The sequence below is a fragment of the Coturnix japonica genome, chromosome 6, assembly GCF_001577835.2.
Source record: "Coturnix japonica isolate 7356 chromosome 6, Coturnix japonica 2.1, whole genome shotgun sequence".
NCBI classification, from domain to species: domain Eukaryota; kingdom Metazoa; phylum Chordata; class Aves; order Galliformes; family Phasianidae; genus Coturnix; species Coturnix japonica.
In genome coordinates, this window is record NC_029521.1 from 3,623,974 (window position 1) to 3,870,780 (window position 246,807).

The 246,807-nt window shown below is 41.1% G+C and overlaps 2 protein-coding genes and 1 long non-coding RNA gene across 12 annotated transcripts in view; 2 read left to right on the forward strand and 1 right to left on the reverse strand.

The window, feature by feature from the left end:
- Nucleotides 1–80,133: 80,133 nt before the first annotated feature.
- Nucleotides 80,134–213,240, forward strand: RASGEF1A (RasGEF domain family member 1A). Of its 5 annotated transcripts, XM_015866100.2 has the most exons (14): nt 80,134–80,299; nt 172,554–172,668; nt 192,609–192,788; nt 198,084–198,212; nt 203,296–203,433; nt 206,008–206,229; nt 206,522–206,596; nt 206,803–206,895; nt 207,330–207,432; nt 207,713–207,792; nt 208,244–208,435; nt 209,272–209,395; nt 209,610–209,682; nt 210,585–213,240. In XM_015866100.2, exons 2-14 carry the CDS (start codon nt 172,627–172,629, stop codon nt 210,607–210,609), a joined length of 1,476 nt encoding a protein of 491 aa, XP_015721586.1. In that variant the 5' UTR covers nt 80,134–80,299; nt 172,554–172,626; the 3' UTR covers nt 210,610–213,240. The 5 variants fall into 5 exon arrangements, with proteins under 5 accessions (XP_015721586.1, XP_015721591.1, XP_015721588.1 ...); XM_015866105.2 differs by lacking the exon at nt 172,554–172,668; XM_015866102.2 differs by lacking the exons at nt 80,134–80,299; nt 172,554–172,668 and adding an exon at nt 173,484–173,606.
- Nucleotides 213,241–216,915: 3,675 nt separating this feature from the next.
- Nucleotides 216,916–243,637, reverse strand: CSGALNACT2 (chondroitin sulfate N-acetylgalactosaminyltransferase 2). Of its 6 annotated transcripts, none has more exons than XM_015866098.2 (10): nt 243,542–243,623; nt 237,918–238,024; nt 230,953–231,031; nt 229,542–230,779; nt 225,635–225,851; nt 225,063–225,164; nt 223,331–223,509; nt 221,522–221,616; nt 220,034–220,115; nt 216,916–218,905 (listed from the first exon to the last, which is right to left on the reverse strand). In XM_015866098.2, the coding sequence occupies exons 4-10, from the start codon at nt 230,194–230,196 to the stop codon at nt 218,613–218,615; spliced, it is 1,623 nt and encodes a 540-aa protein (XP_015721584.1). In that variant the 5' UTR covers nt 230,197–230,779; nt 230,953–231,031; nt 237,918–238,024; nt 243,542–243,623; the 3' UTR covers nt 216,916–218,612. The 6 variants fall into 6 exon arrangements, with proteins under 6 accessions (XP_015721584.1, XP_015721581.1, XP_015721582.1 ...); XM_015866095.2 differs by lacking the exon at nt 230,953–231,031 and adding an exon at nt 240,713–240,909 and having other exon boundaries at nt 243,542–243,592; XM_015866096.2 differs by lacking the exon at nt 230,953–231,031 and adding an exon at nt 240,865–240,909 and having other exon boundaries at nt 243,542–243,571.
- The window catches only part of LOC116653627, a 44,233-nt gene continuing 40,571 nt past the window's right edge, over nt 243,146–246,807 (forward strand). The window contains exon 1 of the long non-coding RNA XR_004307818.1: nt 243,146–243,222. This is a non-coding gene — a long non-coding RNA (uncharacterized LOC116653627). The remainder of the gene's footprint in view (nt 243,223–246,807) is intronic.

Genomic DNA, 246,807 nt, shown 5'->3' on the forward strand with positions numbered 1-246,807 from the left:
GATAGGCATATTTATGTCTAGAATTTACTGTAGAAATTCATTGATTTATGTCTCTTTTAAAACAAATTGTCTCTTGCTGAATTATCTAAAGAACACTTAATGAGGAGTCTTGTGACTTCTCCATGTCACATCTGAAACAGAAATAAGGCTCATATCTAAAATGCATTGACTTGTGCTTGCATTTTCATTACAAATACCAGCAACACAGGAAACAGCTTACTGATTTCTTACTGGTACAGGCTGGCTTGTTCCATTCATCAACTAAAGTTGACCTTAGCTGGGAAAATTAAGTGACATGTTTTCCACCTTTCCTGGTTTGCATAGAAGGTAATACAAAACTTCAGTTTTTGTACTTTGTGAGGTATAGTTGGCAGATGAGAAGAACACACAGAGAGCCTTGAACCCACTTACTTCTCCACTGGAAGAAAGGTTGTATTACAATCTGACCTCAAAAGTAGATCAAAATTGTTTGGGATTCGGTACAAAAAACATGAAATGATGCAAAATACTGTCACAGTATACACTGTCATCTTACATTACAAAAAATGTAACTGTGATCAGCTGTATTTCTAGTTGATGAGGAAAGAAAGGAATAAGTCAATGCTAACCTCCCTGAAATTCAAGTCATGGAGCAAAGGAAACAAGAGTTTCTGTTAGAAGGCTCCTCCTGTGCCTGTTGTACTGCACAGAGGTATTTTTACTTAAGTACCTGCATTTCTATTTTGTAGGATACTTTTCTTTATGGTATATATATATATACATACACACACATTAATTCACAGAACCACCAGTCTTCCAATACAAATTTTAACAGTATGTGGAACACTGAACAGAAGTTATTTGAGAATATCAGATAATTTGTCTGTTATGAAACTCATATCTATACTGAGATATCTCTATTCTGTACTCGTATCTTGACTGTAATAACCAGCTATGTGCTCACTGTATCCCCACATCAGCCTTCCAGTTGCTCAAATGTAAGGAGACAGGAACAGATCAGAATGACATTTGTTAAAAACTAAAAAACCAACCAACCCACCGAGCGAGGAAAGAAATTAAGGAAAATAATGACTTGCATCAATTCCTTGAAACTCAAATCTAACAGATCTGCTCTGCCATGACATTATTGTCGTGAAGAATTTCCTTACTGACAAATTAATCACAGACATTTTAAGGTAAGCGGTGTCTGAGGAATGCGTTGGACTCCATGTTCTACTTGGCAACCTTGGACGTACTTTTGATGTCCAACTTCAATCCCTACCTAAGGGCATACAATCCAGCAGAAGCCAAAAAGGTCAAATTACTCGACTTTCTTGTATTTATTCTCTCCATCATTTCCTAGTGTGCTGTGTTTGCTTCATCACAGAAGTAACGTGTTCAGTTTTTATACAGTTACTTCTTTCTACTGTCTTGTCCTAGCCTTGATTTTGAATGTGATGCCTATTGAGAATATGCAGTCTGTGAACTCAGAACACATCATTCTCCCTGCTTCCTGAGCAATATCTCATTGCAAATGCACTGTTTTCCATAATAATTCCTCTTCTTCTTTTAATTGATAGACAAAATAAAAACCTAAATGTTTCTAGCATTATGAGGACTCAAACAAATAACAGTGCCGATCATACTCTGAATGGCAATTTAATAAATTCTTAGTATAGTTCGAGTAATACCAATCTGAGATCATTACATAGCCATAAAAGTAACATGAAGCAAAGTTTTATAATTTAGTTTCCATTTATGTACATTACCTCCAATATTAGGAAACAAAATTTGCAGCTCAAGCTGTCTTCCTCTGATGCATTTAAATTACATGAGATTAAAAAGTATGTAGTTTAAATTACTGTAATGCAATTACTGTAGATTATTACTTGTGCCCCCAAAATAGAATTTTAATTGAATTTGGGATTGTTTTAGAATGAAAATGGTGCAGCTGCCAGATTTTAGCCGTCATTCTAGTCACTTAGACAACAAAGTCACCTTCTACTTCTCATTGTGTTACACTTAATTGAAAGCAATACATTAACTAGAAAACCGATACACTGATAAAAGTGAAGGGAAATACATGAGAATGCCTTCTCATATAAAACATATATGTATATTAACAAACCCTACATAGATATCCCTGCATAGGATGTATTTTCTGACATGTTCTCTTAATCACCTTTGATTTTTTGGTTTTGTATAATTCCAGAGGCTTAGGAACAAATAAAAACACTCAAATAATACAATATTGCATCCATTCAGAAGCACTTCATTTTCTCCTTCCTATTGACCATTACTTAAAAATCTTTGGAACCTATTTCTCCTTTTCTGTTGTGCTCAGTGAAATTAACTTGCATGCACCCTGTAGTATCACATAAGCAGATAAAAGTAGCGTGGCTGCAGAGCTGAGAGAGGGGCTGGTATCCACTGGAAGGAGCTGTATCTGTTGCCCTAGAATCTGTTAATTGGTTCAGAAGGGACCATAGGGAAGCTCTGTAAATTGAGACTTCTCAGAGCCTGGCACTGCTTTTGTGACTTGCTCTACCTAACGTGCTCTGTTAAAATTTGTCTTGATGTTGCTGCTGCATATTGTAACTCACATATAAAGACAACCACGGTAAACAGAGATATCAAAAGATCAGGAAAAAGCAGGAAATTGGTACTAGCTGCAAAGCGTAAGGACGTGTTACTTCATATCTAAATCCCTCCCTATCTTGACAGAAAGATAAATTGTCTTACATTTTGGAGCCAAGTGTGTTTAAGGGACTAGCTCCAGGTCACTGAGAAAACAGGGAGGAAATTGGAAAATGGAAAATGTTGATATCACTCTCGTTTTTTACCAGTAGTACCTTAAGTCAAACATGCTGAAATAAACTAGATAAACAGCTGAATAAATGAGAAAAAATTGTAATTTCTACCTAACAAGGAGCCCAAATAGTGATGAAGTCACATCACCAAAACTTTTCCAGCATGTTTTTCATTTACTTGCCTGCATTCTCTGCAGCTCCTTCAGATATCCATTTTGGGATACCATCCATGTATTTCCATAGCTTTTCCACTCCATCCTCCTGCACTTTCTGCAGGTTGCACTGCTTTTCTGGTCTGCCTTTCCATACGTTTCTTCACCCTGCTCTTTAGTATTAAATATAAGAACTAAGTACATCTCACATTTTCCCTTTGAAATAATTTATCTCATAGCTTCCACTAGAGGAGCAAAAGTGCAGACAAGAACATTTTACATTCATGTGAATTTCTAACATGCTAATTTATGAGGGTTTATAAGGAGCTGCTGAGTGCCCACAGCTTCCCGGCCCCTTGGGCCTCCAGTCACCATTGGACACAGCAGAGCTCTGCTTGGGGTGGGAAGGAGCTGGAATCAGCCTGCCTGTGAACTTGACTTCACAGCTCCAAAGCACACAGGGCTCCTCCAACCTCACCAGTAGGAACAACACCCACGGTAATGCATTGCTTACTACCATGGTTCCTCAAATGCAGTTATGCTGCTAGCAGAGTTGTTATTGCAAGAGTGGACATCACACTTCAGAGCTGGAACACACTGCTGGGAACAGGACATGGTTCTTTTCCTCATGCGTATCCATCTGTTTTAGGGCTATGGAGCAAACCAGTCTCCAGCATTACATTTCTGGTGAAGTGTACTGCTGGCATACTCTGGTTAAATGTTTTGACAGGCCATTATGGCTTCTCTGAAAGAAAATCTTACATCTGAATGACTAACTGTATTCCACTTAAACCCGTTGCTCTTTTATACTGTAAATTACCAATCTCAGCAATACCAAGACATGAAACTGTAACTAAAGAGGGAAAAAATGTTCCCTATGGCTATAGTATCTGATGACTTCTGCCCTTCCTCCCCTTCATACTATCTATATTCCATAATGTTCAGTTGAAAATCAATTAGAATATAATAGTCAACTTCTTTCCTCTCTAAGAAATATTTCTGCATGAATTCTAAGCATTACATAGCACAAGCTCCAAACTGCATTGCATGTACAGCTGAGTATTAGGTTGTTACATCTAAGTCCTAATCCCTTTTCTGTGTAAGTACAGATACATGTTTTTAACTTATTTGCATCCGTCTGAATTACTGAGTCCATAGAAAATGGACTGAGCTTTGTATGGCCAATTCCTTAGAAAATATGTTCCCAACTGTTTCTCTAGATACTGTAGCCTTCTGTTAGCTGTTACAGCTACAGAGCAAATGTAAAAGATGTTCCCTAGTGATACAAAGACAGCTGTGGTTTTTGCCACCGCATGCTTCTGCTATGATAACCAAAGCCAGATGAGGGTTCATCACGATCTTGGGTTGCAAGCAGCCATCTAACTGCTTACTTCCACTTGTTGCTTTTGATGCAAACCTTAGATGTGGAACTGATGCCAGCTTGTCTGCATCTTTTCACTTATGTCCTCTTCTATTTCCTTTAAAACTAAGCTTCAATGATATTTTCTTGGCTGTACTGAGCATCACAAATAATTCCCAAGGTAGTTCTTTTTTCATGAAAATCTTAGTAATACTGCTCAGGAAGCCAGTCTCCCAGTGCGATGCTTGGCACACACAGGGGATCTCTCAGCCTGTCTGGAAATGATGTACACAGCACTGCAGTCTGTGGCAGGCTGTCTGGAGGGGTGTGCACACACATTGCCTGCAGTACAGCCATGCATATTGTCACTGTCAGGGTTCTTCTGGCCCAGTACAACCACTGGTGGTCTAGGAAAAGCAGATGTTGAGACAAGATTAAAGAAAACTCTGGAGCTGAAAGCAGGGATAACTAATCTACAAATATACCAGCAAAATGTGTAACTCCATCCTTTGGAATCATTTATACTGGGTATGCTGCCTAGCTCAGCTCTCCTGCAGCAGCTTATATTAACTGCAGCATTTCAAGCAGACATTTTTCAACTAGCTGCAGCAGAGCTAGCTGTCTGCATCACTCTTGTTTGCCTCGCTCTTCTCCTCTGAAATCAGTTTAACCATTGGTTCTTTAATATCTTACCTACCAGTGCAGAAAAGCGGCAGATCCGTGAGAAAAGGAGAAGCATGCACACACCAGTGCTATAGGACTTCCTCATCCATGCTCACTAGGAAGAAGAACAGGTCTGGGTCTTTCTATAACTATTCAATTACTTGCATTTATTTACATTTCAAATTGATACAAGGTGCACCTCATACATTTTATGTGGCTTTGTGCATTTTTACTGCCACAAATGTTCTCCCCCAACCCTTTCACTAAATCTTTAGTTTCTGTGGTTCTGCTTTCAGGAGGAAAACGTAGAAGTAAGGCAAGAGTGAAAATGCAAGTTCCAGATCAATTCTGGCTTCAGTCCTGCTATCCTGATCAGTACAAGCTGCCAGGTTGGCCTGCAGCTCATATCTTAACTAGCATTAAACGTTTGTTCCACTTCAATTCTGAAGTTCATGAGAAATCTTATTTTGGATATGCATCTTTCCAAGCTCAATCGAGTGCATTGTTTGTTGTTTTTTAAGTAATAAAAACCCATTCTGCTGCCTTCCTGTTAAATAAAACTAGAAGAAAATCTTGAGCATCTTAAATAAAACACAATAAAATTACGCATAGACTTCTCTTCCACAGGCATCTTCAAAATTACCTCAGCCCATGAAATTTAGAACATACAAATACAGTGTTTAAGTCCCATCATCAGGACACAACTGAACAAATGTTTGCATGTAAAAATGCTTTTGTTCACTTCAGAAAGATTGAATGTTTAGAAATTATTAACTCTATCAATTAATCAAGAAATGCTCTATCATTTTTATACATCATGATCCCTTTTCCCCATCCCATTTCTGGGGAAAGAAATACATGGACATGGGAGGGGGAAGAATATTTTTTCCCCAAGTTGTCCCTTGGAGGATCATTTCCAGTACCAGGTGCTTTTTTTCCATTGTACTGGAAGTAAGATCAGGTCCAAATTGGATTTTGCTCCCACGGTGACTGATGGTGTATAAATAGTCATGAGTTAACACCTAGCATTGGCTATTTTCTATAAGCTGTGTAGCTGTTATTGCAGTTGTAGCTGTGGACCATAACATCTCATTCAAATTCATGAGGCTTTTTGTACATTTTAAAATATATATGAACTGATATTAAAGTCTAATCAAGAACAAGAACCCCATCTGCTATCTGCAACTGACTGATACCTGCATAGCATAACAGAGAGAAGCAGTACTGTAAGTACTGAAGATAGAAATTTGTTTGTTTATTAAAACTCCAAATTTGTTTTGATAGTTCATTTTAATCCCTGTTGGTAAAAATTATGATCCAAAGTGGCTTCTTTCCAGTTCTCTGTAGAGATCTTTGAGTTTTAGCCCACTAAAAGTTTGGCAGACCATCTAGCTGCCAATTCTTAAAGAGGAAAACGATTTAAATTCCCTAACAACAGCCTATTTTATATGCAGCTCTGCTCACACATGAGACTCTCTCACAGATGTATGCTCTCTTCTCTACATACAGTAAGACAAATTAATTCAGGGTTTTCAGCTGAGTTTTGTGGCAGGAGAATTGCAGAGACAAATATGGTATTACTTGAAAAGTTCTATTACCTGTAGAGAAGTAAGAGGTCCATCTACACAAAAGAAAATAACATGCTAATGCCTAATCTTTTACTTCTCACTGAAACCTTTCAGAAGTGGCTAAATGTCAATGGAGACCAACCAGTGGATGAGAGCACAGTGAGGCAGTGGGCAGGACACTTCAGCAGTGGTGACGGTGACCCAAAGGGCACGTCACTGTTTCTAGTTATCTTCTTATATTTCTAATCATGGTTGGATAAAGCTGTCTAATTTTTTGTTTGTTTGTTGGTTTGGGTTTTGGGTTTGTTTTTTTTTTTTTTTTTTTTTTTTTTTTGTATCCTAGATACCTAGACAAAAAACTGCAATACAGTCTCCTAACAGCATTTAGATAGATAAACAACTGGGAAAAGGACATGCTGAAATGAACTTATGAGAATTTCAGGATCAAGAGGAGTCAATTCCTACCTCAAAGCATGAAAACCTATTGCACTAAGTATGTTACTGTACATTAATAAGTTGCTAAACTAAGGAATACTGAAAAATGTGGCATTTTCTCTGTATGCTTCTAACTCCAAATCCATCTGAAATCTAGTCAGTTGACTGGTTGAGAATGAGCTTACTAATAAGAAGATCGATGCAGATTCATCACAATGGATGAATGAGGTGCTGAAGAGAATGAAGACAGGACTGAAGCCTGCAGTCTGCAGTCACACATAGGTAGTGTCAAGCATATCCTGTGTTTCTCAAACCAAAAGAAAAAGAAGCAAACAAAAGGAAAAGGACTTGAAAGATTTCTGCTTTCTTTGTTCTTCTGAAGATAAGGGGAAGGAGAGAATGCAAGAGCAAAAAGCTGGTATAAGATTACAGAGAAAAACTGAAATAATAGGGGTAACAAGGAGTTAGATGGACAGGCTTGAACGATGTCCACTATGCAGATTTCAAGGAGATAAAGGATTACTATTAATCCTACCATTTCATGTCCAGATGAAAAGCAAAATGCACTCAACTAAAACCTTCCATTTTCCCTGGTTCCTTTACTACCTGTCAAAATTGCCCTTTTGTGACTGCCTCTATCGTGCACTGTAATTGCATATTTTCTATCTCTGTATCACTGGAAAAAATGTGATCAGCTACTGCATTTCTCTTGGCAGATGCATTAAATGCTCCAGCAGTGCCCCACAATGACTTCTCCAAGCCCCTCACCTGCAGCAGCTGGAGCAGCAGGAAGCATTTCCCTCTCCAGAGGTTGTAAGAGGAAGCAACAGTAAACCTGACTTCTTACAATGGCTGTCACTAGCACGAAAGAAAAAATCCTGGTCTGTAAATAGAAATCTCTGTGTTGTACAAATGGCACAACAGATGCAGTATGCTGATGGAAATGGTGTAGGCAGTGATGCTGCAAAAACTCTTCAGGCCGAAACATAGTTGTCATGTACTGAACAACATCTCATACACACATTGTCAGGGGAACAATTGTAAGAATGACTGGCAAGACCCTAAGGTAAACTCCTGATCTTTCTCAAGTATTCCTTGGAGTTTTCATTTCCAGATTGAGAAACAATAGAGACGAGTTCATCATGTCATCTTTGGGATGACATCTCCCACGATGTGACACCCCCTGTCACTGAAATACAGTGCCAAGCATTGGGTATGAGCCTAGTACATGAGGTGGAAATGGAAACCACAGCCTTCTGCTGCAGAGATGCAAGCCAAAAGTTGAGTAATCTCAAGGCCTTCATATAAATCCTTATGCACTGTTTTCTACATTAAAAAATGGATAAGCTGCTATTAAAAAAAAAAAAAAAAGTGCTGCCAGGATCCAGTCATTCATTCAGGTGTCAGGAAAAGAGTGAAGAGAATAAATACAGAAGTACATGTTCAGGTTGAGTTTGATGAAGAACACCATGCTCCTCGTGCATTCCTGGAAGACTGCAACAAAACCTTAATTAAAATTCTATATTCCAAACAAGAGAAAAATGCAGGAAAACCAACAAAAGCCACTGATACCTGAAAGGCAAATCAAGGCCGTGCCTTGGCAAACAGGTTGGGAAAGGGACGACTGGCTAAGAATTTACTCACAGTTAAGCTGTGCTAGACATGCTGTATTATCCGCTGTTACCTCATCTTCTGGCTCAAGATGTGCTTCATTTGTTAGGCTCTGTCTTTCAATCCCCAAATACAATGTCCAAGTGATTGACTGTGATTTTATGCTTTTCAGTGCCCACCACAATAGGACTGCACTACTGCTTCAAAGAGATAATACATACATAGGAAAGAAAGGCCAAAGCCCCCAGGGAAAGCATTTTAAGTTACAAAAAAAAGCTGCTACAGCAACTTTTTTCCAATACTATACTTTTAAAGTGCCTTAGATTTTCTAGAAATAACAAAGTATAGCATGTTGAGACAAGAAATTATCAGATGCATCTAATCCACTTAAAATAGTCAGGTGTCATTCCGAACTTCATTAGTCTACTGTGATTCAAAATGCTAAATGTTTCATCAAATACTATCAGATGTGAGAATTTCAGTTATAAGAAGATTCTATGAAGGTTAAGTAATTTCACAGGGGGCTTCTGTAACAGTCTATAATCTCCTTATCTCCTAAGAAGGAGCCTTCAGTTTGACACATGCTTGACTTCCCCTAGTCAGCCAGTGCGTCTGGGATGATTTCAGATTCATTCCACATTATATTATACCTCACCATAATTAAAGTGGAGTCTTGTCCCTGCTACAAGCAAGAAAAAAAACAAAAACAAAAAACAACTACAGGAAATAAATTGGACAGTTCTCTTTCTTTTTCCCTACAATTTTAAGTATCTGTACATGTATGAAAACACCTAGATGAGGTGAATCGTTTTATTCTATCGCTTATTCCAAGTGAGAAGTTGTAATTGGCAGAACCTGGAGATGGCTGCATTTTCACAAAATCAGCAACTTAGAATTACTCTGCAGAACAAAAGAAGGACGAGAAGAAAGGAGATGCCCAGTAAGAGAGATACAGGCCCTGAAATAAACTATGGTAGTAAAACCTATAGTAGTAAAATTCCAAGAAACCAAGGATTAGCACAGAGAAAAATAATTCTCTGGAAGAGGAAAAACATCATTTCCAAAACAATTATTTGTATATAAAGTAGATAAGTATACATACATATACACACACATCTATGTGTACACGAGTGTGTGAATATACTTAGCCTTTATCTCTTACAGACTGCATCCCAAATTCTATATCAGAATTACTTTCAGTTCCATTTTAGAAGAAAACACTGATTCTCCTGACTGGGGAGTAGAATATGAGGAGCTGCTATAGAAATTTAAATTGAGTGGAGCTACAATGTAAATCAAAGGATATTTATTTCCTATCACTTGTAGGACCACATGATAAGTGAAAGAAAAGGAAAATGGTAAAATTAGAACAATATTGATTGAGCATATACTGAAATCTCCCAATATGTAGCAGGGGATCTCTTGACTAAGAGATAAATGTCAGATTTGCTGCTTTTGCATCATTTGCCAGCAGATTAGAGGGACAGAAATTAGTAACTGAAGCCTAGGATTCACAAAGTGTATCTTATACCAAGTGCTGCAATGGTCTGCCTCAGCTCAGGAGACTAAAGCTCCATCTTACAAGACCGGAGCTATGAAGCCAGCCCTGACCAGGCAGAGCTGATGGAAGGACTGACCCCTAACATCAGTCCAGGTTTCTTTCCTTGTTAATTCTGAGGGTACTCGATATGAAATTACGCACTGTGCATAGTAACAGAAGAAACACCGCTCCCTATACTGGCTAGAGAATATCACTTAAAGAATGCTTTATGCCAAAAATAAAACATGAAAATAAAGTCCCTTCTGCTGTCAGACATTTAGATGACACAGAAGATATAGCGCATGACGGACAAGAATTGACACTGCAACAAAGGCAGCAAGTCCTCCCTTCAGACTTCATGTTAAAGGTTTTGCATGTGCTGAGACAGCTAATGACAAATAACTCAAATCTTGATTTAAGAAGAAACACACAGTCATTCTTACTGAAATACCCTCTTCCCCCTTGTTGTATTCTTCTCTGCAGGCCCAAGAGATGCCAGGCAAACACCTACTAGATGTGTAACAACACAGAGTTTAGTTAAGGTAAAGATAACTGGAACATAAAGCATGCAGTTAATGTCTCAGATTGCGGGAAGCTTTCAGGACAGGAAGATTAGCATCTGATGGCACAAAGAGTTACGATAACAGGACAGAGCAGTACAATACTGTTGGAGATGCATCTACCACCCTTGTAAGAGACACACACAGGGTGATATTCCTGATCAGAAATTTCTGAAATATATTCTAATTTAAAAAATAACAACAACTTTGTTCTTCGATTTTCAAAGCCTTAGCATGCAATTATAGAATCACAGGATTTGGGTTGGAAAAGACCTTCTAAATCATCAAGCCTGACCATCAAATTGCACCAGTTCATGACAAATGCAAGGACATGAACAAAACTCAGCTCCCTTAAAGTTGAAAGCAAACCTCCTATTGATTTCAAAGCAATGATAATTTCACTGCAGGATTACATAAAACACATACATAACAAAAAAGTAAAATTCCTTACTGTTTAATTATTCTTGTACCTAGCCTATTACCACTAATTTGTACACGTGCAGAGAGACACAAACAAATAGTAATAATTAAATAGCAATAAACACACACAAGGAACCCTCAACAACACTAATCCTAAGCCCTACAAGTTTTGGCATCTTCACAGAGTACACTTGGACAGTGAGCTTGAGGATTTATTTAAAACTGTGTAAATTCAATCTAACCTTAACTAAAAGTGGTTAAAAATTCATAATAGAACTAAAAAGGTGTGTCTCAAGGATGTTCTGACAGATGAAGAGAAACAAACAGCATCAACATCAGAACTTCTAAAAACCCCATCTGTTTGCTGAGGTCTTACCACAGCGCACCTGTATTCTTGTTAATGTTTCATAGTTTCCATCTTCTATTAACAACATTGCATTTTCATGGCTGGAAAGAAAATCACCTCTCAAGAGAAGCACACATTCCTCGCTGGTGATATCCAAAGTCATGCTCTGCTGCGCACAGATGTTGTGAGATCTTATTGTAAAGATCCACACCTCACACTTCCCTACATAATCCTTTAACTAAAAATCTAGTAAAAGGCAGAAATAAAATATCAAAGTTAATCCTGCAAGGGTGAGCTTCAAGGTATTTTTATTCTGCTTTTCTTACGAAGCACTGAATTTACAGAAACATGAATTTCACTTTAAAAGATGCTACTGAGATTTCCACTTCAAAGATGTAGTACTATTTTTGTAGTTCATATATTTGCCCAGTCAAGTTTTACTTGATAAAGCTCAGCTTGCATCTCAGCTCTACTGAGGAGACAGAATGGACACAAAGCGAAGTAAAGAACATTCAGCCTAAAACATAGAGACTGAAGAGTGAGATGAAAGGAGGAGGGAGAATGAGGTTTTTGCTCAGTTGCAACATACTCAACCAGCCTGACCTGTGTTGTAGGTGATGTAAAGTCTCCCTTGCAGTGAGCTCAGTAAAAATGTAGACAATAAACTTAAAATCCTTAGTGTCTTAGGATTCATTCTCCTCACCATATAACACGGAAAACAACTTGAAAATTAATTTACTTTTGGAAGAGAGAGGAGAAACCAAAAGAAAGTGGAAAGAGTGAGGGAGAAAGGATGACTACTATTTAAAAAAAAAAAAAAAGGATACAACCACTTCAACTAGACTTGCAAGGAATTCACACACCTTACTTACTATTGTAGAAACTGCATTCGAGCCTCAGTAGCTTAAAGAATTCTGAGGGCCACAATAAATCATTGTAGATTCAAAATTACCTATTCCAAGTGGGCATCATCCACTTTTCTTCCTGTTCCTTTGTTTTCTCCAGCAGTTGTTTCCCTTACTCTTTCTTCTATTGCTCTCTGATTATATGTTTATCCATACACTCAGTGTATTTAAAAGAACTCACTCTACCTTCGGGAATGACAGATCAAATAACGTTAAAGGACTTCTCAGTCATCTCAGTCCACAATGAGAGCGATCTCCCATGACCCAGATGACAATGACATTAAACAAGAACAGTGTCCAGCGACTGTGAACTGTGTGATGACAGATATTTTTCTCGTGAATCAGAAAGAAACAAAACAACACAAAATACTAATGTCTGGAAAGAAAAAAGAGTAAATGATTGATGGGGAGAAACATCACATTTCCATGATCATTCTATGGACAAATGTACTTGCAGTGAGATGAACAGAAATCTTGTTCTTGGCTTTACCTTTAATCTGCTCATCTTTCTGCTCAGCCTAACACTAGATGTGAAGCCAAGCCATACCAATTATCTCGCACAACAGACGCTGAGATCAGATTGTCAACAGCATACCAAGACTTGGATTGTGAACACTGTCACCTCAGCGTGGTCCTGGATTTACATATCTTATACATTCACCCAAATTCACGCACAAGATTCTCAGCTTAGGATGATTTAGAATCTGTTTTCAAGAAGAATCATCACTTAGCCAGGAGGCAGCAGAGAGCACTTTCCCAAATTGTTTTCTGGCTGTTTCTGCCTGTGCTAGTGTGCTCGGTCTGCCTGGGATGGGATTCAGGCACCCAGCTGCACTGAAATGGGATAAAAGCTCCATGCAGCTGCACCCAGGGAAAAGGAGGAGGAAGTTCGCCATCCCTGCCTCTCAGCCCTCACACCAAACCTTGGTGAGGTTTCTTTAATGGGCTTGCTGGGTGCTTACTCCTTGAAGAAGGCTGCATATTGCCATATCAGGGCAGGCCACAGCTGGGTAAGGAATGCAGCTCACCATGTCACCGTTTGGACGTGCCCATTTTCACTGTGTTTCACTTGCTGAACAGCTGCCCGCTCTCTGCTTTGGCATTTCACACACTTACCTTAACAACTTCTATCTGCTTTCACATCCTTTTACCAAGGCAGGTATCAAATGAGCAGTGAGGTTCATAGCTGTTGGCATCTCATGTCTCAAGATAGCTGATATGTTTCTCCCAAGGAAAGACCTTCCACGCTTCAGTTCTGCCACATCTGTTAAGCCTCAGAGCCAGGTTAAAGAGAGAAGAGAAAATTTGACTTAATCCAGATATAATGTGGTTTGCAGCATAATAAGATCAAGTAGTCCCTAAGCAACTTCGTACACACTTGGTGGGTGTTGGAAAGCCACTCTTCACAGACCTTGCAAAGTAACTGGGGTGGGCCCAGCACCAGGCTTCAGGCAGAGAAGCTGCTCCTTCTCATCCAGATGTGACTTTCTCTCTGCTTGCCTCAGTCTCCCAGTCCCTGATGGCAGCCTAAAAGAAGAATGGAATGAGAAGAAAGATGTTTTTTATCCTCTGATAAATACTAACACCACAACTTCCGGTTTCTGTGCAATGCTTAGGAGAGAACAAGAAAATGAAACGAGAGTCTCTGTTCTGCATGAACAATTTACTTTTCTTCTTCCCCCTCCAGAAATCAAGCGTGAGCAAAAGACATTTCAAAAACATTTTCATTTGCTGTGTTTCCTGTATAACACGGGGAGATGAATTGCAGTAATATAACAAATGGTTTATAGGAACATAAGCATTACCATTTCAGAGCTCTCCTGTGAATTGAATGGATTTCTGTAAGCTTTTGTTTAAAAACAAGTAGTGTGATTAGAGTGGAGAACAATACAAGCCCTAGATGATTTAAACATATGTCTGAAATATTAACGCTACTCCAAATTCTTCTCTCCCCCAGCAGCTTTCCATCAGCAAGCACATTTGGATCATGAGGATTACCTGTTTTTAGCTGTGGTTCCACTTCAGGCTGTTGTCAGCAGGAGAAGCTGATGCCCAGCACAACATTATTACTCAAAAGAAATGCTGAGACCATAACCCGCTCACTGTAATGGCCCATTAGTGCTGAAACATTACTACTTCTGGTGGCAATCAGGCTGTACCTGCTAATTACCATGCATATGGCTGTCATGTTGGCTTTTACTAGTTGATTTAATTAATACGTAGTACTCATGAAAGGACTGTCAGAAAAAACTGGTAGGGGCAGATAAAACTAACAGACTTTGTAAATATTATGTAGGTCACTCCAAAAGTAATGCCTCCTATTTATTTCCATGGTAACTACAATAGATGCAAAAAGCATAACAGCACTATTTGAGAGAGAAAATTCTCAGCTCTAAAACACTTTTTCAACACAGTCACCACCATTAGCAGCACATTTTTATCAGTGATGAACAGGAGCCTGCATGTCACAGTCATAAACATCTACAAAACAGAGGTGATCCACTGTTGCCGTCAGTACTGCAGAAATGCACCACCCACTGCATGGCCATCCAGAATAGATTCATAGAATCATAGAATTGCTCAGGTTGGAAAAGACCTTGAAGATCATCAAGCCTAACCACAACCTAACCATGCTAGCCTAACTAACAACACTCCATTAAATCACGCCCCTGAGCACCACATCCAAATGGTTTTTAAACACATCCAGGGATGGTGACACAGCCACCTCCCTGGGGAGCCCATTCCAGTTGTCTTTGACATTGTTGCCACTACTGCTGAAATGCACTGCTCAATGCCTCACCATGCTCACACCCACTGTTTGATCTCCATAAACGTTCAACTAGTGAACTTTTCTCATCTACTCAGAAACAGTACGTCCTACAGACCGACAGTTCCCAAAGGAATATAATGCAGATCAAGACTATTTATTTTTCCAAAGTGCCATGATACTTTGCGGAAAGTAAAGCCAGGCAGAGAGCGATAATGCTAAATACAGCTCACTGCAAAGACAAGAAATAAACTTCAGTTTTATTGTCTATACCTGTGAGGATTTGTACTGGAAAATTACTGCTAGAAAAGGACAGAACTGCTGATATATCACAGATTTGTGTTAGTTCATGCAGTGTGCTTGGTAACCATGGGTACTAAACGATTTCATCAAGACTTCAAATAATCTAGGAACTATAAATAGATGTGGAAACAAAATAGGAGCTTACACAAGGTATACATGGGAAACACAATATTCTTTGTAACCTAACTCGTTTCTATGTGCTCCTGCAAGAATCTAAAGGTATTTATGGCAATACCACCCCATTTTTGTGCCCTCCTTTTTACCTTGCCTTCCTATCCTTTCTGTCTCTTACCTTTCAATCTAACTGAGCTTGGGCAATAATGATAACCATAAGCTCTCACTCAGCTGCATTCAAATATTAGAGAAAAGAATGTAGTATAATGTGTACTATCCAACACCAGGAAAAATTAACCATGTGAAAGACACATGGAATATTGGTTAAGAATTTGTCAAAAACTGCTACTCAAAAAATTATTTTTCAATGCTATAGCTTTTTATTGTTATTATCCTTTAAACTCTGACTACGCTTGCCTTTAATTAAAAACAAAAGCAAAATATGCAGAAGAACTGAATATCTCCTGGAGAAAAAAAATGAGCAATACTGTATGCACCTCCCTACTCAAACTGTAAAGAGTCCAACATGCAGATAATTCAGTTAATCAGATCATCCAAGTCAAGGCTGTATCTGTTTCAAAGCAAAGCTAACAATAAATTAGGTTCAGCATTACTGGTTCTGAAGAAGGCTTGGAAACATGATACTTTGGAGGTCACTGCTTCAACAGGGCTGCTGTAATTCACATTTCAGCATCCATTTGAGCATCAGTGGCACCTGCACTTTGTGTTTCCACGCTGGTTATGGCAGTTGTCAACTGTAAACAGAATAAAAAGCAGCAGCTCATTTCAACATTATCAGACACCTCAGAACAGAAATGGTCTCAGAAGCTGAATTTGATTTCCAAGTTCAGAAATGTTTCTGATGAGCTGCTTAAATCTGAGCAACTTCATGATACCTTCAGCCATCTTTCATCACTCAGACTATCAGCTTAAGTATTTTCTATACAACAACCTATTATCCTTTTACGGATACCTCTAACTTGATTTTGAGCAATGTTTCAGACCTGAACTAATCGGCTTAGTAGGCAATGCAGATTAATATTCAAACTCCACTGAGACTCAGAGTAATAATGCAGTGGGACTTCATCCACAAGTCATAGTTCAAGTTCACATAATTCATCAAAATCACAGTGGGCTCCAAGGCTATGGCTGGGCGAAATAAGTGGCAGCAATGCTTGCACTAAAGGCAGTGTGAAAGCACACCAAGTCCAAGTGAAGGAACTGCTCCAGCAGCTTTTCTCTGTCAAACTAATTCATGGGTGCTCAATTTTTAATGGGAAAATCTTAATGAATTTTGAGCCAAATGGCTTTTTTTTCCTCAAGTCTAACCAGCATACGGATTTATACTTGTATAGCTGGAACTAATTATAGATTTTTTTCATGCTTTTTGGCTACCCTTATCATTAAAGTGGAAAAATACATACAATGCATTATTAAGGAAATGAAATGTTTTTCTCATCCTAGAAAGAAGTTTCAGTCATTGGATTTTTCATTTTAAAATAAGAGCCACCAATAATCTGTGCCAGCACAGACTGGCCACATTACCTAAACACGTTAATGGTCTAAAGAGAATTTTCACTACTTAACTATCAGTCTTTAAGAAGTTCAAATTGTTGAGTGTTTAAATTTGCATGCTACATGCTGAGAGATAGACTGAGGATGTCCCAGGGAGCTCGGGGACCCAAAGTGCATGCTGGTGTTCAGCACATCAGCACCCAGCCCAGCATGCACAGAACTGCCTTACCACCAAAAGCAACACACTGTCGTGGTGAGTGACACTGGGGAGAAGAGACACTGCAAGAGCTCAGAGACAAAAGAGAGGGCCACGAGGACCTTTGCCATCCCACTTTGGTGGAGCATTTCCCCCAAATCTTCATGCTTTCTCTTATTTGTCGATGACTGCATTTTAAATCATTAGCCACAAGCCATTTATTTCAGGCATATATATCTACATGATCATTAATAGAAATCTGATGTGGACAAATGTGTTAAAATAAAGCTTCCATTTTTCTTAGTTTATTACAAAATTATGCTTGACTTTACATTCATTAGTAAGTATCCTCACAGTCAAGTCTCACACCCAACCTAATGCTGTCTGATGTTCAAACTAATACAAACAGCTTCAGGAGGGAAGCTCAGTATACAGAGTGTTTTCACTTCTGAACCCTTCAAGCAGAAGCATGATCATTTAGATATGAGTGCAGTCACAACAGAAAATAAATAAATAAATAAAAACATTAAAACATTAAGCTGTATTTCTTTTCCAGTATTCCATAAAGAAAGAACCTGTGCCAATTATCCCACTGGATAATACCTTCCATCAGTAGGCCTTAGAATCTTAATAAAACCATAAATCAGGCTTTGCCCTTGAAAGGCAGTGAAACTTCATTAATTTGTATCATTTTCAGATGTAGTTACACAAAAAAAATGGTTGGCTGCCATGTGTTTTTCTTCTCAGAAGTGGAGCGAAGACTCAACATGAAGTACAAAAATGAATATTGGACAACTTAGAAACAGAAAAGAAAAGGTATATAATTTATGCCTGAAATGTGCCTTTCAAGGTGAAGGACACATATCTACCTGCTGAAAGTGGGTGTCTATGTCTATGCAGGGAGACAGAAGGTATGTTTTATCCTTCTGTTAGGAGCTCTCTTTTTGGACACCATTTCTATTAGCTTTCATAAATGTCAGTAGAAATGAAAAGTACAGCAAGAATTAATGCTTCTTCAACTCAGGCCATTTTCTTCAGAAACTACAGTAAAACCTTTTTGTAAGTTTTAGTCTGGGTGAAATAAAAGCCTAGGAATCCTTATCAGATGCTAGACCAAAGTAAACGACTTCTCCATTTCTCCACTGAGATCAGATCATATGAGGATAGAATAAGAGCAACTATACATACATCATCAAACTAAAGGTATAGGACAGAAAACCTAATTATACAATGAAACATGATGATTCATTTACAAAACCTAGAACTGCTTAAGGAGAGAAGTAGACCACCATTATCTTCACTGACAGTGAAGGAACTCTGGTTTCCAGAAGAAAATTCACAGACAAAAGAAGAGAATATTTTTAAAAGCATTTAAAATAAATACACACTAATTAGACAAATAGGAGATCATAATTTCTTAACTATTTTTCCTAAGTCTGCATTGCCAGTAATGTTCAAATACCACAGATACTTCCCTATCAAGATCTTATTTAGGTCTCAAAACTGACAGGTGACACTCATAATTTACAATACGCTCAGCATCTAAGCAGACTTAAAGGATATCTTAGAAATCCCATCGAAGTTCACTATGGAAAACATCCCTTACAATGACCTCATCAAGCACGGCAGCTATTGGAGACATCAAAAGCTCCTCTGCCAACTGTATTAATGTGAATGCAAGTCATGCATATGCTTATGGTAGGCAATACATAGCAGTTACATCACTAAGAATCAGAGAACAAACAGAGCTGCAAAATGACAGTGCAGACTTAATTCTCTTCAGTCTTCTTCAGACAGACTGTTTAGTTCCGTGCAAGACAGTGAGCTGTGCAGGAACTTGAGGTTTTCTGCTCAAACTCATACTCAAACAGCTTTCCATCCATTGCTGTCCCTAGGGTTTGTTTTGTCATTCTTAAGGGACAAACACAAAATCCACCAGTGCTCAGTGAAATTTCTGTTGTATGATTAAAGGATGACTTACTTGATGGCTGAAGTTATCAAAGCTTCCAATCTGCTTAACACAGCTCCAGTTGGGTTACTTCAAGCCACTGTTAAAACTAATTGGGTTTTTTCCTCTCTGCTGCTATTCAAAACGACCCAGGACACAGCCCCTCTTTGCTTGCTCTTTACAGCAAGCTGCTTTCAGTCACTCCATCCTACTCTGTTATTCCAGACTCTACAGAAGTACTGGTTCTGACCGGGCAGGGAAATGAGTCACCAAGCAGAGGACACCAGGCAACTTCCAGTCCAGCATCACTTAGGGAGCAACTTGGCCTTACAGGAGCTGCATAACCAAGATATCGATAGGCTGAACCAGTACAAATCATCTACAGGAGTTTCATTCTAGGCCCTGTGATTTGAGGAAATGCTACGCCTTGCAAAGATATTTGACTAACAATTTCTTGGCTGCATCTCCTCTTCCTTTGTTTCTCCACAGTTCTCATATGCCATTAAGCATCTTCTTGTGCACCCCTGAAATTAGCAACAATTATATTCAGCTTTTAAAATAAAACAACCTTTGAGTCGTGACAGGATTTAATTACATCCTTCTTATACTTACTTAATTTAAAAGTACCTGTCCTAAGGTGGGAGGCGGAATGCAGGAACAGCTGTAGAATCAATGGGTGCACAGGACGTTAATTGAAGTCAGATTTAGGAGCTACTAAGCACCAATTTGCAAGTTCCAGTGCAAGAAACAAGTTACAAAAAAATAGCCGTAAATTTTCTAGTATCTATATTCTTTCTTGGGAACTTATAACCTTCAGAAACTCCAGCTCCCATACGGTGTTGGACTGTAAGGCTGTGTGATAAGGTGTTGTAAGAGACCAGGGATACAGAATGTGCTTGGCTGCTTGAATCAATTTCTCAGTTAAGTCATCAGAACTGTGTAAATCATTTACTTATTTTTCAGTCAGAGAGATACAAAGCTTAGAGCAGGGGGTATAATGAAATTCCTGCTGAAAACTAAATCGTATCAGGAATATTTTATGTAATTTTTTATTCTTTGGGTGCTGTTATCATTTCCTTTTAAACTAATATATCAACTCAGAAGTTTTTAAACCATTAAAAAAAAAAACAAAAAAAAAACAACAAAAAAAACCAAAACCAAAAACCCAAATGATATCGTTTAAATTATTTGTTTAAATGAATTAAAGGGAAAATAGCTTGATCTCAGGTTATGTTTGGCAAGACTGAAACAGTTCTAACTATTTTAGTGTAGAAACCCAGGCAGACTGACTTCAGCAGAATAGCTAGTGGTCAGTTAAGCGCTTCACTAACTTGGCAATAGGGAAAACAAACCAGAAACACCAAAAATTTTGGAGCCTCATATGGAATTCATCTTCACCACCAAATCAGAAATAACTAAGAACAGAAGTGAGGCAGGGAACTGCATAACTCCTCAATTTCCAGGACAGGTGCTACCACAAGAAATGAACAAGGGCAAGTTTCAGACTTTCTGAACAGCAAAGGCAACAGAGAACAAGATGAAGGGAGATCAGATTTAAGAAATTATGCAGCTGTTTATCTGTTAAAGGAAGACTTAAAGCTGGACATTTAAAAGTGACACAGAACGATCAGCAAGACTTGACAGCAATGAAAAGAACTGGGTGGATCAAACCTACAAACTGAGTGGATCAAACCTACCTGTCCCAAATTATTCTAATGAAGCACTGACTTGATGTTCCAAAACCAACAGTGTAATGAAAACCAACCTTTTGGAACATTGCATCTGCCACTGTATCTTATTATTTATTTCACTGTCACTAAAACACAGCATTTAAGGTGACATCAGAAGCAAACTGATTTGATTTCTGTTTAAAAGGCAAATATGCAATATTAATTCCATTTCCTTTTTCAGTGCCATTTAAAGTCAGCTCTGACAGAAAGGAAGTCAGGCATTTGGATAAGTGAGAGAGGTTGATTGAATATTGATAAGCCAGTTTTTAATTTATCAAGGTTATCTGGAGGTGCCAACTTGATGCTGCATTCTAACAAGAAGTATCAACATAGAAAGTGATGTGTGCAGAGAGATGCTTCTTCGGGATTATTAGAAGGAGAACTTTGCAGTGTGGACAGAAAGTGACTTACTGAGCGGGGAATTTAAACAGGTGGGAAGTGTGACAGAGAGAGATGGAGATGAATATGTGGCAAGTTTTATGCTTCGCAGATTGCATCATTAAAGCCACATCAAATCAGTACAGATGACAGAGAAAAGGAGAACTACCTTTGTGGAAAGTATAGTTCATGCGTCACACACACAAAAAAGCTCATGTTTCCCTTTGCCAAATTTTCACAGAAAGCCAGGTAATCATTACACACCTGACAGTGCATTCTCGACAGTGACAAAAATCTGCAAGGCTTGACAGCTACCCACAAAAGACAAGGCCCAAACAATTGAGAGCGAGCAACCATTATTCTTCACAGCCAATATTCTTCAGTCTTGAGGATTCGGAACAGAGCACAGTATCAAAGCAAAGTAATGCCAGAGGAATACACAAGACTGCAGAAAAAGAGCTCAGATTGGCTCACTGAAAAATTGTAACAAATGGCATTTTGTAGCCATTTAGCGCAGCAATCTCACATATTTGCATGCTTCTATTCATTATAGTTATTAGAATATTTCCTTTTGTAGGTTTGTCTGTAACTTCAAGGCATTGTGATACCCTCAAGTGCACATCAGTGTGGTGAGGAAGGAGCAGAAAAAGCTCAGGGTTTTTCTTGAGAAGTGAGAAGTACTGACCAAACTCTTATGTGGCAGCTTTGGTCTGAGGGAACAGAAATGGATTTTGAAGCATGGAAAGAAACTCTAGAGTGACAAAAAGACATCACTGATACATTCCAGGGCTTTGAAACAATTCTTCCTCCACATTTTTACAATCATCAAATACTTGCCAATATTTTTGCCTCCAAGCTTAGAAATGTATAAGAGAATAATCAATTTCTAGGAGACAATTAGCCAACAAGGTCATGCCTGCTTGACAGTTAAACCACACAGGCACATGACTGCAGCTGTGACCCACCTCCTAACTGGAGCAAAATGAACCCACCAAATCTGGGCACACTGTGCTACTGGTGGAGTCAGAGGATAATTTCCTTTTTATGCACATTAGCCCCTGCTCACTCACTCTGCCAACAGTAAGCAGCATCACTGTGGCACTTAACTCTCCTCCTGACTGATGCCAGCTGGGGCAGTCGCCATAACGATGCCTCCATGCTGGCTGCTGGCAGCACAGATCTAGCCAGTGATTTTCCATCACACCATGTTACGATCTGATTTCACAGGTGACACCCTTGTTGCTGTCCTGAATAAAAGAAAATGAAGTCTCTGGTGTAAATACCCTCATTTTTACATCTTTTCTGGATCTACAAGACCTTGCTCTCTGCAATTTGTACTCATAGGAATATGGGGCATGTGAAATAGGATTTCTTCTAATTTGAACCTGTAGCACTTCCTTTCATCAATTACCCAAATACTTTTTGCTGATAGCCTCTCCAAGTTTCAGAGCTTGCAGCAGATTAATGCAATATCTGCTTTATGTTTCAGAGTCAGATGTGGAAACACTCTTACAGCATGTTCCAAATAGAAATACAAGTGTGTAGAGTCCATAAAGAAACTGTACATCTCCCCATCATAAGTACCACTGACCTCTTTTGAATGACCCATACTACTGCCTTGGTTCAATTCCTCCTAACTCTTAGACCCTAATAATTGGAAATAGAAATCTGAGATATTAAACTGATAGTGCACAACATTTAATTTCCTTCAGACATAATTTGCACAGCTCTGAGAATCGGTCTCTGTGAATTAATGATGCATCTCCATATCTGTATGATAAAGATAGAGGGCTGCGACAACGTTTACATCTGATGCTATTAGAGTCTCTTCAATGATAATCATTAGCAAGTCCATTAATGAGAATGTATTTCCCCAAGGCACAATGGCCATTCGACATTGTAATCTAAATCTATAGTCTCCAGAATCTCTATTTAGAAAGCAATGAAGTAAGTCCCTGAACTATATATGGTTATCACTCAAATCTGCACTGCGCAAAAAAATAAATAAATGAGGGAGACTTCCTTCAACACTGACAGTGTAGAACATTAAAATGTACAGCTGCCTATTTTTGTTAACCAGTAACTGTATCAGAAGTGCCAACAAAAACTAAATGCTGCATCCTGATGGCTTTGAATATCTGAGCAGCAAACGCTCACATTCTTAACTTCTACAAAGTCCTATTTAAATGCAGTAACAACATGAGGAAATTCACCATAATGATCATTTTAAACATCTAATTGACTTGTTAAAAGCCAATCCAGTTGGCCTGAAATCTATGGCTAAACTACTTGCAATATGCAATACTTCTTATTCAGATGAAAAAGTGGTTCAAGAAATGGAAGATTTACTTGCATTCCAAAATACTTAAATAAAAAGAAAATGAAAGCAAAGAACAAAAAAATCAAACAAAACAATAATCCAGCTTTCTGCCTCCTATGAAACTGGGTTCTCCTAATAAAGTTACAATAATTCACCCTGCAGCAGGTATCTAAAGTTGTCAGTTTCACAGCAACGAATTCTGTGGGTAAAAATAGACCACTGTTCCAAATTCTGATGCCTACTTAAAGAAATAAAGTGGGAGGGCATCTCTCCTCCCCCAGACTCCTGGACAACATACTGGCACCTTTCCTCAGTGTTAAACTGAAAGCTTGCCAGAGGTTACAGAATGGAAATACTCCTTTAAATCTATACTAATTTTTCTTAAACCACAACAATGCCACATTTATGGTTCTCACTAAAAAGATTCTTCACAAAGGCCCAATTTCCAAGCATGTTAGTATTATGTAAAGCAAAAAAATTCATGTCCAGAATACAAAGGAGATGTCTAGATTATTGTACTGAAGCCATGGGTAGTTGTTCTTGGAAAGTTGTTCTCTACGTATCCATCTTAAACAATACACGGTGACCAGTTTTCTGACATACACTGGAAGAACAGCATCAGCACACGAAGGCACTTAAACCATATTGGTAGCAGCTCACAGGAAAACCTGAACTCAGAGTTCCCAGTGGAGTGTTTGAAGGAAACATATGCAGACTCAACCACCTGGGGTGCCCTGACAAGGCCGTTCTGTCATCCTCTGTCGCTCTGGCTGAATGAGTTATGGATCAACACTTCTGCAAATGCAACTGAATTTAAATTCAGTTGATTAATGAAGGCATTTAAAGTATACTCTCCTGATTATCATTATGTATAGTGTATCTTTTTTTTCTTTGTGATATGCCAAGCTTCTCTTAACAAAGCAAACGCCTGCTTCTTTTTACTGACTTGCAGCAACGTCAGCAAACTTTACTGCATTTGCTGCTTCAAGCAGGTGTGTGCTATATACTTATGAACATCACCCGCAGATGTAAAAAGACATCACTTAAGAATTACGTGATCATCTGTACAAGATAATTTTTCTAATATACTGCGTGAGGTCCAGGATCACAGTCTTCCATCTCTTACGTCAAGCAAGGCGTTTAGAGCTGTCTGCTTTTGTTATCTACTATATTCTACTTAAGAGCAAACTAATATGTAACTTGTTGTACTAATGAATTGCCTCCTTGAAGCTTGGCATCTTCAGCAGGAACATGACTTCCATGGTAATAAAGTAACAGATTTCTAATTACCTTTGGACATTAACCTTCATTATTGTTCCATGACTTCACTGAGCCAGTGTTCCTGGATAACACTCATCACAGGCAATGCCTCCAAACAGGCTGACTCTGCAAACCAAGAAAAAAAGTCAGTTTAAATCTACATAAATGTAACTTTCTAGATGGGCCTCTCTGGATCCCCAAACACACCTGTGTGCAAATCACACAGCAGACCATTTCAGGGAGAGGAGTCAGCAGTTGTTAGTATTTCACAGACCCAGAAAAGATTTTAGCAACTTCTGTTCACTCTGCATCTGACTATAAACGAACCTTTCATCATCCTCCAAAATGCCAACTGCACTGGGAGTACACCGAGCTTCAGAAAGGATTAGATTCTGCAAGGCTCTGCCTGAAAATGTTATTTCTACAGTCTCAAACATCATCTTATCTAAACACCTGCAAGTCTCTGCTATGACATCGTCAGCTCTGACTAGATCACTCAGTAATCAACCATCAAATCTTGCTGATTTTCTGGTCTTTTCCTCATACCTTTTCCTTTCTGGTGTCTGTAACAGCTTGCTGGAAATGGAATGTTCCTTGGGAAATTTCAACTCTGCCGTATTTTCAGTGAAATGATTAATAATAATAATAATAATAATAATTTTAAAAGGCTGTAAATGTATTCAGAGAAGTGAAACAGAGCATTTACCTTCCTGGTTTAATGTAAATAATGCAATGTCAGACATGCAGTATAATACATCTCAACTACTTTTGCATTTTGGAAGAAAGAGGATTTCAGAGATCTTCAGAGACGAGAACTAATTAATTTTTCAATGCGCTCATTTAAGCTCTTTATAAAACGTCATGTCTAGAATTACTCCAGACTTGAACTTCACCCAAGCAACCAATTGCAGCCCCAAGATAACTTCTTAAGCAGTCCTCCCCTTCATAATTTTGTATCTTTTGCAGCAACAATTACCATGTGGCATAATTGCAAGAGACAGTTTGGTCACAGGGACAATATACTCTCATGGTATTTCACACGTATTTCACATCCCAGAACAGAAATACAGTAATAAAACTTAACTGATCATAACGTACTGCAGCCAGTAAAGTCAAACAGCCAACATATTTGCCACACATGTGCCATAAGCATCTCCTGCTAAATTATGCTGCACCTGGTAAATAATGTTAATTCACTTGCACCTAAGTTAATTAAGGATTCCAGCAAGCAATGAGATATGATTAAATTACATTTTGGGAAACTATCAAATGGTTAAAGCTGAAGGAAAACAGCTTAAAATAGACTGCAGAAGGTAACACTAATTAGGAAAACTCTTAATTCTACTTTAATTCTCAGCTCTGGAGGTTTCTTCAGCTTCAGGAACATGTTTTCCCCTCAGAGCACCACGTGAAAAACAGCTGTAATCACCACAGGGATTACCCAGGTAAACTAAAAGCAGCATTTTGACCTCCCGTGGGGAATTTCATTTGACCTCCTTTACTTTCCAAGACGTATTCATTCTAAAAACAAAAAATAAAGCCTTGATAAACAACATTGATCCGTCAGTGAGTTTTGACAATGGTCCCAGCTGCTGGGGAGTATTCACACAACAGCTTTCTTCTCTACAAAGGCGCTGAAGTTGGGGACTATTGCAGTACTTGGAAAGAAAGAGGTGACAGAAAACAGCTAGGCAAGTAGAATCACTTGAGAAGGGATAATAAGGAGGGAGAGCAAGGAGACAGGAGGTCAGGAACTCTCTGAGGTCATTTGGGACTCTGTTTTCAATAATGCAACATGCAAAATGATTAATATCAGCCAGAATATAAATGATCTCATATCTATCTCTGACATCTCCTCTCAACCAGGCCTATTTTCCACTATGATTGAAGTTACCTATTCCTCCTTGACTTCCTAACGCTCCTCTCTTCCTCACCTATTCTTGGCAACATCAGACTTCCATTTTTGTCACTGCACTGAAACATGCCTCCCCCAGTAACCTCAGAACACTGACTTTCCTTCTGCCTTCCTGCTATACTTCTAATCATGCCAGATGCTTGAGTTAATCCACTAAGCACAAAAAAGGCTGTAATTTTCAAATACAAACTTAGTACACAGGAACACAGAAAAAAAAAACAACCTATCCTGACCTGAACTACATGGATCTCTTTTGTCTGCAGTAAAAAGACAAACTGCTGTTCCTACAGCATCAGGAAACCGCCTGACTAAAGATCATTGAGTAGCAAATGTGTTTTTAATGTCACTAATGATAGCAAAGGGTAACTTTGCACACCCAAGTATAGCCATTCTGTAACAACCATTATTAGCAGTAAGTGCCACATTTTTCCTGTTTGATGCATTATGTCATTGCCCAAAGACAAGAGGCATGTGCCTTGGCAGAGATAAATCTCAGTTGGTGTTCAGGATCTATCCAAGACTATATGATCTTCCAGTCTCTTGCAACTGCCAAGAAAACATTAACATTACATTAACACCATTAACACCTGCACAAATGTGTTTTATGATAAAGACTACGGCATAGATGGTGGAAGCTAAGCACTTCCAGCAACAGCCAAGTCTGTTTTATTTTTAATAATGTACTGGTTTTCCATTTTTCTCCCTCAACAGAATAAAACTATTTTACCACACCAATACTTTATCTTGAATGAGAATACACAGCGTTTACCAGATAGAGCTGATAAATATTTAAAGAAAAAAAATAAAGAACATCTCTGGTTTTAAGAGCTCTAGATAAAGCTGTGGCGTTTGGAAAGAAGCAGCAATCGACCCATGTACTCAGCAGTGTATTTTCCCACATGTAGCATGTTATTTGTTCATCAACTTCGTATTGCAGAGCCCCAGAGTGGTGTATTTCAGAGGAAGACAGAAAGGACAAAGTGTGGGTGGATAGACATGAAGTGCCTGTACATACCAGACTGCCTGGTTAGAAAAGGGGAATTACTCATAAATGGGACTTCTAAGACAAGCGTTAGGCAAAACTTCGCCTCCTAATTCATAGAGAATTAGATAGATGGCCTCCGCTCCACTGCAGATGGAACTAGCAAAGTTGCAAATTAAAACTTCCTTTCTTTCTCTTCTCAGTACTTCAATTTTTTAACCCCCTTGACTCATACAACACTGGTAGCAGGCTTCACCTTGCAAGGCACCGCTCTACTTGTGAATTTCAGTGCTATAGGTAATGTGAAAATGGACTCCTGCCCGTACATTTAGCAAGATCAGTTCCTCCACATAACTGATATGCTGGAGAGAGATGTAGAGGAGACCCCAAAGGCCCCTTATGAAAATTAACCCATCAGATTGAGGGAATCTAACCCATTTGTGTGCCTCTGGTGGCGCAGTGGTTAAGAACACCGCTTTGCAACACCAGAGGCTCGGGGTTCGAATCCCCCCTGTGGCGCAAGTGGTAGAAGTGCCGCTCTGCTACACAGAGGCCCGAATCCCGGGGGTTGGACTCGACGATCTCTAAGGTCCCTTCCAACCCGCACAAGACTGTGATACTGTGATATCAGATTGATGGTCTCCTTTTCCTAGGTGGAATCAAATCTCTTCAGACACCCTTGATTCTTTTCAGTAAGAAAAGTCCCAGGGATATACAAGTACACCTGAAGATCTTCTTTTTCTTCCTTGTCAGTGGACTGGTAACATAAAAATGCCAATATTCAAAAACAAATTACCAATTAAGAAAAAAAACCTTATGCCCAGAGGAGTATCTTGGATGAATATGTAACAATTAACACATATTTTTATGCTAATAAGGAGTTTTCCAGCACTAATATCAACTTTTTTTTTTAATGCAGAATCATACATTCAAATATACATCTATATATTGACAGACTGATATAAGTTAGCGCTCTTTCTCTAGAGTACATATAAATACACATATGCCCACACACTCAAAAACCTTACACACATGCAGAGACACAACTCAATAGAGGGTCTCTTATACTGGAGTGAAAGAACACACATTTGTGCCTACTGCTCCTGTCCCCATCTCCATCCCCTTCTTAGGGACCTCCTCATCATATGAGATTTGCTCCCAATCTCCCTTCTGTAAAGAAATTCCACCTACAAGATAAAGCAATACAACTTTCCCGACAAAAAAAATTACTTCTGCAGCTCTTCATCTCCCCTGCACTACCTGAAGCATTTTCATTTGACCCACTGACTAACAGTCACTAAACTCTTCGGGCTTCGAAAGTTGTCCCATTTACAACCTCAGAAACAAATCTTTAGAAAAATTAACAGAAAATTGGACTGATCAGAACAGTAAAAGCTGCAGTGGTATAAGGGCATGACCACCATCACCACAGGGAGGTGGATCAAATTAACCATTTGTTCCTTTCAAGCTATGAAATCGAAGTTTAAATGACCTCTCTTTCTTTTAAATACTACTTGTTAGACCACCTTCATAAGAGCAATAGCAATGGAAGGGTTAAACGTGTACATCTCTCCTGTTTTGAAAGAAATTAACACTTCTTTTTTTTTTTTTTTTTTTAATTTAAAGGTTGGTATACATCTGTGTATTATGTAATTTGACTTTGATTTCCTCCAGAAATAGTACTTGCTGTCAAGTTTACTCCCACTGAACAATATACATATTCAAAGAGAAACAGCCTGGGAACACTGCATCTGCCCCACAGACAGGCCCGTGTGCTATGGGTGCCCTTCCCATCACTGACAATTCAGTCATAGAGAAGTTAAATTATGGAAAATGAATGCATTCTCAGAAAAAGCCTCCTACTCTTTTAATTGGACTGATGCTACCAGATGTCTCTTACCTTACAGAAGTGGCTTTTTATCCATTTGATCATAGCTAAGCTTCAACGAGTCCAAGTCAGTGAACAGGTACCAGAGATGCATCAGAAGCAGACTTTAAAAGTCATGTACGCATAATTCATTGCACCTTATTCTACATCAGAGGCTTAATATTTCTCTTCTGCAGCTCTCCATCTTTCCTGTAACTTCCTTATGTCTGAGTCCAGTTAGAATATCACCAATATGCTTTTGAACTGGAAGAACCTGATGTTTTTAAGATTTTCTTTCAGAGAAGAGAGAGATTGGAGAGATTTCCACCTAAGTTGTCCATACAAATCCACGCCAAGGCAACAGTGACTAAGGAAAATCTGGAGACTGAGACTTGAACAAAGCCAGGTGTTGGGTTCATCTCCTCAATGGATTTGCAGTCAGCAGAAAGATAATAATGGAGCAGAGATAAGAAACCAATATTCTCAGCTCTGAGCCTTTCCTTCAGCTTTAGTTACAAAGAACAAAGGCAGAGCAAGAAGATCTTGAAAGGTTGGTTCATGTTTTACACAAGATTTTGCAGCAAAGTCTCTGGAGTCGCTATTGCAGGAGCTTTCCTGAATGCTGCACACTTTGAAAGCTGAGCTCAGTATCTGTGCCTTTTTTTGTCTTCCACAATGGTTCTTTTGAGAAATATCTTAAATATTAAAATAGAAATATCTTAAAAATTAAATATCTTAAAGTAGGGGATAATTCATTTGACAGAAGGCCATGCACCAATTTCTCAGTCGATCACACAGACAGCCCACCTTTCTGTTGTACTGTGGTAGTGCCAAGCTACCATTTCAGGCTTTTTTAAATGGTGAATTTACATGGTTAATGTTCATGCAAAAATGGCATTTTGGCTCTCATTTCAGAAGACCAGTTATTCTAAACTGTAGAACAATCCAAACCAGCATGTTTCTGCACTGAACTTTCCTGAAGTCCCTTCTCCTGCTTCTACTGCTTGCTTACACAACCTAAAGATCACCCCGATTAATTAAAAACATCACTAAAGGGAACTTTAAACTTTCCTAGCATGGTTTCATTTAGAAACATGTTATCCCTATCATACAAGGCAATATTGTCAGTATCGTTCTTTGCATTCATAAATATCAGTAATATCTCTATGTATCATTTGGGAATGCCTTCGAACATAGGAAAAAAACAAATGTTTTAAGGCAAAGTTATAGGCTAAAGAAATGCTCACCAGAAAAATGAATGTGAGCCTGCAACTGACCTGATGCACACGCATACGTATATTTCCAAGCTCCTAAACAAAATTACTTTCAAAGCAGTGAGAACTTCTGTGGTGAGCAGTGCACAAGAAAGGCAAAAATCCTGCTCTGTTGGTTCTAGAAGTGAAATATATTTACTGCTTAAAACCCAAGTGAAATACAACAATTCCAGACATATCCTACCATTCAAAACTTCCTTCCTCCACAAGAAAGTGCCGAATTAGAGAAGTTGGACAAAAATGTGGTTAGCAAATTTGCTGGCGCATCTCCTCGAAGCACATGAAACACACCCTGCTGGGGTTGAGGCCAAGTTATAAACCAAATCAACACTGAAAACGGCTGAAGGAATCTGACGTCAGACAAAAGAGTCCGTCAGCACATTAGCAGCCTGGTTTCAGCCACGTGCATGAATTTCATCAGCACACACAAATGGCACACAAGCTGACACCACGCAGTGCCCTGGGCTTCCAGGGTGCCTCACCAGCCAGCTGAAAGTAGATTCCTGTCTGCGGCCAGCTCAGCTGCTATCTATGAATATTTTAATTCCTATTAAAAATGCATCGCCTCTACCCTGCACTTATGGCTCTGTAGGGCTGCTTGAGGCATATGTTCAAGCTTCCTTTGAAGAAATGCTAGCAGTTCCAGTTTTAGGACTGACAACTTCGGTTTATTTACTGGATATTTTATGAGCATCCTTTGTCACTCTGATACATATGCTGAATCTTGCTGTAATTTTTTTGTAAGAACATGATTTTCTGGGGAATTTATAATCATGGCTCAGCATCTTTTTTTCTTTAAGAACAGATGGTGATTCTTTGGGGATCCTGATCTCGGTCCCGATCACCATATTTCTTTGGAAGAAAGAAACCATTTTCATCCACTCTCTAGGACAAAGAATCTTTGAAGACTTTCTCTCTTCCTCTGTGTCACCCTTACCTGCTCCAACTCATCTCCTGTACTGTCGCTGGCTCCCACAGCCTGGCTCTTGGCCTTAGCAGACCTCAGCAGCCCCTCTCCTTTAAGCTCTTTTTCTCACCCACCTTGTACAGTCATTTCTTAATGTACTCCCTCTCTTTATTCCTTCCTTTTAGTTCAAAGGGCTCTTTACCTAGCCAGTCTCTGTACATGCACCTGTATACTCTCACGTGCCATACAGCCTGAATAAAGGAATAATCTAAAGCGCACTACAACACATGAATGGCAGCAGTGCTTTGTGCCAATTATTTCGTAACGGCATTCTTCAGAACTGAAAGCTAAATGAATAACTTAACAGGAGAAATTCAGTAGTGAGCAGAACCAGAAAGAGAGTATTGAGAGAGACTGTATTAAAAAGACTATACACATCTTCTGAGTTTAATAAATTAAACTTAAAATGCTGATGTTTATGTAAGACTTACTGCGCAATATTGACTTTGAGAGCTGAAACATGCTACTCACATGAGAAAATTTGAGAAAGCAATTCAGAATCTTCGGTAATTTAATAGATGCATATATCAGCCTTTTCCATTCCCTCGCTTCTACATTAGCATGTACCCAATTGCTTCACCTCACACAACACACAGTAGGTCAGAGATTGAATGAGTGAAAGCAATCTAATTTCTAAAGTATCTGCTATTCCCTTATGATTCTTAATTTGTCTTTTATTCTACTGAGCAGATAATTAAAAGAGCTTCATACAGTAAAATTGGCAAGCAGCTTGCATAACCAAGATAAATCACCATTGTTACATGCCAACACATTATAAAGACACAAACTGTATGGAAATATACCAAAACAACAACATAGGAACAATTGGTGGGATGAGATCCCCTCAGTACTTCAGTTAACTTCTTTTATCCAAGAATCTACTTTAAATTATTCAACAACCTGAGTTCTTTCCATAGATATTCACCCCCTGCTCTTAATCACCATCCCACTGATAGTGCTAGAGTTCAATGAGAAACTGCTGGCCTTGACCTTTCCTTAACTTTGGTTCACTACTCCTGTTTCTTAGGGCTGATAACATATCGAAGTAGAGTGAGGAGGTGTTAAAAAGTGGCCTTAAACACCTGCATGAGTTAGTAATGGAAAAAGAATCCTGCCTTCCTCCTGCCACCCCATCCTTCCCTGCTCCCCTGATGCTTCAGGTCCCTCAGCACGTACCCTCGGGGCTGAGGCAAGAGCACCAATGGATCTGTGATCACCCCCATGTTATAGAAATGGTGCAGAAAGGAAAGAGAAAACTGTTTCCCCAGGAAGTAGTGGGAAAGGTCAGAATATATGGCTGCCTCACAGCGACCTCTCCTTTAGCCCAGGGAAGACGTTTATCTGGTTAAATGTCAACAGCCCAAGACTAGTTTACTTTGTAATGCAGTGGAATACTGATGCCAGTAACTGGATTCAAGGTGGGGGAAACATACTTGTCTGTGCTCTTTAATAAGACTGACTCTTTCCAGCTGACCTACAGAAACATCCCAAAGCACCTCACCGATTAGTCTATGCACTCAAAGCATCTCCACTGTCAGTAGAGAGCCTGTGACTTTCCAGCCAATCATCTCAAAAGCAAAGCATATTTCTTCCTTGCAGCCAGCTGAAAGCACGTAATGCTTTGACCTCCAGACAGCACGCTCCAAGAGTACTAACAGCATTACAAGACCAATGTGATTTCAAAGCTAATGGGGTGCCAGCACCTCAGCAGTGGGGACAGCAGGGCTCTGCCCTCCTGGAGTTGTGGCTGAGCCCCTGTGTTGCACAGAGCCAGCTGTTGGGCTGCTCGCCCATAGCTGTAGCGGTTCCTGTGGCAACCAGTGCTTCATATTCCGCCACAGAAAAGCCATAAATAGGAGTGAGAAACAGGATAAGGGAAGTGGGCTAGAGAGGTTACAGCACATTTGGAGTCTGACATTAGAGTGACATGTGACACCTAAGCAAGTTTCACACTGTAGCACGAGAACGCATATTAGAGTGTAAGTGACAGAGTGAATAATGGAAGGCTTGCTGTAGGGCAGCTGTAAGGAAAAGGCTATTAGATATTTAATCATTACTAATGGACTTGATGGTTTGTACATGCCGTTTCTCCCAGTTTCAAACAGGCAGATTTCCACATGCCCAAATTCCCGAGAACTGCTGCTCATGTGCCTCCATGTGGGCAGAGTTAGGAACACAGCCAAGAACGAGAGCAGGAAGAAAAAGGAGGGGACCCCCACATGCAGAGGGATGCTGGCAGACTGGAGGAGCAGAGTGGTGCTGTGCTGCACGACGAGCTGCTCCCACTAATGCTCTCAGCCTGCAGTGAAAAGCCCACTTTACACACACTCAGAAAGAAGGATCACTGGAGCACAGCCGCTCCTCTGTACTGCAGTGCTTTCAAGTGGTTCCCAGTCTTCTATTAATGGCTGATAGGGCTCTGCCTTTGGCTCCCAGTCTTCACAGGCCTGGCAGCCTGGATGCTTCCTTTACAGGAAGGTTGTTCAGAAATACTGACAGACCACACTGACAGAAGTCTGAATAAGGGCTGCTCTATCAGCCCTCATGGCTTCATGGAAGAAAGAAGGAGGGGAGAAATACAGAAAGTTCCAAAGACGTATTTTCTATGCAAATCTCTGAGGGTTTTTTTTTTTTTTACTATAACTTATAATGAGTTTTAAATAAACCTGTTATCAACAGGCACATTGTGTGAATTAATACAGAGCACTGGGATGAAATGTAAAATGTGTTCAAAAAGATAAAACAGGGCACTCTTATTGGTTGTTCCTTTTTTTTTTACTGCAACACTGCATTGCCTTCTACCGCACCATCAAAGCTCATCCTCTCATTACATTTTATTTGCTTTACTTCCCTGTAATACATTTACACAAAGGAGAAAATGTCACCATTTTATGTGCCATGAATGGGACACAGATAACAAGGCAAGGAGAATGCCTGAGCACCTCATAAAGGACAGCTCTAAGAGACTTCTATGAAGGAGGGAGTTTACTGCAGAGTACGTTTGTCCAGATGAGATGGATAGAGAGCAGCTGCACACTGCATAGGAAGTGAGCAGGTCTGGGACATATTTCTGGGCCAGATCTGTATCTCATTCAATCTGATGAAATCCAGAGCAACTCCATTTAACTAATTTTGTGATACCTTCTCCACAATCAAAACCTTGCTCAAAGATTCATGTTTCCAGTCCAAATAGATCGACTCATTTCACTTGTGATGTGATTCACCAAAGACCACACTAGATGTAGGGCTACAGCCAGCACCATTCTTTGGCATATAACCAAGTTAACACCCAATTTAAGTTCCCGCTTCTGTGAAATGATAATACATCCTATTCTTTTTCTGAGATATCAGAATGAAGTACAATACACGCATAGTATTCAAATGTACATATACCAGCAGTTTTCACTACCACTATAAAGCATCTACGATAACTTCAATGGTAACTTTACAAAACTGTATGAAAATAACAATGGTTATCAAACCAGCACTACTTCTGCAAGGTGTATTTTCAGTCTCCATTTACCCATGAGCTTCTTGGTTTGACATGACAGATGAAAGACAACAGTGCAAAAGTCATAATCTAATTTACAGATCAATACTTGATTATTAACTGAACAAAAGCCCAACACATGAACTCACCTTCCTTTTTGTAGAAAGGAGTTGTCCATTCTGGACTAATAAGGATCCAAACACTACTCCATAGTTCTAAATGAACATTGGTACAAACCTCACTTACTGGTGGAGTCACCATCCCTGGCAGTGTTCAAGAAGCATCTGGATAGGAAGCTAGGAGATATGGTTTAATGGTTTGCTGTAGGTATGGTAGAGGGAGGATGGTTGGACTAGGTGATCTTCTGGGTCCTTTCCAACCTTGTGATTCTATGATTCTACATTAGATTAAATTCTTAACAACTTCACTGCCTCAATGTATATATTAAGACAACTTGATAACAAAATCCTTTTAGCTTATGACAGCGTATCATAACAGAGGTCTTCAGTGATTGAAAGGGTTGAGATTTAGTACTACTTTGCACCATATTTACAGACAACACTGTGTCTGTACCCAAAGAGACTTTGAGGGAAAGCTTTCCACTCTGGAGACTTGCAAAAACAACATTAATTATACTGAGAGAGGAAGCTTACGTGGTGTGTACAGATCTGGGGTGCCCAGCACAGTATGTGGAATTGTTAGCTATGAAGAATGGCTGTAGTTATCAAAAGAGCAAATACCTCAAACTGCCAAAGTTCACAGAAGCTAGTAGTCCTAGCTGACAACACTATCAGTATGTTCACATCACCTGCCTAAAAAGGTGGTCTTAAAATCCTCCCCATTCACACAGTGTAAATATACAGCATGGGCTGGTATATGCATGCACACTTGCTTCGAGGAAGTATACTCATTTTTAAAGGACTTAAATTAGGAAGACATTTGTGGCCCCAGCTCTGCAAACTCATCTGACAGAAGAAGTTCAAACTGAACGCTTGTTTAGATGGAATTTCGTTATGCAAAAATCTGTGCACTATTTTGTTCCTGTTGCAGTACAGAGCTGATAAATACCAGACCAGCTGATAATACCTGTCTTCAAGCCAACATCTGTAGCCACGCCTTCCAGCCCAAAAGGAAGTGACAAAAATAGAATAACTGCAACCTTGACTGACCAAGCTGCAGGAAGATGACTTGGTATGACTAGGGTGTTAAGGACTTGTCTCGCTCCAATTTAGGAGTGAGGCAAAGGTTCTTTTGATATGTTATGCCCGTCGTGAGATTAAGAAGAAGAGCATTCAAATGTTGATCCGACCAGTTTATTAGAAATGATAGACAATTGAGGGGATGGGGAAGGGAGAGTGTCTCACTCCAATTTGTAGGAGGGAGGCAAGGTTCTTTGATATGTGTATACCCGGCGTGAGATTAAGAAGCAACGGTTCAAATGTTGGTCCAACCAGTTTATTATTAAAGTCCTAGCCGTTTTTAAGGAGATGGGGAAGGGAAGGTAGGCAATAGGGAAAGTAGGAAATATAAGCAAGGAGTCTTTGCAGAGAGCAAGAGAGATAGTCACCACCGTGGGTCCAGCGAGGTACACAGTAGGTCCGTTGATCTCAGGAACTCGTCTGATCACCGCGGGGGATGGGAGACAGCCAGGGAGCTTCGCAGCAAGCCGGTCTCGGGGTTCTTCCGACAAAGTTTTCCCCTTAGGGAATTCTCCGTCAAAGGTGTCTTTGGGAGTTTGTCTCCAAAGTCCCCAGTTTAGCGAGGGCCTTTTATCCTCTATTTCGGTGGGCGTTCTTCTTCTTCTTTGAAGTTTGACTCAGCATTTTTGGGAACGTATCTCGAGCAAACACTGAACTTCCAAACAAGCAGGTAAACACACTTTGTAATAAGGTTTAAAACCAGCTTTTGTGACATTCCTGGCCCACAGAAAAGCCAGCAAGGAGGGGGGGGGCTCTGTTGCCAGACACAAGCATTATCGCCTTCTGCAGTGGTCAGCTCCTTCGAGCAGCACCCCTGAAGAAGGCTGCTCATCATGCTTCTGCTTATCTTTGCAATCATAAGCAGAGGTACTGTGGCACAACAACACCCACCATTCACCCTCCTAGATAGTTAGCAGTCGCCAGTCAGAGTCTTATAATCAGAAAGGCCTCACAAAGCAAGCTTTGAGACAATAAAAGAAAACCAGTTCTGTCTTTCACAGAGAGCGACAAATATCAAAATTAGGGTGATAAGGAAGGGAAAGTAGGCGATAGAAAAAGGTAGAACAGAGCAAGAATTACGTTAAAGCGGGGAATAGTCACCTCCTGGATGCAGCAGCGTCCCGTAGCACGTTGTTAACGTTGGTCCGGGGCAAAATAAGCGTAGGGGAGAGCAGCAGCAGAGCAGCAGCCACAAGCAGCAGATCAGTGCAGCGCAGAGAAGACAGTCAGAGTACCGTGGTCTCAAGAAGCAGAGTCTCGGGCAGCGAGGTCTCACGGAGCAGAGTCTCGAGCAGCAATCCCAGAAGAGACAGTAAGCAGCAGTAGGACGACTGTGGAGGAATCTGAGGTCAGTTACCTAAAAGGTTCTTCAGCATGCAGGCATCTTCTTCAGCATGCAAGTACTCACGTAGTGAGGCATCTGGTGTCAGAAAACCTAAATTCGGGGTTTGTCCGTGCCCTTTTTATCCTACTTCTTCCCAGCCTTCATGACATTTCTGAAAGGCTTGGGTCAGAGTCATGTGAATTCCTCGGAGATGGCCATCTTCCTTGAGATAGGCCCACACAAAAAGACCACTTTAGGGCCATTAATCAGCATCTTATCTCTCTTTCAGCTCCCAGACTTGTCCATCTCTTGAACAAAGGGATTTCTCGAACCTTGGTTCCTGTGTGTCTCAGACAAAGGGAGCCCTGGAACCTTGGCCAGGACTTGCCTGAACTTGTGCATTTCAGCAAACTTTGAGACAGTCATGTAAAAAGCATGGCCTCTTACAGGACTTCATCAAAAAAACATTCCTGAACAAATACATTCATAATATTCCAGGCTAAGCCCTCAGAAACTTTGCTTACTTGCTTTTCTAGCTCCTTTCATTTCCAACCAACATAGACATTTTGTACATCCCACAGTGTGGAAACTTGATTTGCTAATGAGAATTCAGCTCCAGTGTATTACCCTTGGTGCTCCATCAACAAGATTTTTTAAACCCCAGCTGGATGTTCATATTCATGACGAGACTGCAATTATTTCTGCATTTCTGTTGTACTAACACGAGAATTTTGCTTTCAGCAATCAACGAAGAGGTTGTAAATTCTCTTTGTGTGTGTGAGCATCTGAGATGGTAAAAATCCAAGAGAATTTTAATTATCCATCACCCACAGGATCCATAAGAACTGTGGTATCACTTCTAAAAGGCGGATTGTAAAAACCTACATGCATTTCTCAAGGTTTATATAATTAATATTCGTGTGAAGAACTTTCCCATATATAACTTCTCATATGCAAGATCTTGCCTAAGCATTGCTTTCCAGAGTAATTTTAGTGAAACTAAGCTACCCTAAACTAATTGTAATGGTAATGTTAATTCCCAGGGTCTAAAGGATAGTTGATATCCTACACCTACTCCTGGCTGATTCCTTTTAGGATGCTGTTGGAACTGAGCCCTGTTTCAGTTTTCAGATCTCTGAGTTAAGAGGAACTGAAAGCTGTGCTTGATGAATACTGAAATTTGTGTAATGCCTTACAATGAGGTTCTCAGGTTGATAAGTTGAGTTTTGGACTCTAAATAGTAATAGTAATAGTAATAGTAATAGCAATACTAATAGTAATAGTAATAGTCTCGTGTGGGTTGGAAGGGACCTTAGAGATCATTGAGTCCAGCCCCCGGGATTCGAGCCTCTGTGCTGCAGAGCGGCACTTCTACCACTTGCGCCACAGGGGGATTCGAACACCCGGGCCCTGGTGTTGCAGTGTGACATTCCTACCACTTGCGCCACCAGGGCACACAATGTGTGCCCAGATTACATTAGTTCTATAACTTTAATACCCTTTGCATCATGAAAGAGCTGAAGAGGCCAGTAATAACATGTCTTCTAAAGGAACTGCTCAAATACTGGGTATACGTTACCATTCCAAAGAAAGAGAAGTCTGTAGAACTCTGGACTTAATTACATTAATAATTACAGTCACTTGTAGGTCAGTAGCTTTTAATCAGATAACTGATTGCTAAGTTTCTGTACTGGTTCCTAATGAATTACCCTGTTACATGTTATTCCTCAAGCCAGAGAATACATCAAATTCACGTTACTTATTTTGAGGCTCTAACACGATTTGTACCAGGTTTCTACATGCCTAGTTTTATACAAGGAAGAGTCACAGTCTGTACACATTGCATGTGATGAGAAATTAACACTTCGGTTTCATTCTGATGTCCTTGCCAGAAAAGCAGAGCTGGGAGCAGAATTATTTCAGCTATAACAGGAACAGAGTGTAAATCCAAAGAAGGAAGCAGCAATTACTATGCACAACACAAGGGCCGGTATCTTGTCAGAGCCTTGAGTGCAGGTGATAAATTACATTACCAGAGAGCTGAAAAATTGCCTTCTTAAAATACAGTGGTAACTAAAAAGGGAGCTGATACTAACTAGATTAGATCCAAACACAGCACTCTTTTTTTTTTTCAAATTAATGATTATGGTGCGACACAATATTATGTCTATCTTGTGGACCTGACTGGAAATTCAAGCGTTTCATCTCTTAGCTGTCTGAAGTCAGCAGCTGCAAAATATACTGTATTTGCTCTGTTCTGGCTAATACTTGCTATGAACAGCCAGGGAGCTGAAAGGTTGCAGTGCTTTGAGCTTAAATCTTAGGTTTCCACTAAAATTCAATGGGACTGGCCCCATTTTGCTCCTCCTTTTCTCCTGTAGAAAGCTTCACTCGAGGTGCCACTGTAGCATGCTGGGCCCTTCTTTCCAGCTCTTTATGTTCCTTTGTGTGACCAAGATTTGCATTCAGACTGGTAACCCAGGTGACTCAGCAGAATATTTCTGCATCACCTCCCAAGGTCTGTAATATAAACTCTGTTGTCAGTCTCAAAACATTCTCACCAAAATCACTGGACAGTTCCAAGACAGGAAGATGGAACTTCATCATCGTGGACCAATTCAGCACCCCAAAACATGCAGTCAATAAGTTTGAGCTCATCTCTCAAACTAGCACTGCAGCTTAGTACCATTCCTTGTCCAAATGTGCCTTCTGCTAGCATATGATGTTCTGATTAAGGAAGTCTGCAACTAATTTCCAGCAGGCTGTTGTAGTCTGCCAGGAGTAGTGGACTGGAACCTCTACTCCCTGCCCCACTGCTTTATTTTCCCATTTATTTATCCCATTATTAACCCATTTCCTAATCAGTCTTTGCCCAAATAAATTCTAGCTAAACTTGCAATTTTCCTGGGAGTACATGGAGTCGCTCTGCTGATGTCCTTTGCTTTTTTTAGGTAGTAGACATATATTTAGGTCCAGGTGGTTAGGAGAAACACAGAACTAAAATGCAAAAACTACATGGAAGAACTCCAAGCACTCCCGTAGAAACTAAATTAATTACAAGGCTATACGTACAGCATAGACACCTTCATTGTGAACATATATATGAAAAGAAAGAAAAACATTCTCTGATGCAGATAATATTAAATAACTCTGCATTTCTGTAATGTCCTTGAGCCCGTAAAAGGAATAAGCTCTGGATGCCTGCAATTTTGTCATGAATATTTCACACGTCTCTAAGACCAACAACACATACACATCACAGGGGTGCTGCGAGACTTAATTAATGTTTGCAAATCACTGTGAGACACAGGGATGAAAGGTGCTACAAAACAGCAATAGCTCATTGGTAAAACCTTTAAGAACAGATCCTCAGCTGGAGCTAATTGTCACTTCCCCTCTAAAGCCACTGAAGCTATCCAATTTATAATAAGCTCCTGCTCCTCAAATCAAATGGGTTTTGTAAGAGGACAAATACCATTCTTATTAGAACGATATCTGCAGAACAAAAAGGCAGCTTATCAGCATGCTCCCTGTACTAGCTGTTTCTGAATTTGAAGATATGCTTTGCTTCTGACAAGTGCATTTCTTAGACTACAGAAAAGATCTGTTTTTGTGTATTTTAAGCAAGTGTCTGACAAGGCTAAAAACGAAATGCTGCAGTTACTGACAAGTTACGTCTTGTTTTCTTATGTATCAAGTATAGGTATAGTAACCACTACGCAAAACAGCTGAAGTTAAAGGAAGGAGGCAGGCTCTTAGCCAGCACACAAGCGCATTGCGGTAGGACAGGGCTGAGCATGTAGGTGCTCCGGTCACACCAGAGCAAACAGAATGTGAAAATACAGCTCTTCTATTCTACATGGCTTTGTTGATGAACAATACCCAGCACTCAAAAACAGCTACAAAACTCCCCCTGCAATTTCTCAGCTCTTATGACTCACGCCTGCAGGTGCAAGCAGTTTCCAGGGTGACACACATTCACAGGCTACAAGTCTCAAAATCATGTGCTATTTCTTACCGCTTCTTGCTACAAGCTGCTGTACCAGAAGCCAGCATTCCTTCTGTGAGAGCTCAAGTAATTAACCCGCAAGGCATGCGCTAAAAGAGCCTATAACGGGAGTAAAGGATCAAAACCATGTTGGTTCTTTGCCTGCGTCTTCAATGCTGTCTGTCAGTATTGGCTATTATAGCCACATTCTGAGGCCAGAGTGCTTTTAAAAAGTTGCAGTCCTCCAAACTATAGGGAGCCCTTCTTGCTAAGCTTATCCAATGATTCCTGTAATGGTAGCCTTTGTAACACCTCCCAGGTATTTCTTGATAACGTTTCTAAGCACTCAGCTTCCTTCTCTCATCACGTTTCCCCAGCCCTGGCTCCCAACCAACAATGCTTGCCTTCATACGATTACTTACAGTGCTGAAAAAGAAAATATAACCCAAAGTATTCTCAAAACACCAAACCTTGTATATATAAACACAAGGGAAAAAATAAAAAATAAAAACAAAACCACAATCAAGGAGGTGAACAAAGGATACCAGCTTCCCAAATCTGTTCCTGAAGCTCTTTGAAGATGCTGTGCATCTCTCCTTAGGGACAGCGTTTGACAGTCACGCTCTTGTGATACCTTACCATGACACTTCCCACCCTACACTTTGCCCTGGTGCTCCTTGGCATTGCAGATTCACAACACGTTGTTAACTGTTCAAGAAAATACGTCTGTAAATTCACTACACCTATATATGTGTCCAAGCTGACAGAATCTGGCGTGTGACAGATTTTAAATCTTTTAAAAAAGATTAAGATGCTGAAATAATAAATAATTACATTTATATCCACACTTGCTTTAGGATTCCCAAGTGCTTTGGGAAAATATGACTTAAGCTTCACTGAGCTTCTCTATGGTCACATTACCCTTGTTTTATCAAAAGGGAAAATGCACAAAGAGCATAAGGGCATTCCCTACGGCTGTGTGGCCAGTCAGCTGAAACATGGGGAGCTTTATTTATGGGATCTGAATGCTAGTCAACTTTTCCACTCCCTGATACAAGCAAACTCTTTGAATCATACAGCACTACAAGCACAACCTTGTATGTTCTCTTTTCATTTGGGAAAATACCATCTATACATTTCAGCTCATTAAAGCACTGTTCTCAGCTTCAAAGCATTTTGAGTATAATTAAGAGATTTTCTTACAATTAAGGTGATTACAATAAAATGCGATGTAGCTGAGAGCCATGGGACACAAGTTCTATATCATTCTGTGGATTAGGAGAGATGTACTAAATTATGATCACAAATGCAACTAATTAAAAAGAGAAGTATACTTATGTTGTCACATAAGACAATTATGCTAGAGGGAATCTCCTTTTGCAGAAGGCATCACCAGCTTCTTTTCCTCTTGAGATGAAAATGATACAAAATGTTCATTTCATACATGTAAAATAAGTTAAAGAATCAATAATCCCAATTACCACCAAAACAATTGCCCTTTTTTTCCCCCTCCTTTTCTTCTTCCTTGATTTACAAGCAGGATAAACTTCCCAAAAGCCTAGAAGCAAGAAAAAGATAAAATAGCCACATTTTAATTTAGACTCTGACAAATTTTAGCACAGATTGCTTCAATTATTCCTTCTGTTGAACAGGGACATATTCTGGCCAAGAGTCAGAGTGCCAAACACAGCTCTATGAGGAGAGGGCTTAAAAATCCCTTGTTGTGCCTCACTCAAACTTCCAGCTTAATTTTCCCTTCCAGTTTTAAGCTCCCTTTTTCAATTCTTATTCCTTGCAAAAAGTAAAAAGGACACTGTTGTACGACATGCAACGGTAAGCAGAATGGGAAAGTTATGAAGAGAAAACTCATTCTCTTATACTATTTTAACAACTGGTAAGTTGTAAAGAAACCTAGAACTAAAAATAATAACTGATTTGTGGACACAAGGGGCAAAAACACAAGCCTTACCAAAGAAACTCCAGAACAGCAAGGTTATTTGAAATTGATTTGCATCACAGAAAGATGAAACTCAAGACAAGAACACGGACACTAAAGCACCTGCCATGAATTGTGGGCAGAATTCCTAGAAAGATTTTTTGGAGTTTGGAATGCAACTGAGCCAAGATTTGAGTGCAATAGGGCCAGCCTGCAGCCTAGCAGCAGAAATACTGCACTGTCACAATGAACTTCACTAGGAAACTTCCCTGTAAGGAAAAGCACTGGCAGACTTTCCATGCCATTCACATTTAATTCAAAGAGCTGAAGCAGTCCATTTTGTAAGAAAACACAAGAAAAAGGCAAGGGTTTTAAGCAAATAGATAGCAACTTGTTTAGATTTATAGATTACTGAAAGTGCTTCCATTACATCCAAGTTGTTCTCAATAACCTCTCAGACTAGAGGCAGACAACTTCTATTTTTCATTTACTTGTCATAGTCCTCCTGGAAGTAGACTTAGAAATAGTCTCAGAAATGCATCTGATATTTCTGATCTCATGGATCTTACAGACACATCCAGCTGTTTGAGGCACTGTCTCAAACCACCAATACTAGGCCCTCCCTGGAAACATTCAAGACCAGGTTGGATGGGGCTGTGAGCAACCTGGTCTAAAGGGAGATGTCCCTACCAATAGCAGGGAGTTGGAACTAAGTGATCTTAAAGGTCCCTTCCAACACAAACCATCCTGATCCTATGACTCTAGTCTTTAGCAAGCCTCAAACTTGGAGTCCCAGCAGAACAAAAGCCATTGCCAGAACTGCAGAGAACAGCCTTGTCTTCTCTGGTTGGAAAATAAGGGTGATAAGAGTATGCACCGAGTTGGTAAGAAAATTCTAACTCTCTGAAGCATGCAGGAAGGCAAGCCTGTAAATTCTCCCTTTCCTTTGTTGGCTGCAGCACTGCACCTCATGGCAGTACTGAACTATGCAGTCTAGTCCAATTTGACATTCACTCTCAAGTCATATCTCCACTCCCATCATTTCTTCTACTCTAATCAACACTTATAAATGCTTATATTTATACATTTGATTATCTGCTCCCAGTGGGACCATTACAGCGTTCACTGCTCCAGCTTCACTCATCTGATTTCTGCCTGTTACTCCTTACTTTCTCTTGATGCCTTTGCCTCAGAATTAAATATGCTTGTTAATATTTTTGTCATCAGTATATTTCAGCAGGTCTGCCTTGAAAACTGCATGGTACTGAGCTAAGAACCACTGAAGCACCTGAGAGCTTTGCTCACTTTCCCCCCCCAGCTCCAGCCAATGTGAAGGCTTTGATTCAACGTTATCATTTTTGCACTCAGCCGGTCAGAGAGGATTCCTCTGTCAAGGAAGCCAGAGAGCCAAAGTCAGCCAACTTCTCTTCCATGCAGACTGATCTGCGTGGTCGTCTCATAAAAGAGGAAGCCTCTTTCCCTCCTCAAACCACAACCTCTGAGAGATGATTCCACATGAATAATGAAAGACTGTTAAAAACACTGAACTGCCGCTTAGAAGAGCAATAGTTTTCCCAGAAGGATCACTTTTCAGAGGTGGAAGGTAAAACTGTTTTCCTTCCCAGCTACTGAAAGTACTTGTCTTGTATATACTGTCTAAGCTTATAACAGTTCAGGATACCCTATAAATGTAAATTGCCTTGTGCAGGCAGATGCTTGGTTTATTAACGATAACTATTGCAGCTGGGCATTGATTTTTCAATCTTTCAATGGCAAAACTACCACAAGTTTCAATTAAAACTGATCCATCTCCCTTCTGCTTTTCTGCTACTGTTTCTTTCCTTCCCCTCCCCCCCCTCCTTGCAGACAGGAAACAGACTCCACAGCAATTAATTGTCATATCTTACTCCGTTAGACAGATCATAGAACATGGCAATTCAGTCAGTTTTATGGCTCCCTCTTAGGTTACCCATTTCCATCATCCCTAGCTATTTATAGTTGAATTTTTCATGGCAGAAGTTTGAAATTTCAGTAGCAAGCTGTATGGAAACATATCTGTCTCTGCCAACACGCACCCCTCTCAGCACTGAGATTAAAGATGTCTTGATGCCTCAAATGTGCCTTGGCATTTTCTAAGCAAGAGGAACAAGTGAGCAGCTCAAAACTCTACTGCCTGACAGAGGAAGGAGAATTTTGAGGGTCTATGTCCATTTGATATATCATCTCTTAAACAAGGAGTAAGAGTAATCACAGAGGTGAAGCATATCACACCACCTCCTACTCACTGCTCCCCATTCATACTCAAAGAGGACATCAGCTTCCCCATCAAACCTTAACGGTGCAGAAATTTCCCTGACTACAGCAATCTACGGCACATTTTAATTTATTGCATTCGGGGCTATAAACCCATGTTTTACTACTGAAACTAATTGCGCCTGACACTTCCATCACATTAACATACATTAGGCACCATGACCTTTAGATGATCAAGGAAGACCTAATTTAATAATTTAGAGACAGTGTGAGGTCTGAGTAGGTCCCAAAGGGGAGTGAAATGTAGTATGAAAAATGATGCTACTTTGCTAGCACAGATATTTGCTTGCTAGACCTGCCTGATGAGCTTGGCAGCTCATTTACCATAACTTCTATGGGTCACATGCCGTACGTGAAGCTCTCAGAGCACTGTGATATCCCTTTATAATGCTAGATGTGTAATGCTGTGTCACATATCCTCTAAGTTCTTTGGAGAACAACATGCTTTTGCCCACAAGACTCCAGTCTCACAACAGACGTGTTTCACGCAATAGCAACTGGAATAGCAAACGGGCTGAAGGCTGCAATTAAACAAAGGCATCCATAACTCACTTGGAGCTCACTGCACCAATCTGACATTTTTAAAGAAATCATTTTGTCAGACAGAGCATAATCAAGCCCAGCCATCACTTACAGATGACTGATTCTCATCAACTTGAATCAATCTTCATGTGAAAGTAGGTATAATTCAGAATGAACAGGCAAGTTGACAGAAAGAGTGTGGGAACAAAGAAAGGGAACATTTTGTTCCTAAATGGAGGTGTCCAAGGAATACACGTGGTGTATTCTCACACCATACAAGTATCCTTAGATTACATTTGCAGGACAATCCTTCCTCGTTTGTTAATTCTATCAAAAGCTTTTCTTTCCATAACTGAACAATCCTTCTAAAAGTCTCATACAGCACAAGTGTTCTATGCCATTTACACTCAGTTAACTCAGTTTAGGGCCTGAGCACCGGCTGTCCATACCTATTGCATAGGAGGAGTTGCTCCTCATGCCAGCAAGGCAGGTGGGTATTGCTGCTCCTGGCTCCATTTCCACGACCAAGGCTGCTGAGCAGGACAGTCCAGAACAAGAGCTCCTGCCCACCATTCACAGATGTAAGCAGCCAAACAGACACCACAAAGGCACGTAATGAATAAAATTTAGAGCAAAATAATTCTCTCGTTACACAGACCAAGCTCTACTCACCATCAGAATTGGCCATCTCCTAATCACAAAAGCACAGAATGGCTTGGGTTGGAAGGGTCCTTGAAGATACTTAATTCCAACCCTGCTGCCATAGGCAGAGTTGCCAAACACTTACAGACAATACTAAATAATAAAACAATTCAGAAAGTAAATAGTAATAATACTTAAAAAAGCACTAATGGTTAATATAGGCATTAGTTATATCATTTTTAGCTATGGTTAGGAAAAGATGAGTAAGGCAGAGATAGAGGAGGATCTAGACAGAACAGAGATACACTAGACAGGGAAATGGAAAAGAAAACGGATGAAGAGAAACAGAACATGATAGGGCAGCTGCATTGGATACCACAATGTGATACCACCAATGCAATAAAAAAAACCAAAACAGCCAAGAAATGAGAACTGTAAAAACACTCGGTGCTAAGTGAAAACTGTATGTTTGCAATGTAAGTAACTCTAGCACAGATATACACACTGCACTGCTGCAATATATTTACATAAACTCCCACTGACATTGGTAGAAGCTAACCCCCTCTCCCCCCTTCCCCCCCAGATAAGCTGTCAAGTTTTGGATGTAAACTAGTAGAAAGGGTATACTTTAAAAACATAATCTATTTTCTTCAGCAACATTTCTGAGTTGCAGTAAGAAAAACATGCCTGAAACACCTACCTAAAATGCCAGAGTTCAATGTTCAAGCAGTGCAGCGTGCTGTTGCTGATGTTATAAGACTCATTTCATCCAGAATGGGACAGAAGGATTAAAATGCACAAGCAGGTAAATTATTAGGCTATTTCAGCCTCTGATTAAACTTTTATGGCCCTAATGAATCACTAACATCTTCAGAAATACATTGCCTGAGAATGGCAACGTGTTGATACAAGATATAATTCACCATGTTAACTGTTGTACAGCAAATAAAGCTAGAATAGTTTTGTCTCATTAAAGAGAATTAAGCTTCATTCTAACATACTAATAAGCATATATTTACTTTTTGTCACAGCTGCAGCATCAAGACTCCTCTAAAGCAATTTGAAAAGTGACAGGAAAGCAGCTAGAGCCACTTTACGAGCACAGGACAGCACTGATAACTGTTATTTTCACACCTTGAGAAGAGTCCTAGTTTTCCAGTTTGCCTCTCCACACCAACAACTGTGTCACGCTGCTCTCTGCATTGCAAGCAGTTTTGTTTTTGACACAGATTTAATGGCCTAGGTATTTAGCATACACTCATGCACAATTTCTATGCTAGTTTGACTAGAAAGCCATGCAGTCTCCTTGTACAGCAACTCTACTCAGTTTAGTCGGGGGTGTGTACTTAAGCAGAAATTGAAGGAGAAAGGTTTCTGTGATATGAACTTCTGTTTCATTGTCTTTTCCAGTGTCTTTCAATGGATATTTCACATGAAGAGGAAAGCCACAGCTACCACGTACTTTGGGCAAGCACATTAACACGGTAACATGGAAGTCAGTGATCCCTTTTATTCCCTTTTCAGCTGGTTACCCTTGCTGCTTTCCTTTTAATGGGGCACCCAACACTAACATCCCTTCCAAAGTTTCAGTAATATTCTCATTAAGTCCTAACACTTGATGCTGACTAATGCATACTACTTGCAATTAAATTATCATTATTACAGAGGGGGCTCAGCATCTACCTTCTAGTGTCCATTTGACAGGTTCTGTTTACTTCCCTGGTGTTTTCAGATCCTCTTTTGAACTCTTCCACTCCTTACACAGGACAACACCAAGTGTATGCCTGACTCTGCAAAGCGTTCTTTGCTGCACAAGTATTCTCTGTCCCTGAATACCTGGGAATTAATAAGTATGATGGGTTGTTTTTTTTATCCTGCTAAAATTGCAGAGCCTTTTCATATTGTTCAGCAGAATCTGTTTACCTCAGGCAGAAAATTATCAATGTAAAATCATTACTGCTGGATGGAAAATTGGAAAAAAAATTATAGCCTGAAATACTTGAAATGTACCTCTCTGTCTTGAAGGGAAAAACTCATTTATAGTTTTGACAACCAACTGAATAGAATGGCATCCTTCCTTGAAATGATTTTTACATGCTTTAGTGCCTTACCTGCATTTGATGTGATAAAACTATGCTTAGAAGTGCTGACTATCCACCTAGAAAACAAGGAGAGAAACTTTGGTCCTGCATATCTTATGTAGAATGAACAGGATAAAAGAAAAAGGAATGTGGCATTTGGGAGGGGACATAGGAAGAAGGACCAATTAGAAACTACAGAGATCACACCATTTCCATACTTTCATCATTTTGGATTATTGCTTGAGATTTCATACTGCTAACAACAGACCAGAAGCAATACTGTCCTGTGCTGCTAACCAGTTCAGCCTTCTAGCTTTTCATATCAGCTATACAGGAGTCTTAGGCTGTAACTCCATAAAGGCAAAAAATCATTGTGAATAAGTGATATTTTTCTACAGAATTTCACGTAACAGAGTTATTTTGCTTCACAGGCCAGCCCACTTACTATCCTATTGAATACAATCCAATATTTCAACTCAATTTCAACAATAACACATTGAAACAGCATCCGTATTTTCTTTTCCAACGGACAGAAAACAAGGAGAAAAAGAGTCTTCAATATTAATCTCCAAGGAACACTTGAAAAATGCCAAAATAAACTGCCATTCAGAACCTTCTTTATCTTTACCCTTAGCAGCAGAAAATCCAACACTCAACTTTGCTACATAAATGTTGCTTCATTTTCTATATTTTTCATGAAGCAAAAATGTACACGCCATAATTCACAGCCCTTTATTAAACATGACATCAGCCCTAATCAAGCTTGTGATCATTATAAGGACAGAAAACCTGTACAGAGACATCTTAACCCTACTGAAGGGCAGAAAAGCCAACGGCTAAACCAGAGCCAGAAGAGACCGTTCCAGCGAATGCATTAAAGCCAGAGGTCCAAAGATATCAAATCAGCAAACTCTTTAAGTACCCCTGTGGATCAGAACAGAGACCACTCACTCTTGAATGGTAACTGAAATGTATTGCCTACGAAGCAGCTTTTTACTACAAAATACACAGCAAATGGGCAAGGCCAAAGAGGGAAAGATGATAAGTATGAGTATTCTGCTGATTTTAGAGGGCTTTTTTGGAATGAACTGGAGACACATGAAGCTCATCAGCAGTGTGAGGCAGAGCTGAGACTTAGCACATCTGGAAAAGGCTTCCTAAGGAAGCATGGTTTTATGGGGTCCACAGGCTGTAGCCCTTTCTCTTTAGAGAGGTGTTTCTGTTGATACCTTAAAGCCCCGGGGTGTTTATGGTGGCAGGTTTCTGAGCTGCTTGCACTGCTTCTTATCAAATACAGTTGCAGAGAAAACATGTCTGCTTTTCTCTCAACTGATAAGGCTTTGTATAAACATACAATCACGTAGATCACAAACAAAACCCTCTTTTTAATGACTAAGCAACATAGCGGGTGCATGAAGTACGTTGTCAAGGAAATACTGTACACTCAAATCAGCAGAGCTGGAACTGCAGATTCAATTCATTGTTAGTACAGGATAAAATTTAGATTCCAGGCATGAAATTCTAGAATCCACTAACTCCTTCCCCTTCCTTACAGTCCCCCTCAGATTTTCCCCCTTTATTTCTGTTTTCGATATTTTTTATTTGATATGCAGAATTGTTCCAAGGACTCACTTTTAAAGAGATGATACTTTCTCCCTCATCACTGCTGTATTTTTGGTAGGTTTCTAAGATACTGTTTCTAAGCATTCTCCATTCACTTATCAACATTTCAGCAAAGAAATGAAAGGGGGGGGGAAAAGGTACAGGAAAAAATTACTTCCTTTCAGCACAGATTTGACATGGCGCTTGAAGGCAGATGAGGGCTGTGCCACACTGGAGAAGGTGAGGGGGCAAAGGGGAGAGGGCCATGCCAGTGCCAGGCAAGCAAGATGAAGATGAGTGCTGTTTTTTTCCAAGGCTATGCTGCAGCAGTGCTGTTACAGACATACTCATACCACCCCACATGTCCTGAGTAGCCAAAGAAGCCCAAAGCACGTGACAACTTTCTGAATGTTTGTTCAGTTTCTCGGTGGGTTTTTATCGCCAACAACATGCCTGAATTATTGCCTCTCTCCCCAGCCAGACCAGTTCAAACCTGGATTCCCTGTGCTTCAGTCACCACAGTCTGGATGAGTCCTTGGAAGTCCCACTGAGCAGAGCATGTGGAACACATCAGGGCTCTTTGTCAAGTCACATACTTACGCTCCCATAAGCAGCTTCTTTGGCTGAAGGTATGTCCTCAAAGCGTAACTATTTCCAGTAATCCAAATCTACTAAAAAGACATACAAATTAAAATAAAAGCATGATGTGTGCATCAAACCAAGTAACTTCATTGACTTCCAGAAAGAGGTGAGGGAGCCAGAGAGTGACATCCGCACAGCCCAGAAACATGAAAAATACTCCAACATAAGAGTTAACAGGGAGTTTTTCAGCTAACTTAATTAGTTTTATTTTTTAAATCAGAACGTGTCAGTTTGTTGAAATCCTAGGCTATTTATGAGACATCAGTTCGGGCAAAAAAAAAAATTAATGGGAAATATTTCTCATGCCCCAGCTCCTGAGAGCTTGAACTGAGGCTCACTGAGCTGCTTTCATGTTCCATGTAGTTCTGTAGTTGCAGCTCCTAGAAATGCCAAAGAACTTGACAAAGAAACACAGTCTTTTTTCCTGGGAAAGCAGTAGATGTGTGTGATGTGCTGAAAGAACCTGGAGGTACACTGTCTTCTTTTGATTTTGAATCATTCTACTTAGAACAGTATGAAATACTTGAAGAAACAAACATTTTCTTTCTGTATTTTCTAAAACCGTTTGAACAGTTCAAGCTCTACCATGGAACTTAATGGTTCAACAGGGCTAATTGTAGTCCAAAATAATGAAATGGTCCTCACTGGCCTTAAAAAACAAATACTCATCTAAAATCATACTGAGCACAGCAAAGCACATAAGCTCTTCAAGATCTGACATGTTCAATGCAAGCATTATGGAGAGACAGCAAAACAAATCAGTAAAAACAGCTCACATTTCCCAAAAGCAAGAAATCAAAAGCACCACTAAAATAGCTTCTAGCCAGATTTCATGGTTACAGCTATCTCTACCCAAGGATACACTTAGTGCCTTGCCTGTGCTGAACAAGAGGTCATTTAACTGTCTCAGTACTAATTTTAAGGAAGAGATTTGCAAAGACAGATCCCTAAAGATCCTTTCTGATCTGGGGAAGGTCAGCAGTATTTATTTCAAGTTCTGACTTGCTTTGAATTGGCATAAAAAGTGCTGTTGGGCTTGAAACAGTTGAAGCTGATTTCATTTCAAGGCAGAGTCCAAGGTTAAATTATTAGAAATTCTCACGAGAAGAGCTTTTATGAGATAAACAGCCTTTTGAAATGTTTTTCAGCTGGAATACACACCCACCACTCCACATATGTAGCTTTGTTTGTTTTGGTGCTACATGCAATGCAAGTTTCCCAGAGTCTGCTTCCTATAGTAATCAAGAACATTGGCAACCCAACACAGCAGACAGCACTCGCTCCTGTCTCTCCTCTCTTAAGCCACCAAGAAATAAACATCTCCACCAACTGATGTGGTACCTAAGTTAGATTTTAAGACCATGAGCTGCTCCTGCATCTGATACTTCAATTGAAAATTGTGGAAACCTGCTTTTACCAGACCCTGCTGTTAATGTCCTACTTGTGAATCACCTCAATTCTTGAAAAACTATGAAACCTATAGATGAAGATGAAAGCAATATCCTCCAGAGAGGAACATTTCTTCATCAGAGCCACAACAGAATGCATGTGTGCAGTTAAATGTGCAAGAGACTCTCCCTAAGGGCCAATGAATGTTCTTCTGGGAGGTTCAAGTTTACTTCTGGGATACTCAGTTCTTACAGGCAAGTCCTAAGGCTGCTCTGCTGCCCTTTTAGTTCCATGATCTATCAAGAAGCTCTAAACACAGACACTTAAAAAATCTATAGGGGTTTTACAGTGATGGCATGAATTCACTACCATCCTTACCAGATACTGCTGCACAGTTATGTCATGACATGGCCCAGGCCAGTGACCAGCCAGCCAGCAATACCACAGCTGTCACAAAGATCATGAGAAAGAAAGGGCAAACCCACATTAGTCTGAAGAAGGAGGATGCACAGGGGACATTTTACATAGACATGCAAGTTCATTCTGATGAAGGAAATATGAGCAAAGAGACACAGTGGCGTCTTTGACCTCAGAACATTACCAGTTACTGTATCTGCTTGAAGAAAACCTGAAGGAAGTAACAGGAAAAGGAGCTCAGTTTTGAAGAGGGAAAAAGGAATGGAAAGACATGATTTAAAATCTGCATTACTGTCAGCTACCCACTGAGGAAACAATTCCAAGGGTTTTCTATTCAGTACTGATATAAGTATTAAAATACGCGTTGTTCTTTTCATACACAGCACGCTTTCTTTTGTACTTTTCTTCAAGAGTCACCAAGATCACTTTTAACCACATAAACAAGAACTTTAAATTCATAAGGGCTGTATTCCTCTCATGTTTGTACAAGACACTCTGTACTCGTTTGCCATAGTATGTAGCTGCTTACCTATGAGCAGCTAATTAGTAATCAATATACTGTGCTGTAATCTGTCCCACCACTGCATCGCACTGCACTTCTCATCCCCCAGACCAGCCAATTGTGGATCTCAAATGAGGAAACAGCACAGAAAGACTTAATCCACCTGCATATCCAATAAAGCTAGAAATATTATGAATGTAATAATAGGCAGAAATGAAAACATTCAGAAATGAATACATTGTAGCCACTTGATTGCGGAAAGTCCATTTACTCAAACAGAATGGAAATAAGGATCATTATCTTCAACGGGCAAAAATTTACACTTTCACTCATTAATCAGTTTGGGAAAAAAAAGAAAAAAAAAAAAAAAAAAAAAAAAAAAAAAAGGAAAAAAAAAACCATAACAGAGTTACAGGGTTTTAACAATCCTAAAATGTTCAACATTTATCAGATAAAGGATTTTCCTAACGTGTATTCACACAAAACCAATCCATTAAACTTCTAAATAAAATCCAGTTTACCACAGCTTGATTGATTGAAACGATGAAATGCTTGAGAAGGTGCTCAGAAGGATGGTGGGCAAAAAAAGACAGTATTTACTGCAGCATTTAACATGATAAAAACAAGCCTGCTTACCCTTCCTTATCTATAGAGGGTGCTGAGTATCATAACACAGACAACCGACAGCAAACAAACACCTTCAGCCCCAAGTGAGGTTTGTCAGTATGCACCAATTCATTACCTGATAAATCTGTCAAGATTTAAATTCATTACCAAACTGCAGTCCATAACAATCCTGGTAGCTGAAGGTATACTTGAAGGTTTGCTTTATTCTGATACATCCCGATCATGGGACAGAATTCAGCCAATGCTGGAAAGCCGTCTTGCCTAGAGGTTGATTTTAAAATATGCTGTGCAAGAGAGCCCTTTCCATCTCCTCCATCTATATTTATCAGATGTGGCAATGAATAGCAAATGCCTGAAGCATTCACTGTTTCCCAGTGACAATACTGACCAGGCAGTAATGTCACGTAAGTAGATGCAAGATCACCACATTAGCTCCCCAAATAGAAAGGGGTGAAAATAAAACATGGACTTGGACAGGCTTAAGAGTTGCTGAGTGAAAATGAATGGATTAGAGAAGAATAGAATATGTTCTCTGTTCCATTAAATCACTCTGGTGGTTATTTAAAGTTAAAATATTCAAATGCCAGTTGGAAGTCATGGTAATACCTTGATTTCAGTACAAGCTACTGATTAAATTTCAGGAATACTGCAAGATCTAGCAATCACAATAGACAAAGCATCAACACTTATCACCTCAGAAGCACATGATGCTATCTTCTGAGGGGTGATCTGACTGTGGGCCTAGAAAGAATGGCCCAACACAGAACAGAGTATCTCTTTCAGAGCTGTGTTAGCTAGAGAGGAACAGAACTATGAACTACTGGACAGAATAAACCTTAAAACGTTATTGAAGTGCATCACCACAAAAAGGAATTGAACCAAAACCACCACCACCACAAAACACCTTAGCTTCACGTAGCTTTGCATCTATTGCTTCTTATCTCCCCATTTTACTTTTTAGTAAAGGGAAATAGATACGTTCATACATATTTATATATTTTTCTCCTTGGAAATACCAGCTTAAAATTGGAGCAGAAATCCAAATTGGATTTTCATTTCCTTCAGCATAAAGAGCAGGAATAAAGCTTTTGAAAAGCTAAGTTTTTGCTCTACAGCTGGACTGCCATTAGTGTGTACCATGAAGTCCCCACAGCCTTCTATTTTGCTGGCATTAAGTTGCCAGAGCATTACTGACTGTTATTTGAAACCATCACAGTGCTCACAAGCTGACCTCACAGAGAAATTTTCTCCACAGCATAATGGTAAATCACAGCAACCAAGGCCACCCTACCTCACCTTGATCAAGGTTCCTTTTATGCAGAGCTAACATATATTCATTTCTAATGAACATCAGTCTGTGCAGCAACAGACTGAGAATGACCACACCAGCAAGCTTCACAGACTTTCAGAAAGGTTCTCCTCTTTTCAATGTGCATCTTTCCTATTACAGTATTGACAACTCACGCTAATAACATTCCTCTATCTCTCATTAAGCCAAGAAGCCTTCATTTCTTTAGTCACAGTTCTCACAACAGTTCTCAACAGTAACAGTAACAAATGGAAGCTATCAGTCCCTGTCTCATCTTTTGTTTTCAGTAACTCTCAAAACATATTCCACATATTTTATCGCAACCTTACCTGCAAATACATTCATTCTTCATTTTAAGGAGGTAATTTATGCTGAAAATATTTTCTTTCCACACTTGGATTAGAAACATACAAAAACAGTATTATGCTTGTCCTGCAGACTAATCTGTCTATACTGCAGTACAACTGTACAATAGTTTGCTCTTACCCCTACCTTTGGGCTCAGTTTCTCTATTAGCACACTAGTGTGTGTTAAGGTTTGCATTGCAGAAGAGGTAATTCAAGTAATTTAGAAAAATCAGGATAATTAATGACTTCTCCTGAACATGCAGGCTATTAATATTCAGCACGATACCAGTATTTTACTTAGTTACAGTGCTCCAAAAGGTAATGTGATGCAAGTCCAGTATGACAACACAAAGCCTTCTTGCTGTTAATCATCCAAGTTATTGATGTCTTTCCATTGCCATGCCAGTAGCTCAGTTGTACAGGGAGATCAGCTGTAGGCAACTATCATTCTTAGTCATCCCAAAAATTGGCCTCAAAAAATACCACAGACTCTTCTTATTAAAATACTCTGATATCTCATTTTACTGCTTTAAATCATTTGAGTAGCAGAGATTTCTATGAGGTAGAACATATTAACCAAAAAAAAAAAAAGAAGCATCTCTCCCCTCTAATCAAAGGGGAGCTACTCAGAGACTGGTGTAGTATTAGAGCAGGATCATTTTCTCCCAAGATTATCTTTCTCATTCGTGTTGCACAGGATCTTAACTAAGTATTCCATTTCTTTTTGGAATATTGCCTGCCGTACAGCGTATCTGCCTGTAACCTGTTACGTGCCCTCAGATTAAGGAGTCAGAACAAGTACTTGACATAAAACACCATGAAGTGTTCTCCTCACTCATTTTTTCTGGTTGAACTCCACTATGTCTGCCTGTAGCATGACTCACACACAGCACTCTGCAGCCTGTGCTGCTTCTAAGACGATTACACAGGTACAGTTTATCTCCCTAGCTTTGGTTGATATTGTGCCTAGAACAGGGAACTGCATTCTTCTCAGCCTTTAGATGCTGGGAACACACAAGCCAATGGCCCAAATAGCCTTAAATGCAAATGAAATGCTTTGGATTTTTTCCCCAAAACACAGTAGATTAGGAATGGAAACGTTCACGTGTTATAGGATTACTGTCTTAAGGGTGGAATGATATTGACTAAATAACCCTTCAGACTACAAAATTCCGAGCATTTCCTTCTCTGAGCATTTGCTTTTAAGACTGCAGAGCAAATTGCTTCCCACAGACTCAACTTTAATATAGGAAATTTAATTGACTTGAGCGATTAAGCCATTAGAAGTCTGAATGGAAAGATTCTCATAGTGCCAAATAAATGGCATAATTCACACAGCACAGGCAAAAGCTGACTAAAAGAGACCAATCACCAGCTGCAAAGCAAAAGTCTTTATGAATCATCTATTTTTTATTAATACTAATGGTGGTTCAAAAATGGTTTTGACACCTACAAACACTTATGTTTCACTCCCACTCCATGGTGAGGAAAAATCCGCTACTTAACATGATTTAAACATCCTCTGAACATGCTTCACTGCATCTACCCAAATACAGATTCCGTAGCACCTGGGCAATGCTAGCTAGTAGTTTTCCACCAATTTAGCTTAATTAATCACTGGAAACAAAACTTCTGGTAACAGCTTTAGCTAGGGAAAGACAGAGCAGTTAGAAAGGTAGGGAGAAATGCAGAAAGAGGAATGGAAGGTGAACACTAATGCTGCCACTTGTGGCTAATAGCTTTACGTGGCAATTGGCAGCTGTGTAGCTGCAGTGCTGATCGTGAGTTACCTGAGGAGTTAAAGGTTTCATTCTATAAGCCTCCTGGGTGCTCATGTAAAAGAACACTTACTTTCATGTTAAAGAACAAACATAATATCAAGTTTGTAGATCGAAGCCTTCACATTTTCCCCAACTACCTAGGTTTAACTTCGTGCATAGTAACATAAAGAGTTTCTTAATTAAAAGAGAATTTACAACGGAACAGAAATCATCTCTGAACACAGAAAAAAGAGAAGTGGCTTGGCTCTATGTTACCCGAGAACCATAAATCTTCATGGCTTTGTTATATGACACTGAAAATACTCAAGCTGAGGTACCACTACCCTCTCTTTCCACAAGTAAATTACACAGTCACAGTCAGTTTATAGAAAGATGAAATATGTCAACAAATATGTGACAACATACAATGCAGCTATAAACTTGCCAAGCTATGATTTTTCCTTTGAAAGATAGCATTATAGTGTTTACCGAGTGTTGCAAAATATATAACCCATTTCTTTTAAATGAAAGTCAACTCCATGGTTTTCTTTGCCATCTTCTTCCTGTAACAACTAAAACACACCAGAAAACAGCTTGCGTCTTCAAGCAAACTGCTGCGGGGGAGGAAGGGAAAAGGAAAAGTCATGTAAACACTCTTTAAATGTTAATTCCAGAGTTTAATTGTAGCTCACTGCAAGCCTATTAAACCCTGACTAAGTGCACCTGACAGACTGACAACAGCATAATGCTAATGCATGCCAGGGAAGAGTAGCAATTAGCTTTCTTTAAAAGGGTGAAGATTTGGGGGAAACTATTAACAGAACAAAAGAAGAGAGGAAGGAGAAGAGAAAGAATGTTCATTCTTTTCCTGTTTTACTTTTTATATGTTATATAAACATCTCTACAGAACTACACTATAGAAATGTCTGAATTACACCTTTCTTTCCAGTTCAACCCCCTAAAAAACACTAGCCAAAAATAAAACCAAATGAACCAAAAAAGCCAAAACCCAAATGAAAAGTACCAGGACTACAGGAAAGGAGATCAGTGTCGTTGACTTGCTATGTCTTTCTTGGACTGTGGGAACAAGCTAAGGCAAGCTGGAAAAGGACTTGGAAAGGATATGTCTTGCTGCCAATGCCATAGAGCTGAGAACTTATTCAGCACATCGCCTTATCCAACATGCCCTCTTCCCTTGTTGTGTGCTTCGAAGACAGGAGGGCAGCAGACCTGGCACACATTATGCAATACTAATACTGGCCATCTCTCTCTCTCCCCCCCTCCCTCTCTCTCTCAGTAGATGCATTACACTTCACTGCACATGCAAAGTTAAGCACCAGCACTGCGTTTTACCGTATAAACTAATTTGTTTAATTCTAAACAAGGATCAGATCCCTTGTTTGAGATCCAAAAACAGTTGGAGCACCAGAAACTTTGATGACATTAATTTGGCTTGTCAGAACTATATTGAAGGTCTATATAGCACATTTACCTACATGTAAGATCCAAAATGCTGTAACACCCACAGCAGACTTCAGCAGAAGACTGAGTTAACCCCGTAAGGTAAAAATCTTAAGTTCTAGTAAAATTTTTCTACAGTATAATTTTGTTTAAAAGTATGAATAGAAAATTTTGAGTTATGGATCTGTTACTTTTTTCAGAGTGGCCACTTGCCGCCTACTCATTAAGGAATATGCTCTCAGACTACTTAACAGTAACTGACAAATAACATTGCTTTAGGAATCCCTGCCACAAGACGTCCTCTTGGCATGCGGTTTGCATACCAGCTCTGTTTCACAGTGCTGTGGCCACAGTCTAACAGAGGCATTGCTCCATTGAGAAGAAAAGCTCAAACAAACACCAGACAGTGAAGGGATTCCAAGATGTTAAAAAGCTGAGACTGTGTGTAGAAAGCTGATCTAGATGGGAACATCACTTCTCTTGCACTCACAGCAAACATTTCCTTAAGACTCAGGGGTAGATTTATGGACTGTAGATACACTATCTTAAGCCACAGTGAACTGAGTCCAAACCGTAGGAGTATTTTCACACATCTGCTTTCTTATTTAGCCTCACCTCTCATGACAAAATCTTGAACAATATTTAAATGAAAATTAAAGGAATTAGACTTCATTTTCATATCATTTTCATAAACATTTTTACTTTCCTTCACTTGTTCCTAATTCCTACACATATCAAAGCAAACTGCCTGCAGTACTGCAGTTTTCCAAGTTGTTGGTCTTACAGCCCACTGTTGGTTCCTATGCCCTGAGGTTGGGAAGCAAAGCGATAGCAATTAGCTCCCATTTCCTTGGAAGATCATTCTGTTCACCTGGTGGGAGAGATGTCTCTTAAACGGCTGCCCCAGGAAAGAGGGAAAGTCCAAGAATTAAAGTGCTTCCACAGCAATAACCATGCAAGCTGTTCCCTTGGCTCGTGCTTGCTCTTTGTTAGATACGACCTTGCAAAGTGGCAAAGGCAGCAGGAGAACCCAAAGAAAACAGGCAAGGAAACAATTAAAAAGCAAGACCATCTAGGAGATAGAATGAGAAATGCTCCTGAAGGCTCACAAAAATCAGTCTGATTTTTCTCTTTCCCTTCCCTCCCAGCTACCTAATTCTATTTCAGTTTACCGTAGGGTACAAAACTCCATGCTAGAATACCAGTTTCCCATGTATGATTTCTTTTGTCAGTGGATAATACACATAGAGTTTGATTTGGCAGGTGCCACATATTAAAAGACCCTCTTAGTGGATGTGGGTGTCTCCTGCTAGACAGTAACACTCAGCTACAAGTAGCAAGCTGGAGGCCTTAGGCTGCCTTTTTTTGCTATAGAGAAACTTCTGAGACTGACCCTTTTACTGATGATTTTACTGCCTTTAATGACCCTGTGCAACTTGGAAGTGTTAGCTTGCAGCTGCCTCTGCTCCCACAGCGGGATCATTTCTATCACCTCCAGTCCGTCACAGCAGGCTGTGCCAGCCCACTCACTGTGTCACCATGTGTCTCTGCAGCTCTCTCACCTTTTCCAGTTACCGCTTGAGCCATGTGGATAAGAGATCCGGATAAGCATGTGCAACTGGCCCCTGAGGGTCAGCTGTTGGCTTGGAAAAGGCCGAGGTTTTCTTGCAAGGTGGCCAAGCTACCTGCTGCTCCTTGTGTTCCTTGTTATCATTCATCACCATTACTACAGTAATCCTCTCTGGCAGCAGCATGCAGTGCCCTGTCCAGAGAGCCAACAACCAGCTTCCATTTGTCACAGGCAGAGGTTCTGGTTGGCGGGTTCATTTTGCGACAAGACAAATCCATTGCCAGGCTTTCCAATATGCAACCAATTTTTGTTCAGTTTTGTACTTTGAAGACCAGGAAAGAATGCTTAAAAAAAGGCACCAGCCAGAAAGTGAAGATTATTATTTCTTTTATGTATAAGCTTTCATTTCTGAACACAGCAAAGTATGATATCCTCTGGAGACAACAGATAACGTGGTAGATGAGAACGTATTCAGCTTTGGGGGAAGTTGTCTACTAAAATCCTTTAAGCTCTGCTTTCCCTTTAATAAAGCTCTGCTGCAATTTGCAGGCAATACTCAATCAGAAGAGCTGTGAGCATCAGTCAGAGCTGAGAAACAACAGTGACAGAGCCATGGGCATTACTGGGCAGAAAATGATAGTATGAGTTCCCATTTAGAAAAATACACATTAAAAACACACCTCAGGAGACAGGATTCCACAGGTGACTGGCTGTTTAGTGGGTGGCTGAAATCTAGGAAATATGACCAGCAAAAGAGAAGTCTGAATGACAGATGCTCCCATGGCTCAGCAATACTGAAGAAAATCATGGGTTCAGCCCAGCCGTAGGCTAAAATCCATGTAGAAATGCATCCTGGAGTGCAGAAATGATAACTGCCCGACCTTTGGACAGCTTCTAATGTGAGCACACTGCAAAGAATGAATTTCAGTGCAGGACATAATGTTAGCTGTTAGAGTGACAAATTGCAGCGAGTTCAGACAAGACCATCAGAACAGATTACAGCAAGGAAGAGCTGACTGATGAGGGAAAATTTATGTAATTAAATATTTATTATTCTGGCTAGCAGAATCTGGTGACAGGGTAGAAAGACGTATCACTCTGGAAGCACATCAAAGAGCGCTAACAGTGAAAACAGATGATTTACACACACCTAGGTCTGCAAAGCACTGTTTTGGGAGCGAGTTCTAGCACAGAACTTAAATACTGAGCCCTAGGCTGCTGCTCAGCAGAGCAATGAGAAAGAGACAGAGAAACGAATGGTCTCATACAGGAGACACACCACAATTTTCATCATACTGAAAGACTGCAACACTTTATTCTAACCTGCAGCCTTATCATTAGTAACATCCTTAAGCTACCAGCTGAGTATGTTATTTTGACATATTAAAAAAAAAACAAAAACAAAAAAAAAAAAAAAAAACAACCCAAAAAACAACCACCCAAAACATTAGATTTGTTCTACACAACAAAATAACCCAGTGACCTGTATGAAAAGTAAATGCAGTAGCAGCAATTGAAAAGCATGCTTTCATTCCAAGAGGCAAATTACTACTTCTGTGACAAATTAAGTCCCAGTTCTAACCAGTACAGACTTAAACTATGAGCAAAGGAAAAGACAGTGTAAGGTGACAAGGTGAAAGACAGGAAAAGTCCATATGACCTCTAGAATCTGTGTTCTGAGAGTCTGGTCTTCCTTAATTCTTGTTTTGTTTCACCCTCTGACCGGAACCTACATTTTGATGATGCTGGCTCTATTTCCTTGCTTTGCACCTCAGCAAGACTTGTGCAAAGTATGTAACAGTCTACCTATTTTAGCTGTGTAAATAAAAACATTTTTGCTGTTAACAAGATCAGGTGTTGAGATCTTAATTCAGCTGCTTGTGAAAACTCACCAGATTCCTTGTGCTTTTCCTTCTAGGGGTTTGCATCGGACTAATCACAGTATTTTTGGGTAGTTTGCAGCTCCAAATGTACCTATTGTTATAAGGAGTAAGTGGGGATGCACAGCTGTTATTCCCCAATCATACATGGCAGTAAATCTGCAGACTGACCTGCAGAAGACACAAGGATACTCTGGAAGAGGAGGTGAGTCAGCTTTCATTGGGTTGATGCCCTCCTGTGTGAAGGAACAACAAGGCAGATCATTGAGAAGGGAAGTGAAGGAAGCCATCCTCCCTCCGTTTTGGTTTCCAGCTCACTCCTCAAACATCACCTTGAGTTTTTGGTCCCAACTTACTTGTCTTCTCAGTTATTTTATTCTTCCCCATCTCCTTTGCTCCCAAATTCGTAAAGCTTGGCACCACCACAACCCAGTATGAGTGCAGTTAGCTTCTGCCTGCTCAGATTTCATTCCATTGAGATCACAAAGTGAGCTTTTTAGGGAGACTTTAATCACCTTCAGCTGTAATAATTTTTTCCATAACCACACCTGAGCACAACATCAACTTCTCTCCGTCCCCAGAAGAGGACACCTCAGATCACAGCAGTGATTCAGCTCACCTGTACATGAGTGAGAGCACAGCACATGGAGCATCACCTGAATCCTCTGCAACATGGAGACATAACAGCTTATTTGGTGTTGTCTTTACATTATTGACTGAAGCAAACACTGCAAATACAGTAAAATGGCGTATTTATTGCCTTTCCATTAAATCTCATATCAACTGCAAGTCAGTACAGGAAAAACAACTACTGCATGAAAACTTCACCAGATGTAGCATTCAACATGCCAAGGCTACACAACACAAATATTTCTGATTCTGCAATATTTCAACCTCTCAGTCACGCTCAGTATGATCTTCAATGAAAATTAGTTGTGTTTTCTTGTAGTAAAAGATAGGAGGCTGACTTCCTAGGCATCGAATAAAAATTCACTGCATTTAGACATGTATCTCAGAGAGGATTTTCCAGAAGAATTCTGCTTGTTGAAAAATCCGTCCAGGGCTGAAAATACTTAACTCAGATTTACAAAACTTCCTGGGAGACTTAAAGGCAACATCCGAGAAAAACCAGTGAGCTCATATATTCCAGAAGATGGGAGATCGCTTTTTCTTAGATATTTAAAATCTTGCACTACTCCAAGGACTCTAATGATGTCAGCATTTGCAAGTAACAAGTCTTCCTAACGAGGTATATGTACTTCTGATTATCTTGCTCACTATATATGGGACAAATAATGTCCTAGGTCTCAATTTCCATACTTAATGGTTCCCCGCAGATATGTTCCTCGACCATCTGTTCCCTGGACCCATTGGAAATGGATGCCTGCTCCATGCCCAACCTGCTGGGTGAGGCAGACATCTCTCCCTGGCTTCATGGTACTGTGCTAGCCTCCCTAGAGAGGCATTTCTCAAGAAATTAATGACTGAAAAGAACTATTACAGAAAGCTATAAAATCATGAATAATGCAGATAAAGTGAGTGGGAAATGAATATTTATTATTTCTCATAAAACGAGATATGCAAGCAAATCAGTGTCATGCAGCTGAATAAAACAAACAGAAGAAAGAAGGAAAAAAAAGGTATATTTTGAAGATCCCTATTGCAATAGCACTAATGCCTAACATACAGATTGACCCCAAATGGAAAGAGGGCAATTCTTTGAAAGTATGCCCAACAGTACCCATAAAACCAATAATGCCAACATAGGTTGTAGTTTGAGGAGTTCCCCATACTAATTCTCAGAAACCAGAACGGCGTACCAAAGGCAGGCTGTTGTGTGCTTCCAATATCTCTGAGCACAGCCTGCTCCCACAGCCCAGGTGCTTATGTTCTGATCTATCTTTTGCAGAACTCTATGCTTCAAAATGAAACGTACTGATTTAGAACTACATGTTATAAAGAAGTCTTCAAAGCCATATTTCTGGAGACTGTCACTATGCCACCTCTTACAAAGGAGCCCCACTCAGTTGTGTGAGGGAAAGGTTTTTACTGTACAAATATAAAAATATCAATTAAGGAAGAAAATCATAGTGTTCAGCATGTTTTGAGCAGCTTTACTAATAATATTTCATTAACACCCTCCCTTTACAAGCACAGGGACAAATATGAGCATTAACTTAGTCACATGGGAACATGCTAACTCCATATTCCGTGCCTGAACTGATTCCAATTGAATCCAATTCAGAACCCATGTTCCTGTTTCCAGGCCTTCTTCTGCCTCGTTTCCTCTTACATCTTGACTGCCTCTGCTTAACTCCCTTCCTGTGCATCATCCTTTTCTTTCTTACCAACCTTTAAACTCTTTACACAGATAAGAGATTGCCCTTTCTTATGCTGAACCTCTCTAAAATATCCATTTCACAAGTCCAGATATCTCCTCCCCTGAGTTTTCAGCATGTTACCCCTCTGCTTCAAATAAGTTCGATCACCAGACACTACAGCAAACTGATAAAAAACAGGATAAAGAGTATTAATTTGGCAGAAAATATCATCACATGAATCTGCTTGTCACTTGATAAAATATAAATTTCATTAAAGCTGAAAAATCCCATAGGCTTTTTACTAATACGTGCACACAAATGAATCCACAGGGTGCCTATTGTGATATAGGAACCTGAATTCTCAATCAACAGTCAGAAGTTATTTCTAAGACATAAATTTTAACTAATATTTAAAAATTACCACCTGTATTTCTAAATGAAAGCAGACCTTTATTCCAATCTTTTTTAAAACAAAAAAACAGTTTTTTTGCACCCCCAAAGCATACTTTAGTCCAGTAAATGGATCTGTAAGATAAAGATATAAGAACTCCTCCAGATGATGTGCTCACATGAGCTGCAATTACTGCTATGTATATATATACCTATAGATATATACACCATATATACATACATACGTGTAGACATTTGTCGCCTGTAACATAACACAATGGAAGCTCATATTGACATCCTTAAGAGTTAGAACTTTCTTAGTGCATGTAAACAAGCACAAAATCTTCAGCATTAAGACTCAGCATGATGCACTACCTCTTTTTTTTTTCCTATAATATTCCTCCAGAAATGAATCTAAAGGGAAAATCAGTTATATTTTTATAACAGAGCTACAGAAATCTTCAGCTCTTCATACAGAGGTGAAAATAGTCTACAATTACTGCTTTTGATCCAGTCCCTATCCGAATAGATAAATGTGGAGATTGGTGGCCCTGTCTGTGGTGGAAGGGGTGGAGCTTGATGATCCTTGAGGTTACTTCCAACTCAAGCCATTCTGTGGTTCTATGATTCTATGAAAAAGGTGCTGTAGGTCACTTCAAACAACTTAGTATTTTACAGTTAGAGAAACCGGTAACTATCACAACAAACGCTGTTTTCATGATGAAAAAATGTTTTCATCTTAAAAGTGGCCAAGTAAAATCAATTCCGCATAGACCACGTTTGTTAGACACAGGGAAAATGAACGCCTGTGGGCTTAATCTGTGAAATTATACACACTCAGACGTGCATCTCAGGTGGTAAAGTGACTCAGGCAGAGCTCACAGCAGGAGTGCTGCAGTGCAGGTCCTGAAGCTCCATCCGCCTCTCTTTTTCCTTGGGAACAGTGAATTTTGTTGTTTTTCCTCTAAATTAGACTCCAAAATCCATCGTTTTAATACTTCTCTGCAGTTTCTAGCCTACATCACATAGCAGTGAAGGTTTGTTCACAAAGTCAGCTTAGAAGGGTTCCAGATTTCTGTGTGTTAACACCAACCCTAGTACCAGTGCTCCAAGTGAGGACTCAAAAACGTCATCCAGTAGATATGAGATGGGCAGAAGTTTGTGATAATTTACCTATTGAATCTCCAGTTCCTTGTTCTTCTTGTGGGAAATAGGTTTTTCTTTCTCCAAATCAGAAAAGAAAAATCACTGAAAGGCTCTTTCCATGCTTAAATCCTGGCCCAGACGAGGTCACTGGCAGCTTTGCCAAATAAACAGCCATAGAAATAGGTTTTCTGTGTTTAGCTTGACCTGATGATGATAGCAAACAAGGGTCAGTTATTGAACTGCACAACTGGGAGGATTTAAGTTCCAGTCTGAACAAGGCTTAATCTCCTAAATACCAAATATAACTTTCTTTAAATATAAACTGCACTTTCAGTTTGAAGAAAGGATTTAGATGTTAATTACTAGCCTCGGTATTATTCATAATTCACCAAGTGGCTGCAGCTGCTGCAAAACTTACGGAAGAACAAACGCCCCAAAAATGATGGATTACTGTAGTTACCCCCAAGGTGAGTGCTACATCTGGGGGACACACTGGGGGTGAATATCCATATATAGTTGGAAATCTGCATCAAAAAAACAAGGCTGCAAATAGTAACCCCTAGAAATGCACGTAGAAACATGGAAAGATTTGCAGAATCAAGATGTCACCTATAACATTATATTTTTTTTCATCATGTAGGGGTCAAGAAAGGAAATGATAAATTTCTCCTGTTGATAAAGCATTTTAGGACAAAATCAGATTAGTAAATGAACAAACCACAGGCATCTTTACTTTCTGATGATACTAAAAATGAACAGTGCAGTGAATTGACAAAGAGCAAACGAGCAATAGAGTGATGGGGAACCCTGAAACATCTGGGTTAAACAAGGAAAAATAACAAAGTAAGAAGAAAAAATGCTGAAGAGACCGACTTGTAATGCCCATCCCTCTGTAGCCAAGTTCGCTAATGAGTTAATTGCTGAGGGAGCAAGAAGAATCAAATCTGAGATAAATAAAAAGGAGATAACTGAGAAGTTAGGGACCAGAACACAGCTTTGGGATCTCGTAGCCTCCTTGGAATAGTGGAGGATTTGGCTCAACAAAAAAACACATAGAAGTGGGAGTAGATTTTCAACACCTGCCTTTTTAAAACGTGTAGAGGTCCTGCTGCAAACTTCCAAAAAGGGAGTGCATTACTTATCAAGTGGAAAATATGTCTTCTGTTCCCTGATTTCCTTTAGAAATGCCATTTTTCTCCACACTCCATATTACTGATACTGTAGCATTAATACCAATTTTCATTTAAAAATGAGAATATATTTTGCTATATCAAACTAATACTTAGGTTATACTCAAAAGGAACATCAGCTCATTGGAAATTAACAACAAAAATAAAATAAAAAGTAGGAGAGTTTCTGGAAAATATATATATATATCTTTTCAAGCACTCTTTCAAAAGGATTTTTTTCTCATTTCTTTGAGCAGAAGGAAAGAATCTTCAATTGCTGAGAAACCTTAGAAATCTCCTAATATATACTCCCTAATAAAAAAGTGCAGAATCATTCTTAATGCAGATCCCGGCATTCAATAAAACAAAAGTATCAGTGAAAGAAGAGCAATGAATGGGAAAAGCAATAAATTATCCCAAAGGCTACGCTAAAAGGGATTATCCATGCAAGATGTTTAATTAAGTTCTTTTATTCAGTAAATTTACTTCATTAAGTGAAGCGGACACAGCCCCTGCAGCACTCCGGCTGCTGCTACTGCCCAGAGTTGGCAGAGGGGAACAATGATGGCCACTGTATCTACCACATCTCTCTGGTCCTGCTGCCCCTTCAGGGCCACGCAACCCAAATCCACTACCATCACTATGAGACACAGTGATACTCAGGGATGCTTTTGGCAGCACTACATACAGAGAGTTCTGATAGTTGTATTAAGAGTGGTGCTAATGAAGGCTTCTTACCAGCCGTGCAACAGTTGGCCACTGACGTAGCTACTTCCAAACAGTAATAATCCTGAGCACCTGCTGTCCATTCCCCACAGCTGAAAGACTTGCCAAGCACCAACCAATCTAAAACTGTCAATGGTACTGCCTTTTATTAAGGTAAAAACTATTATCTCTGAATTATATATGCAATTAAAACTATTGCATCTAATCTAACATTAACTACTACCTTCTAGAGCAAGCTGCTATTTTGACACAGATGCAGTTACAGGACAAACTCAGGCAGTGGTACCGGTATAGAAAGAGCTGTAAATTCTGCAAGAGACAAGACCAGAAACCCAGCACCCCAGAGGGTGGAAGAACCTCTCCTACAAAGAAAGGATGATGGAACTGGACTTGTTTAGGCTGGAGAAGAGAAGACAGGGAACAGCTGTTTACAAGGGTGGACAGTGATAGGACAAGGGGAATGGTTTTAAACTGAGACAGGGTGTTATGGTTTTGTAATTTGGTTGGTGTTGCTATTCCACATCAGAACATCATGTCGGATAATGGGAGTTAAGGGGACAAGGTTGTTTTTTTTTTTTCTGTGGACTGCCTTAAATGGGCATGTGGGGAGTGGCACCAGAGGGGAGGTCGGGAAGGAGACGGGGTTTCTGGCCCAGCTCCCTGCGAGGAGACAGCGTGGTCGGAACTTCCCGCCTCCCACAGCCCATCGGTGAGATTGGTATTTGGTTTTCTCTTTGTTGAAACTGTCTTGTTGTTTTTAGCATTACTGGGTTTATTAAACTGTCGTTCGTTCTCAGATCATTATTTTTTTCTCTCCTTCATTTTTTTTCCTAGACCCAATTGCAATCTCCCTTCCCTTCCCCTCTCCCGGAGCGCATGTGGTCAGGCCACACCGCGCTGTTAGAGAAGGGAGGCACTTTTGTTCCTGCTCCCCTGGGTTTCTTCCCACTGTCACAGAGTGAGCTCTAAAGAGAACTCTGTGACACAGGGGAGGTTTAGGTTGGATCTTAGGAGGAAGTTTTTCCCCCAGAGGGTGGTGATGCACTGGAACAGGTTGCCCAAGGAGGCTGTGGATGCCCCATCCCTGCAGGCATTCGAGGCGAGGCTGGATGTGGCTCTGGGCAGCCTGGTCTGCTGGTTGGCGACCCTGCACATAGCAGGGGGTTGAAACCAGGTGGTCATTGTGGTCCTTTTCAACTCAGGCCATTCTATGATTCTGTGATTCAACCTTGAATGAGGTCAGGCACCTAGAACAGCCCCAGCTTGGCCAAAGTCACACCTCAGGGATCCCCAGCGCCAAGCAACAGCTGCATCAGGCCCCATGCACAACACCCAGGTTGGGTCTGATCTCTACAGTCAAATACAAAGAACATAGTATAGAAGCAGCCCAGGCAGATACCACACCTGTTGGTATGTTTTCTAGTTGGGAATAAAGGTAAATTCTGTTTGTTTGCCATATTACCAGTTGCTGCAGTATAAATAAATAAATGAGGTTTGGGTTTGCATTTAACCAAGAACATCCCAACACGCCCTCTCAGCTTTCAAGTTCTACTGATAATATAGTTGGTATGGGACTAGAGGAACTGCTCCAAGTTTCTCCTGTGAGTGAAATCACCTGGCTTACATTTTTTAATCTATATTATCACACACTACAATTAAAGCATGGACTGCAGCTTCTGCAGTGGGAAAAAAAAATGAACAGCAAATAAAAACAGCAGCTGCAAACCTACTCATCAATCAGGAGAAGACATTTCTGTCCAGCACCTGAATGGAATGCAGTTGCATTTATCTCACCTGCAATTCAGTTAGAAAGGTAACAGAAAGAAGCAGTCATGGCATAACTAACAGATGTAGAGACCTGGCCTTCATGAATTTGGAAAGCCCAACACTACCATTTTCACTAGCTCGAATTTGGGAATATTAGAAATGACAACCAAGTGCCATAATTGGGTAAGGCTGAGAAAAGCCCACTCAGATCTGTCATTATTAATCAAACTGTCACTCTCTGCACGCTGCTCTCCATTTCTGTCACTTCCCTGTCATTATGGGCGATTAGAGCCCTGGTACTACAAACTGCTTCTGACTGCTCTATGCAACAGGCTGGAGTGAAGCCTCTCTGCAAGGGTCCCTGAATCGCAGTAAAAATAGCTGCACTGCATTTGGTTTAGACAGTTAATTGCTCAATGTTTTATTCATTTTGGCAGTTATTCATATTTATAATAGAGCCATTGGTTACCGTGGCACATTTCAGATGAAAAATATTAGAAAGATAGAAAAAAATGCATTCTTCACAAAACTCCCTCATCTGGAGATGCTCATCCCACTTTTCTAGACCTAACCAGGTCAGCTGTAAATGTCTACTATATTGAATATGTTTCTTTATTTAACCACCGCTGATTTCAAAACTACTGAAGACTTGAACTTCAACTGTGATACTTATAACCACTACCACAATGACATCCAGCATTCAGCAGAGATTTCATGGTGCAGAATCAAAATGGTTTGAGTTGGAAGGGATCTTCCTTCCAACTTAAAGGGACCTTTAAGATCATGTAGTTCCAACTCTCCAGCTATAGGCAGGGACACCTCCCTCTAGACCAGGTTGCTCACAGCCCCATACAGCCTGGCCATGAATGCTTCCAGGGAGGGGGCATCCACAGCCTCACAGGGCAACCTGTTCTAGTGTCTCACCACCCTCAAAGTAAAGAGTTTCTTCCTAATATCTCATCCAAATCTGCCTTCTCCCAATTTATAAACATTTCCCTTTGTCCTGTCACTGCATGACTTCCTAAAAAGTCCTCCCCCCTCCCCTCCCAGTTTCAAATCATACTTATTACCATGCAAATCTAAGCTAAAATAAAATCATTTTAATTAGAAAAAAAAAATAAAAAAATTATCAATCCATTGAGGTTGTTCCTAAAATTTACATTAGGAACATCTGCAAAGTTCTCTCAATGTACAAGTTTATTCAAGCTTAGAAATAAACCTGCACATTCACAATGAATAAAGACACAGAACAATTCTGACATGAATAAAAACATGCAGGAAAACAAAAGAACATAAAATAACACAAATGTAAGTAAATTTATACAAACAGTAGAATAAGAAATCAGCATCTTATTCTTTACTACTGTTTCACCTGAAGGTCAGTCAGCACTGCTTAGGATTTGGGCATTTTTTTTGTTTAGAAAGAACACTGACATTAAACATGTTCACCATTTATGAGATCGAGGGTAAATGCAGTATGCAAGCTGAGGCCTGCTAGGTTCATAGACTTATGCCTAGCTGTGCTGTACTCGGTCGAAAAGAAAATGCCTTTTAAAGGATTTGAAGGCTTTATAGCCAAGACATTTCACACCAACCTCTTTTCTAAAGAGTCTGCATTGAAGATAATGCCTGCAGGGGTTGGGAACATGGTTAGAAAAAGGAGAGTCACGAAACAGCAGGCAGAGGCTGAAGAAGGGTGTTCAGTAACGCTGGGGAAGCTTTCCACATATTTTCTAGCAGCTACTCAGTGAAGACAACAGCTACAGGAAAAAGAGTTTCTTTTCTTTAAAATGAAGGAGAAGACACATCATTCACTTCTAGGTTGTGATCACAGGGTTGCTTTTTTCCCCCTCACTTTTCATCTCCTAATGAAAAGGGCTCTTCATTTCACAGTTACCTTGCTGCTGCCTATCAGTCAGCTGTCAAACACTTGCATGAAACAAAGACTTTTTATTAAAACCCCTATTCTTTTCTGTTATATTTCTGAAACGTTGCCTTCCACAAATATCCTTCTCTAGAAGCAAATTTTACAACAGTTGTCCATCTAAACTGCATGCAACTAAAAGCATAAAAGCAGGTGTTCCGAGTACCTGAGCAGAAAACCCTACTTTTATTGTGTTTTTCCCTCCTCTCTCTTCTGTTTCTTCCTTTTAATTGCTTTATCTTCACCTCTCCCTTTCAAAATCATCTTCTTGTTGTTGGATGATGCTGGAGACCCACAGGAGTTAAGTTACCCAAAGCTCCTGATGCTCCAACTATAGCATATATACATAGCTGATACATCATCTGAAACAATACAGAAACTACATTTTAGTATTTAATGTAACTATTAGTATGATGGATCTGAAGAGCTGTCCAATATCTTCCTAAGTATCTATGTACGCTGAATTATATTATCATTATAAACGTGCCTTAACAGTGAAATGCAGAAGCAGTATTTTGTTTGGGCATTGTTTCCAGCACTTTTGCCCTAGCAAACTAAGACTGACACAGGTATTGTAAACCCAAAGATATGACATGGGTAATAGTCTGTTTTTCAGTAAGGGATCAGCCGAAAATGAAACTTCTTCTGATGCTGAGGGTTAACTGTGAAAGCCCCATCATTTAGCAACCTCCAAACAGATGAAATGAAAGACTCAGCCTGCATTTCAAGGCCTAAAGGCAAAATAGAAATGATTCATTGACTACGCTGTCTTCATAAATATTTCTTATTTTCTGGTAGTCAGAGAGGAGATAGAGAAGTCAAACTACTCTATCATCCAATATGGCAGCAAGCAATTCAGACAAGACTGGTGGGACGTTATTAGACTTCCTCACACGGGGCACCAATTGTTGCCTTGTGTAAGGTAACCTAAAGAACTACGTCCATCATTGAGAATGTGCATCTGACGGCCCCATGACCAAGTTACACGCTGATCACACCAATATGGTGAGCTGTAAAATGGCGTTTAATGAACCGTGTGAGACCCTTATATAGGGCTCCAATTTCAGCCTCATACATATACATTACCGAGCACGGGGAGGCCTATCGCGTTACATCCCGTGAGTTCGTGCCACCTAATACATCAACACCCTTAAGTGCCGTGTAGCCCCACACACTTATAAGGAAAAGTGCATGTAAACCTCAGAGTTAAGAGTGGATTGTAACAAGAAGGAAAAGATAGGCATGTTGGTATGTAAATATTGAAAGACAAGTGTCAAGGAGATCCAGGCAATGGCTCTATATTTCTTAGTTATACATCACCTGCTTCTAAATATCCCAATACTATTTATTATTTGCTGGCATTATAGATGTGTAGCCACAACATCCAAGCACAGTGAAAACAATATTAAAAACCTAAGTTACAGGAAGACCTCTTTAATCCACAATGTAACAGTAACCTTCATCAGGAAGATGCTTGCTAACATACAGTTGGAAGTTATCCAACTGCAAGAGCATGTGAGATGAGAAGAGGGACACAGAAATCAATCAAGTGGTAAATATGTTGAATTTTTTCAAAGTTGATAGAACATGCAAAGAGAAAGATGTGACAAATGATACTAGGACGATAACTGGAAGCACATCAAAATTTAGGAGGAGGAGGTGGGAGAACAAAATGGAACTGGCCCCAGTGAGAACATGGCACTCGCTACTTACTACCATGCTACCCACTGCAACAGCAGTCAAGAAACAGCAGCAGAGAAGCAGCACTGGAGGACTGGGCAGATATGGAGTTAAATGCACATCGCATGCAAGGAAAAATTAAGTGGGCAGAAGGAGTCAGTGTGTAGAGAATGAGGCAGCATTTGTGCTGGTAAAACCACAGTATGGATTAAACAGATCAATCTATGCATAATAATCCTTTAGGGAATGATTATACAGAGGAGGTTTTGGACTAAAGCTATGATAATATTATAGATCATCAAAACCGAATACTAACACACAGAAAACGTTGTACTGTTGCTAGAGAGACAAATCAGTATTTGTTTGCTTCTGGAAGACTTTTCCAGGTGGAAAACTAGTTAACAGTGTTAATGCAGATATTTATCAGTGTTGTAGCCAAGAAATCTATCTGCCTTCTGTTGAAGTCACTCTGGTGAAGAGCAGCTGTAAGAGGGAAAATATTCTCGTGTGAAGCAATAACAAGTTGTTTCACACAGACAGGATGCTTCGGAAGTGAGAAAACGTAGGGATGAATAGAAAGTATTTTAAAAGTATCTGTAATGGAGATAAGAATTGTAGAATCTTAAGCTACTTAAGATTTGGAAGTGATATTGAAAGAAATAGTGGTCACACTTGGAAGATGACCAGGAAAAGTCAAGCAAACCTGTGTCATGCGAAGTGATAATGTCCACACTGATGTGGAGGCAAAATTGAGAGAAGAAACATCAGGGAAGCTGGGAAGATCTCCAATCCAGACTGCAGAGGAACTAACATGATAACTTAAATGCAAAAAACAGGTTTTATCGAGACATGAACTTAGCAGGATTGTTGTTTTATGCCTAGAGAATGGAAAACTCAGTTAAATACACTTTATATAGAACGCATTAAGAAACTACAAACTACTTAGTCTGGCTTCAGTAATCCATAACCTTCAAGGGAAAACAGATTTGAGAGTAAGATAAATAACATCCAACTGGGCAAAACATTCCCAAATAATCTAATAATCCCCCTGTAAAACAAACAAAAAAACCCTACAACATGAGAAACAAGAAGACAACAAACCAGAAGAAAAAAACCCGACACTGCATCACTGTTACGTCAACGATATTGAGGAGACTTAATAGAATCGAATAATCACATCTTGATTAACTACGTGAAACCCTTACACCAAGCAGGTCCTTCTGCTTCCTGATCCAAAATCAACAGACATTAAGCAGATCAAAACAGAATCACCTAGCACTAATGTATTCCCCTTTAATTTCTCCTGTTTAAAAGATATTGACCCTTGGATACTATATCATGATGACCAGGCTACTTTAACACCGTTCTGTATTAACAACTGGATACCCAACAGGAAGGCCTTAAGAAGAGGAGACACTGGAAAGACAGAGCCAACAGAAAAGAAATGAAGGGAAAGACAGAAAACAGGGTTAAATTTCTCAAGATTATGAAACTAAGTCACAGATAGCTTCTCCATCATTGAACAGGTAAGGCTTACTTAGAAACAACATCTGGTACTGCAAAAATAGATTTGCTCCTTGCCTTGGTTGTCCTATTTCTAGTTGTTTTATAAAAGGGGAAAGCAGATCCAGTGTTTTTTTTATTGCTCTGATCTCAGTGGCTACAGAGGAGCCCAATCAGGCAGCCCAGTGTGATTTCTGCTCTCCCTAAGTCTCACACAGCTAAAAGCATCAACAGTGGCAAACATAATGAGTGTTAACATAAGGGCTAATTGAGACCACCTCCCTCACAAGCCATTTCGCAATGTTAACAGCACAGAAAAACACCATTAATACATCATTAAATTTCCAGGATGCGTGGGCTATCAAAATCAGGTAGCTGGAACCTTTCTTCATACTCTTTAACCTTTTCTGCCTCCAGAGCCCAGAATAGTTGCTGTGCCAGGCAGGGCTGCATCACTGCTTCCCCAGCAGCGACCTGGCCTGGCACCAGGCACTACCCTGCAGCAGCCACAGCCAGCTCAGTGAAGCAGGCTGCATTTCCTAAGCTTTACCCAGCACGGAGCTAAGCAAATGACAGATTGCTCACTAGTTCTTCTGGGATACAGATACAGAAAGGTTTTGCTAAATGCAGATACCAATTACTTGCAACTCCAAGGCTTTCCTCAATAAATTCCTCTCATTGAAACAAACTGGTTTCATTAACAAAAACAAACAGAACAAAGACCCAGAACCAAACAAGACAAATCTGCAGTTGTAACTGCTTACAGATCTCATCCCACACTGAGCCAATTTGAAAAGATTAAATGTGAAAAACCCATCTTGCCAATCTCGGGTTGAAAGTGGAGCTACAGTGTTATAAGAAAAGCACTAAGAGTATGGAAAAAAAAAAGCCCCTGTGTGTAGGGTTTTTATGAACATCATATAAAAGGAGATGTGCATTTCCCAGTTTCGGGAACCCAAGTTGAGCTGCCCCAGATTCTGGCACACAAATGCTCATGCATTTGTCTGAGCACACCTCAGGGCTGCAACACTTTCTGTGCCCTTCTCAGACAATAGCTCATGCCAGCCTCTAGTAAGAACAAAGCTGAAACGTGCTGATGGAGACAGGCACCCAGCTCAGCTCAGAACCCACAGAAATACCCCTTACTAACCCCTCTCTTCCCTTGACAGCCTCCAACTTTCTCCTATAGATTGCTAAGCATATCCAGCCCCTGCTGCATGTAAACGAACACATAAATAACAATTACCTATATAACATTACACACGTATAAACAAAGCTTGGTTGCAGCATAACCTTCATGCCTTCACAACATACTTCTTCCAACAAACAGCCTTACTAAAGATATGAAGTATGACTTGTTTTACTGCATTGAGGTGTTGGGTCGTTCTTGACTGCTTTGTGTGGATTGCAACCAAACTAATCTACAATACTTGAAATATATTACAAAATATGTTTTCATGGGCTCGGCATCCAGCTGAGATCCTCTAGTTTTTATAGATCTAGGCTGTTGCTTTCAGAAACCCAAGGTCATCTCCTTGATACTCAGAGACACTGAGTCACTGATACAGCCCTATAGAATTAAATTCACTTGACTTATTCATCAAGAAGGCCACTGTTCTATGGAAGATTCTCCTATGTGAAAATCTGTCTGGGGACCACTGTCTACAGAGATGGTTTGCTCTACTTTACAGGGTGAGATGCGAGTGGACACAAGTGCTTAAGCTGCTGCAGAAGTAAAGGAGTAGTCTGCTCCCTAGTTCAGTGTTAGGGTAAAGGGAGATGGTCAGTGTATTTTGATGCAGTGCTGCATTACACATCAGAAAAACAACTTTCTGGCAACAGAAATCAAGAGCTACTGGAAAAAGTTGCTATGGACAATTGAGAAGCGCATATCACTGCAGTATTCAGTATTTCAGCTTTTCAGTCATTTCCAGCAATATTAATATTAATTACACATGAATAACTTCATAGGCTGCAATTTAAAAAGGACTGGCATTAGAATAAGTTCAGATCCTTGAATACAAACGTGTTTCTAACAGCATACCTATTACTTCAAGCTGCAAACTGAGTATTGACAAAATAAACACAACTATTGTAATGGTTCTGAACTCTGGAATTGCACACTGCAAATCAATGATTTCTGTATCTAGCAGACCATCGTTGGAGTTTGTTTCTCCTTAACAGTCAAGGTTACAGCATCTCTCAAGTCTGTATTACCTTCTAGAACTCAAGCTCTATTACTTCTATCTCAAAATAACACCTGTGAGGGAAGATATGGAAGGTCAAACAACAGGACCAATACTTGCCATTCATCACCACAGTTCCAAATGACAGTAGTTATCAGCACCAAGGCTGAGGTGCAAGTTTAGCTGGAATCTTAGCTATGACTAAACTCAAAAGCATAGTGGATAAACAAGATAAAATTTAAAAAGAAGAAGAAAAAAAAATCTTCATTCTTGTTTTCTGTTAAAGACAAAGAGACACGAAGGGAAGAAAGTGAGAAGCAATAACAGGTAGATTGGGGAAGACTAAGAAATACAGATGTGTCTCACATTAATCCTGAAGGGCATAGGAACAGCAGTGATTTCCAGAGTTTTCAGTCATCTCTTGGAAGCTGCCCAGCTACTTGAAAGATAAAGCCACCCAGAGCTAAATGTGCCTTACAACCAGCTGCCTTCATGGCATTCAGCAACAGGTCAAGGAGAAGGACCAGCTCTGACCTCACTCCATTCACCTACCCCGTGCCTGGTGTGCACACAGGAAAGAAAGAAACTACACCAGCAACACTCAGAGTAGAACTGCATTCTCCCTTGCAGATGCTCTCACGTTTGCCTGAGTTTTAACATGCCACAATGATGCAAAAGTCACAGCTTCCCAGGGCAGCCAGGGCTCTATAGCAGCTGCAGACAGATGTGCTTGCTTTGCCAGCTTCCCAGCCCTGCCAGCTCCTGATTCACAGCTGCATTTAGTTCTCCACTTGATTACTACCTCTGGACTTCCGAGTATATCCTGTGGAGTTATATTTTGGCTATTTATATAGTAAGCATAATTCTAGCATATCAAATCCCTCACTGCTTATACCAGCTCCCAAGAAGGCTGACAACCAGCATCTCCAGAACATAACCATTCCTGTCACCAAATAATGCTGCATTAACAGGTCATGGATACCCCCGAAATGATGTCTGACAAACACCCTTCCTCACACAACTCTTGCAATATCAGGTTGTACTCAAATTAGAAATGGCCCTATATCACTACTCATACAAAGGAACATCCCCAAAGAAAGAGCAGTGATGCCCTGAAGCCAAGCCAGGCTTGGTGTTGACTGGCCCTTTCTCCTGAGCCACTCACTTGGGGTCATACTATAATTAGAGTGGGATTTGCAAAGAGTCGACCCAGTTTTCCCTGAGGGTTATAAAGAACAGTGCTACAGAAAGAAAGATTTTAAGCAAATGCGTATGTACCTTATTGTTTTTTGCTAGGTGATGCTGTCAACAGCAACAAATAAGTTCAGCTAAGCAAAGGCGCATGGCTCAGGTTCACACCTGCAGGCAGTTCACGGGATTACTGAGCACCCTGCATGCAATACTAAGTAGACAGAAAATGAATCAGCACAGGAGAAATGAGACCACATTTCCTCCAAGAGTCATTACAGTTTAGGAGAACACTTCCACCAAACACAGATGCATCAACAGGTAATTAATATAACTTCAGATTTGTATTCAAGGTGAAGCTCATGCCCAGCACCAGGTCTTTCTCTTCTCCCACCTGACCATTTTCATTGAAGTCTATTACACAGCTAATCCATGCACAATTCCAGGTGACTCCTAAAAGACCTGGAGCTCCGTGTAAAGATGGTCTACATGCAGTTGGTTCACCCTAATGATGCACTTCTTCATGCAGTATGCCTAGTTTTACTGAAAGCTCATCGGCAGAAATGGGTCTATGTCCATAGACCTTACATGTCCTAAATCTTGTCGGAAACTGAAATGTGTGCCAGTTAATAGAGATTAAGGCCATCACATTCATGCTGCAGGAGATACAGAAACTGAAATAGCACCCCTTTAGGAGATAGGTGTGACCCTCCTTAAGACCCTACAGTGAATATTTTGAGTAAAGAGCCTTTCAGAGTCCACACACACCTTCCATACCCACCCTGTGACAGAGGATACGAGCAAGCACAGAGCTGAGGGAGCCTAAATACCTCTCCCTCTACCCTGAGTGACACCCATTACTTTCAGCAAACATCACTTTCTGTGGTACTCATTTACTAACAAACAAAGAAACCAAAATCACTCGTAGAAGCTCTTTCAGAGAGAATTACGTGCACAAGAAGGGAGTACCCAGTAAAGCGTCCTAACAGTGCTTTGGAGACCCAGCATGACCAGAACGGAGCAGCGTTTCCCCGCTACGGCACCAACTTTTTACCGTCGGGAATCACTCCGGGAAGCCCAGGAAGGGCGCTGCCCTCCGCACCCAGGGGCGGCCACCGCAGGTCGAAGGGACTTTCCTTAAGGACGGGCGGACGCTCCGCACGGCCCCGCCTCGCCTCCCCCCCCTCCCGGCCCTCGGCTCCGGCTCCCCCCCCACCACCCGCCGCCGGCTGCGGAATGGGCGGCTCAGGCTGCGGGCGGCCGGCGGCTGGCACACGGCGGAGGCAGCCGCAGCCGGTGCGAGGAGCGAGCCCACCCTGCCGCTGAGGATGACGCGCGGGGCCCCGGCGCTGACCTCCCTCGTGCCGGCCGCGGACCGAGAGCAGCCGAGGAGCCGCGCGGGGCGAGAGCACGGTAAGCACGGCCACGCGCTGCATGAGCGGAACCGCGCCGGCTCCGCTACGCGGTTCGACCCCGGCCGCCTCCTGGACGGGACCCCCGGCGCAGGGCCCCGGTACGGCTCAGAGGTCTGGGGATGGAGCCCAGCCGGGTGCAGAGCGAGGCGGGGATCTCCTGCTCTGCCTGCAAGGAGGTGCTTTGAGCCTTCCCTGCGCTGGGAAAGCTCCGCAGCCGTGAGCGGCTGCACTTGTGTTTCTTACGCGTTACACATTGCTTTGCTGCAACAGCGTGTTATGAGTTGACTTTTCAACGATGCATTTACGAATTGCATCGGAAACCTACAGCGGCGCCGTGCTAGTAAAAGGAATCTACGCAAGGACGGGGTCAGGTCCCTGCGCTGAGAGCACGGGGAGGGGAGGAGGTACCTGCAGGCAGCCGCCCACACCCACGAGCAGGTGATCCGGGGGAACTGGTAGGGCGGTGACGGACCCCTCCCCTTCGTTACTGCCCCCCATGCAGTCTCCTAAACGACTGTTTCAGAGAACCTCATGCACTCGGGTAGGTTGCGACGGGAAGAGGCAGAACCGGTTCAGATGGCAGTAAGGATTCTACCCTCTTTTTCTGTTGGGAATGTGGAACGATCCTTCCACTTGTTAAAAGGAGGAAGCAGGGAGCGGTAACAGTTACAGAGGCTTTTGTGCGTTGCCATTGCTTCCAAGGGAAGTAACTCTACCTTGCCGTTCTGAGGACAGATCTCTGCCACTCTGTCTTTAAGCACTCCTCAGGCTGTTTAAATGACTCGCTATTTACCGCATACAAGCTCTTTCTCACTTGCTACTGTAGCACATGCCATAATCTCTGGGGTCTGAACAGCTATTTTTGACCTGTCTGGCTGATGCTTAGAATACAAAATTAACCTATTCACAAGTTGGGTTTTTCCTTCTCCTCTCTTCAGAGACATAATTATATTAGTAGTTCCCATCAGTACTGCTCCTTCCAGGTGCAATCTTGGTCTATTAAGACAATCCATAGTGATAACAATTCATGTAACTTGGTAACAAGAGCTAAAAAAATATAGAGAGTTATATCCATCACACATGCAAACCTTGTATCACTCTGCCCCACACTCAGCAAATTAAACCCTGGAGATAACCAGTGCTCTGGACTCGCAGACCACTTGGTTTACTATCATTAGCCTGGCTTGACGACTGTCCTAATTACACAAGTCAAAGACTGCAGGAAACAGCTGCAGAGTCAGCACATGTGCAAGGAGCTGTCTGGAAAGCAGCAATACATGCTTTATTTGAGAGTTGTTTGTTGCTACAAGGGTTTTTAAGGAAAAGTATGGCTTTTAGCACAGTTGTTGGAAAAGCAGTCTGGCTATAGGTTAGGTGCTCTGGATTGCACCATTCTTTGGAGTTCTCTTGCCTTTTTGTGCAGGTTCCTTTGTAGTGCAGTATTTTTACTTCAGTAAACAAACAGGCACTTCCAGTGCTGTTTAGCTGTGAACAAGCTCTTGGCTCATTCATTTACTAGTGAGCTGGGAGCCCATCAAGAGGAAAATAAGTTGTGCTGTTAATGCAGAGAGGTCAGCACAGTGCTGCTATTTGCTTCATTCCTGCTAGGTGATCCACCAGCAGTCTGACTGGGTGGTCAGGAGACTTAAGGCAGCACCATAACTCCTACACAGGGATCTCAGTAGAGAGTTCCCATAAGACACAGGGGAATCTGCTCAGGCCTAAAAAGGCTTGAGCATCCATAACCTAAACCCAAACCTGTATCGATCTGGGGTTAGGTGGCAGCTCTTATGGGTAGCAGGGGGTGCCCCAGCTTTGAGAACCACGTCTTACCTGGCAGCTCACCTTCACAGGCCAAAGTAGGGAGGCAGAAGCTTTGCTTGCTGTGGTTAGATAAGTGGATTTAGTTTTACAACTGATATCATTTGGAAAAGATTAAGGTTCTCTCAAGTTCCTCAGCTTAAAAAAAATCAGCTTAAACAGAAGCTGCTTCACTTCAGTTCTCACTTCTACAGATTTCACTTGGAAGTAAAACCCTGTCCAGTGATGAAGAGCTCTAAAATCAACCAGGTTTTATAAATCAGAAACATAGAAACATATCAACTCTACCTAGCAACTTCTAGGAAGGTATCTCCATCTCAGACACTTGATCAAGCATGCTGTCCTGCACACAGCTGTACAAACACATGCAAAATGTCATTCTCCACTGCAACCTGCCCATTTCACTCCTTTCAGAGCTCCCTGTTAATGGTCCTGTGACTCAGGCAACAGTTGCACAGCTCATTGCATGCTGAACAGTCAAGATTACCTCCTCCTCAGTGCACCGTATTTAGTTAATAGGTAAAGTGTCTACAGGTAACATTTTGAACAACAAAATGGTGTTCTTCAGTTGCATAGGACACAAGCACTGCTTTTAGAACAGTGAACATTTGGCGCACTCACTGTTGCCTTCCAGCAACTACTTGGAATGCAGTCACAAATGAAGTTCAAATCTTATCTTAGTCCAAGTCACAAGTATTCACAGAGATGAAAGAAAGGCATGTACACTATGCAAAACAGGCATCCAGGCATCCAGTCCTTATGATTGGACATAACATTTAGATGAGAGCATTTTGACAGCACAAAGGTAGTGGTTTTCAATTAAAAGAGGGTCAGTTTAAATGGGGTTTAAGATAAATAATTTAAGTGATGGAGCACTGGCACAGGATGCTGAGAGAGCTGTGGGTGCCCCACCCCTGGAGATGCTCAGAGCCAAGTTGGATGGGGCCCTGGGCAGCCTGAGCTGGTGGGTGGCAGCCCTGCCATGGCAGGAGGTTGAGAACTGGGTAGGCTTTAATGTCCCTTCCAACCCAAGCTGTTCTTTGATTCCATTAGTTTATTGCTATTATTATTTGAATATTAAGGAAGCTTTAAAATTAGGAATGAGTTAGTGAATCAGATGGAGGGCTATTATTGCTTTCTTTGCCTTGAGCTTTTACTTTCCTCATCAAACCTGACCATACTGTTAATAATGTTTATTACTCCATTAGCATTTAAAACTTTGACCACACGCACCAGTGAAGAGCAACAACCAACTCAACCATAAAGGCCTATGTAAGAAATGCAAATGGGTTTGGAAAGTAGTGTCAGAACCTGATATGTGTATAAATCACTACATTCACTGCAATCACAGCTGACTTTTAACAGACTTGGTTAAAATACAGTCAGGAGCACTCTGTTCATATTTGATTATTTTGTTGGGGCAAATCATTTTTCCTTGAATATCTGTATTGTTTACTTATTTCTAAGAGGGATTTTTATGTTCTCTCAGATAAGGGACAGTAGTTTCCAAGGCATAACTTAAGTCCATTCTTAAAGTAAGAACAATATTACGTTTACTGGGAAGTATCTTGTCCCATACTTCTGTGCTTTGTCTTATAGTTTGGACTTGTGACAGCTGATGTCTTTCAACAACTGAGACATCATAAAGATCTATTTTTCTTCCCTTCATTAACATTTCGAGTGTCTCTTCACTCAATATCAGCTTACTTGTCTGTTTTCCTGTCATTGTAATTAAATCTCCAAAATAAGGAATCAAAATATGCTAGTCATGTATTTCCTTCAGTTTTTGAGGCACTATGGTTATTGAGTTATTTGAGGTTTTACTAATGCAGCTACTGAAGCTGTTGATACAAAAGGAGGCTTGAAGTCTGTATCAATATGTGACTTGAAACCATACAGCAAAGGACAGATTTGTGTACAGCAGCGGTACTGGAATTTTATAGAGTAAGCCCAGTGTATCAAGATATACAAAGGCACAAACAAAATATGGTGGAAACAGCATGAGCCATACCTCTAGAAGACTTCTTTTCATCTTTCACAATGAAATAACTCAAGTTTTTTCCACACACCAGGCATTGCGCACAAGTCCATGTGCTGTGCCCATGTATGTACATATGGCTATCTGACATCTTAACAGTGCCAGGTGCAAGAACTGCAATAAATAAATAAAAATAAATAAAAATCCTTAAACAGAAATATAAGTGCAGTTTCACAAAGTGTACTTGGCCATTTTGATCAATGAAAATAGGAGTCTCACATAAATACAAGGTGGAAGCTTTGAGCAGTCTAGCCTACCTTTAGCTACTAAAGCTGCTACAAATTCTGCCTTGCTTACAAACATCCTCACAACTTGACCATTGCCACCATGTTATATCTACTATATTGAATGAGAATATATGAACCTTTTTGATTAGGATACACGAGAGCATCTCTCTTCCTCAGTGTTAACCAGTGTGTGACAAGCCTACTATTGTTACTCTTGTGACAAGTCCAAGACAAGAGTTTCAAGTACGAGCAACCCACTTCGGTGTCCTGTAGCTGCTTTGATGGCTCTAGTTACACTTTGTGTGCACTGTACACAGTGCAAATTTATCTTCACCTCCTTCCCTGTGGTCTTGCAACCAATGGACACAAAAAGGCTATGAACAGACCAAAGAAAAGATATCCCCCCAGAATTCCCTGCTCTGCCTTTTTGTCAGTCAAATCTTCCTTTTCTCCTGCATCCTCTCTATGATGATGAATCCAAACAAACTCCATTATACCAGTAGGTTCTCAGCTGAACTACCCAATCTAGAAGTCACCCTGTAAACCTCCACGTCACGGTACAACTAACACCTCCAGACCCTGCTGCATCCAGAAACAGTTCAAGTTTCCTTCCATGGAGTGCCATGAAGCAGAACCCTCTCCCAGGGGAGATCAGAACCTTGTCATTCACTGCCCTCAAAGGCTGTGACCGAGCAGACTTGTGAACATATAGCACATAAGACAAAGACAAGACAACTTAGGAATTGCAGAAAACAGCTATTATGAGAGCTGCTTTGAAAGTAATGCCTTATTTTATTATGTTGGCCTATGATGTCAGAGGCACACGTTGATGTGTGTAGAAGAAAATGAACGTTGATGAACACATTGATGCAGCAGTAGAAAATGAACCTTTCTACCAGTATTCCATTACATGCTGTTGCTGCATGACAGATGGCAGCAAAGGGGCACTCTAACAAAATGGTGTCTGACATGGATGTGTGTGTGAAGCAAAGGTGTGTCACAGAATTCCTCCATGTGGAAAAAATGGCATCCATGGACATTTAACAACCCTTGCTGAATGTTTTGGGAGACCAAACAACAGATGTGAGCACAGTGAGACGGTGGGTGGTGCATTTCAGCAATGGCAACAGGGAGTCAGCTCCACTGGTGCAGATTTTTGAGTGCTGCTTCATGGCTGGCAAAAATGCATGGCTAATGGTGGTGACTGTGTTTAAAAGCAGTGTTCTGTAACTGGGAATTTGCTCTCTCAAATAGTGTTAGCGTGCTCTTTATAATTGTCGTAGTTCCCACGGAAATAGATAGGAGGCATTACTTTTGGAGCTGCCAACATACTTCATAGTCGCTAGCTTTACTACAAAGGGAAGGAAGCAATAGTGAAAAGCTCATACTTCTAAGAAAGCCAAGTAATTCTACATCTAGTTTCTTCACCAGGGAAATGGAAGAAAGAGTTACTTAAAACAGCAATCTGTGGTCTGAAATATTAACCTGACAGCCATGTTTATCTTCCGTGAAACAGCTTTAATGATGCTGTTTATGCCTTTACATTTTTTCTCATTGTTTTGCTCACTATTCTCTGTTGCCACTGATATTATTACACTTTCAGCATTACTAATAAAACAATTACTGATCCTCTCTGCTGTTTAATGGGTTTGAAACCTCCAGAGTTGAAAATAATTAAGTTGGATATTTGTGCTTGCATTGAAGTTTGATGAAAAAAGCAAAGAAAGAAACCAAACACCCAGCAAAGATCCATAATAAAGCCAAATGGGACTACTGAATTATCGAGCCCAGCTTCCATTGTAGCACACTATTTCATTCAGTTTACCTGTGCCAGACTTGCTATCTTGTATAGGTAAGTCTGTTGCTATAAAAATAGATTCAAATCTTGAAAATGATAACACGAGCTGTCAATGCAGGCCATTTTAACTCCTGATCACAACAGAGAAGGATTATTCCCATCTGCCTCCATGCTTAACTCACACCAGCCTGCCCTGCTTCGGAATGTACGACTACCTGAGCGTGGGAATTTGATCTCAAAACTCATCTGCCACAAAAAGCTAAAAGAAACTTCTGAAAGAAGGGGAAAAGCAATGACTAAACATGAGCTAGGATCCAATACAGATGACTGGCACTTCTACCACTTGAACATGCTCCCCAAGTTGTTGTTAATCCCAGAACTCCGAGGAGAACCTCAACATCATTTTACTTCTCCTTTCTTTTGTTTTTTGTGCCTGAAACGTTTAACTTTTTGTTCATCACACTGTTCCTAAGTATACCATAAAGGGGAAAAATAACATCTGCTAGGTTTAATATAAATCAAAAGGTTATCAGTGCTGTACCTCAGAAAGCAGATGTCAACGATAATTCTCTTTGTCCACTCAAATGGTGCGAATAAAGTTGTTAGGAGCCAAATGCATACATGCTGTTATGGATTCCAAAACTGAAAAGACAGCACAGGAGAGACAATAGCCCTGGCAAAGCACTCTGGTAGGATTTAATGACACATAAAACTCAGCTCCCTTAGCAAGACTATACAGTCCTTAATCAGCCTGGAAAAGCATTTGCAGCATTGCTTCTGCTGATGACTAAATGTACACAACTGAGGGGAAGAGGCAGGGGTAGAGTGGATTGGCAAATAAGGGCATGAAGTGGGAATAAGGAGAAGGAAAAGGGGAAGAGCCAAGAAAATAACTACAAATGGCATGAAATAAATTGGCAAATAGAATTTGTAAATGGTTTTACAGACGCCCTATCTCCTAAACAGGGTTGTCCTATTGCCAGCCCCATAGGTGGGCACTAAAATAGAAGTCCTGAGATGCAGACCTTCCTGCTTCTGCAGGAATCAGGCATCTGCATGTTCAGCCCTTTTGCAGTGAATACAGGTGTAAAATCTGCCAGAGGGCTGGGTTAGTTCTGGAGCAGATAGAGGGGAAAAAAGAGACTGTTCTCAACATCCTATTAGTATACAGCTGCGTTACAAAATCAATTCAACTTCATATCCCTGTCAATCATTGTTCTGAAGTACTGCAAGACAAATGGATTTTCTCTGTGGCAACGGGATAGAGAACATGAATTTCAAGTCTTCTGGTGGACAGTTCAATATCCATACAGTTGTCTTGTCAAATCAGCAGAACATACAGTGCCTTTTAGTCTCCCAGTGCTAGTACACGAGAGTGGGCATCCAGAAGCAGCAGGGACGGGGGATTTGGTGATGCGAAAAGGAAAGACCTAAGAATGATCACTGAAATACTGAAAACATGGTGCTTACATCTCCTTAAATTACTGAAACAGGAGAAATCTGTGCACACTGCTGAGGAAAGGAGTTAACAAGGGGAAGAAGCGTGGATGCTACTGCATCACTGGTATAAAAACAGGGCTGCAGAGCTAGGTGGGGATTTGGACTTCATCTACTGGGACTCAGAGCCGTGCTAAATTATGCCAACCTCTTTCCCTGAGCATCTTTGATATGCCAGATCCGGGCCTCCTACGTCAAGTATCCTGCTGGGAATGGGAAATACTATGATGTTACTAAGCACTTTAAGAAAGGAAAAGTCCATAGAAAAATAACCAGATGCATAGGGTTTAATCTATCATCAAATCTATAGTTGCTAAATAACAGCATATCCTCGGATCTGTACTCACAGCATCTAATATCCCTTTCGTATACCACTTGATTTGTTTTGATGGCCAGAAATCTGTTCCTCCGCTTGAACTTGGGAAACAATTTATTTTCTGAGGTGAAAAATAACAAGACACAGCAGAAACATCCCAGTCCTCCTGTTGTAAATAGGGCAATCAGCGGTTCAAACGTTGAGCCCTCTTTCAGAAACCTACAAGCACAACAGCGAGTCCTGAAACTGCTCAGAGGCTGGGACCTAAATGAGTTTGTTTCTCTAGAAGCACTCACAAAGGAATTTAGAAAACTTATAAATCTTAAAATGAATCTTATTTCACAATTCTTAACCAACACAGATAGTAGAGAGGTCTTTATCTTTCCACCCCCCTCTTCATTCACCATTTATGTGGTTCTACTGACCAGTTGCCGAAGGTAAAACCATGACACCAATCTAAGTAAAAACCTTTTTTTTTTTTTAGTGTATTAACATGTATTCCTGGTTACAAGAAGTGCATGCTACTTCTATGGTGTGTGGAAGCTCATTTAATAATTAAATACATTTAACTGTTAAATAATTTTTCCCTTCTTCCTTCAACATTAGATGCTTCCAGGACAGTAGCTGTAAGCTGGGGGCCATGATTTCAACCTTGGGCAGGAGGAAGCTTGACACCATATTTACTGGCTTACTACAGTACACTATTGAGTTTGTTAAGCTCAGTGGGAGACTTGTGCCTGTGAGCTACCCTGCATGGGCTGGAGACAGGCAGCAGAGAGAAGAAAATCAGGTTGCAAATGATATGTGCCAGAGAGGGGTTGGAAGAAGTGAGGGCACAAAGTCCCAGATCCTCTACTCTGGAACATGGACCCATGTCCCAAAAGATTTATCTCAGCCTGCTGCAATCAGTCCCATCTAATTGCTTTCGTATGCATAAATACATGGCTTTCACTACCCAGCTCTCACCTCTTATCACTGCTACAGACTGACTCTGCAAATTGCCATCTCTTGCCTAGGCCTCTGTGAATACAACTAACTAAATATGTCTGCAGTAAGCCAGGCAGCTGACTCCAGGGTTTTAAAGGTCAATAATTTCTTTTTAAAAATCAATAGATTTGTAACAAGCTACTAGAAACTTCCAGACTAAAAGCGGGCTTCAATGGACAATCCAATGGGGCATTTATTCCAAGCTGCATGAATTTTAACAGCACTCACACTTGTCAGTTTTCCTATTGTAGGAAAGCCCAGTACAAGCTATGAGGAATTCTGAGGATTAATTCTGTTCTCTTCTAGGAAGTTACCATTTCATCATTCCCTATTCACAACTTATCACATACAATGGATGCTATTCAAGAGCAACTACTCAGGTGCATTAAAAAAGGAGAAGTGTGTAAGCAGTAGCTGAACAATGGCATTTCACTGTGTCATATGGAACAGGCACGGTGTTGTGCAGAGTTGCCCTGAAAAGAAGGCTTGCTTTCACAGCTCATTCCTCCCTCTCTCCAGCTGTTGCTGCTAAAGTCATCGCTTTCTTTTTTTGTCTTTAGAAAAGGATTGTCTGTAGTCAAATAAAAAAAAAAAAAAAAAAAGGAAGGCCTAATTTTATCCCTCCTCCCTTTGGATTCATGTTTGTACAATAAATATCTGAACAAAGTCACTCGCCTTTCCTAGAAACCATTTGGTTAAGTAGATGTAATGTATTTAATTAACTATTTATTGTCCTAAACTTTCACATCATAATGAGAGCTACTTGAGCTCATTCAAAACTAGCAGGGTTGGGAAATGCTTTTGATGCAAAGGAATTTAGGTAATTCGATTGCCCTTTGTATTTCTCATTGTGACCACAAGCAGTAATAACCCACAGTAACCACTGCCTGAACAAAAAGACAGAAAACCTTTAAGGAAAGGTTATAGCAGGTTATCTCTCATGCAACCTAGAATAGCCTTGAAGAGCAGCAAGAAAATAGCTGCATGCTTTGTCCTTGGTTAAGGTTTTCTGAGGCACCGAGGCAAGCCTCAGCTATTCCTTTGTAAAAGAGGCTGGTGGAAAATAGGCTAGGGAGTCATGCAGGCCCCACAGGAACCTAGCTTCCTAAAATTAGGTCAGCACCAATACAAAATTAGATTCAGCGTTCTGCTGACCCAACCAAAAGGAGGAGGAGCCATTTTTAATCAAGAATTCTTCAGGGTAATTTTAGATTGTGCTGGAAGTCACCAAGTACAAGCCACAAACTTGCTCAGTGTTAGCTACTCTGTTCCGCCAGCATCTGCTGGCGCTCATTTGAAGCCCAAGCATGGACAAGAACTTAGAAATTAAGTAAGAGGGCCAAAGTGTGTTAAGTCAAAGCATGCAGTATTATTTAAATAATTAAACTCTGTACTTAAAGGGCATTCAGAGTGAGAGTTATTTACTGAAATTCATTTCTCAGGTAAATTAGCAGATGAAATTGCCTCAAGCTTCTCAAAGTGAATGTTCAAAACACAGTAAAGTCAAGATATTAATTACAATAAATACAACGTATCAAGCTTAGAACACAAAACAGTGCTCTGGAACAACAGTTTCCTGAAATCAGTTCTAACTATCTTTTGTCTTACAAGTCAGTCTCCCTAGATCAGGGATCAACTCATACAAACATCAGAACTCCCAGGAATAGCATCATCATCATATGAATGTGCAGTTATAGCACATGTGGCAGTCGTAACGAGTAATAAATTACTAATATGCATACTGTTTTGTGACAGGCTGCTGTGAAGCACATCATTCCCAGATGCACTGGGAATCTCAAGTGCCAATTGTGATAATTTTCTCCCAAACTTCTTGGATGAAGAGCTTGCCAATCTGCATGTGCTATTTTGTGACTGATTAATTTAAGGGGTTGTCCTAGGTAAGAACTCTCTGACTTGCTGAATTCAGTACCGGCTTTAATCAGGTCTGGTTTCTAGATCATCTGAAGACACAGGGTGCCATCTTTATTGGCTTCTGTAGATCGCTTGCTTTCCTTATCTATAAATAGTCCAGAGAAACACGGAATAGTAGGTATTGGAAGAGATCTCTAAAGACTGAGCCAAATACCTCTGCTAAAGCAGGTTCCCTACAGTAGGTTACATAAGATAGCAACTTTGGATATCTCCAGAGGACACTCCACAGCTTATCTGAGCAGCCTGTTCAAGAGCACTGCCACCCTCAATGTAAAGAGGGATCTCCTCATGTTCAACTGGAGCTTCCTACACATCAGTTAGTGCCCATTGGTGGACACCACTGAAAAAAAACTGGCCTTACCTAGCATTGACAAAGCCCCCTCTCAGCCTTCTTTTCTCCAAGCTGAACACTTCTACTTGCCCTTTTTCAACCTCATAACATTCCTTCCCACTTGAACTCTCCAACCTGTCCAGGTCTTGCTCAATGACGCACCCATTCTTTTTCAGATGAGATAAGCTTTTAATTGTAAATCTAATGGTTTCATACCAAACTGATTTAATATCACTACAGTTCATACAGCAAACTGATGTATCTATATATATATACATAGAAATTAATAAACATATGTGTGTGTACATATATCTATATACAGAAACTTTGCAACATTCCAGGAGTTGGATAAAACAAACTTCGAATTGAATAATATCTCGTAATAACTGAAACATAACACAGAACTCAAGTACGACAAACCCCAGCCTCAGTCACCACATAAACTGCTTACTCGGTCCCAGAGAGCCACAAACAATTCCATTCTACAAGCAAGCTTATTGCAAAAGATGTGCAAACCTTTGCCTAACCCTCCAATGAACTGTTGAACTCAGTAAGGATTTGTAGGAGGTTCTGTTTCAGTATCATGCTCGACACACAATGCTCTGTGGGGTCCTGGGTCTGCTCCCTTTCTATAGTCTGCAATCGTCTCTAATCTCATTGTGTAACTCAACAAAAGCAGCTTCTGCGCCCCTGTTCACAGTATGCTAACACTAACTACAAGAATCCACTGCATTTCTGAATGTCATTCTCTGCAGGATGATTTCCTCTGGCTGTCTGATGCTGCATCTGTGTGCCCAGGCTCATTTGAAGGTGTCTATTCTTAGGACCTTTCCAAGTAGCTACAGTAAAACAGCTCTTTTATGCCTGTCTTCAGAATTAAAAAAATTATTCTCCTGACATTATCTGCACGTGACAGGTCTGTAGATTCTTTTAATGTCAGGGTTTTAAAACTGTCCAGACAATAACAAGCGTGGCTAGTTAGATGGTTTTTTGGTTTTCTTTCTAAGCGTTTGCTTTATTTTACCTTTTCTCCTCAAAGCCATACTGTATGACCATAGAGATGCCGCAGATTCTGAGTTTTGCGGTGTTTTGTTACTGTTTGTCAATTAGGCTGCCCACTGAAGGCACACACGCATTCTGAAGAAAGCAGTTATAAGTCCAGGTCAATGGATATATTTACAGACCTAGAGACTACACAGCACAGAAATGAATGGCGGCTTGTTTTTATGGCTTAGATTGTCTTTGCCAACTAGCTTAACTAACCAGCTGTACAATAGATATGCCAGAATCACCTTCTGGCAGATCATAGGGGATGGAAGGTCCAGAAGGAGCACTGGCAAGCTGTCACATCAGTGGCGTTTGACAGACATACACTGAGAACATCTTCATCTGCTATCTAGAGAGCCATAAGAAAAGGGACAAACGTAACAAAGGCACACCACGACAGCTTTAGTGGTCTGAACAATGGATATTCAATAGCAGCCGTGCAATAAAACTGAATAACTTGGAAAACCCTACAACTGCAGCAGACTTCCTAGTTGGTTCGTAAGTCCTGTAAGAAAGAAAAAGGGAGAAACCCTTGTGCTTATTAAAACTGACAGACACGGCTCACTAATGAGAGCATAGCACCTTTTGCAAAGCCAGAATTTCCTGGATTCCATGTCTTTCCTTCAACTGTAGTGTATGAATCATGAATATTTTACAAACCATGACAGTGCTTAGAAACATTAGCTGATCTTTCCTGACAAGTCCCATGAAACACCCAGCTCTGCGACTGAGCTTAGTTTCAATCAAGTCCAAGTGATTGAACACTAATTAGCCTATTTCGCGTTATCTCTAGGTAAATATAGATTCCACATCGTTGAGGACAAGGAGTTTGGTGAGGAAGGACGGTGAGGCGATGTGGGACACCCGCCTCCCTCTCACAGGACCCGTGCTGTGTCACACAGGAGAACCCACCCCTTCTCCTGTGTCTCCCAGCTCAACCCTGCTATGTCATTTGAAACGGGAAAACAAATCCTGTATTTTTAACTGGATTTTTTTTATTATTATTCTGGCCCCTTGATTTAAACTCCCTGCAGAACTGCAGCTAACTGAACCCACTGCTTCCCAAGTGCAGACTTTGGCCAGAAGCTGCATTTTCCCTACCACCTCCTCCTCTAGCTCAACATCCCACCCCCTTCCTTCGGTACATGCTAGTCAGGGGGCCAGGGCAATTGTACCCAGATGTTATATATGTCAACATCTTCAAAGGGATGCTGTTAATAAAGGCTCACAGAAGGCAAATTGAGCTATGAGTGATTTTTGGGGGCAGCTACCGGAGATGCTGCAGGCTGACGCCTGTGGTAGGGCTGCACGGGGCTATGCCAGCCATGAGATCTGCCTGAGATGCTTTACTGATTTGCACTGTGACCTCAGCAAAGGATCGTAGGCTCCGAGAGGTTTAACTCAGCGCTTTCAAGTGGGGCTGTATGCCTCGGCTGTATTTTTCCCTGAAAGCACAGCTACAAGATCAAGTCACCAGGCTAATGCGTACTTGCTGGCAGTGTGCGCACACAAGGCTTGTGCTGGCTGCAATAATGAGACCTGTGTGCCATCTGGAATAAGTGGCTGGAAGTCCAGCAAGCAGGAACCTCAGCTCCCGAGTAGGTTCCATATTGTACCGCTTCGCTCCTCACAGTTACCCTTCCAGTACCTGTATGGAAAAGGAAACAAAGAGAATGGCTGTAGTCTGTTGTAGGAAAAGGCAGAAGAGCTAAAGCAGGCATTTGCAGATGTGAAGCTGGTGCTCACATTCCCCCACTCGCCCACTTCTGTTTTCACCCAGGAGCTGCAGGTTTGCAGTTGCCACAGTGACCGTATTAACAAATAGCAGCACAGGCTTTGCAGAAACATTGCGACTGTCAGAGCTGGGGGGAGTCCAACAGGTTTTCAGTGGCATTTCGTTGCTCTCTTTTCACTTACTAGCAAATGTAAATGCAACACTTCTTTTTCTTTATTGCGTACATCTCATTTTATAATACTGAAGGTTTCTGTTTAAGGGGATATACCGGTATCAGAAGCTTCTAAATTTGAAAGACCTCATCTTTCGTGTCTGGAAAGGCATCGCATGATTGCAGCATTCTTTAAAAGGCACAAACTGATTAGCATTAATGCTTCTCGCTATGAGCTAGCTAGGGGACTATAAATACAGCTCCTGTCTTTGGGATTACTTAGCATTTTTGCTCTGAAGGAGGAAGAAAAAAGCCAAGAAAAAGATTACCTGAGACAGATGGAAAGGAGGAGAGAACGTTCTGTACATCACTCAGAAATTAATGATGAATCTGTTGGCTCCTTCCAAACACAGAGATACATGAAAACTGAATTATACCAACTTCAACACCTGAACGCTTCTGCTGCATGGTTTCCAAGGTTCATATGCTGTTATTTAAAATAAATTGCTGACACTCCATAGGATTCAATATTAACTTTGGCAGATTTTCTTTCTAGAGAGAGCAGAATCTAATTTTAGCTGAACAAGTAACAGTGTGCTTTGCATTTCTGTAGTCCCTTCAATCCTCACACTGCCTTCAAAGCACTTCAAATGCCCGTCAAAAGTACTGTCTTGAAATATGGTCCCATCTTAAGGATGAAAAAAACCAAATATCTCATCCTCTAAGAGACAAGAGAAGTCCAGGACACGATCAACCACAGACTGTACTTAACGAGAACTGCTGATTAACCAGACACAACAGCTAACCTTTGTTCGTCTTTATATTAGCAAAATAAGACTTAAGAACTTTCCCAAATAATGTCATATAATTTGCAGAGAATCCACATATCCATTCATATACAACTACAATATATTTGTACAGACACATGCTTAATAAAAACACCAACACGCAGCTTTGCCAGCTGAAGGCTCATTTTGCAGTCACATCTAATTTCCTTAGCAAAAGCAATGGCTTCACTCCTGCGCTAAATTTGCTTTCCATTTCACATAGGGTATTGCACTAACTCTAGAAATGGCTTTCTTCCCAACTTAACTAGAACCGTGTCAGAAAGTGCTCAACAGAGGTACACTCATGACAGCTGCAGCCAGCATTGCAGATCATTACAATTACACATTCTCACTTGACTGTCCTTTCCTGAGATCTCAAGATAAAACTGCACAGAAGATTCTTACGGAAGGTAATTAAACTCAGCGAAGTTGTTCAACTTGTCTTCCTCCTTATTTTGTATCAAATAAATGCGCTTTCCATTTAGCTGTAATAGACTAGCATTAGCTGGAAAGAGGGTAAGGTACTAATCTTTCTACATCCAATGTATTTTGACTCTCTGCAGTGAATCCTGTCTGCATCGGATGTCTTTCATCTGTACCTAGTTGGCTTGATAACCAAGCCATCGATACCCTTGCCTGCAGTTATTTAAGTCCACAATTCTTTTCAACAAACCACACAAAACTAGATGGAAACAGAAACTGCACAGTGGTTTCTCTTCCCTCCCATATTAGCTTCCCAAGTTGAGGCAACGGGTTATAAACATCAGCTTTAGCAGTGAATAATTTCAGCAACCAGTAATTGTTGCTAGCAAACACCAAATGCAATACAGGTACAGGCCTTCCTTCTATCTTTGTGATTCACACCACCAAGCTAGGATAGGCAGCTGCTTATGTTACACACTTCAAAGCTCTTCATGCCTTTTGTGCCTGTGGCAGGTAGTGTCCTGTAGAGCCTGGACCAGCCTAGCAGGCTCTGAACTGATTTCCACAGTGAGTTCTCTCCCAATTGCTTGCAGTTGTGCCTAAAACATTTATAGATCAGCTTCCATTTCAAAAATAGCCCACAAGCTTTATATACCACTGAGAGGACTCAGTTCACCTCCCAGGCAGACCATGTGGCAGTTTGAAGTTTGACAGCTCTCAACACTGCCACGCTGCATGTTTTCAGGAATGCTGCAGCAGAAGAAATATGCCCACCTAGCACCTCAGGGAGCATTCAGATAGATGAGCTACAACCACATAAGGTGGGGGTGATACTCAGAATCACGGGTTAAAACATCATGGGGCTGTAAAAGCTATCAGAGGGAAACAAAACACCCATCACCTCGTGCAGTACTGGTTTTGCTCACTATATAGTAGACTTCACAGACCATCATCCTTCACTGGTGCTACTAAAAGATTTGGTTATTTTCTTTTTATAAAGTGTTTTTGTTTTTTAATCTTAAATAAGACATTTAATTGGAAAACGTTGGGGTTTTTGTGTGGCTTTTTTTTTTATTTTTGTTGGTGGTTGTTTTTTCCAATGAAGAATGAGCAGTCCCACTGAAAACAGAGGAGGTACCAGAATACTCAGTCTCTCAGGTTAGCAGTGAGGAATAGTCAAGTCCCTATCACAATGCTCTATGAATCACTTTTGTCATCTGCATTTCCTGTTTTGAGGAAAATTCCCTTTATAAAATAACAAGTGAGGTTTTTCTGTTAGCAGTGCCAACCTGCTGAATGGTTCAGGTTTAACAGTGCTTGCTCAGTTCCCTAGGAGTTATTCCAGATGCTGAACAATACAAATGTGCCAAGACAGTGTATTTTGCAGGTAGTATGACTGAAAGTTTTTCCCCATTTCAAGGAATTACAAGGAAATGGTCTTAAATAACAGTTTATGGGGAGGCCATACACATTCAACAAGAAAAGGGGCTTTCTACAACCAAACATTCTTCTGTACTTGGCTGGTCACATACAGAATAGCTACTGGCAGAGTTAAAGCAAGACCATAATACTCAAGATTCTAGAACAGATCAGCAGCTCAGCATCAAGGAAAACCACAAAAGGACCAAGAAACAGGCCTGACATAAAGCTAGTTCTCTGGATCATAGAATGGTCTAGGTTAAAAAGGACCACAATGATCATCCAGTTTCAACCCCCTGCTGTGTGCAGGGTCACCAACCAGCAGCCCAGGCTGCCCAGAGCCACATCCAGCCTGGCCTTGAATGCCTGCAGGGATGGGGCATCCACAGCCTCCTTGGGCAACCTGTTCCAGCGTGCCTTGCAGATGCCTAAACCAATCAGAAGCTTATCACCCGATGAAATAACAGACCTGCTTTAACATGGTCCTCTACCCAAGCTCCTTCATTCTTTTGAAAACCTGTTTGCTAAGATGGCAAAACAAATGCAGACACCTTTGCACATCATGACACTGTGTCACAATGATTTAGAGTGGGAGGCCTCAGCAGACTTCAAACAACCAAACATAACAACTGACTTTTGTGATTAAATACCACCTGCCTGACCACTGCATCAAATCACACACGTGACAAGTCAGTTAATGTGATCTCTTTTGTTTTGCTTTTAATTGAGAAATACTGTTTTAATAATCAGGTAAATGTGCACATGATGCATCTCTGAGGAATTTTTATTGTGTTTGAGAAAGGTGCCAGATGAATACAGCCATGCAAATTGAAGCACTCCATTAAAACAGAGACAAGTACAGAACAGGCAGTAGCACTGCAAGCTGCCTGCACAGCTTTTGCAGCCAAATTAGATTAATCACAACCAGGAGGGAACACATTTAAACATAGCATAGTGCTATACATCTACAGCTATGCACAGAGGCCTTCCTGAGCAGCTCCCAGGGAATGCCAGCTGTGCAATGAGGACAGCTGCCCACCAGCCGGACCCACCAGATTACTGAACACAAAAAGCCCAACAACTGTTGGAATAACACAGTTTTGTCAGCCTAATTAGAGAAAAAAGATTATTTACAACACCATCAATCTTATAGCCCACCCTTTTGCTTCATTATTTTAACAGACACCCTTTGTTAATAAATGCCTTCAGTTTCAACCTTCCTTGATATTCTTTGCATCAATCAAAACTCACTGAACCACACACACAGCCCTAACCTTCACTGCTAATGCTTGCTAATGGGAATGGTTTAATCACCCAACTTGATTATTACTGATTTAAACTGTTCTTACTTTCTGCAGAGACACATACATCCACAATATTGTACTACTCTTATCTGTCTTAACATACATAGAGTACAAGACCTTTTCAATAGGACAACAATAAGTGAATAAAAGAAATAGCTTCCTTGTAGTAGTGCTCTCATTCAAAAGGCAGGTGTTTCTCTGATGGTTCTTTTCAGAGCTTTTTCAAGAGTGATTTGAAGGCTCTTACTAGAGGCCATGAAAGACTGTGGTAACTTGGAACAACTCAGAAGTGGAAATAGTCAGGAGTGCCAGCCAGTAGTCTCAGTCTATTTTCTTATGCAGCCAAAGCTCTGCTGCATATTACATGCATTGAAACAGTAAGAAGAAGCTTGAAAATGGGAGAAAAGTATACTGAGACAACAAAGCATGGCTGCAGTCTTTGAATCGCAATCTGAAGAGCTAAGTTCTATTGGTATCTGCATGACCTCAGGCAGGATATTTTCATGACATACCCCTCATTCCTGTAGAAATGTGACAAAACATAAATGCCCCTCACTATCAGTTAATACACTTCTTATGCAGAGCATCCTTGTACTACTATTAAATAAAGCTCATCACAAACTTACTATAGGTTCATCACATAGCACAGAAATAAATAGTATTAACTGCCCAGTTAAAAATACTCCTGACAGGCACTCAAGTGCTTTTTATTCCTTTAAGCTGAAGTCAGGCACCACTGCACAACCGCAAACAAAAGCAACTTGAGCCACTGGTCAGAAACCGGAGGATACATTAATTCTCATTCAGGTCAGTGTGGATGACAGTAGAGACAGACGGGGTCTAAGTAGGGGAAAATGTGCATTCAAAGCAAGCATAAAGAAATTTTTTTCACCACAAAGTTTAACAGAAAGTCAAATAGGTTGCCCCAAGACATTTTGCCATCTCCAGCTTAAGAGGTTTTGAGGTTTTCAAAACAAGACCAGACAAAGCTCTCAGCAGCCTTGCCTGATCTCACAGCTGATCCTACCTTAGGCAGGAGATTGACCTTCCAAGGTCCCTTCCAAATGGGTTTATCCTGTAATAGCCACTGCCAAAGGTAACCCAGATATCTGAAGAAAAACATCACATGTACACAAAAGAACAACAAATAATTGAGTCAAGGGGAAGAAGGAATGTGTAAAAAGCAGAGGAGCGCTTTACATGTAACTTTCAGATGTGCATGCAGACACATTAGCTTAGCTTTTGCAATGCAGATAAGTTTGTGTTTGGAGAAGAAATGCCACCGTATTTATGAAGAGGAATGATACTAAAAGTACTTCTCATCAAAACACTCATGGTGCATTAACATCCTTACAAAGTACAGCATTTATGATGAACATGTTACAAAGACTATTATCATGTTTCCCCAAAATAGTAATATTCATAGTAAAAATAGACAAGTTAAAAGACTGAGCTGAAGCTAGGAGAACTCCATCCTTTTCACTCCACAGAAATTTAGTCTCTGTCTTTACAATATTCACCAGCTCTGTTCTCCACTTTCTCTCACTCCTTTCATCTCTCTCTCTCAGTGGGTAAAAGGCAAGTTACACATTTATGACCTGAATGCAAGAATACCCTGCTAATCACCGTCTTCCTCTCACTGGATGTCAGAGTTGGCAATTTTCTACTTCCTTCACTGAGTGGCCATGTGTACATCTCATACCATTTCTTCATGACATTGCAGGAGTGGGTAGCAACTGCAACTAAACAAACCTCTTTTTTCCAAGAGATGTTTTTTTAGACATATTCAGTATCTGTCTCATTTTCAGGCAGTGTTCAATATCAGAGAGGTTCAACTTCTTTCAGTCCTGATGGTTGTAAATCAGAGCATTTTTAAATTGATTTTTTCTTTAATTCATGTTGCCGTATCCCTCTCATTTATTTACAGCAGAGAAAAGCCAAGCACGCTTTTCCACCCCTTGCCAGCGAACTGATTGTTCCTTGGATCAGTCTGTTCAGTATATTCCAGACTACAGCAAGGAAGTTATTTATCCTCAGCACTTTGGCGGTATTGAGCTGTGTTAAACAGATGCTGTCTTTTACACCCCAATCGTAACTACTTATCACTGGTGGAATTAAAGATCTCTCTATGTTAAGTTTTCTTTGTTTCTGGAGATCAAGGCATAAGTCAAAACATCTCATTCTTCCTCTGTCTTGATTTTGGTCACTAATTTGGTAGAAAAAAACTCAGTTTAGCTCAGCTTGCAGCATTAGCAAGTGTTTCTTTAAGTAGGTGCTTTTATACCTCCAAGATTTCATAGATGACAGCACAAATTTCTCATGCAATAATTTTCAGTTCTCACCAAGAAGTGAATTCAATGAGAGCTGTGAAGACTGCAAACAAGTAATGGAAATGCCAGTAACTTGTGAAGGAAATTATCACTGCCAGCTAAGGTGTTCAGCTCATGGACATCTGTCAGTGAAATAAATATACGACTCTCAGCTAATAAATTTCAGTCTCCTTGCATCATCAAAAGGCAACACTAAACCTATTACTCCTTCGTAAATATTCACCTACAATAAAAGCCAGATTCTAGAACCATAGGCCATTAGATTTTATGCACGTGCAACTGCTTCATTCATCCTTCAGTTATGCAGTTTCTCTACCGCCTAGTTCATTGCTCCCTCTATATCTGCTCATACATGTTCATCAGTTCATATAACTCAAAAGGGAATGATAAAATAGGAATCCCAGAGTGGAACATACCAGCTGGAAAAGAATAAATTATACTCAACACAGGACAGAAGGGGCAGAAATGTTGCTGCATATGTATCTATCAGTACAAGAAAAAAGAAAGGATATGTTTGCTATCAGGGTGAGGTAAAAATCCTAGCTAATAATGAATTCTCTCTTATCTTTAAGTTTATGTGAGAAACGTGGATATCATTGAAAAAGAAGGAAAGGAACTAATTGATAATCAGGAGATGTGGAACTACAGTAGGAATAACCATGAGTAATCTCAGAAAAAGAAAAAACCTGGTGTTATCCAATACTTTCATACTAAGTTTACTCAGCAAATCAAGTTGAGGAGGTCAGTCTACAGAGGAAACAATTTCAGTCAAAAAGCTTATTTACAACATCCAAAGAAAATCCGTGGCCACAAGAAAGATGGTCCTGGTTCAGAAATGTAAATGTCTGAATGCATCCCACTAAAATATAGCCAGACCTTAAACCATGATCAAGCAGATAAAAATAAAGATGGATGGAACAAGCTTTTAACAAACAATTGATTAGTCACTTCAGCTCTTAATGAATTATTTAAGGAAATCAAATAGTTGCAAGCAGTATTTTTTGGTTTCAACCTGAAGTGTAATTTGTGCACTGAGGTCACAAGAGCATGCTGAATACATGTGTGTATATGCATGGGGTGCAATGAGAGATCGAGTAGATGGCACCAGAGAACAGCATAGAGCAGTTCTAAGCAAGTAAGTTCTATGGCAAAGAAATACAAATAAACAAAACTGACTGAACTGTTGAAGCTTTCAAAGTCAGAAATGGAATTAGAAATCTGTTCCTGATTTCAGCCATTAACATTTTAGCATTGCAATTTAGTGTAAACCACTACTTAGCTTCTTTAAGTGCCAATCATGTGGGTGGCATCGCCTTGCTTATTTCCTGCTATTACTTGAAAAATTTATGAGTCTGCATTGCAAGAATCATTTTTCATTTGCTGCGTGGAATTTTTCTCCTACTGTTAGTTCTTCCCTAGTGATAAACTGTTTTTTTTTTTCTTGGAAAAAAAAGTAGGTGCTCAACTAACCCTTTGTTTTCAGTTGTGCTCTGTGCTTCTATAACTAGAGACTATCTTGAATTCATGTTAGGAAGAACACGTAGTGAAAAAAACTCCAACTGAAATATACTAGAATTACTGTTTAGAAGTATTAAATCTGCTTCTAGGAACTCTTCTTCCCATTCATACCGTTCTTCCTGAAAGCCTGGCAGAGGCACACACATTTCTGTCATGGTTCCCATCTGCGCTCTCATCTCTGACAGGGAGCTGACTGGTGTGCTACAAGGCAGTTTGCTATCAAAGACATCACTTGGGCTTTGAAACCAAACCCAACAAGGCATATACTCATCGCACTGCCCACAGAAGATAAATTGTCTCTCATGAACTAAATCCAGGTGAAGAACATTCCTCTGCAATCAGCAAGCTAAGACTATCGGCTTCACCAGAGAAAGCAATTCAGTTTCTCCTCAGAATACTGTTTTCAGTTTCATTACACACCTACATCTGGGAACAGCACTTGACAATTAAGTATTGGTACTGCTTTCAAAATTCTTCATGTATTTATTTTCCTATTGACTGCTGTGTAACTTATTGTAAAAATGTCTCATGTTATCCAGCCAGATCTATTTGCAAATCAATTAAATAGTTAATTATCACTATTCTTCTTCCCCCGGAAATGAAGCTACTCAAAAATAGGAAAAACATCTTAAAGAATTGATCTGGCTAGCTTTGCTATGCCACCATGCACTGTCCTTGTGGAGAATTGTAAAGAGGCATGGTGTCATTAAACACATCCACCCAGAGATTAACATGGAAAAACTACACTCAACTAACAGTATAACTGCACCGTGTAGATGCTTTTTACCCAGCATGATGAATACACAATAGTATTACTGTAACTACAACTGTGACCATCTTGCCACTGATACTGCAAGCAGCTATGCGCAATAGAAAAAGCTGTAATGAAAGAGCGTACGTCAGGCCAGAGAAGAGGCTTTGGAGAGTGCACACAGCCCACAGTCTCTCTTGCTCTTTCCACCTTAAGAAGGCAGAATATTGATTCCTGTAGTAGACTTTTTTTTTTTTTTTAAAATTACTATTATTAGACATGGAACTAATCAGTAAAGCCTGAAAAACATCAGGGGTATTGGCAGGCCAGGTTTATCTTTGGCAGTGCCCAATATAGACAACATATCTGTGCAGGTATTCAGCTGTCATTGCGAAGAAGAGATCCTACATAGGAAGGGACAACAGTGCTCTGATAGAGAGGTGTTGTACCCAGCTTTCCTCCAAATGTTCCAGTACTGACTATTAAAGAACAATTTAATGACAGGCTTTCCATTACTTCTATTTCAGTGTTGTTGGGTGTTCTTTTTTCATGGAAACACAATCTCCTTTTTAATAGTTGTCAAATGTGTTATGAAAATGAGTGAATATCTTGCTCCTACATGTTCAGCTCCACATTTCAGCATGTGCAGTACATTCTGACAAGATATACTTGACAAGGGCATTTTTCTTCTACTGTTTTTTGTTCAGATGTTTATTCATATAACTCCTTATTAAATACGCACTTGCATATTGTTAATTGTTTATGGAAAAGTAAACGCATGAGATACCCTTGCAGATAATATCTTTTAAATCCAATGCTAAAGGGCCCACTATAGATTTTGTACGCCAAGTGCTTCACACCTGTCAACTTTCCATTCAGAATTCTGTCAGCAAATGTTATTTACCATGTCAGAAGACACCATGAATCCAGGCCTTTAAAACATGCAGTAGCACTTGAATATAGACACTACGAAATTCCACTAAGTCAATTATGGGCCAAGTTTCTAACAGCATGTGATATCTCAGAAAATTAACTTAGAGAACATTTACACTTTGCTTGCAGTTTGTCTGCCCTACTGCTTGCAACTAAACTGGACTGCATTCTGATCCTATCACACTGCCCATGCAAGCAGGATAAAAATTGCCTCATCGCTGAGGAACAAGTAGAAAAATCAATTCCCATATTCAAGGAAATCATAATTTCAGTAGGCAGTAAATCCATAACATGTTGTCTCCTGGTTATCAAACTCCCATAACACTTTCAAAAGTGGAGGTCAAGAGCCTAAATCAGACAGCATCCCGGATGGACTGCAGTTTGCTTACCTCTCCTCTTTCCTCTCAGTTTTATCTAAATCAAACTCTTTCCCCACATTAAGCCACATGTGTTTTTTTTAAGCTGGCTTTAATCACCTATTTTCACCGATGGCTCCCTATCCTGATTTGAGCCCTGTAATTCCCCACCAGTGTTCACATCAACCAGTACTCCATCAGGAATGGCAGGGGTAGGGATGCTGACTTACAAAGAATGCCACATGGCTGCGGGTGTTCCTAAATACCATGTTGTGTCACCCACCTCACTGTTAAGCCCAGATATCATAGTAATTCCAAGCTAGATGCCATTCAGTGGCCTATACCCTATATACAGCACACTGCCACAATTCCCCGGCAGTTGGAGAGACCCTAATTTTACTAGTAACTTCAGGAAAATAAACTTAACAGGAGTGATGACAACATACAAAAATATGACCCAGGACATGCATATAGAGAGAGAAGTAAGCATAGATTTTGTTCCTGACTTCATCTTCTCAGCTTAGTCAATGTGTGGATTTTCTCTAGCGAGAACACGAGGGAATATTCTTGATGATGTGTTTATTTTTAGTCACCTTTTACGTACTCGATTCCAATTTCATTCCTGTAACACTGCCAATAGGAAAACACTAAATAAGTTATTGCCAGAAGTATGAACATTTATGTGAAAAAGTTCAATTGCACAAAAGCTTGCACCAAACAAACCTCAAAGGGTTACGTTCCCTAGCAGAGCAACCTCATTTATATGTGTAAATGAATGTTTAAATGCACATTCAAATAAATATTTCTATAATATTTCTCCCTTAGCTCTGGGAATGCAGAAGTGTTTTGACAAGTACAGCAAAGGGCTAATAAACAATAAATCTTAAAATCAGTCATTATTTCAGCTGTATTAAACATACAGTCTATCATGTAGCAAATCAAAAGCAAGAGGAATATTTAAACAAGAGGACAAGAAACACATTTAACACATCTTAGTACTTGTAAAGATGAGCTTACTTTTATTAGCATTGAGACATTTTCTCAGGAAAGGTATAGCTTATTGCTTACCCCAAAAGCCCCCTCTGGTGTTGAAGATATATTTATCATAATGCAACCATCCCGTGTCTATGCATGACCTTGTGTATAAATGAAGCCCCGAGGTCACACCGGCCTTTTTATCACTGACATAATCTCAGGGAGTCATTGATAAGGACTTGGATCCTTCTTATCAGTTGCTATGGAAATTTGATGCAAGTCTTCAAAACGAAAAGCTACTTGCTCAATGAAACTTGGTCCAACTACTTGCTTTAAGTGGGAGCAGATGAAGGGGCTGTCCAAAAGCTTTTATCCTTCCCTGACTAAACCAGGGTGTATTTCTCTGTGGTCACTGTCAGTGGTGCTTTTGTTTTCAAGTTTCTCTTTCTGTTATGGGAATTTGGAGCCTGCTTAATCTAATCAGTTCATCAGTAAAGATACAGAAGACAAGAATGTATTTCTTAAAAAACACTAATAAAACAAATAGGCTCTTCATTCAGCATCTCCAGCTAAGTTGTATAATCAGTACCTTCATGCAGGCTTCCTTTACTCATGCAGCAGAGGAAAAAAAAAAAAAAACAAACAAAAAAAACCAGATGCACTCAAGCAATATTAATCAGAAATAAATTCCTCTCCCACTATGGCACCAGTCTCCTTGCAGACATGGGTGTGCCAGGATGAGCATGAGCTCTGTATTAACAGTTTTCAAAAGAAGGAAGCATTTTAATAGTCACACCCTGGCATCCTTCGCCTTTGGAGTCAACACCCAGCGAATGCCTTTGGTTACTCTTTCCTTTGGTGACTCCATGAGAAGGCAAACATAAGCATGCAGGAGATAACCCTTCTTAATATGGGCTTCTCAGATACCGTGATGACAGAAACAAGATAATTGTCTTGGGTAGATTAATTTGTCTGGACAGAAAATACCCAGACTAAAAGATGTGAAGGAACCATTAATGGGAATACTAACTAAATAGAAAAATAATTAATTTCCCTTTGAACTAAAAACAGAGTTTAATCATCTATTAAAGGGCACAAGTCTGCTAAGAGAGGTTAAAATGATAGTCTGTCAACTTCCCAAAGTTAGTACTGACATTTGGCTAAGTAGTGCTCACAGTACAGACTAATGCTTCAATAATAGGAACAAGGAAGGGCCTTTCAAAGGTTTTCAGAACAGAGTCCACACATGCAGAAGAAATCATGCAAGCTTCACGGCTTGTGGCAACAGCATGACAGTAACCAAAACAACAGTACAAATGCTTTCTACAAATTTCACTTATTAGAGCATACAGAACACAGATACCAGTCTACTCTTTGCTCTATATAAAGTCCAGTCATCTATATAAGCCTATGATCTTGTTAAGATCAAAACTTTGTCTCAACTAATTAACATTATCTTTTGCATTTATCATGCTTAGTCAGCAGTAGCACAGTCAGGGGTTCAAATTAGGGAGGAAACAAAATCTGTTATCCCACAACAAAGCAAACACAAATCTTAAGTTTCCTGTGGCAGTGTACAGTGTAGGAATACCCATACAAGGCCGAGCCTCTATTAGTATGTTGATACTGGTAATACTGGTCTGCTGCACTGTATCATCCATATTCAACAGCATGCACATTTCAGTGCCCATTCCCCTGTACTTCTGTTATATCTAAACACACAGTTGAATGCTTGTTCTGAGTCTACAGAGCAGCATTGCATTTCAAACTGGATTCCTTTCTCAGAGAGAACAAAAGAACAACTATTTCATATTAACCAGTCTTCAACTCTAGCAACTTCAGCACAACGTGAATGCATTCCTGAAATTTGAAATAGGTTCCATTAAATTTCAGTGCATCTCTGCTCTTATTGCTTTCTAGTCAGTTCAGTGCTTATCTGTGCAAAACCTTCTGAGTTATGTTCATCATTATTTTCAGGTTCATGGCTGCTCCAGCTTCCCTGACAGGATCAGAATGACCTCATTCTTCACATTCATTTGTTCTCCTCATAAATAAGTTTCCCAGGTCATGAAAGTTCACTTAAAAGAGGTGTCTTCTTTTGCTAAGCACCATAACATGTCAGTCATGAATATGTGTGATGGTCTCTATTTACCTACATCATCACGGGCTGCCTTGGCACACACTTTTCCTTTGCAGTAACCCACAGTTTTAATCCAAGCCTTACTGAAGCCAAAAGGCCTAAGGGAACCCTTTCAAGGTTCATGAAATCTTATCCCCAGATAAGTAGTAACTTGTGGAGGAAATACTCATGCTGCCATTGTAACCAGATGGCAACACTTTTTGCCTCCTTTTATTTACATACTTAATGAACTTGTAAAAGGAAATTTTAAAGTGCTGCGCACTAAAGACTTGCTATATATTCAATTACAGAAACTTGGAACAGTCTAATGTATGAAATACCAGCTACTTATAAGCAATTAGAGGAGCTGATTGGATGCTGAAATAAAAATTGAGTTGATCTGTAATTTATCCAAGAATCCTTCTGCTTTTGGATTCACTGTTATTATTTTTCCCCTCATATTATTCTGCAGCAATTGCAATAAAAGGCTCAACCGGCAGACAAAATATAATGAGTTATCAGGCTCATACTGCTTGTTCTAAGAAATAAAACAGGCTACAGCTTACTCAGCACACAGCAAAGTTTGACAGGGAAATTGTTTCTGTGACAAGATGTCAATGTAAAACACCCATCAGTTTTGAGTGGCAGGAAATAATTCAGAAAAGCTCAAATCAATATCTACTTTCTTATATGATTTACTAACAGTTGAATAGAAAGGATGCATATATGAACAACTATAAATGAAAGGCTATAAATTATTTTATGCATATCTAGTCTTTACTTGGAAACTGGTGTACTAATTAATGTGTTTACTAATTTAGCTCTATTAAGCCCAATTCACTGCCACTAAATTCCACAGCACTAGCTAAACACAGGCTTTTACCGTACCGTTGAACTACCTAGTAGTCCTAACTGCAGCTAGTATGAATGGTTTTCTCATCACTATAATTACTCTAAGTTCCATATTTGTCTTTTATCTGAAGCACTGAACAGAATGTGCCAAGGAGCTGCGAAGCCTCTCTGAAGGCAGCCAGCTGCTGTGTGTGACCCACAGCAGTCAATCACCCCTTTGTCATGCACATTTCTTTCTGTGCAGCTGGTACCTTAACTTAGTTCACCCGTGAAGCTTTTTTAATGCCTTCTGAAGACACCATCTGAAAGACAGACTGGGGCTGGTCTTGACATAGGAACTGCACAGGCTCACAGGCCTGGGTTTTGCTCCCCTCATTCATCCCTACAGCATGACTCTGGTACCCATTTCCCCTTCCCAGAGAGATCTGAGCACTAAAAGCATTTCTGCTCCTCATCTCCATTCACTTAATGGCTTGTGAGACTTCAGAGAGCTTTTTGCTTTCCTCCATCATCAGAGCACCAGACCTTGACAGAGCAAGAAAGATGCATATTATCCACCTACTGATCAACTGTCTGCTAAGGGACAAGTAAAAGGAAAATAAAGAATGGCGCATTTGGTTTCTAAATTACATCATTAGTGTAAGAAGAATGAGTGACATAAAACATACTCTACTTTCAAAACCTCTTTGCGCATCTTTGCTTGATTCTCATTATCTGCTAGATTGCACAAACACGTCAGGTGTGGGAAGGTCTAGAATAACCATGGTTCAGTTCCACAGTCATCTACCATTGCCACTAAGTAGGTATCTAATCGCTAAGAGAGAAAAGCGACCGGAAATTTAAGAATAATTTCTTTTACATCGTATCTTTAAGTTATCATAAACCCATGGTAAACATTTCATTCAGCAATTTACTATATATTCTGTTTTGTAAACCCTTTCTCTCTCACATATAAGCCTTTTGAATCAGTATGCCACCGAGCTCAAAAACAGGTTAAAGCTAAGAGTAATGCATGGTTGCACTGCTAACACTGCCGAAACATCTTGGTTTTTCCTCGTTATTGGGCTGATACCATCCTAATCTTCCCTCCAATCTGCCCCACTCACTTATGATTCAAAAATAGACAGGAGTTTGCATATCTGTTATAGGAAATTAACTTCATAACCATTTGCTCTTCTCTGTTTCTGCTGGCCAACTGTTTACGTCCCTTCATAGCTGTTCTCCCAGGTTTTGGTTTTGTTCTGTTTTTCATGTCGCTGTAGCCAATACTTGAAGGGCCATCACTTTTCCAAGACTCAGACTTTATACCAACTTAAGAGGTTCTACCCTAGGAAAGAGGACAGGTCTTTATTAGTAATTGCTTATTTTATTGCTGACATCAGTAACAGGACTGATGAGGCTACCCTTCCTTAGCCTCAGCTACGGCCTTGCAGAGGAACACTGTGCACGATGCAGATACTAAGTGAGGAGCAGCATATTGCCATGGAAATGCTTACAAATGCCTTCACTTCTGATTCATGCTACCACAGGGAGTTTCCAGCTTGCTGGGAATGACTAAGTGTTTATCTCCCAGTTGCAAATTATATCCCAGTTCTGTCTGGATTCAGAAAGTAACCCTTTTCCTCATTATTTTTTTTCCTCTTGATTTGGGCTTCATAGCTCTTGCTTATATGAAACTACTGTCTTTATTCTTAATTTTGCTTTTCTGCTTTATTCTCTAAATAGATCTTACAAAAAAAAAAAAAAAAGTCCATAAATATGGATTGTAAAATAAAGCAGTTCTTTAATTAATTATCTTTTGACATTAACAGGTATGCAAGCAAAGATGAGAGTTTTTCAGAAGCGTTCCTATCTCTTCTTTCATGGGCATTTACAATCTGACCCTTACAAGAAATCATCATCCACTTCCAACACACACAGTAACAGCTTCATTCATTTCCATCAGCCTTCCAACACTTATTAATCCTTTTGTTAAAGCATATAAGCTACCAGGTGCTATTTGTATATTACATCTACTTTTATCTTACGAAGTAAACTTCCACAAAACTAAAGCATGCTTATTCTATTTCCTTATCAAATACATTTTCCAGACCTTTCTGTGTCACACAAGTTCAGTGGGCACAAAAGATGACATTTGGGTCATCTTGCATGGACCTGTCCAAGAGAATCCTCCTCCTCCAAGTCCACCAAATCTCACCTCTCTAATAGCTGTTACATGTTCAAAATATAACACAAGCAAAAAACCTGCACTTATGTTAATCCTATCTACTGACTCTTTTCACAAGCAATTTCTAAAAGAGGTGTACAGTAATGTATAGTGACAATAATGCAAAGACGGTACAAGAGAGGTGGTGATAAGTATCCAAAAGGTTATTTAAAGGAAAGACTCACCCAATAGAGACCTTCAGTCTGCTGGGAAATGCTGAAGCAATCTCAAAGAAATGCTGTTTCGGTGGTGGTCAGCCCTTAAATGAGGTCTAGAGGAGGTGGAGTCAAGCTCCACCCCTTCCGGGAGCACAGCTGAATTACCCTCACCTGCGCTCCCACAGCTGACCAGACACTTGCCTCAGCTGATTAATCAGAGGTTCAAGCTGTTATTACCAATTTCCCATACAAGAGGTCAATACAGTATCTTACTATCAGTCTTTGAAAACCATCTTGTCATGATCATCGTTCACTTTTGAGTAAGGTGTACATTCTCTTAATTTTGTAATAATGACAACTGGAAAATGCATTTAAACACAACCAAGCAAGAAAAACAATATGAAGTCTAATCTCCTCAGCAGATAATAATGAGTAGCAGTACAACTTCACAACTTACCCTCAGTTATCGAGAGAAAATCAGACTTACATTATGAGTTGCTAAGCAGAACATATTCACTTTGTCCTTTGGACAAGCTCTAGTAAGTTGCATGGCTGATTAATAAATTCTCCAGCAAACAAAGAAATGGCAGTTTAAAGTACAGTGGTCGCATTTACACAGTGGTCACCTTTACAAGATTATTGTATAAATCTTGCATCTCAGCTTATCTCTATAACACTGCAACTCAGATTCCCCAGTGCTATTGAAGGAAAGTGAATTGGAGGCACAATAGTTGTCATTAGGAAAGGCAGACTTGCATGTTATTGATCTACTCATGGCTTTGTCCTATCCCTTCACTGCCAAGGTGTCGTCCTCTCTTACGACACTATTGGTGATAAAATACTTACTCATTTAATTACTTTCATTAATGATGAACTTCAAGCTTCAAAACATGCCACAAAGACAAGAGACTAATTAGGTATTGAGTTATCTTTATCAGATTCAGTTAATCCCCAACTGTTCCCATTCAATTATTTCAGACAGTACATCTTTTCTCCTTGGATGGAGTTACTATCCAATGCAAAATGTCGTCTTGCTAAGACCCAGTAAAGTACAGTAGGTCATTTTATGTTAAGACAAATAAAGTAGCAGGGCAGTGAGATGGGAATGTTCTCAAGTAATTCATACCTCCTCCAGCCTAAGTGAAAAGTACAAGGATAAGGGAAAATAAAGATGAAATTACTTACTATCCTAGGAATTATATAGGATCTACTGACATTTTTTAGCGTTCTGTGTAACTGAGAAACAAGAAAAAATTTCTGACAGAAACAAATTCTCACATGTACAAGAAACAGCAACAAGCTCAGTGTGCTTTCTTAGATAAAGAGAGCCCATCCACAGGAGGTGAATAATTAGTACAACAGAATGAATTTGACTACCTTTACCACGTGTTAAGAGCAGGACCAATTGTTGGACACCAAATCACTTCAGACACTTACCAGCATCATGGCTACAGTTTAACCCACTGAATTGCATAACTGGGAAACGTCTGAACAGTTGAGTATGATAGGAGCAAAAGAGCATTCCTTGTGAAAAACATGAAGTTTAATCATGTGCAAACACTGAGTGATTCCTACAGTATACTCACCTAAATGTGGAGGTCTAGTGATGTCACACAGATAAGACAATGTTCTTGTACTGCCTATTATTTTTTTATTACTAATCCTTTAACTGGTTCTGTCATGGAAATAGTTGTCTTTTCAGAGGCTGTCTATGGAGATGTAATGTGCATATAGGACTGTCTAGACACAGAAGCAATAATGCACTTCCTTGGTGAGCTGCAACGGTAGTCTATTGAAATAACTATGCATGGACCATAAAATATAGCAAAAATCATCTCAGAAAATACCTTAGAAACCCTCACACTCGCTTTTATGGAAATATTATATAAACAAAAAAATAAGGTTTGTCAGTAACTAAAGCCATGTTTGAGGGTATGCCTTAAAAATATGGCCTAGGACAAAGCAAGTAAAACCTAGGAGATAAGGAAAACCAAACCGAAGCAAAAATCAATCTTGCAATCTTGTCCCCCCACCCCACAGACAAAAATTAAATATGAAAAAACCCACAATGGACAATTCCAAGAGTCCACTCTTAATAAATTCAGGAAACAAATCTGAAACTGAAAATGGGATACAAATCAATTTTGCATCTCATGACCAAAACTGCAGGGAACTGTTTACCAGAAATTCAAAGTCCAGCAAAGGAGCCCCTAAAGACTCCCTTGGAAAAGCTTGAAAACAGACTGGCATTTTCCCACCAGGCAAGGGATGAAAAGCAAACCTGAAAGCTGCCAGTATTTCTCTCTCTACATTTGGAGACAGTGGTTTTTATCTGTGGAGAAAACCAGCTGGGCAAAGGAGAGGCAGAAAGTCTGTGAAACTAGAACAAACACCTTACCGTTTCCATTTCCTACCCCCCCACTCCAACACTTCTCTCCTGATATGAATTAAAATTTCTTGAGGGTTATGCACTTGGAGAGTTTGCCTTCTTTTCATTCTTAAATAGCTTATTCCCGATGTGATGGATTCTGTTCTGCTTGGTGCGCTAAATGCTGCAGGGCAGGGAGAAATGTATACGGGAAGATGCTGTTGCCAGCAGTCCCAAGCACATGGGTGGAGCTTTTTAACTTTACAAGCTTGATCTTGGTCTCATGCTTCCTGCAAGTCATTATGACTTCATGAAGAGAGATGAAGGAACATTCTGTCAGCATCATCCATTTGCAACGAGGCATTACTTCTTATTTATAATTAGACTGGAACAAATAGATTATCCTGATAAACTGAACATACTAAACCACAATCCCAGCTTCACTCTCTCAACAACTGGTAATTTTGCTGTTTCGTCTTCTTGCTTTCCTCCCTACTCACTGCTGCATTTACACCTTGTTTGCTTCTCTGTGTAGCCTCAGAATTAGAATTTTGGGACTTTCTAACACAGACCACATTAGATGACAAGTTTTGGAGCTTTGTCTTGACTTTGTGCTGCATCTGTGTACAGCAATAGAAAATAAGTGGACTATCAGGTCAGATGACAAACTAAGTTTGCTATCTATCGATTTTGTGGGATTTCTGGTTAGAAATACTAGATGCTTGTGTGCTTGCTAATCACAAGAATTTAGACTGAGAATGGGTGTGCCTTACATAGGGCGTGAGTCTGGGGATGCCTGAAATAAGCATAAAGAAAAGAATTAAAACCCAATGTTTCTGTAAGTTTCCAAAGTTGGCAGAACTTGACAGAAAATCCCATGAGAAAATCTGTCTTGGTATTTCCTCTGTTTCATAGGCTTCAAACACTTACGGATTGCCTTATATGATAGCACAGCATAAGCTGGTTCCTACAGCAACCCACAGGCAATGAGCTTATGCAAACATCAGTGTACCACAGGTTTTCCACAAGATTTCATGAAAAACAACATCTTGCACTACACAGCTGGGTTTGCTTATTTAGATGCTAAAAGCTGAATATGGCTGAAATATGATAAAAGCTGGTCATGTCTTCTGATAAGTGGGGGAATATTAGCAGAGCTAACAATAAGGTTTACTGGTAGTTGAGCAATGCTCCAAGTACAAGACTAAAACTGCCTGGAGAATGAGTGCTGCAGTGGCATTCAGGCAAGCAGAACAAGTTAGGGGAGAAGCAAATGGCCATCCCACCACAAGGCAAGCAAAGCACTCAATCACAGTTCTGAAAACAACTCATACGTTCAGACAAACATATAACTAATGCCCGAGGACATCTTTTGTCTGTTAAGTTTAGTCTCTTCTATTTTTAATCAGATTTCCTTGGATTTTTCCATCTGAATTAAACTCAGGTGGAAAACATGAAGATACAGACACATTTTCCTGCAGTCTGCCACTATTGTAGTTCATACCAGTTCAATCACCAGAAAACTTCCTAGATCACTGCTCTTTTCCTGCATCCTGCAACCAAATATTTCTTCGCATGTCATGGGCTCCCAAACAATGATGGCTGGGTAAGAGTACGTCATATGGATATTTATTTTCCCTTACGGAAAAGGGGTCTCCCAACTAATAATACGGTACTGCACAAACAAACTGAGCGTCGGAACAGCCTGATCTTTTAGGCATGTTATAATATTTTATTAAATATAATCTTAATATTCTTATAAATTATTTGACCTACTCCTCCCAAAAAGAGTGAATCAATTCCATAATTTTTAATTTAATTCCTATTTAATTTAGCTGTAACCTTCCAAGAGTACAAAAACGATCACTGAAAGAATTAATAGTACAAAATGAGTTGACATATAAAGAAAAATTTCTTTTGTCTCAATAAATATAGAGTGTGTAAATATATTACCAAATGAAGCGACCTTCCAAGCAGGTTTTTGCTTTATTGTTGTTACTACTCAGGTCACAAGGCCCAAGAGCTGTTCAAGCTACCAGCACATGCCATTCCTACCAGGTCCAGTGTTGTCTGCAAAGATGAGGAATCAGCTTTTCCTTGGTATAACTGTTAACTTCTAAGCCTGATTTTGCCTAGTTCTTTTACTACAAACAAACTGAGCTATCATTTACACGTGTAGCATAACTCCGTAAGCCCGCATGGAGTCAGCATTGGGAATACTCAGTACAACATGCACCACATGGAAAGATGTTTCACCACTTTTTCTTTTCATATTAAAAGTGCTCCAAGTTGGAGGAATTTCAGGGGAATGTCACAAGCTGTTATTCTATTATTTTTAGATGCCTGTCAATCTGTGACAGGATGACAAGAGAGAAAATGAGTATAAAGCAACCATTGCTCCAACCGTGAACTGAGAGTACAACCGTGAGAAGAGACTCAAAAGGAAGCTAAATGGTAGATAAGAGGGATCTGGAGATGAGAGAGAGGAAAAGCTTTGAATGGTTTTCTAATGTCTTTCAGGAAACAGGATACATAGGTTATCTTTGAATTAATTGCACTGCATCACTGCATCCAAGTAATGATTTAGTTAATCTTTTCATTTTATCTTTTGTTTTTCTTTTTTGTCTTTACCTGTGGCAATATCTAAAAAAGTTTGTTGTCAAACTCATTATGTTACCATCCCTATAAACTGGAACACTGCTCACCCTGTAGGGAGCCATCTTAGGTCTGAAAAATCATCCTGATCTAAGTTATTCCCCACCTTCTCCTTCACACTGTTTTGATGTAGGAGTCATCCATTCTAGAGGGGAGCCAGGCAGCATGCATTCATAAAAACACAGGTGAAAAATATAATAAGAAATAAAATTTAAGAAAAAAAAGAAAGAAAGAAAAAAAAAAGAAAAAGAAAAAGAAAACTTAAACAAATTGCGCACAGATGAATGAGAGGATTAAATAATAGAAATGGACTGAACATTTCCATATTACTCCCTAGGCATTTGCCTTTGACCAGATGTTTCTCTGCCCACGGTTCATAACTCACACTCAAAGAACATTTTATGGCAAGTGATTTGGGGAATTTTGCTGCATTGTTTCTAGTGAAAAGGCACATAAAGTAAATTGGGCAATTTCCTGCACGGAATCAATCACAAACACAAGTTACACAAAATGCCAGTCCCAGAAAGCAGTTATTGAGACCCCACACACCATTAAAATTGATTAGTCAGAAGCGTTGTTGGTACAGTCAATGGAAGCTTTGAGCATTCAGCAATGCAAAAGGTCAAGCTCCAGCTAAGTTTTATGGAGACAAGCTCTTTGCTGTATATCACATTAATGGAAAATCAGCACTGCAATCAGTACCATCATAACAACCCAAAGGAAAGGGATATAACTAAGATTAATTAACACATTGTACTAAAATACAAATTTTCTTCTGTGAGCTGCAGCTGTTTGTCTTATTTTCAGAGCTGCTGTGAGTGGGAGAGGAAAATCACTCATTTGTGAAGGTCACAGTCAAACCTATTCCTTGTACAAAATCCTTTGCTAAGCCTGTCTTCAGTGCGGGAATTGGCATGAAGGGCTTTTCTCCTCCCTGTTGACGTTCCTACTATATCACTACTTAGTCTGTGAAAATAATCTCCTGATTAGATGCCTTGAGAAACAGCTCCCAGCTCATGTGACTGCGCAAGCAATCAGACTACCCTTGTTTTCCTATTAGCAATAATCAACTCTTCCTCCAGATCTTTATAGGCCAAAAAGAAACCCCAGCAAGTCAGCCTAATAAAATTGCAACCACCCAGCCCAAACATCTGTTTCTAAATAGTAAGGCAGTGGTTCTCCTTCTCTACAAAGATGGTTTTCTCATGAGAAGCTCCAGTTCCTTTTACTGCCCTGGGTGGTATTTAAACTAGAGCACAGACCTGTAATCATACAGATGTGTTTTTAAAGGCATTAAGTTAAACCCCAAGTCACTAACATTGTTTTGCAGAGCACCACATCCTTGCAGGCTTTCTACCTCTAATCACTGGACTAGTTTTTTCAAGGAAGATAAATGTGTTACTGTACAAATTAAATGAAGGAGTGCATAAATATCTCTTACCGAAGTACTGATTTACTCAAATAAGTTTTTATTCATCTCTGTCTATTTTTAAATAACTGCTGGAAGAGGCAGTAGAGGAAAACTTCATCATAATTTGTTCAAGGAACAGGAAGCTTTCATACCTGCCTGTCTCTTAAAACAGAAAAGCTTGCTGGAACAGAAAGACCATCCTTACATCAATTATTTTGGAAACACTAATTCAATAATCCCTTGCTTTGAAATGCTGAACCAGAAAGATAAAAGAAGATCATTCACAAACCTCACCCCTTGTATAGATCAACCAGTCTGTAAGGGTAGCCATCAACCAGCACTGCTTTCGTCATTTCATGCTATGGTACTCCCCAGAAGTAACAGCAGTTTAGCTCAACAAGTCCTATTCCACATAGTTCTCTCAGAACCCCAGGCAGACCTATGCAGTGACCATTATGGTAGCCTCATAAAGCTCACAGTTGTAGAAGATAAAATGATAGACATGGGAAAAACCTATCCTCCTTCATATTTTCTGTTCTAATCACTTCCAGCTATTCAAAACCCCAAACAGTAACACAGTGGCTCTGTAGATGTGAAACTCAGCTCGGACACTGCACGGACAGGTCACCTGGAATCACCCTTCATGCCTCAGACTTATCAGGTTTAATAGGAAATAGGTTAAAGGAAAACAAATAAGTGCACAGATACCTCAAGTCTGATATGCATGCTGAAGACTACTTTACAATTATGAAGATTATGATAGTTTCATATATTGCAGACATTTATCTATAAAAAGTGATGGTATAATGCAAAAAAGTATTGTTTCCATTGACTGAGGTACCTTAGGCAGTGTTTTACTAAAATGATCACTCTTTGCATTCAAAATATCTTTACCCCATAGATGTTTTAATAGGAAATAAAATAATTATGGTGCTTGGTAGAAAACAATTATTATCTATGAACATCCCCAAAAGTAGATGGTCTAAAACTCGAGGAAAAAACTGAGATCTCTGTTGCTTTGACCTGCATAAATACTCACTTAAAAAATTATTACCAACCAAACGTATTGAAACATAACAAAATATAATGACAATTCAGCTCTACCGTACACATTTTGATTATAAAAGGAACTGAAGTAAATGTCGAAGATAATTAGTGAATTAAAATTTATAATCACCTTAATCTAATACCTATGGGAAATACCAAGTATTAGAACCAAACATGCTTAACATTAACCTTCTCTGAAATCATATACAGCAACTTCTGCAACAACTTTATTTCAGATTTGCTTTGTAGTAGCTTTTGCATAGCAGGAAAAGAGAGGAGAAAGAAATGGTAAATGGGATCTCACTCCCTCGCACTCAACTGCCTGTGTCTGGTCTAAGCCTGGATACCGATTAAAGATTTCTCTGAGGAATACATAAAGATTGGCTACAACTGATAGACTTATTCCACCAGCTCCCAGCAGATTGCCTCCAGAACTAATCCATGGACCAAATCTCATTACCTTGTAACCCAGCTCAATGAAGACCACCCAGCTGCTGGCAGACTGCTGCCTTCCAGCCAGATGGACACGCACCTCACCACGTCTACATTACACTTTCTCCAGCCCCCTTTGGGAAAGCATAGAAGGTTATGAAGGTGGCCATTAGAGAAAAACAAGAATGGGGTTTTACTACTGAAAAATTCTAGCAATAGAATTGTTAAACAGCTCAAAACCTTAGAAATTCACGCTGAAAAATCCATCTAGAAAAGTCAAATGTCTATCGCTGTTCATCAGCCACCATTTTGATTCAAGCTTGGTTAAAAAGAAAATGAAGTTATATCTGTTTGGAACTGAAAGATCTAACCAATCAAATCTGAAAAGCTGAAACACAAAAGCACATTTGACCAGGGGTCCCTGCAGCACGATATACTCTTGCATTTCTCATGTTTTAAGCCAACAGAAAAATGTTTTCCCAAAGCAGAGTACATGCTACAAAAACAACAAGGAAGTGAGGTGCTGTTAGTTATTCATCGATATTTCATGTCTGCTTGTGGTTAATTTCAGACTCTCTCTAGCGGTGGCAATTTGTGCTACCATTTGGTATTAACTGTCAGTTTTGCTTTGGAAATGGTTTTATATTCACATAACTAGAAAAATTAGTTTGTGCCTTATGTTTCTGCAACACACTGGAAGGTTAATTATAAGAAGAAAAAAAACTAAAGCTTGCAAAACAGTTCCGTGCTGTTGAACAAGGGAGGGCCACTGAAAAACCCATTTTCCAGCAAATTGCAAGCCATTAACAAAACAAGAAGTGCAAAACCATGATAGCATCTGTCACCACTCATAAACTATAAACTTACATGGAGAGATAATTTGAGAATGATGAGAACAAATAACCATAAGTTGCTCAACAGAGTTCAGACAAGTTGCAGGATTCGTGAACTACTATGTGTCCTCCTAATGCTCATTTTTACATAAATCACACGAATACCAGACAAACATTTCCCTCGGTAAGCCACCCATGCAGTTCATTTCTCTGTGTCCAGACTAAATGATGCACGTTGGGTTACTTTGGAATCGAAGCATAAAATGAGTGTGTAACATTAGAAAAACTCCAGAGTTGCGGCAGTCCTGAAAACATCAGCATTTGTCCATGATTCAAAAAGACAGACTAAATTTCAAGCTATCCTCTACCTCTTTTCCCAATTCTTATTTGAGTGTAAATCCTTATTTGTATATATATGTAAGTGTGCTTATATTATCGAACTTAAAATGAGGGATTGCTTCTTTTTACACTGTTATAAGTCCCGATTACACAGGGTAACTTCAGATAGTGATGTAGCACATTGTCAGCATCCACCGCTCCCTTATCTATTTGCACAATATTTCACTACTTAGGACTCGGTGGGGAAAAGCCAACACAGTACAGGCTGATACACTTCTAGACACCCAATGGCACTGCAGCCATATAAAACGTTTATGGTGTCTTCTTTGTAAGATGACTTCAGAGGGAAAGGTCCAGAGCTTCATTTACTAATCTCTTCATGACTTCCACTCAAGAGACTCAGCAGTACAGGTCACTCACCTTATATACTTCAATTGCGTCAAATGCTTGCTGACTTTTTGGTTGCTAAGATATCAGTGTGCTATACCTCTGCTAATTACATGGCATTAGCCATTTAGCTTTACTCTTGACAGTTGCCCACTGTTGCATATTCTAATGGATGACTTGGCCTACCTGACAATAATGCAGTTGGATTTATAGTTAAGTTTACCACTTTGCCTCTATAATTGGCACTGGGTATAAACTTCATTACTACCTTTCTTTTTAATATAGCAAGAGAAAAAGAACTGGGGGAAGAGGTGGGATGGGAAGGGAAGGGTGACAAGCAACTGCTCAGAACATCTGCCAAAACTTATTTATGGCACGAAAGTGCTGGCTACAGCAAAATCCACCTTTTAAATCACTGTATATTACCATTGTGAACACCAATCATCTGTTTTGAAAGAACAACACAACTCAAACACCTTGCAGCCTTCATTCACTGTTCCTTCTGACGCACAAGCACGTGGTTTCGTAATAGGATTATATTTATATCAATCCTATTACATGATTGGATTACAGTTCCTGATCCTAGGGATGCTTTACAGCTCTAGCATGGATTTTAAGCTCTGAACTTGTAAAGAACAGCAAATTCTGTCTTAGAACATAGCTTGAAAAAGTATCTCCTGATACAAATAAATCCTGAATAAGGTAGTAGAAATGAATGTAGCTAGAACATATGCCTATTGTACTAATCTTATGAGTTCTGTTAATGTAATTTACTTACTTTATATTATTGCTCTGTCCTTACTAGCTTGATTCCAGGAAATTAAAAACTACCTTTGGCAGGCTGTGTTTCAGGAAGCATAGACAGGGCATGCCAAGACCAAGGCTAAGGTGCTTTTTCTAACTCTCTTCTATTGCAATCAAGAACAAATCACCTTTCATTCTTGATCCTGCATATTTAGACTTCGTATTGTCTCATCCTAAGAAGTTATGTCTTTTTTTTTTTTTTTTTTTTTTTTTTTTTTAAATCTCATCAGTACACGGTCTGAGCCCCATTGCTGTCATATTGACAGGCTTACCTATTTGAGTTATGGAAGTGCTGATTTGTGGAGCATGAGGTGGCAAGAAAAACCTTCATTATTTTAGTCTCTATAGTCAAATAGATCTTAGAAAGTAGCATTAAAGTTCACTGTGTTTTAAAACCTCAGAACTATTAGGATTGTTCTGTTAAGACAGCAGTAATACTAAACTCGTCAATCCTGTTTGGTCTAGCACATCTGGAAGGCACCGCTCTGCTACAACCACCCTGTTAATCTTGCTGTAGGTCTAGTTTTTACAGCACTGGATACCATTCAGTCATGCCATTTGCTTTCACTGATATGGGTTATGGTAACAACTGCAGCGGGACTACCAGGATAGCTTCACTTTTACAAATTACTGTATCATTGCCTTCACAGTTAAGAGAATGTATCATAAAGGAAACAACAGGAAGGAATGAAAGCTGGTTTTAACTCTTGGTGTTAGGCCATTCTGAGTCAGTGTTGAAAAGAGCTCTGAGCTGAGAACAAGTTCATGGTACACTACTGGAAGACAACTGACTACTCATGCTCATATTGCCATAATGCCAGTACTTCCCATACTGGCTCAGACAGAAATGTGGAGTGAATTCTTTTCTGTTGATTCCTAATTGACTTCTTATTATGAGGGAGAAAAAGTAGAAGAAACCAATAACAATCGCAGATGGTGAAATGCGCAACCTTTGCCATCATAAGTGTTGATGTAGTTAACAATTAATATGCACATACATAAATAGCAACAGATTACCGAGCTCATCACCGAATATTAAGCAAACAATACTCTGCTGTTGTACTACTCAAAACCTCATCCTTGCGGCTTTCACTAGGCTAAATTCAGCTACTAAAAATGAACTGATGTATTCTGGCAAGCTCAGACATTAAGGAATATGAAGTACAAACTTCTCCCTCAAAATAACTAAAAAAATCATAATGGCCTGTAAAACAGTCAGTTGTATTTTGCAAATTTATCATCCCACAGTAAGAATAAAAACCTTTTGTATTTCAAAGGCATATGTACCAAGCAAAGTAAAAAACTTATAATCTCATTACTATCTTAAAATACCCATAAGACAGTCTCATGAAGTTTACATTTGAAATTAAGTAGTTTAATACTTGCTTAGGTCTTTCTTAAGCTTTTAAACTGAACTATACTACAGAAAATTTTAAGACACAAGTAAATGTTATATAAACGCTTTTGAGGTATTAAAATATTTCCTTTAACTCCAATTAATCGCTACTCCTAATTTTGCCTCAGTGTAGATGTAGGAGGCACTCAAATAGATAAAGGGCATTTTATCTTCACAGAAGGAACATATTTTCTGCAAGAATTTGTTTTGCTATGTGATACATAGAAGCAGTTCATGTGCTAAAAGTGCAGCAGATCCACACAAAAAGAGCCTGTCTAAAAGCCTACTGAAATAAGAAGGTGGATCCACGAAAGGGTTATTTGCTTGTGAAAATATCTACCTTCTCCCAGCAGAGGAAATATAAAATTGAACTCTCCATGTGAGAGGTCTTGGGGCACTCTAGCTAATTTAACTATTATGGCTCAACTTTTTCTCTGAATATTTAATCACAAAATACTCGTAATCTAGAATATTATTTTAAATTCAGAAGCACTTGTTTAAAAATAATCACGCTGCTGATGAAACGCAGACTTTAGTTGCAGTCACCAAGAATTCTAAACTCCAAAATGCCTGCACAGCATTCTTGGCTTCTGTCTGCTACCCCGAGTCTCAAGCTGTGAATTGGACTTATGATGTACACTATAAGGTAGTGACTATAACTTGAGAACAGCACAGAAGCAGGTCAACGTATTTTGGGGGAAAACTGCTTACAGTGCAGAGCAGGCAAGTAGCTGTGATGACTTGCCAGATGTGATCCAGCTCACCGTAACACATTCCCCACATCAGCACATATTATTAATCAAAAAAATTATAAGAAGCTGCTTGCAACAGCATTCTGCAACCTTGATTAATTAGCTGGGGGATGTAAAGGAAACCAAGTCATTTCTTCACAGACTAGAGCCTCTAGATCAGAAAACTCTAAGTGCATGTTTTGGACTACAGCAGGTCAGCCTCTGAGCTGATCGCATCTGTCTTGAATGGCAGAGATGCACATCAGGCTAATTAAATGTTCTTTCATTGCACATCAGGAAGTACACATCAAGAAGTATAGAAGCATCACTATATAGTGTGAGTTGTCTATGAGCAGTTGATTAACTGATAATGCTTGGCTAGGCTCCCTAGCAAGAGGGTAGAGCCAGAACTTGGTAACATGTGGCCAACACCTGCAGTGTAGTTCAACTCCTCAGGTAAATTGTGACACAAGCAAAAAAAACTCTCCAACTGACAAAAAGGATAATTTTGCCTCACTGTGGGCTGAATATGTACTCAAAACACATTTGGACTTCACACAGTGCTGAGTAGATGCTTTCCACTTGAAGAAATTGTTGACAGTATCACATCTTTTATATCATAGGCAACAGAAATTCATGTTCTAAAATCACTGCTTATTAACAAAGAAAAAAAGAAGTCGTACCCTATCGAGTTAGCAGACAGCCATTCTACCCCAATCTAGTCCCAAAAGCTGGTATCTTGAACTATATTACTGCTGTATTTTAGTGTTTTCTACAATGGCTATTAGCTAAAATATTCAAGAGTGATATTTACGTAAAAGAATCAACTAGAATTTGGTACACTGCTAAATAAGAAAGGCACAACGTGAGCTTAGGAGCTAGAATGAGACCTGACCCCTGTCGTGTCAGACAGAGAGCAAACAGTAGAAACAAACACAAAGGAGCTTATGCCCTAAGTCAGTGTGTTAACACACTACATGAATACAGAAACAAGCAGCCACGGTGACAAGAAGGGAAGATTTTGTAGCAAGAACATACACGTGAATTAAACCTAAACCTCTACTACTGGGTGTGCAAAGGAAAAAGCAGCGGCTTTGGGAATGAACTACTTTGAATGCTTGCACTACTTTAACAAACCTCTGAGTGAATGGCATCATCCTGATTGCACTGAAAACAAACACTTAATGGCTTAGAACACACTTTTAATATGACTAACTGAAGTCTGCTTTGTAGCAGAAGTGACAATCTGCATATGTTAAGAGCTGTCGAAGAAAGACTGGCAGCATCAAACTATCTGTGTTCAAACCACCATTGATTGTGCTACAGTTTTTGTACGTTCTTGATAAGAGCTGTTTCCAAACTGACAGACACCCAATTATGATGCAACACCAAGCAATACAGCTGCTGCCACTGATTACAGCTACTTCAAATGTTTTATCTGTAAGCACAGAGCATATAGTGTAGAACAACTTTGTAAGATGCTGAGTAACAGAAGTGGTACCTACATACCACCACAGAAATCAGCAACAGCAATCAGAATAAGAACATGTAAAAATATTCAAGTTAGAATTTCTCATTTACTACTAAAACACAGGTAAAATGCCAGAAGTCCAGGCCTAAATACTGCTGTCTCACAGACAGCAATGTAATATCTGTTATGTCTTCAGTATTAACCCCAAAGATCTTGGAAGATCCTCCTCTGTTATTATTACACTGACACACTGAACTATTCTGACATGTCCAGTAGTGCAATTGCTGCTTTGTAGCCCTGAATCTTCTACAATCATTTCATCTCTCGTATGTGTTCATATTATTACACCTCACAGAGTCTAGAAGGGTTTTTATCAGTCAGAACTGCTTACAAATGTTTTGAGGGAGGGGAAAGATAGCAAGAAAGATGCCTTTGTGTAGATCAAATACTAAAGAAACAAATTTCAACAGCAAAATCCCCCAATAGTCTCATTCTGTGATACCCACTTGTGCACGTAACTAAAGCGTTCATGTAGATAACAGACCTCTACTCCAGGAAAATGAACTGATTCCCATAAGGTCCAACTATAAGGTCAGCAGCGTATCTACCCCTGGGCAGCACACAGCACTGTGAGCAACCACGCTGATCTCAGTGGTAGTGGTGTTTAAGTGTTTTGATCTTGAATGAAAGAATTGGACACTGAAAAACTGAGTATAAGATACTGTTTCACTAACTCCTGATTCAAAAGCCATTGCAAGGAAGTATTTCCATGGGAAGAAACCAGACCCCATTCTCAGAGAAATACTACATCAAGAAAACCAGATCCATGCGCTCAGATCCTATCCCATATTCTCCTTGCTAGATGCCAGGCAATCCCAAAACTATTGCTTTGCACGTGCATTAGGAGTGGGGAAAAGCAACATAAGCACAAAGAGGAAGCATTAGCCCACACCAAGAACAGCCCTCTCTCTGCTCTATGCTCCCCAGTCTGGCTGCACAGAGCCAGCAGCAGAAGGGACAGGGATGCATGGCATACTAAGTACTGGCTAGAGGGTACCATGGCGCTTTGTAGAGCAGCTGCAGGATTTATTTCATTTCTCTCAGGCAGCCAGCACTTCCCTGTAACCCGTTTACCCTGGGAAATAATAAATCAGGTAAAAATGGGTGCAGAAGAAATTAACACACCAAGCCAACACCCGCATTCTGAACAGTAACATGAGTGCTGTATGTGTGCATGTCACATTTTTACTAAAGGGAACTCCTCACCACAAAGCCACCACATCTGTCAAGGTGTGCCTTGGAATTGATGCAATACTGTTTGAAGGAGACTGCTGGCAGTCCCCAAACCCAACCAAACATTCAGCAAGGGACTGCCAACAGCATCCCAGACAGTCAGCTCTGGATGACTGACGACTGGAGTCCAGTTGAGCCCGCATCCTGCTCTGCAGCGTGGAAGGAGGTACGCAAAGGGGACAATATATCCCCATGCTGGAGCTTAAGTTTAACAAGGAAAGGCCTGGTGTCCCATTACTCATCTCCAGACACTGATTTTATTAGTCATTTTGGGCTGGTGAAGATACAAGTCTAGCTAAAAACTTCCCCTGCAACTAAGGAAATACTAACAGAAACTGGAACTCTTCTCTGATTGAGTTGTCAGCAAAATGTCCACTGAAACTTCTTAACTTCCAGCTTTGATTTTCATCTCTTTTGCATCTTTCACTGCAGCAATCTGCATCTGAAAATGAACTACATGAATCTCACACATACATTTCACTAAGATGAAAGTGGATTTGTAACTCAAAACAGGCCAACAGAAATAAGATTAAAACAAGTTTTTAGACACGGGAAATCTAAAGTAAAGCCTGTAGGTTTGTTCTGTGAAACTAGGCACACTTGAAAGTGCAACTCACATAGTAAAATAACTCTGCACGGCAGCAAAGTGGACTGAAAAAACCTATCTGCTTATCTGATCTTTATTTTTCATAACAGCCAACCATGGCACAAACAAACTGCAGATTTTCTCGGGTGGCTAGAATCACAGGCAGGACCACCAATTACCATTTGCAAAGGCAAATAGTTCTCATAGCCAAAATCACTCGCATGAGTTCCTTAAAATATTGTGTAGCAAGCTCTCAAGATCTATTAGATGTGCGTCTGTTCTGCCAGAAAGCTAAGCCCTACACAAGTGCTTTGTTTAACTACTAATTATCCTGCCAAAAGGGCCAGTGCTACCAGTTTTGCCCCAGTATATCCCACAGAGCCATATTATAAGCTCAAATACAACATACAATTTCCATATTGATATCTCTGCCTGACACCCAGGACAACAAAACCGAAGACGTCCTTTTTTTCCCCTAGGTGACAGATAAGCCAGCAGCATTACTTGCCAAATCCTCTACTTAGGTAGACTTGCCATTGGGATTATGAAAAACACCTGGCATTACCAGCAGTGCAAACTGATTTCCAGGGAGTGGTTTAACATCAGCTCTAAGGTCAATGCCTTGTTCATCCTCAGACTAAGCTGAGAAATTACCTACTCCTACTGTAGCAGCATTCTTTCTAGCCAGCTGCCAAAACAGGCAGCAGCTTCTTCCAAACCATAACTAATTAGAGGGCCTCAGAGTGTCTTACATGGCTTCAAAAGAATACTTGTTTTCCTACTCGTTTTCACTAAGCAACACTTCCACACAGAATTATGCCATCTCTCAACATGCACCACCAGCCCAGACTCAAGAGTCCTCTCTCTCGAGTCAGCCTGGAGTCAGTTCTCATCCTCCTCAATTACTGCTGAAGCGAAAATCCGCTCCTCGAGCCTGTTATCAGCCTGCTCTAGCGCCAACAGCACATTCACTGCTTCAAAGTAATCTACAGAAGAGAAAAGTAATTTGTCATGCACACTGACATTTAGCTCTCACCTCACAGGCAAGAAAACCATCAAAGCAAAAGATATGCCTTGTGTAGAACAGACAAACTAAAGTACATAAAGAGAAGTATGAATTTTATGCCAATATGTTGAAAGAAACTGAGAGGGTTTTTTTCTGCCTAAGACATCTGCAAGAGAAACTATAACTGCTTCCTAAGTTATAATATAGTATGGAGATGAACTTACATATAGCAAAGCAATATATCAGCACCTGTCAGGTACTACACAAGCACAGAAAAGCCACACTTGTGTTTTTACTGCTGCACTTTCTAGAGGTCTGAAGTTAACGATTGGAAGAGACAGCTCTGCTCTGGGGACTGCTTTGTCTATTAATTTGCACTTAGTAGTTAATAAATGAGGTGTATGAATTGGTAATATTGAGCAGGTTAAGGGATTAAGGATAAGAAATGATTTTCTTATGTGTATTTAGGGACTGTGTCATTGGGTTGGACAGGAAAGAGCTTGATTCCAAAGTACAGAAGCACACTTCAAAGTAACTTGGCAACATATTTTGTTTCTGTTTCTCCAGCAATCTGAAGTTAAATCCATAATAACAGTAATAATAATAACAATAGTAGGCCTTAGACTTAGCAAGGACAACTATTTTCCCTGCGTCATAGGAGCACATGAAGTATGATGACAGACAGGCAGCCTTCCTCCTAAAGGACTGGAAAATCCCTACCCACTACTGACAGAGCGATGTGGAAAGGTTGCCAAAACTGCTTGGCAGTTTCTAAGAGTGAAGTCCAGCAACTTATAACGAGCCATTTGGAAGCTGCAGCCTTAAGCCAGGAGTTAGTCAGTGGGCATCTCTCCTAGGCAAGCACAAGACAGCCTCTTTTCAAGCAGCAAGTTGTGGGTGGTAAAATAGTTGCAAACTTTAGGGAAGCCACTACGTGTAATAAATCTTAGTGAAAACAGAAGCAAACACGTATTATCTTATAGAAGTCTACCTTGGAGTTAGCAAACCTAACCAGTTATAATGCTCATCAAGAGCTTCAGAGCAATAACACTTTAGATCCTACTAATATTGCATTTGTACCACAATATAAATAGCTGCCATGTCCCTCTTCACACACAGATGTGATTCCTTGTTGGTTTTTTCTTCTGCTCCTCCTTCCTTCTCTCTCCCCACCACAATCTACTTCATATTGGATTAAAACTGTAAAGGGGTGAGAAAAGAGCTTGGGAAGCTTGGGAACTAAAATACTGGTTAAGTAACAGAAAATGCAAACGAATGTGCAAAAAACCCAAGATGAGAATAAAATTGCAGGCTGTAGCTTGGAATATAATTCAGTTCTGCAACAGTATTGCAAAGACAAAGACTGTAAAGCAGCAGTACAGCGTTTACAGTATCATTAAAAGCTGTTTCCACTATGTATGATCTACAGAATTACTTACAGCTTTGGGTCTACTAACTCTTAAGCACATAATTAAGGTTATGCTTAAGTCACACTGATTGTAAAGCAGTTCAGGCATACAAGTACCTGCAGAACTGGAAGCGCCAGCACCAGACCATCAGCTGACAGCACCATTTCAAGAGAGGTACTTTGCACTTCAGATGAAGTTTTACATTATACACCTCAGTTATGGTCTGCTACATCGAGGAACCTTTTTGCGCACCCATATACTTCAAATGGAAAGCACAGGAACTGACTTGTAATGAAGTATAGGAAACCCCAGAAAATGAATTTGAGGCTTTCCTTGCAACTTCAGTATCAAACTGATGCAGCATCATTTTCCCCCTGATTTACTATACATCTGAAATATTGTATGCATCTTTAAACACTGCTATACAGCACATGCTACTGCCTTCAGATGATCAATTAATTCTCTAGCTTAGCTGGTAAAAGCTGGTGATGGTCAGCATTTCTAATTTCTCTTTGCTCCTAAGGGATACAGTGTAAAACCAAGGCTTGTATAACATAAATCCCATAGATGAGACCGATTCACTACTTCTTACTATAATGTTCTATTTAAAAAGCTTATTAATAAAGAGGGCACATTTTTGAGAAAGCAGTTCTCAAAACTTTTTATTTCTGAAAAAAAAAATACCCTCTTGAATGAAAAATACTGTAAAGCTTCAGTCATTTCAATTCACCACTACATGGAACACCATATTGGGATGATCCAAACTAGACTTAAATGGGTTTTATTCCATGGATAAGCTTTGATCATGACTAACCAACTGGACTGCTCTTCTGAGTAAGCCATTTGGCAAAGTGGGATGTCCATCACAATCTGATCAGGTATATTAGTATGAATTAAAGAATTTTAATAAATACATCTGTAATACATGATATAAATAAGACGAGGACTGAATACACTATTCCCTTAGTGTGGTGTATGACCTTTTAAATGTAAACTATACCATAAAACATTCCAAAAGAACTTAGAATTTATTGAAGAGCCATAGGTCTACTACTCAAAATGCAACAAGATTCATCCCTGCTTTCAACTCATCAGGCATTTCTTGGACTGAAACAGGAATTTGTATGGCATAGAATCTTTGTTCAGAAAGACATTTTGTGAAGTGTAGGTCTGAGACTTAAAGGACAAAGAAAGGCCATCAACTATGCATCAGGAGTACAAATGGTAAAAATTGTGTACACACATATGCATACACATGTATGCATGCTGCAGAGACTTATGGCCAGACAAAAATAACCTGTGTTCCTTGCTAAATCCAGAACGTGAATGAAAAGTAGACAGGCCATGCTTGGATCAGTGCACACAACAGCATAATACATTCACCTCCTTGTGTCTGGATGTTCCATCCCCTTAATTCTCAAGCCTACCTGTACATCTGTCTGTCCTGTATGCAAGATGCAGTTTTTGCAAAAACATGTTATAAGTCAGCAGGATGCCTGTGAACACAACTTTACAGTTGTATTTATTATTATTTATTATATATTTACAGAGGGACCTGGGTAGACTTGATCGATGGGCCAAGGTTAATGGCATGAGTTTCAAGTGTCAGGTCCTGCATTTTGGTCACAACAACCCCAGGCAACCCTACAGGCTTGGGGAGGTGTGGCTGGAAAGCTCCCAGATGGAAAGGGACCTTGGTGTGTTGATGGACAGTTGGCTGAATATGAGCCAGCAGTGTGCTGAGGTGGCCAAGGACACCAATGGCATCCTGGCTTGTATCAAGAATGTTGTGGTGAGCAGGACTAGGGAAGTCATCCTGCCCCTGTACTTGGCATTGGTGAGGCCTCACCTCAAGTACTGTGTTCAGTTTTGGACACCTCAGCACAGGAAAGACATGGAGGTACTGGAGCAGGTCCAGAAAAGGGCAACAAGGCTTGTGAAGGGCTTGGAGAATCAGCCCTATGAGGAGAGGCTAAAGAAGCTGGGTCTGTTTAGTCTGGGGAAAAGGAGGCTGAGGGGAGACCTTATCGCCCTCTTCCAGTACCTGAAAGGTTCTTACAGTGAGAGTGGGGCAGGTCTCTTCTCACTAGCGACAAGTGACAGGACGAGGGGAAATGGCCTTAAGTTGCACCATGGCAAGTTTAGGTTGGATAATAGGAAGAACTTCTTTACAGAAAGGGTAGTTAGGTACTGAAATAGGCTCCTCAGGGAGGTGGTTGAATTGCCGTCCCTGGTTGTGTTTAAGAGCCGTTTGGATGTGGTACTCAGGGATGTGATTTAGTGTAGGGTTTTTAGAGTTAGGGTTCTGGTTAGGCTGAGGTTGGACTTGATGATCTTCAGCGTCTTTTCCAACCTGGGTAATTCTATGATTCTATGTCTAAGCTCAAATGCTGTTGACTACAATCTAAATGTGACTAAACGCATAGGTCACCTCTTTAGATCTCAACCTTGATCACCTGTCCTTCCTTGCTCCTACCTACAGATAACATAAAAAAAAAAAACCTAAAAGCTTTTGTATCTTCCTGCTCCAGATACCATCTCATTAGATGAACTTCAGAGCCTGAAAAAGGCTTTAATTGTTCAGACTGATTTTCATTTAACCCTTTCATTAATTATACATTTTGTCTCACGCATTCTCTCATCCATCAGTTGTGCTAGATGGAAGAAAACACAAGTCCAAGTGTAAATCCATTTGTCAAGCTTTAATGTGAAAAATAAGTTATGAAGACTTGCATAGGAAGATGCAACTTAATACAATTTCCAAAGGTTAAAACCTTGACTTATTCCACTGTTGCATTTAGAGATTGGTAAAACAACTTTTCTGTTTGTTTGGAGCATTTTTATAGTGTGCTACTAGTTTTTAGAAAGCCTCCCTCAGAACCGTGTCTGTAACTCTGATAATATACATGGTGTTGCTCAATAAAGCAAGCTGGTATGGAAATAGTTTAGTGGGACAGTATGAAATGGAAACAGAGGACAACAACCAGTTTTTCCATACATTGTTTATATATAGATGTATATACTGAAAATGTGTTTAGATATGTATTAGGTAGGTTTATAAAATTAACCAACTTTTTAACCTGTGTTATGACTTCAGATACTCTAAAGAGGCACTGAACTGGGATCAAATTATGCCCTTGCTAATTTAATAGGGCAATTCCATACCTAGAAATGCAATGGAAAAGAACCAGAAAACCCCGCAGATAGATTTTTCATGTCTCCAGTATCAAGACAAACTGTATATGAAAGGAAACTTTAGAAGCTGTCAGTCACGCCAGACATTTCTTTGTAAGCATCCCATTAACTTTCAACACATGCTGTCAGTGCAAGTGCTGCAGAGCACCGTCAGTGATGGGCTCAGTACTGTGCTATGGTTCTGGGCTAAATGGATGTTAAGTGGATGTTATTAATAGAGCGTTCATTTTGTTTATTATTCCTGCCATATCAATTACATCACCCGAAAGTCACAAAGAGCAGAGCAAGCCAACTTTTTCTAACCTGAGCCATATCCCGAATCTCCCTATTTTAGCACTTAAGCAATTACTAGAGTGTGCTGTGCTGACCCTTCCCCAAAATGCAGCTCACGTACTGACAGTGTTATGGACAGTGCTAATACAACAGGAGGCAGTTCTGCAAGATGTGAACAAATGAACAGTATGTTTGCATTACTCTCTTCAGGCACAAATACGTTTTGTCAGAGCTGAGTGGCACAGCACCCTCATTTAGTCATAGCTGTAACTCTGCTGTCTGGGGAGAGAATATTTGAAAATATTCACAGAGCTCGGCTCCTTTCAGCACATCAGAAACTTACTGCTGGGCTGACAGTGACTTAAGGGAGGCATCTCCTGATGAGAACACAATGAGCTTGACTTTAAATGAAAGTGCAGGAAAGGACTCCTTCTACTCTAGGGCCTTCAAAATCAGCAAAGACATTTCCTAAGCACAATGGGTGGAAATCCTCCCCAGTGCTTCTCCCCAGTATCTTGGCCCAGATCTCCCCTCTCTGGAGCAGCCACCACCAAGGCACTGTTTCCTCCCCACGTGTTCCTTCCTTTAAGCGACAGTGACTCGCTTATCAGCAGTCCAGGTTACACGCACCAAACTCCTTCCCCTCTAGCAAAAAGATGCAATACTCTGCTGCTATATTGCTGCCACAGGACAGGGCCACAGCCCCACTGCAGCCCTTCGTCCAGTGCCAGCATGCCCCAGTGTTTGTTTTTCCTACTAAAAAAACTAATTTCCTATTAGGTTTTTTTTAAAAAAACTTTTGTTCCACAATATATATATTGAATGAAAACTACACTGAACAGTGACTGTGAAGCATAACAGCAAGGTGATTGTGAATCCAAGCAATGGCGCGCTTAAAATGATTATATCTTACCTTACGTGGTCTTATCTTAAGGTTTCAAAACTTCGCCCAAGGATATTAGAACACTTAAATCTGGCTTTTGCACTTGGAAATATTGCTTGATAAGTTGATACTAGTTGGTAAATGAGGCAGGGACATCATATTGTGAATCTGACTTATCTGTCAGCTCTAGTAAACCCCTAGATGTGACTGACATCACTGATTTGATTTCATGGAGAGGAATATCCACATCTTTGAGACTCCCACTGTTGCCTTGCAGTACAAAAACAGAAATCAAATCAGAATAAGAGTAGAATAACTGGGAAATAAACATTCTGATTTATTGTAGTTCAACAAAACAACTTAGAACTTCAAAAGAAACCACCATTTCAGTTTTGATTGACTATCGGCTTCTCAAGGTTACGTGGAGAAGAGTGAGAATAGCAAAAAAAGGTTGAGACCAGGTGCAAACCAACTACCCTCCAGCTTTTGTTATTCCACTTCTTAAAAGAAAAATGTTTGAAATCTAAATAAGATAAGCCTCGTACTTATATAAGACTATAAGACTTCTGAAAGGATGAAGAAATGGTTCTATTATCTGGGATACTCTCTACAAAAAAAAAAAACCCACAAATATCCAGTTCCTTTCTGATTAAGATTAAAAACCCAAGGCCTTCAGGAAATTAAGTTGTAGTCTAGCTGTCCTCAGTGCAATAACTGCCAATGATGCTGAGGGGTTAAGTTTGAAAATATTCACTTGCAAAACTAGATGCTTGTCTGCATATAAGAACGTGAATAATAGCTCAAATCCGAACTGAGAAAGCCACACATCTTCTAAAGAACCCTATTTTTCTGCTTTTAAAATGAAAACAAATTAAAATAACCACAGGAGATTCTGTAGTGATTAAAACCTGACAACCAACCAAGCTACATAAGTTAATTAGCACTGAAGAAGCCTCAAGTCAACTGCAGTTTTAGATGCTATTCTTCTGTCTTAAATTTAGACAACTCAGGTTATTTAAACTACATACGTATTTATATAAGAAGAAGACAAATGCAGCGTGGCACCAAAGACAAAGTTGGAATGATTGCCATTTCTCTCCTACCATATTTCTTTTGCTCCCTTAGTTACCCAACAATGCTCACATCAGATAATAAGAGACTTGGTACAATCACTGCTGTATCAGATGAGAATGTCAATGAAGAGAAAATTTACTTCTAAATTCAAAGAGAAGATCCGGTAGAGTTAACTAACTCCATCACAACCACATTTAAACGAAATGCTTGGAATTGTTTTTTCATGATTTTGGGGTCTCAAACTCTTTGAAGTTACAACACCAAACCATATAAGAACCTAAGAACTGCAGTTCTTCATGCCATTTTCAAGCTACTTCACAAAAACAGTTGGTATTGCACATTTCCCCCTAAAAACCACCAAGCCTAACTGAAAATAAGTTTCTTATGAGATGCGGCTCAGGGAGCTGGAACTGTTTAGCCTGGAGAAGAAGAGGCTCAGGGGAGACTTTATTGCACTCTACAACTTCCTGAAGGGAGGTTGTGATGAGGAGGGGCTTGACCTCTTCTCCCAGGCAACAAACAGGACCTGAGGAAATGGCCACAAGTTGTACCAGATGAGGTTTAGACTGGCCATAGGAAGGAACTTTTTCTCTCAGAGAGTGGTCAGGCACTGGAAAAGCTGTCCAGGGAGGTGGTGGAGTAGCTATCCCTGGCAGTGTTCAAGAGGCGTCTGGATAGAGAGCTAGGAGATATGGGTGAGTGTTTTTCCGTAGGTATGGTAAAGGGAAGATGGTTGGACTAGATGATCTTGTAAGTCCTTTCTAACCTTGCAATTCTATGATTCTGACATCAGTTTCTTAGTTGCTTGGTAGTGATGGCCATGAGCAAACACATGTTTCATCCACTTATAACATCATGAACGGAAGGGGAAAAAAGTATTTCAATTTTGTAAATAGGTTGTCAAAAATACTGAAAACAATTTCCTATTAGTATTAGTTGAATTTTTAAATTAAGTTGCCACTGTATGTATGAGCATCTGTGTTTATTTTCTCTGAATAGTCTATTTATTACTAGCAATATTTCTAAATGGATAAAGTTACTGGCAGTGCAACTCACGTAAACAGAATTCACTGCTGGAAAGCATTTACACCAGCCTTGACTCAGCAAGGAGCCTTACCAGTGAAAGGAAAGTAATAAATGCAAAGAGATGTGATGGAAGATAACAAAATACCTCCTATGTCAGCACAGGACCCCAGCCATGCAGCTGAAGCAGAGCATTCAGCCAGTTTTCCCATAGCTGATCTCCACAATTGTCTGTTAATGAGATGATGAAGTAATTAGATAAATTATGAGTAAAGTACATTCAGGAAAAATGTCATCAATCTGCGACAGTTTGTAGACATGAAAAAAAGACAAAACCAGTCAAATAATTAGTATCAAATTACAAATAAAGCACAAACTTCAGTGAGCACTTGAAGCAGCCATTGTGCGCGAATGAGTAACATCAATAATGATTGCAGAAATGCGTTATGTGAGCTTGGTGCTATTACGGTGAACCAAATGGCTTCTTGGAACAATTACTATTGTTGTGTTTTTTTTTTCTACCTGTTGGCCAGAACAATAAAAATAGTTTGCAACTACACCTTTCACCTGCAAAGAAAAAACAACTGAGGATGGCACTGCACTCCACTGCCCTCTGAGAGCTCTCAATGCTGAAGCAAAGCTGCAACAGGAAGATCAAAGCTCTTCCTGATGCTTTCAGCTTCCTTATTTGACTACTACCAAGCATTCTAGGCTCACACAGGAATATCAAATCCTTTGGCCAGCTGCTAAGCAAAAAACTCAGTAGTTCTGCAGTTTTCCCCTTCCTCATAAAATCTTTCAACACCGGGGTTAACACAAACCCTGTTTTGCTTAATAAAGTGGGATTTTACTATCAAATTGCAATCAGTGAAATAAGCTGTGCTTTATTACATTACTCAAACAACACGAGGGAAAAACATAACTCTAACTTCACTAGAATTATTTAACTCCTCTTGCAGGTCTTCTTCTGCCTATACACAATATTGGCTTCTCCTTTATTTCAAGTGAAATGCTATCTCAGCAGTGTAGCATCTCATACTTCAGATGCATAAGGTTGGGATTGTTTGTTTGTTCTAAGCTCGTGTGTGGCAGAGTCACATTTAAAGACCTAAGGCAGGAACACTATTTGTTATCATGGTAAGCCAATCGGGATAGTAGCAAGCTTACATATATAGATCATTCTGTGTAAGTTCTGATTGTACACTTGCTTTATGGCTTCTTAACAAACACATTTGATGCCATTATCTTAAACTGCTATTGATTATTTTAATGTACAATCTAAAGCTGGTGATCTCTAAGACTCCTCCGTGATATTTATATTTTTAATTAGGTTAGTCTTGCATTCCTATAGCTATGTGCTATAGTCTCTTACTCTTCCCTATAGTTAGAGAAGAAGAAAGTATAGCTAATATGGAGCTGTTTTTTCTCAAGCCTTGCCCGAGAAGCTTAATCACAGACAGAGACCTGCATATGAGGAAGTACCAAGTCTCCTGCCCCCCGAGAATTAGAGGTTTCAGTGTGGTTCTCCACAAAAGGAAATGATTGTACATTTGGAAAACCTGTCTGTAATGGGCATTTCCTTCATGTAAGTGAGATTAGAGCAAAGTAAACAGTCTGCTACTCTATTAGAGGTCAGTAATGTCAGCTGTACAGCAATGAAACTACATAGCAAATGAGACAACTTCACAGCAGACTTATGTTTTGTTTTTAAATCAAACCAAATGATACTGCTTGGAATAACACACCATTTCCAACAAATTCTCCCTCAGTCTGACACTGAAGCAGTAACTTCAAGTACCAGCTGATATGGAATTATGCCTTGATTTTATTGTAATGAATGACCAGTTTGACATCAAGGAGGCAGTAGCACAACTTTGTTCATAGTTAAAATATTTTTACCCATTACATTTTGTGTTTTCTTGAAGTACTGTGCAACAGGGCAGACCAAAACCTCCGCTAACCACGCAGCAAATACTCATTAACAACTGCAGTAAAGCCTACCTGCAAAAGTACATAGAACTGAAGGGATGTAAAGATGGGATTGCTATGGAGATGATAACTTCACTAAAATCTAGTCAAAACACATAACTTCTCTGAAATGCCACTGTAAATTACCATAAGCCACACATAACCTACAAGATAAACAAGTGGGAACCACAAATGTCCATCCTTTCATTTTGAAAGTAGCAGCTCTGTACATTTCTGTCCTTTACCCTCAACTGCATTCAAGAATAGACACCCAATAGAGAACTAAAGCAACAAAGACAAAGTACCTCATGAGAAAGTGAAAACGATGCTACAGACCCAGTTCTTCAGGGGAACAAAGACACACATTAGTGTTGACATAACACAATTCTCCAAATTGGTAGAGCACAGATATAATTTTGGATCTGCAATGTGGAAATGCTGCACTTGAATCTTAAAGGTTACGTCATTTAGGTTTTGTAAGAATCCGTAATATTATCATTTGTCTTTAGGAACAGTGTCATCTTCCTCCCCACCCCCCTGCCCTCAGTCTTTAACAGTGGTTGGTCTCCTACTGAATTCCAGAAGGTAGATCTTTAGGAGCATAGAAAAGTGTTGATTTAAATACAGGAAATCAGGGGAAAATAATAATAATAAAAAAGGACCTAACTAACATAATGCAACAGTGAAAGTCAGAAGCTTTGCACAGAGCTAAGTACATAATGGAAAATGCTACAAACAAACCACAAGAGTGCAAGAGCTATACCATTATGTATTACAGAAAAGGAAAGAGGGACAAGATGGGCCTATGGAAAAGCCAGCAAAGGAAGGAAATGGATTTTTAAAGACTCTGCACAATAACAAACCAACCAGCAATAGCTGGAATCAGCAAATCAGCAGAGGACGAGCAGCACATGTGTTTCACGTTGGTTGCTGTGATTCTATCCCATGTTTAGATAAAACTGGATTAAAAATAAATAAATAAACCAGTTTCATGAAGTATTACCTGGGATAGACCCCGGGGCAGCGTTAGAACAACTGAAACTCCTCCAAAATGATATGCTTAAGGTTAAAACGCACTGGAAAGAAACTGCAAACCTTCTGCAACCATACCCTGAAACTGCCCATTTCTTTAAGAAAATAAATAAATTGCAAATCCAAAGTCAGCGACTTAGCAATTCAAAATGACACACATACTAACTATAGCTCCAGTCGGCCTAAATGGGTCACATAGCTAAAGCTGTCTCTATCTGAAATCAGGTTGGCCACTTCAGCTCTTCAAAATTATTCAGTTCAGAACTGAACACGATGAGGACAATTTGGTTTTCTCCTCAGTTACAAACAAGGTAGATTGCACTTTTAAAATATTGTTGAACATAAATAAGGGGGTTTGGACATGAGGCTCCAGGGTGACCTCATTGTGGCCTTTCTAGTACTTGAAAGGAACATATAAACAGGAGGGGGAACAGCTGTTTATGAGAGTGGACAGTGAAAGGACAAGGGGGAACGGCTCTAAAATGAGACAGAGAACATTTAGGTTGGATCTTGACAGGAATTTTTTCACCCAGAGGGTGGTGATGCACTGGAACAGGTTTCACCAAAGAAGGCTGTGGATCCCTGCAGGCATTCAAGGCCAGGCTGGATGTGGCTCTGGGCAGCCTGGTCTGCTGGTTGGTGACCCTGCACACAGCAGGAGGTTGAAATCAGATGGTCATTGTGGTCCTTTTCAAGCCAGGCCACACTGTGAAAAATTCCTAATTTAGAAAAATATCTTTATACTTAATGTTCACAAAAAGTGTACTTAGAGAGCACAAGGAGACAACTTAGACACAACTTATAAACTATAACATAGGAGGACAACACTCAATTATTTTGGCTGAGGTGCGCTGTTACCACAGGTGACAGAGTTGTTTATCCAGCAGATGTAGACATTTCCCTGTCTGCTGTTCATACAGAACAGTCTTGACATTGTCTGCTCTGTTACCGTTTGTCCAGATCTCAAAGAGCCTCATCTCCACACCAGCCTGAGACACTAGACTGCTGCAGTTCATCCATATGTCTTTAATTCTACCCATGCTTCTTACTAGAGTTGTCACATCCTACTTCGGCATATTAAATAAAGCATGATGAGAAGGTTTGTGAACTACCCTGTGCTTTTTTTTCCCCTCTACATACGATTCCTTCATCTCAATCATGTATTCGTCATTGCTATTTATGATGTCACCTAAACTCAGCATGCTTGTTGTGTAGATCATTAGCTTCCTAATGTTCAGTCCAGTATTTAGCTCCTCAATTCTACAGCATCATCTCGTTTTGAGATATTAGCAGATCCTTTTATCTTGCCTTACTCAGAGTTTGAACATCAGCATCTGTCAGTGAGGCTACTTGATGCAACATTAACAGCCAGCCTCCATAAAACTGTGGGTTGTTTTTTTCCCCAATTATATACACTAAAGGTTTCAAGAGTCAGTGTTTGTCAATTTGCAGCCAGTCTCCTAACTATCCATCTCTATCCATTATAAAAAGGCATTTTCTAGGGGACTGAAGCTTTCTTTAACACTATCCTTGAGACAGAGTGAAGTTCCCCTTTCTTATGGTAGTAACCGAAGTAAAAGATGCTTCGAGTCTCTCTTTGTCATCACCTACTGACATTTCTGTGCCTCTTCCTGTTTCAGAACTTCTTTGGCATCATTCTTAACAACTTGAGACAGTTTTCTTGGAAGAAACTTTCCACCTTGTACAAAACACCCACCCATGTGGCTGTCTGTAGTTCCAACTCTTTGCCTATTCTACTACTTCTTAATCAGAACACTTACTGAGAGGTTAAAAACAGTTTCTGTTTCAAAGCACTTCAAGAAAACGTATTAATAAAAAGACAGTGTAAATATATTGCAAAGAAGGCATACTTGCTATCAGGCAAGTTGGGCTCTGCTAAGCCTCTAACTACCTGAAGAACTGACTCTGTACCTTTAGAAATAAAAGGTCATTCTGGAAATTACTTCCACACTTGAAAATCCTGATGAGCAAGTTACATTCATGCCAGTCTTCACTTTCCAACATGAGTGAGTCATAGAATCACAGAATGGCCTGTGTTGAAATGAAGCACAATGATCGTGTGGTTTCAACACCCCTGCTATGTGCAGGGTTACCAACCACCAGACCAGAGCCACATCCAGCCTGGGCTTAAGTGTCTCCAGTAATGAGGCATCCCCAGCCTCTTTGGGCAAAGTCTTCTTCACCTGTTTTCAAACCATTAAAAATCTGCAGTTCCACAAGTCAGGACAATAAAAAAGATGAGTAAAAGCAATGAATGTGACTTAGACCAGATATATTGGTAGCAAAAATCAAAGCTCAAATGAAATGATCGAATCCTGACTGATTCAGAAGGTTATGAAGGTACTGAGCAAGACACAAAGATACAATTATGTTCAAAGGCGCACCTAATCATTGCCACACATACGCTTCTGTTCAACAGATCATCTATGCTATAATGCAGTTATGTTATAAAAAGCTTCTAGCAGGTATGCTGTCCCAGAGACCACCATTACAGAATCACAGAATTGTAGGGGTTGGAAGGGACCTCTAGAGATCATCGAGTCCAACCCCCTGCCAAAGCAGGCTCCCTACACCATGTCACACAGGTAGGCGTCCAGGCGGGTCTTGAATATCTCCAGAGAAGGAGACTCCACCACCCCCCTGGGCAGCCTGTTCCAGTGCTCCGTCACCCTCACCGTAAAGAAGTTCTTCCGCACATTCATGCGGAACTTCCTATGCTGTACTTTCATCCCAATACCACTAGTCCTGTCCCCAGGCACTACTGAAAAGAGACCAGCCTCGCCACTATGGCTCCCACACCTCAGGTATTTATAAACCTGGATCAAGTCCCCTCTCAGCCTTCTTTTCTCAAGGCTAAACAGACCCAGTTCCCTAAGTCTCTCCTCATAGGGGAGATGCTCCAGGCATCACCATTCCTCAAAGTGCAGACTTTTGGTTAAAATGACAACTAATTAACACTTCCTTGGGGAGTTCAAAGTAATTCCTACAAGCAGGACAAATTCAGCCCACTGACTGCGCTGAGCAGAATACAACATAGCTTAAAGCAGGAGAAGCTGAAAGAGTAATTTATTTTGCCTTATGCATTGCAATGCTTATTTCCCACCGTAGTTGTAGTTCACTGCAATGAGTGGAAAATAATAGTGTCACTCTAGTATGCAACAAAAAGCAGCAGAAAACTCAGCACTTTGCATAGCTAATGGAACAGATTGCTCTAAATCAGAAATGAGTTCTTTGCAATTCATCTGTTAAACCTGTCCCCGTGAAGTATCTTCCTTTTGGAAAAACAAAAACAAAGAAAGCAGAAATTGAACTGTCACAGAACACTCGCTTCTATAAGTAGTTCCTATTGCTAGATATTTCTGGGCTCCAATAACCAAATGAAGAAAATAAATTCTAATTAGGGAAAGGAATTTTGTTTCTCTTTTATTTCACACTGTCAGAGTCATTCACCTGGGCTTTGTGAATGGCTGCAGAGAAACGGTCTCAGGTTCCACCATGGGAAGTTTAGATTGTCCAAGAAGAATAATTACATCATGAAGAGGGGTGGTCAGGCAGCGACACAGGCTGCCCAGGGCAACAACGGTGCCCTCATCCCTTCAAGAGACTTGTGGATGTGGCACAGAAGGACACGGTCCAGCAATGGGACTCAAAAGGTCAAACTGATGGCTGGACTCGATGGTCTTGAAGTCCTTTCCCAACTTTAATGATTCTATGATCTCACTCATAAACGGTAAGAGGAAGGTCTATAATATCCAATCTGTGGCTGCCCACGCTTGGCTACTGCTAAAGGGTAGCACAGTTTAAATAGCATATAGACCATCAGTAAGAAAGCAGAAGGGAAAAGAGACAAGGTTTTCGATTAAAAACAAACAAACACACCAAACCAAAACAGCAACATCAAGACTAACTAAACAAAAAACACTTGACACAAGGGAAAATAGTATGGTTTGATTTATCTCAGCATGCTACAATATCAGCACCACTGTTGCTCAGTAATATTATTATGACACAGATGGAAGACTTCAAGGGAAAGAATGAAGTTGAAATGCCAAGCTCTGCAATGAATGGACTAATAGTGTAGACAGAGTGCACTAGAGTCTGTAGAATTAACACCTTCACTTTTACTCAGCAGCTAAGCACGCGTACTACATTTACTAACACATCTAGTGGCATCACCATGTCATCATAAGTGTATCAAATGAACTCATTGTCACTTCAGCCTATCTGTGAGCTCTAAACCAAGAACTTCCAAGTGCTTCCCTTGCTGGTTTGGCTCTCACTACCAAGTGAAAACACTGAAGCACATAACTAACTGAGAATTTGAGTATGTCTTTCTTCCCACCAGCAAGAACCTATTCTAGGAGGTTCTGGCCATGACTCATTTCTCAGGAGTACAAAATGGGCCGATTTGAGTGAAAAGCTGGTGTATCCTGTTCTTGATTACATAAATAAAGGGGTGAATTGAAGTCCCTTTTTTTTTTTTTTCCTTTCCTTAAAGTGATTACTGTACTATTGCAAGATGCCAAAATGACAGCCTCATTAGATAAGCTTCACCATTAATCACTGGGTGGAAATGCTTTAGCACAAAAGTCAGCAGAGCACACTGCAGGAGCATCCGTAATAGTTCTTTTCTTACTGTTCTGCCAGCACGTCTGAGCCAGCAGTGATTCCCCAAGCAACTGCCTTCCTTACTTTGTCTTCTTAGCTGATATACCAAAGCATTTTAGCCAGTTGTGTTTTGCTTTTTCTCCCCAGAGACCAAAAGGTACTTCGATAATGTAAATGCCCGGCACGCAGCCCTAAAACAATCATCCATTTCACATCAGTTCATCAGAAAACAGCCAAATGTAGTCATTTCATTTTCCATTGAAATCTTTACTGCACACCTATTTTCAGCTCTTCAACTGATTTCATGTCAGCATTTCTAGGGTAGCGTTCCAAATTAGCTTGCAATCAGTAGTAAATTCATAAACTAAACTTTTAACAGTGTTCATGTTATTAAAATGGGCTGGTGAAGGGAAGTGAAAATTGTTGATTTATTCAAATTTCATGGATTTCTCCGTAACAAATTACCATTCAAATTTCAACCTGCTTTTTAGCATTCCAAATGACGGGAGTTTTAAGAGCTACTGAAGGGCTTCCTGAGAGCTCAGAAAGCAGCCTGATAACAGACAGGGAAGCTACTACTACTTGGAATGCAAAATAACATTAAACTGCCATCATCCTCTGAAGAAAATATACGAAGCATGATGTTAAATCACAATCCAAGACAAACTTGTCTAACTGATGAGCAGTTCCAGACCAGCAGCCTTAACCTTATGGATTCTTTCTGCTCACAGAATTAAATGAGACAAATAGAAATGGAAGACAACAAAAGCTGCAAACATGAAAAATGGGAACACACACACACACACACCATTGAAGGTATTGGAGTGCTCATGTTCTTTGCTACCTCCTTAGAATAGGCTGCCTGGAAATCTAAAGAGATAACAGTAATGACAAATCATAATTGAAGAGCTCAAAATGGACAGCGTTTACCTGGCTGGACCTGATAGTCGCCCTAAAGAAAAGCCTCTGCTTTCCCTCAGCAGGGAAATAGGTCCCAGTCTTTAGCCAAATAATAGCAAAGGCACTAATTTATTCCTGTCAAAATAAAAACTTATGGCAATTAGACATTAAGTCGTGTCACAAGTACCATTCCCCACCTCCACACTGCTTCCAGCAAATCACACAGGAGTGCTGTGCCTGCTTACTTCTCCCTTTTGCCAAACAATAGCTGTATTCCAGTGATGCTTTATAAATACATTCTTGGACTTCCAGCCCATCAAATGAAATGCCTTACATTTGTGTACAATTTGGCATGAGTATTGTCAAGGAAACGCAAGCTCCAAGTGAAATGCAGCAGTTGCTAAGAAACACTACAGCAGGAAGCAGACAGGGAGGATCAGCAACTTGTTTACTGACATATTAATACTGGAGACACTGATGATTTTTACATAGGGTATTTGCACTGCAGACTAACCTATGTATTCTTCATGACTAATTCCAATTTAATTCCATCAGAAAAGAATCCATGTACATCTTAACACTGCTGAAACAATTTCTCCAAGCTCTAAGATGGTAAGATTTTTAATGCTGGAATTCTGTAGGAAAAAAAACAAACCATGGTATTGGAATATTTGGTGGCAGACAGGACTCTTCCATACTTGCCATAGCTCATCATCACCACAAACAGCTGATGGACCTGCAGTCATCTATATCCACTCCCCATGGGCTCCAGCAGATATTGTATCAAGCCTTTTGAAACAGAGGGATGTTTTCCAAATAAACGGGTTTTGATTACTTTCAAGTGGGAGAATTATTTGCATAGCTGCTTGAACAAAGCACCTGGAGGAAGTCAGCATTCCTGATACTTTTGCAAGCAATAAGCAACACGAGAATGAGACAGATGGTGTTATGTAAGCCGCTCAGGTCAAGAGAAGAGTGTTCTCAGAGCACAAACAATAATCCTCTGAATGTTTGGCAAAATGCAAAGAATTTCCTCAATGCAACTGAGACAAATGAATAAACAAGACAAGTACAGATTTCACATAGAATCCTAAGGGTTGGAAGGGACCTTTAACTACCATCTGGTCCAACTCCCCTGAAAGGAACAGACACGCCTATAGCTCCATCAGGTTGTTCAGAGCTCTGTCCAGCCTGACCTTGAGCATCTCCAGGTTTACTACCACTGCTTTTTTTCCCTACAAGACATCATTCAGCAGCTTAACACTTTTCATTTCATCACTTATTTTACTCTCCAAGGCAGTAAAATTCCCAGTTCACACCACGTGAAAAATAGGTTTCATAATGTGGCTATTCTCACAAAGGAGACCTATCCTATACTTATTGAGTCAGAGAATCCTTGGATAAGGCTGCAGTAATTAAAGAGTAAATAACATACTTAGGGGAAGAAAAAAAAAAACAACACAAACATAAAACCAACAAAGCTATAAAAGCTATTCAGCTATAAAAGCAGCATTAAAATGTAAGCCCTCGATTTATTAACATTTGACACCGAATAATGAATAACGTTCATGTAAAATACAGCCCTCATGCATAGGAACAAATGGGGGGGAAAAAAAAGGTGACATTTTCACATCTGACACCAATGGGAAGCATTGCAGTTAGATGAAACTTCTTTCTACAGAGTTCATTTTTAGGCTGCGATTTATACCAAAGAAAGCAAACCAAAACTCAACACAAAACGATAAAAGATAAAAAGACAGCAATGTACAAAACCAGTAAGTCAAGTAGCACAAACAGGGAAAGAAGGGGACACTGTAGGAATTGGTACTCGGATATTGCTTTAAATTTTACTAACCAACAGTGGTGTTGATCATCTCACCCATGGATGATACCCATAACAGCTACCACAAGCAAAGCAACTCTCCATTAGTAAACATGCAGGGAAGCATTTTGAAAAGCTTGCCTTGTCAAGATCAGATTTTGATGTCATCATAAGGAGAATTATATTAGGAAAACTGTCATGAACCCAATTACCATTGTATTCCACGCCATTCTGAACATTAAATTAAAAAGTAAATAAAAAAAACAAAAACACTCATTTTCAGTCATCCACTTTTCATAGGCTCAATGCTTCATCATTTTACTGTGATTATCTCGGCAAAGAAATTTTACAGTGAAAAGGTTGCTTTTAATATTTCTGATCATAAGAAAGAAAACACAAATAATAATTTCCTGAATAGCAAGGGAAGAATTCATCCTATCTGTTGGGGACAGATAAGCATTCATGAACAGATTCCTCAAGTGCAGATGAGTTCCAAGGGAATTCGATCCTTCAATCACCCCAGCAGCTTGGGGAGATGAGTCTGCTGAATGGACACGTTATCTTCCAGGTAACCAATTAAAAAATATAAGCGCTCTTAGTCTGCCCTTACTAGAGTTTACAGAATTAAATCAAGATGATTTTGGAAAGCTCTACAAATTCATATTCAAGTATGTACGTAGCATGGAGACTTAGGACACGGAAGTTTAAGCACTAGTGGGCCTTGTTCAAGAAATCAATTGTCATATCATCTAAAAAATGCATTATATTGTCAACTAATTGAAGTTTCTACACCAGAGCACAAGACAAAACAGAAGTACCTGCATTCTGAAGTCTTTCCTGAATAAACTGTGCATAATTATTTGCTAATAACAGGAACACTTAAGTACTTTTGTCATCCCTTGCCTCCTTGAGAAGCCGATATAAATCTTTGGGATTTCAGAGTCTAAATGTGCTAAGGAGGTCAGTGTGTTTTAGAGACTGACATTTTCCATTACAATAAGCTTTAAATAAATATGATCTGTAAGAGTTCTGAAAGTTTTGATTTTAATCATAAAAAACCAGCACTGGGAAATGATGCATACTCACCATAACCTGAAAATGGAGCACTGAATGCATTTATAGGCTTATTAGAGACAGAAGGTGAGAAATATTTTACATACAGGTATAAAATCAACACTGTAAGTAAGAATCCAGGTCTGGGGCTCCCAGTAAAAGAAAGATAGGAAGGTGTTTGGAAAGGGTCCAGAGGAGGGCCACAAAGATGATCAGAGGGCTGCAGCACCTCCCTATGAAGACAGGCTAAGGGAGCTGGGCATGTTCAGCCTGGAAAAACAGAAGGCTGTAGGGTGACCTCACTACAGCCTTTCAATACCTGAAGGAAGCCTACAAACAGGAGGAGAGTCAACTTATTGAAAGGGTAGATAACAACAGGACAAGGGAAAATGGTTTTGAGTTGAAGGACGAGAGATTTAATGTTGGATGTCAGGGGGAAGTTCCTTACTATGAGAGCAGTGAGGTGCTGGAACAACAGCCCAGAGAGGCTGTGGATGCCCCATCCATCCCTGGGGTGTTCAAGGCCAGGTTGGATGAGGCCCTGGGCAGCCTGGGCTGATATTGCATGTGGAGCTGGGGGCCCTGCCTGTGGTGGGAGGAGGCTGGAGATTCGTGATCTTCGAGATCCCTTCCAACCCAGGCCACCCCATGATTCTGTGCTTCTGTGACTAGAGACTGGCTGAGATCTTGCCTAACTCAAGTATCCTATCACGCTGTGAACTCACTACACCCTATCTTCTGCCTGCTGGCCCAGTACTAGATCCATTCCTAAGCATAATACCATTACAGTGAACCTCATAGCAGAACTTCTTTTACTTAACATAGAGCCTTGCTTAGTCATTGTCTTGTGTTACATTCGCCTAGCACTGAATTCAAACCTGGAAATAAGAACAGAATTTCTGGGAGTAGCTCTGAGATTCACCATCCTGCTGCACATTGCTCTGCTATACCAAGTGGTTCTCATGCTCTCATTATTTTTCTGATTAAGTCTCTTCAAGCAAAATAATCTCAGGCTTCTTAAACTCACTTAGGCCAGGATGATTGTTATGTCTGTCACCAATCTTGTCTTTCAGGCTTTATTAGTCAGACATTTCGTCTGCCATCCAAGGCTTTGGCTAGTGACTGTGCTTTCATTTTGTGTCAAATACGATGTATAGCTATGAAGAATCATTACCGTAGCTATTTTTCAAGAGGGTGTTTAGCTAATACACATGTAAATTCTCCATTCAGCAATACATGATGTGTATATTTGGAGAACAAACTAGCAGCTCAGAAGGAAACGATATGGACTGCTACATAAAGAAACAAGCATTTCTTAGACATCTGTTGAGCTACCCCAAATATTGCTGCATGTCATGTCAATACGCTATAACCAAAAACATATCATAATTGGAGAAGACAGGCAGGTATCCTTCTCCTTAGCAAGATCTGAACAAACACTGAACATAAAATCTTCAAACAGGCCAGGCTGAAGTCCTAAAAGCACTTGCATGCACACATAAAACTGTACTAATGCAAGGAGCAATCCCTCACACATTTGGTTCCTTAAGCCACATTTCAGGGGCAACAAGGGAAGGAAACATTCGCAGAGCAGCTGCAGGGGAACAATCATAGGAAGCAGCCGTGGGTGTCAGCCCCATGGGATTGTCCCCTTTGTGTCACTTGGGCTGAGGGGTTGAGGGATGTGAGGAACAGAGCCTCAGTAAGCAAGGGCAAGCCACGTGTTCCTCACACAGTCACTTGTTTCATACACATGTAGGAGCACAGTAGCCCACCCCAGTCGTCGCCTAAGTGAGGTCAGCCTAAGCCACTACCAGCTCAAGGAAGTGATTTTCCCCACACCATTTACTCTGGTTGCTTCTCTGTGCAGCTAACAGACACTTGAACAGTCTCCAAGAAGTTAACCAGCATTTTGCAGGCTGTTGCCATGGCTATTTATCATTGCATTTTTATTTATTTATATGTGTGTGTGTGTGTGTGTGATATCCTTTAAGCAAAACCTGGGACTGAACTGGAGCTAGGTAAAGCAAATAGCTACATGGATGATGCTTTCACAGAGATCACTTTGTAGCAGCAATATTCAAGCAAAAAAGCAACTCTCCATATCTTTCAGCAGCTGATGCTTTCACATCCCTGATTTTATTTTTGATGGAAGCACAAATTATAGTGCAAAGGCAAAACACTTTCAACATAAGTGCAGGCGCAGCCACAGAAATCACTGAAGAGTAAAAATGGATTCCTCTTGCTAAGGAAAGGCAAACACTTTGAAGAGATCAGATTGTGTTGTGTTATTCCATTAGAAAGCTGATGAAGTTTGAAGCTCTGCAGAGGCAGAGAGCTAGTTCTGACAGAAACATGCTGACTAAGAAAAATCTCCTTCTATATTTACAAATTGCAGCAGATGGTGCTAGCTGTAGGATGTTGCACTGAGTTGTTATGATCGTGGGCACTCTCATCTATCACTGAAAGTCTCAAAAAGACCTCGGCTTAAGTGCAGGTCTCAGCCTGAACTCTGCATATTGTTCCAAGTTCAAGTGTGGTTTATTGGCTATCAAGTACCTCTGGGTCAGCCCTTCCCTTGGAAAAGCTTAGAAATTACATTCTTATGGCACTTGGAAAATTAAAATTAGCAAAGACCCAGTATTCAATGGGCAAAAATGTTGCCCTACTCACAGCACAAAGCCCATTGCTTTCGGAGATGAAAGATATGTCTGCAGAGCATGACAGTGCTACTCAAAGCTGTCAACATGCCAGGAGCGCAGGGGTGCGAGACAGAGCCCAGTGTGGAGTGGAGGCTGTTGGAGTCAACGGGCACAAAACAGCTGCATTGTCAACCTCCTACAGAGACATGAGGCCCACAGGTGTGGGGTGTTCACCCAGAATGGGAGTGCATGAGCACAGGTGTGCAGCCACACCAGCAAGCACAACTGCAGCTGGATGTGCCCTGCTGCCCAGCCTCACCTCCTCCTGGTGAAGGCACAGGGCAGCTCACAGCCTCCGTGCCCACACCACAGTTCTGTCCCACCTCACAGCCCTCCCACGCACCAGGGATCCAGGCTCTCCATGCTTCAAGGCGTGAGCATGCTCACACCAACATCAAAGCCATAAACCTCCATCATGTAGTTACCCCTCCCGGTCACCTCTGCTCCATAGCAGCATGAACAATCATCTGAACAGAATGAGCCAAAGCAGTGGTGAATTCCCCTTCCTGCTTTCTAAAAAACCCATGGTGTTTTTGTAAGTTATTAAGCATACAGCCCTGCTGAGTGATGATTTTGGAGCTACAAAGGTACTCGCTGCAGGAATTTTTTATTCTCCCTCACGCTTGCCATGGCAACCAGGCTATCCAAGTAGTTCAGAGCAAGACAGCGCCTCACAGTATCTAAAATAATATTCGTAGTACATCTGACTGGTTTCTTTTTCCTGTAATGAATTCAGCATTTGAGCTCTGTTAGAAAAACCAGCCCAAAAAAACTGCAGCTTCTAAAGCAGTATTCTCTGCTGTCAGTGTAGACTATACCTACATCCTTTTGTTGAAGCAGACAGAATTGGAGGTCCAGAATAAAGGGAAAGGCTGTAAAACTGGACTCAGCTTTTTTTTTTTCATAATGTTACAGGGCAATGGAGAGAGCTGCCACAAACACCAGTAAAAACTATCATTTGAAGGCAAATGTATCGGGAGTCCTTAAGGATTTCTGTTCATTTACTTTTATTCTTTCTTTATTTGGACAAAACCCAAAGTCCTGGAATCTGCCTTGTCTTATCTGCCTGCCAGCAGCTGATATCTCTGCTCAGTTGTATGAGACAGCAGAGATCTACTGGGGGAAAGATGACACAGCTACAATACGGAGGGAAGGAATGGGCAGCTGAAGGACTCCTTTAACTACAGCAGAGATGAACCCGTAGCATTTATTTCAGACTCAACCACAACAAAGTAGGAATATATTCCCAATTCTGAAATAATTGAAATATTGTCTGTGGTCATTTTGTATATTGTTGGGATTAAACAACAATTGGTAGACGTGCGATGCTAATGATGAACATCTCTGATTAGAAACTACTCTGAAAGACAGTTTTGTCCAAATCACAACTTATAGCCATGGTAAGAGGCTCCTCCCTCTGCACCCACTTCCATTGGCATCCTAGTTGAGGAAATTAATCTGTAATTCTTACATGAACAAAATTACTTGCCTTCAATAAGGTCTTAGGGCAGCGCTTTCAATACTTAGCTATAGTAACACTTCTCTGTATTGCTACTGTATGCTTCCCTTGGTCTCCTTTCATTCCCAATAATACCACAGAGAAAGGAAGCCTGAAATCTTGTCCCCCATTTTGGAAAGCCAAAACCACCAGTAGACTCTTAGTGACCAGAAGATTAAAGAAGAAGGTAGGGCTTATCTCCACTCCCAACACTGTTATAGTATTTTAAGATGAATAACAGTGGTAAAAAGGAAATAAAACTCTCCAGAACCGCCTGAAAATAAGCTTCCTGAGCAGGACAGCAGAAAATTAGGGAAAGGATACTAGTCTCAGTTATTAATAAATGTAATTTCCAAGAGTGAAAAATAATGAATACTTCCACTAATGAGCACTTCCCAAACACTTCAACACCAGCACTGATTCTATTACTCATTTCCTGTAGGACTGCTGTTAACAACTCCAATGCAAATTAAAACTAGAGTGGAGAACAAATAGGCCATTTCTGTACCAATCATGACAGATTCTTTAGCTACCAGCAGTTCACATATTATCCTACACAGGGAAGTGAAATTGGTGTGGGGGGGTGGCAGATAAACAACACCGCAGCACAAAAAGAAAAGCAACAAAACCATCAGACAGTATTGACAACCAATTATTTGCACATAGATTTCATGAAGCTAATCAGAGTGTGCCAAAACCAAATGTTACCCTTCTGGACCTCATTTTGGAAAGCAGTCAAAAGCAAATCATCTAATAATTGTGTTACTGCCCATTGTAAAACAAAAGCTGTTGTGCCATCCAGCCTCAGTATCGTCTTTCATTATTCTTAATGAGCATTAATTATTACAGCAGTAAGTTCATTTACTCCCCCAGATGTGCTTTTTTCTCTTCTTTTTTTCCCCTTAACGTACTGTATTAGTAATCCACAACACAAAGAAAGGGGGAAGAACAGCATTTCCATGGCAATACAAGCCATCTATAGCAACAATCTCCTATAATCTTTCCCCAGCACCTACAATCGATGGAGCTTTGCTGAAAATAATTTATTAAACTACAGTACAATGAGCACAACCACAATAGAGACTGCAATAGTTCTTATCGATGTAAGGAAGCTTGGTTTTATAAAAGCATTTAGGTCATAGCATTTCTTAAGCAATCAGAAGCTCTTCGATTAAATGCAGGTCCAAACAACACGGCATGGTTTTCCTGGGACAAACTCAACCATGGAGACTCCTACTGAAGCTACAAGGAACACAGAACCATATCTAGAAGAGCAAAATAATTGCTCTCAAGTGTTCTGCTCAGAAGCTAATGCAAAAGCAATCATATTGTGAAGTCAGTTAAACTGCTGTTTGTTTCCAAATCACGGTAGGTGTGAAACACAGGCACATGGCAGGGCACACATTAGAACTTTAAACTTTACATCCTTCATGCCAGAACTCCAGCTGCAGTTAGAAACACACACGCTGTCCCTTGTCCACAAGGCAAAATCCACAAGCATCTTCCACAACCAAGTGCAAGGGAAGAACTGAAGTTCAATTACGAAGCAGTTGCTCTTGAATCAGCAGTTGATTTTCACTATACCAGACGGACAGGATGATTGACATAAAAGTGAAGATATTTTGACATTGCAAACTGATTATTTTATTTCTCCTCCTCGCTGATAATTACCCCACTTTCAATTTGATCCAGCTAAAAAGGAACACAAAAGCCCTTTATAAACTTCAGCATGCAGCAATGATCAAAGGAATTTAACTCTCTTTTCCAGGCTAAAATTACTTTCTTTGCTAAGACTGGAAAGCAGCACTGAGCTGCTACTTGCCTTTTCTGCAGGATAACAGCAATTCAGCTTCCTTGTCAGAGATGAACACGAGCTTTAGGATGATTGATTTCAAGTGTGGTACTCATTTAATGACAACACCTTTGGTCTAATAAAGAGAAGGCTGGATGATTGCTTACGTGCAAGCAATAGTTAAACCTAAGGAAACAAATGATTTTGTCACCTCCATCAGAAACAGCATTGTACCCTCCTTGAAAAATGAGCAGTTAATGGACAGAGTGCCTCAAGAAAGGGCTGGTGTTAACCAGAGCAGAATCTAAATTACATAGACTGCAATTAAAATTCTGCCCCACTCTAAATAACAGCTTCTAAAAACAAAACGTCTGGTCCAAAAGCAAACTTCAATAATTCGGCACTGAAGTGCTGCATTAAATATTGACACTGATGCTTAAGTGACCTGCAGCCTAATGTGTACCACAGGAATGCCAACGCATTGAAAACTGGATCAGTCCTGCTGCTAAAGTTGAGGACATCGGTTGCCTCCCCTTCAACCATAAATGCTGTTACTCCAAATTAAATTGCTTTTACAAAACATCACAGAGGCAAATGAGAGTCACCTTCCTCCTACCTACAAGTAACTATTTGTGGAACTCCTTGCCATTACCAGTCATGACAGAAATCCCAATATATTAACATTCATCACTAAAGATTAGAAATTTAAGGAAATAAGATCATAATATGGCATTGAATTGACAGTGCTTTAGCCTGATTGCTGCAGAGACCAAGACTGTTAGAGGAGCTCTTTCTAAAGCAGATTTTGTACAGGCAACAGCTTGATATTACAAGTCTCTGTGTTTAATTGCTGGGAAAATAACACCATAACAACAAGGACAGTTACTCTGCATTTATTTTCCAGCATGTAATTCCGAACAATAAAAACATTAAACAAACCTCAACATTTTGAAAGATAAAGGTGCTACCAAAAAAATCTCCTCCCCTGAAAAACATGAGGAATTTGCACTGAAGTCTCCCCACATTACATATGCTTCAGTGATATCACTCGTTCCAACTAGTTGTTGAGGGAAGGGGGAAAAGACAGGAGGGAAGGAGATGGATGACTAATTACAATGACTGAAATAATACTTAGTAACAAGGATCTAGTTTCTCGATCACTTATACATACAAGCCTACCTGAATCAAAGATATATATGCATGTATTTCAGTATCTTATATAAAAGCTTTTCTGCAGCATGGCTCACAGTTCCCTGACTATTTGTTCTTTCCCATTCAATTTCATTGGGAAATCTGGAAGAAGTTACTACTGGGCAAAAACAGGACATCTATTTGGCATGTTACAAATAAAGACAAAAAGGAACCTAAGATCTCAGTCAAATAATGTGTTAATAAGGTTGTTAAGGCTATAGAATGATTTCTATAATCACTGCACACCGAAGCATTCCAAAGTTAGGGCAGGCTGCTATTAAAGAGGCATGTATAATTCTGACTTCACCCTCTGGAGTGCCATGATCCAGCTTTCCCACCCTGTAACCACCTGCCGGCTGCTGCATGCACAGCCAGCAGCACTGGGCAAAACAGTCACCAGTTCACTGTTGGGTTTAGTCCCTGTTCTAGAGACCCCTTTTAAGTATCTCCTGTCTCATTTGGTTGCTTCAGAGCCTCCCCTTCACCTGAAAAACACTGTCTGTCTACAAACAGCAAATGCTTGAAGAGATAACAGGGATGCAGCAGCTAACTCAGGAGCAGAAGCATGCAGGGATTCTTACTCAGCACATTTTCCTGCTCAGCGTTTTATTGCAAAAACTGTTGAGTGACTCTGAGAAAACAATAGCTTCTCCACACACTCATTAACTGCTGACAGAAGGAAAGCCCAGTTGTTGAAAGTCAGTAACATTGGGAAGAAAAAAAAAAATAAAAAAAATCAACCACACTTAAATGGTTTTTAACCAATTCTGAATTTTCAGTTGAGAAAATGTTTGGGCAGAAAACACCTACAAAGCTCAGACTGTTGCCATCGATTTATTTACAGTGAAGAAGGGACTCTACCTTTATAACCCAGGGACTTGTGTGCCCCGGTGGCGCAGTGGTAGGAATGCCGTGTTGCAACACCGGAGGCCCTGGGTTCAAATCCCGCCTGTGGCGCAAGTGGTAGAAGTGCCGCTCTGCTACACAGAGGCTCGAATCCCGGGGGTTGGACTCGATCTCTAAGGTCCCTTCCAACCCACACGAGACTGTGATACTATGAGACTTTGGCCAGGCTATTCAGCTGGCATGGCTACTTGATTTTGGTGAGCACAGGCCTCTCCTTGCTTAGTAGGCATTACAATAGTTGAACTTCCACATTCATGTCTTACTGTTTTTGAACCTAGGGCATAAATGCAAGCAGTCTGCTTTCCCACACCAGGGTTTCTCTGGTTTTGGATGACTTCTCCACAAATGCCATCTTTGCTCCTATGGATGACTTGACATACATCCTAATACATTTCTCCAGCATGCACTGGCTACTGTAAGAACAACACAGACAAGCCAGGACAGCAATGATAGCTGTAATCAGCCGCAAAAGAATTTGAAATAAATAGTTTGAATGGTAATTGAGTTCCTCAGACTACAACAATTCTTTGGAGACCTCAGGCTGGTCCTGGAATTGTCCTACAAAGTCAGCACAATTTAAATATTTCTTTTGTTTATCATATTCACTGAACTGCTTTAAAAACATTTAGATTCTGGGTGCTCTGAGGAAATATGTTTACACAGTTGGAATTGAGAAAGGACAGGATTTTTGCTGGTGTATAACAATCCAAGAGGCTTTATCCCTTGAGCAGGAAATACTAGAACCCTCATTAAGAGGAATTATGTTTTACTCATGTAGACAGACAGTAACAGGATATTTCCCAAACAACCACATAATGCAAAGTCACTTGATGATATGCAGGGCCTATAATACATAGCACTTGGGTAGGTGGGTATTTCAAGAGAAAGGAATCAATGAAATTTAAAAGAATTAAGACCAATTTCCACTGTTAAGCAGTGAATTGAGTCAAGTGGTTTCTAATAGAATACGCTCACGTTAGCAATGGCTAATAAACCTCCGAGGAAGGATTTCAAAACCTAATAGCCCCCTTTTCTGTAATTCCAGCAAAATAGGAATTGTGTACAGGAAAACAGGAAAGAAAAGAGGGGGTGAGGGGAGGAACAAATAAAATATGCCTGCTCAACACTTCTGCTACTAATAACATGGTTTTCCAAGAACAGCACTAGGCCAGATATGTTTGGGAAGTAACTGAGATACAAGAGATATGTTGTTAAATAAATATGAAGTACCTTCAATGGATCATCTCTTCAAGTGATAACAGACAGTCACTTCTCCATCTCCATAAGCTTTGACACATCTGCCTAATTTTCTGATAAAGGAACCAGGTTTGGTAACCTACAGAACCAACTCCCAACCTTTCAAATTGATGAGGCAACTAGCAGTGCATCTTACAGCAGGAAGACTTGGTTCCTCCTATGCAGGAATGAGTTCCTTGCACTCACAGTGTCTGTCCTCACCCACAACTGACTCTAAACCACCTATCTCACGTTCATGAGCACTTCTGACACCAAAAGCAACAAGAAGTCACATTTGTTTTACATCCCAGCTTAAAACAAACTGCATCAGGGCTATTATTTCAAAGTAGAATATAGCATCCACTTTTAAAACATGGAGAAATACATAGTGCAGACGTGGCAGTCTACAGAGCAGCACCACTGAAAAACACTGGTGCTAATATGAAACATGGTTGAATGAATTACATAACACTACACAAAAACTGTCCTGATAGATAGGGAAAGGAATACTGGATGCCCTGTGCAAGACAGGAGAGGTATTTAAGCCTTTCTTTTCAATATGCTCAAATTGAATGGGATACTGGGCTCAAGCTAGAGTCCTTCCTATTGGAAAGGAGAGAGACAACCTGCAGCACCCAGAATGGAGAAGCAGAAATGAAAAAGGTGCTTGGGGAAATACAGCTGGATTGTGTAAAGAGCACCAAACCTCTTCTTCCAATAAGTAAGATGCATCCATGAAGCCAGCAGCATTAGTTGTTCTCAGTGACCCCGTACAATGGGATTTGGAAGGGCAGGAAAATCCAAGTTATAAAGAAAGGATTGCTATACTTGCAGCACAGAATATCAAGATGGAATATTGGGAAGCTGTTGACTTGTTCTTACTGACTCATTTGCTCAGAGCGTGCATTCACATGGAAACATAGAGTTGCTCAGGTAGGAAAAGGCCTTAAAGACCATCAAAAATCCAAGCACAACTCAACCATACCACCCTAACTCTAACAATCCTCCACTAAATCACATCCCTGAGCACCACATAATCTTGATTAGAGTAAAGAGTGAAAAGTTGGAAGAATACAAAACAGAACTCAACACTGAGCATCAGGAAGGGAAAATAAGTCCTCATTTATTCTATTCTTAGTTGCAGGAGATAAATGACTATTGAGAATAAGTTATTGAACTTAAGGGGCAGCTTTAGATGAGGCTATCTGGGAGAGAGTAATGAGACTTAAGTTCTAACAAGACTTTGCTGTAACTTGGAGGCCTAAATGTGGTCTTTGGTTGGTTCATTCTCTACTGACAACTAGTGACTCCACATAATTAAAATTACTTCAGAAATAAGACTGTCAATCAGCAACTATGATTAACACACTTTCCTTTTTCTATGGTTTAAATTTCACTCCTTGAACAAAAAACAAATTCAGTTAAAGATTTAAGACTGAAGAAGAGTTAGTTTATTAACTTAATCCAGCTCAGAGGAAGACAGCTTTCTTCCAAATTCCCAATTATCTGCACGCACAGAAATATCAGCAGATACCAAATGGTACCATTTAAGTTGCTGGTATCCCAGTAGGCACATTTCCTGAGGACTGACTCATGCTATGCAGCATTTCAGAGCCATAACAATCAAATCCCATTATAACTAATACACTGCCTGTAGCCAGAATTTCTTTGTGCCATAAGCTAGACAATTCAGACAAAGCATTGCCTGGTATTTCTGCAGACCTCAGTGTCTTAGTAACTTCTTTAAAGATTCAGGCAATTGGAGAAGCGGAGCACTTGCTCCTGGCTCCTAAATTGTAGCGGCACACAAGGCAGGCAGCTCTCTCATATGTACCTGGTATCAAACATGTAACAAGTATCAAGCACTGTGTTTAATTGTACTTACTGCACTCTGAAAGCAGCTATTTTCAATCAGATCGATGCAAACAAAGTTCCTGTGAGCACCTCTTTACATTTGGCGTTATTTGCACAAACAGTATGAGATGCAACATTTATTTCAAGCCTTCCAATCATCCATTTATCTTCCAAAGAACAAGTTAAAGGACAGAAAACAACAGAACCCCAACACACAGCCAGTAATATCATGTAGACATTCAGCTGATGGTTATGCTTTTGAGATTAACGCATTCCCCATTATTTCACACATCCAGTACCTGTTTTGTGTGCAAGCTGATGGGTATGTGCTATGCTTCATCATTGCCAGATGGTTCTGGAGCTCAGTGAACAAACCCACAAGGTGTACAGACAAAGCACTGGTGTAGGGGTTAACAGGGAAGACTGTTCTATACCTTTTACTTACTGTGGAATGCCTTCCACACAGAAGCAAAATGTTTGGTGAAGATAAAGCATTTACTCATCTACAGCTAAATACGTGTGATTAGAAATGCTTTTACAAAGGAATTTGACATAAAGGATGTGGAGGTACAGGCGCTGCTAACGCTTTACGACAGCAAGGTTGTAGGAAGCTCATAGCACAATGTAATGGACCTACCAGGCTGAGATTACACACAGAACAGCACTTGGTTGAACCAGCACGTTGTGTTTGCATTGCAGTATGTACTCACACAACTTGGCAAAACACTGCTTCTTCAAATGGGAAACGTCACTTGTAAACACTGGCAGGACCATCCTAGTGCGCTGGCTTTAGAAGCCCAGACAAAAAAGGGTTAAACTACCATGCCATCGTTGCACAGCACTTTTTATGGCTCCCCTCACAGGGCTTAACATTAAAACCACATAAACTATTGTTTATGAGAAATGCATAATTAATAAAACACAAGCGTGTTGTTTCCAGTAAGGGACCTTTTCCCGACTAGATTTTATCAGCTCTGTGGAACAACCATCAAAAATGACTGTAACATTTATTGTCAGAGTTTACTTAACATCAACAACAAATTGTCATTAAAGGCAGCATATAAAATGATCAGAAGTGGTCCTGTGATCTCTCTCAATAGAAACAGAATATAACAATTTTTCCCTTTCCTCTCTTTTGCACCTGTGGCCTTTCCCAGAGCTGATAAGAATAGTTAAATGTTGTACTTCAAAGTAAATTACAACACATACGGGAATGTGACCAACTGATGGCTCTAGTGAGTGAAGCAGCTCATTTAGCCATCAGGCAAACAAGGCGCAGGCAACCCAGGCTGGGAGCAAAGCTCTTCTCCTGCGTGCTATGACAGGGACACCTTCTCACTCTCATCCTACCAGACTCACTCTAGTTCAACTCAGCCTGCCCCAGTTGAAAGGGCACTTAGAAGTGTACGTTGGATAACAAACAGGCATTCCAACCCAGAAAGTAAAACCACCTCTGCTCAACAGTCAGATATTTTCTTCTACTTTTGGGCAAAAAGGCAGCTAATTTTGTTTTTTGGAAACAGTTCTATGAATTTGAATCAATCTACGTTTCTTTGCTTCTATCAATTTGCTGAGTTATAATGTCTAATTCATCAGTCTGAGCTGCAGGAAAAACACGCTTCGTACGGCAGCCAACTCTGCTAGGCAGCCAAAAAAATCTGACTTCAGTAACAGTGAAGTTGCATATTTCACAGTTCTTAAGTTCCCAAGCAAAATATCTTTGCAGTGACAATTAATGAGTGAGAAATGGAGCTATATAAAAGCAAACCAATAATCCACCAGGATTACTGCACACATCTGTGAAATGCACTGGTGTAATCAGGAGCAGCTAGACAGAAATGTCGAGGACTAAAAACTGAACAGAACATAAGGGAAGAAGGGGGATTATCAATATTCATTACCTATGTTTTCATACTGCAGTCTTACTGCACCAAAAGTCACATCGAGATTTCTGCGCATAGAGACTGTATAGAGTGCTTGGGAAAGTTATGGATTTGGAATATATCGCTAAAACCTGATTCTTATTATTTTCTTTAATTTCTACCTACCCGATCATCAGCAAAACAAAGGGACGGCTGAATTCAAGTGACAAAGCATAAAGAAGATGGTGCATATTGGAAACTGTAGTTCAGAGAACATGAATACCTGCAGTGGCCCCAAGGGCAGCAGCTCTCCCAAACCCCTCCCTCTTGTCCAAGCGCTTTGGCTTCCTAACAGTTCCCAGGTCTGACCACATTTTTCAGCCAGACATTTCAACACGGCGCCAGTAGGAAGCTAACCAAACAATCCAAAAGTAACCAGTTTTCTCACACCATCTAGAGACAACAACAAATACTGAATAGGCCTCAGGCATCATGCAGAAGTCCCAGATCAAACATCTCAGCCTGCAACCTGTGCAGGGTTTGTCCTAGGGCTCATCATTCTCTGTAGGGCTGGTGTACAGCAAAAAGGGACAGAGTAACAGCCTTGCAGCTGGGAAGGCAACAGGTACGGAACTGTTGGACATAGGATATGGACATAGGATATGGACATAGGGGATCCCTGCTGCTACCAACCCACACAGCATAGGCCCAAAGAGAGGTAGAAAAACCATGCAATTGCTTTCCCAAACAGCAGTAACCCAAGGCTGGTCAGATGGGAAGGCTTTCCTTCATTACCCAGAACAGAAACTGTACTAAAAATAATAATAAAATAAAAGACAAATTTTACCAATTTTATTCCCTAAGACACCTATCAAGAGCAACTTAAAACATCTTCAGCAAGGTCTACCATTCATTATTGTTTACAAGATACGTATGGAAACAACACCTTCTAAAGAAAAAAATACATACTGTCAGAGCAAAACAAGCACTTGTCCTTGATGTATCACAAGACAAAAGACTGTATCAAATTGGTTAGTTTATTTCTTGCTTGTTTGTGGGTTTTTCATTTTGTGTTTTTAAGATATCCTAACATAATGCACAGAAGAGCACAGCAAGGTGATAAAGTTACTATTCTATGTGCCAAATGCACATAGAGAGTCTGTTCTGGGTTGGAAAACAAGGGAAAGTACAACAAGCAATCGCCAATCAGCTAACACCCAAAAAATCTACTTACCTTTGCAAGGCCACAGGTAGGCAGGAATCTCCAACAAAACATCCTCACCTCCACTGCCAACCCTTAAATGAGGCCTGGGAAAGGGTGGGCCCTGGCTTTCACCTGAGCTCCCTGGGTTGGCCCTGTCCTCCCATCAGGTGAGCACCATTGTTTGCACCATCACTGTTTCAAGCTGTGACTTAGCATTTCCACTACACAAGGGCAGACAGGAGTAATAAAGAAAGGAGCATTTCTTTAATTCTAACGTGATAAGACACATCTGAAACTCTGGATGCAGAATCTTTTCTCCCTGTAATTTCTTTACCCTTTGCATAGCCACACGGAGGGGAGTAAAGGATTTTGTATATTCAGCATCACACCTTTCTCTCCACAGACTGGCTGTGACCACAGCTCATCTCCGTTAGGTAAACCAACAGGCATCAACCCGCTGATGGGCACTTCCAGTGTTTGAGCAGTGGGTAGTTCTCAAGGACTAATTTACTGCTAGATACTGGCACAATTGTTGTTATGCTCACTTCAAGCTACATTACTGAGTGACTAAGAGAATGTAAACTTTGTGGTTAATATCACATCCCACTCTTTTCTGCCCCTACATCATGATCACCGTCAGCATTTCACAAGTAAAAAACACTGAAGTACAGTTAGTTAATTGAAATGAGATTACTATGCAGGTTTTTTTAGAAATGAACGCGTATGTAGGTAATACATATGCATACGTATACACAAATTGATCTCCATACAACTTTAAGAGTTAACAATTCTTTACACCAATCTGTCACCCACAGTAATGAACCTTCTGCCTTCAGGCAGCTAGCCAACCTCCACTTGAATAGAAAAGGCTGTTAGCGAGATAATACGAGATGGTGGTGTTTGAATGGAACTATTACCTCACTGTTAGCATGAGTGTTATTGTGAATTTTTATCTTGAAACAAACAATACCAGAGTACTCAAGAAAGGCAAAGAATCTTGAACATTTTTTCTCAACACACTGATGACAATACTGTAACAAGGGTGTTTCTTATTCAAAAACCTAAACTTTCAGATCCCATAGAGCTAAGTTATCACGTTACCCTTATTATCAGTTAAGATAAACCAGCTGTCTGCATATAAACTCAGATAAATCTACTATCTATCCCAGTCCAGAACAATATGCTTTTAAAGCTCATGGGTGCCAGTGCTCTAGATGAGATTGTAAATGGAAACCTAAGCAAGATAATTTGTGTATTTATGTCATCTCCGGCTTTCCCATGTACAAACCTTTAATCAATGACTTCTTCCTTCTGATTTCCTCAGTATGAGGAAGCATCAAACTTAGCAAGAGTGACAAAGAAAAATACTAAAATGTCTCTGTTTAAAAAAAAAAAAAAAAGAAAGCAAATCTTTGGAAAGGCAAATCAAGCAGTCAGTCTAAAAAGCAATGTGAAAATCTGGCTATGAGTGAATTACTTTTACCTTTAAATATCATCATTACTGCTTCACAGAGAGGTTAAGGTCTCGAATCAACTCTTAGGAAACAAAATCCAAAGGCAATTTCCACCATGAAAAACTTTTAACTAAATGAAGTTACGTCAGATTGCAAATGCCTCCAAACAAAGAATGCTTCTATTCTAAGATGAAAAGGAAAATAAATAAATAACCAAAGAGAGACATTTAACTGCATAATCACAAACAAAACTGTATGACAAGAAGAAGTAAATCTAGCTCTGAACATATGGAAAATTACGCTCGGAATTGATTAAATGTGAAATAAAGCGATGCTCCAAAAGGTTGGAGCACAAATTCATGATCTCTGAAATACGGCGGTTTATTTACCATGCCAGGCACAGTATTTTACGCAGCAGCTCTGCCAGCTTCTGCAGGCTGCCTCCCACCTTGCCACCCATAATCACACTGGGAAATAATGCACAGTGGTATTTCTGGATCCTAGCAGGCTCATCATTATTTTCAGAATACTTTGATTAATAACCCTTTTTGTTTTTTCCCTATTAACACTGAAAAATGAATTAGTACTCTAAGAAGCTTTCTCTGCACTCTAAAAATTGGAATGATGTTATAAAATCTCAGCAAACAAGTCGTGTGTCTGTTATTAATGATTCTGGTCACTGCTCCTCTACAGAAAAACACAGCATCGGAGCAAGGATTGTCTGTGTTCAGATCACACGGGCAGGTCAAGGAATGCCCAGTTATGGTAGGCTGATGGCATTCCGGTGATCTTTAGTCCACAACAATCCTACTGCATTTTTGCAACCTTTGTTGAGATTTGCTCGCGAGGGATCTGATGATGTTTCTCTTGATATCAACAGCCAGTCTCACTGCTGACTTCAAAAGGTGATCCAAATTCAGACTCTAGAGATGAAGGCTTAGAGTAAGCAACTTATTTTATTAACCAGATGCTTTGTCATTGTGCTTCAATATGCAGCATAAATGTCTTCCCCTATAGCGACAAGAGACCACATCTCCTTGGCTGACAGAGACTCCTTAAAACAAACTTCCTGAATGAAGCATGGGCTTTTAAACAGCTGGTATGTGAAGTACTAGGGAGAAAGTTGGTAGCTGCCATTTACAAACTCAATCCTATTACAGAGTCACATCCAGAGAACACCTTATTTTAATGTTTTGACTGGAAACGATGCAGCCAGAGGGTCATTTATCATAACTTGTAGCCCTGAGAGGAACAGTGCAAAAAATCACACATCTAGTATAAAAGTATTGCGTATGACGTAAAGCTGAAAAATTAGTTAGTTGTAAACATCTGATGTTTGCTCGAGCTAATTAATCTTCTAATAGCTTCAGTATTCAGATGAGAAGCTCATGAGAATAGATACCTAATTTGTTTTCCAGTATTCTGTTTGTGCCAATTCCATAACGTTCTGCTTAGTAAACGGCACAGAGCATAGATGGGGAGATGCTACATTACTGAAGAAAAATAAATGCAATGTTTTAGAAGGTGGAAACAAGGACTCACTGTGTCACACGCAATGATGCTAACTGAAATGCTCAGGCAGACCAGGGAAGAAAATCAATCTGTAAGCTCCTACAGCACAAAAAGCTATGAGAAATAGCCAATATGAACTTGTCAAGAACAGATCATGTCAAAGCAATCTAATTTCCTTCCTTGACAGGATAACCAGCCCAGTGACTAGCAGAGAGCAGCTGGAGTGACAAATCTTGACTAGGTTAAAGCTGTTTAGTCTGTCAGAGAGAAATTCTTTAATAGAGCCAAAGAAAACTTCCTCCGCAGGGAAGCACCCTAAGTGGGATGAAAAATCAGGTGTATATCCCTAATGGAGTTGTGGCAGTCAGTGCTTGGAGGTGGGATTGCACGGAGTCTGTGCTATGTGCTGCCCAGTGCATTCAGTATTCCATTAACATCATCAGTAATGGTATAAATTCCACATGAGAGACTTGGGAATGTTACCAGTGTGGGTGGAGATGTACTCGGGAAGGCGGTATTTAAATTCAAAGCGTTCTTAACAAACTTAAAAATAACAGGACAAAATTCAACTTAGGCATGCGGATGATGAGTCTAGAGCACGGCTAGCAAACACGCTGACACAACCAGAGAAACTTGGTGAGCAGGAGGTGTAGTGGGTCGTAGTATGAGCCCATAATGTGATTCAGCGTGTCTGCTAAAAATATAACCTAAAAATAAGTAAATAAATAAATAAAATAAAATGAGAGATTTGAGGAACGTCATATGCAAGTGGTATATTGGTAACTGTTCTGCTTTCAGTGCTGAGCAAGGGAAATGAGAAATACTAGAAGACATCCTGCAGGCACACACTGCCATAGTTTTGACACATAAATCAGAGAGGAGGAATTAATCCATCACAACCTTTCAAGAACCATTGCTGAAATATGTGCCACAAATACCGAACGCCTGAGCTGTGGTTGATCTTAAGTGATATCTCAGCTCTCCTCCAAGCCTCATCTTAACAATGCTTTTTCTAATACGCAAAACAAATCCCTTCACTGAAATTCTTCATCGCATAAAATAGATGTAAACGTGGAAGGGTTTACCCAACAGACCTGGGAACAAAAACAACTTAATGAGATAATCTGTATTACTGGTAATCAAAATGAAAAACTATTTAATCTGCAAGCAGCTGAAAATAAATTATCTAACTTTCTAGTTCAGAGAAGCACACACCATGGAAAGATAACGCAGGAAGAAAATCACAGGAGAGCTTCTATCCTTGATAATAAGAGAGAAAGAAAAAAGAAAAAGAGGAAATAACTCTGCTAGTAATTCAGTGTTAATATTCAGTAATCGAAGGAAATTTCCTTTTTCAGTTACTAAAAGAAAAATAAGAAGAATACATGTATCAGTATTCCAAGCTAGCTAAAATGTATTAAGTATCACATAATAATGACGATAAAACAGGACTTAATATTCCAAAAAAAGATATTCCAAAATTTTTTAGCATTCTGGCACTGACCCCAGTAACCTGGGCTGCATCAGGCTTGTTAAACACAGACTAATCAGATTTCCCACAGGAGACCATATTAGCTCTCCGTAAGAAATTGAAACTCACTGTTATATGGGCCATGATTATTTCTTTAAATGAAGTCTCCTTTGAGTTCTTTGCAAGCAGAGGAACTTGCAATTACTTCATTTGTACAAATGATACATAAGCTCTAGTGAAAATCTGCGTGCCAAAGAGTCCTCCCACTTGTATCTGCAAACGCATCCAGAAAGGCCAAGTGAGACAGCATTGTTCTGGGTTTGATATTAGCAAATTAGCTGAAGGAAGCACAGGAATGGATGTCGTTAGAACTGGATTCTTTACCTGTCTCTGCCACCAGCTTGGAATAACATATGAAACAAATTGCAAAGCAGAGAACCCATTGCCTATTTGGGAATTAAAATTATGGATATCACTCATGTTTTTGGACTCCTTCACATCCTGTGAAGAATGAAAAGTACTAAATGACTGCTATTGTGAGGTGCAAAGAATACAGTACCTGCAAGAGCATTCCTGAAACTTGGCACCGTACTTTAAGGGCCTCGTTCAACATCTCAGCCAGCAAACCTAGCTTCTCTGAAATAATCTAATGATGTCCAGCTCCCCGCAGTATAGATCATCTATGGATGCTAAAGTAGGCTGAAAACAGATAAGGTAGTAACCACAAATGGTTAACACTGGCAGCAGAAACAAGAGAGTTCACACAAAGCTATTGTTTAGGCATACAAAAAAATAGGTGACTGCACACAAAAAGAATAGGTCGTTCAAACTGCAGGCTTGTGGCAGGTAAGGCCATGAGACATGGCACCGATCGCACCTACCTACACATTACCTTGGATAGCACTGAGCCTCACTTTCAGCTGATCCAAAGATTATAATGAAATTTAACATACTAAGTTCAACTGAGAATCACAAATTCTCACCTCTTTGGATAAAACATCATTTCTAACAGGCACTTGGAAATTTACTCTTCTGACACTTTGCACTAAGATATGCTTTAGCCCCAGGCACCACAGCAATCTCCGTGTACTACTTTATATACACGGCACATCAGCTTATTTATTAATAAGTCAGTTGGGTGATGCATTTTTGGTAGCCAAATCATTCTGGCCACTGAAATTAGTTGGTCCGATTAAATCAAGATCAGGCACTGGCAGGTTGTGGCTGACTCTTCTGCACAAAGACAGCAGGGTAGGAGGGAGAGCCTCATCCCTGTGCTACTGCTGGGAAACCTAGCTGCTGCCTCCCACACAGGGAAACATGGAACTAAATGAACACACACACACACACACACACACACACATACACAAAAAAAAAAAAAAAAAAAAAAAGGGGGGGGGGGGACCTAAAACCAAAACAACACAAAGGAAAACAAAGCCAAAGCAAACCAAAAAAGAACCTGAGAAGACATGACCTGGCGCTATGGGAAATCCCAAAAGCACATAACCACTAACCAGGTGCTGGTGGCTGCTGAACTAAGTGACTGTTGCAACAGTGTGTAGTAGTACTAACAGGACACTTTAACAAGAAATAAACGCTGACAGTTTTTCAAGCTGTAAACTAGAATGGAGACATTTCTTTAGTGAAAAGGCTCAACAGTCATCAGCATCAAATCACAAGCTACCCTGTCACCTGCTGGTTGTGAGAAAAGGAGGGCAAAGAGATGTGGAATTGCTTGAAGGAGAGGTAATATGTGGGGCAAGGTTTCCTATTCTCTCTGCTTTTTCTCTATGTTTGATGTTTCACACCCAAAGCACTGGAGTGCAGCCAAATACTCACTGCTAAAACTAAATAAATGAAGAACGGCAGTAGTGGGGGATACTTATGACATCCAAAGAAGGAGATGCATCCTGGGCTTTAGGCAAAGGAAAATCCCTCCATGTTTACCGTGATGATTTGCTTTGAGCAGAGCATTCTTCTCTCAGAAACAGGATTGTGAGCAAATCCCTTCAAAAAAAGAAGACACCCCTATCATCTGCATTTGGTTTGTTTTGGCGTAGGTGCCTGTGCAGGAGCAAATGAAAGCAATTTCTTTCAAACAGTTGTCCCCACTCAGTTTTTAGTCAGAAACAAGTGTGTTTATTATCAATTTTACTCCCTTTTAACACAACGCACAGATTTGGAAGCCTCTCTACACTGCACCCAGTCCTAAGACAAGAACCTGACAGAGCTTCTGGCTCAGGCTTCTCTACACGCTTTCTGCAGTGATGTGGAACAGCAACCAAGCTGTGTTAGGGTTCTTTTGGTCCCATTTGTCACAAAGCTTGACTTCTTCATTGAAGTCGCTTTTCAAAAGATCAGCCTTTTACATCCACCAGGAAAACAACATGTCACGGAGAACAACAACAACATTGTCATTCATTCTGGAAGCAGAGGTCACCGTCTGCTGGCCCTCGGCCCAGACCCTAAATTGCCAGAGCTTATTTTGTAGGTTTGTTTTTCCAAAAGGGCAGTATTTTATTAGTAGGCTATTTCAGACTCTGTCAGGCTTTTCATGGCTAAACAACACGTGCCAAACCAGGCTTTTCTTAACTTCCCTTTCACTTTGAAGCATCCTGGCTGCAACACCAGCCTCCCATCTTTCCAGAAGCATTCAAGCATCCCCTTTCAAGCAGCCACTTTTCTTGGAATAAAGCCTCAAGCCTCTTCAGCTTCTTCCACACTATCACTTTCAGGCACCTTTTGTAATAACTCCCATGTTATGTCTGTAGGAATCATTTTGCCAGCAAAGAGTTTGGAAATGCTGAAGAAATCATTTGGTGCTTTCCAGGCTGGACTTTTCTCAGCTGAGCTGCTGGGTTTTTCCTTTCAGGATTAGGGATGGTTGTTTTTTTTGCACAGCTTCTGCTTTGGTCACATGAGATGACTGACAGAAGCCCCATGCTCTTCCGAGGAGCCTCATTTTGCTCTGAAGGACATAAAAAAATGCTGTGCCCAGAGGCAATAGCTGAGCACAAGAAGTCGCACACTGACCGTTCCCATTGAATGGACATACCAGAAGAACAACACCCCACAAGTAAAACAAAAATAGTCCACTGCATTTTGACACAGCTTTTCAACTTGAGTTTCAGGAGTAGACAAAAGATAGTTGATCATTAATGCAAAGATGAAGTAATTCACGAGTGATTACATTTGGCTTTAGAGGCAAATAACCTTCCAGTGTGATACAATATACATGTTTAAGAAAAATGATCAAAAAGGGAGACAGCATCTCCTGAAAATTTGGCTCAAAACTTGCAAACGTTGAGTCCGTGCCAAGCAGTCCTTTTCACCAAGGAAATCCCCAGTAAATAGCTCATTTCCTGAAGAGTGCAGCAGTTCTACAGCCAGAAGTTCCCCTTCTGACTTGCAAACAGGAATCTCTTTAAACACAAGGAGCGGTAGACTCAGTACAAGCAATTTAACTTCCATAATCAGAATTATAAGACTTCTACATGATGAAACATAGGAGCAGAGGCATAATGCAGCCTTGCCAACTACACGCAGAGTTCCACTTCTTTTCAGTACTGAAATCCAAGTGCAACATCAGGCATAATTGGTTTCTTAAAGTCTGATTGACAACCAAATTTAGTTCCAATCCAATTGTCAGGATGATTAGAATTAACAGGGACTTTCTTTTAGATTCTGGTCTCAAGCACAGAACTTCTCTTTCTCAAACCCCCTCTGAAATGACAAGTTACACCGAGTAATCAAAGATAATCTTCAGAAAGCCACAAATCAGACGTCACGTGATGACATTCTGGGTCTTATTTTAGAGTGCTTCCGCTTTCCTGCTTCAAATAAAGGGAACACAGTTCTATTCATGATATATGAGAAATTGTTCCAGCAAGATGGCAAGCATTTCTCAAAACCTCCCTTAATAAGTAAATTATTTTAAAATAAAATTAAAAAAAACCAACAAGAATTACTGCATATTAAATACACATCACAACTGCCACAATTACTTTAAATTTAACAAGTCCAAGCTGACCTTAAAAATAAGATACGAGTTTCAACACCAAAAAATACTTTGTGCAAGTACAGTTCAACCCTTATCACCCTCTTTCTAGAGTGACTGCAGATCAGTAGAACAGAGCAACCACCACCTTCTCCAGGCTACAATGTTATCCGTGTTTTATACAATAGCACACAGCCACTGTGAACACAATGACTCCCCCTCACAGAGAAGGGTATGGACTTTGAAGGTCTTCCCCAGCAGCAGCCAGCCAACTGAAAAGGTCTCCGCAGCGTTTCCCACATCCTTTCCATCCCTCTTCCTTATGGCCTTCCAAGAAACTGCACTCTGGTAACTTCCTGCCCATCAAACTATAAAACTTTTGCTCTCCAGCTGCTCACGGTCCTCAGCTCACTGGAAACACAATGGACTAATATTAGATATGGAGGTTGGTGGCCCTGCCTGTGGCAGGGGGTTGGAGCCTGATGATCCTTGAGGTCCCTTCCAACTCAAGCCATTCTATGATTCTATGAAATAGAAAATGGTTGAACTCAATGGACTTCCCATCCTTTCCTGAAGTTTCACTTGCTTTCCATTTTTCTAACAACCAAATGTAAAGCACTGAGGAATCACTGTAACAAACCAGTGCTGCGTAGGAGATAACACCAGGATAACTTTTAGCATCACAATGAAGTACAAGTCATAATATAGATGTTATGAAGGTAACAAAAATGCAATGAAATCTATATTCATATGGCACTGTGGCCTTAACATTGCTTAAAGATAACGCTCTATCACATCTAAACTGCAATGGGAACATTCTGACATGAACTTTATTGGCAAACACTCAGAGCCAATCTTCACACATCAAAAAAATGAAGTATGTTTTTCCAAAGCCAGGCACATCCAATGGCAAAAGAAGGTTTATCTGTGTTCACACTTAGAAGCATTAATCATAACCTTCCTACTTAAGACACCTCTTTTGTTCAGCGTGAGTCTAGCAACTTCCTTGGGAAGTACAGCAATTCTAATTTTAAGCCTGCAGCAAACATGGGTCTTTTTAGTTAGGAAAAAAAAAGCCACAGCTGTTTGCTCTCAGCAATGAAGAGCACTGGTGAATTTATAGACTCTATTTGGGGAATTGTTTTTTACATTACTGTAATATCTTGGGAAGGGAGTTGCAGCAGAAGAGACACCAGTATTGTATTCTCTAATACCAAGGACCATCTTCAGTTCTTCCAAAACATCCCCCAAAATTCAGCAGTTTCCTTCGGATCTTATTTGCTTTTCTTTTCCTCCAAGCCAGGTATATTCAAGTAAGTAGAAAGACAGTGAAAAAGCAGACAAAAACATGAGAAATTTTCACTCCCATGGAAGTTCCCCACTTGTCCAAAAATATGCATATTGCTGTGTTGTAACACTTGTTACAGGTTCCACTACATCACAATTTGAAGGGGACAGGGGTTTCCGCGTTCTCTGCCCACTGGTACACTGCAGTGTATTTGCTAGCAGGAAGCTGTTCTCGTCACCAAAAGGGAAACTGGTTGCGTGTGTTATTTGTTTTTTTTTTTAAGCCGCAGCCTTATTTAACTCTTTATTACATCCAGCTTCTGTCAAAACTGAGCTCACGCAGTGTTTTCAGGGGCAATGTGTGCTTGCAAGAAGCAGGATGAGCAATGACAGAGCCAGTACTGATACACATGCCTAACTCACAATGCAGTAACAGCAACAGGTCACATCTCACGAGGGCTGAAGGTCAGGGCCAATTCTGTTCTGGAATTGCATGTGGATCACATGTAGGCTATGGCATTAAGAGGTTTTATCTGATTCTCAAGTGAGATGCAGTAGGTCCTGCTCTAGGCTCTTCACTGTCATCCTCAGCAGGAAGAGCCTCCCTTCAGTGAAAGTCAGCATGAGTAACATTTAGAGCAGCTGGGTTTTCCAAGCAAGAAGTTTTTACTAGGAAGCTGCATAAACATAGCTGGCTTCCAAGAAGGCTTACTTACTACTAACGCAACCTAAATACAAATAAGTGTTCTTACTGTGTTAGGTTCTGATGGCTTCTGCAGCAAAGCTGACAGGCTTGCTAGAACATCTTTAAATTATTTATATGGAAGTCATCCTCAAAGTCATTAGAGAAGCTCTCCTGAGTCAGGAACGTGGTTATTGATTTACTTTTACTTTCCCCCCTTGAAGTTTTACCTAAATAAATAAATAAATAAATAAGTAAATAACAACAGCACATTTTCACTTGGCTTCCAGACAAAACCTGCAGATGTTAGTGTGAAATTGAAGCAGCATTTCTTCACTGATATTACTAACAAGGCAAGCCCTGGATCATGCAAAAGTTACAGGACAACATACATCCAATCCCAAATTGCATTTCTCATTTGTCTTGCTCACTTTGTATCTTTGCTTACATTTGCACAATAAAAATCAAGGGAATCATATTTTGCTTGGAAAGCGGACAGAAATGGTGATTTACCAAAATAAAGGCCACAAGAGGTCAAAGAGCTTTTAGAAGCCTGTTTAAGCTAACAGGAAACAAAGTTAATTGGTGACATCGAACCAACGTGGAAATTTCAGACCTGAAGGTGCAAGTATATGAAGACCTGGTCCTCAGATTTTCATGGCCACAGATTCGCCATCAAATGCCTTATGTTAATATAAGAGAATGCAGACTAGGTACTGGAGTAAGGAATAACAGCATGCATACCACCAGGCTTTTTGTAGGCACAACAGAGATCTGCTGAAAGCATTCTATGCTTCTATGATCCATTTACAAGAATAAAACAAGTGATGCCTTGAAACAACAAACACCAGCACCCAACTCAGAATCACAGTGTAAGTTCACCTTAGTAATACAGCAACACTGAAGAAAACCCAGAGTCCTGCTAAAAAACAAAGAGAGCCTGTTCCAAAGCTGATCTGCAGTGAATGATCTCTGTAGTTATTATAACCATATTTCAGGTAGGAGCTTACAGAACGGCTGCCAGTTTCTTTATGTATTTATTTTTACATCACGTTTAAGACCGCTTAGTAGATGTTAAAAATACGTAGTTAATGATTTATCCATCATTGTGATGAGATGTGATTGTGCTGTCAGTTCCCTTTGTGCTGCCACTGTACTTCTCAAGAAGAAGAGCTTGATAATTCTTCTATCACGGTAACTGCACTAAGGAATTCTTAAACATTTTTCAGCATCTACTTTAACAAGCAGTCCATTTAGCTGATAACACTGATATTATTCTAGATATTACTTCTCAGTGACTGATACAAGGCTTGAGGGTTTTGTTTTATTGGGGTGGTGGCATTTGTTTGCTCATATTAAAAATTCTTTTATCCCCTTTTTGATATACTGGAATTTGTGCTATTTCCTCATTCTTATGACCTTCATCTCTTCTAAAACTACGCATGTCAAATCTTATTCTGATTCTATAATGCATTTTCAGCGGAAAATAGCAGTCTGTTCTGAATTGTAACCCATTGCACCCCTCCTTTTAAGGGGAAGGAGGCAAGACACATGACAAAAATCACAGAGTGAAATAGCTGGAAGTCCACCCACTGGGAAAGGCTGGATGGCAGAACCACTGTGCAATGCTGCTGTAAAGAAATGCAAAGTAAGTATTATTTTACTTATGATTCTTACAGAAAAGTCTCTTTCTTATCTGAAAGCACTGATGCAGACTAATTTCTAGTTAGAGATTTATACTGCTCCAAAGTCACACTGGGCATTCTTGTACTTGAATAAAAATCAGTATCAGGGTTAAAAGACAGCAAAAGCAAGTGCACAAAGAAACTGGGATTGATCCAAAGCCTGGCTGTGGGTTGGGAAATGCAGGCTCACAACACTGAGCACCAGCAGTGGCTCACTGTACAGGGATGTGTTGCTGGTAGTTGCCCCCAGCATCCTTCTAATTCACCCCAAAGTTTTGATGAAGAGACTTATTATGTGCTCATTAGGGACTCATTAGATCACCCTAAACATGTTCAATTCCAGATTGCTGCCTCCTAGCTGCCAGTTTTCCATGGAGAATATTCTAATTGCCAGGTACTTTTGTATCTCCCTCCCAAAAGAAAATCCAGCTGAAACATCAAGAGAATTGCTGCTCTAAAATCATACCAAACCAAACCAAGAGAGATTTTAGCAGTGACGATACAAGCAGCAAGCCAAAGAGAAATTCCTGCCCCAAACTCACTTCCTCTTTTTCACAACATCTGTATGCTGCTCTGTCTGGCATGTGAGTTCCTATAAGTCTATAAATAGGGAAAGCAGCAGAACAGCTTCGGTTTCATTGCTGTTTAACAAAGCCCCAGGCAGGATGGAAGTTCCCAGAGCCACATGACACCTACGTAGTGGAAGAATGGGGCAGTCAGAATTTCCTCTTGGGTGCTGCCACCCTGATCACTTTCTGTTTGTGGAGGTATAACTGTAATGGAAACCACAGCATTTGCCACAGACCCCAGCAGATGTTGTTGCCTGAACACAGCGAGGCAACAGAAAGCAGGGACAGCCTCAGACAACCAGCAGTGAGAAGACATGCTGCTGGAGAGCCCGGTAAGTCCTGCGCAGCGAGAACCTCTGGGTGCAAGGCACTGCTGCTGTGTAGATGATGGGGACTTCTGCAGCTACTCATGCAGGCAGCAATCTTATAATGTGCTACAGAGCAGGAGCACTTTAAATTGTGATGCAGTTATGAATGCACTGGAGGTTCTGTGTATTACATCACGCTTAGATCATATGTGATTATGGAATGGTTTGGGCAGCCTGGGCTGGTATTAAACGTAGACGTTGGCTGACCTGCTTGTGGTGGGGGGGTTGGAGAGTCATGATCCTTGAGGTCTCTTCCAACCCAATCCCTTCTGTGACTGTCTGATTCTATGGTGGTGGTTTTATGCAATGTGGCTGTGGAGAACAGAAGCAGTGTTTGATATTCCACGTTACACATGGTGCATATTTTGTAACTCTTGATGTCAATGTGGAACACCAGAACAAGAAAGAAACAGTGATCTGAGCAGGTACCATCAGGTACAAAGTGTCAGCAGAGCACAAGCAGGGCTGAAGCAATGCTGAGCACCGAAGTTGGGTATTTTGCCTCCAAGGTTTCATTCTCAGTCCCTGTTTTTGCCCAGTATAATTACTTAAATAAATGAGAAACCATACCAATGCTGACAATTCCTCAGTGACAGCATTTGAATTACACAACCCAGCAAAGAATGTTTTCCTGACAATCAAAAAGTATCAGGTTTTGCGTCAATAAAAACAAAACCAAGTAGGTAGTAAGAGCTCTTATTTTCAGACCCATGACATTTACCTTCTCCACAGAGGGGTGTTTTCAGTATAACTGCTGCTGGATCATAACTGCTATCCTAGTGCTGCAATGGGAGAGGGGTGTTTCTGCTGCATCCAGCACTGTCTCACGCAGTTACTCAGTTTGGAGAACTTAAGCTCTAAGTGGACTGGTAGGGACCTGGTGCACATCAGGCCTGCAATCCCTTGAGAAACAATATTCAAATTAACTAATAAGATATTGTACTGCTTACAGCTTATTAGAGAGAAACAATGAGGGGCAATAGTAATAGCTGCTGTGCCTAGGAATTAAGAGCTGGATTTAGCTGTCATGTCCATAATTCAGTGCATTGGTTATGTAAAGGAGTAGGTGAGAGGAGGGTTCAGTTTCATATTAAGGAAAGTAAAAAAGGCTCTACAGCAAATGTAATTGCAGGATCAGTAAAAAGCATAAGGCAGCTTTGCTCTGCTATTTACATGTCAAGGCGATTTAAGGAAATCCTCATACAGAAAACTTCAATAATTGAAAATGAGATTCAGGAACAGCTTGCTCTTCAGTTAAAGTGTAAGTTATATACTTTTTTTCATGTTACAATATAACACGTAGAGAAGAGTGTTATGAGGTACTTAAAACATAATCTCACCGAGGAAAAGGAATAAGATATTAGGGGTTCTTGACCAACAGTAATACCTACTAAGACAGTAATATTTCTGCAAGGCTCTGCATATGCAAACTGCAGTCTACACAATCACAGAATCTCTAAGCATGAGATTATTTTGGCACTAACTGTTATAAATCCTGTGGGGGAAAGTTAAGTGCAGAGAGACAAAGCGAACACCTTGAGAACAACCTGGTACAGGTACTATCTAATATGTGGACAACACTGTTTAAGACAACACATGAGAGGTGTCAAAGCACAAAGGGTACGAATGAACCCAGTGAGGCGGAGAAACTAGGCTGATTAGAACTTGGGGCACAGACTGTCAGATTTGATAACGCTATGTACTATGTACTCTTAGCATAAAGGGTGAGAAGATCATCTCCACAGAGAGGCTGTGGATACCCCATCCGTCCCTGGAGGTGTTCAAAGCCAAGGTTGGATGGGACTCTGGGCAGCCTGAGCTGGTATTAAATGTGGAGGTTGTCTGCCCTGCCTGTGGTGGGAGGGCTTGGAGATTCATGACTCTTGAGGTCCCTTCCAACTCAGGCCATTCTATGCTTCTATAAGAGTCATCCTCAGCAAAGCCATCATCTCAACTAGATTGGCACAAGGTTTTGACCATGTGTACACCAAAACATGCCACTAAAGATGCCCATGGTAGCAAAAAGAAGAAACCAGGGTGCTAAAGCTATGGGAGATTGGAAGAACAAGTAATCTAATTGTATTTTACAGCAAAAAAAAAACACAACAAAACCCTATTTCAGAATAAAATACAAAGAACTGATGTGAAAACGTTTCACCTGGAATATATACAAAGTGAATGATTGCTGCTTTCTAATTGGTGAAACCAATTTCAGAACCTTTCCACTGAAGTAGAAGAAGTGGCCGTCTCCTTTAAGATAGATGACGTGCTAGGCTGAAAAATTAATAAATAAGTACACTTACCATGGGAAAATAAGGGTTATTTTAATAACTGCTCCGTGTTTGAAGTGTGAGTAAGGAGCTTTCGTTTCAACCTTCAGCTGCAGTGCTAACACAGACAGATTGCCCTTTGTCACACAGCCATCCTTGCACAAGCCCTTGCACCACTTCTCTCCCCTCCTAAGGAGGCAGAGATCAACCTCGCTGTCACATCCCATTAGGAGCAAGCTGATAAAGCGTGCTGGGATTCCAAGGTGACACAGCTGCTTTCATTACATCTGTCACAATATTGATTAGATTAGGTCTGAAGCCCATCTTTGGCCTGCTACTGACCCATTACATCTCCGGGGAAATTCTGCAGAGAGGAAAACAGGATTGAAAATGACAACAACAACAGAGGTGTATGAGAGAGCTCATGGGACTGACTCGGGTGTGACAAGTGTTGATTTTTACCAACTATGCATCCTAATCCATTAATCCCAAATCAGACAAACTAAATATCGCATCACCAAGTACTTATCTGCTGGGACATTTCATCTCAGAACGGTGCAGCTGAGCCATGCAGCCCTCAGTTAACCACAGCAGCACACAGCTCAAGGCCCCCATATACCTGTTCTTATGTTTCAACAGGCTTTACTCACTGCCATTAAACACTGCCAGTGTAATACCTGCCCTTTCATTGATGACGCCTTTGTATGTGACAGACTTCACAGTTCAGCAGGCACAAAGGACTGCTCTGAATTGCTAAATATTCCCTATATTATAGACAGCACGGACACTGGGGAGTTTTTTTTCCTTTTCCCCTTTTTAAGTGTAAAATCATTTTTCCCCTCTCTCATACAGGGGTTGCCCCTATAAATACCATCAGCACATACAGCTCGACTACAAGGAACCTGAGCAATAAGTTCAACAAATGTCATTCCTTTTCCCCACGCCTTTACCTCCCACGCATAACACCCACAACTCTGACAGCACCACAACGATGCTTTGATTTTTCCTTTCTTCGCCTCCTCCTCCTCACCTTCACACTGCTGTACAAAATGCCACTGCAAAACAATTAGCACCCTGTAAGAAAGAATAAGCATTCCCATTTGCAATAGGAGAACTGTAGTACATTGGTCAGGCTTGGGAACGGTGACTGAGACCAGCCGACATGCAGCCACCTGCAAAGCACCACCATCCAGGCCAGCTTTGTGGTTTTCTACCGTGCAGACTTGCATTAAGATTCAGTAACAGCCTCCACATCTAAAAACTATGGTTTGCACCTTGAGAATGTGAAGAAAACAATTTCTGAGTATTGCCTGGTGACAAAGAGCCAGTTTTCTATGCTTAACAGCTGAGAATTCTGCAGGGAGGTTTCTGCTAGAATTAGGAGTTTCTTTGAGAGATGCTCCTCCAAGGAAATTGTTGGTCAAACAATATTCCCCCATTATACTGAGTATGTTCCACTTACGTCTTTCCTCACACTGTTAAAGCAGTAGAGCAGCTGCGCTCCTACAAGTTAGAAATAAGGATATCCTGACACAGGCCAAAAGAAAATAACAACCATTGCCCAAAGATATAATCTGACACGGAGGCAACAAGGATAACTGCAGACAAGTTCTAAAAGGGCCTTAATACTTTCAAGCCAGACAATATTGCACTGTCTTGTCCCGTTTCTTCTTTCCTACTTCATTCTCTTTCCTGCATCTGCAGCCTTTCCCATCTCATCAATCTCTCCTGCTGTCCCCACCAGTGCACACAGGCTCTCTCTCTCACCAACCTGGACTTCTTGTCTTGTGCAGTTTTCTCAATTCCATTCCTTTCCTAGCAGTTGTTGGCCTCCTCATTGCAAATACTGGGTCTGATTGCCAGGAGCAGGCTCTGTTCCCATTCCCTGCTCACCTGTGTGTGACATGCAAAAACAATGCCACGCTTCTGGCTTGTGAGCTGCCTGCTGGTGTCAGGGTACTTGGCTCTCCAGGCTTTAACCACCTGCTTGCCTACCTGTGCAACCTGGTATAGGGAAGCTGCTTTGGCAGGGGGGTTGGACTCAATGATCTCTAGAGGTCCCTTCCAACCCCTGTGATTCTTTGATTCTCCCCAGTGCCCATTTCTGCCAGCTCAAGGTGTAAAAACACACCCTGCCTGTATTCCCCGTTCACCTGCACAGAGCTCGCAGGTCACATTTGAGGAGTGCAGCAGAGCATATACAAAGCAGTGCAGAGGAACCCACAGTTCTGAAAGTGCTGACATTTTGGAGGATGAAAGGGGATTGAAATCTCCAGAGCTCCAGCCTCATCAGCACTAAAAAAATTCCCTGAAATAGAAAAGAAGAAGGAGAGGAAAAAAAGAGAAATGAATAAAGTGCACATCTCTTTATTTAGAAGTTCATATATTTAAGTCCCTTAAGGAAGGAAATAGGTGAGGACACTGACAGTGAATGAATAGCTGAAGTTTAAAGGACAGGCTATAAGCAATTGAAACTTTGCCTCTCACTAAACAGTAGTGTGATTAGCAGCTCAGGAGTTTCATCTGGCACAAGGGCATCTTCTGTAGACTGATGATACCCAAGAGTAAAGAGTCTCTGCTTTGAATAAGAACACAAAATGTAATTTGCGTATCCCAAACAAATAAGAAATAATCTCTTTATATAAATAGATCTCTTTACAAAAGCAGCACCTTCCCATTTTAATCACAAATGAGACAAAAACAAAAAACAAAACAAAAAAACCCACACACACAAAGAAGTCAGGCAGTCTTTGAGTATATGGAAGGAAAGAAGAACGTGCAGTAAGCAGAATGTTTTAGCTGGTAAAGTAGTTCAGACAACAGGCGCTGTTCTGGTAGAGCTTGGCATTTGGATTTTCAGGGTTCATTCTAACCCCTGTAAATTCAAAATGAAACTCTCTGGGTGCAAACTGAAACAAGAGGCTTGAGTCAAAAGGCGGAGTGGAAACCCACTGAGCCTGAGAGCCAAAACCAGTGCTCAGAACTGTGCTGGGAAGCCTGACACAAATGTTAGTTTTCCTGGTCTATAATTCCAAGTCCAACTACATCATCCTAAATGTTAGCTGTAATCAATGGGGCAGGGAAAGGAGAAAATCTGAAGGAGCAGCTCCTAATGAGCCAATAAAGACCAGAAAGCGCAGGACCTATTTGTGTAAGAGCACGGAAATAACCTTTGAACACCTGATTTTCAAGAGATGAAGGAAAGAAAGGGAAATGGAACTGTGGCCAAGGGGGGCAGGGAGGGGGGAATTTATGGCAAATGCAAGCTGTGTGGTCCAGGAAGCTTCAGGGAGTGGTGAAAGATTTGTGAAGGTGAGCAGATTGCTTTCTTATTAACACAGGGGCCTTGCGATGGACCCGCTGAGCTTCTTGTGAGAGGCAGCTATTCAGTGCTCTGCTTTGACTGAAAGCACAGGGCTGTGACTTGCAGGCTCCCAGTTGCTCTTCTTTTAGTAAAGGCACAGAGAAGGGGAGGGAGGGGGACAGAGCAGGGCGAAGAAAGATGTGCAGCAGAACACATGGGTAGCCGGTACATTTTCCACAAGCATAAAGGAATGCTCCTCAAAGCAATCAGGAATGTAAGAGGATTACTTACCTAGCTCAGTTTTGAGGACTGCAATGCCAGATTGCTGTTTCTGTTAAATATTACAATCTTATAACAGAAAGGAAAATAAAGGCAAGAAATACACTTGAAATAAATTCCTACTCGCAGCAGAGGCCCACAGTATTTACTTCCCTGTGAGCTGCAGTGGAGCAACAAGTCCCCTAAGCTTTGACACTTACTTTTAAAGAACAGAATCTTTAATCGTGCATTCAAACAACTTGAGCATAATTGCCTCTAGTGAAATTTAAGACACGTAAAGCTTAAAAATGCATAATGTGAAATATCATTATAATTACCATACCAGCAATATATTTCCTTTGTAAAATATATATTTTCCCATCTAAAATATCAAATTGTAAAGACCCCATTGATGCTTTTGTAAGATATAAAATTATTATGGGTCGAATTAATATTCAAATCCTTAAAAAGCAATACAGTAACAGCAAATGCATTGAACTTGTTCCCTTGTAGCCCAATGTGCTGAAGCAAGAATCTTGCTATTATTACAGTGTTCGGACAAATCCGTAATGGGAACTTCTGGGGAAGGGTTATTTTCTTCCCCAAAGACCAACTGAGAGTTAATTTATCCTATAGCAACTTTTCAGACTGCTTCTCAGACCGGAGTTCACCGTACCAATTGAGGATGCAATCTGATTTGCACTCACAAACCTTCCAAATAAAGGTGAACAGATAACTACTGCAGCTCCAACACCATAAGAGTGATTGGGTGCTCAGGATTGAGCCCAGAGTTTGAAAAAACCCAAGAAGATGCATAATTTATACAAATGAAAACAGTAGCAAAGGGAAGTAGATAGCATGGAGCTATCATCTTCAAAAGTGTACTTGAGAGCAGTTGAGCATAATTAAACATCTCCCCCTTTCTAACCACTTCAGTGCTCCAAAAATCAACTGCAAAAGATCTCTTACGACGCAAAGTAAGAAATCAAAGTGCTACATAGCTATATGTAAACCCACCTAGTTAATAACTAAGAGCTAGGATGTATTTATAAAACAAGGAATTAAATTTCCAGTTATAGCTCCTAGTCCTACCTGCGTCTATGGATGTCTTGATCCAGTTTTAACTATTATCTGGGTGGTGACGCACTGGAACAGGTTGCCCAAGGAGGCTGTGGATGCCCCATCCCTGCAGGCATTCAAGGCCAGGCTGAATGTGGCTCTGGGCAGCCTGGGCTGCTGGTTGGCGACTCTGCACACAGCAGGGGGTTGGAACAGGATGAGCATCGTGGGCCTTTTCAACCCAGGCCATTCTATGATTTTCATACACTGCAGGTCTTAGTAAGTACAAGCTAGTGAGAGGCTGTTCACAGAGCAGTGGGTATGTGGAAGCGCTGCTGACTCCTGGATAACAAGCTTGCAGCACCAGGAGGAGCTGTCAGGTAACACAGGCAATCTACCTTTCCTTAGGGCTTTATGGTCCTCATGAGTCCCTTCCAACTTGTCAAATTCCATGATTCAGATTAGTTCTGTTGCTTAAAATGACTTTTCTACCAAGATCCAGATACGTAGCAAATGTGATAACCCAAGTTGCCTCTCCAATTATATTATGATGATTCATTTTTAAAGGAAGAATGGGGAATGTCCCTATATCACTAGCAAAAACCATTTCCTCATTCTTTACAATGCGCATACATACACCAGAAGAACAGTGCTGATTGCTGACTTGATGTTCTTTGATGTGTGAACACATAAAACAATTGGAGACATTCCAATTATCTCCAGTTCAAAGTTAGGCCAAAATTAGAAGCAGTTATGAATAATGTATCAGGTTTGAGCAGAAACAGTAATGCTGAGTAAAATAAAGATGAAAGTTTAGCTTACCTGTGAGAATGAGAAATAGGTAAGCAACACTGCTTCCTTAAACAGAGATGTTTGGAGTTGCACACCCTCAGAAGTTCAATTAACAAAACATATGTCAAAACAGGGTTTGGTGGCAGATTGTAAATTGCTTTCAAGCGTGTTCCTGATGTTTTCAAGGTAGTATTAGAAGCTTAACTTTCCTATGAAACTTCCTCTAACTCTTTTACGCAGATAACTTCTTGTAAGAAGCATGTCAAAGCCATTATCGTTTGCCATAGCGGGCTAGAAGTTGGTTCTAAGTCAAAACACACATCCCAGGAGGCTCCTTATCCAGCCCTGCCACGCACTGAGCCAGATCCTCAAAGGAAGCTAACAGCCTCTCTCCATTAATTTCAACAGGCCAACCAATTTCCTGAAAAATCTAGCATTTCAATTAGGGCATAAACTATTTCTGGGTGGAAAGGCTTCTAGCTGGGCGAGCTATTCTCGCTTAGATGTCTGCATTAGGTTACAAGGTAAGATGTCCCAGTCAGCATTCCAGCACTATCTTCTATTACTGCTACTTTCCTTTGTGGCTTTTGTGAAAAAGACTGGATCTCAGAAGTCTATCACAATAGTGCAGGATGCAAGATGAGGACACACATTACTTACTTCTGCTGTGCCCTCTAAGGAACTTGGTTTTCCAGTGTCTACCCCAATGCCTCATGTTTTCTGTGATTGTTAGCAACTTGACCAAACCTTTCCGGTAAAGCGATGGCTGGCACTTGGGCACTGTTAGCAATGAGGACTAGATAGACTTAACAAGGGCAACTGGCAACAGGCCAGAGCTGATCATAGAATCACAGAATCATAGGATGGCCTGGGTTGAAGAGGACCACAGAGATCATCTAGTTTCAATCCCCCTGCTATGTGATGGGTCACCAAGCACCAGACCAGGCTGCCCAGAGTCACAAAGATCTTCTTCTTGTTTATATATAAAGTTATCTGTGCCATTCTTTTCATACGCATTTGCAGTAAATCCTACGTTGCTTTCCTTCACTGAGTTCTGCTTATGTTTGTAAGTGCTTTGGAAACCGTAAAAATGAAGTGATTGTATAAAACAATCCCATGTTCCCTAAATTCAGCAGCAGTAAATATGTTTTAGCAACAAAAAAAAAAAAAATCTTATCAGTCAATAGACTCACTGGGAACTACAAAACACTAAAGCACACATTCCAACAAACAAATTCATAGTACAGCTGGTAGAGAAGTTAGTTAACGTACTAGCTGTTATGAAAGATCATCTCCTAAGCCATGACATGCTAAAGCAATTCTAGGCTTTCGTTTACCTTCAAAAATAGCTACAAATACAAACCATTAGCGCATAGTGCTTTTCATCTTTTGCCTCAAAATTACCACTCAACTTTCTAGAACTAAATGGTTCTACCTGAGCAAACCGTTCTTTACATCAACAGACATAGATGTTAGAGGCAGGAAGTGTCTGAATTCATACAGTTAAGGTACTATGGTTAGGCTGAAGTTGGACTTGATGATCTTTGAGGTCTTTTCCAACCTGAATAATTCTATAATTCTATGATCTACTAAGAGCATATAGCAGTCGCCCTGTATCACCCAGTTGTTACGCCAGTGGAACGCAGCAGATAGGATGAGAAACACGGAAGTAAGGACAGTATAATTTGTCTCCTTGTCTGGTAGATAACTCTCCTAACTGTGTCTATAAAACACTTACGTCTATAAAACATGCTGAACTCGCAGAACAGAGCGATTTTGCATCTCACCGATTAAAATTTAGGATTGACTTCATCAATGAATTTGAAAAGGCAGCTATTTAATATTCAACACATTTGCAAGACTTCATGCAAACCAGGTTGTGTTTTTGACTCCAAGATTAGGCCGCCTGACATTCCTTTCAATTAAATCTATAGCACAAGTAATTCCTATTGTGATGCCTTGTCAGTTTGGGATTTCTAGCTCATCTTTGCCGTGCATTAAATAGCTGCATTTGAAGGTAAAGCATATGGAAGTCAATTTCCTGCACATAGATTTTACAGAAATAAAAGTGTAAGAGATATAAGAAATATAAGAGCCCGATCAAAATTCCCTTTAATTAGGAAAGTAAAAGGCTGCCCAGGAAATCTTCAGTAGCACAGGAAGCATAGAAAAGTTTCATTTTTATGCCACCAGCTCATATCTCGCTCAGAGAGTAAGCAGCTGTGTAACAGTTCATATGGCATACCGGGAGAAGGGAAAGGGAAAATCCATTTCGTTCTAAATATCCAAGGTAATTTAAAACTAATTTTTGGCTATGCTTTGTAAAAATAAGGCAACTTGCACTATATATTAGCGAGAGCTTTAGATAACATTTCATATTGCATGTACAGGAATACCAGGTTGTTTACGAAAAGAAAACTAAGTGACTGAAATGAGCGTATTCTCCTCATCCAGCGGAAGTCACTCTTCCAGATTTGGCATCCCCAGTCAAGCGACAACATCTTTAAAAGCCAAAAAAAAACCAAACACCATAAAGTTAAAAATCTAATTTAAAAAGTCCCAAAAGCTGAGCTAAAAGATGGCTAGGACTACAACAGACTGCTTAATGTGTGTACAGCTCGTACAGACCAAACAGCTGATGAGGAACACCAGGCAGCATGAGAAAGAACGTGTTTCCTCTCAATAAACAGTATCAGCTTTAAGTTTCCCACACATTCATGCCTGGGGAATCCCCTTTGAAGTTGATCGTTGAAGTGACAGCTCTTCTCACCATTGGAGTAAGGTAAACAGCAACAGTAAGGTTGAGACTCAGGCACATCAGAACTCAGGGCTCTTGAACATGCTCTCTCTATTTTACACTTTGATCATCCTTATTCTGATGGGGCTGGAAAATAAAAATCATAGCTTTCAAATAAAATAAAAATAGGTTCCCAGGTGATCTTTAGTATTGTCTAAACAAACTTGAGAAAGGCAAAGGAATGAGGGAGGATTTCAACACCTACAATCCTACCCACACCGAAATAAATAAGTGTTCCGCCTCAACAAAGGGGAAACAATACAAAAACAAAAACCCCATCACAACACAAGGTGAGAATTGTAAGGGGGTACCCTGTGAAATACCCATCCTTTGGATGACTGCTGACCAGTAAAGTCAAAAAGATTCCAACCACACGTTATCTTTTCAACATCAGTTATTTGAATTATGTTCCGATTAATGCTGAGAACTGGGAAAACAAAAGCTTCAGGGAGATACAAAATCTTTGTTTATAGTTTGCATACCTTCATTTTCTCACACAGATAATGACAGGGCTGCTTTTGTCCAGCCCTTCATGACGTTTGTTCTTTGACCAATCTACATCAAGCTCCTTTAGCAAAACAGAGCACTGAGTAATTGTTCAGCTAATTTTACTACCAAACACGTAGATCACATGGAGGGAAGATTTAGGTTGGATGTCAGGGGGAAGTTGTTTACTGTGAGAGTGGTGAGGTGCTGGAACAGCCGCCCTGAGAGGATGTGGGTGCCCCGTCCATCCCTGGAGGTGTTTAAGGTCAGGTTGGATGGGGCCCTGGGCAGCCTGATCAGGAGGTTAGCAGCCCTGCCTGCAGCAGCTGGCAGGGATGGAGCTTGATGATCCTTGAGGTCCCTTCCAACCCAAACCATTCTATGATATGATCCTGTGATCACAAAATACATATACATATAAGTAGACATATATTACTTTCAATGTTTATGCATGTATGGTAGGGGGCTGTTCATTCACAGATCAGTCTTTGACTTTGTCTAGAACATAAACTGACCACACAAGGCCATCTTATTTAGTGTTTCATGTTCACAAGCTTATTTTTGGATAGTCTGGGTTATGTCCTACAGTACGTAAGACAGGATAAACACATAGTAATAGTAATAGTAATAGTAATAGTAATAGTAATAGTAATAGTAATAGTAATAGTAATAGTCTCGTGCGGGTTGGAAGGGACCTTAGAGATCATTGAGTCCAACCCCCGGGATTCGAGCCTCTGTGTAGCAGAGCGGCACTTCTACCACTTGCACCACAGGGGGATTTGAACACCCGGGCCCTGGTGTTGCAACGCGGCATTCCTACCACTTGCGCCACCGGGGCACACAGGTGTTTGATTGATACAGTATTCTATATCCTGTATTACTTGGCATCGGTTATTCAATATATTCAATATATACTGCGTATTCACTACGCTTGTGATAAAATGGGGTAAGTCCTTTTCGCATGCCTCAAACTATACTGAAACCCAGTGTTGCTCATAATCAAATGTTCACACGCATTTCTAAGCAGTCTTGGGGAGTCAAACAAGCATTTGCCAGCCATCAAAATGCTTTTGTAAAAATAAGATCATTTTGAATGCTTAACATTTTGACGTCAGGTTTCTGAAATTAAATACTAAACTTCATTTCCTCAATATTTTTATCTTCCGTTCAAAATACGACTGAGATGCTTTGAGGTTCCTCATGAGGTTCTATCCCCAAGTCACCAGAATAAAACCAACAGCTGTTAACTGCCTTTAAACAGAAGAGATTTTTAGCTTGCTCTAAAACTTCCCTAATGGTTGCTGAACTTCTTGTCAGTGTCAGCAAGAAAGAATCCCAGCAGTAGATGTGCATGGGAACTGAATTACTCATGGTAATTCAGGTAAGACAGATACATCATGTGTTCAATCGGAAGTTGCTCACAGCTGTATCTTTATCCAAACGAGTGAATTACTGCAAATTATCGTTCCAGAATTTCTCACCATCAGGTCTAAAATAAGACATGTAAAACCACGGACTGAAAATAATAATAACAATAAATATATATACACATGAATACAACACCAACAAGTGTTGCTGTAGCAGGCTCTTGCCAAAGCAAACCTAAGACTGACTTTCCAAGACTGGCAATTTTTATCAGCTAATCGTGATGTTAAAAAATGAACTTCTTTTCCTTGTTAAGCCACCACGTGCACTGACAAAAAATACCACATCAAGAAGATTGACATCAGCAGACATGCAGATTTTTCTTCCCCTGGGCACCAAATTGCTGATGTATGTCCATGCTCCCTTCTTGGCATAATTGATTTTCACTTTCTGCACGGTGGCACATTCTTGGAATAGCTGGTACAGCAGCAAGCATGAATATGCAAGCCAAGGGCAAACTAACTAGGATTAGGCCAGGACTGCTTTATGTTGAACCCGAGCTTGAACCCAATTTAAAACTGACTACCAATTGCTTTTAAAAATTCAGTTTTAGAAGAATCTAAGAAAATTAATAAAAAGTGTACATGTTACATTAACATACTGTTCTTCCAGATCATGTCAAAATTGGCTCGAAGCACTCACAAGTGCTAAAAAACAGCCTTCGTGTGCTTTTTCTATCTTTTCTTGGAAAACAAGACATTAGACATGCTGAGCAGCCTCCCACATCTCCAGAAAACGCACAGCACAAATAGGGATGGAACAAATCTACAACTGTGGTAGAAGCAGCTGTTCAGCTACACCCTGTCTGCCTAAAGTGGCATTTATGCATGACATGTTGTAGCAGCCCTTCAAGTAGAGCTGGCTAAGCCAACTATCTTTTTCTAAGATCTTTGTCTGCCAGTCACTCTTTGACTAGCAATTGTATGCACTTACATGACCTGAGGTTTGGAGATTGGAACTTGGTGATCTTCGAGGTCCCTTCCAACCCCAGCCATTTTATGGCTCCATGAATATCATCCCTCTTCATTTATTCTTGTGTACCTGTCTGTGGGGTATATTGTTTCTTATTGTTCTTGTTTGGTTTTTAAAAATCTTGATTCATCCTCCCTGCTAAGAACACAAAGACATCCACCAAACATTACAGTGATGTCTCCCAGCTGAATGTACCTCAGATCTAAGTTAGTAGGCAAGCTAATTCCTAGGAAGAATAGAATACTAAGAACAGAATATGCACAAAAATCAGGAACCAAACTTGCTGCTAGCAAGCTTCTTCGCACACCAAAATAACAATTAGCATCTAAGTTGCTATTATCAGCCATGTTGGTACCATAGTGAAAGCCTGCTGTATTATGTTAAGTCTGCTGTGTTGGTAGAGGCACAAAGAGCTGGGAATAAGCACCTTGCCTTTTCTAAATCCTGGGGAATAGCTTTCATCTCAATCCAAGAGTGACAACTGAGCATCAGTGTCACAGGTATGCTCAGTGATGTGTCACATAGCCGACCTCATGCCAAGGAAAGTTCAACACATAGGTGAGTGACTTTTACAACTAGCTTTCTATTTCAGGTAGTACTGAAAGCATGCAGCAGTGAAAGGCATCTCAAGTTGTTCATAACTTTGGCTTGGTTTGCTCTGAAAATTGCTGGATATCTGAGGGGCAGAGCTGGTTGAGGCCTATTCAAGGAAACGCTGCACTACAGACTTCATTGGCTCTGACAAAACCATTGTGTGGAAAGGCTCATTGTGTCCCATGTCAAATAGTAAGAGAGGTATGGCTGATAATAACCATGGACTGATGGCTACAGCACTCAGCCCCACTTCGCGTTCCAAGCTTAAAAAGTCTGGCTCAGTTCAGAACCGCGATTAGAAGCTCATCTCCCACTCCCATCTGCTGCCAAGTTATTAATGTGCCATCAAGTTATTCTGCAGCGTGATTCTCTGAAATTGATAGTATGTTCAAATCGGTCTAAAAATTACTCGAGAACAAATTTCAAATCTTAAGGAAACCTGGAACATCTGCACAGCCCTCCAAATAAGACTAAAAACCAATTGTTCCACAAAGTTGCTTGCTCAAGGCTTTCAAGCTTTACCTACAGCCTGCTTCTAAAGTTCTTATAAATGCTCCACACTAGCTTGCACCCATGCAACAACCCCATCTGACACCACTGCTATTACTGCTTGTGCAGTCTGATGGCATTTCCTGACAAATGCCATATTTCAGATGCAGGTCGAGTTGTTGAGTCTAAAGCCAAGACCATCGATATATAAAAACCACAAACATAACGTGCACATTTAATTCACCTCTTTTTCCCATGTTCCAAATGCCAGTATTAGATAACATACATCAAAACCTTCTGAAATGTAATAGCCAAGAATACACTGCTATAACTATGCCTGTAATGAGTATATCTAAATGGTTTCCAAAATCATAGCGTTATGTAAGTATAATGCACTGTTGGAACAGAATGTAACTTGCAAATCCAGAGCCTCTCTATACCCTACCCACTCCCAAGGTTGTGTAGGTTCCCAGACAGCAGTTCAGACTCAGTAACAAACAAGGTTTGTGTTCAAGTCAGATGTGCTTCAGAAGACGATAAAGGCTTCATCCCATTTTCTTATTTAAAATACACTGTGAAGAATGCCATGTACAGTTAAGCCCACTTTCCTTCTTGTCTCCACCCCTCTTTGCTTCCTTCACTGCAGGTGCTGGGGCTTTAAATCGCGTCAGCATACTCTGTTACATAAGGCCAAATAATAACTACAACTAGATCTGTGTGGAGGGTGACCAACAAGTGCATAGCTTGACAGTGGCAACTACAAAAACAGCCTTTCAGGGAGAATCCCATTGTACTTGAAGCTAAAGCCTCAGATCAGTAGTAATGACATTGGAAGTTGTTACTTGCTTAAGTATGGCTGTGTTTAAGATGTACACGTAGGTACACTGGAGTAAGTTTCCAAAATACTGTTTTCTAAGAAAAAAAGAAAGAAAAAAACAAACAACCAAATAGATTTTTGCTAAGGCATGGTGGGATTAGACAGCTCAGACAGCAAGCCTGCAGCAGGAGCAGGAACAAAACCCAAACATTGAAAATACCAATCCAGCTCAATAGATAACAGAAGATGTTGTGCTCTATATGCTGACGTTAGCTGGTATTAGGCTGAAGCAACTGGCAGGATTGAGACAGGCAGGCATTAATGCTGCTGACTCACTCTGCAGCAAGAGATTCCCTGACCGGCCCCATTGAACCAGCGCAGTGTTGCCTCAAGTTGTTTTTCTAGCAAGCTACAGAACAAGTACAAACTGCGCTGATTAAACTTGCTCTAGGGTCCACCCACCAATAACATGAGGCAATGCCTAATGAAAACATCTTCAAAATGCAAGCAATTTGTTGAGGAACAGAGCTTACATAACTACAAAAAACAATTAAACCTTGGAGAGTTTCTGTATCTCCAGATTTCAACATTCAGAACACAGCTAGCTAAAGGTCATCCTTCGCACTTTACAGGAGAAGAAATGGAAGCAAAACGGTAAAATGATGCACTCATTGCATTCTACTTGAGCTGAACAGGGGAGAAGAGAAATCATACAGTGGCCTGGGTTGCAAAGGCCCACAATGCTCATCATCCAGTTCCAACCCCCTGCTGTGTGCAGGGTGGCCAACCAGCAGCCCAGGCTGCCCAGAGCCACATCCAGCCTGGCCTTGAATGCCTGCAGGGATGGGGCATCCACAGCCTCCTTGGATGACCTGCTCCTGTGCATCACCACCCTCTGGGTGAATATGGCATCAGTGCAATAAGGACAGGGGTTGTTTTACAACAGTTTGAATAGATCTGTGTACGCTTTGCAAGTGTTTATTGACCAAGAGGCTTCTACAAGCCTAAGCAAACATTTGAGCAGGGTGGGAAGGCAGATCAGTACAAAAACATGAAGTCCAGTGCACTTATTTTCAGATTTGTTGTTGGCTGTGTTAGTTAAATGGGCTTGTAGTCTTCAAAAGCAACTTTTCATATCTTATTACACAAGATTAACCTATATATTCCCATCTCCTACTTGTCATATTGTCTTATGAGAACGTGAAAAGGCCCACAGTGCTCATCTGGTTCCAACCCCCTGCCGTGTGCAGGGTCACCAACCAGCAGACCAGGCTGCCCAGAGCCACATCCAGCCTGGCCTTGAACGCCTGCAGGGAAGGAGCCATTAGGCAGCACTAGTGCAGGTTCCTTACAGCCCGGGGTGGGCACTCTCCCAATGCTCATTCCTACCCGCACCAGCGCTGCCTTCCGAAGGCTTCTCCTACGTTCATCGCCATGGAAACCAACGAAGCCGCCTACAGTCACCGGGACCCATCGGATAAACAGCGACAATAAGCAAAACGAAACGAACGAACGAATGCCTGGAGCCCATAGGACAAACGCTAAGTCATCAAGCGAACGAAGCAGCAGGATGGGAGCAGCAGCGTTTGTAGGAGAGAAACGAAGGCAGCGCAGCGGAAAGCCCCGGCTGCTCCGAGCTTGGGGCGGGTGGGCGTGCGGCGTGGGCCGGCTGTCCGCCCCCCGAGCCGCCGAGCGGCTGCGCCTGGGAAACGCGAAGCAACTGTGAGAGCGGGAGGAACCAGCGCAGCCATTAGAGCAGGGAGGGCTCGGAGCCGCCTGTCAGCGCGGCGCTAACACACGGCTGGGAGCAGCGGGAGAGCTCCTTCCTCATGCAGAGCCGCTTCCACGGCGGGACCGAGCACTGATTCCTCACGGAATAACAGGCATCTGGGCAATGGGAGCTGTGAGAAGCACAAGGGAGCTGTGAGAAGCACAAGCAGGGAGCTGTGAGAAGCACAAGGGAGCTGTGAGAAGCACAAGGGAGCTGTGAGAAGCCAAGCAGGGCAGCACAGCGACCCCGGCCCTCCCGGACAGCCACACTCCCACAGCCGCCCCCGCTCCGCTGCAGGTCGGTTTGAACGGGCCCCGCTCGCTCTCAGCCAACGGGCGGCGCGCTGGGCGCTGACGTCACGGGCGGCGGGAGCGGGGCGCAGTGCTGCCGGCCGGCCCGAGCCCGGCACCCGCGTATGAGCGCGGCGCCCAGGAAGATGAGGGTAAGCGGGGCCGAGGCGGGGGCTGTGGGAGCGGGCGGATGGAGGGGGCGGCACTAAGAGCGGGGGAAGGCGGGAGTCCGTCCGGTAGCACGGCCGGCGCTGAGGGGTCCTGAGCGCGGTCCGCTCTCCTCTAACAGCGGTGCGGCGTGTTGGAGGCAATAGCCGCGTTCCCTCGCAGCGCTGTGGTGGCCGCCGCCGACCCCGAGCGGGAGCGGGCACGGGGACCGACCGCCGCCGTCCTTACAAGGGCAAAAACGCGTCCGTAGCTGGGTGTGGGGGGCGGCTGCGGAGCGTCGGGGCTGCGGCACGTTGCTGCGCACTGCAAGGCTGAGGGAGAGCGGGGAGAGCGCGATGTGCCGAGCATCACCAGCACCTGCCGGGCCGAACCGGCGGCGCTCGTTGCTTTCAGCGGAGGGCACGGAGTCCCGCTGCTGGTCGTGGTGCTGCCCCAGCAGCACGGATGGCCGCCCCGAGCTCTGAAGATACAAAACCCAGCCCAGTGTACGAGCACAGCCTCATCCCTTCCATCTGCATCACTTCTTCTCCCATCGTGACGTTACCAGCTTCATTTCACACAGGGCCAAAGAGAGCCCAGGAGCTCCCCCTGCCCCTCCTCACTTCGCCTTCTCAGCAGCGTGGGGGGACCGGCCGTGGTACCGACTCATAATGGCTCTTTCCTTTACATACAGCGGCTGCACGTTTTGTTGGGCCTTCTGGTTACATTCAGCTTGCAGTCAGTTTAAAACCAGCCTCAAACCCACACGGTTTACACGCCGCTGGTAACTACAGGATACTGATAGAACTTGTGGCCGAGCAGAGGGAGGTGGAAACCCCAAAGCTTTGTGTGGTTTTTGCATTGCGACAGCAGGTTTGTTTCCTAAGCAAAAATCTCCAAAGAGACTGTTATTAGAGCTGTGTGTTACAGCAAGTACATATTACAGCACACAGTGCCACGCAGCCCACAGTGTCAGGAAAGGAACAGCCCTGCTGCTGCATGAGATACCTGTGTGCAGGAGAAGACGCCCTTCTGCAAAGATATCCAGCTACAAAACTGGTGAAGGATTTGTTACCAAAAGTCCGGTATTTTGCCCAAGAATGACCTCAAAGAAGTAAGAAGAGAGATGTATTGCAGTTGTTGTTTGCTGGGTAAGGCGGAATGCAGAAAGCATTTTGCATTTCATCCCTGTTCAGGTTTAAGGATAAGGAGCCAAGGGAAAACTGGAGAGGCAAAGGAAAACCGAGCGCAGGGAAAAGAATTACTACAGTTTCTGCATCTACAGCCCTCGTGCTGTAGTTCCATGTGCATTTCAAAGCCAAAATGCAACTGAAATATGTGCGACTGTGTGGACTTGGTTACATAGCTCTCATGTCCAGGGTGCACTGGAGTCAAGTATATAATCACGTGTAATGTATGGCTCTGTAAAACTCATGCAGAAGACATACTCAAAACAACCTTGTCTTTTTCTTTTTTCCTTTTGCCACTTTCGTAGGAAACTATGCCCCAGACGCCAATATTTTCCAGCATGCTTGGCTCCAGCTGTAGTGGACAAGTGCAGCCTGATATGGGAGAGAGATGCGTGGACCCCGTTTATCAGGATGGGAACATTGTTTCTGGATCACTGGAGGCCTTGATAGAGCGCCTGGTACCCACCATGGACTATTATCCAGATGTAAGTAGGCACTGAAGGACCTGTTTTCTTCCTGTAGTTTTCCTAAGATAGCACCAATCTAAATCCTAAACATGAGAAATTCTATCTCCATCCAGATCATGATTAAGATGCAGACTAAAGATGCATTTATTTTGCTCGTAATACTTGTTCACTAAACATGTTACTCAACAGGGATACTCCTTTCTGCTTTTTAATGGGAACACCTGTTAGAAAGATAAAGCCATGTTGAACCCAAATGGGCACCTTAAGAACCAATTAAAAGCAGCATTAGCCACAATGTTCAATCCCTCTAAGCTGCTTTACCTCTAATGCAGCCAAGATTAACATCTAACCATCTCCCACCTAGGGAAGTGGACCGACTCTTTCAGCTGAAATCAGCTCTAGGGATTTTTTGGCTTTGTTTTCCCCTTAATTTTCTATGCATCTCCTATTCAGACCATCAGGAAGAAAATACTTTAAAGCGACCACATTGATTGTAATTAAAGTGCTGTCTCTCTCAACACATTTTAATAAGCAAGTGCTGTAATAACGTTCCTGAGCCTAGAAATGATCTGGCAATGATTAAATGTCCTCACTGCAGTCCCCTGAAGTAAACATTGCTGGTAACTCTAGGGCAAGATGTAAGATTCTGAACGAGTGATATTACTCAGCGATCACACTATGACTTAAAACATCCCTTCGTACCCATCACTGAAAGACATTATTTAAACAAACTACCAAAAATCAGAGATTACAAAGCACGTATTCCATCCAAGCTGTGAAAAAGCAGCATGACAGAAACAGTCCAACTCTTTCTAGGACAGGAGTGACGGCAAACTGAAGTCAGTGTTGACTGCTATGTTGAATTTAACTGTGGTAGAGCAAGCCACGCTAACCTATACCTCATAGAACGTTTCTCCATCTCATCAGCTTTGGGGTTATTTACTGTGCTTTCACGCTGGTCACAATGAAACCTCCTTAAGCTCTCACATACACATCACCCAGTTCCCAATCACTATATGCAGTAAGGGCACTCCCTTCCCATATGAGACCCCCACGAGTGCAGTGGTACAGCAGCTGAATTCCAAGCAATTATTAGTTAGGATTAAAACAGGCAAAAATCAGGATGTCTTAATTTTCTGGTTCAATTCTAAACCTCTCGTTTAATTATGCTTACCTACGATTGTGCTAACTACAATAGATGCTAAGCACCAAATTCTCTGTAGGGCACAGAGAAATATCCATAGTTAGGCATTCAGCTTCTCTTGCCCTCCCCAGACATGTAGTGGAGAGAGAAGGCAGAGCTTGAAGAGAGCTACAAAATCCAGTACACCAGTGAAACAGCTCTAGGCTGCCAAAGGCAAACGTTCCAAGGAATCAGCTCCAGCTCCCTTTATTTAATACTAGTTAATGTAGTTACTTGCTGCTTGGGTTTCTGGAATATCACTAAGTTTGTTAAGCAGCTGTTAATGCATGTCTCTTATTGTGACTTTGAGTCTATTTATAACACTGCTACTCTGAAAATGGTTCCATAAAGTGAGCGTTACTTAAGGGATCTATGAGGTATTTTGGAATGTTGTTGGTTTCCATGGTGCTGTCACATACCCCGTGCAAGGGAGCATCACAATCCACGCGAGCACAGAGCCCACCAGGAGGCTGCAGTTCATAGGGGCAGCAAACTGACAGCTGAGTGATACAGCAGAAGTAATCAAGGGAACTCCTGGGAAAGGGAGCTGGAAAATGGTACTAAACCAAATTCATCTCCTCTACAGCAGGACGCGTTCTTTTAGGTAAATCAGATCACCCAATTTAGCTAAAAGGATTAATTTTACAGCAAGTGGATGGATAAGCTTAGAAAGACAGAGATGGAACTGTGTTTGAGTCATCTCCAAATGCAAGCCTTGGATTTCAATTCAGATTTATGTTTACACTTCATGTCTTGCCCATTTCTATTTTTAGGGAAGTTAGAGCGATAGCCATTTAGTGTGGAGGTGCCGTCAGAAGGGGGACCAGTTACCTTCTGCTCCAGAGGAAGGTGTAAGCACCTCCCAGCTTCATGTCTCTGCCTGCATGAACACAGGATGACAGCAAGGCACCATCAGTTAACTCTCACCAAGAGAAGGTGTTCATTATGTTACCAGAGGTTGCCTTTAGTTTCAGGGAGACCTGGTTCTAGGTGTTGCTCCAAATTTCTGGACTAGTCCATCTGAGAGCAATGCTTAAAAGCCGTTCTGTCGACACAAAGCTCAGGACTGCAGTCACCAGCCAGATGGAAAAAAGGGGGTGGAGGAGAAGGCAAACAGTATCTTTCTGTTCTCGTTACAGTGCAAAACAAAACTGTATTTGCTGTGTTGGCAGCACAAGAGACAGATGAGAGAGGACAGGAAAGATAAGGCCCTACATTTGTATACTGCTCTTTTGAGGTTTGTTTGTGTATGGGGACTTGCTCAGCGCACAGGGAAATGTATATTTGTGAGACAGAGGAGTTGGAGAGGTTAGGAATGGAATGTACCAGTCTGCAACCCTTGTGCCCAAACAGAAAACATTCAACAGAAGACAATATTTCACAAACATAAGACTGAGCAGCGAGTGCACAAAGGGATTCTTCTTCTTTTTTTCCTTCCCCAGACAACGGCAGTACATTCTTGGGTCAGAGAGGAACAATTCCTCCTTTCGTCCTGCGTGCTTGCTTTTTTTTTCCTTAAATATAATTCAGCTCATCTCTTAGCAACAACTTTAGGCACTAAAGGAATCTGCCTTCTTTTTCTCTCGTAAAGCACAAGACCCTTTTTGTGTCAGCTAAGTTGTTCCAAATGCAGAAAGGAATTTTTTTGCCTTTTCTCTCAAATACCTGTCACTTTCATGGGGTAAGTGGAGCTCAGCTTTCAGTCTCATAGCTTATGGAAGCATTTTTAATCAGCCTTTGTCAAAGCAGCCTGCTTCTTAGCTAAACTGCCTTCTCCAAAGCATCTTCACGTGCGAGGGACTTCCTGTGAGAAGAGTGTAGGTCTTCGAAGTGTTCTAACACCTTGCTTACATGGGAGGGCTGCTCTGAAAGTAATGCCTTCTATTTTGTTATCTTGGATCGCAATGTCAGAAGTGGATGTTGGTGGTATGGCAGTGGAGCCTGAACCTTCCCCCCAGTATTCCATTACATGTTGTTGCTGTGTGACAGATGGCAGCAGAGGGGCACTGACAGAACACTGTCTGACATGGAAGTGCATATGAAGCAAAGGTGTGTTGTTAAATCCCTCTGCATGGGAAAAAATGGCATCTGGTGACATTCACTGATGCTTGCTGAACATTTGTGTGTCTCTATCAAGTAGTGTCACTGTTTTCTTGCTACCTGCTGTAGCTTCCATGGAAATAAATAAGAGGCATTACTTTTGGAGCAGCCTACACTTGAATACAGGTGTAACAAGTAACAGAAATCCCTGATCTAGAGGAGACATCTGACATTCACATCACATATTTCCTGTCCATTACAACCATATTTCTAACAACTGTGACCTACTGCTAAGCTGCAATGCACAGCCCAATTCAGCCTCAATTTTCTTTATTGGACAGGAAGTGGTCATTAGCAGAGGGGTGGAGATGAGGCTCAGCCCTACTATTAGACACATTGAAGTCATTTCTTACTTGCAGTTAACCTATAGCCATCGTAAGCAACCCCAGTATCAATAGGCAACCTGAGGAGTAAGACCAGATCCTCATGAATTGTAAACCAGAGTGTCTTGATTGACCATAGTGAAACAATTTAGTTTGCTAACAAACTGGCCCTAGTCCTGGCAATGTGACTTGAAAAGTGGACTGAAAATACAGCAGATGGGTTCCAGAAGTATAATTTGTTTCTACGACTTAGCAGCTTAGTGTGATCTGGAAACATGCTGTACGTGTCCAGTGCAGATGCCGTGGATTAAGAGAGAATGCAAGCCTTGAACAGAACGCTGCGCTTTTATGGCCGCGTATCTTTCCCTGTCTTTCCAATTCAGCACTTTTTTGAACGTCATAAAGCACTATCAGAGGGATTAAGTAGAGGCACAGGTCATCTAGGTCACTGACAGTGCAAAAACAGGGGAACGTACTCTGAGCAGGGCTTTCTTGCAGTTACTCTGACCAAACACCATCCCACATCATACAGGCTTCCACCCAGAATACCAACACTAGAATTAGTACAACAAGCAAAATTATATCTTTCCTTAAAAAAAAAGAGAAGCTCCAGTTTATCAGAGCTAAGGTCACTGACGGGGCAGAGCAGCCTGCATTTCAGTTCCTTGCCATTTCAGTGTACAGGCATCTTTCTGGCAGGTTTCCACACTGCCAATACACAAGAACATGGGGAAGAGATGAAAGTATAAGAGTCCATAACTGGTTTTCATCTCTTCCTTTCTTAAATGGAAAATAGGGTAAAAGCAAGAGCTGCTTCATGTTTCCAGAGCAGACATTTTCACACAACAGCTGCTGCACCCAATAGCTAAATTCCTTTCCCAGATAGGCCAGACTCAGGGTTCCAAGTTCAGGGATGCACTGATAGAAACAAGCAAAGATATTGGCTAAAAAGGAGTGAAGACAACCAGGCACAGGTTACTCCCCCCAAAACCAACACTACTCTCTCCTGTGTTTTAATTCCTATTGGGTGTTGTATCAGTTTAAGGATCGTTCTCACACACATCAGCATAGAAGGTCTGATAGGTTCTCCCTTTCTCCTTTCTGATATCTGGCATATTGTAGTGTTTGATTTACGCTATAGGTAATAGAGAATATGAAACATCAAAATACAGAATACAAGTTTGAAACCCTGAAGCAAGATCATGACACAAAAGCATTCATTCACATATCAACATGACTGCACAGAGTATGACTTGGAGCATAATGCATTAAAGCTTTTAAAATGGAAATAGGCTATTTCTAATGAGAAATAATAATTGTTGACACTTAATAGCACTATTCACGCTGAAGAGACTCTGAAATGGGCCCCATATTGATTAAGTCACGCCTCAAACTGAATTATTGTCATACGGCCTCAAACTAAGATAAAGCTCGTGTCAGTGATTGTGAGGGAAAAGGAAAGAAAACCATATGTGAATAAATTATAGCTGTGATTTGGAGCACACACAAAGCAGTTTTCTGTTGCTTGATGAAGGGCAGTCACTCCATAAGAAAAACAAGAATTCAGAGGGCAAAATTACACCATGTTTACACGACATAAAGCGACGTTGCTGTTTTATAGACTAGTTTTTGTTACAAGGCTCTAGGGAAGACAAATGATTCTCACTGGTTAATCAAACTTGCTTTATCCCCGCTCTGCTCCCACAGAGAACTTACATCTTCACTTTCCTGTTGAGCTCCCGAGTCTTCATTCACCCACATGAGCTCCTGGCTAAAGTGGGACAGATCTGCATTAAACAGAAGCAGCAGCTGGAAGCCGGGACAGAGGCAGAAAAGGTAAATGAGAACCATCATTATGTCCTATAGTGTCATTTATTTCCCATCTTTTTCTTTTCATTGTAAAGCTACACAGATTGATAAAGAATACACTGAAATAGTCATCAGCACATGTTACTGAATGTGCTTTTGTTTGGGTCTTCCTCCTTGAAGCTCTATTGTTTGTTTGATAACTACTGATGTACGTTGTGTAGTAGCCTAGCTTGGAAATCATGCAACTTTGCTCTGGCAAGCAGTACTGACCTGCAGCAATGTGTATCTGCCACAAACCTGCCCAGCAAGTTGCTGGGGCTTTTGCCAAGCAAGGTCTGCCTGGAATCTGATTGCAGTCACTCCTGTCACATTCTTGGAGCTGAGGGCTCTGCTGTAGGTGCACTAAAAACCCATTTTTGTTGGAGCGTTGCAAGTCGGCGTGATGGAAAATCAGGAAATTTCATCTGATGAAAATTAAGGGATGCAGAAGCCTATGCTTCCTCATCTGATTAAACAGCTTTACCATCGCTGATTAAACTCAACCGGGTCAATTTATGATATGCACTTACATCCATATTGAGTCTCCCCATATGGAGAAAGTGCACTGAAGGACTTGACTAAAGATGAAGTACCAGAATAGTCCCAGCTGGAATGCAAATGTAAGTGACAGAAACAAAGATAAAATCAGCAAATACTTAAAAAGATCTGAACCGTTCAAATCCTGTGCTTATTTTAGATCACTTCTTCTACTATGAGAAATAATATGCTCACAATCCTGATTCTCAGCACATTGATAGTCCCATTTCTTCTTCTCCTTATAGCAGCAAGACTACAAGCAGGGAACGTGAAAAGTAGCCTTTGAGGTTTGGCAGCACAGTTTTTGACATCAGTACTAACCTAAGGGCTTCTTTCTCACTTACTACTCCTGCTCTGTGGTCTCATATTGTATCGCAACATTCCTCCACAGTTAACACTTAATGCAGATTGACTTTTATGCAGGTCAGTTACCTCATCCACTCATCAAGCAGATAAGGAGCTCTGTTGGTTCTGGGGTGCCGGAGGGGTCAGGGAGGACAGATGCAAGAACTATTGCATTCACTGTGCCATAGTTCCCATCACCACTCCAAAACAGGCTCACAACTTTGCACCCCCCACTTGGTACGTGGTAAAAGGCAGCGTTTCCTCAGCTCTGCCGAACCAAACAGCAGAGGTAGGAACTTTTAAGAGATTCTGGGACCATCTGAAACAAGGGGTTAAGCTGTCTACAGACATGTGATGACAAATGACAGCTGTCTGTAGCTAGTATCAAAGTATCCCATCTGCAGTACTTGTATTTAAAAATAAAGGATTACAAGACACAACTCTTCTGTCAATAATAGTACTCTTAGGAGTTTTAAAGCCAAAACAGAAGCTGGGCAATAAGTCATAGAATGGCCTGGGTTGAAAAGGCCCACAATGCTCATCCAATTTCAACCCCCTGGGTTGAGCAGGGTCACCAACCAGCAGCCCAGGCTGCCCAGAGCCACATCCAGCCTTGAATGCCTGCAGGGATGGGGCATCCACAGCCTCCTTGGGCAACCTGTTCCAGTGCATCACCACGCTCTGGGGGAAAAGACTTCCTCCTAAGATCCAACCTAAACCTGCCCTGTCTCAGTTTAAAACCATTCCTCCTTGTCCTATGACTGTCCATCCTCACAAACAGTCATTCCCCTCCTGTTTATACACTCCCTTCAAGTACTGGAAGGCCACAAGGAGGTCTCCCCAGAGCCTTCTCCAGGCTAAACGAGCCCAGTACCCTCAACCTTTCCTCATAGGAGAACTGCTCCAGCCCTCTGATAACACGAAGTAGTGTGATTCTGGCTTTTTAGCAGGTGTATTAAGAAAAGTCATAGCTCCTTCCACACTGACACGAAATAGCATTACATTGTAACAACAGGATGTGAAACAGAGCTGCTCCTGTTGCAAAACACCCACTCTGTCAGACCTGCTGGCAGTTTGAAAACAGGCCTACAGGAGAGCCAACAGCAAGATGACAATAAAACACAAGGTTTGGGAGGCTGCCTTAATTTGCATGCTTTTCTAGGTGCTTTCCCTGCTGTGCCCTTGATCCCTTCCTCCCCCCTGAACTGTATTTTTTTCCTACTCACTAAACACAACATTCTTAGAAAACACTACCTAGGAATTCCGACGTCCCTCCCCAATGACTCCTTTGCAGACCTCTGCTGCAAGCACCTGTTATGTCTGACAGGAAAACAGAGGCTCCTAACATTTGCAAACATTTGTTTTTAAACAAATAAAAGTTCACTTTAAATGCAGCATGTAAAACTCCAAGCCACTCTACTTATTCACTGTCATAACTCACTGGAGTATCATCAGCTACCAGCACCTTCTAATTAAGTGGCTCCACAGCAGGAAATGGCTGGCAAAAGTAGTTAAAGCAGCTCTGATCATGTCTGATAAGAGATTTACATAAACAAACTAAGACAAGAAGTTGGCTGACTTGTTGCCCGGGTAGTGTGTGAGCTGGAGAAGTGGCCAGGAGCCAGGTTTTGAGGTTAGGCACCACAGTACTGATCATTTGTTTTTGACATCATTTGCTAACAGAGAAGTCCTGCAGAAAACAGCTGAAAGAAAAGCAGATTAAAAAGCAAAATGGGATATCTTGGAGCCCTCTGAGAGCCCTTCTGGACGAGTATAAAAAGAAAGGGTTTCATAGTTTAAGATATCAAATACTTGTCAGCATAGCTACGCTCAAGTTTTATCCCTTCACATCAAGCTGAACTCTCCATCAGCATGTTAGAAATTGGAGAGACTCCAGCACGGTCACAGGAAACAAAAACCCTTGTGCAGTATTACCTGTTGACCAAAGTACTTCGCTGAAATAATTAGCTTCTCAAAAGTGCTACTGGGAGAAGTATTCCCATGGATGGCAGACAACCCAGGCCTTGCAGGGAGAGGCTGACATCTGGAGCAGAGCTACAGAAGCAGTAGGTTTATTGCAGATATGACAAAAAGGAAAACACACTGTTGCCCACGTATGTGTGATTTCTATCTAGGTTACCACAGATCACAGGTGGCAAGCCTGTCACTCTGCTTTGGGCTTCATTAGGATGCACCTGAAACTGGAATCTCGTGTTTTGCTGAGCTACTGGCTTTTAGTGTTGCATTCAAAGTACATCTCTTCCACGAGTGTTAAAAGCATCAGATCAGACAACAAGCCTTTGACACCTGTAATCCCAAAGAGAAATACTGCTTGCTGTTGTCCTGCTAAGGTTGCCTAGCTATCTGTTGTAACCACAGCTACTCCTGATCATGGGTATATACAACAGGAAGTCAGTTTTCACACAGCCAGAGGATTTGGGAACTTTTATTCCCCCATCCTTCCACATTCAATTCCAAAAGATAATAAATAACAATACCACCAAGAGGAATTTTGAAGCAGCTTTTGATGATCGGTGTACTAAGCACGTACCTCCTCTGTTAGCTCTGATGGAATGGAAGCACATGGGCTGGCTAATTAGTTCTCTTATAACACAAGAGAATTATTCATTCTTTTAATAGCTGTAGGCTCCACACCTTCTCTAGCGAACAAGCATAACCTGTATTCTCTTCAAGGCAGGTGATAGTGGGAGTTTAGTGGGTTGACAGCTGTAATGCAAAGCTCAGTCCCTCTCTGTCTGGAAAGATGGTAAAGTCAGGTCCCACAGAAACTGAACTTCCAGAGCTTTCCTTTCTGTACCTACATTCTTTGCAGGAATGCCAACTGGTGGCAGAACAAGCATTATTTTCTTCTTGCCCTCACTGCCCACCTATTCCATGCTTCTCTCACCTGCAGGATTGATAAGAGTACCATCAATAAAGAGAGCTAGGGAAAACATGCTTGCAAGGAGCATTGACTTCATTGTCACAGTGAAGATTCCAGGCGATATTGTTTAAAGTTCTTATCAACCATTTATTAACGCTCCAACTGCTTACCAGTGGGATGTAAATAGTGCAGGAAATAGCTCAGTTCACTGGACTTCTGAGGCATTACATGATCAAATGATGTTTGGGGGCACGAAGTTCCATCAGCTCTTGTAAAACACTGGCTATTTGTCCTAGAAGGTGATGCTTTGATTTCTTATAGCAACACTCACATGCCAAAATCACCTTCTGTAACCCTTAAGTTGTTGACGGTGAACGCAGTAAGGAAAGTACACTGCAGATAAGGAGAAGGGTCTGCTGTGTAATGAGACATCAGTTTACGCAAGCAGGGAGGTAAACAGATGAAAGCTTCCTCATTTTTCCCTCTATGCATCACAACTTGGGTGAAAAATAAACATAAGAAGAATCAAAGCTCAATTCAAGTTATTTGTTCAGTCTTGTAGCACACTCCCCCAGTTTTCCAAGTGCATTCCTTCAGCTGGAGAGAGCAGCCTCAGTAAATCTATGCTACTTGCATAACTGGCATCCAATTCAGGTCTAACTGATGAAAAGCTTTAGAACATTCACAAGTAACAGAAGAACTTAATAAATGGCTCTCCTTCCCTGTTCTGACACTGATATATTCTTGAGTAATGACCAACACTGATTTTCAAAGTCCGTTATTATTTGGATATCGTGGAGAGAATAAACACACACATGCACACCTTTCCTACTGTTCATTTATTTAGATATACAGATGTACCTGGAGGGTCTGATAAATCCTGTAGAACAGAAGTGTCTTTATGAATGTTTCTCACCAGTTATACCTGGTACGTGCTGCATTGGGCACGCATTAGAAACAAAACACAAAGGTAGTGCTGCCTCAGATGGCATAAATAACCTCAAGCCCCACTGGCTTCAATCAAATAAGGTGCTTAAACTATCCTGTCATCTTCCCGGCTTTATAAAACTAACCTTGAAAGTATCTTCAAAGCACTTGGTAAGAGACATGACCAAGCTATCCCGAAAGGGGGCTAAATCATATTGTTGAGAAGCATGGTTCAAGCTCAACGTGTTCTTTTTTTCTCCCTTCCATTTGCTACAAGTGCAGAGTATTTTCAAGAGCATCTAGATTTAGGCAAGTCTTCATCAAGTTCTGCTGCCAGAAAGGTCTATGGTCAGTAATTAACTCATTGTTTCTTTCTAGGCAAAGCTGAAGTCCTTCGCTGCCAAAATCATCCAGCTCCTGAAGGAATGGACTGAAACTTTCCCCTATGATTTCCAAGATGAAAAATCCATGAAGGAGTTGAAGGAGATTGCTCACAGGATCACACAGTGTGATGAGGTAGGGGCAAAGGGGGAGGAAAAAAGAATGTTAAGTTGGAAAGCAGTATTTGTGACAACCTTTACACGTCGTTTATAACATCACAAACTGTTGCTCCTACACACTGGGTTTTCTAAATGGACTACAGGAGCAGCTGCTAGGCTGCCCTGTAGCTGCAGGACAAGGGCTAAGTAATGAAGTTCATGGTCCATTAGCAGGAACTGTGTATAATCACCAAGCGTAAGAGACAAAATTCACAACGATATGAAAAATGATGCAGAAGGAGAAAGAAAGAACAGCGATGTTAATGACACAGTGTAGTTAAATTGCATAATGAATTACGTGCCATCCTTTGTGCTCTGTTACTGCTCTGCTATCCAGGTCTCACAAAAACATCAACTAGTTCATAGAAGCAGGGAACGGCTTTGGTTGGAAGAGACCTTAAAGATGGTGTAGTTCTAACCCTCTGCCATAGGCAGGCACCAGATGAGGCTGCCCAGGGCTCCATCCAACCTGGCCTTGAACACCTCCAGATATGAGGCACCCACAGCTTTTCCAAGCAACCTGTTCCAGCACCTCAGCACTGAGATAGGCCAGTGTCCTCCAGCTCAAGAAGAAGATGCTTACGAGGGTCTTCTAGGTACCACGCACAGTATTTTCACAAAGAAACTTCTTTGAGCTCTACTGGGTGCCCAGTCACCAGTCCTACCAGGTCTGCGTTTTCAGTCTGGAGGATGGGAAAATACAAAAACACCCTAGACCTTCTAATAAGGGCAAGGGAATCATCTGTAATGTGTTTGTGTGAACACGAAGGGTTACTTACAGAAGTTTTTCATTGTTTTGAAGCCCAAGGCTTCAAGATACTCTTGAGAACAAGTAACAGGAAACGGGAAAACAATTGTATTGTAAGCTGTTTTTGTTGATTCAAGCAGGGAGAAAATGAAGAGCAGCAGGTTTGACAGCACTGTGTGAATCAGTGATAGGGCAGCGACAGGCGTTACCACGTTGTCAAAAGGAACTATGTCAGTTGTGTTGCATCAGCAAAACTGTTTACCTGGCTTCTGCTAAATGTCACCGCCTCAGTAAGAAGAGAAAAGCCCTCAGGATCATATCATACCTTCTATTCCCTCTGTAAACAGGAGAGAGGTTTATGCTGGCAGAGACACAACTGTGAGAGGGAACTAAGCAAAATAGCAATCACTGAGCATGTGTATCTTGGTATTTTATTTGTCCACCATTTTGAACTGGAAAAAAGTTGTGACTTTTCCTTCTTCCCTCTCACTTGTATGTATGAATAAATTCTCAGTTGGGAGAAAAGGCCTCAGAACAGCTCAGCACTCTGGTGTCTGGAGCTTCCGGGATGATGTCCCTTATTTGCAGCATCACACTATTTATCCCCTTAGCAAAGCTACACATCATCAAGAGCTGCACGCTTCTGTCTTCTAGGAGGCAGAATGCAATACTGACAAAACAAAGCAGCTCTTACTCTCAGTATCTGTTGCCTCTTTCCTGTTCTAAGAAATTCTAAGAGCCCTTATCTAAATGTTAGGATACAATAAATTCCCAATAGCCACAGTTTTTAATATCGCTGCAGTTTCTTCCTACATTGACAACCAATATATATTTGAATATCGCCTGCTTTCAGATTTGATTCCCTGTGATACAAAGCCTTGCTTTCCTCCTTACAGAGGTATGGCAAGTCAGGCACAGCAGCTGAGGTCAAGCCATTTCAACAGAAGGCTCAATATAGGGGAGAGCAGAATTAGCTCTCTATTTTAGTCCCCCTACTTTGTTCCCTTGCCATTTCTAAGCACTTGTAACACAGTATCCAAAATGGCTCCAACCAGCTGCTGTTTAGCAGTAATCCAGTTGCTCATCAAGATGAGCTACGCTGCTTCCAGCTTTTCATTTTATTCCACTTGGGAGTCAGATTATTGCCTTGTAAAGCAACATTCTGACACTATTATTGCTTAATTATATCACGCAATATACAAGTATTTGGTAGTCATCTTCTCTCACATCTGCTACATAATTTCCGTTATCACTGCACACGAGTGGCTTTGGGAACCATCGCAGTCATTGCAGCTCTTTCTAGTGCATCCAGTCGACTGGCAGAAACCAAGACAGCAAATTGTAAGCTAGGATCTAAATTTGGGGTTAACTTGAAGAGAAATAATTTGCACAAAAGCAGGAGAACAACAGCGCAATGGAAAAGGACTGTTAAGAATTGTTTTTTCCAGCAACAGAGAGGGCAAAACCACAATGACCATTTAGTTTCAATTCCCTTGCTACATACAGGGTCACCAACCAGCAGCCCAGGCTGCCCAGAGCCACATCCAGCCTGGCCTTGAATGCCTGCAGGGATGGGGCATCCACAGCCTCCTTGGGCAGCCTGTTCCAGTGTGTCACCACCCTCTGTGAAAAACTAATACCCAACCTAAACCTGCCCTGTCTCAGTTTAAAACCATTCCCCCTTGTCCTGTCACCATCCACCCTTGTAAACAGTCAATCGTCCTCCTGTTTATATGCTCCCTAAACATATAAACTCATGTATAAGGTATATAGTGTGAGAAGTTGTGTCTGCCTTTCTCACAGGAAAATGGCACGGTGAAAAAGATCATTAGCCAGATGACACAGAATCTCCTGATGGCTCTCTCTGCACGGAGCCAGTACCAGGAAATAAAAGAGAAATTCCGGCAACCTGCTACTGACAAAGGAACCATCCTCAAAACCAAGCCACAGTCTACTCAGAAGGACATCCTGAGTGTGTGCTGCGACCCTCTGATCTTGGCACAGCAGCTAACCCATATTGAACTGGTTAGTTTGCGTGAATTATTTTGTTTTCCATGTATTAAGTATTAATGTACTCACTACTATGTACTTTGCTACAGGGTTCAATGAAAGCCTCTAGTACAATAATTAAATAAAATACCAAGTGATGAACAAGAGCATCTAGATATTTCCCATAGAAACACTTTGTACATATCACTAAAGGCAGCTTCAAGAAATGGAAGTTATAAAACTTCCTAATAACTTAAGGCTTATCGGTGCGCTTTCCACTGAGCTCTGTCAGCCTGTACAATGACCATCTCAAATCTTTCTGACTCAGGAACGAGTGAGCAACATTTACCCGGAGGATCTGATGCAGATTGTCAGCCACATGGACTCCCTGGATAATCACAAGGTACAGGAAGGGGCACAGGGAGAAACAGAAATAAAGACTGATCAGGGTTCCAGTACTTTGTCTACAAAGGGTGTCCATTTTCTAACCTTCTTTAAGCTCATTTCTTTAAATAAAATCCAGTAAGACTTTGAACGAGACAGGATCCCCTTAGTATACCAACTTCATCACGATAAAGCTTAATAAGCACATGGCCTTTTCTCTTACAGTGCCGAGGCGACGTTACCAAAACCTACAATTTGGAGGCCTATGACAACTGGTTCAATTGTCTTAGCATGCTGGTGGCCACAGAGATTTGCAGGGTAGGTGCAAGTAGAAGATAAGATGGAAAAATAATCCTGTCCTTAAGCATGAGTGGTAGGTACTGGTCTAGTAGAGACTTAAACTGAAGCCATCTAATTAAAGATAACTGCATCATTCAAGCATTAAATTATTGTCATGCTTAAGTGATGAAGAGTCCAGCTTGGTCATACAAGTTCTTTAAGACATCGAACGGAACATAAACAAAAAATTACACTCTTCCACAACTGGGCACATAACTGGTAATGGCCTCACATACTATTTTACTACAAAAATAGATCTGAATAAAATATCCTCAGGCCTATGTAATGAGATTCCTTAACTAGATACAGTCTTGAAGTCCCTCTTCCATCAGCTTGTAGTAACGCCTTCAGCTGAACACCCTAACCAAAACTCGGGCCATCCCTTCCCTCTTAACAGATCTTGATTTTTCCAGGTTGTAAAGAAAAAACAGCGTACCAGAATGGTGGAATTTTTCATCGATGTGGCCAGAGAGTGCTTCAACATTGGAAACTTCAACTCAATGATGGCCATTATCTGTAAGTATCCTGAACGCAGATGACAAAAGGCACTGCATTTTACAACCCAATTAGTAAGATCGTGCTCCTACTTGCCTTAAGCTGGCTGACCACACCAGCACTTCCACAGGCACAGTATGTATCAGTGACAGAGGAATGCTTGTGTGTGTTGGTAGGGTGTTACCTATATCTGTCCATTGAACCAAGCTGCCTTCCAAAGTATAAGCAAAGTGCTGCCATTGGAATTAAGTATTTGCCCTTCAACTCTGTTGTTTGTTGTGTCTCCTTCCTCTCCATTTAGCTGGCATGAACTTGAGTCCCGTGGCACGGCTAAAGAAAACTTGGTCCAAGGTCAAAACTGCCAAATTCGATGTGTTAGAGGTACGTGTAAAGCTCAGACTTGATGTAGAAATCCATCAAACAGTAATATCACAGCAGAGGGAGGGATGAAACCAAGTCAGAGATCACAGAGGCACCTCTCTGTAGGCTGTTTCTTCCTATCATACCTTTCTCCACCAGCATCTAAATACCTTTCATTCTTCAGGCAAGTGAATGCTTTTTCACGTCCTTTAGAACCGATTAGAGTGCTCCATCTAGTGGCCTGAATCTGAACCAAAACCAAATCTAATTGCAATCATGACATTGATGACAGCAAGTTGACAAAATTGCCCGTTCTTACCCCCCCCCCCGCAGTCATTCATTATTTCCTTTCATCCTCATGTTAGCAATTGAATGAAAGCATACTCTGATAAGATCAGTGTTGTTTGTTTAGTTTTTAATTACTGAAGTAGTTTTTATTACATGACTACCTTTCCCCCCTCCATACAAACAGCATCATATGGATCCATCCAGCAACTTCTGTAACTACCGCACAGCCCTGCAAGGAGCAGCACAGCGATCTCAGACTGCCAACAGCAATCGAGAGAAAATCGTCATCCCAGTTTTCAACCTCTTCATTAAAGATATCTACTTCCTGCACAAAATACATACAAACCGCTTGCCCAATGGGCAGATCAACTTCAAGGTAGGACTCGGTTTTATTCAAACTCTAATGCTTAGGCAGATGTTTTGCATTGCAGTTTTTAAGTGTCAGATGTTTAAGTCATCCCAGCATTGCTATAAACTAGACTAAAGGATACCTTCATCCAAGGGAAGTGAGGTTAAGGTCTCAATACCAAGTTCCTGTGGAAGCCCGGTGATTGCAGTTGCTATGTTTGTGTTCTGTATCCAGCAGAACCTCACACAGCCGCATATGCAGAAGAGAATCCACATGACTGCTGGCATTTAATTGCCTTCAGTTAAGTGGTCAGGTTTTAAAACGGACTAAAACAGAGATTGACTCGTGTTAGTTTTAGACAAGATAAGCACGCTGCAAACCATGAAATGCCTGAATACCAGAGTGGGTGAAATAATACTGGCTGGAAACAAAAGAACTGATAGATGAAGACGGAGAAGAAAATAAGAATTTTGAAGCCAAAACCCAAATGTTAAAAGCTACTGAAATCAAAACTGAGCTTCAGCAGTATTATCCAGGCCAACTGAGAAGGGAGAGCTGTTCAGGGAAGGATGCACTCCAACAAAATGGTTTGGAACGGTAAACGTTTGTCAGTCCCCAGCTGTGCTCCTGAAATACATTCAGAGCCCCACACACTGAAAGCTGCGTAAAGGTCACAGTACAGAGAAGTTTCTCCTTAACACTGAGCTCCTAAACACGTAATATTAAAGAATAACAAGGAAAGAGGTGGAATAAAGGATAGTAAAGAGCAGAAACACGAATGAGAGAGAAGCCCTGAAATTATAGAGAGGAATCAGCATTTGAAGGAAAAGCAATTATAAAGTTCTTCTAATTACCTCACACAGAAATTCTGGGAAATCTCAAGACAGATTCATGATTTCCTGACGTGGAAGCAGGTCGAGTGTCCTTTTGAGAAGGACAAGAAGATCCAGAGTTATCTGCTCACCGCACCCATTTACAGTGAAGAAGGTAAAGCCCCTTACTGAACTTTATATAGTCTTAATTGAAGTGCAGAGTGAAGAGTTAACATGCAAGAACAGCATTTCATAAGCATGTATTACCAGTTCCACACTGGCTGCTGATGGGAGTAAACCTCATTGGTGAAGTCTTAAGTTACAACTGTTATAAGACAATTGTATCTGTTTCACTTAAAGAACTGCACTGTTCTTTTTGTATTTAACAGCTCTGTTTATTGCATCCTTTGAAAGTGAAGGTCCAGAAAACCACATGGAAAAAGACAGCTGGAAAACACTCAGGTAAGAAGCTTCCTCAGCATGGGGTTTTTGCAGACCTACACACGCTCGTGAACTCTTCATGAACACTTTTGCATATTCAGCTCAGCCTTATCTGTGGCCCGAGCACACCAAAAAACAAGCACAAAACAATCAGCTTCATGCCTCCTGCTCTCATATCCAGTAAATAGTTCCAGTATGGCCTAAATGAACTTCATGTCTTTCAAAACCCAAATCCGATAAACAAGTCTATAGGATTCTGATAGAACTCCTCCAGTTAACTCTGGCTCCAAGAGCACTGCTTGACACCATGAGAGAACATGCTCACTTCAGGCTATCAAACGCAGTTGTAGAGTCTGTATTTGAGTCTCTATTGTACCGCAAGCAGTAGGTGAAGATGAGAGGGGAACATGTTATTTGCCTCAGTGCATTCTGAAGGCTACAAAGGTTTTATCTTTATTTCAAGTCAGTACTATTATCGGATTTCAGAGAGGTAGGCTACTCTGTAACAGTTGAAAAAGCTACCCTTTGGTAGAATCACAGAATGGCCTGGGTTGAAAAGGACTGCAGTGATCATCTGCTTTCAACCCCCTGCTCTGTGCAGGGTCACCAAGCAGCCCAGGCTGCCCAGAGCCACATCCAGCCTGGCCTTGAATGCCTGCAGGGATGGGGCATCCACAGCCTCCTTGGGCAGCCTGTTCCAGTGCGTCACCACCCTCCGGGTGAAAAACTTCCTCCTAAGATCTAACCTAAACCTCCCCTATCACAGTTTAAGACCATCCCCCTTGTCCTGTCACTGTCCACCCTCATCAGCAACCCCTGAAGAAAGGCTTACAAAAGAAAGATACGCCCACTGCTAACCTTTACCAAAACTATAAAGACTACCACGGTACAAAGCTTTCCATTTTTATTACTTCTTTTTCTAGGACAACTCTGCTTAACAGGGCCTGAGATTTTTTGGATCCGATCTGCAGTCTTCGAAGCACACAGAATGAATGTGTTTTTACAACCTGAAAGACTCGGACTGAGTTAAGATGACCTCACTGGTTGAGGTCTGTTTTGTATATACAGTACCTTTTATGAATCAAAATGCGGTAAATATTTCACATGTCAACCTTAAGGCACTTAAGTGAAGGGTTTTGTTTTTGTTTTTTTATTTAAAAATAGAAATAAAAAGGGCAGGGCCCTGTTCTCAGAGACGAAGCGTATCACGGGAGGTGGGATCCTTGGGGAGATCTTATTCTATCAGCATCCAAATTGTTATTTTTTATTACTTCCTCCAAAATCAAACAAAAGTTCTAACACACATCTCAGCTACAGCCACTGTTAAATACTCCACTGGACCAATAGCCTGCACAACACTCAAAATGTCTACCTGTGGTTTCATTCCCATCGGCGAGAGCGATCGTACGTACGAGTGTTTGTAGGGTCAAGGCCTTAGACATCTGCAGTGAGCCTGTTCCTCTCCTACATCGGAAATAGTGCCTTACAAGGTACTGACGTTGTGTAGTGTACCTTCTATCACGCTGGATTGGAAGCAAGGAAAATAAAAATATGGATGTCTCAAAACCAGCCACAAAGTACTTTATAAATGAAACGAAGAACACGACATGTGAGGTCGAGCATACCTGCCTGTGACACTGATGGTGCAGCAAACCTATTTTTGTTACGCGATTTAAGGAGCAGATGGGGTAACCACTGAGGGTTATGTGTGCATGCCTGACTACGCACACGTTTTAATAATTCTGGGAACTATCCTTCCAATTCTGATTGCCAGAATAGATTGTTTCCTTTGTAAAAATCAGGGATTTCTTCCTAATTTTTTCCTTTTTTTTTTTTTTTTTTTTCCTTTGAAGAGAAGGATGTCTAACCTAGATTATCTCTGCAAAACAGGTTCTATACGTATTTCTGCCAACAGTTGACAGAAAAAAATATCATTGTGCACAAAATAAAGGAGAGGGAAGTGAACTCAGATGTCCAACTAAGGCTAAAATTGCCAAAGAAGGTCAAAAGCTCATCTCTGCTGACTTGGGCGTTTAAACCCCTTTGTTCCTTTGTAAATTCTAGTCTGAACTTCAAGACCAAAGCAAAGACCGATGTAAAGCATCAACTTGTTCTAGTATTTTGCAAGCCACGACAGTCTGGGGCAGGACCCACTGAAACCTGTAGGAAAACAATATAAGGAACTAATGAAGCCTTTGAGTCTAGGTCAAGCTTAGAGATGATCTGTAAACCCACTGATAGAAGTAACGCCCATCATGTCCCAACTTCTCCTTTTCACCCTGAGTTTATATCTATATACACCTATTTATCTACCCAAATGCGCATAGCAGAAGCTTAAGACTAAGCTACACATCTCAATCTTTCTTTCTCCCCAGTGTCAAGATAAGAAAGAAAAAAAAAAAAAAAAAAGAAAATAGGCTCAGATTGAAAACTTAATCAATGATTACCTATGAATATTTACTATCCTTTCCAGTAACTGTTCTCATGAAGCATGTGGGCCAGGTATTCTTCAATGATGACTGAGCTGGGCTGTCATATTCAGCATTTTCTCTCTTCAAAATCCCTTTTCAAGTGCTGTTGGTCACAGCCTTCTCTCACCAATCATCACAGACCATCATCTGCACCACTTCGTTTAGAAATGGTCAATTTTGAGTAGTTTCTTTGTATCCTACTCTGCTCTGTGTTGAAACGGGGACAAGACTTGCCAGACCCAGGGTCAGGTTTATCCCAGTCCAGTTGCCTCTTCTTGCTGAGTGCCTACAGCCTTGAGCAGTGCCGGTTTCACGCAGCATCAGCACACACAACAGAAAAGGTTTGTGGTGTTGGCCCTGCCGCAGAGCGAAACATTCAAGAGCCTTCCCTCTCTCTCCCTGTTCTCCCTCCTGCCCCTCGCTAAATTCTTCGAATCACAGCAGTGAGTTGGGGTAATAGGAGAGAGAAATTTTGCTATTCCTGTAGCATTGAAATCAAAGAGGAACAAAAGCAAGTGATGCCTTGAAGAAGTAGGAAATAGTACAACAACTGTTGCCAGGAACAGCCTAGAAAAGGAGAAGGGATAAATTCTTATGATCTGCTGCTATTTTTCCCGTGCTGAAGAGTACTGACCTTCAGTCCTGGACTAGAGTAAGAATATTTATACTGTATTATTACAGTGTTTTGCACTTTCAGAGATGTTCTAGCTAGTAACATTGTTGGACACTATAAAAGGGATTGTATATCAGCTTTGTTTATGTAACTGAGATTTAAAAAAGGGATGCTTAAAAATTTAAGAAAAAAATTATATATATATATTTGAAATGCAATTTTAAAACACTTCCTGTAAATGTATTAAGAAAAAAAAGAAGCTTTCACATGAATGTGCACTTCACTGGTCAATCAGTCCTAGTATATACTTGAAATCAATGCAGTATCCACATTGGCTCCTCTTTCTTTTTCTGCCCTCAGTTTGATACATTCCTTAAATACTGTGTTTTGCTATTCTGAGCTGAAATGCTAAATATAAAGCTGTACCATAAAGCAGGATATTCTGTGTTTGACTGGATGTGCTTGCATTAATAAAAAAGAGTTGCTTCAACCAGACTCGACTGTTTCCGCGGCTGTTTTTCCACTTGCAAAGCAACCAAACCGCCAACCAGCAGGTGAACCAGCTGTCGAAGGTAACATCCTTGCAAAGAACTGTTTCTTCTTACTTCAGTTTCAATCCTGACTTATTAAGCCCTCCGAGCTGTGAGGCAAATCCAACTTTCCTAATGCACCAACTTGATTTATCACATTAACAGGTAAAAACAAAAAAAACCAGCTTTCTTCCAGCAAATAACTCTCAGGCGGTGAAATTCAGCTGATAGTCAAACATATTTTGGGGGACATAAAACCTCTGAGGATAGTAAGAAACAAATCTCTTCCAGTCTGCGATGTACTTAAGGCAACACCAGCCTCCCAGATAATTGGAAAAGCCTGAAAACAACATATGGAAGATGTTTTGTCTCACAGCTCTCAGCAGCCGCCATATAAACCTGTGTAGACAATGAAGCAATAAAATAATCAGGAATGTTTGTCCTACACTATTAGAACTGTAAAGGAAATTTCCAGACCAGTGAGCATGCAAGTATCTGCAACAGCTGCTTCCAAGTTCTCCCTTCAGTGCCTGTCCCTGGAAAGGCAGAGATAACTGGAGCGCGCTTTGAAGTCTCAGCACATCTCCATCAGCTCCAACAGGCGTTCAATGACCCTGCAGAACATTTCCCCTATCCCACTGCTTCCCCAATAGCAACATCACTCGGCACTACACACATGTATTACCCCAAGGTGAGTAGGGAATAAAGGTACTTTCGGCAGCAGTTTGGCACTGCATGTGAAGCGTGATTACCTCCAACACGGGACAGGATTCAATCTCACAGGCAATCTCACATAGAAACAACCACCAATTGAGAGGAACCAATCTTCTTCCACAGAGCCTATAATGAAGGTGAAAACAAAACAGCCAGCTCACAGAACGCCAAGCAGAGGCAAACTTGCTTTACTTACCACAGACAAAACACAGCTATGCTCCCCCAACACAGCTGCTGTGTTAAGGCAACCCCATGCAATCAGACTCAAACACAGAACAGCTCTACTTAAAACTCACTCCTAACTTCAGAAATACAGCTTGCTTTGCAGTAACACCCAACAGATCTCAGCTACAGCCGCTGTTCTCCAAACCGAGCACAAGTCCTCCACAGAAGCACACCAGGACCATTCCCATCCTTAACTGCAACCTCAGAGCAATCCATCCCAGTAAAACAAGCGAAGACTTACCTTATTTTAATCGAAGACATAGACCACGTTGTCTAGAAGAAGCTCCTCTACCAGCCCCAAACTCCTATTGCAAGAAGCCACTTACTGCAGGCAACCCTCATTAAGCCCCCAGCTGCCATCATTAAAGCAATCACCACAGCTATGGCGAGGCCCCTCACAGCAGGGTCTCAAGCAGCTATTTGCAAGTTCTTTTTCTCTAATCTACCAAAGTAACTATGGAAAAGGCCACTTAATTACTAAAAGCAACACACCAACACGTGGCAAGGCATGAGCTCAGAAGGAAGGCATGACTTCTAACACGGAATTGTGTCCCACGCTGATCTCTATTGGACTTCCCTTATCAGGAAGGCTTCCCCCTCCTTCCACAGATGTTAGTTCCTTGGAAATACGACAGTCAATGCAATGTAACATGCACACTCTGTTATCTACATGGAGGCTGTGATAATCAACACACTGAGCTTGCTCTGTAGAAGAAAGCCCACCTGAGGTTTACCATCACTGTTAAAGCAAAGGATGCTCAAAACGGCTCCCCCAGAGCAAGCTCAGGAAACAGCAGCGCAGCTGGCAGCTTCTCATCAATGCCTAGAGCAACACGCAGAAAGACTTTCATGCTCAACACAAGACTACTAACCTCGTTTCTTGGATGAGGTTCGGAAACACCTTTGAAGAGTCATGTTTGATTAGGAAAGAGCAAATCTCTCTCAGCTGCAAGCACATGCACTTGTACCCCAGACTGATGTGTGCAGACAGCAGCCAGTTCAGCTTGCTCAGGTCAGTGAACACCATCTGGAGACCACTTTGTAATGAAGGGATATTTTACCACTTCTTGTGTTTCACTACAGAACAGAACCAATGCTGTGCAAACACCAGGCGTAGGTAACTGCCTTCAACTTCTTCTCTTTGTTGTGAACCACGTGTTGTTGTAATAGCTCACTGTATTTCAGTGTGAAATACTATGACAAATGCAGGAATAATAATAAAAAATAGTGGACTAAAGCCCTCTCCCCAAGCCAAATGAATAGCAAAAGTTGTTCCTATACACCCTTGGAATTCTTGTCCTGCCCCCAGAATGCCAGCATTTGGCTTTTCCTGGCACTCATCAGTAGGTTTCTGTGGCAACAGTGAAAGACCCTAAGAAAGATGAAAAGCAGAACAGACCCAGGGAAGCAGCAGGCACAAAACCACCTTCTGATGCTAACTCTACACATCTGAGTAACTTCTGCAGCAGCACAGTGAACAGAATCACACTCTGAGCATCTTATCTGGTAGGTCTTCACCTTTTCTCTTTCTGTTTTGGGATACTATAAAGCACCTCGTCCTCTTCTGGAGGAGCCCTGTTAAAACAGACAAAACAATCCGTGCGATAATCAATCCTTTCCCTTCAGACAAGCCCTTGCTGACAGGAAACCACTGCATCGTGTTTTGGAATGAATATCCATTAATTCATCGAGGGACAATCTTAACATGGATTATTTCATTTAGTTACTGCAAGTCAAGGCCCCGTTCAAGCCCAAGAGCAGAATTCAAAAGTTCTTGAGAATAAAATCAAGACCTGCTTTAAGATCTAATGAAAAGCTGGAAGGCTGGGGTAGGAATTAATGGTTTGTAATCTAATTCCACTAATAAAAGAAACAAATAAGCAATAAATCATCAGGGAATGTGAGGTGCACATGATTAGTAACTGCTCCCTCCCTGAAAGTGCAAATTTCTCATCTTATGAGCTTTTAATTGAAGTGCTTTAATTTCTGCTGTCGCAGTTATTAATAAGCTTCCCTATGAACTGTAAACCGCCCTTAGAATAAAACATATTCCTGCTGTGCGTGTTCCACAGAATGCGAGCAGTACCATCATCATCTCACAGCAGAGCAGCCCTTAGCAGACTATGAGCTGTGTGTACCTGTACCAAATGCAGAACCACCCTGTAACAGGAAGAACCTGAGAAGATCCCACACTGAAAATTACTCCAGCTGCTACCATTGAACCACAAGTATCGCACAGTGACTTAACACAGCACACAGCCCACCTGGGTATCTCTGGCTTTAGTAACTTAGCACCAAAGTGCTCTTTGTGAGCTAATAGACCATAGCACATTGTCACGCCAACAGTTACTGCATGGAGCAGAACTAACGATGCAGAAGAGACAAGAAAATGTGCTCAAGGAAGTTCACAAACCCTCAGTTATTCAAACTATTTAAGCCTACATCCAGCTCTACCATAAGCTATTTGTGGTAGTTCTTCCTTACCCATTTCAGCCACGTAGAATAAATACAATCACTCAGAGGAAAAGAGCAAAAGTGTAAGTTCCATATCTTGTCTGGAAAGATATTGCTTGAGATGCAAAAAAATGAGCTCGCTGAACTTCTCAATGAACACACTGCTACTTGAACTTGGTGCATCATCTACCTGGTAAGATATTATTGCAAAACACCTTATTTCAAATAAACAGCTTAAAACAGTTTCTAAAATGCAGATATTCCATTTATTATACAGAGAATATCAACTGCAAGAAGCCTTGCGATGCGTTCTCTTCACTCTAAGTACAATACAGTACACTGTTCTCCACAATAAGTTACATAAAGGCAAATGTTATGTACATATAAAAGGATCGGTGCCCGAAACTATTTGCACAGCATCTGTTACTCAGAAAAGTCATCCATTTAGAGCTTTAATTGCTTTCAGAATCCTTAATGCCAACTGAAATCAATCAAAACCATTAACAGAACTTAAGTACCTGGTTTGAGAAGGGTTTTCACCTCACTTCTCAACTCAGTGGAGACCAAGCAAATGGTTTAACCACTGAATTGGCATTCTCAGCACTAATTTTAGCAAACAAATACATTAAAAAATGAGGCATGCCGTATGGTAGCATATAAGACAATATGGAGAAAAGTGACCTCCCTGCGTTTAAACTGATTATACATCCCAGAACACCTGAAGGGGAAGTCGTGAAGTAGCAGCGCCATTGTACAGGACGCTCATGAGACCACAGCGTTATTCTGTTCGCGCATGCTTGACCCCTTTCCATTCCCTCCAAAAACCAAAACTGAAGGGAAAACAACCCCCTCCCTCACCTTCAATTGAGAAAGAATAAGGCTATGTGGGATAATCTGCAGAACGGGAAGTATCCTGTGAAACAAGCACTTGCTTTTCCAGTCCAAGAAATAGCTTTGGAGTACATGACTGCCTTCTGAAAAGGTGTCAGGAAAATGCCAGAGTGAAGAGAAAGGGACAAAACTGGTATAACAGCAAATGGGTCTCTAATAAATATACATGACAATGAAATGACGGCTCCTCAGCTTAAAGGCTGAGATGAGGAAGCAAGGCTGTTGAATAAGGAATGGGGCAAAAAAAATCTTTAAAATACACATTTCATAGCATAGCTTGGTTAACAGAAGGGATTTTATGATGCAGTAACTGCTATGGGAAAGGCCTAGAGCCAGAAATGCATGACTGGAGCATTCCCAACTTCTTTGATCCAACACCAAGATAAGGTGGTGGTGTCTTCAGCAGTGTGAAATTCCATTAAACACCAGAATTCCACTTTAAAAGGCTTGCATTTCCACGCCCTTTCACGTGGAGTATTTTGTGTTCAACAAAGTGAACATCTGTTAATACAGCAAACACAGTATGCTGCTATTGCTGTAAAACCAACAACTGGAACAGTCAGCAAACCTATCAGCAAACTGCATATCCTTTTTCAGCAAGACTCCTTGCCACACCTCTAGTTTCTACAGCGGAGTCTAACATCCCTCTCAGGTCACAGTGCAGTGAGCCAGACAGACTAAAAACACTCAGATAACACAAAGGATTTAATTTAATTCTTAGAAATGACACAAACATAAGAATCAAAATGTACCATGTGGAGAAGTGCTGAGCTGTACGTTCCACTGACGTCTCCAGTTGATACCGAAGATGCTTTCTGTGAACTACATGTGCTCTCCAATTGCTTACTTGAGGTGCTTGAACTTGCAAGATATGCAGGAAATAGTACCAGTCAAACAACTGCTCAGAAAACAAACAAGAACCAAAAACACCCCTAGACTCTTCTTCACTGAAAAAGAGAGGCACTGCATTTTTAAGCTGAATTAAGGCTGTAAAATGATGCTGGTTCATTGCAAACTGGAAGTCATCAGTTTCACCCTGTGGTGTGGCTCCGTTTAACCCACAGCTTCGCTGTTAGTCCTGTAAGCCTGCTTACGGAGGTGAGTCTCAATCTCCTCCCTGAAGACCAGCATCCCAAGGTGCGAGTGAGAAGCCTCGTTCATGGCTTTGGATTGCATGCACATTTTGTACTGCTCTGGGGTCAGCTCGTCCAGACAGTGTTTCTCGTGCCAGAGGTGAAAGAGACCAGGTACCGGTGTCCTGATCACAATAAGGTCACCGTGCAAGTACTTTCTGTAAAGGTGAACATCCTCACCGCCCCAGCCTTTCACTTCCAAGTCAAAACCCCCTATAAAAACAGCATCAGGAAATGTTATTTTCACACACAAACTATTCCCAAGGCAAAAAGAGCAACACAGCTCACATAGCGTATTATACTATCTTACACGAAGTGCCAGAAATTCTGAAGCAATTAACTAGAACCACTCCGTGCCAAAGCTTGAAAAATTGAGGGCAAAAAGCTTCAAACATAGCACATCTTTGTGGTGGTACTTCCCAGGACATAGATCATGCAACTGCTGGCTTCAGAGAGTTCCATACAAGAGAGCACCCAAATCACATTAACCATGACACTCCATGAGACAGCTGCAGAAAACTGCAGGCAAACCACACTGGGCATGCTTTGTTGTTGTTATTTTTAGCAATCATAATGGATTTCAGCAGCTGGAAATTGAGGCAGTTGTGCACCATATCGAAGGCCCTCTCTAAAAAAGCCAGCAATGACTCCGTAGGTCACAACTCAGAATGATGGATTAAGAAAAGGAATCTATTACACAGCTTCAACATTTCTCTTGCCTTCCCAGGACGACAGTGAAACCAGCTCAGACTTACGTACAAAACCTAAGCTCTAATAGTATCAAGTCTTAATTTAGCATAAATAGCATAGTAATAACATACACACGGCATGCCGGTTACTAGAAATCAGCCTGCGTGCAACTCATCATACAGCACACAGATCTACATCATTGTACTTACTAACATTATCAAGAGCCTTGCAAATTAATTACGCCAAGCCATTCTCAGTTTTAACAGCATGCCACAAGAGGGTGCCAAAGTACATTTGTTAAGCCTTCGACAATAATCAATGAATCAAGCTTATTTAAAAGCAAGGATTTTAGTATTTTTTCTCTTAGAGGTTAATTCGAGATGTGTTTCTTAAACTGTGATTTCCATTCAGGCAGACATGCAGTACAAAGAAGTGTGAGACTGAGTCAAACACTGTTGATATTAATGAATATTGTAGCTTCTCATACACACATCAGATGGAACAGAAGATCCAGAAACATCTGATCTCTGTCTGACTTGATAGTCAGCAGACTGGAATGTTGGATTTGGGCAAGATGAAGCGTGTTTACTTCCTATAGTCAGATAAGAACAGAGAATCAGCTTCTGAACACCTCCCCCCAGTTTCTCTTACCAACAGTTAGGAAGTCTGTCCGGTATTGACAAGTCATCCCAAAGCCGAAGTCTCGCCAGAAACCAGAATCCTTCTTGTGCACCTACAATTTGAACACAATAGCTTTCTGAAATGCAACACACAGCCAAGGACGTACACTACACCTGGTTTAGTAGAACCCTAAATTCTTACGATTGTTTGCTCAGTGCAGGACACAGCATATAATGCTTCTAGTACTTCCGTCTTATCACATTTTGAAGCACACGGTTATTCTCATCACTTAACCTCTTCCATCCAGTTCCAAGCACTTACTCCCTTGCAGTTGTCACTTGCACTTTTCAGTGACACCACACTTGTTATCTATGCATCTAGTCAGACCAAGCAGTAAATTTGTAAGAGTCTATAGCCAAACCATCTGTTCCTGGGACCCCAATTCAGTTTCTAACACTGCATTTACACCACCAGATACAATTCAACAAGTAAGATTCCTGATTTCAGTTACCATCAAGTTTTGGATTCAAATAAGCACATAAAACCACTTTCAGGCAAGAAATTCCCTTTCAGCTGTGACTACCTGAGGCCAAAGTCTTCCCTTGCTCTTTCTGAAGGCTTCCAGAACACTCTTACTTTCCCAGGACACTACGTAGGACTAATTATGTCCAGTAAAGCTGTGTTACAATACACCTTCCCTCTTTGAATCATGTTTTTTTTCTTTTATCTCAAAAGCCCAGCTGCTAAACCCCAATTTCCTCTTGTGTATCCTATTTATGTAGAGTAAGCATGGACGTTCTCTACAGTGGCCATTCCAATGTTAGGCAACTAAGGTTCAGACATACAACACTCGCATACATTATTCTTAAACCTGTTCTACTGAGTATTTGTGAGCTTTATTTGTGTATCATTTTGATTTCAAGTTCCCTAGAAATAGGGTTTCTCATACCAAAACCAAGATGAAATTAGTGGTATAACATCCAATAATACAGGCAGAATTGGACAACAACATAAAAGAAACAATCTGCAGAGAATATAGCTTCACATGGCATGAGCAGAGGCCACTGACACCTTTCCTTCCTTGAGTTACATGGCACACTTCCTGATACTGTAGTTAGTTAAGAAGCGAGAGAAGCTTATAGAGCAGTATTTACAGTTTCTTCCTTACAATTGCTCTACTTGCTGGAGTGCAGGATGAAAGTTGCTGCCACATCATGCTCCCATCCCTTGATGTATTGACTTTCAAACCCAGTATAAAGAAGCAGGTCAAGCGCTACCAACTTCATTTGCTTAGTTACACATTCAAGATTAAAATAGAACTCCAAGCTCATTTAAGAATGAGTTTTGTTATGTTTGATAAGCTTATCTTCCAAAATGCTTTGCCCATAATGGAGAAAGGTGTTTATATAAACTCTGCTGGAAGTTACAAGATATCCCAAGCAGACCATTAAATTACACTTAATTCTCTTTTAATACAAAGCACAATTGACCCCATTCAGAATAAATCACGCTACTTACCAACTGTTGCTCCACAGGGGGTGGTATATCTTGGTTAGCATAGACAATAGCAGGATTATAGAGGCTGAATACCACAGGATAAAAAACCTTTTTTCCTAAAAGTCAAAAGGTAACTGTTACTCACTGTGAGCACCTTTTCTGAAGGCAAGAAGAAATGGGAAAATAAGTTATTATCCATCATGGGAAAACAAATAAGGTCTAACTGCTAGAATTTTCCATTCAGGAAGTCTATAGCATCACGTAGGCAAGAGGCAGAGGGGTTGGCTAGGGAAAATATGTACACATCTATACTCAGATGTACATCTTTATGTACAGCAATATATAATACCCACATAATGACTGTGTATGTATACATCAACAGCACACTAGAAGACAGGGAAAAAAACCTCCCTGCAACAGCGGTAAGCAGTGGATCTACAAAAGCACTGAAGCCCAAACAGCACATAACACTTGCGAAGAGGCAAGGTGATAAAACGCAGGGTATGCAAAGGAAGGCATTTATTTCCAGGATGCTCTCAGTAAGAACATCTACCATTGTGAATATCCTGCTTACGCTGTGACAGCAGTTCCATGCCTATTCCAGAGCCCTGATAAAGGTCTTCAAAAATCTCTTGCTAAGCCAGTAAAGGTAACAGTGACAGCCCACAGGATTGCTCAGAACCCTGATTTGAGTATTAGCTCTGAATGTGGACAAAATGTTGTCAGATTTCACTTGAAGCAGAGGTGACAGCATAAAATGGTAAACAGACTCTCAAAATCTCTCCCATGAGGAAGTTCATGAGGCATCCCCAAGGTTTTCCTATTACATATACAACTCAGTTAATGAAGTACAGAGACAGGAGTGAAAGAATAGCAATTAGAACCCTAAGATCTGCCTTGTAGCCATCTCTTGTCTGTGTACGATGTGAAGATATTGGTTCATTCCAGACTGATATCTGGAGAAAGTTCTCTGGCCTCAAGAAATCTGGAATAGCATTAAGAAACAAAACCCATATATGACATGAGAAGGTCTTAACTAGCATGCTTGTTAACTCAATAAAGCCCAATCCGTCTTTGCCAAAGCTTGTAGAGTAAGCCTCAAAGTCAGGTAAGGTGATCAGAAGAACTCAGAACTGAGGTAAATGCAAAACCCTAGCTCAGCTCCTGCAAGGAGCACGTTATTTAGCTCTACTGTGATGTGTCACAGCAAGGCAACTGCAAGCGTGAGAAGAAAGGCTTATTAGAAACTCTGGTTCAACAGCAACAACAATAAAAAGACTTTTCACAATAAGCCCTGCACCACAATCTGTTACACAAGTTTACATGCAGTCTGATTGCTAAAACAATTGTCCAGCTTTCTTTCAGATTGCCAAATCTTAAAAAGAATGTGAAAACTGCACTCATTGTACAAAGAAGTACAATGTGTTCTTAAGACAAGCTACCCTAAGGCAAAAGTTATTTCTCAGTCTAAATACGCACAGAATCCTCAGGGTTGGAAGGAACCTCTCAAGACCGTTGAGGGCAACCGCCCTGCTAAAGCAGGCTCCCTGCATGAGGTCACGCAGGAAGGAAGGTGTCTGGATGGCTCTTGAGTATCTCCAGAGAAAGAGACTCTACAACCTCCTCTCTGGGCAGCCAGTTCCAGTGCTCTGTCACCCTCAATGTCAAGAAGTTCTCCCTCAAATATTGCATTATATTATGCTGTTTTCCTATGTGCATGCTTCATTTTCCTAGGTGCATGGTATTATTAAGGTCCATCACTCAAGCTTGTCTACCATACATGCAATTCAGATCAATTGAAGCTAACCAAGACAACTTAAAGGAACGTACCAGGCTCAGCATTTAAGCGACAGCTGTTGAGGAACTCGGCTGTGAAGTAAACATCAACATCACAGAAGAACATCAGGACCTCGCCCTTTTCCCAGGCTCTGGCACCCATGTCAAGTCCCCGGCCACGGTTAAATTCCTCATTCAAAGAGACGAGCGTGTAATTGTGGAAGTTAGTTTCTCTAGAAGGAAAATAAAGCCGAACCCAAAATAAATCCTTATGCGGGGCGGAAGGGCCTATTTATACTTGTTCAGCATTTCACAGTAACGTCGCTCCGGAAGCTGTTGTAAAATTCCAATTACATCACCAGGATGAGGAGAAAACATCAGTTCCACTTCGCTGTGTGTTTCAAGTAGCAGACTGTACACAGTACAACATGTCTTATTATGTAAGTTCACAAACAATCATACAAACAGATTTAAAAGGCCTTCTGGCAACTGATTTTAAACTCATAAGACCACAGCTCTGTCTGTTCCTCTAACATCCACACCACGTCTGAGAGGCACCAAACTCATGTGACAAAAGGTCATCTGTATACTGATGCCACCACAACCCAGCCCATTTGCCTTTCATTGCTGTTACAGACCAATAGCGTACATGCATTTCACTCTCCATGTGAGAGTGAAGGAATAGCAATGAGGGGTTGGAAATACATCTCAGGAACAAACACTTTCAGGCAAGGTGTGCGACTCAGAGGAAAATTCCTGATGAAAGCAGAGCAAAGAAACTCAGCAGTAATATCACTGAAATGACACCATATAACGGCTTTGTGAGTTTGCCACTCTGAGCCCGACTGGTTGCTGTCAGAGGAACGGCAGGTCTCACAGGGAACACAGCAGGTGGCAGAAAGCACCCCAGAAACAGAAGCAGCCAGCACTGTGTGCCACGCAGGCTTCATGGGAGTAAGACAGAAGCATTCCATGCTTCCTAGAAGATTTTCATGCATGCCAAATCAACTGACCGTGACATTTTAAGCCAGTAACAATGCTGTCTATGCCCATTCTAAGTTCACAAACATTATGGGCTCATAACATTTGTCATGGGCTCAGCACAGAGAACAAGAGCTCAGGCTAAAGCAGGAGTTTCTCAGTTAGACATTACTACTAACCAACCCAAAGGTGAGGCGGGTCTGTTTTTCACTGAGCATTCTTGTTCTTAGAACCAAAAAAAGCAACATAAAGCAATTTTATAATAAAGCTAGTGTAATGCTATTTGCTCTGACAGTCACGATGAAATGCTTCATTTAGAGCTGCTTTACAGCAGAAGGAAATGGACTCACTACATATTACCTGGAAGACAGAGAGCAAAGCTCAGCTCCTCAGACAGACTCCGCAGCTGACCAGCCTCTCTTGGACTACAGATGCCAATCATTTTTCTTACTTATCATTAAATAAAATCCCATTTTCCAATGAAACAACTACCCTGACACACAATCCACTAGAAAACAGTTTCAATTCTTATGAGTCTGCTAGTATGACTGAATACTCAGGGCAAGATTCAGCCCTGCAGTTTTTCAGACTGACAGACTGAAACCTCAAAGGCACTGCTGTTCATCTCAATTTGTTAAGCTTGATTTTTAGTAGTCTTCCATGAAGAACTGTGCAACTTAAGCTGTAAAACGTCAACTAAAATGAAGTTGGTTTCCTGCTAACCTGTAACTGACAGCAAGATTCTTCTTTGTATTGTTCCTATCTTCAACAAAAGCATTTCAAACGTTTGTACGAGCTCACTTACCTGGATACGGACTCTAAAATGGTTTTTACTTCTGATAGACCATCCTGTCCAAAATAGACCACTGTGAGGTGAATACGTTTATCCTGATGAATGCACACATCCCTAGAAGCAGGAAAATAAGCTGATATTAATTACTGATTGCAATGGTACAGGTGATACTTCAAAACTACTGTGCTTAGATATATTACTGGATGCAAGTATCCTGGTCAGGCCGAAGAAAGCAAAGTTTTCCCACATCTTCCCCCATTTTTATCTTTGAACCATGAAGATGCAATACACAGGAGCTCAAAAGTTGATGTAAACACAAAGATGTTCAACAACACGTGCCCAGGCTCACAACAGCCCTGTCATTCGCTCTAAGAGGGGTTCAGTGCTGCTTGTGAATTTCTCAGTTCCTTTTGGAAAGAACATTTTCTCCATACAACAGGATGAAATAACAAACATCCCCAGGCGGCTGCACGCAATGCTGGAATCATTAAGTTTTGCCACAAACCTCTCAGAATAGAAACTCATTCTGAAAGTTAAATACTTGAAGTCAGCAACATGCTCACTCTATCATCTCATGCACCTACCTGAAGTTTTGCATGAACTGTGCAAATGCCTCAGTTCTTCCAGCAAGGGGGACAATTATGTTAATGATTGATCTAGAAATATCGACAGTCTCACTCTTCACTTTCATGAGGGGTCCGAACGGTCGGAACAACGTGACATGTCTGTATTCCAAGCCATCCATCTTCTTATAGAACAGCTCATACTGTGTCCCCTTATCTCTTTCTGTACGATAGTAACCTGAAGAATAAGTCACACAAGTAATTCATGACGTCAAAGATCCCAGCAATTATTAGAGATTATTACATTAGAGATTATTACATTAGAGAACTTATAAGTATTTCAGTTCACTGCCTGTCTTCCCTCCATCCCTCTGCTGCCTAATGAAGCACTGGACCCTGCTTGACTACAGGAGCAGCTGATGCACCAGTGTTTTTGCAGTGTGTTCTCTCATGACATACAGCAATATGTTATACCAGCACTCCTGTATATACCAGAATTCAGCACTGAGTATTATATTCTTTTTCTCTGGCATCCAATAGCTACATAAAGATGAAAATTATGCTAAAATGGTTAAAACTGCACAGCTGTCAATACCTTATCTTTAATCAAAGGATCAACCTACATCACAGTCTAACAGAGTGTAACAGAGGTCTGGTACAGGGTAGAATAAAAAGATCAATATTGGAATAATTTTAAGGAGTTACCCCAGTGTTTTACAAACCCAGGTTTGCATATTGCCTTGTCAGCACTCAACTGTTGGAACAGAGAATTCCAAACCTTTGGATCTCAACAAATTATCCATTCCACAACTGTTTTTAATAGCAAGTATATCCTTCCAGAGTTAATCCCCTTGCTAAGAGCGAATCTCCTTAGGTGAGCTACTAATTTCAATAAAGCTTCCATGCACAGAAAGCGCAACTGAGAACAGACAAAAAGAACCAACATCAGTTCTACCGCTCACTATGTTCAGTTTAACACCCAGGACCGACTCATTATGTAACAGAACCATCCCACTTTCTAACTAGGATGTTCCGGCTGCCATCCAAGACAGAGGTCTATAGGGAAAACTAGTAAAAAGCAGCAGAAATAATTTAACAGTTGTTACTCCTCGTCCAAGCAATATTTCTGGTCAGATGTTCATGAAGGCTCATGGAGTTTCACATCACTATTCAAGATTGGAATACCACAGGCTTCTGAAGAAACTGGATGGATAAGTAATATTATGTTCTTCCTCTATTACTCTTCTCCTCTTTTCAGTATTACTGAAACACAGATCAAGTTTCCTACCTTTATTCAACTACTACCACAGAAGTCCCACATCAGCAGTTACGCTCACTGTCCATAGTTGCACATACTTTCATTTGTGAAAACATATGAAATGTAAACATAAGCCTCTCTAGGAGTGTTATCATGCAAAGGGAATCATGTACTTTCAGGCCAGATTATTCTCTGCTAATACATTAACTCTACCACAGCAAAAAGGGTTAAAACAACAGATAGAGCTCTACAGATGTACGAAATTTGCTATTTTACTTTTCAAAAGAAATAGCTGAGCTTCATGCGGAGGTAATTTTGTAGCTTTCAGAAAGTACCTTTAAAGTTGCAATGCATGCATTTAATATTTGTTTTTCCATTATTTATTTTAAACTTCACATTCTAGCTCTGAGTCTGCCAAGTGCGCTTCCAACACCTTGGCCTAAGCATTGAGAGGAAGGTACAGTATCCCAGTATCTATATTAAAATGCAATGACCAGGAATTAACTACTACACTATCATGTTTTCTCTTCTGCCCCAGAGCAATAAGTAAAGTCTGCAGGTTCAGCCTCCTGTTTCCAACTGCCCAAAACTAATCTTAGTCCTGAATCCCTTATTTAAAAACAGTGAGAAAACACAGAACAGAAATGATGAACTATGTGCTCAAATCCAAGCCAGCACAAGCTAATTGCTTCTCTAAACGAACAATCCCAATTCATTAAGTGATGCTCTCTGGATATCTACAGGAACAAAGATGTTTATTCCAGTAGACACAGAATCTGCAATAAAACTCGAACCAAACACTTTGCTATAGCTTCAAGGAGTAGTTTTTTAACAGAAAAGTCATCAGCTTCCTACCTGGACTTCTATCAAGATGCCGACAAGTGAGCTAACACACAAGAGCCCCAGTCATAGAGCTACAGTGTGAGACATCTGGGGGACCCACTAACAGCTGTGTCTATTTCTTAACTTCATGTTTTGAAACAACAACAGAAAACTGCTAATAAGTTGGAGTTTTTTTGGCTTGCCCAGTATCTAAATTAGCCAGTTGTTTTTTTCACATACACAAACACAACACCCACACGTCCCACAGCTTCTATCTAAAGGACAGGACAGCAGTATACATCACTACAGAGCTGCTAACACAGCCACGTGAGCTGCAGCACAAAACTATGTAATCTGAGTACAGAAACTGTCAAAAACCGTCTCTAGAACAACAAGAAATCAGTTTAATTTCCAACAACAACTATATGTACACTGGTGCAAACAGAAGTAGAGGTATGAAGTACGATCCTAAAGTTCTAAATCTTCTTCCATGGGCATCCGCAGGCACTGAAGTTAATACACTAACAAGAGTGAATATCTACTTCAGTACAGACAACAAAAGTCCTCTAGAACATAAGCAGTATGTGAAACAAAGAAAAAAGCAGTTGCAGTCTTAGAAATAAAACAGTAAGGCACTGCAAGAATGATGATCTCCAGATAAAATACAGTTGTAAGTGAAAACCCTAATGAGGGCCTAATGCTGCATTGTCTGTATTACACCGACACAACGAACTGGATCCCATATCCAGCTCACCTTCCTGAAGGAAGAGTCTTGCATTAAACTTTAAACACAGTAGCTGTTAGAAGCAGACTCTTTTTGAGCTACAAAGCAATTGCATCATCTTCGATTGAAACAACTGATTATTTCAAGGCCACACTTACTTAACAGTACCAACATCGGTACCACTGAGAACCAAAAACCCTTCAATAGTAATGCTCTCATTTATAGCACAGTTCGAATTTTTTTCTTGGATGGAAGCATGAGGTGTATTTAGTACTGTAAACACAAAAATGCAAGTACTGGGGCTATTTTTGATAATCACCTTCACCACTGTACCTTGAAAACCAAGCTTCACAGGAATTTTAGGTAATGCATTTTTTAGCATGCCAGTAAGCGTTGAAAGTATAATGGCTGTATTTGTTACTATAACATGCTTTCTAATTCTAAGTGCTGAAAGAACAGATGAGAAAACAAGCAAACTCAAGTACTCACATTAACAGTTCCATGTTTCCATTTAACCTACTTGCACGCTTTTCCCCAGTAAGCCCAGTTCAAAGCTGCACATCTTAGAACTCCAGACCAGTACACAGTGAAGGGTCTCTTCAGATGACATGATTGAAACATATCAGTCTACCAGCAGCTCCCTTCAATATGAGCATGCCAGCTCCATGAGTCAGAAGCCTGACTATTAACTGAAGGTGGTATAGCGATGAGAGACGAAAACACCCTGCACCTTCACAGCCAAGCAGCTTAACTATGCTGGAAAAGGAATCGGTTCCTCCCTCCCACTGCAACCAGTTTCTCTAGAAATCTTTCAGTTACTTCTGAACAATCAGCAGTTGCAACAAAGATGATAAAATCAGTTACGAATGCCTCAATATTTTAAACAGAAACAGCTTCCCCTGTTCGCTTCCCATGGAACCCCTTTGGAAAGGGATAACTTGCTTCCTATTTGCAACACAACGTAATGAAGCAGTGGTATACCCTGCTGGAAATACAAGCTCTTACTGCTTAATTACTGTTCAAGACTATATTTGAGTAGGTAAAAAAAACCCTAAAAGAACCTAAACATTAAATGCCTGTTGCGACATTTCATTAACTGGCTGGAAAGCAACCAATAGACATACCTTCTACAAAGTCATTTTCATTATACAGCTGCCTCTCTCCTACTCCATCATCATCGTCATCCTCATCTGGATTATTAATAACTTCCAGGCCAGCTTCTATAACTTCCACCAGTTCATCTCGTTTATCCTTTCTAACAGGTTTCTCTTCCGGATGCCGAGTGAGCCCCATCTCCAGCTGGAACACCTTCATGGACGTAAAGCTTTCAAAAGGAACGACGCCGTATTCACTGGGCAGCTTTGCCCCCACACTCACTTCAGCTTTGTCGATCTGAGAATGAAGGAACTCTAGGAGATCATTTGATGCTTGCTCTTTGGTGCCCTGGTAGTTCACGCCGTTGACCTTGGGGCTCTTTTTATCCTGCAGAGTTTTCAATTTATCACTCATCTCCTGCAGCTCTTGCTTTAACTGGGCAATCTGACGTTTCAGACTAGTAGCTCGGCTTTGATAATGCTCTTCTTGTTCCTGCAAGAGAGCCTGGTAGTACTCTTTACCCATGTTCTCACCTATAACGCCAGGTAAAGACCCATTACTATCTGTTTGTGGCGCACACTCAAGCAAATACATAAGCAAGACTAAACTGAATAGAAAAGCAATGCCCACTAACAGCCAACGGGTCCTGGCTTGAATTACTAAGCCTCTTCTGGGCATTCTCATCTTATTTCTGTCTCCAAACAAAAAAGATAGCTTAACTGCATGTGCCTTCTGGGGAACATCACCCCAGAGTTCAATCCTTAAGAACTGGAAGAAAGCGTGACCTTAAGCATAACTACAAGCTCTGATAATGTAGCACACAAGTGATTTCCAATCTCTTCCCTAATCAGGTGTCATTGCAGAGCCAGAAATCAGAAGTTCCTACGTCATCCATGACCATCAACGGTACATTGGGCTGAATCCATGCAACTAGGTTAGAAATTCTTATCCCAGACCAAAAAAAATTGCAAACGGGGAATGAGAAGGAAGACACCAGCTAGGAATCACATTTCCATTTCCTAGCAGAAGCAGTTAGTTTCTAGCCCACTTGAAATTCAGTGAGGAAAGTCTGCCTAAGCCATTTTATAAGCTTAGAATCTAAAGCATTTCTTTAGATTCTTTCCCACTGTGAAACAAGTCTACAGGTCAGCAGCAGTAATTGCCATTGGCTAGTCTGACTTTTTCCTCTGGCACTTGAGTATTTTATTCCACTTCTCTCTCCTCTCTTTGGAATCCGCAGTCTGAGTCAGCAAAATGAAGACAGAACCTAAAATTGAAAGAAAGACGCATATTAGACCTATAAAGCAAAAAACACCAACAAAGTTATAACACACAGATGCAACAGGAAGGGGCAGGATAACTTCTTTCCATTGCAACATCCAGTTTTTCCCTTTGGCACAGTGATCATACCGCTATTTTCCAGCACAAATAGCTACGTACATTGCTCACGCAGCCAGCTATGTGCTAGCTAAAACAGTGCTCTCATCAAGTTTTCACTCCTCCATTCCTTTTTTTCTTCCTGTGGGAAGGAAAAAAACAAGAAAAAACATGCCCTTCCCACTCATCTAAAAAAACCCAAGAGCTATTTTGAACAAGGAGCAGCAATTTGTATTTCCATTCACTTTTACTTAAGTAAATATCTTTTAGGGAGTAATTATTCGCTCATGAATAAAGCACTGAGGACTTCAATATCTAAGGTAACAAAATCATCAATCCGGATCAAGACAAACTGAACAGAATTTGGGTTTCAAATGCAGATTCCTAAGGGAAGAAAGGGAGCTTCAGATGCTTCACTCGCTGCCATTTCTACCATTCAGTTTAGATACACAGAGCAAAGAGGCATTGCCACTTGGAATTGGCAATCCCCTTGCAGCAGAGCAAGGAAAGACCCACAAAAAGGTGAGTAACACAAAAGGAGGATACCAAAAATGATGGGGAACAAAACAATTCAGTGGAAGTATAAAGAGACAAGAAGAGAGAAGGATAAAGCAGAAATAAAGGTCCATCTATGCGATTCTGCTTCCTAAAGCAAATAAAATACTTGGTTTAAAACTCAGTGGTAAAAAGTAGGCGAAGCTGATAACTTACCCAAGCAATCTATTTGCCCTGCTTGCATTTTGACTGTGTTGTATAATTGGAGCTTGAGTAACTTCAGTGTAATTTCAGTATGCTGATGAAATAAAAATTGCACACTCGGGTATTCTTTAGACACAGGCTGAGCAGATTGTTATCCATCACTGTCACCAATCACTAAGTCTGTCTTTCTACCATTCTTCAACATAAAAAATAAAGCTGTTGCACAACGTGCTTCATGTGTTTATTATGCTACGGACCACATCCCTACAACTCTTTTGATGCATCCTCGCAGCACTTCCCCCTTCTCAGCCAGCTTCCAGCACCAGGAGAGCTCTTCAGTGAGAACCAGGTACTGTGCATCATGATATGAAGCAACATCATTTGCAAGCAAGCTCCAATAACAAAGCCTGACAGATTCAGTATGTTTTGGACTCAATGACATTTAAGGTCTTCTTCAACCTGAGTTCACCTGAGTGATTCTATGACTATATCACCAACATGGCTGGTTGCCTTTCTTGCATTTCCAAGCCTATCATACACAACACCCTGCAGAAGCTTCATGCTTGCAGCCATTCAGATGAAGCCTACAGATGCTTGAAACCATTAAAAGTGTGAGAATCCCTGCCTCCGACCCAGCTTAAGACTAAATTAAATTGTTTACATAGAGCTTTGGCATACAGCAGCTTAAAAGCAATAGTTGCATGAAATCAAAGCTTTTTGTACTCCTGTGAAGCTACTGGATGCCAAATAAATCACAGGCATGCCAAGTGAACTCTAGAAGACACCTAAAATCCAAATAAGTCAGAAGTTAGTCACACCTCAATGAATCCATGTTAGGGCTCCAGATGTGTCTTCAGACTGAAAACCACAGTGCAGATGTGGTGAGTCAAAGCAGACAAGAGAGAAGCCTACAGGCTCAAACTAGTTACTAGAAGCAATGCAGTAACATCCCAAGTGTTCCTTAATGCAAAACTGCCTGTATGATGCGTTTGCACACTTCCTGCTGCTTTCTGGTTCTGTTAGAAAGCAAGAGGTGAAGCCACAATTACTAATAGGAAGAACCGCGTATTTCTTGCTAGACTGCAGCACAGCCGTACCACACATGGCTGAGGCATCTTAGTCAAGGCATACCGAAGAACTGGTCAAACCACGACTTGAGTAAAACAAGGACAAATGCAATTTCAGCTCTTTTGACTGCGTAGCCTTATAGCTGCTGTCAAGAATAGCACTTTTAGCACCACTGCATACACAAACATGGTTATTTAATCACCGCAGCAATCAGCTTTTCGTATTATTAAGAGATGCCTTTAGCACTGGGTGCATGATAGGAGACAAGGCTACGTGTTACACCTCAGCAGAACACAAAGAGCATTTTGCACTTGTGCACATTTTTACAGCACAACTTAGGAAAAATGAAAGCAGACAGCAGAAACCAGGGATTAATATTCTTAGTGAAGGGATGCCATTAATTGATTCAGGTTGCCACTGTACAGCTTAGTGATGGGCAGCACAGGCAGCTGCAAACTACTGCCCGATGTGGCTCTTCACAACCTCTAGTTTAGAATCACTTCAGTCATGAAGCCTCCTATTCTGCGGGCTGTTATTAAGTGACACATAAAAAGTCCTGGAGCCAGGGCATTCGCATATAAGGCCTTTAATCAGTTCTCTGACTTATCAATAAATTGCCTTGTGTTCAACCCTGGTGAGTCACAAGGTTTCTTTAGGTCTTATTCTTTACTTGGAAAGAAATGAAAACATGGCATGATGTGGTGTCAGGAGAACAAAATGCGCTGGGAGATTAAGACTCAATCAGACAACAGCAAGCTGTCATGAAAGAACAACTCCGTTCTTAATTAGTTGCTTCACTGTGGCCAAACACACATCACTATGGTGGACTAAGAGCAGCCAGAATGCCTACAGACAGTAGCCATTTCCATTGCATCATCAGAGCAGAAGATTGCAAAGAATTGCCAATTTTGGAGCCTTGTCTGTTGGGACTAGAGATGTGATCCAGGGAGTACTGCCTTCAGGGGTACTTCAAGCAAAGTACAAATCCCTTTCTGCCAGGACAGAAAGTACACAGGCTGGGCTGCAGAGAACTCAATGATGCTTTTCCTCCCAGACTCTAACTATACCTCATTAATTGAAATCCTTTTCTAGCAAGCCAGTGACCATCTTAATAAGACAGCCTTTCACACAGAGATAGACCTTGACTATCTATCTCTGACAATTTTAGAGCTATGCTTTAAAGAACAGGCACTTTCCCCACTACCACTTCCCTCAGTCCTGTGAATGCAAGGAATGATTATGCAACTGGTTAAGTTCGATATCGAGCTTTTCAATGACACTGGGATTTGTAAGTTAGTTTGTTACAGTGGGGAGTGAACCCATCTGAACATCTTGGAATTTTTTTCAGTGTCACTTCTGCAATGAGAGAATCAAACCAGTCCGATTCGTACATGAAAAGGCTTGAATTTTCCTCATTTGTTACCTTTAAGTGCACTGCCTGTTGAAAAGGCTCCCAAAACGAGTTACTAGTCTGCATAGTCTGATAAGATCCCACAGGGGGATGTTCCAGTGCACTCCCCCTTTATTCAAATAAACTAAGCCAGAAGCCTCTCCTCTCTCTTTTGGGCATAAAGAGAATAGAGTAAGTCTAACAGAGCAAAATTAGCCCAACGTAATAACAACCTAAATTTGCTAATGTGTTAGGCCTGGCACAACACGATTATAAGAAATACAGAAATTTTTCCCAGACTGCAGAAGATTATAACAAGGGAAAGCAGGCTGTGAAACAAGCCTATCAATCAGCAAATGAAAGCAACATCCTCAGTATCACACCAGAAAAGTTAATTCAGTGTAATAATGGCTTACCCTAAAGCACACAAAATGAATAAGGTTCCCTGGCAGGGGGGTTGGAGATTGATGATCATTGAGATCCCTTCCAACCCAGGCCATCCTGTGACTGTGTGAAAAAGACCTCATGGAATAGTTCCCATGATCAGCATTCTGTTTGAAGACCAAATTTTAATTGCAGATGCTGATATTTTGCTTCAATTCAATTCTTCAAAACGAAAATATTTGCTGTGAGACCTCTGAGGCTTATACAATGCTGACAAAGATTTGCTCCTTTTCCAGAATCAACTGGTTGTTATTCCTTCCTGCATTTCTCAAGCCTTATGTTTATTCAACGATGGAAATGGTTGTTCCTTACCAAAGAGCTTGCTGATTCTCTATGCACAAGGGAGCACGGTAAAAGAAAATGCTTTTAAATTTGTTTTTATTATATTAGAGCTCAGTTTGTGTTCCACACTGCAGAGGATGAATACTTCTTTCTAAAGAGGGGAAACGTTCATGCTCAGAGTGTAATGAAACAGCTCACTGCTTTAACTTGATGCCAGTCTACACAGACATGCTTCATTTTAACACGCTGTACTTCAGACATGCCCCTTCCATTCAGCATGCCACAGATGGTCATAGCCTGACTGACTATGAAACTCCATCTGGTTTGCTTTTTATTTCTAATTTCACCCACAACACCACAGACATTAGCCATCTTAAATCCCCCCATACACACACACCTCTTGGCAAGAGGTATAATGAAAGCTTGAGATCCAACATCATCCCTTGAATATTCCCTTTTATTCTGTTCTCAGTGAAAGTCTCCCAGTATTGCTTGGGAACACAGCACCAGCAGGTATCGTCTCACTCAAACTCTTTGCATTGGTTTCAACACCTCTGTTGTCAAGAGAACCTTTGAATAAAACCCTAGAATGAAAAACCTCAAACCCAACCTTCAGTATGCAGAAATTAATGCTGTGTGCTTCAGCAGCCCACGGAGCTACAGCCATGGGACAGACAAGGGAAGCTGTTCCAATGCTGTGTTACACAGTTCTAAGCAAACAAGTACCCAAAGAGGTTTTTTTCTGCTGTTGGGAATGTTATAAGAAAGGGAGAAGCAAAGAAACAATCCAAAAGGAGTTATGGAGTACAGCGTACTGAGGAAAGTGAGAACACATCTTTAATCTGGTTCTCACCCTCACACTGGGCTAACCGTAACCAACGTGTTATTATCCCAGCTGGGACAGATCTGCTTTCAGCTGCCTGCAACACACACTCATTCACTCTGCTGGACAGGAAAAGCTGCACATGACGATCCACTTACAGCAAGATGTACCATCCAGCAAGCCAGCAGGAAAGTGAAGAATCACAAAGTACTCCACATCTTTAGACCAAATACTAAAAAAACTGAAAGTTGGGTGCATCACAACTGTGCCCATTGACATCACAGCCACTTCCACTGGGCAGAAGCTTACTGTAATCTTTATTTACTGTAAATCTTGAAGTTCAGTGCCCAATACAGTATTACAACCCACTATATCAGGCCTCAAGCTTGGCTGCTCATATTCTCTGATAGGTATTCAAGAGTTTTTTTCTTCCACTAGGCTCTTAAAATTATCCAAATTGGCTATTTGACTCTTCACTAACCTTCCCAGCATTCCCACTGGAAGTCAAATCACCTTGGTGGGCTCACATGGATCAAATCATATAGGAGACCACCTCTTTTTAGAGCACACTGCAGTACTCTCGCAGTGAAACAAGACAGCTACTGCAGAAAGGCGTTCTTCAGACTCTGGACTGATTTGGATCCACAGTTTAACTCAAGCACCTCTCCTATGAGTAAAGGCTGAGGGAAATGGGCTTGTTCAGCTTGGAGAAGAGAAGGCTCCAAGGAGACCTCACTGGGGCCTTGCAGTACTTGACAGGAACCTATAAACAGGAGGGGGAACAGCTGTTTACAAGGGTGGACACTGATAGGACAAGGGGGAATGGTTTTAAACTGAGACAGGAGAGGTTGGATCTTAGGAGAAAGTTTTTCACCCAGAGGGTGGTGATGCACTGGAACTGCCCAAGGCGGCTGTGGATGCCCCATCCCTGCAGGCATTCTGGTCCAAGCTGGATGTGGCTCTGGGCAGCCTGGTCTGCTGGTTGGTGACCCTGCAGATAGCAGGGGGTTGGAACTGGATGAGCACTGTGGGCCTTTTCAACCCAGGGCGTTCTATGATCCCTAACTGTTAAAAACTTCTCAGCTCCACTTGGCTGATAAACACGTAAAGTGGCTGCATGCAGCCCACCAGCCACACCACAGACTCCTAGCAGTAACATCCATCACCTTTGCGTTGCTATAGCAAGCCTCACTGGGCAGCTCAGCTAACAACCTGAGATAAGGCTGAGTTGTCAGCTTTGCATTGCTCCCATTCACTCATGTGTGTTTTTGGTCTCCCCTGAATTTCTTTGTTAACAGCACCCACAGGCAGCCACAGGCACAGCCAGCCACCTGGGCAGGGGAAGGATGAGAAGCACACGCTGATCACCAAAGAGGATTTTGCTTCATTTTTAATTCAAGAGGTGGAAAAAACCCAACACCCACTCAGAAGCTACAGCATACATTATGAAAAGCCTGTGATGAATTACTAAGTGCTCAAGTACATCCACAATAGCTTCGTTTATAGAAGGAAGCAGATGATTGTTTGCACTGGTATCTACTGTCCCTGCATAAACTTGAGTACACTATAGAATTAAAAAGGAAGAACACTGTCATTCATGTTATTTACTTTTACACTTCACTCAAAGTAAGCAATGGACTTGGAATGGAAATGAAATCTAGGAACCCCAACAGCTATATGTTAACTGAGCTGGTCATCATCCTCAATGTAGAAAACGCCCAGAAATAAAATCACCTCAGCTGTTTAACTACTTTTAATAGACAAGCATCTCCTCCACAAGAAACCACTGACCTAAACTGCCCTACATAAGACTACATGAAGTGGTTTGTTTAGGCTTTAAATTACCCAGCAGGTATCCTGAAGCAACCACCAGCTTCAGCTTCGATAACAAATAAGCTCCCTATTTTAGACAACTTCTCCTTAAGTTTCTATTACTTGCAGGCTTTTGTGTTACCATGGGCACTATTTCCTTTTTTAAATAGAAAGGCATTAAAAAAAGTCCTCAAAAACAGAGAAGCAAGTAGACTTCCTCCTATTGCAAAGGAATATAAGGAACCACAGTGCTATGCAACTAACACCTACCTTATACAGTGTTTGGGTTTAGCCTAGGAATGGGAACAGAAGTACAAGTTGCTACCTTGACACAAGCATCAGCAAAGCACTCCTGCCCTCTCTAGCTATGAGGAGACTAAACACAGAGCCATTACTCTGTCAGCTGAAGCGTGCCACTCTTCAAAGCCAGTATCTCATAGGATTGCATGCAACACTGCACAACCAATCAAGAATGAAGGGTCAGATACATTACCAAGGAGGACTGCTCACCTCTTTTACAGTAACGTCAGCTTGCCTACAGGAAGGCACAGTTGTCTCTGTTACAGTTTATGCAGTGAAACCTTCGTGCTCCTTTCAGGACGGCAAAGCAACGGCTGCTACAAGAAGCACAGACAGAACATTCAAAACAAGGTAACACTGTAGAAGGTATTTTACACGGGAAAATAGTCTAATTTTGGGGGGGGGAGGGAAAGCAATTACACATGAATAAAAAGGCAATGAAATGAATAACCTTAAAAAGAACAGAAAAACACCCTTAAACATCTGAACATCTAAAAAAGCCCCAGTTAAATATTGACCCATACAAGACAAGTAAGCTGCAGCAAATGCAACAGAAGGTAACTACACTTGATTACACAGAATTTGCACAGCGTAACTACACTTGCACTGATGCAGACTCAGTCCTGGGGACAAGATGCATTTTCTTCCTCTCCTATTATTCTTGCACTGTAGACACCCTTGGTGTTCACACAGAGGTACAAACCCTACTACAGTGCAACTGCAGAAGTGCAAGTGAAGACAGTGAGAAGTTAAACCCTCACGTGCACCTACACGTCACTACAAGCACCTGTAATCATTACCAGCCTTAAAAGCAGAAACATAAAGGCACTGATTGAAATTTCATCCTAACAGTTTCATTGGAGAACTGAGACTTAGGGCACAGGACCTTCCAAACTGAAGCCTGCTTACAAAACTATTTGATACTGGAATCGCAAGGGTGGGGTGTGGAGGAAAGAGAGAGATCGTTCTACACTTGTTTTAGTTTCATTTCTGTTGATTTCTTCTTTTTTAAGTGGCATCAGCTAACCTGAGTTCATGCGCAGTATCACAGCTGGGATCTCTCGGCTACTCCTCAGCCCACAGAAATAGGACAGGAGCAGGAACACGACCCACAAGTACTTAGAGAAGAGCTAACAGTTACAGTGGCAGCTAAGGATCCATTTCCAGCCTAAGTCAGGCATGAATATGTCACCAAAAATGAAAGCTGGAAGCCAAATGATTGAGAAACATCTGGTGCATTCCAGCAGCACAGCCAGATGCACTTTATCATCCATCATTTCTCATTTTGACACGGTAACTGAGGATAAAGTCACTCTTAGAAGAGCTGAAGGAGAGAAACTAGCAGCCTGTCAGAGCTGTTTATCTTGAGATTCTCTCTCTAAAATGCCTCACACTGGAAAAAGACATCAATGCAAAAAAAAAAAAAAACCAAACCCCAGAAGCCTCTCTCATACTTGACATTAACCTGGCTCCATCACTTCATTGTTTTTCCCATCCCTGAAGTCAGCCTTTGTAACACAGGGGCCACTGAACCTTCTCTTTAGGCAGAGCTGAGCACTGTGTAGGGCACAGGGACCAGAGCTGGTCAGCATCCCCAGCTCCTGTCCTTCCTTCCCCCAGCAGAGACTCCGCAATTGTTTTTGCTTCTCAGCAGGGAAACCTAACTTGTTACTACAGACACTTAGCACAAAGTATTTATTCAAAGTGAAATCTGACACATGGTACTACTGGCAATAACCGTGATGCTGTTTTAACACTTAATTCCTCCTCTGGTCCTCTCAGACAGCGCCTTAATCCCTGACCCTTTTTCTCTTTTCCACCTAGCAAGGTAGAATTGAATGTCAACTACTTGCACATCTCAGGAGCTGCATCTGAAAGGTTAAAAGGGATTACACCTAAGTTACAAAATTACCTCAGGAAACAGGGCTCAGCAGCAGCTACCAGAAGAACAGGGTTTCAGATGCTCAGCCTCAGTCCCGCTGTAAGCAGGCAGCAGGCCTGGCACAGCACGGGATCACAGGGCAGGAGCGCTGTGCTGCTACCACTCTGCAGGCTCAGCATCCACAGCCAGGATGTGGTATGACAGGCTGTGACACATCCTAGCCCAGCTGGGGAAACCTCTCTGAGACAGAAGCTCCACACCTCATCCAGGAGCTGCTGCCCAGCCACTCGTCTGGGACAGCCACCACCTCACAGAAGTGATGGAATCATCCACCTACATAACCCCGGACACCGTAACCATGCTCACAAAGAGCATTCTGAGTTCTCAGAGCACGCCCCAAAGCAGAAGTTCCCTTACCTCACTCCCCCTGCATTGATGCACCTTCAGAAGCCCAATGCCATACTGCCTCACTGCTGCAGCAGGGAAACCCCAGCCCAGAAGAACTGCCCTCACCTATTCCTCCTGTTTCTCTGCACATACACATGCTAACTCCAGAGACTTGAACAAGGAGGAGCAGAAAGCCTGCCTGGTTAACCACCTTGCTACAGCTAGCTCTCCGATATTAACCAACACAGCACACCCCCAAACTATGCTCTGAACACCTACCCGACTGCTTGCAGCATCTCTGCAAAGCAGCACCTCAACCCCCACTTGGGCTCAAACAGACTGCTGGCATCTGGCTGCAGTAAGCTGGAAACAGCCCTGATCCTACACCTGGTATCTGTATAATTATCGGGGTCCCTTTTCCTTGTAGAATCACCTGGGGCAATCAGCCTGATTCCAAAACACTAATTGAGAAACACCTAACATGGCTCCCTACACAACCCTTTGAAGAAGCCCTGCAGTCCTAGTAGTTTATACAAGTGCTGATCTATTGTCTTGCTAAAAACAAAGCATGATTAATAATGCAGCCACATGAACATCAGTTTGGGGCTGATGTTCATCTGCCACCAACGCTAAACACAACAAGCCAGTATCCACATGGGGTAAAACATAATAAACCTGCTTAGCAGCTCTACTCGGAAACATCTCATATATGCAAGCAAAGCATTTCTAGGGTTACCTGAAGCTCCTGACAGGTCTGCACTGCACTGTTTTGACTTTGTACAACACCAACTGCTGCCCGGCTCACTGAAAAGCCTCCATCTGTGACAGCCACAATGCACACAGTAGGATCCGTCTCCAGATAACTCATGAACCCTGAAAGCATTTTACCTCTGTCCTACAACTGGAGCATCCATTCCATTTCAAAGCAGCTCCCTGCAGTGATAGTCAGAGGAAGAACAAGATTACGACCGATTTTTGGGAGAAGTTCCAAACTCCTGCCTGCCCAGCCCCCTCCAGCTTCAGCCCAAACACCTCTGCAGCCAACGCTGCGCCAGCTCTGCATGCTACCTTCTCTTCAGTCACCTACTGCAAACTTAGGAACGCAGCAATCCTTCCCACTCCATCTATCGGTGATGTGTGCTGTTCCTTGCTGTAACAGAGAAGTTAGTGGGCACCTTAACTGCAGGCACCTATATGTGCACTGACCCCAAGAGCTTCCTGGACAGCTGCCCAAGCAGAAACTCCACCAGAAAGCCCAGAAGCACAAAGGAAACTGGATCCTCTTGCAGAAGCTGCTTCAACAGTAAATTAATACTAAATACACAAATAAGAAAGGACAGGAAAGAATGACTGAGGAATAGACGTGCCCTTCAGCACCCACCCACATCACCAGCTGCAATGAGAACAGAGGTAGAGCTGCCCTTAGCCACCACCAGCACAACGCCACAACATAAAGCCACAGCACAGCCTTGAGATGCTGAGCAGGCGGCAGGGAGGCAGGACCATAACAAGCACCCTTAGCTCAAAAATCAAGTGCTTAAGGGAAAAGGTATCTCCAGCTTCCACTGGCTATCCAGTCATTCCTACCTCATTCTTGGCACAACCAATTCAGGACACAACAGATGAACACCCAAGAACTGTTAAGCTACCTGATCTGCTGCATCACTTAATGAACATAAGAAACCAACAGCCCTACTTGCAAGGCAGCTAAAACAAGCTTCAACAGCAGCAGAGATGCACCTAAAAAGGCCTCACACAGCACTCTGTGCTAATCTCTTGGCACCTAAGGACACTCATAACAAGGAGAGCCACAAGTTGCCTGAGCACCAGCCCTCCTTCAGCAGCATTTAGTAAGCAAACGCTGCAGGCACCAAACATTGCTTCATAATGACAGAGTTAAGAAAAATGTTGCACAATTGGGTGATGAAAAAGAAGCAAAAAGCATTTGATTTCCATCTCTTTCCTCACCCAATCTTGGTTATCCTAATAAATAACCTCATGCCATTCTGTCATTGCAGCTTACAAAGGACTCCCGGATGCTGTAACAGCCTGGTAAGCAGCAGGTTGGTGCAGGGACAGAACTGCCACACCAACAACCAGGGGTTTCCTGGCAGCAGAGCAGCTCATGGGCTGACTGTGCCTTCAGGCATCCCCCACTCAACAGGGAGGAAACACAGCCCAGAGCTGCAATTCAAAAGCAAAGAAATTAAGTTCAGGAATAACAACTCGATACAGCTTCTACCATGATGCAGCAGTCTTAATGATGGGTTTGGGCTTCCTGTTTACTCACTTTTTATGTTTAAAAGTATTATTAATGCCCAAGAAGGACACTGAAACAGTCACGGGGTGAAGAAGGGAAAGAACTACTCAAGCTGCACGGATCTTAATCACACACAGAAGCTTCTGTGTAGCCTGCAGCAACATGCAAGCCAAGCAACTCCCGTTTGTGCCATACGGTCCCACAGTGAGAAAGGAGTTTGCTCCCAGTTCCAACCACCAGTGAGCTGGGGGTGAGGACAGAGCAACACACAGACCCACACAGGAGGGGCTCCAGACCCACTCGAAGCTGTGAAGGACCCACAGCCACCAGCACCCACCACAGGGCGGCAAGCTGCTGCTCTGACAGCACTTGGGGACCCACTGTCCAGCTAATACATAAAGGGAGGCCTGAAGTTTCCTTTCATTGCACTGAATAGCAGCTTGCAGCCGCTGCAGGCTGTGAAGGAGGAAGCTGGTGGGCCCTGGCACTTATCAACCTAAGGGGAACCACAAGAAGAACGATCCTTTCTGCATGACCCTCGCTAGAGACACACACTAAAGTGTACCATTAAGATACCTGTGCTCTCATAGCTCCCGTGCTTCACCACAGCAGCTCTGCTCCACCGGCCGGCCCAGCTGTGTGTGAGAGATCCGGGCACAGGGACTCGGTCAGCAAGGAACGGAGCCAAGCGAACAACCGACATCCACCACAAGGTGAAGGCAGGCGAGCAGCCCCACATCGCCCCTCACAGCAGCCGCGGCGTGGAGCAGAACCTGCCTTGAGCTCGGAGAGCCGCCTCACAAAGCGCAGCCCCTTCCGCTCTGTGCTCCTGCCAGCAGGTTTCGGGATTAGTGCGGCAATAACGGCGGTACAACGTTCACTTCTGTCCTGCAGCAACACCAGGACGAACGAGGAGCCCCGAGGAGCCGCAGGGCAGGAGGCCGCCGGGCAGCACGACGTGCCGACCGAATCCCCGCACCGCGTGGGTAAGGGTAAGGGTAAGGGTAAGGCAGCGACACGACCACGAGGAGGAAGAGAGATGGATTTTATTGCCCAGATAAAGCCCAGCGAGGTCTATAGGGCCTCCAAGGCGGAAAAGATTAGGAGGAGCCCCGATAACAAAGATGCGATCCGCTATCGCCCGGGGACGGCTCACACAGCCCCGGCCCGTCCCCCTCTCACCCCACGGGCACGGCCGGAGCCCCGCAGCGAGCGGCCGGGCCGCAGGAAGGAAAGGAGACGGGGCAGAGCAGCCCGGGACGCCGCGGACAGGGAAGGGACGGGGCGCTCGTTGGCCGTACTCACCCGCGGGCCCCGCCGTGCAACCGCCGCACTTCCTGTGCGCTAGGAAATGAGCGGGCGGAGCGCGGCGCGGCCGCACTTAAACAGGCCCGGCCCTAATGCCCGCCTACGGGGCGGGACCGGCCGCCGCCGGGTCCTTTTCAACACAAGCCACTCTGTGATAATACGGTTCTATGAGCCGAGCTGAGGACGTGGTGCGATAACACAGAGCTCCGTGTCAGACAGTGCTGCCCGTGGCACGGTCCCAGCTGTGACCCCACGTGAGGCCTGCTGTAATGGTTGTAAATTATTTACAGCTTATTGATCAGTGCGATCAGTTTCACCTTCTCAGTTCATATGTTTTCTTTACCCTTACAAATCCTTAACTCCTTTACAGAAAGGCTTGTTAAGCAGTGGAATGGGCTGTCACCATCCCCGGGTGTGTTTAAAAGCCCTTGGGATGTGGTGCTCAGGGCCGTGATTGAGCAGAGGGCTGTTAGTTGGGGTAGCGTGGTTGGGTCATGGTTGGACTCAATGATCCTTAAGGTCTTTTCCAGCCTGAGTGATTCTATGACTCTACGACCCTGCCTGGACTGAGGATCACTAACCTCTACATCAGGCACTGCTACTGAGCCTTAACCAAGCAACATAACGCTTAGTGCTCCTTATTTGAGCATACTCCCTAAGGAGAAAGGGCACTATTACTGTTTTGTTGTTAATATGGGGCACCTCTGGTGATGACTAAAGGTGCTTTAAAGATCTCCCTATTTTACTTCACTGCTTTAGAGGCTGATTTTTTGGGTACTGTGAACAGGCTGCCCAAGGAGGCTGTGGATGCCCCATCCCTGCAGGCATTCAAGGCCAGGCTGGATGTGGCTCTGGGCAGCCTGGGCTGCTGGTTGGTGACCCTGCACACAGCAGGGGGTTGGAACTGGATGAGCACTGTGGGCCTTTTCAACCTTTTCTATGGTTCTATGACTCTACAATCCAGAGTATCAAATTCTGCCTCCACATCTATAAAATGTACATAACACTGGGGAAGTGAACTGCTGCAGACTGGGGTTGGAGTTGGTTTTTTTTTTGTTTGTTTGTTTTTTTGTTTTGTTTTTTTTTGCTGCTGCTTTAGGCTGCCGAATTATTTCCTTTCAGAAATTCCCATTGGAATACAGGGTTCGTTCAGACTTGCCAAACTATCAGTCATGGAATGGCGCTGAGCTCTTTAATGGTAGGAAACAAACTCCAAACCCAGCACTATATGAGCACAGGTGTCACGGTTTGAACTAAAAATCCACCTGCGTCCGTGACAGGGGGCCGTAGGCCCCAGAGGGGCCCTAGGCCGAAAAGAAAAGTTAATTAGGAAAAGAAAAACAGCGGCAACGATCTAAGGAGGCACACTTATTTACTAAATACTATATCGAAATACAGGATAACACAATATAATAATACAAATAACTGAAATTTGAGCTTAAACGAATCAACAAAATATGAGAGAGAATGAGTCCCGTAATCACGAGAGCCACTGTAAAACTAGGCGAACGCTGAAGCTCCCCACACAGCTCCCCTGAACGCCCAGAAACTCAAAGACTCAAGCTGTCTGCGACAATTTAATATAGGAGTCCAGCCCGTGGGAAACCCCTATATTATCGGTTGTTCCTGGAAAATGTAGCTTCCTGTCTGATAATTGCAGATTCAGTAAAATATCAGCTTATATGATTTATATTGAAATCGAAGCAAAAATTACAAAAATATTAAACCAACATTCCACCCTTATTAACATCATACATTAATTTATACATACATACACACTCAATGTATAATGGAATAATCCACAAACCTTATTGTCCAACAACTATATTTATTCCCAACAAAAATCCTAATTGAGACACAAAACCTATAACCTAACCACTAATTTATAATATTTGAGAAAAATGGCAAAACGCCATAAAAAGAAAATATTCACGGTAGAGGGGAAAGGCAGTCTAGTAGGCGTCCCCCACACAAGGTGCACTCATCCTTTTCCCAGCCACCACAGCAGATTTCCTCTTTACTTAACTTCTCACATTGTCATCACACATGCATGCCAGCTGCAGGATAAGAAGTCCAAGATGAAACGCTTACATAATCCTAATAAAGGTATATAGAGAAAAAGTGTTTCTGTAACATAATCAACTTATCTTTAAAAATCCATACCATGACTATTCTGACCAAAGAAACTATCTGGAGACCTACCTATAAAATCCTGACAGGAAAATCAATTGGCTGCACCCAACATCAAATTCCCTTGTGACACCTGAACATTCCCATTGTCCATCACCCACCATTGCACCCAGGCCCTGGCATAAAGACCAGTACCGATCCGGAGAGGTTGCCCTTTTCCAGACCTGGAGACCCAAACTTGTTTTCCAACAACCCTTTATGTGACTACAGGAAAACCTATCTCCCCTCCACGTAACGTAGGGAGCTGATTGGTTGGACCATACGATACAGATCCTCCGAGTGTTGACCCACCAGGTGGCTTCCTGCTAAATGTTCTCCCAATTTTTATTATGTCCGCCACCCATTGCCTCAACAAGTTTTCAATTAACCCATTGAATCGTCAATCTTACCAGAAGCGGGCATGATAGAAAAAAATCCACTCAAGCCATGATTTTGGCCCAATGTAAAGGGATTTTTAAAATGGGTCCCATTATCGATCAATCTCCGGACTGCCATCCGCCACAGGAAATTTGCTTGTCCAACCCTAAAGTGTTTCGAGCGGCTACAAGGGTACGCGTATGTTTCGACCACAGGTGCCCTCCACCATGGGTGATACAAAGCTTACCCATTGCGAGATCTGGCAAGTGAATAATCAACCTGCAGCTCCATATTATCTGCCATCGCCCTCCCCAAAATAGTTTCATCCCTTTGCTTGTTTAATATGCGGCATTCACCACAGAATACTGAGCAAGCGTCCATAGTTAAGTCCACCCCTTCGGGTCCGGCCCACTTATATGTTGCATCCTCCTTGAGACCTGGAAAGTCTCCAGGCCCAACCGACTAGGAATAACTCACCGTGTCTCCACCAAAGTCATGAGCCACCTCAATTTGCACTCGATCAACCTGATGGTTAATTTTATGCTTCATAGCCTACTTTAGGGCACAATACACTACAGGGCGCACCTTTACAACAAGTCCTATTCGCAGCAATGTCGCCACAGTCGCAGCCTCAAACAGGTTACCCTTCGTGCCAAAATTATTCATTTTCCCACGTCAACCCACCCCCATAAAGCATCCACCACCAGAATAACAGC

Coding starts and splice junctions, on each gene's coding strand:
- RASGEF1A (XM_015866100.2), top strand. CDS start 172,627: ATGGCAGAACCACTGTGCAATGCTGCTGTAAAGAAATGCAAA. Junction 209,396..209,609: donor ACCCATTTACAGTGAAGAAG/GTAAAGCCCCTT, acceptor TGTATTTAACAG/CTCTGTTTATTGCATCCTTT. Junction 209,683..210,584: donor GACAGCTGGAAAACACTCAG/GTAAGAAGCTTC, acceptor TTCTTTTTCTAG/GACAACTCTGCTTAACAGGG.
- CSGALNACT2 (XM_015866099.2), bottom strand. CDS start 230,196: ATGAGAATGCCCAGAAGAGGCTTAGTAATTCAAGCCAGGACCCGTTGG. Junction 225,165..225,634: donor CAGTTCATGCAAAACTTCAG/GTAGGTGCATGA, acceptor TCCTGCTTCTAG/GGATGTGTGCATTCATCAGG. Junction 223,510..225,062: donor ATTTTAGAGTCCGTATCCAG/GTAAGTGAGCTC, acceptor TTTTCCTTCTAG/AGAAACTAACTTCCACAATT.